Source organism: Equus asinus, chromosome 14 (genome assembly GCF_041296235.1).
Source record: "Equus asinus isolate D_3611 breed Donkey chromosome 14, EquAss-T2T_v2, whole genome shotgun sequence".
Classification (NCBI taxonomy): Eukaryota; Metazoa; Chordata; class Mammalia; order Perissodactyla; family Equidae; genus Equus; species Equus asinus.
The window spans coordinates 10,172,076-10,460,433 of NC_091803.1; the positions used below are offsets into that span (position 1 = coordinate 10,172,076).

At 45.0% G+C, this 288,358-nt stretch overlaps 1 protein-coding gene and 1 long non-coding RNA gene across 25 annotated transcripts; both read left to right on the forward strand.

Annotated features, from left to right (window-relative positions):
• The first annotated feature begins 25,190 nt into the window (after nt 1-25,190).
• Nucleotides 25,191-223,173, forward strand: LOC123276648 (uncharacterized). Of its 24 annotated transcripts, none has more exons than XR_011494086.1 (15): nt 25,272-25,410; nt 26,373-26,544; nt 26,692-26,896; nt 27,450-27,505; nt 37,490-37,587; nt 49,936-50,139; nt 54,848-55,120; nt 80,416-80,571; nt 81,973-82,098; nt 85,872-85,921; nt 187,841-188,247; nt 217,261-217,364; nt 218,235-218,326; nt 220,517-220,630; nt 222,321-223,168. It is a non-coding gene; the product is annotated as an uncharacterized lncRNA (long non-coding RNA). The 24 variants fall into 24 exon arrangements; XR_011494085.1 differs by having other exon boundaries at nt 54,851-55,120; XR_011494088.1 differs by lacking the exon at nt 49,936-50,139 and having other exon boundaries at nt 25,191-25,284; nt 54,851-55,120; nt 222,321-223,165.
• On the forward strand, nt 86,554-149,878 carry LOC123280243 (heparan sulfate glucosamine 3-O-sulfotransferase 4-like). The gene is given in 7 exon segments (XM_070485367.1): nt 86,554-86,640; nt 89,576-90,580; nt 90,583-90,647; nt 143,162-143,266; nt 143,916-144,070; nt 144,821-144,886; nt 149,774-149,878. Coding segments are annotated over 5 exon segments (1,278 nt in total). The 3' UTR covers nt 143,932-144,070; nt 144,821-144,886; nt 149,774-149,878.
• Nucleotides 223,174-288,358: the final 65,185 nt, after the last annotated feature.

Genomic DNA, 288,358 nt, shown 5'->3' on the forward strand with positions numbered 1-288,358 from the left:
GGAGCTAAATAGCAAGCAGGTGTTTACTTTCAACACAGTCACCCCATCTCCGTTCCCTTTGTGGCGCCACCTGTCTCCCGTAGTCATGTGACTTTGCAACCCCTGCTCCACACTATCTTTAATTTCCACATCTTGGTGCTAACGATTCTTCCAGCCGTCTAACAAAGGGTGGCAAACATCACATTCTTATCCTGCAAGTGGAAGCTGCCAGCTACTCAACTTTTCTTTCTCATCCGATCTCATCTCCATCTTGCCTCTCAAGCCTGACTTCTACTCGAGCATAGGAGCAAAATGGCGGGGTGAGCTGACTCGGGATTCTCTCCCCTCCAAAATACAACAAAAGATTGGAAGAAGTGAATTTCAGAGAATAAACATAATGCCAGCTTGTTAGAGACCTACAATACCAAGAAGGTGGAGATCATAAACCTTGCTTACACCTTCGGAGGCGCTGGAACGGTAGAGAGAACATCACTCCCTCCCCTAGAGTCTGCGATCGCTGCGGCCCGGGTCAGGAAGGAGCGGGGAAGGGGCCGCGTGACCAGGGGATCATCCAAGACTCCTGTCGCTGATTCAGTGGAGACCCGCTGACGGGGGGAATGCTTCCGTCCATGGGGATCCCATAAATCAAGGGCATTGGGAGACCAGAGAACAGAACTGATCTGAACCCAGACCGGCGCGTGTGAGTAAGAGCGCCCTCCCCGGCCCCCAACCCCCCACCCCCCACCCCCGGCAAAACCACTGGGCGCAGCCATCTTGTCCCAATTCTGAGAGCTCATAACACGCTGCTCTTGACCCCCATCTAGTGGCGACAGGCTGTAACTACAACTGAATTCTACCACCATGCGAAAAAACCGCTCCTCTACCATCCAGCAATTTATAAAAGCCCCAGACCAGAAGGAAAACAATAAAAACACAGAATTAAGTCCTGAGGACTTGGAATTAGGTAAACTAAGTGATAATGAATTCAGAGCAGCTATAATCAAAAAACTCAATGAGGTAGAGAGAAAGATAGAGAAACAAGCCGAGTTCTGGAGTTACTTTACAAAAGAGAATGAAATCATAAAGAAGAATCAAACAGAATTACTTGAGATGAAAAACACAATGGACCAGATAAAACAGAATACGGATTCCCTGAATGCCCGTGTAGGCAACATAGAGGAGAAAATTAGCATAATCGAGGACAGACAGGCTGAATGGCACCAGACAGAGAAAGAAAGAGAACTAAGAATTAAAAAATGAGGAAAATATCCGAGAGATCATGGATTCAATGAGGAGTAAGAACATAAGGATCATAGGAATTCCCGAGAATATGGAAAAGGAAAATGGAACAGAAAGTGTGCTTAACGAAATTATTGAAGAGAACTTCCCAAATCTGGGGATCAATGGAGAAATGTGTGTAGAGGAGGGTTTTAGATCTCCTAGATTTGTCAATGTAAAAAGACCTACTGCAAGGCACATAGTAGTAAAGTTGGCAAATAGGAAAGATAAGGAGAGAATACTCAGGGAAGTAAGGGGAAAAAAGAGAATAACCTATAAAGGAGCCCCTGTCAGACTGTCAGCAGATTTCTCTACAGAAACCCTACAAGCTAGGAGAGAATGGAGTGATATATTCAAAGCTTTAAAGGATAAAAATCTTCAGCCAAGAATACTCTATCCAGCAAGAATTTCCTTCAGATATGAGGGAGAAATTAAATCTTTTCCAGACAAACAAAAGTTAAGGGAATTTGTAACTAAAAGCCCTCCATTATAAGAAATCCTCAAGAAGGCTCTCATACCTGAAAAAAGAAAAAAGGGAGAAAGGGGACACAATCCACAGACTAGGGAGACCGATGGATAGAACCAGAACAGGATAGCAAATATTCAATTATAGCATTAGGGTAGAGATAAGGAAACTACCAAAGCAAGGACGATCTTAGCACTCTAACTACAAATTAGTAAGACGAGTTGGAATAAAAAATGAAAATAATTATTTAGGAGGGGAAGAGCAAAGGGTCTAAATCAGTATTGGTCAAGTAGGTAAGAGACCACCAGAGAATAGACTATATTGTACACGAGATTCTAAATACAAACTTCAAGGTAGACACTAAAATAAAGTACAGAACAGAGTCACAAATCATAAATAAGGAAAAATCTAAGAAACCCAGCATAAGAAATTGCAATATTAAATGGGTAGTCTAAAGCACACAGGAAAAGAAACACAGGAAAACAAGATAATGAGCGACAGATTAACAGCATTAAGTTCACATGCATCAATAATCACTCTCAATGTAAACGGATTGAACTCTCCAATAAAAAGACACAGAGTGGCAAAATGGATTAAAGAACAAGATCCAACAATTTGTTGCCTCCAGGAAACACACCTCAGCCCCAAGGACAAACCCAGACTCAGGGTGAAGGGGTGGAGGACGATACTTCAAGCAAATAGCAAGGAAAAAAAGGCAGGTGTTGCAATTCTCATATCAGACCAAGTGGATTTCAAAATAAGACAGGTAGAGAGAGACACAGAGGGACAATATATAATGATCAAAGGGACACTTCATCAAGAAGAAATAATGCTTATAAATATCTATGCACCCAAGACAGGAGCACCAAGATTCATATAGCAACTATTAACAGACCTAAAGGAAGATGTTAAAAACAACACAATAATAGTAGGGGACCTCAACACCCCACTCACATCAATGGACAGATCATCCAGACAGAAAATCAACAAGGAAATAGTGGAGCTAAATGAAAAACTAAAACAATTGGACTTAATAGACATATATAGATCACTCCACCCTGAAAGAGCTGAATACACATTCTTCTCAAGTGCACATGGAACATTCTCTAGGATAGACCATACGTTGGGAAACAAGGCAAGCCTCTACAAATTTAAAAAAATTGAAATAATAACAAGCATCTTCTCAGATCATAGTGCTATAAGGCTAGAAATTAATTACAAGAAAAAAGCTGAGAAAGGCACAAAGATTTGGAGACTAAACAACACACTACTGAACAAGCAATGGATCATTGAAGAAATTAAAGAAGAAATAAAAAAATACCTGGAAACAAGTGAAAATGATAGCATGCCATAGCAACTCATATGGGATACAGGAAAAGCTGTGTTAAGAGGAAAATTCATCGCAATACAGGCACATCTTAACAAACAAGAAAAATCCCAAATAAGCAACCTTAAAGCACACCTAACTGAACTAGAGAAAAAAGAGCAAATGAAGCCCAAAGTCAGCAGAAGGAGAGAAATAATAAAAATCAGAACAGAAATAAACACTATTGAAACGACAAAGGCAGTAGGAAGGATCAATGAGACAAAGAGCTGGTTTTTTGAGAAGATAAATAAAATTGACAAACCACTAGCCAGACTTACAAAGAAAAAAAGGGAGAAAGTTCAAATAAACAAAATCAGAAATGAGCGAGGAGAAATAACAACAGACTCTGCAGAAATACAACAGATTATAAGAGAATACTACAAAAAACTATATGCCAACAGAATGCATAACCTAGAGGAAATGGATAAATTCTTGGACTCCTACAATCTCCCAAAGCTCACTCAAGAAGAGGCAGACAATTTGAACAGACCAATCACAAGGAAAGAGATTGAAACAGCAATCAAAAACATCCCAAAGAATAAAACCCCAGGACCAGATGGCTTTCCTGGGGAATTCTACCAAACTTTCAGAGAGGATTTAATACCTATCCTTTTCAAGCTATTCCAAAAAATTAGGGAAGATGGAACACTTCCTAACACATTCTATGAGGCCAACATCACGCTGATACCAAAACCTGACAAGGACGCCACGAAAAAAGAGAACTACAGGCCAATATCACTGATGAACATAGATGCAAAAATTCTAAACAAAATTTTGGCAACCAGAATTCAGCAATTCATCAAAAGAATCATACATCAGGATCAGGTGGGATTCATACCAGGGACACAGGGATGGTTCAACATCCACAAATCAATCAACGTGATAAACCACACCAACAAACTGAGGAATAAAAACCACATGATCATCTCAATAGATGCAGAGAAGGCATTTGACAAGATCCAACAGCCATTTATGATAAAAACTCTGAACAAAATGGGCATAGAAGGAAACCACCTCAACATAATAAAGGCCATATATGACAAACCCATAGCCAACATCATACTCAATGGGCAAAAACTGAACCCCATCCCCCTGAAAACAGGAACAAGACAAGGATGCCCTCTATCACCACTCTTATTTAACATAGTACTGGAGGTCCTGGCCAGAGCAAACAGGCAAGAAAAAGGAATAAAAGGAATCCAAACAGGGAGCGAAGAAGTGAAACTCTCGCTGTTTGCAGACGACGTGATCTTATATATAGAAAACCCCAAAGAATCCATTGGAAAACTGTTAGAAGTAATCAACAACTACAGCAAAGTTGCAGGGTATAAAATCAATTTGCATAAATCAGTAGCATTTCTATACTCCAGTAATGAACCAACAGAAAAAGAACTCAAGAATACAATACCATTCACAATCGCAACAAAAAGAATAAAAATAGATTGGGGTAAATTTAACTACGGAAGTGAAGGACCTATATAATGAGAATTACAAGGCCTTTCCAGGACCAATTCTTTGATTTCAAAAGCCGCTATCTTAGAGCTTCATCAGAAAGCGTGTTTTTAGCCACACGTAACAAAGGGCTTTGATTCTTTCAGGTTACACAATAAGAATAGTTCGTTACTGCACATAAGGAGAAGTTTGGAAGGTAGGGTGGCGCCAAGGTTGGATAATTCAGCAGCTCAATGATGTCACTGGTGATCTGGTTATTCTTGGCTTTCTCCTCTCCTGTTGTGATAGGTCAGTTTTCTGTACAAGCTAGCTTTTCTTCATGGTCGTGAAGTAGATTCAGCAATATTAGGCATCACACCCAGAATCAACACCATCCAAAAGAACAAGAACGTGAAAAACAAGATATGACACCACATTTCTGGTGCCATTTTTTTTTTTTTTATCAGAGAGGAAACCTTTCTCGGAAGCCGCCCAGCTGATTTCTGCTCAAGTCTGTTCTCCAGAATTGGGTCACATAGCTCCCCTGCATGAATCACTGGCAAGAGAAATGGGATCATCATAATTGTTTTGGATTAATCAGATGTGTCCTCTAAGGCAGATGGGGAAATGGACACTGGTGCTCAAGCCATCAAAGAAGGAGCCACGAGAACCTGCTGCCACAGGGCAAAGGGGAGAGTAGATGTCGTTATGGGTCACTTAAATGATAAATGACAAACCTTTTTATGTGCATACGTCTGTGGGCTAAGCATTTAGAAAATATCCTGCGACACATGATAGACTCCTTACTCCTAAGTCATTGTCTTCCCTCCTCGTTCAAAGGGCCCCTGTTTATAAATTTCTACTGCCTGAGTCCCAACTATACACCTTTGGAATATGAAAAAATACTCTTTTTAATTTCAGAAGTAAAATCTGTTTTACCTTTTCAAAAGTGAAAGTCAAACTCTGAGCTGGAGAATATCTGCATGCAGCCATGCCGTCGGGGAACTATAGAGAGGTCCATTCTTAAGAGGTAGTGTGGCTTTCATTGGCCGGTAATTGAAACACTGCCTACTGAGTGCTTACTGTTCAGTCTAACAGCCCAGCTTAATATTTCCTCTTCCAAGAAGACTTCCTTAGTTCACCCAGTCTGAGGTCCTGTTTCCAGTTCTCCGTGAACATTGTCTTCTCTGTAGTCTAGTTATTTAGGTCCACATTTACCTCCTCCTTGCTGACTAGTCTGTGAGCTCCTCTGGATCTGGGCCTCAATCTCATTCTGTTTCTCCAAACTGTGGTGCAGAGCTGGACATAGGACGTATGCAGCAATATTTCTATATGTTGATAAATGAATGAATACGTGACTGAACCAGCAGAGGAGTTAGCTGAGAACAACTTAATAACATTACTGCCAATCACGCCGCTACTAATGGTCAACACCCATGAAGCACGTTACCAATGTGCTGGGCGCTTAAGAGTCGCAACCTTATGAACTGGGCATTCCTTTATTACACGATGAAGAAACTGAGGCTTAGGAGAGGTTTGATACTTGCTCAAGTTGACACATCTGGTACCACGAGGGGCTGGGCCTAAACTCAGTTATGCCCGACTCCAGGGTCTTAAGCACTTTGCACATCTCAGGATGTGGTTGGATTATGTTCCATCACACGGGAAAGAAACGACCTGGATAACAGAGTCTTCTTAATTTTGGTCTAAATGGACTAAATAGGGTAAAAGAGTGAGTGGGTGTGAACTTGGGGTTCTGTTTTTAAACCTCCTGAAAATTTGTGATAAATGAATAGAAAACTCTGTTGCCTTGAATGGATGTGTTTGGTTATCAAGGAGAGAAGCTTCTCGATCTGCTTGTTGAGTGCAGCGTGGAGGCCTGGTCCCTGGGATAGCCCAGGGATGAGGTGGCCTCGGCAGCAACAACAGTTTGTTAAGAAGTTCAGGCTACCCGGCGTCTCCACTTGGATTTCCTCTCTAGGCTTTGGGAAGATGTTCATGGCACTGGATGGTTGTTGACATGTGTTGATTCCATCTCTTGGCAAAGCCTAACTGGTCCAGGCCCTTTTTACAATCCAGGCACAAAACTGTCTGAAGTCGGGATTAGACACAGAAACCCTGAGCTGTGGGCAGGAGGCACAGTAGCAGACTGTGTAAGAACATGGGCTTTGGCGTCAGAGGATCTCAGCTTTGAGCCCCGGGACTCCACAAATGTTATGCATTAGTTGTCATTTCATTATTATTCTGATCTTGACATGGTTACTAATTCCGAGAACTTGATCAAGTCATTCTTGGCCTTACAGATTTAGTTTCCTCAGCTGGAACTTGGGCGTGACAATACTCAGTTCCCAGAATTGTCATGAAGAAAAAATGAGATAAGGGAGGTGACATTGTAGCTCAGGGAGACCAGGGGCAGGCCTGGCTTTGTGGGCATGTGGCCTGTGCAGTTGCACAGGGCCCTGTGCTTAGGAGAGCTCCACGCTTGGTTTAATGATCTACTGTAGCCATCTTGAAATTCTTAATAATTTCTGAACAGGGGTCCTCACGTTTTCATTTTGCACTGGGCCCCACAAAGTCTGTAGCTGCTCTGCCTGGAGATCCCCTGGACATGTTACAGCACCAGTCCCAGGAGGAGAAAGATGCTCCCCAGAAGGAGCTGGCCAGGGAGGGGATCTTCCTGGTTGGGAGAGCACCGTTTCCACATCTGGTGTCAAAAGGAGTGAGTGATCATCTGGCCCATTTTTTGGGGAACCAGGATGTGCTCTTCCTTACCCCTGGACCTTTGCACACCCTTTCCTCTTGCCAGTAACACTTTTCCCCTGCATGCCTGTCAAGACTGAACTCCTAGTCCTCCACATCTTTTGCTCTTTATGAGAAAAGACCTTTCAAACTTGCGAGCAAGTGGCATGATAGTATAGCCCTGGGGATGTTTGGGAATCTAGGCTTCCTTTAATGCAAGATCAATTTGTATCTCATCTTTGAGGAGTGAGTAGACATAGTGGGGAGGAATTGGACCCGGCACCAGCCAGCCTGGGTTCACATCCCAGCTCTGCCCCTTCCTAGCTCCATGACTTTGGGGGAGTTTCATAAACACTCAATCCTTCAGTCTCCTCATCTGTAAGAAGGAAATAATACTAAAATTACCTACATTCATAGGTCAGCTAGGAGGAGCAGATGAACCCATGCAGACACAGCAGCTGGAGCCATGCCTTTGCAGAGTGGGTACTCTTGTCCATAAGCTAGAATTATGATGCTTTTCCACGCTCTGTGACCTGATTAACTGAAAGACCTTTAGAATCAGTAAGAACCAGTTTGCAACTGTCCCTGGGAACTTGCTAGCTGTGCGAACCCAGGCACAAGCTGTTATATCTTGATCTTACCCCTTCAATCATAGGAATTCTGGAGTAAGACCTGCGATCAGCTGCAAGAGGTAGGATGTGAGGGAAGGAGCATAAGTTCGGGTCTTAGAAGCCAGCACGTACATTTCATCTCTTCTCTTTACCAGCTGTGTGAAATTCCAAGTTATGAAAACTCCCAGAACCTTATTTTTCTCTTTAAAAATGGGGGTAGCAGTATCATTTAGAGAGGTGCTCCTCCACAAAAGAACATAAGTTCCACAAGGAGAGGGGTTTGCTTGCTTTGGTTCTTTGCTGCATCCCTCGGACAGTGCCTAGCACTCAGGAAATGCAAAATAAATATTTGAAGGAAGGGATTGTTGAGAGAATTAAATAGCATGATTTATGTAAAGTACCTAGCATGGAGACAGGCCCCTACATAGCAGACGCTCAGGAAAGCAATGGCTGTGGATATTTTCAAGTCAGGTGGGTGGGAACACTGTGGGTCTAGCCAAGGGCTCCATTCGGAGCAGGACTGCCTGTCCCTGCTCCTGCCCAGGCGTGCTGCTGGGATTGAGAAGAGGGATCTGCCACAGCAAGGATGAGCAGAGTTGCTGAAGTGAAAACCAGGTGCGTGGATCTCTCCAGCAGAACGAGGGGAAGGAGATGGCTGTAGGTCACGTGGCAGTTTCCACTTACGCAGCAGCAGGAAGAATGCCCCCCGACTCCCTCAGGCAGAGATGAGGCTCTCATCTCACTCTTTTCTATCAGAGTAAGCTTAGAATCGTGGTAGAGCTTAGCTTACCTGAGGAAGGTGTTTGTATTCCAGCCAGGGAGGGGCTGGGGAAGGCTGGCACCCACTGCAACACGCTGCACAAAAGCAAGCTCTGATTATCACTCCATTTGTTTTGACTAGGCAAGTGTTAGATCCTAATCAAGCAGAGAGGAGCAAATTGGTTCCAAATTTAAAAAATGAAAGAGAAGAATGATCATTTAGAAAGCGTGTCAACAAGGGGCGCTGGCCTGATTCACCGGCAGCATGGCCCAGCAGAGAGTAAGGTGTGGTTTGAGTTCTGATTTCTACTCTAAGCCAGAGTATCCTCATAATACGTTAGGAGAAAGTGGCTCTAGCTCAGGTGTTCTCTTTACACTCACTGGAGAGTGTGTATGAGGTGAGACCCCCTCATCAAGACCTTGAAGAGAGGCTGTGAAGTTGAGTGGAAGGAACACAGGCTGTGGAATTGGGCTGGTCTCGATTTGATGCATGCTCCACTGCTTGCAGGCTGGACAATCTGAGCCTCTCTGAGCCTCAGTTCCCTAAGCAAAAGTAATAAGAACGCCAGTGTGCAGTGAGAATTAAGTGGACATTACATATAGTCTTGCTTAATAAATGTTCCCTGGGTCCATACCCCCGCAATCCAGAATCCAAGGTTCCACAATCAGATTTCAGCTCTGGCTGATTCTAGGAAAGCCAATGAGAGCTGCAATAAATGATTGAGAGAGTCTCACCCCTGATCGCCTCTTCTCTAGGACCTTCCTGGAGTCTCTGGTGTCTGACTGAATTCCACAGGTTCTTGGGCGGAGGGTAGGGTGAGGGAGGGACGGCGGGAGGCAGGCCCATGGATATCTTGATATCAGGGGCAAGACTCTGCTGGGTTCTAAGTGCAGATGCCCAACCACCGAGGCAGCACTTAAGGGTAATATATGCCAGGATGTCTGAATGACATCTTCAGCATCCTCAGCCAGGCCTCATCACTGCTCCGTATATTCATCATCTGCAGAGTTATTAACACACATTTATTGAAGCCCGCTTTGTAACAGGCCTGTCCTGGCCCAAGAACACAAGAGGTGTAAGTCATGGATCCTGCCCTTATTCTTGGGACCACATGGAATAAGTCAGATAATATCCCCAAGTTACCTTGCTCCCCATCCTGCATGGCTTCCAGCCTGCTCTCTGTGCTGGACCCTTGTCCACAGGACATAAACTAGTTCATCCATTCCTGTCCTAATGTGTAATCTCCCAAACTGGAGATGCTTCATGAAGTATGGAATAGCAGGTCTGGACGCATAGAGTACAGGGTTTCAGATTCCAGATGCCTGGTGTCTCCATTTCAAGAACCAATAAAAGACAAAGTAGAATTAGCCTCATCGTCTGCCCACATCTCTTTTGCCATCTCTGTGCAAGGCATTGCTATGATTCTGCCATGAAAAATATTTAACAAAGTCAAAATACCATCTGCAGAAATTAGCAGGGGGGGAATATTGGGTTTAAGTAGGAACAAGTCATGTGTGCGTGCATTTTGAGAGGTAGAAAAACCAAGAGCATAAATGTAAGATGGAAAGAGAGAGTTGTCGGAGGGAACACAGAGGGGGCAGTTATGAGGTTGGTCTCTGGTCGCTCTTCTCCTCTCACTGATATAATGCACGTCTTTGGCTTTCTACGTGGACTGGCAAGTTAATATCTCCAACTCAGATACATCCTCAGTGTTCCATATTTGTATATCCAATTGCCTCTTAACACTTTCTCTTAGGTGTTTCAAAATACTCCGAACTGAAGCCATGCTCTTCATGACTCCCTTCCTCAAGTCTGCTTCTCTTTCTGATTTCCCTCTATCGGTGAAGTCACCGTGATCCATTCACTTGCACAAAGCGCAAACTTAGGAATCATTTGTGACATCTCTTTCTCCCTCCATCCCCCATATCCAATTCATCACCAGCCTGTTGACTTTAATTCCTAAAAGTCACTCGAGTCGATCTACTTCTCTTCCACCTCCTGCCAATATGCTAGTCCAAACTGCCATTTCTTTCCTCAAAACTCCCTGCAGTCTTCCAGCTGGTCTTCTTGCATGCAGTTTCTTCCTCACCCTGCACCCAGAGGGATTCTACCCAGATGCATCTCTGATCACATCATCCTGCCATTGACTCTGTCCTCATAGGGACATACTAAAACTCTTCAGTGGTGGCTCCTTGCTCATATGATAAAGATATGCTCTAGAGCTGGAGGCAAAGTGAGCTCTCCCCAGCTGAGCACAGAAGTGGGAGTGGAGGAAGGGTCCTTTATCAAGGCCAGGTACAAAGCTGCTATAGCACAAGGGGAAGTGGATTCTGGTCATGGAGAGACAGCAGACATCCACCACAAGGACAGGCTCTCAAGGGAGAGTTTTCTCCAGGAAGAACTTTGCAAGGGATTAACAGGATTTCAAGACCCTGTACAGGTGGGCTGAGATAATGGTTTCAGCAAGAGACTAAGAGACCTTATAGGCTTAGGGAAAAGCTGACTGAGTGGAATCAGGGCACGTATATCAAGTTTAGGGCAGCGTTAGTAAGACCGCACTAGTGGTGAGGCCAAGGCACCTAATATACATCTGACTGCTGAAGACTTCCAGTTCATGGAGCTATACAGGAGCAGGCTGGGGCTGACAGGAGTCTGGCATGACTTGGTCATACTGAACCTCCGTTGGCTTCTCCCTGCTCAGAAACCATCTGTTCTATAATGTCTTCTAGAATTGAACTGGGATTTGATGTTGTACTGCCCGATCTCTAATTCCTGGGAGTCGGCCTTGAATCTTTGTTCTTGCCTGAAAATGAGCTCAATTGCTCATCGCCAGTCTCCTGGTGTCTCTCTCACCTACCTACCCTGAAGATTTCTTCTTTCTTTCTTGAAGTTGAACTTATATTTCTTAATAGGTGCCTCTGTTTAATCCACCGTTTGAAGTGCTGGAGGAGCAAGGAAGGCCAGACGAGTTTCTTCCCTTTCAGCCCATCTTCTGTGTCTCTCTAGAGACATTAAAAAAAAAAAGCCAGCTCTCTGTTTAAAAGCCTCCAATTTTCTGCAGACTAAAGTTCAGCCGCTCTAATGTGGCACATGGAATTCTTTGTAACACGGCCTGCATCTTGTAGGGTTTCTTGGTTACAGGCACAGTAACTATCTCTGAATGGTGCAAGCCTTAGAAAGCTCACGGAATGGAAGGCATAGCTGATCAAAGAAGCCTAAGAAAGGACTGGAACCAGGAGACCTCCAATAATCCAGAGAATAGGACTTAAGCGACAATCTCTTCAAGACGCTGTGGCTGGTACAAACCAGCTCCAAGACATTTCCCTCAGCCCCTCCGTTCATGATTTAAATTCCTAAGAACCACCTCCCACTACCATTGTGTGGCTTCTTAGAGGAAATACCAACCAAGGTGTCCCACGTCCCTTGGGTAAGGAGCAGTGACCTAAGCTCAGCCGGCTTGACTGAGGAGGGCAGCGCCATTCTTAAGCCCATGCAGAAAACATCCCTGCACTGAGTCATCCGCCCTAGAAGTCTCCACTCTAGTCCTTCTCCCATCATGTCTTCCCAGGGGATGAGGAGGCCACAGGCCAAGGGCACTTGCCTACCTCAACCTGCACCCTCCCTTCTGGACCATTCTCTTGGTCACGGAGACCCTGGACTTCCCTGCCCAAGTTGGCTCTTCCCTGGATCTGTCCTCCCGAGGGCACATGGCACATGAAAGCCAGAGGGGATGTAAAGACTGCTGTCCACCCATTTTCACTGTGCAGGTTATGATGTACTCACACATGTACAAAAAGCCACTACAGTGATGGGCATAGCTGGGAGTAGGAAGAGAAGTGGGGAACAGGCTGAGGGTAGGGATCCGGGAGCCATAAGCCAGGAGCCAGCTCTCCCCATGCTGCTATATTCTGGCAAGAAAATCTGAGAAGTCAGAGGATTCCAAATTTGAACTTGGCCTTCCGGGTCATTATGAAGATAGGAGGATAGTACATATTTTAAATGACACTTTAATAGATTGCTTTATCACTTTCAAATCCCTGGGCATGTGGTATATGGCCCTTCATTTGTACTCTTCCTCTGGGTCCTGCAAGGGTATAGGCAGGTCGGTCAAAGAGCATCAGGATGCTGCTACCCGAGGAAGAGGCCAGTGATGTCCACGTGCTGTTGAGATTCCGTGTTCCCACCCCTGTATGTAGTGACCCAGCGCCCCGTGACTCAGCTGCCCTGGCCCTGAGCAGACCCTGCAAATGCCGGAGGCTCCCAACTGTCTCCCTGCCTCCACGTTCGCCCCCTGGAGTCTTCTCAGTCGAGCATCCAAAGGTATCTTTGAAACATATAACGAATCAAGCCACTTCCCAGCCTCCGGTGACCGCTCCCCACCCCCACCTACCCCGCCCAGAGGAAAAGTCAAAATCTTTTCCACATTTCACAAAGCTTTGCACGACACCTCCCAGCCTCCCTCCACCGTCTCTCTGTCCTCTTGCTGACCCGCTCCAGCCATGCTGTCCTTCTGGTGGTCGCTGGGACACGTCAAGCTCAGCCCTGCATGGGGTCCTCTGCACCTGCTGTCCTTGTGGCTGGAACATTCTTCCCTTGGTTGTCCCCATGGCTAGCTCTTTCAGCTCCTTCAGCTCTCTGTTTATGCTACTTCCTAGCACAATCTTCTCTGGTGACCTCAACTAAAGTAGGGGACCCCGTTCCCACCGCAGCATCTCCCACCTCCTTTCCCTGCATTATTCTCCGCACAGCACTCCCCGTCACACTATGCGTCTTGATTGTTTCTTGCATGTTATCTATCTAGACAGACTAGAAGAGAAGCAGCGTGCGGGCAGGGACCTTTGTCTGTCTGTTCCCTGCTGTCTCTCCAGCACCTGAAACACTCCTGAGCTCAGAGGTGACACTCCACAAATGTTTGTTGAGTGAAAAATGGGATGAATGAATGAAAGCATACATGCCATGCCTCTGAGCCCCTGCATATGGTCCCGTCTCTTTCTGGGATGCCACCATCATCTTCTCCTTCAAGGCCTAGCTCAGCATTACCCTATCTCTGCGGCACCTCCTCCTCTCCATCCCACCCCAGCAGCATTGTTTTTGGTTCCCCCATCATACTTTACACATACTTCTCTAACAATACTCACTACATTCAATTATTGTCTGGTGGTTTTTTTTCTTTTAAAAGATGTACATAAGCAGTACATGAATACATTCACTTTATTAAATATTCAAACAATATAGTAAGTGAAAGATCTCCTCTAGGCTACTCTCAGAATCTACCTTTCCTTTCCAGAAGTAATCTTGTCTGGGAATTTACATACACATACATGGATAAAAAAGTAAAGTTTTGTTTTGAGTGTGCATGTGTGTGCTTTATTATCCCTATGTTCTGGCATTTTCTATGATTTGCATCTTTGACACAGAGTACTTTGGGTGACTGTCCATTTTGTACCTGTATGCATTTAAATCACTTTAAAAAATACTTTAGCATTGAATTAGATAGAATGGAGGCATGAAGATTTAGTTGGCCATTCCCCATTTTATGGGTATTTAGATGGTTCACATTGCTGCAGCCATGCCACAGTGAAAGTTCCTACACAGGTCTGTTAGAGCATATGTGTTTCTCCAGACTACATACCTAGAAGGGAAATAGAGGATTTGAAAAGTGTGCAGATTTTAACCTGCCAATTCACCCTTTAAAAAGCCTGTAAAAATTATGCTTCTGTGAAGGTGGGATATTTTTAATATTTGCCTATTTGCTGGGAGAAAATGTCTCATTCGAGTTTTGTTTTTCATTTCCCTGATTATTGCTGAAGTTTACATGTTTGTCTATATTTATTAGAATTTAGTTTCTCTTTTGTGACTCGTTTTTCCATCTTCTTGGCCCGTTTTTCTTTTCTCTTGCTGTCACTATCTTACGTGCCTGTTTGTTTTACTTGACTGTGAGCTCCTTCAGGTGGTCATCACATCTTATTTATCAAGGTTTCCCCTTCCAGAGCACACAGACAGTGCTTAATGAATGTATATCCAATTGCATTATTGAAGCCGTAGGCATTACCCTCTATCATGGTTATCATCATTATCATCCTCCTCATCACTGCCAGTACCATTTATTTAGTCTCACAGGATGCTAAGCCCTGTCTCGGGAGGTGTGCGTATATTGTCTCTCATCTTCCTAATACCTCGCCCAACAAAGTGACTATTGGTAGCTCTGTTTTACAGATAAAGCAGTTGAGACTCACGCAAGTTACACGGGCTGCCCAAGGACATTCAGCCGGATTATGAAGGGAGGGATTATGGAGCAGAGTCTTTTCAGCCTGGTTCCAAAGTATGTGCAGTCTCCCTTAGAGCAATTGGCCTCTTCCTGGCCACGCATTAGAATCACCTGAACAGGCTTTTAAATGATAGCTATATCCAGTCCTACCCCAGGCCAGTTGATTCAGAAACTCTGGGACTAGGTCTGGGGAAGTGGTGTTATAAAAATCCCTACATGATTTTGATGTGCAGAAATGGTTGAAAACCTTTGGTCTACATTGGGAGTGAACGAGCTTTTTTTGTAAAGTGCCAGATAGTAAATATTTTAGACTTTGCCTGCCATACAGTCTCTGTGGCAACTATCCACCTTTGCTGTTGTAGGGTCAAAACAGCCAAAGACAAAAATGAACGAACATGACTGTGTTCCAATTAAAACCCATTTACAAAAACAAATGGCAGCCAAATTCGGTCCATGGGCTGTAGTTTGTGGACCCCTAGTCTATATCATAATACTTCGAAGATCTTGGAATTTCGGATTGTCCCAGTCAAACCACGACATCTGGTCACATTAATTACCTTGCTAAGTCTCAAGGACAGTGGCATGAGAATCCTTGCCCCACCTCAAGAGATTCTGCTTCAGTAGGTTGGGGCCTGGGCGTCTGCATTTCAACAAGGGATGCAGCTGATTCTGATGTAAGCAGACTTCGTGGGTCCTTACTGCAAGAATCACTGGGCTACCGAAGCATAATGTTCTTGGCAAGTAGTGAAAGCTTGGCTGGAGAAGCAGAACTGGTTCTTATCCAAAATTCTTTAAGCTCACGGATAGACATTTTGTGCGTCCCTGCCTGCCTTATGTTCCAGCATCCTGCCTCCAAGGTTCTGGAACCTTTGGTGCCCCAGCATCAAATCTTCCCAGTCTGCACGTTGGCAGAGAAGGAAGCCGTCCTGCCTCTTCAACTCTGAAATTAGTAGAAGACCAAAGTCCTTGTATATTTCAAAATATTGAAGAAGAAAGTGACTGTTTAACCACCTACGTGATAAAACTGATATTGGCATTTATCAGTCTGTGTGTGTGTGTTTTAATAGTTCAGTAGTTAGAAAATGGAGCCTCCATTTTCCCCTCATCCGCTTTGAAGCTATGTGGTGGGTGAATGCCATCATTTCTGTTTCCGACCTCTTTAGGATCCATTATTTCTCTGTTGTCCACATCTAATAGTCTGGATCCTTTTAGTTGTTGATGGCGCAGCGATTACTGGGGCTGCTGCTTTAGGATGACATCCAAGTGCCTCTGAACAGTTGAATTTACTTACTGCTTCCCTCCTGAAAGCTTTTTAGCATGATCCAGCTGGGGTGGTTTCATCGGGAAAACCATTATTTGTGGCTCTCTTTTTTTGAGGGGTAGAAATAAATTTCCCAAAAGATGAAAGTGGATGCTGTTCATTGTGGATCTGCAATCTTACTTTTTCTTCTCTCTCCTTCTTACATTTCATTTGCACAGTTTTTCTCAGGAATGACTTCTTTCTGGGGAAATGGAATGTTCTAACTTGCACGATTGAGTCAAATCAATGTTTAGAGTGGTTTGGACTTTTAAGCCTTTTGCTGGATTTTGGCAGTATCATTTTATACTGTAAAACCCCTTTTTCCCAGGTAACCTATAGTATTCATATTGAACATTATTCACAGCTTTCTAACACCCCCTCATTTCACTTAGCTATCAGCTAAGCAAATAGTGCTCAAGAGTTAAACATATGCTATTCTTCCTCTACAGCACATGCACTTTTATGTGAAAGGGGAACCGCTCTGTGTTCCTAATCTCTATATACATATCTATCTGTGCATGTAGTAGCTTTCAACACTGTGATTAGACACAGAAACCACACCGTGCCAACACAGTGCACACATGCAGGTTTATAGAGCAGCTGTGACAAATATATAATATGGTAAAACACCTGTTCACTAGCTGGGACAAATTCTAGAGTATACAAGGAGAGTTTCAAATGAAAATTAGGTAGAAGAATCGGAACTATTTCATGCAGGAGGACTGCACAGATGAAAATATCTAGGACGCCTCTCTGGAAGAGTGTATTTGAGAGGCAGTGTGCAATACTGGAAGGCTGATAGCTCAAGGAGTCCAATCCTCTTGGATTTAAATCCCAGCCAAGGTGCTGTGTGATCTTGGGCAAGTTGCTTTACCTCTCTGAGACTCAAGTACCCTGTCACGTCACAGAGATAATAGCAGCACGTTTACCTCATGGGGCTCGTGTGAGGATTAAGTGAGGTAGCAAATGTCAGGCTGCAGACACACTTTCGTCATCTGAGGATCGGAACCACAGTGTGGTGATGAAAATGAAAGGAGATATGTCATCATTACAACAGAACTCTCTGGAATATGCCCCTCCCTGCCACACACACAGCAAATATGAGTCTCTTTTGTGAACTGTCAGTGTTAATTGCATCCACATTTACTCAGCTACCCTCATAAAAAAATTAGGAGCTACACTTAAATGGTTTCTCTCTCCTCCTACCTGTCCTCTTCTTCTCGTGCCTGATCCCCCACGGTCAGTTGGTACCAAATTGTGCCATTCAGCCTCCGAAATAACTTTCTAATTCGGTCTCCTCAGCTTCATCCTCCCTGTCACTGCCTCAGTTCAGACCCTTATTGTCTTTTGTCTGGATTAATGCAAGAACCTCTTAACCAATTTCAGTATCTTCGGCTTGGATCCTCCATGATCCATTAGTAGCCCCATTTTACAGATTAGAAAATTGAGACAGAGAGAGGTTCAATCAAGAGCCCCAAATCACACAGCTAGTAAGTGGTGTTATAGGGATTCCAACCTCAGCATCCTGGCTCTAGGATCTCTGCCGTTTCCTACCTTGGAGCTTGGTGCAGTGCATTATTTGGTTGTGGAAATCGGCAGTACCTCCTACGTCTGGTAATTGCCTCGAGTGAGTCCTGTTTCCCCCTCACCAGATGTTTCCTTAGAGCTGCTCTAACTGATACATCGATCCTGCAGGAGCTCCAAGGAGCAGCCAAGCCATTCTGCAGGAAGAGAGCGGGTGAAGGAGGAACAGGCAGAAATGCACAAATGAGTTCTGGTGGGAGACCATCAGTGCATCGTGGATGCTGTCCAGAGGCTGACGTGGGCCACGTATAAAAAGAGGAGGCTGAACTAGGGATGGAGAAAGTAGGGATTCAGGTCCATTTCAGCATTTCAGGAGTCTGGTCCAGTGGGTGGGGCCTGGCATGAAGAACTGCCAGCGGGGATGATGCTGGGATTCTGGCAGTAACAGAGGCTGCTGGTTTAGAGCAGGATCGCAGGCAGACGTGATGCTGTGGTACCACAGGGACAGATCATCCATGTTCCCGTGAAGCCACAGCCACTCTGAAGGCGGGGCCAGGGCTTTCCCACGCCCTGTGGTCATAGGCACTAGAGTGGCAGGAAAAGTAAACTGAGAAACTACAAGTTTCTCCTTGTAGAAACCTTACTCATTCTTTAAAGCTCACTTAAAAATTAATATTTATCTAAGGAATCCATACTTGTGCCTTTAAAATCAAATAGTACTGAAGGCTTTATAAGAACCGTGACAGGCCCTCCCCAACCTCACAACCCCAATCCTTTCTATCCCCCCAGTTCCATTCCCCATGGAAACCACTTGAGCCATTTCTATCATAGCTGTTCTTCTGTTTACCTCCATTTATATAACTAGTATGAATACTTGTATTTTAAAGTAATTTTAAAATATTAGATACTAACTTCTTGCCGTGGTAGATAAAATTTGAGTAGGTAAAATTGCAGGTGGATGAAATTTGGTCGACACCCCATTCCCCTCTTCACTCTTCTCAGTCTGTCCTCACTTAAATCTTTATTCGTGCAAAGTTCATCTTGGCATGGAAGGTGACCCCTTTCCTGGAACGTGTTCAGAGACTGCTCCTCCCCTGCTCCCACAGAGCTGTGTATCTCTCTTAGTGCACTGTTCCCCTTGCCCTTCCACGTTGGGGTTATCTATAGAACAGGTCACACAACTGTGGTCTTTACTGCTGTGTGCCCGATATTGGTAAACCCTGCTCTTCTTCCCTGTCCCTAGCCATCTCTATATCTCTCTGCTTTGCCAGTCTCTGGGTGGGGGGAAACCAAAGTGGGTACTTCATGTGTGCCCTGAAAGGCTGGGACGCTGGTCGTTTACTCTGCTCTCTCTTTCCCTGAAAGGAGAGCTCTTTCTAGCTGAGGAGTTCCCTCTTAGCACTGAGTAATGCCAGCTTAAAGGACGGGGTGATGCAGGCAAAATGAAGCTGTTCTTCTTTCTCTTTATGTGTGGTTATTCTCACATTTTTTGTTCTGCTACATTGCTAAAGTTTCTTAAGAGGGCTTGAGAGCTCTCCCAGAACTCTTTTTGATCATGGGTAGGTAGCAGTCTAATTGTTGATCTTTCTGGGAGGACAGAGGCTAACATCTCCTACTCCCCCATCTTGGTGACATCACTCACTAACACATCGTTGAGGATTTTTCATTTATATTCATGAGGGATAGTGGTCTTGTCTTTGCATGTGATGTCTTCACTTGCCATTGAAATCAAGGTGACTCTGGCCTAATAGAATGATGAGAGACCAGCTCTCTCCTTCGATATTTTCTGAAATAGATGGTGGGAGATTGGGATTATTTTCTCCATTAATAGTCAATGGAATTCACCAGTTGAGTCATCTGAATCTGGGCTTTTCTTCCCTGAAAGGGTTTTAATTAGTAATTTAATTTTCTTGTTTGTTACAGATCTATGGAGATTTTCTGTTTCTCTTTGAGTCAGTTTTGGAAATTTGGATCTAAGAATTTGCCAATATCTTATAAATTGTCTAATTTGTGGCATAAAGTTGTTCATAATATTCTCTTATAATCCTTTAATTTCTCTGTGGGTGGCCCTTTCTAATTTCTGATTTTGGTAAATTCTGTCTTCTCTCTTCCTTGGGGATGCCAGCTAAGGGGTTGTCAACTTTATCTGGTAAACAGCCAATTTCTGGTTTTATTGATCTTTGTGTTTTGTATTTCACAGACATGTGTTCTAATCTTTTGTATTTCCTTTCTTTTGCTTGTTTTCAGTTTGGTTTATTTTCCTTTCTTTCCTTTCTTAGGGTAGGAACTTAAATTATTGATTTGAGACTTTCCTCTCTTCCATTATAGGTGTTTAATAGTATAAATTTCTCTCTAAGTACTGCTTTAGGCACATCCCATAGACTTTGATATTCTATTTTTTAAATTTTCATTCACTTCAGAGTACTTTCAAATTTTGTTCCCAATTTATTCTTTGACTCATATGTTATTCAGATGGGTGTCATTTAAGTTCCAAATGTTCGTGGATATCCCAGATATATTCCATTCTTGATAGCTCACATTCCATTGTGGTTGGAGAACATATTTTATATTATTTCATTCTTGCTAAATCTGTTGAATTTATTTTATGGCTGAGTACACGGTCTATCCTGGAGCATGTTCCATGTGCTATTGAAAAGAATGTGTATTTTGTAGTCATTGAGTGCAGTGATCTGTACACGTCACTTAATTTAATTTGGTTGATAGTGCTGTTCAAGTCTTTTATAACCTTGCTGATTGTCTTTCCTCTTTTTAATCCATTATGGACAGGAGGCAGTTGACATTTCCAAGTATTGTTGTTGAATTGTCTCTTTCTCCTTTCATTTCTGTCAAATTTTACTTCACGTATCTTGAAGCTCTGTTGTTACGTTTGTAAGCATTGATAATTTTTATATCTTTCTGATGTATGGACATTTTGTCATTTGGATATATCCCTCTTTGCTTCTAATAATATTTCTTGTTTTAAAGTCTACGTTGTCCAGTATTAATACAACCCTCTAGCAATCTTTTGGTAACTATTTGTATGATATCTCTTTCCCATCCCTCTAGTTTCAACTTCTGTTTGTCTTTGAATCTAAGTGTGTCTTTTGTAGATCACATATAGTTGGATCTTGCTTTATTATTCATTTTCCCAGTCTCTGTCTTCTAATTGTTTTTTTTAGACCATTCACATTTAGTGCAGTTGTTGATAGGATCAGAGTTACATTTGCCATTTTGCTATTTGTTTTCTGTGTCTTCAGGCTTTTTTGTTCTCTGTCCTTCCTTTATTAACTTCTTTTGTGCTAAATAAATCTTTCAGCATATCATTTTAATTCCTCTATTGAATATTTTTTACTGTTTTTGAGCTATTTTCCCAGTGTCTGTGCTAGGGATTCCAATATGCATTTTAACTGACTATGGTCTATTTCAAACGAATATTAACTTAATTCCTATGAAATATAGAATGTTTCCTCCAATGTAACTCTATTACTTTCCCCTCTTGTGCTATTTTTTTATATATATCTATATATGTTACAAAACCAATACTACAATGTTACAATTATTTCTTTGTACAATCTCATGTCTTTTAAAGAATTTAACAGAAGAAATGAGAAAAATATATTTATAGATTCTTTTTTTTAAAACCCAGAAATTTATTACTTCTGGCTCTCTTAATTTCTTCCAGCTGATTCGAGGTACTGTCTGATGTCATTTTCTTCCAGCCCAAAGAATTTCCTTTAGTATTTCTCACAATTCAGTTCTGATATCAAGAAATTCTTCCAGTCTTTTTAAATTTAAGAATGTCCTTATTTTACCTTTATAATTAGTGGATAGTCTTGCTGGATAAAAAAATTCTTCGTTACCATTTTTTCTTTCAGTATTTTGAATATGCCATTTCTCTGCCTTCTAGGGTCTATTTTCTCTGATGAGCAGTTAGATATTATTTATGTTGATGCTCTCCTGTACATGTTCAGTTGTTTTTCTCTTTCTTCTTTTAAGATTTTCTCTTTGTTTGTGGCTTCCAACAGTTTGACTATGATGTGTCTAGGTAAAACTATATCTTTGTATTTATCCTACTTGGAGTTCAGTAAGCTTCTTGGATGTGTAAATTAACATTGTTTCATCAACTTTGGGAAGTTTTGGACATTATTTCTTCAAAAAATTACAATAACTATTACATCCACAATTTGAGGAGGTTGTATTAGATGAGATTTGGGACATTTACTGGGAAAGTCTAGGAACCTGGAAATTGGAATGATTACATGTATTTGGATTCAGATATAGCTGAACTCATTGGGCACAATGAGTCTCCCTTGATTTCATAAGCAGTCATTTCTCCCTGTGTGAGGCTGTTCCTTCATTGCTGGTATTCAACTATAGGATGAATCTCAAAATCATTATCCTGAGTGAAAAAAAAGCCACACGAAAATACACTGTATGATTCCTTTTGCATGAAACCCTAAAAAGATAAAACTAATCTAATATTGACAGGAATAGAGAGAAACAGTTCCCAGATGGAGGTGTCTGAACAGTTTGAAGAGTGATCCAATATACTGGGGCTCTCAATAGATTGCCTCAATTACTCACTCAGATAAGGTTTGAATACAAGAATATCTTCAAGAGGGGCATTATGTTCCTCAATATTTTATAAAATGATCACTACCCATATGAGGGTGAATGCCAGGTAAGTACACCTCCCCCAGTTACTGCTAGGATGGACTCAGTGTGAGGTCAAGATTAAGGTGAAGAAATTGTATTCCTTCACTTACATGGATTTACCGAGCATCTAGGAAGCCCAAAGTTATTATCAGAGGAGAAGGATATGGTCAAACATATACTACTACTTGGTCGGAACAGATATTCTAAACTCTGTGCACTTTGCCTGGCAGGTGCACACTTGCCTCTGCACAGCTTTGAGGCTTATTAGACAGTTCAAGTTTGTTGTACCTGCCACACTCTCTGCAATTTTAAGGCCTTTAAGGTATACTAAAAGTCACTGCTTTGAGGAGCTTAGAAAAAAAAGTGAAGAGTAACTGAATTCTGACAGTGTCTCTCTCACTTCTCTCTCTCTCTTCAAATCCTAAGGGGTGATCCTAGTATAAGTTACCCCTGAAGGAGATACACACTATCCTCAGGCCCTGTCCGAACTTCCTTACTGGCTCCAGGCCCATAATGGGAATAAAAAACCAGCTATGTTCAGAGTAAAATTGCAAGAAATCCAGAAATTAAAAAACCAAAAACACAAAAGGAACTCAAGATCTTGCCCAATAAAGCAGAAACTAGGTAGCACATAAGGGGGTGGATCCTTACCATATTAGATTAGGAAGGATGAATTATGTTTGGATAGGCTCAAATTAATCAATATGAGTATACTCCCTGTGGACTCAGGAGCAGCCCCTGTTGCATTTCAAAGCAATGAAATATGTATTTTCTCTAATGGGATACTGACAAATGTTTTTTTAAAACTCTTAGAGTGTTTCTCATGTGCAGCCATCTTTTGTGGTGACATGAAGGGATCAGTGGTGGTGGCTCTTTGATCATGAAGTTCATTGAAATGAAATAGATGGGTATTCTACTAAGATGCTTCTTGAGATATATATCTATATACATGTGAAATTCTGGATCTTGTGGGCAGAAAATGAACACAAATCACCACAACAGGGATTTAGATTCTCTTTCTAAATCCTTGATATATCCTACTTTATAGACAGGAGGCTTTGACTAAAGGGAAGGCTGGGTCCCTTTGACAAAATTCCTCATAACTTGGTCACAATAATATACAATTAAACATTCCCCAAAAGTCCCCAAGGGAGACCTGTGGCCACATACCCATCAACTTTCCTTCAAACTGGGTTTACAGTGTATGGTGGCATCATTGGAAATTATGGCTGCTACAATTACAGTCTCACTTGGGGTGGTTCTGAAACGTGTGGTGAAAAAAATCTTCCCAGTGGGTAGAGTTTGAGGTATATTTAGTTCACTTTGTGAAGAACTGACATGTACTTGAGTTTCGATTTATACTGATTTATGTCCAGTAGCTCAGTGAGTTGACAGGTAGTAGGGGGCTAAACAAGAATAAGACTGGAAAATTGGTGACAACAAGGTCTAGAAGAGACATATGTGGATGGAATTCTAAGAATAGGTATTGAATGGGGTTTATAAATGCTTAACAGAGGATAGGATATCAGAGGGAAGAGAACAAGTGAGGTGTTGGGTATTTATTCCTTTGGCTCTCCGTGCTGAGCCATGTAATGGGCATTCACAATGTTTCTCTTCCTAAGACCACAGCTCTCATAAGGGTGGCCTTTTGTGCTAAGTTCTGATAATGTTACCTACTCTCACTACAGCCCTGGGGGTGATAATAACTCTCTACCAACACTAGTTACAGGATGCTTCCCTAACCCTACCCACATTTTTAGAGCCCTATTTATTAGACTCTCCTCAAGTGTCCCATGGTTTCTTGACAACTCACACCTGTTTCTTGAGGGGACCCTGACTAATAGGCCCCACAACAACCCTGATCATAAACTCCATGGGGGTAGGGAATTTACTCTCTTTTATTTGATGTTGCTATCCCAGCACCTAGAATGACGTCGATTGTACAGTCAGTTTTCAATAAATGTTTGTTAAATGACATATGTTGTGACCACTTTCTCTCCTTTGTGATATTTATGTTAAAGTCTATTATGATTGATTTAATATAGTTTAACCAGCATTCTTGTGCTTTTATGTGTAATTTGCTAAAGAATGACAAAGAATTATAAACGTCAGCAAAAAGCAAGCAAACTTGTCGTTATGTGCATGGAAATCCAAGATATTTAACACAAGTATTTATGAAACAATAAGAGAATTCAGCAAGAAGCACTGTTAATGTATAAGACCCAACAGATTTCCTATAAACATCCACCCCTGGAGCACCTGTGCAGACCCTCAGTAGAATCTGCACACTGGGCCCCAGGCGCGCCAGGATGGAGCTCAGGGGTTGGTGGGTCCGGCGGCTGTAAAGGAACAGGGTGGAGGTCCCAGGTTGAAAAATTGTAAAATTATAATTTTACAGCTATGTAATTTAACTACTTCAGTCGTCATGTCTTTTTCTTTTTACAAAGTCAATTTTCCTACATAACTCCAAATTTTTTTCACACCATTTAAGTAACGATATTTTAATATTTTCCGTATCCAATCCGTATTCAAATTTCCCCACTTACCTCCAAGTGACTTATGAAAAAAAATGCTATTTTAATCGGGAGCCAATAGCGGACTACCCTTTGCATTTGACAGCAGAGTTCAGGCTTAACCCTTAACCTCTTTGGGCTCAGAGGACCCTGGGCAGAAAAGGTTTAAGAACATCGTGATCCCGCTTTCGCGGAAAGGCCAAGAGTGACTTGAAATGTAGACGCAGAGGCCTATGGGAAATGTAGTTTTAAATAGGTGAGGTTCACCGCCTGGACTCTGGGAAGGGCACGCCACGCTCCTTCTGCGCATGTGCAGCCGTAGCCTCCTCGTTTGTCTGCTCAGGACTCCGGAGAACCGTTGGGGAACTTTGGGGTGTGCTCGGAAAATGCAGGGTGCGCACCGAGGGCGAGGGACTAGCTGGGAAGGGTGTGCCTGTGCTTGGGGATGGGAGCAGGAAGTGTCTGGGACCTCGTCGCCCCCCGCGGCGGTGTATAAACCCGGGCGGGCCGTCAGAGCGGGTAAGGCCGATGGGGGAGACCCCGGCCCTCGGGCTGCCGGGGGGGCGCAGGTGTTCGGGGCGGTCCGGGATGCCCGAGGATCGTGTGACCAGCCTGCCTGCAGCCCGCCCGGAGAGAAGCCCGTGTCGGCGGCGGTGGGTGCGGGAGGGAGGAGTGCGTTTATCAGGCGGACGGTGACCGTGGGTCTGCGGTGGAGCCGAGCTCTGGAGCACTACAGGCCCGGTCAGTGCCAGCTCTGTCACCTGTAAGCAGGGGCGACAGAAGGAACCTGGGCGAGAGTCAGGGTTCTCATCTATAAATATTAATAATGATTGTTTCACGGCGACGTTTGGAAACATAGATCACTATTTTAGACAAGTGCCAGGTAGGAAGCCTTAAGTAAGTGACAACTGCTGTTATAGTTAGAGGACGCTTTGTTTTTTTACTGGATAGTTTAATGGACCCTGACAACCACTTCACCAGAAACCGAGGCTCGGGTCGGTGGCCCAATGTGCTCGAGTCAGGAGCTCCCAGCCAGGGAATTTGGATTCGAGGGCAGGTGTGCTTCGCTTCAGTCTCAGGCTTTGTCTGATGTCACACCTGCCCAAGACTGGCATTACAGCCTTCACAGCACTTAGGAACATGGCCTGTCCCTGCGTCCCCAGGGATGTAAAGGAAAGGATGTGGATGGAATCCCACCGTGTGTCACATGTATCCTGGGATTTCTAGTGTCTCTTCAGGTCCCTTGGGTCAGACAGAGGTGCCTGGCCCCCTCTGCATTGTCAGGCTTTCTGTCCTTGAAGTCTAATGTTATAATGAATTCCAAGAGTCAGGCTTTTTGCCCCTAAGATGAATTTATTTCTCAGATCCATGTCCCAGTTGCCTTGAAACAAACCAGCCCTTGTGAGGCAGGAAGCAGGGGGCCTCTGTGAGGGAGTCGTACCTGGAAGAGAGCGCCCCTCTGACCTTAGACCTCTCTCCAGAGCTTCAGAGCAGAGACCAGAGCCCAGAAAGGAGCAGATGCTAGATTTGCAAGATCAGAAGCAGGTCTTGGTCCTCCTGCCCAGAATGAACCAGACTTGATGATGATGCCACCTTCAGGAGCCACCACACTGTGTGACAGTGGGGCATTTGGGCCGTCCCTGGGAAGTACAGGTGAGCTGGGGTGGCCCAGGGGCAGGCTGCTCAGGAAAGGCTGCTTTGTTGGAGAGCCATGAGGGCAAGGTCTGGGGGTAAGGGACAACCAGGCAGAGGGAGGAAGTTCTGTCTCCAGTCCCCTTAAATGGCCCCCGCTATTTACAGATGCGCTGCTGTCACACATGTCCACCACCACATGTGACATTAGTGACGTTATCCTGATGTCACAGGATCCAAGAATGATGATCTGTGAAGAGTTTTCCAAGGTCACCTACTTCTAACTCTTTTGAAAGATTTAAAGACATTGGGCCTGAAAATTTCAGTGACTTGTCCAGGGAAACGCAGTTTGTGACAGTTCACTCTCTCACAGGTAAGTTACCAAAAGCATCTATCAAAAGGGCCTTTTGAGAAATACTTCCCAGCTGAAATGAACAATTAAAAATTCCTGCCTTAAATCCTCCCATCTCTTTTACTAGGCTTTCCGTGGATTGTGTATACCAGGGGTTAAATAATATTACTGAGAAAAATAGATAAATGATGCATACTGAGTATTTTTCTGCTAAGTTAACTTTAATGAAGGAATAGTGTCTTGTCGTTTGGCGTACTTTAATTCAACGGATCGGTTGTTTTTATTTCTTTCTGTTATTCAGAAGGACGCATGCGTTATTGTTAAATCAATCGAGTAAAGTTTATGTTCACTCAGTAAAAAAATGCAGATTTCAGCTCCGTGGTCATTTCAGAATCACACAAAGACAGGTGTTGCTGCCTGTCCATGATCCTTCTTGTGCCTTTTCAAAGCCCAGAGGGCCCTGTGCCTATGGGGAGGATGATCCCCAACTGGGGTGCTGAGATTTGAGGAGGTGAATCTAAGAGCTGTAAGGCAGCTAAATCTCAGGACCCCTGTCTTCTTTCTGTCCCCTCAGCTGAACCACAGTCCTCTGTACTCGCCCAGGAGCCACAGAAAGTGAACATCCCTCAGGTGAGCTCTTTATTCATTCCCCACTTTATATTGTAATGGATTTATAAGGTTTAGCAGGATCCATGCATTAAAGGAAAAGGAGAAGTAGAAATAGTAGAAATCAAGTCAGTCTTGAGGAAAAATACACCGTGTTTTACTATTAATTGTGATGTTGGCTGTTAGCTTTGAGTGGGTAACCTTGTCAGGGTAAGTAGTTTCCCACTAAGCTACCTGTTTCAATCTCTTTACTTGTGATTGGGCTATTCACATTTTCTGTTTCTTCTTGATTCACTTTTGGGAAGTTGTATGAGTCTTAGAATTTATCTGTTTCTTCTAGATTGTCCAGTTTGTTGCTATATAGTTTTTCATAGTATTCTCTTATAATCCTTTATATTTCTGTGGTATCTGTTGTAATTTCTCCTCTTTCATTTCTAATTTTATTTATTTGAGCCTTCTCTCTTGTTTTCTTAGAGAGTCAGGCTAAGGGTTTGTCAATTTTGCATATCTTCTCAAAGAACCAGCTCTTTGTTTCACTGATCTTTTCTACTGTTCTTTTTTCTTTTTTGGTTTCAATTTCATTTATTTCTGCTCTGATTTTTATTATTTCCCTCCTTCGGCTGACTTTGGGCTTTGTTGGTTCTTCATTTTCTAACTGTATTTTAAGATTGCTTATTTGAGATCTTTCTTGTTTTTTAAGCTGGGCCTATATTGCTATGAATTTCCCTCATAGGACCACTTTTTTCTGCATCCCATATGAGTTGGTGTGGTGTATTTTCATTTTCATTTGTCTCCAGATATTTTTTGATTTCTCTTTTAATTTCTTGAATGATCCATTGGTTGTTCAGTAGCATGTTGTTTAGTGTCCACATATTTGTCACTTTCCCAGCTTTTTTCCTGTAGCTGATTTCTAGTCTCATAGCATTTTGGTCAGAAAAGATGCTTGATGTGATTTCAATCTTCTTAAATTTATTGAGGCCTATCTTGTTTCGAAACATATGGTCTGTCCTTTGAATGCTCCATGTGCACTTGAGAAGAATGTGTATTCTGCTATTTTTGGACAGAATGTTCCATATATATCTATTAAGTCCATCTTGTCTAGTTTTTCATTTAATTCCACTATTTCCTTGTTAACTTTATGTCTGGATGATCTATCCATCGATGTAAGTAGACTATTGGGGCCCCCTGCTATTATTATGTTGTTGTTAATATCTCTTTTTAGGTCTGTTAATAGTTGCTTTATGTACTTTGGTACTCCTTTGTTGGGTACACATATATTTATAAGTGTTATGTCTTCTTGTTGGAGTGTCCCTTTTACCATTATATACTGCCCCTCTTTGTCTCTCGTTGCCTTTTTTATCTTGAGGTCTACTGTGTCTGATATAAGTATTGCAATAACTGCTTTCTTTTGTTTGCCATTAGCTCAGAGTATCATCTTCCATCCCTTCACTCTGAGCCTGTGTTTGTCTTTAGAGCTAAGAGTGTTTCCTGGAGTCAGCATATTGATGAGTCTTGTTTTTCAATCCATCCCACCACTCTGTCTTTTGATTGGAGAATTCAATCCATTTACATTTAGAGTGATTATTTATATATAAGGGCTTAATGCTGCCATTTTGTCACTTGTTTTCCAGCTCTGTATTTCCCTTGTTTCTCGTCTTGTGTATTTTGGACTGCCAGTTCAGTTTGGTAGTTCTCTATGATGGTTTTCTCAGTTTTCTCTCTTTTGTGTGTGAGGAAGACTGGCCCTGAGCTAACATCTGTAAGCAATCTTCCTCTCTTTTAGCTTGAGGAAGATTGCCACAGATGTTAGCTCAGCAACAATCTTCCTCTGTTTTTTGTATGTGGGATGCCAGCACAGCAGGGCTTGATGAGAGATGCATAGGTCTGTGCCTGGGACCTGAAGCTGCAAACCCTGGGTGGCTGAAGCAGAGCATGCGAACTTAACCATTATGCCACTGGGACAGCCCCTCAGTTTTCTTTTTTTGGTATCATTTGTGTCTCTGTTCTGATTATTTTTTTAGTGGTTACCATCAGGTTTGTATAAAAAATCTCGTAGATGAGATATACCATTTTCTGATAGCCTCTTATTTCCTTGGTCTAAGCCAGTTCCATCCCTTTCCTCTTCCTCTGATTTGTTGGTCATAACACATTCTGTTTTGTGTTGTGATTTTGTGGTTAAAATCACAAGAGTATAGTTATTTTTGATGTTTTCCTTCCCTTTATCTTTCATGTCATAATTAAGTTTTTGCTAACCTCTTCTGGTAGAGAGCTGCAATTTTCTGACTTTGCCTGCCTATTTATCTCCTTGCTCAAGGCTTTGTGAACTCTTTTTTTTCTTTTTCAGGTATGAAGGTCTTCTTGAGCATTTCCTGTTTGGGGTGTCTTGTGGCGATGAACTACCTCAGCTTTTGTTTATGTGGGAAAGTTTTTATTTCTCCACCATATCTGTAGGATATTTTTCCCTGGATAGAGTATTCTCAGCTGAAGGTTTTTGTCTTTCAGAATTTTGAATATCTCATTCTCCCTTCTCGTAGCCTGTAAAGATTCTGCTGAGAAATCTCCTGAAAGTTTGATATGGTCTTTGTAAGTTATTTTCTTCTGCCTTGCTGCCTTTAAAAATATTTCTTCTTTGTCACTGACTTTTGCCAGTTTTACTACTCTATGCCTTGGAGTAGGTCTTTTTACATGGATGTAATCAGAAGTTCTGTTAGCGTCTTTTACTTGTTATTCCAGCTCCTTTCCCAGGTTTGAACAGACTTTCTGCTCCTTTCTCCCTCCCTTCTCCCTCTATAATACCCATAGTTTTTATGTTGCATTTCCCAATTGAATCAGATATTTCTCAGAGAATTTCTTCATTTCTTTTTAGTCTTAATTCTCTCTCCTCCTCCATCTGAAGCCTTTCTATATTTCGGTCCTCCAGATTGCTAATTCCGTCTTCCATAACGTCAGCTCTGTAATTCAGTGTGTCCAGATTTTTCTATATCTCATTGTGTTTTTCATCTCCAACATTTCTGATTGGTTTCTCTTTATAGGGTCAATCTCTTTTGTGAAGTATTCCCTCTGTTTATTAATTTTATTCCTGATTTAATTGAACTATCTGAATTTTCTTGTAACTCGTTGAGTTTTTTAATGTTAGCTATTTTGAATTCTCTGTCATTTACATTGTAAATTTGTGTGCCTTCAGGATTGATTTCTAGGTGCTTTTCATTTTCCTTCTGGTCTGGACTATTAATATATTTCTTCATACTATTTGATGGGGTTGGTTTGTGCCTTCACATAGATAGTATCTGGTTGCAGATTCCACCTGCCGCCAATGGAGGAGGTTCAGGAGCTGTGTATTCTGAGCCTGCTGTGATCCCTGGTGTCTGTGCTTGTCCTTTGGAATCTATGCTGACAGGACCCATCTGCGATTGCCTGCTTGTAGCTGCTGCTTTGCTAACGTACGCATGGGCACTCTAGACGGGGTCCCTTGCTCTGGCTGACTGGCTGAGCTTGTGAGCCCAGCAGGGGGAGGGGCACTTCTTTTGCATGTGCCATCCCGTGGGTGTTCTCTGTTTGCCCTCGCTGTCTGTCCTCCTGGCGTGCTGCCTTCATGAAGACAACCCCACAATAGCTTAGCCTCCTCTGTGGAGCTTTCCTATGGGATGTGAGGGAACTTGGAGAGCGAAGGCTTTCCCACAGAGTCTCCCCCCAGGCCCCTCTTTTCTCAGAGCTGTGCATGGTCCTGTGCCCTGGGTCATTGCTGGGGAGGGAGAGGAGATCCCCTTACTTCCTCCTCCTTCCTCCTGGGGGGTCCAGCACGTCCACCTTCAGACATATGGCTGCATGGGTCTCTCAGATGTCTTTTGTGTTGTGTGCTTGTCCTCTGTTGGTTTATGAATGTCCTTTTCATTGTTTCTTAGGGAGGAGAGTCTAAGGGAAGAGCTCACTCCGCCGTGAAGCTGATGTCATGCCTGGTCATTCTATTTTTAAGTTTCTGAGGAATCTCTGTACTGTTTTCCACAGTGGCTGCACCAATTTACATTCCCACCAGCAGTGTATGAGGGCTCCCTTTTCTCCACATCCTCTCCAACACTTCTGTTTTCTTTGTAAAGATTGGCACCTGAGCTAACATCTGTTGTCTATCTTATTTTCCTTCTTGTTCTCCCCAAACCCTCCCAGTACATAGTTGTATATTCTAGTTGTATGTCCTTCTGGCTGTGCTGTGTGGGATGCCACCTCAGCATGGCTTGATGAGTGGTGCCGTGTCCAGGCCCAGGATCCAAACCGGCAAAACCCTGGGCTGCTGAAGTGAGTAGCGCACACGAACTTAACCACTCGGCCATGGCACTGGCCCCTCTCCAACACTTCTTATTTCTTGTCTTTTTAATAATAGCCATTCTGATGGGCATGAGGTGATATCTCATTGTGGTTTTGATTTGTATTTCTCTAATTATTAGTGATGTTGAACATCTTTTCATGTGCCTGTTGGCCATCTGTATATCTTTGGGAAAATGTCTGTTCAAATCCTCTGACCATTTCTTGACTAAGTTTGTTCTTTTGTTGTTGAGTTCTTCATATATTTTGGATAGCAACCCCTTATTGGATAAATGATTTGCAGATATCTTCTTCCAGTTGCTAGGTTGTCTTTTCATTTTATTGATGTTTCCTTTGCCATACAGACGCTTTTTAGTTTGATGTAGTCCCATTAGCTTATTTTTTCTTTTGTTTCCCTTTCCTGAGGAGACATATTCAAAAAGATACTGCTAAGAATGATAGCAAAGAGCTTACTGCCTACGTTTTCTTCTTTGGAGTTTTATGGTTTCAGGTCTTACATTCAAGTGTTTCATCCATTTTGAGTTAATTTTTGTGCATGGTGTAAGATAATGGTCTGCTTTCATTCTTCTGTGTGCGGCTGTCCGTTTTCCCAACAGTGTTTATTGAAGAGACTTTCCCTTCTCCATTGTATGTTCTTAGCTCCTTTGTTGAAAATTGGCTGTTCCTAAATGTATGGGTTTATTTCTTGGCTATCAATTCTGTTCCATTGATCTGTGTCTGCTTTTCTGCCAGTATCGTGCTGTTTTGATTAATACAGCTTTGTAGTATACTTTGAAATTAGGGAATGTGATGCCTCCAGCTTTGTTCTTTTTTCTCTGGAGTGCTGTGGCTCTTTGGGGACTTTTGTTTCCAATAAATTTTAGAATTCTTTCTATTTCTGTGAAAAATGTCATTGGAGTTTTGATAGGGATTACATTGAATCTGTAGATTGCTTTAGGTAATATGGACTTTTTCACTATGTTAATTCTTCTAATCCATGAGCACAGAATATCCTTCTATTTCTTTATGTCTTCTTTAATTTCTTTCAACAATGTCTTATAGTCTTCAGTGTATAGGTCTTTCACCTCATTGGTTAAATTTATTCCTACCCACTTAATTCTTTTTGTTGTGATTGTAAATAGGATTGTATTCTTGATTTTTTATTTCTGCTCGTTTGTTTTTAGTTTTTTGATGGATTCTTTAGCGTTTTCTATATGTAAAATCTCATCATCCACAAGTAGTGACAGTTTTACTTCTTCCTTTCCAGTTTGAATATGTTTTATTTATTTTTTTTATTTGATTGCTCTGGCTAGGACTAAGAAGTGAGCGTGGGCATCCTTGTCTTGTTCCTGCTCTTAGAGGGATAGCTATCAGTTTACACCATTGAGTATAATGTTAGCTGTTGGTTTGTCATATATGGCCTTTATTATGTTGAGGTACTTTCCTTCTATAATTATTTTATTGAGAGTTATTATCATAAATATGTGGTGAATCTTGTCAAATGCTTTCTCTGCATCTGTTGAGATGATCATGTGATTTTTATTCTTCATTTTGTTAATGTAGTTTATAACATTGATAAAGAATACTGTTGTAATCCTTTGTATTTCTGTTATATTGCTTGTGATTTCTTCTCTTTCTGATTTTATTTGAGGCTTCTCTCTTTTTGTCTTATTCTACCTAAAGGTTTGTCAATTTTGTTTATATTTTCAAAGAAGTAGCTCTTAGTTTCGCTGATCTTTTCTATTTTCTTTTTACTCTCCATGTCATTTATTTCAGCTCTGATTTCTAGTAGTTCCTTTGTTCTCCTGAGTTTGGGCACTTCATTTTTCTTCTTTTCTGATTCTTTTGGATGTATTGTTAGATTGTTTATTTGAGATTTTTCCTGTTTCTCAAGGTAGGCCTGTGTTGCTAGGAACTTCCCTCTTAGTACTGCTTTTGCTGTATCCAATAGATTTTGGTACACTGTATTTTCCTTTTCATTTGTCTCCAGATATTTTTCCATTTCTCCTTTAATTTTGTTGTTGTTCCAATAGTTAATGAATAGCACGTTGTTTAGGCTCCACCTATTTGTGACTTTGCCAGCTTTCTCCTTGTGGTTGATTTCTAGTTTCATACCATTGTGGTTGGAAAAGATGCTTGATATCTTTTCAGTCTTCTTAAGTTTATTGGGAGTTGTTTTGTTTCCCAACAAACAGTGTATCTTTGAGAATGTTTCATGTGTACTGGAGAGAAAATGTATATCCTGCTGCTTTTGGATTGAATATTATATATGTATCTGTTCAATTCATCTGGTCTAGTGTTTCATTTAAGATCAACGTCTCTTTGTTGATTTTTCTCTCTAGAAGACCTATCCGTTGATGTAAGTGGGTTATTAAAGTTCCCTACTCTTATGGTGTTGCTGTCAGTTTCTCCCTTTAGATCTGTTAATAGTTGTTTTATAGACTTTGGTGCTTCTACGTTAGGTGCATATATATTAATAAATGTTATGTCTTCTTGATGGATTATCCCCTTTATCATTATATAATGCCCATCTTTGTCTCTTGTCTTTTTTGGCTTGCAGTCTATTTCGTCTGATAGAATTATGGCTACACTCACTTTCTTTTGGTTGTCATTTGGTTGGAGTATCATCTTCCACCCCTTCACTCTGAGCCTATGTTTTTCTTTAGAGCTGAGATGGGTCTCCTGGAGGCAGCACATTTTTGGGTCTTTTTCTTAACCTGTCCAGCCTCTCTGTCTTTTCATTGGTGCATTCAATCCATTTACATTTAGGATGATTATGGATATATAGGGACTTACTATTGCCATTTTATCTTTTGTTTTATGGTTGCTCTATATTTCCTTTGTTTCTTTTTCCTTGTGTTTCTCACTACAATTTCAGCTTGACGGTTTTTGGTGGTGTGTTTTTCAATTTCCTCTTTTTTTATGTTTCGTGACTCTGCCTTAATTTTTGTTTTGTGGTTACCATGAGGTTTGTATAAAAGGTCTCACAGATGAGATAGTTCTTTTTCTGCTGATAGCATTTTTGCTTCATTTGACTAGGCAAGTTCTGTCCTTTTCTTCTTACCTTGCTATTTTTGTTGTCAAAATTATTTCTTTCTGTATTGTGAATTTGTTACCAAATTGGAATGGTTAATGTTATTTTTAATGCTTTCTTTCCCTTTAACCTTTGCATCATAATTGTTTACTACCATGTTCTGATACAGAGTTGCAGTTTTCTGATTTTATCTATTTATCAACTTGTTTAAAGCTTTGTATCCTTTGCCTTTTCATTTCAGACAGGAGAGCTCTTTTTGACATTTCTTATAAGGCAGGTCTAGTGGTGATGGACTCCCTCAGTTTTTGTTTCTTCCTCACACTTTATTTGTCAGCTGCAGCAGTGGACCCCCAGCTGTCGCAGCACCCAAGGACACAGAGCTGATTATTACAGTGTTGATTAATACAGTCCCTAAGTAGCTCTCAAATACTTCTACTTTTCTGCATCCTTTCTGAAACCACCCTAGTCGAAGTAAGCAACTAAGTAACTGGATGACTCTAATGACCTCATGTCTCTGATCCTCAATTTCTTGGTTTGTGAGATGAGGCAGTTAGAAGGATCACCAAGTTTCTTCCTTCTCTATATTCTGTGATTATCAGAATCTACAACTATGGAGAGACTCAGGGAAAAATCAATTCCAATGTTTTGGGAAACCATCTCACTTTCTCCATTTAAATTAACTCTTGGGGTGACTGAGATTGTGCCTCATATCCTCTCATAGCACTGCTCTTAAGGACAGTCTCAGAATCTTCAAGACAACTTAAAAGAAGGCCCTTTCTCTTAAATAGGAATCTGCCTTATGCCATGTTTTGAGCTGTAGAAAATATTTTAGAATGAGATTCTAGTGTTGGTAACAAATTTATCTACATTGTTAATTCATCTGAAAGCTCCTATTCTTGAAAATGTCCCATGTGGGGGTAAAGAAGTTCCATGTAAAGATTTAGTCCATTTTTGTTGACAATCTCTTGAGTGTATGTTAAAAACCTGGATAACAGGATACTGTTCATGGAGATTGGGGGGAGGGACAGTGATGAATGAGTTTGGTTGACTTTCAGCAGTAGTAAGGTCAAAATGAAAGCATTATAAAAGAAGAGTAGAGATTTAGGTCAGGGCTTTCTATGAAAAACAAGTAAAAACCATAAGCAGATGGAAAAAGTTTAAGTGACACAGTATGGCAGATTCCACTGATGAGTTTAATAGGCAGCCATTTTAGTGGCAGAGAGAGTAGACTGATTCAAGGGACAAGAACCAAAAAGCAAGGGGTCCCATCCTGCCCTGAGGATTCTTTTGTTCTGAAGTGTGTTAGCCCAGCTGAGTGAAGACCTGGGGAGGATGTTGTAGATCCTCTAAAAGGGGCATCCATCAGCTGCAGGAAGATGTGCCATCTCTCCCCAAAGCTCATTAGCAGATTGGAAGTGGGATGCTACATTACTCTGATTAGCGTTAATTTTATAATTCTAGGCATAGAACTTTCCTCCACATGAGTCAGCCTTCACACAAAAACACAGACTCACATGGTGTGGATAAAACACAAGTAACCTTACTGCTGCTTCCCATCTTCCAAGGACCCAGTGGGAAGGAAAACGTGGTTCCCTAGCAAAGAGGGGAGTTAAGGGCTGGAGTTTTCCAGCTCTCCAAGCTGGGTGCAGGTCCCACAAATCGGGGAGAAGTGCAATGCCATCTTTCTGGCAGACCAAGACTTTGGGAAAACTGGGTCCTTCTGATCTGGTTAGGGAAGACGCAGTACTTCCAACAGCCACTGCAGCAGGGCAACAGCAGCATTACAAGTGAGATGAGGAACGTTACCTCAGAGCCTCCCAGGGAGAGAGCATTTAGGCCCCTACCGTTTATTGGGATAACTGGTTCCTGGCCCTTTGGAAAATACCCAGTCATCCCAGGGCTAGACTTCTCAGGAAAAGTAACTTGCCAATCCCTTTAAAATTTGCAGCTAAAACCTATCTACACTTTTTTTTGTTACATATATTGTTGGGGCTTCATTTCAAACTGCTATATTACAAAACTGTGTTTCAGATAACTTTAAATCCATGGCAGTGACTTTCAAATTCTTTTGATGGCAACTCACAAAATAAATCTATAAATTATGTTTTATCATAAATCAGTATATACGCACACACACCAAAAGAATATAAAAATTTTATGAAACTCTTCTTACCTTTTTACGTGTAATACACTCTAATATTATCTATTCCATTTTGTTTCATTGTTTTTTAAGTGCTTGTCACACTCTCTAGAATTATTTCATAATCCACTAGTGGGTCAGGAGCGACAGTTTGAAAAGCACTATTTTAAAATTATTGCTTCCAGGTACCCTAGCCGGTAGTCTGGTATCCAGATTTTTAAAAGGCTTATTAAAATGCATCATCAAAAAGCAATATTTGCTAAAGGACCCTCAGTCTCTATAAAGAGCACTCTCTTGGGGATTCCAACCACAAGTTACCAGATAAATAACCAGCTTTCCTTTGCAGAACTGAGATGTGAGCTCAACACCAAGTAAAAATGACATAAAATCAGAACAAAGTTGGAAAAGGAGGACCACCTCCAAATGCAATATGTGGTCCTTCTGGGAAACATGATGCAGCCTAGAGTGAGGTGAGGGGGACAAAACAGAAAAAAAACATTAATGGAGAAAAAATCAAGCTTGTAACTTCTGTCTCCAGGCTTCACAAGGTGGACTTGTACTTCCAACCCTAAGAGACAGAGTGATGTTCAGCATGACTCCATAATCCTGTGGCCTTGAGCACCTCAGCAGACATCAGTTAAGTCATTTAAGGATAACTGCAAATTAAATTAGTTCATCCTAATTACGCAAAAATGATAAATTCAAATAAGCAAGGTAATTCAATTCTGAATTAAAAATTTTTTCAATCACTTGACATCTCAAATCAAAGCAAATGGGTAATGTTACCAATTATATCAATTCGACTCTATATTTCAATACATAAACATATGATGAACAATTAAAATTCTTATGTGATATGCATTTAACTTGTTAACATTTATGCTACAGTAGGGAACCACACTCGAGAAACGGGGTCATGTCCTTGAAAACCAAAGAAGGTTATCACAAAAGAGTCTTTGTAAGAATCCAGCAACAGGATGAGTCCCCAAAATCTATTAAGTAAACTATCCCACAGGAAAAGTGAGGCAGATCACACTAGTAAAGGCAACACTATGGAAGCTTATGAAATAGTTATCAAGGGAAACCTTTGATACATAATAAAAATATTTAGTTTTAGGAAGCAGTATGATAGGCTCTGATATGGTTGCACTTATGAGTACAGGACTTTCATAGGAAGGAAAGAAATGGAAATTCACTGAATGTCTGTGTTTTGTCATGCATCACTAAATACCTTCGATTACATTATAGCATTGGAAACTAGGAAGCAGAAATGTTAAATAACTTGTTGTAGGCCACACAGTAATAAATGACAGAACTAGGACTTAAACTCCATCTTCTAATTACGCATCCATTATTCTTGTCACATCAATACCACTTTATCCTGAACTAGTACTCAAAATATGATAGTGCTTAAAATATTTGCTTAAGCATTTCTTAGGATTTCTGATCAAGGTCAATTGAAATTCCAATTTCAAGGCTAATGAATAAGAAAGTGACCTTTAAAAGGAAAAAAATACGTAAAAAATATACATGCATTCTGGGTGGCATTATGAATCTTCAAACTTTCGATATTCTTTGTGTCTCGTGTAAGGATGAAAAAAGCTATCTATTGCTGTATAACAAACCACAACAAAGTCGAGTAGCTTGAAACAGTAACTTATTCTTGTCTCTTATTGTTCTGTGGATTGGCTGGGATTCGCTGGGCAGTTCTTGCTTGGGGTCTCCTAGGAAGTACAGTCAGATGTCAGCTTGGGCTGAAATCCTCTTTGCCTCTATTGTGCTGGATGTCAAGATGGTTCATTTCTGTGTTTGCTGAGGATGCTGGCTGTTATCTTATTTGGGGCTGCCAACTGGAGGGCCTGCATGTGGCCTCTTCATGTGACTTGGGCATCTCTCAAAGTGGTGGCTGGGTTCCAAAAGAAAGCATCTCAAGAGGATATATTCCAAAAGACCAGGCTTCTTACAGCCTAGCCTCAGAAGTCCCAGAAAGTCACCTCCACAGCATCCTATTGGTTGAGCCAGTCACTGAGGCCTAGGGGGAGGGATGTAGACTCCATCTTTTGATATGAGAAGCAGCAGGCAATAAGGGAGGGAGGGAGACTGCCCATCTCACCTTAGTCTTTAGCCTCCCATCTGGCATCTCTACTTTACCCAACTGAGTTAGAAGGGGAAATAGATGATACAACTACAATAACACAAATTATTGTGTGGTGTTTTCTCTATCTCTTTGGCACTCTCTCTTTCTCTGGAAACACAGCACTTCTTGAATGAATGGATAAATGAGTCTCTCCCTTTTCCTCTCTACTCCTTTTTTGCCTCCTCACCTTTCTTTTCTTCTTTTTAACTGCAGATGAAAGGTTAAAAAAAAATGTGTTAAGCAGCAACATGCTCTAATTAGTAAATCTTATAGTTAGTTTCTACTCAGATCTCCCATTTCATGTCTACCTGCCTGATTCAGTCATCGTCCTGTCAGGGAAGGTGATAAGAATGCAAGCAAAGGAGAGAAGAGAGGGAAAAATGGGAAAGCAAAAGTAGATTATCGAGGGAAGAAGGAAAATATAAATGGGAAGGGAAATAAATCAGGAGCACTGAACACCGTTAAGCCCAAATGGCTGAAAAGACAAAGGGAAAGAAGCAAATTTTTCCCTTATGATGCTGCATCCATCCTTCCTTCCTTTCCAATCCATGGCCGCCATCGCCAGCCTAGTCTAACCTTATTTCTTAATGCCTGAATTTTTGCTATATCATCTTACCTAATCTCCCTGCCTAGTTTTTACCCCTTAGAAATCATCAAAAATGGGGCCAGCCCGGTGGTGTAGTGGTTAAGTTTGTGTGCTCCTCTTTGGCGGCCTGGGGTGTGTAGGTTCCCATTCTGGCACAGACCTATACACTGCTTATCAGGCCATGCTGTGGCAGGCGAGCCCCGGATGAAATGGAGGAAGATGGGCACGGATGTTAGCTTAGGGCCAATCTTCCTCCAAGAAAAGAGAAAGAAATAAAATAAAATAGATCATCAAAAACACTCCTTTCCTCATGGTGCTCTCAATTACAAAAAAAGAAAAGAGAACACTAAATGACTTCTGAAGGATTAAGTCCAATATAAACATTTTAAGAATTTTCATAATCTGACCTAACTTTCCTTGCCTCTCTTGTTTCTCAAGTCTCCCATATGTGAAACTCTTTACTCAGCCAGAGCACTCTACTCAATGTATCCAAATACACAGAAAAATTAGACTAGATCTCACTATTACATCATGAAAAATACAAAACCTGAATCAAGGAAAATAACAGACAACAAAAATATTACATTACAGAAAGCAGTGTGGTGACATTATAAGCTTCTAATTATAGCGCTTATGGTCCAGCTCACTTCTCACGAATACAGCCTTCTCCTTTTGTCTTCTGTCCTTTGCTCTAAGGATCCTATCACCAGGAGCATTCCCCGCCGCTCTCTGCCTTCCTAAATCCTGTCTCATCAGGACCCACAACATTAACTGACTAATTTGGAAGACGTGTGATTAACAGAATCATTCTGGACCTGAAGTCCCTTGTTAACACTACAGCATCAGATTTGATTCTCGATGGACACCAAGTCACTCAAATTCCATCTCAGTTTTTACTCTGTAGATTTGTTCAGTATACGGTTGATTAAAAGACCATTCACCCCAGTTTGGTAGATAATTCAACCAGCCTCCAATCCAAAGTTTGTACAACTTTGATTTGTAGTAATTAAAAACAGTAATTACAGAAACAGTTAAAACATTCATTGCTAATATTGTAACTCTTTGGGAACCTGATATAAATGCAGTTTTAAAAAAACAGGATATTTGAAGATAGTAACGTACACCGTGATTAACAAGATTTTGTGGTGAGAGTAGTTTATTGTCAGGTATAATTAAAGCTGTAGATGCTATTCTGAAAGTACAGACTTTAGGGGGCAAGGGAAGAGAGTTTTTGAAGCAAAGTACAAATTAGGAATAATTACAGTGATGGTTATGGAATGTCAACATCCATTTCATCATGATGAGCTCAGTCTCCTTCAAAATTCACTTGAGTCCGGGAAAGCATTAGTGTAAGACAAAAGGCAGCTTTGGGAAAAATACCTTTGAAGTATTAAGGAGTAGAGTGATTGGCAGTCAGCAAACATAAAAATGGACGAAAGAGTAAATGTCTTGATCACCTACGGAAAGTGTACACTTCAAGTATCTTATTAAAAAACCAGTTTTCTTTTTTATGTCCAATGTTGAATGCACCTGCAATTGTTGTTTTTTAATCTATTTTGATCCCCAAACTTGATATAACTAAATGTTTTATGGGAGTCTATAAAGGTGATGAAATTATAAAGAAAAGTAAGTGAAAGATTATCAGACAGGAGAGTGGAGGCTTCTGGGGTGATATCAGCATTGTATGATTTGACATGAGTGGTGGGTCTGTGGGTGCTCACTTCATTCTCCTTGTTTATGGTTTATGCGTGTTGCTGTTTACAACGCAGTTATGTAGAGAATCCGCTGACACTAATACCTTCGACAGTTCATTAGCCCAAGGGTGTATGTTATGCTTTAACCAGGGCTTTGCTCACGTTCCCTTTTGCCCACATGAAGCCAGTTGTGCATTAAGAGATGACACAAACATCTCTTGAAACAAGAGATTTCTTCTTGTTTTCTAGAAGAAATAGCGAAGCTGGTCTAGCGCTTGGTGATATTTCCAAACAGTCCTTTTGTGAATGGCCGTGAGAAGATGTCCTTCTTCAGCCAAGGATGAAGCCTTGTACTTCGTATTATTTAAAGTACCTGATGCCATGCTACACAACTAGTGTGTGTGCATCCATCCATCTGACAGATATTTATTGACTCACCTACCAGCTGACTCCCTGGAAGCCAGAGCAGTTTGCCAACTAATATGGTTAATTGGGATTTGATAAGTGCTATAAAGACACCAGAGATTCAGCAGTTTCTCCCAGCTATCGAACTTATTTTGGCTAATGGATATCACTCCCACTGCCATTTCAATCTTACAAAGAAGAGGATTGAGCAGTCAGAAGGTGGAAACTTAATAAAAATTGAAAGTCAGAGATGGGAGGGAATGAAAGCAGCAGAGGAAGGAGGAGGCAGAGACTGGACGGCCAGCAAGGCCTCAGTGCCCTGCACAGTTTAAGCTGAGCCAGGTATTCTTCCTGTTTCCTTGCTTGATCTTTGCTTGATCCTCCCTCTTGCCGACGCCCTCACCTGGAGGAGTCAAGCCCAGCACAGATGCCACTGAGACAGGTCAAAGCCAGGGAAAGGTCCTGGGATCAAAACTTGGCTAAGTATGATCCAAACTTCCAAGCAGTCAGAAGTAGAAAGAGCCAGAAGATAAACCTAACCCATTTTTGAAGGGGTGCCAAAGGTGAAAAGCAGGAAAACCAAAATTACTCATCAAGTCTAAAGGGGGAGCACAGAGCCAGAAGCTGAGAGGAGAAGAGGAGTCAAGCAAGTCAGTGCCAGGTAAAAACAGAAATAGAGAGTTGAAAAAAAAAAACAAAACAAAGCAAAGCGAAATGAAGGGTCCAAGACAATAATTGGGAGCATTCCTTGGGGTTTGATAATGGATTTTATGGGTTAGCTTAAGTTAAAAGCAAAAGATGTGAGCGGGTACCTTCCTTCCTTCTGACATTATCTCCCACCTTGTCAACAGTCCATTGTTACCAAGGCATTAACAACACTTACCAAACAAAGTCTAGAAGCCCTTTGGGCAGTCTTGCTAAGAACCAGCTTAGTCTAGACTGATTTGGCCTTGAGGATGACCACATCTCCTCAGGACAGTTCTCCCTGGATTCCTCCATTGGCTATTTTGGGAAATGACGCACTTGGACAAATGGTCTACCTAAATGAATGGTTCAGATCTGAGCAGCATGAGACACTGGCAGATAGGAATGCCTCCCTTAGCAGCAGGAAATTCAGCACTTACCATGTCCCATGCGGCATGCTCTCCCAGAATACTTTTAATATGATATCCCAGTGTATTTAACATTTTAAAATTACTCCATTTGGTTAAAATCAATCAGATTTTTTTGAGGATCTTGGTCTTTCTCCAGCCCAGTTTAAACCATAATTTCCTGAAGACTAGGATTATCTCGCCATGTTCTTTTTCACGTCCCCGTCGTTTCTAGTCAAGCCTCAAAACGTGAAGTCTGCACTGTGGGTTCATAGCACCTCAGAGATCATCTCGATTCTCCCCATCCCACAGTGGGAAAGTGACCTCAGTCAACGTGGAGTAGAGTGTTTAGTATCAGCCTTAAAATAAGTGTTTTCTTTTTTATTGTCTTTTCTTCCTGTCTGCTTTTCAGAGTAGAAGCAACAGTAATTTAAACTTTTCTACTATGTGACCTACACTCCACAGGTACCTTATAATAGCTGAGCCAGGGCTTAACAAAGGAATTGGGTGTGTGTGGTATTTGTGTGAGCATGTGCTTGTGTGTGTGTGTGTGTGTGTCACAATCTGATTGCCGATGTGGGATGGGAGATGGGAAAGAATGTTTAGGCACTTGTGTATTTATATCAAAGAGATGGAAGGACCCACAAAAAAGAATTCATTTTTTGTGATGTTAATGTTATATTTTGGGGGGAGGTTTGGGGGGAGGAAGATTTGCTTCTAAGGGGTGGACTCATATCTCTGTGTGGGGAGGCTCAGTTATAACGACAACTGAAGTCTCTCCTGGCGTTGGGATATTTCATTCTCGTAGGGAGAAATGCAATGCTCATCCCTCCTCCCTCACACCCCCCACCACTTCCTTGGTGCCCTTCCAAGGTAGGGCCCTTGGTGCTGGCTGCTCATTCCTCCCCCAGGGGTGGCTTTCCAAGGCCAAGAGGGCCAGAGAGGGCTGCTGCCAGAGATGCTTCTGTTCTGGCTCCTTCTCACTCCCCTTCCTGTCTGCTGGGGCTTTTGGTGGCAGCACCTAGTCCTGACGGGGTGAGAGTACCACCCTGGAGCGGATGGTGTGTGCACCAGCAAGCATCCAGTCAATTCATGAGTTATCCTCTGCGTGAGCTGGGCTGTGATGTGCCGTTATCTTCCTGCTCCCATTTTACACTTCACACACCAGCTTTCTCTCCAGACAGTTGTTTGATCACTAACTACTTCGAATATCATGACCATAGGCTCATTTATTTTTTTCTGTTTTAAAGGATGGTGCTGGTGTGCACAGGGAGCAGCCACGTCAATTTACACATTTGCCAAGGTATCCGATTGTGAGCTGCCTATCAAGGTGCTGACTTTAATAAAAGCTTATTACCATGAGCATTATTTAGCATTTATGTGGCTCCTCACAATTGTTTACCCATTATTTCTCAGCGCTCCCCTGTCCAGGTGATCAGTGTTAGCAACCCGCATTGTAGAGGCAATAAATCCGGGGTCCTGGAGAGGTTTTAGTAATATCCCCAAAAGGACACAAAGTGAATAACCACAGAACAGTGACTTTCCTGGAACCCCTTGAAACTGGCCTGGACCCCTCTCCCTCTAGCATACTTGGCGAGTTCACTCATTCCATCATCTGGTTTGCAGACCTGCACAGGGTGGGCTCTTCTCACAGATTGCAGCTCCGATACCCTGAGGCCTTCCCTGGCAACCTTATCTACAACAGCATCCCTTCCCCAAGGCTCTATCACATTCCTGTGTTTATGGACTCCACAGAGCTTAGTGCCACCTGAAGTTCTCGTTATGTGAAGTTGTCTTTGTGTTTGTTGTCTGTCTGCACCATTCAGGAAGGTCATCACTATGAAAATAGCAGTCTTGCCTGGGTTGTTCATGCTGTGTCCATCCTCTTTGTTGAAAGCACCTGTCATTACAGTAGGCACTCAGTAATGCTTGTTGAGAGAATGACAAAGACAGACCCTGTAAATACTGTTACTCACACGTCATTTTCTTTGCCTTTTCATCTCTTTCTGGATTTTCTGGCCATAGTCACACATACAGTCAGTTCTTCTCAATTACGCTGGAGCTAATGATCCAGGCTGTGGATGGCCCAGGTCCTTGGCTTCCTTCCCTCTCTGGCTTCCTCTCCTCTGAAGATTCCTCCAGATCTTTCGGTCTTTTCTGGCCTTAGTTGAGAGGGGTCGAGAGGAGAGTAGGGCAATGAAAGTCCTATTAGACAATCTTGCAAGTTCTAATAGCTTTTGACAGGTACAAAGTTGAAATTATTGATCTGAAGATTTATTTTTTACCTTATTTGTGGATTTAAAAAAATGCATCTGTTTTATATATGCAGTACAGTGAAAAGTGCTTTGAAGAAGTTAAAAGCACTGGATAAATGTAAGAGAGAATTATGTATGCATGTAGTCCCATTAACCTTGGTAATTGAGACTTGGTTGTAGATTTAAAATATAATTAGTTTTGATAGAACAGTAGCTCACACTTTTCTAATGGGTAGAGCCAGACGAGGCTTAGAAAACGTACCTTTGGTAGATTTTATTTTTGAGCCATCAAATCAAGACAAAGCTTACAATCCCTTCAGAGGCTAAAAGGGTGGCAGTAGTGGTGATTTCTCATCAACAAGTAAGAATAGGCAAATGGTCTTAAATGATTGAGTTTTCTTGCTTCAAATTTCAGGACAATGAGAATACAGTTTCCTCCGAAAAAATCTTAGGCTGATCTTGGGAGAAAGACCCCCTGGATCATCTAAAAATAAAGTTTTCTATTTAAAGGTTGGTTTTAATGTTCATTATAGCCCTATGTGCTACCAGAAAATGGTTTGCCTTTTTGTTTTAAACATAAGGAATCAATATAACGCCTTATACCTGATAACCTGTGCTGTTGTATTTGGTCCTCCCTACAACTCTGTCCATAGATATTATTGTTGCCACTTTATAGATGAAAAAATGGAAGCAAAACCATTAAGTGCCTTCCCCAAGGTCATAAAAGAAGTCACCAAGAAGGTGGTGTGGCTCAAGTCTCCTGACTCCAGTTTACTATTCCCCACAATAATGTCGGAAAACCACATTGGAAGGGGAAGACTCATTCCAAGTACTGCTGTCACACCAGCAAGCTTCAAAGGTCAGGCAGATATTTTACTTTACGGTTAAATTGGCCACGTTTGCTCAGTGTGTACTATATCACAGGCCCTGTGCTTTGCCCTGGGAGGATTCAGAGAAAGTAAAAGACGGATTAGACTTTCCTGGCTCTTACAAGCTGGTGGGAATGGGAGACACATACATACAAACGTGGAAGGGCAAGGGGGACAGTGCACTAAGAGAGATACACAGCTCTGTGGGAGCAGGGGAGGAGCAGTCTCTGAACACGTTCCAGGAAAGGGGTCACCTTCCATGCCAAGATGAACTTTGCATGAATAAAGATTTAAGTGAGGACAGATTGAGAAGAGTGAAGAGGGGAATGGGGTATCGACCAAATTTCATCCACCTGCAATTTTACCTACTCAAATTTTATCTACCACGGCAAGAAGTTAGTGTCTAATATTTTAAAATTACTTTTAAATACAAGTATTTGCGTATTAGTTATATAAATAGAGGTAAACACCAGAACAACTATGATAGAAACGGCTCAAGTGGTTTCCATGGGGAATGGAACTGGGGGGATAGGAAGGATTGGGGTTGTGAGGTGGGGGAGGGCCTGCCATGGTTCTTTATAAAGCCTTCAGTACTATTTGGTTTTAAAGGCACAGGTATGGATTCCTTAGGTAAATATTAATTTTTAAGTGAGCCTTAAAGAATGAGTAAGGTTTCTCCAAGGAGAGGGAGGAGGGTGGGTATTTATAGCAGAAGACCCAACATTAACAGAGAGAGGCGGCAGGAGAGCAGAGGGAAGAGCAGGTAACCCATTAGGATGACTGTGGAACACACCTCCCTGCGTGGGGACACATGAGCTGGTGCTTGATTGCACAAGGCCTTGGATAGAAGGGCGCGCACAGACACACACAAACACACACACACACACACTCATGTGGTTGTCGGCAGGAAAGCAATAAAGGGTATTGGGCAAAGGGGTGATATGCTCAGAACTGAGCTTTACGTACAGCAGTGGTTCTCACCTTGGAGATTACCTTGCTTGTTAAAATTGCTGGGCCCCACATCAAAGTTTCTTCTTGAGTAGGTCCAGAGTGAGGCCCGAGAATCTGCATTTCTAATAAGTTCCCAGGCAACGCTAATGCTGCTGGTCTGGGAACCACAATTTGAGAAGCAATAATAGAGTAATCTGGCAACAAGGAGAAGTCGAGACTAGAGTAGTGGGAGAATGAAGGTCAAGGGACTGTTCCACTAGGACAGAGCAGAAGGAAGGGGGCCCTGATGGGGAGTGACGGTGAGACAGTCCAGAACAGCAATCAAGAGAACAGACTGACTGCTTCAAAGGATAGAGGACCATTGGGCCATGTTCTGGGTCACACCAAATCACAAATCACTGTGAAATCTCCAGTGCTTGGGCCAAGTATGCCAAGAAGCACCTGAAATTCATTTTTAAAGCAGCAATCCTGTCTAGAAATTAAGCTGTCAGTTTTACCTTACTTTCCCTTTCTTCCCCATCTCTAACCTCATTCTAGTGCAATTTAGGTTACAACAGCATCTTCCAGGGAGAGCATTCATATCTGCACGTGGTCAGAAAGTGTATCTGTCTGTATATATAAAGTCGTATTAAAGCTGGTTTCCTTATTATTCCATTTTAGAACATCCCTGTAGCTAAATGGTGTTCAAAGTAAACATGGAGAACAGAAAGCATCCATCTCTACCTAGTGGGGCAAAAAATGACTGAATTCCCATACCATATAAATACCCCATGAAAACACAGAGGAATCCTTGATCCACCCAACATTCACTGAGTATCTGCCTCGTGGCAAGCACTGCGGATGTGCTTGGATACAAAGATAAATAAAACGTGGGCTCCACTCCCAGCAGTTCAACATCTAGCAGTCTTTGTCCCATGCTCTTAAATCTTGCTAAGGATTGGGTTTTGTTTGTAATAGAAATTCTAAAGCAGGGACAGAAGAAGTTATCTTTTCTAAATTGCCCACCTCTGTTGTCTAATTATTCCACTGAGGAAAACACTTGGTCCTGGGTTACTTCGCTGAGCTCAGATATGTTTTGCTGACACACAGAGTCTGGGCAGCATCCAGCCCCCCGTTTACTCCCTGGTCTTTAAGTCTAGTAAGTATTTTATCATTTACACCTTTCGATGTCCAAAGAGAGTGCCGCTCGGGGTTTAACACATGTAATTTCCTTTACTACCTCCCCAAATAACGGGGTCATTTCAGGACCAGGACAGTTTGGCACTGGGACGTGTTTCCCAGAAGTACTAATAGCTCGAGAGAGGAGCAAGTGTCTTCACAGCTGCAGGTCTGGGTGCCGAACTTTCTACTGTCGGTGAGAATCATGTCCCAGTGAAAATGTAGAAGTGAACCAACCCTGAAAGGGATAAGGTGACAGGGAGTGGTGTTTACTTGAGTCAGAGAGTAACTGAAAATGACTTCTGCAGCTGGAATCAAACAAAGGGTTGAAGGTCAACTTCCTCTTTGATTTTGGCTAGTCAGCAGTTCAAGCAGCCTTTTCAAATGTTTCGTGTCTGCTGACTTGTCCAACTCTATAAAAGACCCCACATCTTGCACCGACCTGTACCTCTTGGGCACTGGAGTGAAACAAAAGGAAAAATGTTCCGTCTTATTAGAATTAATGAAGTCATGCCACTCACATCTGTCCACGTTACTCCACTTTGGTCACCACCATTGTGATCCATGCTGACATCATTTCTCTCGTAGATTACTGCAGTGGCCTTCTCACTGGTCTCTCACATCCTGTTTACCCCATCCAAAGCATTCTTCACATTAAATCACTGTAATTCATTAATTCACAGTATTAATTCACAGTAATCTTTTGGAAACTCAAATAATACAACTAAACTCTGAATACCCTACACATATAAAGAAATCCTAACTTAAAAATTTCCCCTGGCTCCCCATTGCTCCAAAGACTTAACTAGTTGATTTGGCCCAGAGAACTCTGCTTAATCGGTGCCTCCCACGCTTTTCCCTCTTCTTGCTGCATCACGTTCCTCCCTCCTCACTCTCTCTGCTCTCATCACCCAGATTCCTCTGCCTGGAACACTTCTCCCTCCCTGCTTTGCCAAGTTGTCTCCTACTCACCTTTTACCTCTTAAGCCTTATCAGCTCCTGAGGGGTGGGTGAGGAAGACCCTCTTCTCCTTGGTTAGGCCAAATCCCCATGTTTTGAACTCCCTTGGCACCGACAACCAGCTCATGAACCCTTCATAGAATGTAACATGGGACATTTACACAATCTTGTATGATTAATTTCTGCCTGATCTCCCCTCTAGACTGTAAGATCCATGAAGGCAGAGACTCTACCTTTTTGCTTACTATTGTATTCCAGAGCCTGGCATAGTGTCTGGCACATGTTAGGTACTAAATAAATTCATTCTGAAGGAAGGAAGAATGAATGAGTGGTAAATTGATACTTCTACAATAATAAAGAGGAGGCCTAGCATTTTAAATGAGTGATAATAATGGGTAGCACATATTAAACTTCTAGTGTTAGGTAAACACTGTTCAAAACTCTTTACTCATTCATTCCAGTTCCGAGGACCAACCCTATCAGTACACGTCAGTATCTGCACATAATAGATGAGATCTGAGACTCAGGCTACTTGTGCAAGGCCAGGCAGCCAGTGTAAGGTGAAGCCTTAACAGTTGTCAATGTTGTTACTCTATGTATTACTATTCTCACCTTGGTGGAGTTCCTAAGAGTGCCATCGTCAAAGGGGGTGGTGTTGGGCAGGCACAGCCCTGCCCCCAGGCCTCTGAGCGCCTGCTAAGGCTGGGCCTGGAGTGAGAGTTTGAGGGCCCAGGGGCTGTGAGGGCCTGCCCACCGTAATGGAAATGGCAGATGGAGGAAAGGATCCTTCAGGCTGGGCAGTGGGGAAGGTCACTCAGGCATCCAGAAACCTTCCTCAGAACCTGTCTTTGAATTAAATCTCAACTCATATCTTCCAGAAGCCTGAGGTGAGATGTCTGGCCGTGTTGCTAGTGCCGTCACCCTCAAGAAGCCAAACAGGCTCTCAGTCTCTCAGGCCCTGCCCCCGGACGTGGCCCCGCCCCAGAGCATGCTGGGCAGGACCTCCCCATAGATCCCTCCCATTGCCAATGTATTCCTCCAGAGGATTCTGAGCTCTGCTTGGTGTTTCCAGCTGTGATGAGGTAAATGTAGTCTTGGTCCTCTGGAAAAGTAGATAATTAAGGCAGATAGTCCACACATGTGAAAGTGTTGTGACTTGGAAAGGGCGGGCAGATCCCAGGTTGGGAGGATTAAGGAAAGCATTGAGGGAAACCTTTCAGGATGGTGGGAAGGAAGGAGGAAAGAAGAGATGGAGGATCTCGTTTTGGTTTTGGTTTTGTTTTGTGTTGAAGTGTTTATGAAGAAAAGTTCCCATCTGATGACTTCTCTGTTTCCCTCTGGGGGTCCAGCACATATGATCAATGAGCGAGGAGTGTGGACAAGGTGTAGGAAAGTGGAATTGTTTTGAGAACTTAGGCAAGCGAGTTGACTGAGAAAACAATCACAGAAGCTCCCCCGAGACAGGGCCTCTGTTTGTTGCCTCCACTGGGTGTCCCAAGTGCTTGGAAGAGCGTCTGGCACATGGTAACACAGGAGGAATGACTGGATTCGGAGGCAGTGGTGGAGCTGAGCAACAGATGTAGAACAGAAGTTTATGGGGCACAAACACACTTGTGTGATTTTATCCAAGAGGAAACAGGCCCTTATTTGAAGGCAGTTCTAAAACAGGCAGAGTTGGATTTTGCTAGACAGGACGAATGAAAGAAGGGGGTAGGCTGTTTAGAGCAGAGCAGTATATTTAGGTTTAGGATTAGGTGATGCCCCATGAAGTTTTCCTTGGAGAGGGAGGAAATGAAGACAAAGGTTGTCAGGTGAGCAGGGGAAAGTATAGAGTGGCTTGTAGTTCCTGAATAGGTTGAGGCATTAGCATGCTGAGGGCATAAGCTGAGAGGATAAAGGGAGGAATGTCAGACTATATTTTTTCAGAACACACAAGTGTTGCTGGTGATAAGTTCTAGGATATGGCCATAACTGAACTGGAATGAAGGTAAAGGACTCTAAGATGAGAAGGAGCAGTGAGAGATCAGATCATTGGATGGTCTATCTGCATGGATGTTGGGGCCTCTGATTGATTCCTTCCACTTTGAGTTCCTTTCCTGTCCACAGAATTGGCATTTCCTCTAACTCTAACCTTCAGTCCATGGCATGACTCTGGACAAGAAGGCAGAAATGGGGTGGTGAGAGAGAGAGCTGAAGTAGACATCCGTTTTGTTTTTGTTTTTATTTTGACACTCAGCATTCACTCACCTTCCAAAAATAGTCCTTCTTTTGCCCTCTGGGGATCTAACCCCGTTGTCAGTTTCAGTCCATGTCAAGTGGAGTTGTTTATCACTAACGCTCTTACTTTAAAGGAGGGCATTGAAGTCAGGCTTGGCCAAAAAGATTGGTCCATGCTTTTGGCAACAGTGATTGGTCAGGGATGGGCATGTGACCCAACAGGAAACAATAAGGCACAGTGGGACTTTTGAAGGGACTAGTGGGAGAAACAACCCATTTTTAGCTGCGCTTTTAGTTTGGAAGATGTAGCTATGAACTTGCCAGACAGACTTACAAGGTAGCCAGTCCAGAATCTAGAGCAGAGAAATGGATAGAAACTGAAACTTGATGACATCAGCTGAGCCCCAATATGAATCCTCCTGCGTGAGGGCAGTCTTACTCCCAGAGCTTTTTCAGGTGCCTGAGTCAACGGAGCCTGTTTTTAAAGTCAGTTGAATTGTACTTGCCATCATTTACATCCAAAGAATCCCTCACAGCGTAAGGGGGCTCTCCATCCCTGGCTCCCTCTTCTGTGCTAGCACTCTGAATATATATTACCTTCTCTGTCCTTCAGGTCGTGCCCTTCTATAAAAGAGGGTAAAGAAACCTACTTCAAAGCATTGTAAAGTTTAAATGGGATAATATACATAAAAAGCATAAATTTGTTTCACAACATTGAAGTACAATAAGCAGTACTTAATTTTTCTAAATTAAATCTGGCTCAAAGACCCCATTTTCAAGGGTAGGAAGATATACAATAGTAGTCATTAATGGGAACTTTTTGCCTATTTAGTTAAGTATTCACCATGAAATATGTAGGTAAGAGCCTGTGATCTTGAGTCCATCTTGGTTGCCCCTGGGATTTTCATTGCCCAAGCCCTTCAGGCCCATTGAAAGGCCAGTGGCTGCACAGCCTCTGTGCTAAGTGTGAGCAATGCCGTGTCTTGCGACAGCTCTCAAGATGATGGGGCTTGATGATTAGTCATCTCAGCATCATCACTTCATCCCTTAAAACATTGTGCTGTCTCCTAGAGGACTTCCACACAGAACCTGTCCACCTAAGGGACTCGTCTCTACATCCTGATTCTCAGGGTCTTGGAGCCACTGCTACCTTTAGGCAACTCTCCTTCTCTCACCCCAGCACTTGTGTCAACCCCTATCTCCTCTCTCCTTGGAGCAGCCAGCTAAAGTCTCCTCCCACATGAGGGTCTGGACAGGACTGTACAACAGGTATCTCACAACTTCTGTTTGGGTTCGGCAAACATGAAAGCCATTAATAACTCCTGAACCCAGAAGCCCAGAACTTCCTGTAAGACAAATGAGGAAAGGTAACTTTTATTCCTTCTGGAGTCCCCTCAGGTGGAGGGTAGAAACAGCATTATCCTGCTTCAAATGAAGCTTGCCTCAAGCTGGGCAAGAATCCCTGCAAAGGAAAATTACCTACTCTTGTCAGCCCAACCCCCTCCCACAGTGAAGCATTGCTAAACTTGCATAATACTCAGTTCCTTCTCTACCTCCTGGCCCCCATAGAAGGAAGGAACAGACCCCGAATCTCCTGGGAGAGATAGGGAGGCAGCCTCCACAAATCTCTGAGCTTCCACTTGGCCTCCCTAAGGAATACCAAACGTGTCCTTGTGACCCCAGGAATATAGCCTAAATTAGGCTCTGATCCAGGGCCAATGGAAGTTCCAGAGGAAAGGCCTCAAGAGGAGCCCCGGGGCCAGCCCCGTGGCCAAGTGGTTAAGTTCGCAAGCTCCGCATTGGCTGCCCAGGGTTTCACTGGTTCGGATCCTGGGTGTGGATGTGGCATTGCTCCTCAGGCCACATTGAGGCGGCGTCCCACATGCCACAACTAGAGGGACCCACAACTGAAATATACAACTATGTACTGAGGGGATTTGGGGAGAAAAAAGAGAAAAAAAGAAGGAGAAGATTGGCAACAGTTGTTAGCTCAGGTGCCAATCTTTAAAAAAAAAAAAAAAGAGAGAGAAGAGCCCCTTCTCATAGCCTGGGCCCCTTCATTGTGGCTGCAGATTACGGCACAGTTCTGAGTGTTAATCCATGTGAAGGCTGCCTCAAGAAAGCTGATTCCCTTAGGCAGCACCTGGTACCAGAGAAATTCACAGTGCCTGAAGCTGAGATCTGGGGTTCCCATACCCAAGCCACATCAAGGTACCAGTCAATTCATGCATTTTATTCGCCCTGACATTAGGTTTGGAGTGTGGGCTTGAGGGTATAAAAATTCAGGTAACCCATTCCCATCACATTCTATGTCACTGAAAATTCTTCGGGTGCCACAGAGTACCATGTAAATGAGACCCCCACCCCCACCCCCATGCCCCCCAAGCTGCACAGCACTGATCTCTGGGTATAAGCAGCAAGCCCATGAAATCTGTTTCTGGAGAAATTCCTCCTCATCTCTCCAGTCACTGTTCAGCTAATACGTTTTCCTTCTTTTGGTAAGAGTCCTGCTTTCCCATAGGAACTGGAATCTGGGAAAAAGGAAAACAGTACTAGAAGCAGAACAAGAGTGTGGGATCACTCCTGGGTGGTACTGTCACCTCATTTGGACAGTTGACTGCCTAGATGTGCTGAGTGTGCAAATTCTGTCTCGTTGCCTCATCCAGTGTTTCTCTGAATAGAAGCAAATATCTGGGCACCAGGTATGACTTGTTTTGTGACCCCAGCCAGTAAGTCAGCCCTTTTGAGCCACCACCTCTCCCTTGGTTAGAAGCTCTTTGGCAATGGGTTCATGGAAAACATCCCAGAATGGGAGCTACATGCTGAATTCCCTAGTACTGGCTTTGCCATCGATTGTGTGATTCATTCTCTGATGTTCAAGCTGTGAGAAGCAAATTTGAAATGATGGATGTGCTATATTAACTATATCAATAAGAGCAGAAGTTAAACCTTGCAAGCTGTAGGGTTTGCTTCCTCTATAAGCCTGGCTATCTCTATGGGAACTGAAGGTTGCTTCTTTAGGCCTATAGTCGGGGAGCTAGAGCAGAGTGGAGATACGGTGGCGGAGCGAGGATGAGCCTTCTTGCACCTAATTTTTCCTCCGCTCTAAGTCTGAATACTGGCAGTGGTGAGGCAGGTGGTTCTAAGGGCTCCTTTCACTTTACCGTTCATGATGACCCCACACCGCCTTTACCTCCATGCCACCTTTCCCTCCTTCTTTGGATGCTTCAATCTCTTTGATGTTTTTCTTACCAGACGTTACTCCGCTTAGCCATTAAACAGCTTTAACTTTGATGACGTGGATATGGATGAGCACAAGGATCCACTTGGTCCCTTTGGTCACTTTTGCTTCAGTGAACTCAGTGGGATGTCCAAGAAGAAACCCTTGTGTTAGGAAGAGTTCTAAGAAGGTTCCAAAGATCCCTTCTTTTGCTAGTCACACCCTTGTATAAACTGCTCCCCTTGAGTGTAAGCTGGACCTCGTGATTTGCTTCTGACTAATAGAATAAGGGAAAGGTGATGGGATATCATTTCCCTCATTAGTTTCCAAGATTGTGACTTCTGTCTTGCTAGCAGACTCTCTCCTGGCTTTGATGAAGCAAGCTGCCATGTTGGAGAGGCCTACATTACAAGGAACTGAAGGTTGCCTCCAGCAAACTCCAGCCAACAGCCATCCAGGTATTGAGGCTCTCAGTCCAACAGGCCTTGAGGAACTGCATCCAGCCAGCAACTATAGAAGTGAGCAAAGAAGTGTGTATTTCCCCAGTCAAGCCTTCAGCTGAGACCCCAGCCCCAGCTGCCACCTTAATTGCAGCCTTGTGAGAGACCTTGGAGCAGAGAACCCAGGTAGGCCTTGCCTAGATTCCTCACCAACAGAAACTATGAATTAATAAATACTTGTTTTTTTAAGCCACTAACTTTTGGGGTATTTGTTATATAGTAACTAACACACCCCTAAATTACTGTAACCTTGGTGTAAGATGTAGCATGGATGGGAAGGCAGGCACCAAATGAGAGGACAACCTCCTTGACAACATTCCTGGAGATACTGTCTTTAATCTCGAAGACTATCCCAAGTTCTCTTAGCTGCAGTGGTATCATTGTGCTCCCCCCAGCCCTGATTAGTCTCCAGGAGGTGAGGCCTAGGTAAGGTAGTGCTGGGTGGAGTGGATGGCCAGGATGTGGGGTGTTAATCTGTCTGGAAGGGACATTTCGAGCTCAAAGTGACCCTCAGGGACCATGAGGAGTGATGATGAGGTCATTCTTCCTTTCCTCATCTTTTCCTTGCTTTTTCACTCACTCCACCATTCCTTTTTCCCTACTTGTTGTCTCCTTTTGCCCCAAGTTCTGGGTGGCTGCCCGACGACCATTCCTACAAATGATAGCCAGGTGATCTCTTGGTCTTGCAATAATTCTACCAAGCTGGGCATCCTGAGGAAGTTTCCCTCGGGAGCGGCTCTTCCCATTCCTTGAGGTGTCCTCACATGCAGGGAGACCTCATTGTTGAGCTCAGAATGTGCCTTCCAGACAGATTACCACCCCACATATAACAGATTCTTCGGCGGGACCCACCCAGTTCCTGGACCCTGCCCTGGCCACTCTAGTGTCCACAATCGCAAAACCCATCCATACACACACCTGAACTGACTGCTCACCTGTGAGATACTCAGGAATCAGCAACTTTTTCTAAATGAAGGTAAGTTACCGTTTTCAGGAAAAGATTCATATCTCTGGTCCTTTTCAGAGCTGCAAGGTCTCTCCTCCCGTCTGCTCCAGGAAGGGTAGAGGAAGGGCAAGGGTGAACTGCCCCCCATTTTCGTTAGGGTCAGCTGAGGCGTGGGGACGCGGCCCACCACCCAGACCTCCTGAGGGAGAGAAAGGCTCTTAGGAGCAGGTGACATTCATTTCTCACCAAGAGATCCAAGAGCAACATTTCCCCCTGCCACTCACCTCAGGGCCTAAACACCCCCACACTTCCAATTCCAAAACTTTCTGAGGCAACAAGGGGAAATTCTGGCTGTATCCTTCTAGAGGAACGCATCCCACCCTGCAGCTGTGTATAGTTCAGGATAGTCAGGGAGCAGATGGAAAGACAAGTTGAGCCAAATTCTGAACTTGAAGGGTTTTTCTCATTTTGAAAAGGCCTGGAAGTTTTTAGAGTAAACTTTTTGTACTTTTTATGAAAAAGTAAAGTGTTTTAAGTACAGGACATCTGAGTAAGGTCAAATACAGGACCCAAGATAAAACTGAGAAAGCCACTGTCAGGCCCTCTACAAGGGACTAGTCATCTTGCAGAAACCAAAAGAGGAGATCAGTCAGAGCTGACTTCCCTCCTTCCTTTCCCTGAGCATAAGTGCTGGGAACCCCAAACCCACTCCCCCAAAGCACCACACAGAGAACACTACTCTCTCTTGGCAGAAACATTTATTGAGGATGATCAGTATCCTTGGTTGTGCTAACTATGGTTCTCATCAGAGGATGTGTTCTCGTGAAAACGGCAATGCTTTCTCCACAAGGACTGAATGATTTCTTTGGGGACATTTTTCCTCCCTGGAAGTGTTGGAGAAGCATTTCCTGTTTGAATAGAAGAGTCAGATCTCTGAACACAGTGCTTTCATTAGAGGTGAGGGTGGCCGGAGGGACGTGGGATACATCATGCATGCAGGTGGGTCTTGGATGGGGCACAGACTCCCTGTAGGGTGGGGAAGGGGGTTGACTCTGGCATAAATGCTGGTCCTTGAAGGCCACAACTTTCCAGGGCTGTCTGATCCTGTCTCTTTTCTGTCTAACCCTTGTACAAAAACTCTTGTCAGGAGGGACAGCATCTTGGCTGCAGGATGTGGTCCTTGCCCATTCCCCTGGCTGTGGGTCAGAGAGAGCCCCGTAGTTGGAGGGATGTCCCTCGTCAGGCTCTACCTGGGCCTGCAGTTCCCCCTTCTGCTGACTTAACTCTGCAGCCTCAGGTTCGTATCTCCATGCCAGTTTCTCCTCTAGGATCTTCCCGATGGCTGCCATGAGCTCATGAGCTTCAGGAGGCCCACAGCTCACGAGAGCTGCACTTTGAGCTGGGTCTCGGAGCGGTGCAAAGGTTGACGTGAACTTGGCTTTTTGCTGGGGACTTTCCTGCCCTGTGATTTTTTTCTTGGAATTAATCCACTGAAAAAACTGCCTCATTTTTTTCTGAAGTAACTTTCAGGAGGAAACTGTTCATTCTGTGACAGATACGGGGAAGTGCCCTCTAATTCTCTGTCCTCAATAGAGTGGCTCTTCTTTCTGGCTTTAGACGTCCCAACTCCTGAATCCTCGCTTCCACATTCTCCTGCTCTGGAGTCCAGAGGTCTCACTGTCTTTGCAGCTGGTGGGAAATTCCTATCCTGGCATTTCCATGAGACATGCTTAGAGGCCCAGGGTTCCCGCCAATCCCCATTGTCCTCCAAGTGGACTTGCAGTACCTGGGAAACTCCCATGTCCCCACTGGAGACGCTCTGGGACTGAGTCAGTGAGGAGTCGGAAGGCAAGCTATCTGAAGTAAGGGATATGTCAGCGGGAGAGCCTTTAGGCTGGCTATGTTCCTTGCTCTTCAATTGCAACTTCAACTCGGTAAGGAGCTGTTTTTTAATGTCTGATGGCTTGGAATCTTGGGGAACTGGTATTTTTGGTGAGGGACATTCACTGGTCAGGGTAGTTTCTACTTTGCTCACATTGATATTTACCGTTTGGGAGCTTCCCAAGTTGTTGGTTGTCAAGATGTCACAAGATTGTGATGTAAGAACGCACAGCTCCTCAGCCTTGAATATCTCCCTGAAGTTCATGGTGGACGTGGAAAAATGTTTTCAATTCTCCTCCACCATCTTTTGGCCCTGAATCATGTCATCTCTATCACTGGAACTCACATTCTCATCCCTTGGCACATGTCCAGCCCCAGCTTGCCTTGTGGGCACCTCTCGGCTGCATCTGTTATTGTCTAGTGCAGTCTTACTCTGACTCACTTTGTCTATAAAGCTGTGTGTGAGGATCTCTGAAGTCTGTCTGCCATGCTGGATTGCCTGGATGTCCTTGGCAAGCTCCTGGTCGATATCAGAGTGGGATGGTTTTAGGGCCCCCTGTCGTTCGTTGCCCACAGATGAGGTAGCAGGGAGTGGAAGATCCAGGATGGGGACTGAATTCGTTGTTTTCACCTTATTTCCCTGAAAACTTTTAGAGCTTCCCTCAAGGGGCTTGGAAACCTCAGCTTTTGGAATCCACCCCAGAAATATAGGTGGCTGAGGAGAGAAAGTCAAATTGGGGAAGAGGCCATGTTTTGGCTTCTCTCAACTTATAGGATTTTATGGATTCAAGAACTTTGAGGGGTAGGCCCCACCTCTGACTCACGTGAAACCTTATAATATGGGCTTCTAGCACCCGTCGGGTGTTGGGATCCAGAAAAGAAAGCTCTGGAGTGGTCATCTGGGGGTGGACCCCACCTACTGTTATGTTTTTCAAATTTCTGTTTTCCATATTGTTCTGGGAACTCCCAGAAGGAGGGGATGGGTTGTCCACAGCCAGCCATGAATGACACACCCCGAGGGGGATCCTCCCGGCAGTGATCTGCCAAAACTTCTGGCTTAGATGTAATCTAAGAATGGTTTTCATTTCATTCTGGTCTGTGTCCTTCCTTGAGACATTTAAGAGTTGATTCCCTGAGTAATTCCTTGAGTGACACACACAGCTACTTTTTGTCTCTGAGGCAGCCCTCAGACTCTTTAGTAGGTAGCATTCTGAGACCCTTGGAGGACTATCTTCTGGGCTCTTCTCTAGGATATGTCCAAGATTCCTCTTCATGTCCTGCCTTAGTTGAAACTTTGTTGAGATCGTCTCATGGAAGCTTCCTGGGAAACTCAATTCAGTCTCTGCTAGATCCTTGCTACTCTGGCCCTGAAGCTGACGGAGCTGTGAGTGAGTGTGTCTGCCTTTTTGCTGAGATGTTTCTGTACATTTACACAGAGACTCTAGATTCCTACTGGCATGGAGGCAGCAGTGTGAGAATAGCCTCCTTGGAATGTGGAGCTCCATTTTATCCTGGGGTTCACTGGTGATATGAAAATGGCCAGGAAGGGCAGAGACTGGTACATAGGCATGGGAGGACTGGCTGACCAAAGGAGGGGTGAGAGCTTGAGGACAAGTGGCTTCTTGAGATTTTTGGAATGCAGGGACTAAACCCCACAGACTTTCTTGTTGCTTCTGCAACATATGCCATTTCAGGTGTTGATTTTCAGTTGAGATATGAGAGTCTGACTCAATCTGGGATCTATGGAAAGACACTCCATGGTCCCTAATCTGGGATGGAGAAGAAGATGGTAGGATTGAGAGTGGGGATTGAAGGTGGGCATGGGGCTGGACCTGAGTGAAAGGTGGGGGCTGGGATTGGGGGTTGGTCTGAGAGAAGGGTTGCGGATGTACATCGGAGAGGGGAGGAGGGTGAGAATGGGGAAGTGGTGGAGATTCTGGATCCCACATCTTGACTGCAGAAGCATTACAGATTCCATTGAATAAGACAAAATGAGACCCTAGTGGGGCACTACTACTAGAAACCAGGAGAGTGGCCACCAGGGACTCACTGTGCAGAGAGGGAAGACCCCAAAAGAGCTGGGTATATTTCTGCTGCAAGTTTTCTCCCAAAGTCTTGACATACAGTAGCTGTTGACGAATGCTCAGCTGCTCTGGTTTGCCTGTGATGTCCCAGCCAGTTTTGGGGGCTGTGGTGTCTTGTACGTCAAGTGGCTGCAATGAATTCCCTGAAGACATCCGTTGGTTTTCTGAGCACATTTGTTTTGAAAATAGTCCTTCCTCCTTTTCTTTCTTCTCTAAAATCTGGAAATCCATTCTCTTTTTTATTTGTCTTGCCAAGAATGCCTGACCGTTAAGGCCAAGGAAAGAATGGCTGCTGGCCTCCATGTGATTGGTAGCAGAGTCTCCCCAGAGACAGGTCTCTAGTAGACAGAGGGAAACTTGCTCTCGTTGAAAATCAGAGTGTGATAATGTGGGGAGGAACATGTTCCTGGCAGGAGCCTGACAACAAGAGAATTCTGAAATTGACAGACTTGAATGGTCAGTGCCTCTGACTGTTGGGACATAAGTGGACAACCCACCAGGGCTATCTGGAGATGAGTTCTCTGGAAGAGACTTCAATAAGATGGAAACCGATTTAGACTGAGTCACAGTTAAAGGGTGGTCTGTCGGTGGTGAGACAGACAGGCTTGGTGGTCCGTGATGACAAGCTAGTGAATCAAGCTAGTGGATTCATTATCTGGGACAAATTTGGTAAGGCGTTAATATCTTGGGAAAGGGTGCGGTCAAGAGAGAAGATCGTATTCAGAGACAGAGTGGCCTCTGGTTGGAGAATAGGATCCATTGCCTGGGTGTCATGTGGTGGGAGAGGGGGAAGGGCAAGGGGTTGGGGTGGGGAATGGTCTGCTGGGAATTTGGACTCCAAGGGAGGAAAAGGCTCTGGTGGCATAGAGTGACCCGGTGGTGAGGGTGAAAGAAAGTCAGCTAAGGGTGTCATTGGGTTAGGTGAGAGAACAGAGGGGGGCGGTGGGGATGGGTCAGGTGGTGGGGATGGTGTTAGGTCTCCTGGAGGGACTTCTGAGAAGGCGGAGGACAGAGTAAATGATGACTCAGTCCCAGAAGCTATGGAAGCCAGAGAGGACACAGAGGCAGTATCATCTTCCAGGTCCTCCAGGAACAGCAGCCAATTGACCTCCACGGTTGTGCTATTACACACCTCCCAGGAGGGGTCTGGACATAGCAGTTGACGAAAGCAGATGGTATCGCGATGCTGGCCCCGGGGACTGAAGGAGACAGGACATACACAGCTGCAGCCAGGACCAGAACAAATATATGGGGCCCTGGCAGGTCTGACAGAGGTAGGGGCACCCATTGCATACTGTCCTTTCACATCCCCCCACTTCCTTGAGCTCACAATCTATGTTGTTTCCTTCTCCCCAAGACTTTCACAATCTGGATTTCAAAATCTGAGGATTTTCCCTCCCTTAGCAATCTCACGTTTCACTGAGGCCCTAGAAATTCTGAGACCCTACTAAGAAGCAGGATACAGGAAAGAAGGATTGTGTTTAGTCACCTTTGCAGCAGAGAAAGCACCTTCCTTGCCTCCTCTGCTTCGCGCTGGCAAGCTCTCCCACCTGGGAAACCAGAAAAGTGATGAAGACAGAAGCAAAGAGATCTTTTAGGAGGCAGAGTAGAATGTCCTTTATGGTACCCTTGGTAGATTGGACTTGGAGAGCTCCAAGAATTAGGATTCAAGATCGCACGGTTAATGATAATAATAAAGCTCACGTATGTATGTTGCTTTATCATTCACAAAGGGCTTTCATTCATATATGTATGTCATCCCATGTGAGGCTCAAAAACACCATGTGAGGAACATAGGTCACTGGTTACTCCAAGGAAGAATCTGATCATCCAGGAAGTCAAAGTACTTTCACAAGGTCAGGAGACAGAAGTTCTGACTCTTGACATCTCATATGGCCACTTATTGGGCAACGCCCATTGCCCAGGTCCATCACTGCTTCATGCCCAGAGCTGGGCAGAGCAGGAATCTGAGAAATGTTTCAGGTTCTGACTGCTTTCCCATGAGCCTCTCCTCTGAGGGCTCTGTTTTCTGAGAGGGACTGTATCTAGTGACTGACATCCTCAGAGACCATGGACCTGGGACCTCATGGAAAAGACAGGAAGGGTCACCCTTGGAGAGCTCAGGTGGGATAGGTAGAACCTTACCACTTGGTGTTCCACCTTTTCTTCTCCTCTTGGCTCTGTCCTGACACTGAGAACAATAAGAAAAGAATGAGGGGCTGGGACTCATTGGTCTCACTTCTCTGTTTGGGAAAGTCAGATATTTGTTATCCAAGAATAATATGACTCTCTATTTTAATTCCTATAATTTTGCGTTCCTTCCTTTTATTAATTTTTAAAGGTGATAAAATTCTTTCAGTTTTTCCTTCTTTGAAAACCTCGAAGGAGGATTTTCGGCTATGAGGTCCACACTTGATATTCTCAGTCAGAAGTCCTCTGCTCAAGGAGGGCATAGACTCTGAGGCCCACAGTCACATCTGTGCTTCCTCAGATAGGCCCCTGTATCCTGGGACAGAGCTCTTGCTCCAGCATCTGCTCAGAGACTCAGCTCTGTTCTCCTGATCTGCCCAACACGAAGGAAGGCTTGGCAAGTGGCGCCTGACATGGCAAGATGACTCATGATCAAGTGCTGGGAACGGTGTTCTCCTACACAGATCTGAAATGCTAAATAACTGAATCAAGGACTACAGAATCACTGTTTGGGATTTTATTTGGGAACCTACCAGCACACCCAGACAGTCTGTGAGCTTTAAATGGAATCCTTAGTCCTCCCTGAAGCCCTAGTTCTGCCTGTTCTCTTCCCCTAAGAGAGCAATGGTCTGTCCTCTCCTCAGACTTCCCATTTTAGGTGTCTCTCTGGCCCAGCCAAACTCATTTAAAAATGTGAGAAAGGGAACAGGAAAATAAAGAATTATTCTTTGAGGAGTGACTTTTGGTTCCAGCTCCAACACTTAAAGAGCTTGGGAGTCTTTACTACGGTCCTTAGGAGAAGCAAAAGCTGAGCAAACTGAAAATCAGTGGCTTTTCTTGAAGTCACCAGAGAATTGAGGTTGCAGGGCAAACTACTACCCAAAATCTTCAGAGAGGGTGAATGCAGAGAATCACAGTTAAGATCAGCTTACCTGGAGCAGAAGCCACTAGAGCCATAAACTGGTAGAAACACGTAAAAGACACTGACAAACTGCTGAGGATGCATGTGGGCTAGCATGAAAGTGAGAAACTCCTGGAGGACCGTTTAAGGGGAGGCCCCACCTACTCGTGAGTTTTACTTCCAGGAACCCTACTAAGTTCTCACAGTGAAGAACCATGAAGAAACTCTGATGTTTCTGGCACGGGAGGGTGGGGGAGAAAGGTTACCATTTTGAAAGGATTTTGAAATATCCCGAATGTGCTCCGTAATAGAAGCCTCCTCAGCAGGGGAAAAGACTACCAAGCCTTATCCCACGTGGGTGAAGGGCAGTTACCCAACTGCAGCCCCCTGTAGCCTTCCCGTCTCATCTAAAGAGTTGAAAGAAAAGAAAAAAAAAGCTTAGAAACACTTGTGAACGTCACAACCCAGGGACACAGGCCCACTAAAAGATTTAATTATATCCCCTCCCTTAACACCTTCCCACCGCATCCCCAGGGCTGCAGTATAGTGATGGGATCATAGCTGAAAGAGTTGCAAGGCATGGGCTCTGTTTAAGGAGGAGATTTAGGGGAACCTAAAGACACAAGAAACACAAAAACAAGGACACTAGAGGAAATGGAAGCCTCTGATACGCACAGCTACGGTAAATATTAAACACAGCCCAACACCTAGCCAGATGAGCATAAAACTTCACACTAAAGGTTTATTTATTTCAGTTCCTATTTCCTAATACAGCGTGTCTGGCTTTCAACCAAAAATTACAAGGCATCCTAAAAGGCAAGAAAAAACAGTCTAAACAGACAAAGCAAGCATCAGATCCACATTCACATTGACACAGGTTTTGGAATTATCACACATAGAATCCAAAATAACCATGATTAGTATGTTAAGGGCTCTGATGGAAAAAATAGATGGCACACAAGAACAGATGAGGAATGTCAACAGACAGAGGGAAATTCTAAGAAAGAATCAAAAGGGAATGTTAGAAACCAAAAACACTACAAGAAATGGAGAAGGCCTGTGATTGGCTCATCTGTAGATTGCATACGGCCAAGGAAGGAATATGTGAGTTTGAATATATGTCAATAGAAACTTTGCAAACTGAAATGCACAGAGAGAAAGAAAAAAAGTTTTAAAGCCCAGAATATCCAAGAACTGTGAGACAGTTTCAAAATATGTAGCATGTGTAATTGGCATACCAGAAGGAGAAAAGAGAAAGAACAGAGTAGAAAAATATTTGAAGTAATGATGGCCAAGGATTTTCCAAAATTAATGACAGGTTAACCATAGATTGTAGAAGCTCAGAAAAGACCCCAACAAGATAAATACTAAAAAAGTCTATACTTGGACATATCGTCTTCAAACTGTAGGAAACCAAAAGATAAATCTTGAAAGAATCCAGAGGAAAATAAACACCCTACATCTAGAGGAACAAGGATGAGAATTGTGGGATTCTCATCATAAACCACGCAAGCAAGAAGAGAGTGAAGTGAAATATTTAAAGTGTTGAAAGAAGAAAAAACACCACCCACCTAGAATTTTCTATCTAGTGAGATTATCATTCAAAAGTGAAGGAGAAATAAAACCTTTCTCAGACAAACAAAAACTGAGGGAATTCATCAGCAGCAGACCTGCTCTGCAATAAATATTTTTTAAAAGTTCCTCAGGGAGAAGGAAAATGATAACTTGGATCCTCATTAAAAAGAGGAAGAGAAGGAATAAATTAAGGTAAAATGAAACTTTTTTTTTCTTATTCTCAATTGAGCTAATAATAATAGTGACAATGTATTGGGTGATTATAGTATATGGATAAGTGAAAGGAATGAAAACACTGATACAGAGGACTTACATTAGTTATAAATGTATATTACAAACTCTACAGCAACCACTGAAATTTTTTTTAAAGAACAATTGATATAGTAAGAGATGAGAGAAAATGGAATCATATAAAATGCTTATGTAAAACCAGAAAACGCAGAAAAAGAGAAGAAAAAAGAATAGATATAATGAATAGTAAACAGTTATAGACATTGTAGATATGAGTCCTACCGTATTTTTAAAAAATCACTAAATATAAATCGTGTAAATTCACCAGTTAAAAAACAGAGACTGTCAGTGCATAAAAAAACAACACCCAATTAAATATTGTATACAAAATGCCCGCTTTAAAAATAAAGATACAGATAGATTACGAATAAAGACAGAGAAAAATGTACCATGCTAACACTAACCAAAAGAAAACAGGAGTAACTATATTAATTTCAGACAAAGCAGACTTCAGAACAAGGAAAACTATCAGGGATAAAGAGGGGTATTACATAACCATAAAGGGTCCATGCTCCAACAAGACACACAGTCCTCAACATGTATACATCTAACAACATAGTGTCAAAATATGAGGCAAAAACTGGTAGAACTGCAAAGAGAAATAGTTGAATCCATTGTTATGTTTGGAGATTTCACCCTCTCCCTCAGAAATGGACAGATTCAGCAGGCAGAAAATCAGTATAGATGCAGTTGACCTGAACAGCACCATCAGTCAACGTGATCTAATTGAGATTTTTTAGAGTACTTCATCCGATAATACACATTCTTCTCAAACTCTCATGGAACATTCACCAAGATAGACCACGTTCTTGGCCACAAAACACACTTTAACAAAAATAAATAGAGATTGTACAAAGTATGTTTTCAGACCATAATGGAATTAAACTAGGAATCAATTACAGAAGGATAGCTGGAAATCCTAAAATGTTTGGAGATTAAACAACACGCTACTAAACACATTGGTCAAGGAAGAAGTCTCAAAGTATTTTAAACAAAATGAAAATTAAAATAGAACTTAGTAAAATTTATAAGGTATAGCAAAAGCAGTACTTAGTGGGAAATTGATAGCATTGAATGCATCTATTTGAAAAGAAAGATTTGATATTTCTGAGGGACCTGATTTACTTACCTGATTGATGTCTCTCTCTGTCCGAAATATTGGGAAACATGGACTCCTCTTTAGGTAGCAGAGTGACAGAAGAAGGAGCCCCACCCCACACAGGAAGGCAGGGATGGGAATACCTAGGAACTGAAGCTGGAGCTCAGCCATGGTGCATTAACATTCCTCAGACAAAGAGGGTGATCTGCATCACCAGAAGTGCACTGCCACCTCAGGCAGCTGGGCATTAAGAGTGCACATTCTAGACTAGAGTTCCAGGCCCGCATCACAGAGCTTTAGCATAGACACCAAAGGTCCTTGAAGGTCGGGGAGGGGAAAACACAGAAGTGATGAACCCACAACCCTTCCCCCACCATCCAGGCCAGCAAATCAGTCCACCCCTCTGAGGCCCTTTAGATACTTCCAACTTACCTTCCAACTCCACATATTCACCATAGCATATATTTCACCTTGGTGAAATTTTCTATTTATTCTGTTACCCAGCTATTACCTAAGAGCCTTTTATTGCTTGGCGATCTCCTTTTGGACCCCCACGTCATCTTTGAAAGTCGGTCCTGTGCCCAGGGATTTACATCCCCAAGATCTACTCGGCCTTCAACTAAAACTTCCCCTCATACATAATGTGTTTTTACCTGTATGAAACCAGAAATACACTCAGCAGCAGCCCCACCTCCCATTATCTCCTCAAAAGAATCCACTATCACCAAAAAGCATGAGAGAACAGAGTAGCCTGTATCAACCAACAGAAAGCATGAGAAAGAGGGCCACAAGGGCGTGGCGCATCCGTGGACCCAGGGCAAACAACTTGAAAATGTTTGGTAGTTCTTCTTTTCCCCGAATCCCTCTTAGGCTAGTCAGCCTCTAAAGGTTCTCAAATCTGGCCTCCTCCACCCATACGGTGTCTCACCCTGCTGCTCCCTCTTTTTCTCTGCCAAATCCCCTCCTCCCAGCAAAATTTTAAACTTTTCCATTATTTTACAGAGCAATTGTGCTGGACCATGACCTGCAGAGTCAAACTCATCTTGATTTAGGGACTAGGCTTCTCTTTAGCATAACTTCTAGTGAGCACAGTTGTAATCATATTTGACAGTACCTTTAGATTTTGTTTGAATCACACCTATGGTTAATTCTTCCATGAAAGGTTTTATGATTTTTTCCCCATCTACTTTCTATCTTTTCCCCAAAATTCCCATTGACATCTCTGTACCTTTTTAAACAATAATGTCATTATTGTTGATGGTGTATATATATTTATTTCATCTCCCCCCACGCTAGCTAGTCATTTAATAGTTATAACTTTTACAGCTTCATTGTTTAGTGCTAAACTGCTGGAATGAAGCCCTGTGTCATGTCCTCCCTTTGCGTGCCCACATTCCCTCGCTGAGTCTGATGAACCTATCTTGGCCGCAGACACCCAATCCTTTCCCTCCCATGTGAGAGGGTTTACCAGTAATGACAGCTCCTTTCTTTCCCTGTCTTCTCCCTCATCCACAGCTTCACCATCGTCTCTACCCAAAAGGAAGGTACACTTCAAGCCCACCCCTCTCATGTACCCTCCCTCGACTGCAGAAGGTCTCTGTTCAGACAAATCCCTCTATGTATCTTTTCTTCTCTGGCATTGCTTTTTTATAGCAAGTCTGGTCCTGACTGCCCCTAAGGTCCCCAGGACTGATGATTGTAAAATCATCCTTTAAAGTCTGAGCAAGATAAGCTCCACCAACAATAGTTTCAGGTGGGGCCGGCCCCATGGTCGAGTGGTTAAGTTTGCACACTCTGCTTTGGTGGCCCAGCGTTTCGCCGGTTTGGATCCTGGGCGCGGACATGGCACATTCATGGACATTCGTGTGTGTGTGTGTGTGTGTGTGTGTGTGCGCGTGTGCTGATAGAGAAAGAGGAGGGAGGGAGCGGAGACAGAGACAAAGTGGAGAGATATCGAAAATGGGTCAAAATACTAATGGGTACACCTGGATAAAGGGTATATGGTTGTTTATCATCCATGCAACTTTTCCACAAGCTTATCTTTAAATAAATACATTTTAAAAATGGACCGTTGGCTGTTGTCCCAAATTTTGCCTAACCTTTGAGATTTCTGGCTTTCATTCCCACAGCTGCCATCACTAGCGTACCCAAACCCCAGAAGTGTGCAATGGTGACTTTAAAACAGTTGTCGCAGGTTCTGTCCCAGGCAAGAAACCCTGGATCCTCTTCGTACATTTAAAGTGTGCTAACATTCCAACAGGGTTTCACAAAATACTGGAAAAGAGCATCCCCCCCAAAATTTTTTTTAAAAAAATTATGCATAATATAAAACAAAAACCAAAGCAAAGAACAAAATATTCAACATGTGTACAGCATGAAACCCTTAATTTCTTCCTTATGTGGTGCCACTGGGTCGTCCGTCTTCTGGGGTTTTGTGGTGTGAGTTGGTTTGCCGGCACTTCCTCTGCTCTGCTAGTCAGTTACCACTCCTGCACCGGATTTCCGTCTTCAAAAAATGTGTTGACATCTTTTGTCATATCTTCTCCCCTTCTTGTCATCCGCAAGGGCCTTATTCTTTTTAAATCCTTTACTTGTTTTAGCAGCTTTATTGAAATAGAGTTCACATACTATACAACTTACCCATTTAAAGTGTATAATTCCATGATTTTTAGTATATTCACAGATGGGTAACCATCACCACAGTCAATTTTAAAGCATTTTCATGACTTCAAAAAGAAACTTCATAACCTTTAGCTGTCATGCCCCTGTCCTCTCATCCCCCCAGCCCTAAGCGACCACTAGTCTACTTCCTCTCGCTCTAGATTTCCCTGTTCTGGACAATTTCGTATGAATGGAATCATATGAGGTTCTTTGTGACTGGCCTCTTTCACTTGTGCGTAATGTTGTCAGGGTTTGTGCATATTGCAGCATGTATCAGTACTTTTTATTGCCAAAAAATATTACATTGTGTGGATATACCGTAGTTTATTTACCCATTCGTCAGTTGATGGACGTTTAGGTTGTTTCTGTCTTTTGACCGTTATGAATAATACTGCTATGGACATTTGTGTACAAGTTTTTGTGTGGACGTATGTTTTCATTTCTCTTGAGTGTATAGCTAGAAGTGGAATTTCTAGGTAATATGGTAATTCTGTGTTTAACTTTTGAGGAACTGCCAGACGGTTTTCCAAAACAGCTGCACCATTTTTCATACCCACCAGCAGCGTAGAAGGGTTTCAGTTTCTCGGCCTTCTAACACTTGCTATTATCTAACTTTTTGATTCTAGCCATCCTGTGTGTGAAGTGCTATCTCACAGTGGTTTTGATTTGCATTTCCCTGGTGACTAATGATGTGGAGCATCTTTTCATGTAATATTTTACTTTTGGGGAAGGAGAGGAGATAAAAAAGTGTTTGATCTCCTGTGTTTAACTCATCATACAGTAGCTTGTTTTAAATGTATTACAGGAAAAAAACTTTCTTCTAAATCTTTGAAAACACTTGCATGGTGATGTGAAGTCCTTATCACATGTACCGTTTTCTCCTTCTGTGCTCTCTACGTGCTGCAGTCACTGTGTGACTGAGGGACTGCAACACCGTGCACTGCATTTTCTTAGGAAGATTCCTTTCTGCGTGGGGTGGAGGGAGGAGTTAACTCAGTGACTTCTCAGGCTTGACTACAGGGCTGAGCAGAACTGATGGCCAGAGCATCTAAAGCTCAGTGCGTTTCCTCCCCATGGCTCTGTCCATCTGTTTTGGGTCAGTGAGCTCCACAGGTAGTAAATGTCAAAGAAACATGAGAGCTGTGACATGGGCACAAAGCATACACCTGAGAGACGGACGGCAGGATGTTCCCATGGGCTTTTGCCCCTTAACCGTAGTGTAGGAGACGGGCCGTATCACACGTGCCAGATGATAACAGTGAAAGTGGGGTCAGGGGTACATGGGAAGTTCCACTGCTCTTGTGCGTGTTTAAACATTTCTGTAATAGAAGCTTAAAATAATGAAAGAAGCTGGGTGCCTCCTAAAGAGAGGGAGGGGACGAGAGGATACCTGGCAAGGGGGCTCAGTCCGTCAAGATGAGGGTTCAGCTCTCTCAATAAGGACATTTCAGGAAGTGTAATCATTGAGGTTAGGAAGGAAACCTCTTTTCATATAACAGGAAAGAAGGAAAGGAGGAACGGGAAAAGGTTTTTGTGAAGCTTTATTGACGGAAAGTTCCTGTCTCCTGACTTCTAGTTCCTCTGTGATCAGTGGTCCAGCACATCTACTGAGCAAATGGAGACAGCCTAAATTTGAGGAAAGTGAAGGAGATTTGAAATAAATTTGAGTGTCCCTGGAGAGAGAATGGAGTAAGGAAACAGCGACCTAAGCTCCATTTGTTTTGTTCTCATGTTAGTAAGCATGGGATAATTCTTTGTGGAATGAGTGAGTGATTTCCAGCTAGTGTTGGGGCTGAATTTACTGTGGCATCGGTAGACTCCATTGTGAGATTTAATCCAATAGTGATCAATTAGATATAGGAAGGCATTTCTGGGAAAGGCAGAGAGATGGGATTTTGCCAGACAGGAAGGATTAAAAGGGATTGGATGGGGCCCATTAGTAGCGGAGCTTTTTAAATGTTGGTTACCTGACAGACCATCAAGTCTACCCCGGAGAGGGAGGAAATGTAAACAAGAGCTTGACGGACAGACAAGGAGTAAGTGGAAAAATGAATGGCCTGGAGTTGAAAAGTTAACAAGGGGCATGTGAATCAGAAGAATGAGAGACGAGGCCAAAGGGTGGAATGTCCGACTGTAATAATCTGGATGGCTGAAGTGTTCCTGGTGATAAGCTCTGGAGTGTGGCAGTAACTACACTGGAATGGAAGGAAAGGACCCTAAGATGAGATGATGTAGAAACTGAGAGGCTGGTCTTTGGCTGGTCTATCCACATCGATGGTAGAGCCCTCCGTGGCCTCCTCACCTCTTCAAGTCTCCTGCCCTGGGCCCCATCCCCTTCCCAGGACCTCCACAGAATCTGCATTCTTTCTTTGACCTCAAGTTTCAGACATTGTGGGGTCAATGGCATAACTCTGGACAAGAAGATACAAGTGTGGAGTGAGAGAGGCTGTAGTGGACACCGGTTTTGTTTTTGGTTTTTGTTTTAACACCTAGCGTTCACAAGTCTTTCTGGGAAAACTACCTCCAGTGCCCTCTGGGATACTCACCCCATTTGTGTAGAGTGTGCCTGCGTGCGTGTGCGGTTTTGTTACAATAGTTACCATTATACTTGTATCTTTTCTAATGTCCTCAAATTCCTTTCCCTTACTTGGAGTCTTATTTCGTTTGTCACCTATATCTTGACCCCCTCTTTTTACTTACAGAACAATCATTTTATTCTATTTTTCCCTTTTTCTCCTCCCTTCCATTTTTAAAATCATGTTGTTTTTAGAAAACAAAATTGGTATTTTATTTTTCCACCCTTGTAACCATCTTTATTTTACTTAGACATCTACAACTTAATGTATTTAACGCTCACCATCATAATGCTTTTTGAATTTTGCCCCAGTTGACACTCAGCCAATTTTTGAGTCCCAGTCTGTCTAAGTGGAGTTGCCTTTCCTCCCAACCCCTATTGTAAGGGTGGGTATGTGTGCAGTCCATGGTGAGACCCCCATATATCTGTAACCTGGTGCATAGTCTGGGACTCATCTCTGGTTCATGAGCTGCAGGTGTTCTGGGGGAGACCAATTCAAGGCCGTGAATATCAGAGGCAGCACTTCCATCCCGACAGGTGAACTGTACACACTAAGGGCAAGATCTTGTATATTCTTATTAAGCATAGATGGAAGGAAGGCAGCAAGATCACCTTCCCCAAAGAGGGGGATGCCATGCCTCATGACCTCCCTGCAGATATTGTTTAGTATTCAAAGAACAGCCCAGTGCCTTTTTGGAATAAGGCATCAGTGTGCTGCGCAGTGCCTGGATCAGCCTCAAGGTGGTGATGCCTGGATCAGATTGAGGAGGGGGCGGGGGGAACAGGAAACAGGACAGGGTCACCATATGGATGATGAGGCATAAAGCTTTGTTCTACCAGCAAGGTCCTTCTTTCCCCTCTTCATTTTTTCTTCCCTCCTCGCTTACTCCAAGTCATCTTTTCCTTACTCTCAGCTTTATTTTATCCTGGGAGGTAGGTGGCTACCTGGTCAACCTTGTTACTACTGGCAGCTGAGTGATGCTTTTGCTCTGCAACAAAATGTCATTGGGCAGTCTGAAGAAATACCTACAGAGGGGAACCACTTCCCCCAGGTGCCTTTCCAGTAGGGAAACCTCAATGTAAAGTTTAAAGTATTCTTCCCTAACACTTTAATATGACTCACATGACAGATTCTTAAGGAGTGTCTGTGCTGTTGCTAGCCCCTCCCCCACCAGCCCAGGATCCACTGCAGCAATACCCTCCCCCACCCCCCAAATCCCATTCAGGGTTCACCCACCTGTGGGGTCCTCTGGTCACTGACCTCTAAATCATGATGAAGCCACTGTTTTTTCTTCATTGTTGTTTTATGAACTGCATACCTATTCTTGACCCTCTTCGGATAGAGAAGACCTGTCTTCCCTACTCTCTGAAGGATGTAAAACATTCAGTGAGCGGAAGGTGTGGGCTGCTCTACACTTTTGTTAAGGCTAAGCGAAGAGGCAGGAGGCAGAACCCACCTCCTCAAACTTCATCAGGGAGGAAATGGGCTTTTGGGGGCACGTGATATCTCTTTGTCAACAAGAGCTCCAGAGCACTGGTGACCTTTCAGAAGCCAGAGGAAGCAATCAGTAAGAGCTGAACTCACTCCTCCTTTTCCCTAAGCACAAGCCCTGAGTTACCTGAAACCCATGCCCCCAACACAGGACGCAGAAAAGACATCACTATTATTAGAGAATCATTTATTGGGGAGAATTAATATTCTCCACAAGAAGGAATTATTTTGCGGTGGGAAATTTTCCGCTCTCGAAACGCTGGAAAAGCGTTTTCTGTCGACATAGAGACGGATCCCTAAACATAGTGCCTTTAGCAGTGGTGAGAACAGCTGGAGGCCCCTGGGCCGGCTTGACGCCTGCAGGTGGAGCTTGGATGGGGCACATGCTCCCTGCGGGGCACAGATAAGGGACGCTTCTGATCCAATAGCTGATCTTTAAGCGCCACGACTTTCTGAGGGTGTCTGTTCTGGTCTCTGATCCGTCTAGAACATGTAGGATAATTCTGGCCAGAAAAGACAACTTCTTGGTGGCAGGACTTGGCCTTTGGCACTTTACAGGAGGGAGCCCTGTAGTTGGAAGGATGCCCCTGGACGGGCTCTGCCTGGGCCTGCTCTTCTGCCTTCTGCTCAGTTTTCACAAACTTCCTCAGGGAAGGAAGGGGCTCTTGAGGGCGGGTGACCTCTGTTGCACACCGCTGCCCCAGTTTCTCCACTGGGAACTTCCCAGGGACCGTCCTGGTCTTCTGAGCCGTGGTGGTCCCAGTAACGGCAGCTCTCCCTTTAACCAGGCCTCTGCTCTGTGCAGATGATATGGGGCGGCCCTTTTCCTGGGGATGTTCTTGCTTTTTGCCTTTTGTCCCAGGACGAAGCCATTGAAAAATGTGGTTCATCTTTTTTCTGAACAGACTTTCAGGAGGAGGCTGTGCCTTCTGTGATGAGGTCTGGGAAGACTTGCTCCCAAGCGTCTCCTCTGATGCTGTGATCTGAGTAGGGAAACTCTTTCTTGTAGGCTGGGATGTCCCCAACCCTGCATCTCCTCCACCAAGCTCTTCTTTGTTGGGGCCCGGAGGGCTCAGTCTCATTGTAGCTGGTGGGAATTTCTTATCCTCGGACCTCTTTAGGTCTTTCTTAGGGACCCAAGGCTCCTTCCGCTGCTGCCTGCTGATCCCACTGTCCTCCAGATGGACATGCAGCACCTGGGAAGCTCCCATGTCCCCACTGGAGACACCGTGGGCATGAGTCAGTGAGGCCTTGTAAGTCAAGCTCTCTGAGGCAGGGGCCCTGTCAGTGTGTTGGCCTTGGACCTGGCTCTGATTCCTCTTCTCTAGTTTCGACTTTAATTCCCCAAACAGATGTTCCTTAAGATCCGATGACTTTGGGTCTTGGGGAACTTGTCTTTTTGGTGCAGGGCTTTCAATGGTCCCAGTAATTTCTATTTTACTGTGATTCTCACATATCATTTGGGAGCTTCCTGGCTTGCTGGTTGTCAACACATTACCAGTTTTTGACTGCACAGCGTTGAGCTCCTTGGCCCTGAATATGTCCCTGGTCGTGTTGTGCCCGGAAAAGGGTTCCGACTTCATCTTTTTGTCCTGTCGCCCTTCTCTTCTATCACTGGAACTCACTCTCTCATCTTTTGTCTCATGTTTGGCACCAGCTTGCCTTGCAGGCAGCTCTGGGGGGCATCTGTTGCCTAGCTGAGTAAATTTCTGACTCGGTTTGCCTGTGATACCACATGTGACAGGCAGATGAGTCTGCCTGGCACCCTTACTCCTCTGAACAACCTCTGCAATCTCTTGGTTGATACCAGAGGGTGATTGTCTCGGCACCCCTTGTCCTTCCCTGCCCATAGGTGAAGTAGCAGGGCAAAGACGATCCAGGACCAGGGCTGAATTTGTTGTTTCCGCTTTTTCTTGAAGAACAGATTTACAGCTTCCTCTATGGGGCTCGAAGCCCTCGGATTTGGAGTCGACTTCCAAAGTTGGGTTATTTGAGGGGGGACAGTAGAAATAGGGCAAGGACTGGGATGCAGCATCTTCCAATTTAAACGCCTGTATGGATTCAAGGACCCTGCAGGGAAGGCCCCACTCCATCCTCATACGGAAACTTTTAATATGGGTTTCCATCATCTGTTGTGCACTGGAATCAATGAAGCAAAGCTCCTGGAAGGTATTCAGGGAGGAGTCCCCACCCACTGAAGGTGGCAAACTCCTCTGTGTTATTTGGGTGCGGGATTTGTCAGAAAGCAGCAATGTCTGCTTGCTAGCATGCCATGAACTGCGCACCATCCCAGGGAGCCGAGCCTCACTGATTTCCTCAAACTTCTTGCTCAAATGTGCTTTCAGGACATTTTCAAGTTGTTTCTGATCTAGACTTTCCTCCAAGGCCCTTGAAGTTTTCCCTGACAGACTTGCCTTGTGACTATTTAGGTCTTTCTCAGAGTCATATGCCGGATCTTTATCTGAGGAGCTCTCTGGGTCACTCAACAGATGAGCTTTTGGGCCGTTCTCTGGGCTGTGCCCCTGATCCTTCCCCATCTCCTTCTCTACCTGAAGCAGTTCTGAACCCCTCTCATGGAAGCTTTTGGATTGGCTCAATCCAACATTTAGATCTTTGTTCACCGAGATCCATGAGAGTCCACGATTGCTCTCTGACTTAGCTATCTCTGAGAAATCTCTTGGAGGCATCATCAGTGACAGACACTCACAGATCCTGCGGGGCAGGCCCCACCGGTGTTGGATGAGCCTCTTTCGAAGGTGATGTTCCAGTTTCTTCCTCAGCTCATCACTGAGAGGAAACTCTACGGGAAGGGTGGAGATGGAGGCATGGGCCTGGGAGGCCTGATGGTAAGGAAAGTTGGGAGCTGAAGAACAAAATTCTTCCTGAGATCTTTGGACTACAGAGGGGGAACCCCACAAACTTTCCTGTTGCTTCTGCAACACTTTCCATTCCAGTTGTTGAATTTCAGATGAGGTGAGAGACTCTGATTCATCCTGGGGTCTATGGTAACACACTCCACAGATCCTTATCTGGGGTAGAGGACCAGATGGTAGGATTGGGAGTGGGGATTTAAGCTGGGCCTGGGACTTGACCTGAGTGAGAGGTAGGGGCTGGGATTGGGGCAGGGTTTGAGGCAAGGGTTGGGGCTGGATCTCAGGCAAGGATGGAGGTGGGCGATGGAGAGGTACTGGGGATTCTTGGCCCGTGGAGGCATTTGAGATGGTATTGAAAAGGAAGGTTGTGGTGCAGTCACTTGAGTCACGGATAGCAGAGGGCAAGGACTCGCTGTGCAGAGATGGGAGACCCCAGAAGAGCTGCATACATTTTTCCTGTAAATGGTCCTCCAAGATTTTAGGATATGGGGGCTGCTCATGCATGTGCAGCTCCTTTGGTTTGCCTGCACTGCTCCAGAAAGGAAGGGAGAATGCTGAGTCACACTCATCAGCATTTGACTCTGACATTTTCCCCGAAGGATTTAGTTGGTGGCCTGGCCTAAGCCTTTTTGGAAAAGAACCCTTCTCCTTCTCCTTTTCCTTCCACATCAGGAAATCACTCCTCTTTCGGACTTGTCTCTCCAGGAGTGCCAGGACATGAGGGCTGAGAAATGAGAGGTTACCAGGCTCTATAAGGTTAGCTGTAGGGTGTCTCTCCAGAGAGGACGCTGAAGAATGGAGGGCAAGAAACTCTCGATTAAAATCACATGGTGCCAAGGTGGAAGGTGCTAAGAACAAGTCTTTGGCACAAGCTTGCCACCAGGATAAGTCTGAAATTGACAGGCTTGAATGGTCAGTGCCTCTGATTGTTGGGACATAAGTGGACAACCCACCAGGGCTATCTGGAGATGAGTTCTCTGGAACAGACTTCAATAAAATGGAAACCGATTTAGATTGAGTCACAGTTAAAGGGTGGTCTATCGGTGGTGAGACAGACAGGCTTGGTGGTCCGTGATGACAAGCCAGTGAGTCATTGGGATTCATTATCTGGGACAAATTTGGTAAGGGGTTAATATCTTGGGAAAGGGTGCGGTCAAGAGAGAAGATCGTATTCAGAGACAGAGTGGCCTCTGGTTGGAGAATAGGATCCATTGCCTGGGTGTCATGTGGTGGGAGAGGGGGAAGGGCAATGGGTTGGGGTGGGGAATGGTCTGCTGGGAATTTGGACTCCAAGGGAGGAAAAGGCTCTGGTGGCATAGAGTGACCCGGTGGTGAGGGTGAAAGAAAGTCAGCTAAGGGTGTCATTGGGTTAGGTGAGAGAAAGGAGGGGGGCGGTGGGGAAGGGTCAGGTGGAGGGGATGGTGTTAGGTCTCCTGGAGGGATTTCTGAGAAGGCGGAGGACAGAGTGAATGATGACTCAGTCCCAGAAGCTGTGGAAGCCATAGAGGACACAGAGGCAGTATCATCTTCCAGGTCCTCCAGGAACAGCAGCCGATTGATCTCAGCAGTTGTGCTATTACACACCTCACAGGAGGGGTCTGGGCATAATAGTTGACGAATGCGGGTGGTATCGAGAGGCCGGCCTAGGGGCCTGCGGGAGACAGGAAGTAGAAAACTGTAGCCAGGACCAGAACAAGGAAAGGAGGACCTGCTGGCCTGTCAGGGGAGGGGCCACCTGAAGCCTGCTGCCCCTTCACAATGCCCCACATCTATGACTTCACCATACACTCAGCAGCCCTCACCCCAAGGCCTTCATTCACATACCCGTTCCTATGGCAAACCCCTCCCATGACTACTGCAGGCTGTACTGAATCCCTGGAATTGCAGAGAACATGTTAAAGAGGAATCAGGAAAGAAAAGACTAGTCACCTTTTCAGAATAGAAATTAGCCTCCTTTTCTCCTCTGTTTCCCTCTGGTAGTTTCTCCAACCTGGGAAACCAGAAGAGCGAATTACATGTAATAAAGGTAGAAGCATAGGTGTTACACAGGAGTCCCTTTATGGGAGACCCTTGGGATATTAACGGGATATTAACACTGAAAGCCCCAAGAATCAGTAGATGTGGTCAAACGGTCAATGATAATATTAATAAGGTTCACATGTGTTTGTTGCTTCATTTATAAAGTACTGTCACATACATTATCCCATGGGATGTTCAAAACCACCATGTGAGGAACATAGGTCAATGGTTACCTCAAAGAGGAGTCTGATCATCCAGGAAGTCAACGTAGTTTCACAAGGTCAGAAGACAGAAGTTCTGACTCTTGGCGTCTCCCACGGCAACCCACTGGGCAACACCCATTGTCCAGGCCCATCACTGCTTCATGCCCAGAGCTGGGCAGAGCAGGAATCTGAGAAATGTCTCGGGTTCTGACTACCTTCCCATGAACCTTTCCTCTGAGGCCTCTATTTTCTGAGAGGGACTCTATCTAGCGGCTGACATCCTCAGAGACCATGGACCTGGGACCTCATGGAGAGGACAGGATGGGTCACCCTTGGAGAGCTCAGGTGGGATAGGTGGAACCTTACCACTTGATGTTCCACCTTTTCTTCTCCTCTTGGCTCTGCCCTGACGCTGAGAACAAAAAGAAAAGAATGAGGAGCGAGGACTTAGTTGGCTTGCTCCTCTCTCTAGGAAACTCAGATATTCATCCAAGATTAATGTCACTCTCTATTTTTATTACTAGCACTTTGTGTTCTTTCCCTTTCTGAATTTCTAAAGGTGATAAGATACTTTCAATTTTTCCTTCTTTGAAAAACTCGAAGGAGGATTTTTGGCTAGAGTCCACACTTGATATTCTCAGTCAGAAGTCCTCTGCTCAAGGAGGGCATAGACTCTGAGGCCCACAGTCACATCTGTGCTTCCTCAGATGGGACCCTGTATCCTGGAACAGAGCTCACACTCCAGTGTCTGCTCAGAGGCTCAGCCCTGCTCTCCTGATCTGCCCAATACAAAGGACGGTTTGGTCGAATGACGCCCGTCATGGGAATGTGACTCATGATCCAGTGCTGGGAACAGTGTTCTCCTACACAGATCCCAAACTCTCTAAATAACCTAATGCAGGGCCGTGAAATCACTGATGGGATTTTATCCGGGAATCCTCCACCACACCCAGATGGTCTGTGAGTTTTAAATGGGAAACAGTCCCAGCTGAACCCCTAGTCCTGCCTGGCCTATTCCCCTAGAAGGATGATGTTCTATCCTCTATTCAGACTTGCCATCTTAGGAGTCTCTCTGGACCAACTCATTTAAAAATGTGGGACTAGAAATGGAAACAACAATAAAAAATGCCTGTTGGTGGCTTGCCCAGGGATCCTTACCTTTTGGTAGATTTTGGTTTTCCAGAAGGTTGGTAAAGATGGAATCCCCACCAGGAAGCACAGGAACAGAAGAAGCAACCACAACCCACACACGATGGTGAGGTTATAGTCACTATCTAAGAATGTTGAGCAGATGCTCAAAAACAACTCAATATGGCTATTCAGAAATGAGAGAACATTCCATTGACTGAACTCCATTTTCTGAATCGCAAGGCTGCCTGAGGCAACTGAGCTCTGAGAGTGTCCGCACTTGCCTATAATCCCAGGCCTGCATCACAGAGCACTGAAGAGTCACAAAGGGTTTCAGAGGGTGGGGGAGGGGACATGAAGAGGGTGTGCCCATGGCCCCTTCCCCCCACCAGCCCAGCTGATCTCTCCATGCATCCTGGGCCCTCCAGGTCCCTCTGCCCTACCCTGCCATCCTATTTTCCAACTCTGTCCGTTCATGAAATCATACAATTACATTAATGAAATTTTCTGCCTGTTCCACCTGTACTCCAGATATTACCTGGGCCCCCTTTACTGTTTGGAGAGCTTGACTTTGGTTTCACCAATTCCACTGCCTCGAAAGTCTGAAATGCTCCCTGGAATTTTGGCTTGTACCCAGACATTTACACTCAGAATCATATATGTCCTCAAATCCATCTTTCCTTTAGAAAGTTTTTGCCTTACATGAACCCTGATATGGAACTTAAAGTTCTTCTGTACTCATTTGGTTTTGTGAATGTTGAATAACAAATTTTAGTTTTTTGCTTCAGTCAGCCTTTACCATCTTCAGCCAGTGGGGCTGACTCAAATAATTGAAATGAGTAATTCATTATTCAACACTCACAAGACTAAAATCAGTGCAGGCGTACCTCACTTAATGAAAGGGAAATGTTTAGAGAAATGCATCATTAGGCACTTTCACTGTTGTGTGAACATCACACAGTGTACTTACACAAACCTAAGTGGGAGAGCCTACTACACACCTAGGCTATGTGGTGCTACCCGTATGGGACCACTGTCATATATGTGGTCCATCAGTGACCGAAACATCGTTAATATTGTTATGTGGTGCGTGACTGTGGTGGATGACAATGACAAAATGGAGTACCATTTTCAAGGCTTCTAAAATGGAGCTGGGAGGCCATTAAGGAAGTGGGGCTTATGCTTGTACACCACATCCACCACCAGATGTTAACTGAACTTTTGAGCTTTACCTGACAGCAGAGGTCACATCTTGAAGTGTTTCCTCATTCCAAGAAGGGACAGTCTGCCTAGGACCAACTAGGTTCTGGCAAGTCAGCTCACCCCATGCCAGAACCAGTCAGTAACTGTTCACTGTAGACCTTTGTAAGCCTGTGTCCTTTCCTTTTATCTACCCCTGCCTCCTTTGTCTTCCTAGGAGCACATTTGAGCTTCTACTCGAATCTACATCTCCTGAATTGCAATTCTTGAGACCCCCAAATAAACTTTTTGGTTCTTTTGCAGTTTATGCCTCTTATTTGCTGACTTTACATGGTGACAGAAGTGGGATCCCTAGCTACTGACCTTCAATTCTGGTGCCACTTCACAGACACAAGCAAGGTGCCTGCAAAGAATCTTTTGTGCTCTGTCGTCTCCTCCTGGTGGCTCTGGTTCCTGGTGGTAAGTCCTCCTGGGCCTGGACCTCCCATTTTTGGTAGAGGTCCAGACTCTTTCTGTAGGCGTCCTTTGATACTGGTTCTGGCCATCCTTCCGTTGTCAGCTTTGTTAGAAAGGACACAGGCTTACAAAGGTCTACAGTGAACAGTTACTGACTGGTTCTGGCATGGGGTGAGCTGACTTGCCAGAACATAGTTGGTCCTAGGCAGACTGTCCCTTCTTGGAATGAGAAGTTTCTTTGTTAGAAACTTCTGTTTCTTTCACTCCTTTTTGGGGCCTTTGATCCTTTGGTAAGTTCATACAAATGAGAAATCCATTTTCTCAGAGGACCACCAAAGAACAGCCCCACTCTGGGACTCCTGCTGGTTTTGTCTTTAAAGAATACAGACCTTCTACATGTAGATTTCTGTCCCACTGGGCTCAGATTACTCAGGGTGATTTAAGGCTTCACTGGCCTAAATGGGGCTCCTTTGAAATTCCTAAATTGGTTTATCTGTGCACTCAATTGGAAAAAGCCTATCAAACCAAACAAATAAAATGGGAAACTTTTTAAAATTGGTATCTTGAGGCCTCTAAATGAAACACTGAAAAGGACACTTCCTTGCAAGCCATAACAATGTCATAACTAAGAATTTCAAATGATTAAATGTAAATGCCATCAATAAAAGAATATTAACTCCTGCTGTATTCGTCAGGGTTCTCTGGAGAACCAAGGAGATTATATAATATATATATATATATATATATATATATATATATATTAATATTGCTATATAATAGAATATATAATCCATTGTATCTATATTTAAATTCACTTATTTAGTTCTATAAATTACATATATACACACAAAATTTATATATGAAAGAAACTTTGGCCTCACCCCTAACTGCCTAAAAGAATTTAAGACAGAAGGCCTGTTCCAGGAAGGAGCTGTCAACGTAGGGAACTCTAGATGTGGTAGAGAAGAAGGTACCTAGCCGGGCCCATTTTACACAAGTTCTCTCTCATTTGTTTAGAGATGGCCCAGCAAACATTTGGTTTTCTGTCTCCTTGTGAATTGGCTTCCTCCTCTTTGAAGTCCCAAACCATGACCCCCAACCCCGCGCCTTTGTAAAATATCTAAACCCTAACCATAGGCCTGGCAGACACGCTGTGGACTGAGCAGCAGCATGAAGACCAGGGTCAACCTGATGACATTGTGGGTGGGACTACTGGCTGTTTGTCCTCCACATCCTTGTCCTGGGTGCCCAGGAAGGCAGTCACCCAGCAACTTGCAGTGAGGTGTGGCGTGTGACTATGTTTCAGCCAATGCAATGGGAGTGGAAGTGGTGTGTGCCATTTCCAGGTTGGAACTTTTGAAAGCAGGTGTGTCTTCTCCGTGTTCCTTCTTTCTCCTTGTGCAGATTGGTTGCAGACAATGCTACAGGCATCAGGAATGGCGGAGCCAAGAGACGGGAAGTCATGGGTGACTGACACACCCTGTGGAAGAGAACCACCTGCCCAACACGAAACCCACCTTGGCCTGTAAGGTAATCAGACATAAATTTCTACTCTCTGGTTATTCTTTTTAGGGATGTGCTTGTTATTTTCTTAACTATTATGGAAATATTTCAAATATGCAGAAGAGTACATAGTATGACCTCTATCTCCGGCCCCAATATCCAGAAAGAACAGACGTTCAATTCTGCCCTATTTGCTTCCGATGTTGCATTCATTTGCTGGGGCTGCCATGACAAAATGCCACACGTAGGGTGGCTTAAACAATAGAAATTTATTTTCTCACGGTTCTGGAGGCCGAAGTTCAAGATCAAGGCGTTGGCCGGTTTAGTCTCCTCTGAGGCCTCTCTCCCCGGCCGCTTCTCCCTGTGTCCTCACACGGTCTTCCCTCTGTGTGTGTCTGAGTTCTAATCTTCTCTTCTTACGTGACTATCAGTCACATTGGATTGGAGCCTACCCATGTGACCTCACTTGACCTTAATTACCTCTTTAGAGGCCCTCTCTCCAAATACAGCCCTATTTTGAGGTCCTGGAGTTAGGACTTCAACATATGAATTTTCAGGGACATGATTCAGCCCACAACGATATCTGTGTTTTTAAGAAGCAAAATGTTGCCGTCACACCTAAAATTCACATTTCCATCCCGTTCTCCTCCCTCCCTCATCATAGGTATCAATATCCTAACATTAATTACATTCTTTATGATTCCAAGAATATCCATGTGCATGGCTCCATTAACAAAAGATTACATTTTTATGCAGAGTCAAGACATACATGTGTATGTCTCCGTTAACAAATTCTTACATTGTTATGCACTTATAAAATGTACGGGAACAGCATCACACTGCACATGTCCTTCTTTGATTGGCTTTGGGCTATAAATGGGGAAGGAAAAACAGCAGCCGAGGGTAAGAGAATAAATAAATGGCTTATGCATAAAAACCCAAAAGGACAGATTTCCAAGAGCGTCCCAGTTGGTGACCATGTGGAGGTTCTGGGAGAGAGGTGGTTCTGGGAGAGTGGTTACCTGGAGAGGGCGTGGAAGCTCAGTGCCCTTTCCCCATGTCTTGCCCTATGCGTCTGTTCCATCGAGCTATTCCCGAGTCATATCCTTTTCTAATAAACAGGTAATCTAGTAAGTAAGAGGTTTCTCTGAGTTCTGTGAGCCGCCCTAGCAAATTCGTCGAACCGGAGTAGAGAGTCTTGGGAACCTCCTACTGACAGCCAGTTGCTCAGAAGCATAGGCGACAACCCAGACTTGCTGTTGGCACCTGCAGTGGGGGCAGTCTTGTGGGGCTGAACCCTTAACCTGTGGGGTGTGATGCTGTCTCTGGGTACATAGTGTCAGAATCGAGTCGAATTGTAGGACACCCAGCTGGTGTCCCAAGAATTGCTTGTTGGTGTGGGGGACTCCCCCGACCCCCAACCCCACACACATTGGAATTGGTACCAGAACCTAGGAACAAACTGTGAAAGATAAGCGTCTTAGCTTGGGTTCCCATAACAAAATGCCATAGCGTGGGTGACTTAAACAACAGAAATTTATTTTCTCACCATTCTGGGGGCTGGAAGCCTGAGAGCAGGATGCCAGCATGGTCAGGTTCTGGCGAGGGCTCTCTCCTCAGCTTGCATAAGGTCCCCTTCTCACTGAGTCCTCAGATGGCAGGGTGTGTGTATGCGTGTGAAGAAACAGAAAGAGAGATCTCTTCAACTTCTGATGAGGCCACAGTCCTATCTGATTTAGGTTCCACCATTATGACTTCATTTTCACCATAATTACTTCCTAAAGACCTTGTGTCTGGACATGGTCACAATGGGGGTCAGGGCTTCCATTATATGAACTGTGGGGAGACAGAATTCAGTCCATAGCAATAAATAGAGAGCAAATAAATAGAAACAAAGGTTTGGCATTTCTCTTTATCATTTCCTTTCTTCCTGACTTTACTGTCTCGCTCTTTGTCTAGCTTCTTGAGCAAGCAGCTCGTTGGTTTCTAATTTTTCTTTTTAGATAAGTATATTGAAGCTATCTTTCTTCGAAGTATTGTTTAATTCCATCCACCAGATTTTGTCACGTAGTGCTTACAGCTATAATATTTCCTAAGTTCCATATGAGATGCCTTTCAACGCAAGGTTCTGTAAGTTCCCGGCCATTATTATTATTTTCTCATCTGTCGCTCCTTTTACAAGTATGTAATGTTCCTCCTTGTCACCATGTTGGTTTTGTCTGGAGCCTTACCTCCAGATTTCTATAGATATACTTGTTTATTGACAAGTAAAGGACAAAATGAGGAAATATCTTTGCTATATATAAGCGTGGTATCAGTCTACACTCCTGGGACAGTGTAGACTTCTAATCTGTCACTTATCCACCTTTGTGAAAAGGAATTCTAATATTGGCTCACTGAAGTCATTTTGGTCAACAGCAGAGGAAATTGATAATATGTATGTTTTCATCAGTCAGATAGTCCACGTTGTGCTGTATTCACAACAAACTCCTAAGTCTCAGCTAAAAATAACCAAGGTTTATTTCTCGAACATGCTCCATGTCATCAGGGGCTGGCTCTGTATTATCCTTGCTCAGTCTGGAGGATTGAGTAGATGGCAGCTAAAAGATGCTCGATCCAACTTCTTGCACAACTGCCAGGCAGGAAAAACACACTCCCACTGTTTGCCAAAGGTTCTGTCTGGAAGAGACAACCTCACTTTTGCTCAAGTTTCATTCGCCAAAGGCTCACAGAGTCACCTCTGACTTTAAGGGGCCAAGAAGATACATCCCTTCTGTGGGCCAGAGAAGAGCCGACAATGTCTGGTGAACAGCAGTAATAATAACTATACACTGTGCTCTATTGTGCCTTCCAAAGCTTATTTTTGCTTTTTGTTTGTTGATTTTTCAAAAATTCCCTTCAGTTATGTGAGTTACCATAAATCCTTCTAGTCAATTTCTTTAATAAGAAAACTGAAGTTAGCCAGAGTTAGCTTCTTTCGCTTAAAAAAAAAAAACTATCTAAGGCATTAGATTTGGCGTTATAAATGTCACTGAGCGGCTTAGGAAAGTGAACTTCAGTTTTTACACCTTGGGCTGGTTTTGAAGAAAGGGTACACACCGATTTTTCAAGGATAAGGTTTTAATAGGAAAAGAAGCAGGGCATGGCATGAGCCAATATTTAGGTCCGAATAATTATTGGTGGCTGCAGCATGTCAGGCAGGGAGCCAGCTGTTTTTGCATATGCTCTCTAAGTCAATTTAATTCTTTATAAAAACAATATGAGGTGAGTCTTACTATTCATCACTTACATATGCAGAAACTGAGGGTCAGGGAGGTGAAATTACCTGTCCGAAAGTCACTTAACTAGCAAATGATGGCTTTGTTTCAACTCCATCATCTGATCAGGCAGAGGTGAAAGAGAAGAATGCAATGTGTGCTTTTGGGTAGTGGGTACCGTTCGGTTTGGCAGGACTGTGGGATACATGCAAGGCGGAGGGGCCCTTGAGTGCTAAGGCAGAGAGTTGGAGTCTATCAGGTAGGCAGTGAGAGGAAGGTTTCTGCATCAGAGAGGGCACTGGTGGAGCCATGCCTCAGAAACATTGATCTGCTATTGTCCTCTACGATGAAGAGAAATGAGGCACGCTGGAGGCCTGGAGACCAGTTGGAGGAGCATTGTAAAAACTCTCATAGGCCTGAATGGGCATGGGTGTTGGCAGTGGAAAAAGAAAAAAGTATTCTATCGAGTCTCCAGATGCCCAGGGAATTGCTGAACGAAGTCTGAGTTCTCCCTATGTAGATAGCTCCTACTTTTCATTATAGGTTTCTCAAGAACTTGCTCCCAGAAAAAACCTGGATGGAGAACAAAACAGGTAAGTGCCCAAGTGAGAAATCTACAAAGCTCCTCTCCCCAAAAATCACCTCTTCCCCATCAGTTGTGGGACCTATCATTTCACCAACGGGGTTCCGTTCTTTCAAGAGTCTCTTATTTAAGTAGGACTATCTGTGGACGAGAGGGAGAAGGGACACTGGGAAGTGTCCTCATTAGCAGCATCCAGGCAAGTAACATAAATGTATGAGGGCACTCTGGGGGGGCACCGTGACGAACAGGGCACATGCTCCATGTCAGGGGGGCCTCTCGGTTCTGGCTGAGGGGCCCAAAGTTGCTGGATCTACTATTTCAGCAGAAACCTCATAGCCAAATTTTTTGGGAAAGTCCTCAATTTTACACCACTGCAACCAGTTTCAACTTTTTAATATCACTGCGCTGGCCACATTCAGCTCTTAATTTGTTAGCAGTTTGCCACCTCTAGGTTAAATGTTAGTACCATTTCATCAAAACCTTTCCAAATTTGAAAGCACATCTTTAGTAAAACTAGCTACAGAGCAAGTTCATTTGGATTGCCCAGAGCGGGGATAGAGAAGTCCGGGAGCTGGGCAGGGACTGTCGGGAGGCCCCTGGACCACGTGCTGGGCATCCTGGTGCCTTAGCTTTGAAAGGGAGATGGAAGACAGCAGTGACAATATTTGCTGCAACCGGGCCCTCCTGGGCGACCACCCAGAGCTGGGCTTGGAGCCGAAGGAGGGATGGGCAAGCTGTGCTGCTCCCAGCTCCAGTTGGCCCCTTCCCATTAACATTACAGGAGTGCAGTTGCGTGGTGTTTGAAAAAGCATCCCTAGTTCCACGAAACGATTTACAGGACACCAGACTCTGCATTTCAGAGGTCTCCGGTGTACCATAAAAAATATATTCTAAAGGAATAATCTTTATCTGAGCTGAAGCTGCAGTGAAGGAAGCTCACGTCCAGCTGAGAGCAGCCGTGAGCTTCTGTTCACTCAGGGAAAAGTCTGTGTTCATGTTATTGGAGCAACAGTTTTTTCTCTCTTTGGCACTAGGTATCTAGTTAATATTTAGACACTATATACATTTTCTTTCAACTGTTGTCCCTTGCCGGGGTCCCGCCCCGGCGGAGTCCAGGTTCCTGAGGGATGGACGGCGTCGGCACGATGAGGGAGGGGGCAAATAAAGGGGACGTGAGACTTGGGTTGGTGTTAGCAAGTCCGACTTTACTGTGCACAAGTGTCGTTTATATATTTTTCAGGATTAGTACAGAAATAGTTTTACAAATATTCTCAGAGAGATAAGGAAGTAAGAAACGAGCACAAGAATATTTATTAGCATTCCATTCTATAGAGCATAAGGTTAATGATCGTCTTCTCTGCAATTAACTAGTGTTTGTTGTCTCTAAGCTAAAGGAGATAGGTACCTAGGCATCTGTTGTAATTCATGGTAAAGTTAAATCAAAGAGAGAAGGTCCAGGCCTCCGGACAGGACAGCAGTCCATCTGGTTACATCCTGGTGGAGCCATCCCTGCCTCCCTCAATCATTTATGCCATTAGTGTAGATGGTTAATGGGAACAAAAGGCGACTCCAGGGTGTCTTATCCCCAGGGCTATCTGTATTCTCAGCGGGCAGTTAAACATCTTTACTTTTTCGCGCCCTTTAGGGGGTGGAAGCATTCCTTTGTCTTTTAGATTGTAGAGCTAACGGTCCCTTAAGTACACTGCCGGAGAAAGTATCATATTGTTAGTAAAATAAAGGGCTGAAAAGCTAAACTAAACTATATATCTTCAAGAATAAAAAAGAGAAATAAGTATACACATAACCTTGATAGAAAGCATGCATATAATTCAGAAAATATCGGGGGTGTTGGCCGGCCATCCTTCACCGAGGGGCATTCTTGCACCCCTCGGCCCTTCTACTCACCAATTATTTATTATTTATTGCTTTTAGGAGAAAACCTCTATAACATTTTAACAGAAAGCAGAAGGTCAAGAATAATATATAGATACTTCTTGATCAACCAATTAACCAACAAACTTAGAAGGACGATGCATATGTATATTTAGAGAAAGAACTGGAGGGAGAAGGAAACATTAACCAGATGGAGGCCATAAACCTAATTCGACATCTTATCTGGGCAGGATTCCTTTCTGATTGTCTCAAATGGGACTGTGTGCTCCTCCATTAATTAACTGAAAAATATCTTGAAAGTTACCTGCAGGTGGTCACATTCTCTTACTATATCTAATTTTCCCAGGAGGTAGTGCCTCCCAAGCAGCCACCCAAAGGAGTGAAAACTGGAGGTTAAGAAAGGAAAAGGAATGAAGGGCAATTAGAAGCAGCACAGGTTTCAGAACTATGTGAGGGGCTGGCCGGTTATTCTTCACCAAGGGGCGACCCTGCACCCCTCGGCGTTAATCGGCTGGACCCTGTCAAACAGCCGATCAAATGATGTAGCCACGGCTCCCAGCAGTCCCTGTTATGCGATCAAACAAAACTGGAGATGCCAACCACATCAGCCCTGTAGGTGAAAGCAGACCCTCCAGGCACCCAGCTGTGGCTAGCAGGGTAAACAGGACTCACTGGAGCCAGCCTCTGGGAAAGACTGGCGCCATGTGCCTGCAGGGCCAGCCCCTGCCCCCAGGAAGCAGAGTTCGCTGGAGTGCCTCAGTTGACCGCTCTGCCTCTTCCTGCCATTCCAGCCTCGCGTTTCCTCTACCTCCCTGAGCAAAAGGAAACAGGAAGCAAAGTCTAGTCTTGAATGTTCCAAAGCCTTATGATGTTTATCATTCCCCCCAGGAGAGGAAGGTGAGGGCCGGAAATCTCTCTGCAAAGAAGATACTTTTTTTTTTTAATTCAATGAAGTGACGCACAGACACAGCAACACAACTTCTCTCTGCTTATAAGTTGTTAAGAGTGATGATAGTCTCAGTCTATTTTAGTCCAGGGAAATCCGAACTCCTTTAGCCGCAATGGCCCCCAAGGGGCGCATGTGCATCTGTGGTTCAGGGTGTCCAGGAGGAGACAGCCTCTCCTTTTGGAGCAAAAAGCATAGTCAACCGGTGGCGGGACAGAGGCAAAAGCTCTAGGGCAAGGAAATCTGGGGGTTTGTGTCAAAGCTCCACCAATCAGGAGCTTCAAGCTAAGATGGGGAGGCTGGAAAGATGGAAGTTGGCATGGGAATCCTGGTATGGACAAGAAATTCCTCCTGGGTCAAAGGCAGGAGGATGTCCAGGAAGGGAGAAGAGCGGGTCATGGATGGACCGAGTTTGCTTGGAGTCCCATGAGAAAAGGGGAAGCGAGAGCTCACCACCTTGTGGCCCCCAGCTTCCTGGTGTGCGGCTCTGGCGGCAGGTGTGGGGCTCTAGTCTCTGAAAGTATTGGGAGAGGGAAGGAGAAACTGGCGTCCCAGGCTCCCAGGGGAGGGGAAGCACGCGGGGTTGGGCGGCAAACCCCTCCAGCGTGAATGCGTTGCGGGGCGGGGGGCGGGAGGGGGGGCACGATCTCCGCTTTGCCAGGTGCCCCAGCCCTAGCGCACGCCTCCGTTCCGCGTCCCAATCCGCAGGCGCGCGCGAGGCGCACTCACCCTTCTCTCGGCGACGCGCGGGGCGCGGCGCGCGGCGCGCGCACGGGCCCCTCCGCCTCCCCTCCGCGCCTCTCCTCTCTTCCGGCAGAAAGTTAGCAGTGGGGAAGGAACTCGGGGCTGCAACAGCGCGCGGCTGCAGAGGCTGAAGTAGGAGCCGCGGCGGAGCCGGGAAGCGGGGGCGCTGCAGACGGAACAGGTGCAGCCGACGGGTCAGTGCGCCCCCCTCGGGGGTGGTGTAGGGCCACCCGGACTCCGCGGGAAGAGTGGGGAGTGGGGCCATGCAGCCGGGCTCTCCCCTGGCGCAGCAGCGGGACAGCGGCCAGGGCCAGGGGTGCATTGGCGTCGCTTCACGCAGCCGGGGCGCCTGGGCGGCGGCGGCGGCTGAAACCATGTCCGGGCAGCGCCGGGGGCTGCTGCCGCGAGCCGGGAGCCGCGGTGGCCCCGTGGCCCGCACCTCCTCCGCCTCCGCCTCCAACTCTCACCGCGCCGCTGCCGCCCGGCGCCTCTGCTAAGTGGCCGCCGGCGAGCAAGTTGCTTTTTCTGTGCACCTTGTCCCTGTCCGTCACCTACCTGTGCTACAGCCTCCTGGGCGGCTCGCGCTCCCTGCAGTTCACCCTGGCGCTGCAGGAGCCGCCGCGCGCCGCCGCCGAGCCCCCGCCGAGCCCGCCGCCACCCTCTCTGCTGCCGCCCCCCGTGCACCTCGGCACCCCCTCGCAGCCGCCCGCGCCGACGCCGGTCAACGCGAGCCGCGGGGTGCCCCCGGAGCCCTCCGAGCAGCCCGCTGCCCCCGGGGCCGACGGCTGGGTGTTGGCAATCGGCGGCGGGGGCGCTCGGGACACCTGGCTCCGGACCCCGCTGGCCCCTGGCGAGATGATGACTGCGCCGAGCGCGCTGCTGGAGTGTGAAGCGCAGGAGACCAGCACCACCGACGAGGAGCTCGCAGGCCTGAGAGCGGCCAACGGGAGCATCGAGAGGCGCGGCGCCCTCAGCACCCCCGACTATGGGGAGAAGAAGCTGCCACACGCACTCGTCATCGGGGTCAAGAAAGGAGGCACCCGCGAGCTGCTGGAGGCGATCCGAGTCCACCCGGACGTGCGGGCCTGCGGACCGTGGGCATAGAGCCACACTTCTTCGACAGGAACTACGAAAAGGGGCTGGAGTGGTACAGGTAGGACTCTGGGCTTGGCGCAGGGGATAGATGGGTGGGGAAGACCCAGAGGGAAAGCTGCGGCTTCCCACGCCCTTGGATATCCAGGCACCTCCCCGAGAACCCTTCGCCCCACGAGGGCTCTGCGGACCCTGGCGGGCCTGCTCGGGGGAGCGCGGAGAGGACTGGAGGCTGGCCAGGGATTGCTGTATTTCAGGATTAGGGGAGCTGGTGTCACACTGCCCTGCCTGCCTCAGGCTCCTCACCCAGGGAGGTGCTTTCTGAAGCTGCCTAGCTCCACGCCTGGGAATCCCCAGCCCAGGTGCCCGCGGGGTGTTTCCCAGCCTGGGCTCTTGTGGGGCTCTGCGCTGCTGCGTTGGGGACGCTAAGGCATGAAGCAGGATAGCTAGATTGACTGAAGGGCTTTGAGATCTCCTGGAATCTCTCAAAATCGCCCTCAAACGTATTTGCGTGTCTGGAATCCGACTTTAGTATTTTCAGGTTAGAGCAAAATGAACAGGGAACAGTTAAAAAGATGATGCTGGCGAGTTTTGGCTTGCTAGAAAAGACTGAGGATGTTCCCCATCTCCAGCAACCCTGGGTTGCTTTGGCATCAGGAGCATCAAGGTCTGCACGACAGTCGGTGCCCTAAGAGTTTTTACATCCTGCACCCCTGCCCTTTCTTACCGTCGCCTCCTTGGCAACAGATTAGAGCTTCTGTCTTGTGAGATGTTCATCTCCCTTGTCTTCCACCGTCTCCCAGCGGTGAGGGAAAGGAGAGGAGAGTAGAAAGTTAAGTGCAGGTAAAATAACTTAGTGATCCGGCTTTCTTGCCCGCCATAACATTTAAAAAACACTGGAGCAGATGCCCAAAAGGCAAACCTCCTTTACTCCCCCCCCTTTTTAGCTCTTTCTGAAAAACATCTGGATGGCTGGTCCCATCTCTGTTGCGTCTCAGTAATTAATTGGAATTGTCAGACAAACACAGGCTTTGTCAGCTAAAGTGGTATTATCATCTTCACAAGGCCAATAGGTAAAATAAGGATTGTTTCCTGACGAGTTGCCTTGCTGTTGAAGAGATGTGCTTTCTAAGTTTAAATTGCAGCCTGCGACAGTTTTAGAAATAACCTGACTTCAGAAATATATAGTAAATGTGTATTATATAATAATACATATTGCTGTATGTGTGTATTATATAACATCTATTATATATGAATATATAATATGTATTGATTGATTTCTTCCGCTTTAGAAAATACGCCTTATGCTTTCAAAGCTTGAGAAAAAGTACACTTAGGCATAAACATTCCAGCAGGTTAAATGGAAACAGCAAACGTGTCTGTCAATGTCTCGTCTGTTTCAACAGACGAGTTGCAACATTTTAGGAGGCTTCAAACAGCCCCTTCCTATCAAAACAGAAACCAGTCAATGCCTGCTTGAACTGGAAAATCAGTATTTATAACATTGCAAGTCATGGCTTCGAGTTTGCGATTATAATTAAAAAGGTGTCAGGATGATTAATGCAACAACAGCAAACCAGAGAAGGAAGGGGATGTTTGGGAAGGTTTCGGTTGTTTAATTGTTGGTTGTAGGAATGTTCTGATTTCTGCTGTGGGGCAGCTTCAGCCCTATGAGGGTCACTGTGGTCTTTTCCAGTTCTAATTTTAAAGCTGTGTATCTTGTGAGAAGTGTCAGATGCCATTTGGGGGAAAGGAAGGCCTGAAGATCAGACCTTTCCAATGTGTGTTGTGTTGCTTTGTGGCAGCTGGAAATAGAGATGGGGGTGTTTGACTCAGGTGACTTAAAATAACGTTGATGACGTGTGCGTGGTGGAGTGCGTGTCAGGAAGTCCCATCGTAGGGTCTGGAGAATTTTCTGAATGAAAGGATAGAAGATGCCAGATTTTCTCATGTTGTTTTACACTGTGGCTGGGAAAGGAAGGTATGAACCGGCCTCGCTGTCATGACATGGCTACTGAAGATGTCATTCCAGCTCGGTGGTACTCTCAGCCATCACTTGTGGTATTTGGACCTTGTGGTATTGCGTGTCAGTATTTGGTAGCCACCTGTAGAACTGTTCCACTGGAGAGGTGTGGACAGAACTGGATCCTCTTGATCCTCACTTCAGAGGACCATGCGGTGTCTCTGTGTCCTCGATCTGCTACGCCAGTGACTTGCCTGTGGGAGACCCTTATGTTCAGTGGTGCCGATTGGAAGTGCGGGAGGAGAATCTGTCTAACATAGAGGTAATCATTAGCCACCCAAACCTGGCTGTTGAGAAGACTCCCAGAAACCCGTTGGACCTGCAGGAGCCGAGTGGGCTGGCACTGGCCTTGGACCGCTCTCCAGCCTTATGAGGGACAGCAGTGCTTTGAGGACATTTGTGGGAATTTTACTTGCTGCACCTCTTCAGGCTCCTCTCTCTCCCATGTAGGAAGAGGGGATGACAACCTCACTCTATTGTAGAAAAGGAAACAGTGGCATTGATTCAAACCAGTAACAGAAACCCTTCCTTTTGGTTCCCTGGTGCAACTGCATCTTTTCAGTGGTGGCATCGCTACTTAAATGGTTATACCACGTATTCTGCCTGAAATCTTACTCTACTGTTTAACTGGTTAGAGATCCACAGGTTAATTAAAGGCTTTGATTTCCCCCCATATATTTATTTTGTTTTTGTTTTTCTTTTCAGCGTGTTTCCCAATAGCCTACTAATTCTGCTAGTGTTTCTGTTCTGGTTGTGTTTTCAGCAAGAGGGAGAGCGAGAAGAAATTGGGGCTGCTCTCGGCACAGCTGGCTTGGGGTTTCCTCATATCCAACTAGGCAGCCCTAGCAGTTTTATTTCTGGTGTTCCTCAGGCTGTATCTAAATCTGGGTTTTGCTTTCTCCTGTGCTGTTGATCTAACGTGAGTCAAAGACACATCTGAGATGAGAACATGTGCATTGGATTTTCAGGGCAGGGTGGACTGATGGATTAGGATGTGTGTGTTAAAGCTATGGAGAAGCAAGCCTCACTTGGTGGATGGACAGAGGCCAGTGATTAATAAGTGGGAGTAGATTAAACCCTCCACTCCTTCCTCTGTCCACCCCCCAAATAAAAGGGTAAAGCCAGAACACACCTTTCAGTATGAGCTGATACACTCTGGCTGGGCAGAGACCTGAACTCTCCTAAGGGATGGGACCTTGTGGCAGGCCAACTGGCTGCCACAGCAGAACTCATCAAAGTGACAGAGACGACTCGAGCTGTGGCCTCCCTCGTGGTTTACAGACTGAACAGTAACCGTGACCACTTTGCTCTGGGAGCCACTCAGCTCCAGGGTGCTGAGAAGGGACCCTCCACGGTTTCCAGTTGTCTGCAGTGGTAGCAGTTAATAGGCAGGTCCCATTGGCTGGGGGAAAATAACTCAGGAAAACAGCTTCAGTCATGCTCATGCCACACAGAGGAAAGTGGTCAGCAGCGTTATTCGCATGTGGTATTTGGAGAGAATGAAAGAGGACAATGGAAAGGCGCTGGCATTGATTGAATGCCTGTGATTGTGGTGGTTGGTGCTTCACAGACATGTTATCACATCGGGGTGTCATGATGAGGCTGTGAGTTAAACAGCAACATTCCTGGTTTACACTCCAGGTGGCTCCCAGAGGGTGAACCACTGGCTGAAGGTTGCTCAGCTGGTCAGTGGTTGAGTTGACCACATCTGTCCAATTTCAGAGTGCTGGTTTCTTTCCCTGTGCCACGCTGCCGCACAGAAAGTACTAGAATGTGTTTTCCTTCTTTCATTCAACAAACACTTAATAACGTTTACCATGTGCCCAGTACTGTTTTAGGTACTGGGGATAAAGTGGAGAAGAAGACAGAGGGAGGACCTGTTCTTGTGGAAATGGCATCTTTTAGTAGGGCGTTAGGGGAGACAGCAAACAAACGAGTCGTTCTTTTAACCTTTTTAATGTGGCTGTGGAAAACAAAATGACACTTGTGACTCCCATTGCATTTCCACTGGGCAGGGCTCCTGTAGAGCAGTGCTTTTTAAACTTGAAATGCACATGGATCACCTGGGGTGTTGTTAACATGCAGATTCTGATTCAGCAGGTCTGGGGAGGGGCCTCAGACTCTGCGTTTCTAACTTCCCAGTTGATGCTGACGCTGCTGATCCCTGAACCTCACTTTGAGAAGCAGGAGTCTAGAGAGTAATTGGGGTGTGTGTGTGTGCATGCACAGATATTATTTTGAGTCAAATGGTTAGGGGAAACCTCTCTGGGGAGGGGATGTAAATGAAGTGAAAGAGTAAGATCCTTCCATGTGGAGATCTAGGTGGAGAGGTTTCCAATAGAGGGAACAGCAGGTACAAAGGCCCTGAGGTGGAAGCAGGCCTTATGACCTTACAGAGTGGTCTTTCATTATTTCAAAAGCAAGGTGTTTGTAGCTGGACAAAATTGGGTTTTGCAACTTACTAGTTAGATGATCTTGGTTGGATAACTGATTTAACATCACTCATTTTCAGTTTATCTGAGAATAATTCCTTCCTTGCAGGATTGTTGAGAGGAATAAATGAAATAATAAAAGTGAATGTATTTTCTAAGCAAAAAGTGAGTATCCTAGACCAAAAATCCAAATGGACTCAACTACTGGGTTTTTCCATTTCTCAAATCCTTTTGGTCTCATATGCCTTACCTTCTGTCACAGCTGTCTTAATACTGAGAGAAGAGTCTGTTATTGGGGGTGTTTTTAGGAAAAGTCTAATAATGATTGGCTTTGCAGTCTACATCTGCTTAACCTCTTAAACCAAGGGTCACCAACTCACATGCCTTCTGGGCCCACAGCGATTGTATAAATGAGTGAAACAGACCAGGTGGGGAGAAACTGGGACGCACATGCTGTCTAAAGGGGCAGCTACTCTTTTCCATGTGCAAATGTGGCATCAGGGTTATCAGATCTTCCACTTGGTAAGAGAAACTGGAAATCCAGTTTTTGATGTGAAATTATCTGGTGTTTAATGTTGGCAACAGATGGAAATTTCTTCTGAGCACAGTGTGGGCTAGCACTGCGGACAAACAAAACCCACCTGTGGGCTCGGTACAGCCAGCCGGCTACCAGTCTGTGACTCTGGCTTAAACTCATTTCGGAAAGTAACTGGCACACCCGTACCCTTTGTGGTTGTCAGAATTGTGGCTTCTGTGTGCTATTTTAGGTTAGAGTTTTCCTCCTTTGCAGATTTTGCAAGAGCGTGGGGCAAATACCTCCCAGATACATTGCAACAACAGCAAAAGGAGCTGGGTAGAAAGAGGAACATTGAGGGAGAAAAGGACAATTCCCCCCAAAATTTCCCATTTGTTCCCAATGAACATTTTCCAGAAGTTGAGAAAATTTTCAGCTTTTCACTCATTAATGAGGCAGTCCCCTATTTGATCCATATTGATAAACTATACTTATATAATAGGTTCTGGTCAGGTGGATTGAGTAAGACATGAGAGTTAGAAAAATTGGGTTCTGGCTTTGCCTTGCCCCATCCTAGTTCTGTTGGGCGTCGGGTTACTTATATTAAATTGTTTCTTTCTATCCTTTTCTTTTCTTTTCATCTTTTTTTTTTAAAATCCCTGTTTCTTTTCTGATGAGGTTGTATTGTCTCCGTAGGGCCCATTCGCCCACTAGAATGCTTTGGTTCTGGAGCAGACGTCTGTGTTAGACCCTTCAGAGGAAGCACGAGAGCACTGTAGGAGCAACATTATTTGGAGCCTGTTTTTGTATCTCTGAGTCAGAATCCACTGCATCCTCCTTGTGTGACCTTAGACAAGTTACTTACTATCAGCAAGCCTCCATTTTTTTGTCTGTAGAATGGGCTCAGTGTTACTTACTTGCAAGTGATTATGTGAGGGTGAAATGAAGCGGCGCTTAAAAAGTGTCCCCACGCAGAGTGTGTGACATGATAAATTTCTTCTTCTCCTTCTCTCCTCTCTCTCTCTCTCTCCTAATTTTCCTTTTCCTTTGCTTTTCTCCTTCATTTTCCTTCAATTCCTTCCTTTTATCCTGCCTATCAGTACGGAGGGCCCTACAGAGAAAGCTGTAATGCATTTTTCATTAACAAATTGTCTTTCATTTCAAGATTATGTCTGAATGAGGGATTTCAAACCCTGAAGTGACTCTTAAGTAGCTCTCCAGAGAATAATCCAAACCGATTCCAGAATTTGGTCTACTGTGACATGAGCCGAAGGAGGAGAAGAGCCTGATTTCCTGGGGTACCTGCAGCCAGACTTCTCCACTAAGGGGATGGGGGAATGGTAGGGGGCAGGCTCTCGGGGCTTTCCTGCTCACATTTTCTTGAGCCCACAGTAGGAATGGAGGCCGCCTGCAGTGGAGAGGGACTGAGGCATTTAGAATGCCGAGGGCATGCTTTGCCTTCCATTTTTCTGCAGAGCTGAAGGCACTGGAGAAGGCAGGACTGTTTGAGAAGATCCCGCCAAATTCCCTACGTTGCGATTTGGCCACTTTCCCTGGAGTTCTCTGGCCATCAGAACATGATTTAATTATTTTAACTTTTGTAAATCATACCAGGCATTTTTAGTTTTAAATTGAGTCAGAAGAGGGGCCTTGAGACTTTAGGTGAATGAGAGATTGCTAGGGTTGTGCGTTAGAAAGTTTTAAAGGTTTTGGGTTTGCATAATGGATGCTATTTCTGAAACTGATTGAACCACCGATCTTTCAAGTCATCTCTTGATTCCATTGGTTTCTGCGGCTTGACAAGCTCCTCTATAACTGTTTTGGGAATTTCAGTCTGAAATTATAATTCACTAAGGGAGCTTTTCAGCCCATCTTGCCATTAATTAAAAGCAAGCGGTTGGTTAGGGTTGCCTGCCTTTACTTTTTTTTTTTCAATCTTTATTTAAGAATGTGTAAAGCATATTTACAGGGAAACAAAGCAACACATCAATTAGGCAATACTTTTTTGGTTGTGAATGATAGAAATTGAGCTTAAATTATTATAAATGAAAAAAGATGCTTTATTGGCTTATGTAATTAGGAAGTCTGTGGGGTAAGTGGCTTCAGGAAAAGCTGAATCCAGGGGCTTGAGTGATTTGACAAGGTCTCTGTCTCTTTCCATTCTTTGCCGGGTTTGTCTCTACCTTGCCTCATTCTCAGATAGGTTATCTCACTACATTTTAGGCAAGATGGTAAGCAGGAACCAGATACAAACATTATATGTTTATTTAATTCTTTTGGAAGTAATATATATTTTTTAAATTGAGAGGTTTATACTTTCCCCCAAATTACAGAATTGTTAAACCTCATTATGGAAGTCTCTAGTGTATTGTTTTCCTTCTGCATTGTGTTGAATTGTAAATGCTATTAAAAATTCCAGAAATATAAAATTTTCTAAATTTTATAGTCTCTTTTCTTGGTCTCTTGAAAATTTGCAGCTAGCTCTATTCACGTAAAAATACCCTCAACCAAAAGCAGTAGTAAACCATAGAGAAGGAAATAACTTCTCCATTAAAAGACAGACGGCTCCACCACAAAGGCCCATATGAAATGACCACACATTCAAGCAAAGCTGAGTTCCCGAAGGCCAAGAAGATTCCATGATGGATTGCCTCTAAAGGAGAAGCGTAGACCCATATTTTCATGAGTACAGTTTTGCTGATCTAAAGATGTCTGGGCACACTGAACAAAGTACTTTACTTATAAATGTAAGTTCACATTTGTGATGTCTGATCACTGAGATACTTAATAATGAGGCTACATGAAACTTAGGGTAGATAAGTGATTTGGAAAAAACTTTTCTTAAGAGCTTCTGCAAGAAATTCCTGGAGATGCCTTTTGTCCAGGTTGGGTCATGTGCTCCTTCCTAAAGCTGTCGTTGTGTAGTACCCTCATCGGGCCTGGCTGATGTAGCCACCCCTTTGGCCTGGAGTGGTGGGGGGAGTAAGCAACCAGGGCTAGTCCCATTGAGACCATAGGGAATAGTTTCCCCATGAAGATGAGGTGTTCAAGGGTTCTGTTGCTAGAAGAAGTGGGGACCAGTCTAGCCACATGTTTATTAAACCTATAAAGATCTACTTTGGACAGGTGTATGAGCTCTCTGAGTATTTTAACCCAGAAAGAGGGACAAAGGGTTAATTTTGGGAGGTTCCATGCACTTGTTATTTTAGTTATTCATTCATTTATTTATTCATTAAACATGTATTGACTGTCAACTTTGTGCTGGGGCAGACATGAATCAGTCATGGCCGGTGATCTGAAAGAGCCTGCGGAGTGGAGAAACGGACAAGTGAATGGTTACCTCACAAAGTAATAAAAGTCCTGACACAGTGGGGTTTATTCCAGGAATGGAAGGATGGTTCAATCTTAGGAAATCTAATAATTTGACTTATAATTTGACTTATTCTTAATACGGGTAAATGAGAAAAATTCTGTGAATTATTTGATGGATGCTAAAACGCATGTGATTAAATTAGCACCTATTTCTAATTTTTAGAACACCTCCTAATAAAATGGGATCTTACCCAAAGCCAGCATCATCTTTTTTTTTTTTATTAATGTTATGATAGATTACAACCTAGTGAGATTTCAGTTGTACATTATTGTTAGTCATGTTGTGGGTACACCTCTTCCCCCTTTGTGCCCTCCCCCCACCCCCCGTTTTCCCTGGTAACCACCGATCAGATCTACTTGTCAATATGTTAACTTCCACCTATGAGTGGAGTCATATAGAGTTCGTCTAAGCCAGCATCATCTTTAATGGTGTAATACTAGAAACATTCCCATTAAATCCAGAGCAAGACTAGAATGCCCATTATCATCACTATTATTTACCATTGCTCAGTAATTAATAGATGATGCAGTTAGATACAAAAAAGAATAAGAAAGGGGGAGGTAGAATTATCGCCATTTGCCAGTAATTTCATTTCTTTTGGAAAATCTAAGATAAACAATCCCCCCATGAATCTATTAGAAACAATAATAGGGTTCATTAAGGACACTGATGAGGAAATACTATGCAAAATCTGTAGTTTTCCTATATGCCTACCCCAACCGTTTTGGGAATATAATGAGAGAAAATATTCTATTTATAGAACCAGCCAACCAAACAGAATAACTTGAAATATATTTAGCAAAAGTTGCAAGGGACTTGTAAGAACCAAATTTTAGTACTTTATGGAGGGGCATCAAAGAAAGGAGTAAATGGAAAGTGACCTCTTTCTCTTGGCTAGCATGTCTTTTTTCCATCCCTCCCCCCTCCCCCTCCCTCCCTCCCTCTCATCCTGTCCCTGGTTCTTCCCTTCTCCCTCCCCCCTCCCTCCCCCTCCCTCCCTCCTCCCTCCCTCTCATCTTGTCCCTGGCTCTTCCCTTCTCCCTCCCCCCTCCCTCCCTCCTCCCTCCCTCTCATCTTGTCCCTGGCTCTTCCCTCCTCCCTCCCCCCTCCCTCCTCCTTTGATTAGAGTTCTTTGCTGCTAAGTTGAGGGTGTGTTTGAGAGTGGTCTGAAAGTATTGGTTATATGAACGTGGCAAAAATGTTGTACTTCATGTATAGAATTCCCTTACTTTCCACATTACGGAGAGGATGGCAAGACAGCTGTTACTGTTTAGATTCATAAACAGTGGGGTGGGTGCTGATTGTTTTCTATCCCAAATTCAGGGGTGGTAGGACTGTGCCAAGATGTGGATTAATAGTTGAATTGGTGTAAATCAGTAAATTTAGATGCACTCCTGTTGTTGCAAAGCAAAAGTCCAGTGAGGGACAAGTGATGGTTATTTTCAACGGGACAGGGAGATGACGGTGTGGATGGGAAAGAATAATGGTGGCGGTGGTAGTGACAGCAGTGGTGATAGACACATATTGTATTCCTGTACGTGCGCCAGTCTCTGCTCCAAGCAGTGGAGTCATTCAGTCTTCAGAGGACCTGGTGAGATAGGCGCTGTGATTTTACAGGCGAGGGAGCGGAGGCACAGAGAGGTCAAGTAACTTGCTCGAAATGTGGAGTTGGGATTCAGACCCAGGTGTTTGGCCACAAACATGCAGCATTTCCTTTTATTTGTTCCAAATCTCTTTCCCACTGGAGGTGGTGTCTTCCAGCATCACAGGAGTGAATAATCTGCTGGCGTTCCCTTCTAGGAGCTTGTGATTTTCTGCATGCAGATGGACTGCTTGCCTACCAGATGGGCTAATTGAGGCGGTCTGGACCCAACAGCAAACTGTGGCAGTGGCTTCCATTCTGGGACCAGGCTCATTCCCACTGTTCCCTTCTCCTGAAATACTCGGCCCCAGATCCTTAAACTACCCTCAGCTCCTTATCAGTCCTTCAGGTGTCGGCTCAAATTTCAGCTCCTGGAAGATACCTCTCCCAGTTACCTAATTTAAAGACCCTTTTCCACGTCTGAGCTTGTGATGCTGTTTTATTTTCTTCAGACCATTTGCTACTTTCCAAAATCATGCTACTTACTTACTACTTCCTCACCAGAAGGCAGATTACATGAGAGTGGGGTCTTGTCCACCTCGTTCCTTGCCGGTGCCCAGAACAGTGCTTAGCACCCAGCAGGCACTCCGTCATGGTAGTTTATTAATCACTAATTCTGAATCAATGAATTAATGAATGGAAGGAGGGCCTGCTGTGTGCTAACTTTTCTTGCAAAACTCCAGGCTTCTGAAAAGAAATGACACTCACATTTCTTGGGAACTCTGGCTAAGAATTGTTGTCAGCTCTTTCACGTACTATTTTTGCAAGACTATTTTGGGTACAAGAAAGAGAAACCCACTCAAACAAACCATGTGGGCTCAACAGTCTCCCACAAGCTGCCTACCACACAGGACATCACCTCCTTTATTCCTCAGGACATCACCTCCTTTATTCCTCACTGCAGCCTCATGAAGTCGAGACTTTCTTATCCCAGTGTTACACAGAAAGTGAATGTGACCTGGAAGGGCGGGCAGGAGTCCCAGGGTCACACAGCAGGCTGGCACAAGCCAGGTGTCTTCACTGTAACGTGGCTTTTGGTTCCTGGCCTTTGTTGCTGATGCTGCCAAAGTTTTAGAAGAGTTCAATTGCTCCCGATAGACCATTATGCTCTAAGAGTGGATTATGTTTCTCTAAATGCGTTATCGAAATTACATAGTTGGCATTTAACAATCAAAACATTACGCTGAAGTCCGTGTTTGATATGTCACTCACTGTAGGTACAGGGGCACCCTTCCCGGTGCCTCCTGGCTGAGCCTTCTGCAGGGGGCTGGAGGGTTGGGTGTCGCTGGAGCTGAGGAAGTATTTGAGCCTAACTGCCTGAGCGCCTGTGTCACAGGGCAGTTGGACTGTTTAGAGCCATGTTGTGTTTTGAAAGAAAAAGCTGAACCTGAAGTCAGAATTAAGGCTTTGAGTCTGAGTTCTGTGTCTACCTTGCCTTGTGCACATAGATAAGTGTTCAGCCTTTGAGCTTTTGTTTTCTTATCTCTCAAACGGGAGTACCAGTCTCTAATAATTCCGTGGTACTTTTGCAAGGATAGAATGATGATGCTGTGCTGGGATCTGCTTTGTCTACGTCTGTTAGTTTTTATTAATCCATGCACGTTTTCATGAATTCCCCCAGGTAACTGGTTTTCTGGAATATTGCCCTCCAGGGAGTACCTGAAATACAGGACGAGCATTATTATCATAAAGTTAGATTAAGAAGTTTAATTTACAGAAACTATTACACACCATGGATATCAAACATCTTGAGGGCAGACTGCATAAAGATCCCGGAATTCTGGAGAACCTCTGTCTGCATCACTCTTTCACCCAGCTCAGGACCACTGATGCGTCATTCTTTTGTGCTGAAAACGTACAGAGCGGTGGGGTTTCTCATGTATGCCTCCAAAAAGAAATTCTTATTTTAAACAGTGCAAGATGTATTTTAGATCCTGTCTATCTTTCCATTGTCTGTGGCCGTGGGTCCTCTGATTCTCTCAGAAGGAGGACGGATGCAGGAACCGTGCATTGCACAATTTTCAGGACAGATTTCATTTCCAATGCTCACGTTCGCCGTAGGCTCACTTAGATTTCTTATTGGTACCTTTACTTTTGAGTTGGAGGGTACCATCTATGTAAGAACACGTACATACCACGGTTAGAGCAATCCTACCTTCCCTTCAGTTTGCAGAAATCTCAGCTGTCTAGCAAAAAGGCATATGCAAATTGTGTTTTATTTTCAATGGCTAAAGATTGGAAACCGCCTCAGTATATATCAGTATGAGACTGGTTAAATAAATTATGGCATGTCCACAGAAGGGCTGCAATGCACTGTTCAAAGAATGGGACAGCACTGTGCTGATAGACATGAAGCGATCTCCGGGGTCCACTGTGGATGACAAAACCAGGGCGCAGAGCAGAGAGTGGTGTAAATCCTTTACACCGTGAACTTCTCTTTTTAAAAAATCATATGAGTGTATTTCTTCAATTGAAAATAGGTAATGGAGGGGCCGGCTCCGTGGCCGACTGGTTAAATTCCTGTGCTCCGCTTCAGCAGCCCGGGTTTTCGCCAGTGTGGATCCCGGGCGCAGACACGGCACCGTTGATCAAGCCGTGCTGAGACGGTGTCGCACGTAGCAGGACTAGAGGGACCTACAGCTAGAATATACAACTATGTACTGGGGGTCTTTGGGGAGAGGAAGAAGAGAAAAAACAAGATTGGCAACAGATGTTAGCTCAGGTGCCAAGCTTTAGGGAAAAAAAGTAAAAAAATAAAAATAGGTAATGGAAAAGAGTGAAGATTTGTAAGCGTCTAAGATATTTTAGCAAAAACGTCCACCAGGAAAACTCGGTTGTCTAATGTTGATACTGTGTTGGTTTTGCTTGAGAATTGCGTGCTGAGCTCTCCCAGGGTGGAGGGAACCCTTGGGGATCAAATAGGCACTTGGAAAGAGTTCACCTCTGAGAATGTCCACTTCCGCCCTGTCTACACCTAGGGAGGACCTGCGTCATTCAGTCATACTTAACCCATTTAGAGGCAGCCTCTTTAAAGCTGAGTTATGCCAGTCGGTACATCTCATGACTAGAATTATGATCGGCTTCTAGGGTTGCTGATCATTCAAGTGTTTTATGGAAGACTAAAACTGGGGAGAAACACATGCACACTCTCACACACCCGTGCACACACTTTAAAATGATAAAGTCAGTATTTATGACTTCAACATTATGGACCTCGTGGAAGAGCCGGGGTGGGCTTAAAGAGAGGGGGTTTGGCTCAGCGTGGAGACCCTGGAAATGTGTATTAGACACTTCACAGCACTTGTCACCTGTATTTAATCCTACTCTTCTATTCTGATTGGATTTTCAGTAGGTTTATGTTCAGGTTTTAGCATCATTCTGACCCAGGCTCAAATCTCAGATCTGCTAAATCCTAACTCTGTGACCTTGGGCTAATTGCTTGGCTTCTCTGAACTTTATTTTGTGATCTTGCAAAGTAGACAGTGTAATACCTTTGCTATAAGGCTGTTGATTGGGTTAAGGGAGATGAATTATACAAAGTGCCTAGCCTCATGGCAGCCCCTGGTAGATACTGATTAATTGATAAGTGTGTCTCGTTATGATGATGTTCTGGGAAGAGAGGCCTTCTGTTAGGAAGGTGTTAGTGGGAATTAAAGAAGATCTCTGCAAGGCTGAGAGGGCCAGAGCAACAACACTTTCAGGAACAAGGAATCAGAGACCCAGTGGGGGAAGCAGCTGTACAAACCAAGATTCCAGAAGAATTTCTCACATCTGTTTCTCAGTAATGATAATTAAATTTAAAATCCTTGAAATGTCCTATGGAGTTTGGGAGGGCATCAAGGAAGAATCTGGAGAGATGGGGCCCCACTGAGGAGCCAGGCTGGGAGCAGCAAATCAAGGAATTCAGTGGCGACAATAGGAGTTCCTTTCTGGGATCTCCCTGAGAAATTATCGGGACACAGTACTTGGAAAATGAACCCATACATCTAATGGTGTGAAAATCCTGTGGTTTCTTTTATTGGGCACAACTTCTGTACGTATGCATATCAGCCCTCCCAAATCCCAGGCTTCCTATACACTTCATAGCACACCTGCCTCATTCTGATCCAGGAGATGCAGAAGGCATGGAACACATTCAGCTTCCCTCATGGGGCCAGGAGTCCCAGCCCATCCTCGTTTGATGAGGTGTAGTTCGGTTTAACAACGCCACCCGGGCATACAGGGAAGCGATAGAGAGGAAGTTCCTTTCTGGGATTTCAAACCCAAAGACAGATTTCCAAGTACAAATTAGGGATATCTCGTATTGTAAGAGACTTGAGGCTTCAGATTCTCACTCATCTCCTTTCCCTTCCTGTTGTCATGGGGACTTCTTTTCCCTGAGTGATTACATCTTGCACTTTGTGTATTGCTTCGGGACCATCGAGTCTCACGTGGGACGTTTTTCACCGCTCGTGGTGTAATACACAGAGGTAATTTCTTTCAAATGATCTTTGCTTGAAGTGGTTTTCAATGAATTCAGAAGAGTCAGAGAATGAATGGAGGACCGACTTTCGAGCCTCGGGTCCAGGCATGGAACATCTCCCCTCAGCCTTGCCAGAGTGTTAAATGTGGGCTGTTCAGTTGCACTGATGGCACAGAAATAGACAGCTATCCATTTTATTCTCTTGTTTGACCATGAAAGAAAACATTATGTAATGCTATAATCTGTTTAAGTCTCTTCCAGATCACTTTTGAATGTTTTATTTTATTTCTGAAATGGAATGTTGGGATGTTTTCATCAGAAGGGAATAGCTATTATTTCTCCAAGGTGGAGGTTAGTTGTTGCACTGGGGAAACGGTTAGACAAAGCAATCTCGAGGACAGCGTGGTGGAGTCTAAAATTATGCCCTGTGTGTTGCACAGGCAGCCTCTAATAGTTATCTATTTTCAGTATTTTTCAAGGCTCTTGCATACATGGTGTTTTCTTTCCTCTTGTTACTTTGAGCTCAAACAGTAAGAAATTTGACACTAGAACACATTCTTGGGTTCTTTGCTTCTTGTTTCATTTTATTCCTATTCTTTTCTTTCCCTCTCTTCCTCTTTCCTTCTTCCTGTCCCCCCTTCATCCCTCCCTCCCTCCCTCCCTTTCCCCTCCTCCATTCCTCTCAGGATGGGGCCCCCAAAACCAGCTTCAGGTTCAGTAATTCACTAGAAGGACTCACAGAACTCAGAAAGGCTGTTATAGTTATGGTTTATTACAGTGAAAGGATACACACTAAAATCAGCAAAGGAAGAGGACACGCTGGCCAGAGGCCAGGAGAAACCAGACCCGAGCTTCCAGTTGTGCCATCCCAGTGGAGTGGCACAGACAGTGCTAATTCTCCCAGCAGTGGTGTGTGACAAACGTGCTGAGTGTTGCCAATCAGGGAAGCTCTCTGAGGCTTGGAGTCCAGGAATTGTGTTGAAGGCCACTTGTGTAGGCCTGGAGTGCCCACATGACTGACCTTAGGCACTCGGACTCCAGGTCCTCCACCCTCCAGAGGTCAAGCTGATATGGGCTGGCCCAGGGTCCCAGGAAAACAGAAACAGCTTCTCATTGTCAAACACATTGTTTGCATAAACTATTTGGTGCGGTCCAGTGTCCCAGTATACAGAGACACTCTTATCAGGCAGCATATTCCAAGGGCTCAGAGGTTATCTTCCAGCACATGGTCAAGGGCCAGTCCTTTCTTTGGAATGTGCAGGGTTTGGGCACCCCACGCCTGCTGAGCAGACCCTTTAACGTGTGCTGCCATCCCAACACGACTCGAGGTCAGGCAAGTCCAAGCTGCTGGGAACGTAAAGATGCTTCCTTGTATTATATGCAAATCTGAGAACTTCCTTGGGACTAATAGAAGATTTACTCTTCTCTCTTGGCCGTCCCACAGTGAGTAAACAATGTTTTTAGGACCTACTTTGGAGGGAGAAACCTTTTCATAATGTTTCAAAGGAGCAGGGAGTGTAATCATTTTGCTGCACTTCCAATTGGCCTCTCCTGATCCAAGATTGGGATAGAGAAACGTCACAGAATCCTTAAGCGATGTGACTAGAGATGGCCTGCCTTCTCTCGGAATCCAGGGAACATTTCAGTCACAGCAACTGGATCAGGCTTTCTGTTTTTCAAACTTATGTCTTTCAAACAAATATTGTAGTTTCCCCCCTCCTTTGGTCTTCCTCTCACTCCTCTCCCTGCCCTCCCAAACCCTGGGGACCAGGTGAGCATCAGGAAAAATTGCCAAGTGGGCCACGCTTTTTGGAGGCGCTTTACTTCGGCTACCTTTTTACATTGTATGAGTCCTTTCGACACATGTCTGCTCAAATCAATTGATATTCTCATCCCGACCGACTCGTTTGATGAGCCACACTGATATGCCATCTCTTAGGCTGACCCTTGTAACTCTGCCACCAAACCATAGGAAATGCATGATTATTTTCATGCTAACAAGCCCCGGAGAGCAACAGGTGTTTCCTTTTCTAGCTTTTCACAGTGGCACCCATTGACCTTCAGCTGACATTCTGGGTGTCACAAAGGATGGTCAGAACCTGGGTGATCCCATGGAGCTCTTGACACCCTGAAGAAGCCTCAAGAAATCGCTTTGCCAATAGTCTTGTGCAGTCTCAACCGATCTAACAAAAACAACAACAAAACCTCAAAGGCACCCCCCTGCTTGAGTGGGATCAGTTAGATTTCTGGAGAGAGGCAGTGTAGCTGGGTTATCAGAAGCCGTGTGTTTTAATTGGTGGTCTTGCTCCTGCTCCTTTCTAGCTGTGAGACCTTGGGCCTGTCATCTACCCTCTCAGGCTTTCCGTTTTCTCATCAGTGACACGAGGGTAGCAATAGTACCTACTTCCTGGCATAGTGATGCTGATTAGGAGGATAGAGCACGTAAGGCTTTTAGCAAGGTGGTTAGCACACGGTAAACAGCCATACAATGGCAGCGTTATTGTTGGCAACATTCGTAGTAATAATAAAAGTAATACATTCTGATGCAGCCGTGGATCACCACACCTACCTTGTAAATTTATGGGTGAAAGGTGCCTTCCCAATAGATGGTCTCTGAGCTCCATCCCATGTAGGGAATTTCTAGAACCTTCTACCTCGGCTTCCTCTTCCTCTAGGATATGGGGAAATGGAGACAGTGGATGACGTTTTTTAGAGTTTATCAAGATGGAAGCACTGCATCTTATTATTAAAAAAAATGGTGATGTGAGATACACTTTTTTTATCTTTGGTTATTCTTCTTATTATTTTTGAGGAAGATTGGCCCTGAGCTAACATCCGTGTCCGCCTTCCTCTACTTTATACGTGGCATGCCTGCCGCCGCAGGGCCTGGCAAACGGTGTGTAGGTCTGTGCCTGGGATCCGAGCTGGTGAGCCCCAGGCTGCCGAAGCAGAATGTGCAAACTTAACCTCTGTGCCACTGGGCTGGCCCCTCTTTGGTTATTATTTAACTGAGTAATCTTGACTCTCTCCATCCTGAACCTGGGTTCAGATAACTGGACTTGTTGGATAGTCTCCTCATCAAGCATCTTGGTGCAGGGTGACAGGGGAGTCACCTGTGTAGTGAACAGGTGAGGGCAGCAGTCTGCGTGTGAGTTAGGCTGGGCTCTTTGAGCTCAGAAGCACTGGGCAGTGGTGTGTAATGGGTTCTTGCAGGTTGCCTAAGTTCTAATCCTAGCTTGGCTGCTTACTGGCTGTGTGACCTTGGACAAATTACTTAACCTTTCTGTGCCTCAGTTTCCTCTTTTTTGAAATCTAGATACTCATAGTACCTATCTCATAGGGTTACTCTGAAGATTGAATGTGTTAAACAAATGTACTGTGCTTAGAATGATAGCTGGCATGTATAATAGATGCTGCATGGATGATAGATGGTATTATTAATTGTGTGAAGATTAAGTTCACTCCTACAAAAAAATGTGCTCTCTCTCAAAATTTTTTAAACCGTGACTCTCTTGGTATGTCTTTATAGATGTTTATTTACTAAAAGAAAAGACATAGGGCCATGTAATCATAAATGGCAGCCGACATATGGTGCTGGTGCAGGACTGTGATGGGACTGTGGCTGCTGGGAGATTTGGGGCCTCACCCAAAGCTACAGCCCTGATTCCTTTCTAGCCCGTTGCTGCCCTTTGCACTGTGGGCTCAGTGTTGTCAGAGCTTATGTCTTGCAAGAAAAACCAGAGATAGGAATTTTTCTATGAAATCTCCCAGGTCTTTTTTTTTTTTTTTTGGTGCAGAAGATTAGCCCTGAGCTACCAGCTGTGCCAGTCCTCCTCTATTTTGTATGTGATTCGCTGCCTCAGCATGGCTGATGATTGGTGTAGGTCCGTGCCCAGGATCCAAACCTGTGAACCTGGGCCACTGAAGTGGAGTGTGTGGAACTTTAATCACTGTGCCCCGGAAGTGGTCCCCTCCCCGTTTTTTAGATTGTTACAAATGTATAAAATCAGAGGATAGGCCAAAGAAACCCATCTGTGCAGGATTCCAAGCCAGGTCTCAGAGGCCTTCCTCCTCGTTTGTTTGAATGAGGACCCAGGCCCTCAGAGGGGCACAGCATGACTGTGAGCGTGTTGGCTTGGGGGAGAGCGAGGACTGGAAACAAGGCCCCTAACTCCCAACCCCAGGGCTGCTTGCCATACAACCATTTACTCAACACATGCGGATTGTGTGCTTCTGTTCCCGGCACTGTATGAGGTACCAGGGTACAGCGGGGCCCAGGAAAGACACAACTCTGCCCTCTGAAGGAATTTACAGTATGGTGGAGCACTCAGCCAGAAGCAAGTGAACCATCCCAGGCCTTTCTGGTTTCCCTAGGAGGCCGCAGCGAGTGTCACGAGCAGACCTGCGTGATCAGGACAGGTGAGGTAGTGAGTTGAGGTGGCCTTTCCCGTGTGACACAGATGTATACCAACAGAAGTCTTTGAGAGAGAGAGAGAGAGAGAGTGCTAGAAGCTGAAGGGGTCACCTGATGGTGGGGATTTCAGGCTTTGTTATGGGCGGGTGAGGGGGCCAATGGCTACTTTGGCCCAGTGGAATTTTCTTGTGCGTCTTACATCATTGCCCCTGGGACACCCACGCCAGGCTATGGAGGGCTGACCCTACCAAGAGCCTGTCTACAATGCAGTGTGCTTTGCGGATTCTGAACGAGCCGTTGGTTTAGAAAACCCTCAGCAGAGTATTGCAATGAGTGCACTCCCGATGTCCGTGCACTGAAGAACTTGGCCACCAGCCCCTTGAGCTCTTGCAGCAGAAGTCTCATTCCAAGCCTAGATAAGAAGCCAGCATGCTCCACCTGCCCCAACATTTAGGCCATCAGCATTATAGGGCATAGTAGTCTATAGTGTTTAGATTAAGTCAGGACTCTGTCTGTTGCAAGTGACATCCCCTTTACCCAGAAAGGAATTTATTTCCTCAACTAAGTGAAAAACCAACATTGTCCAGAGGTTTCACGCCAAGCTGCACCCAGAGCCTCAAAACCATCAGTGTTCCGTCTCTCTCCAGTTCTTTGCTGTGCTCTCTGTTGGCTTCATTCACAGGCAGGTGTCCCTTACGTGTGGCTGCCAATAGTTCCAGGCTTACTTCGAAATGGCCTGCTCACAGCAGAGGAAAGGGAATGCTTCTTTCTCAGTAGACGTTCCAAGACTGATTCTCATCGGCCCCAGTTGGGCTGCATCCCACAGACCTGGGTCTCCTGCCGCCCCTGGAGCTAGCGTGAAGGTGGCCTGCCCCAAACAACACAGACTAAGAAGAGGGAGGGATGTCCCCAAAGGAAAACTGGGGTACTGATTACTACAACATGGAAGAATAAAAGTTAGGCAGAGAGGCTCTGATGGGTCAAAGTCTCTGCCTAAGATCTTGGACCAGTTTAATTTCCTTAGTCACTAAGTTCAACTTCGCAGTGCTTCTCACAAAGGCCCCTCCGTCTCTCCTAGTCTAGGCTTTCATCCCTTCGTGCCTCAGAGTTGTCTCCAAATAGGCCTCCTCATGGTGTCTGAGCAGAAGTCACAAGATATTTTCCAAGGCTGTCATGGTCACAGTTCTCCAGAGAAACAGAAACAATAGGAGACAGAGAGAGAAAGCTAATGACTGATTATAAAGAATTGGCTCATGTGATTATGGAGGCCAGGAAGTCCCACAGGCTGCCATCTGCAAGCTGAAGAACCAGGAAAGCTGATGGTGTAGTTCATTCTGAGCTTGAAGGCCCAAGAACCGGGAGTGCTGCGGTCCGAGGGCAGGAGAAGATGGATGTCCCAGCTCAAGCAGAGAGAGTAAATTTGCCCTTCCTCCATCTTTTTGTTCTATTCAAGCCTTCAACAGATTGGATGACGCCCACCCACACTGGTGAGGGCAGATCTTCTCTACTCACTCTACTGATTCAAATGCTCTTCTCTTCTGGAAACACCATCACAGACTCACCCAGCACTGTTGTACCAGCTATCTGGGCATCCCTTAGCCCAGTCGAGTTGACCCCTAAAATTAACCATCGCAAAGGCATAGTAAGGGAGCTAACTGGAGCGGTGGTCCAGAACAGTGTTAGAAGAGCATGTCGTTGAGGATGTGACCACTCTTGGTCATAATGTCCTTACAGAATGACCTTGGCTCTTTAAATGTTGCGTATGATTCATTTGAAGGGAGAAAAGAAACTGTGCTATATGAAGTCGCCTATTAACATGTATGAGGTAGAATTCATCATATGAATTTTGAGGATGTTGCTGTGAGATTACTTGCTGTACTGCACATATGAGATTCCTAGCACTCACTGGATACTCAGTAAGTGTTCTCAGATTGCCTCGAATCTAGACAGTGCACTCTTGTTTGTGTGATCCCTAGGAATAAAGCATTGCCAATTAAACCATAACAATCCTTTTGCATTTAGAATTTTCACATTTTGCATTTACTGAAAGAGCCTTCCTATGCTTGGACATTATCTTCTATCACTCTTGTGATTCATGTATTGGAAAAAGTAAATGCAATTAGTTGGTTCATGTATTCCTCAAATTTCCTTTTCGGCGTTCGACTCTCTAAGTCACCCCCAGGTTGCAGTGTCCTTCCCTGGCATGCTCTTCATAGTACTGTTCATAGTTCCATCAAGGCCATTGCTCTTGCAGCATTTTTTGCAGAGTGCTCATTATGGTCCCCGGGATTTTCTTCCAGGCTGTTACTGGTCTTGGTGCACAGGCCCAGGCAGTAACAATATGTCATGACGACTATGAGACACATTTTTATTTCAGACAGGTTGAAATGTGAATAAAAATATTCATTTGAGATTGATGAAATATGGTATCTTGCTCACTTTTCTCTGCTCTCCCATCTTTACTAATAGCAGCACCAGGGCAGCACACCTTATATTGCTCACTGAATTGTATGCCCTTTCCTGATATGTGCAGAAAGTGTGTGGGTAACTGTGCTTCTGTCCTCTGCGCATTGTGTCTCCTCCAGAAAGTCTTCCCGGCGGGCAGCATGCAAAGTCAGTGTACAACAGCTAAGCCTTTATGACTGTCAACTCAGCTCTCCCTCTTTCCCCATCACTCATTGTGTGCCAGACACACTGGCTGTCTCTCTCTGTTAATTGAAAAGCCCACGCTCCGTTCTAACTCAGGGTCATTGTCTTTGTTCTCTCCTTCATCAGTGGTTCTCAACAGGGACAGTTATGGCCCTTCCTCTTGGGAAGTGAGTGGGAGCATTTTCAGCTGCCCCAGTGACTACAGAGGGGAGCTTCCATAGAGATAGGTGGGTGGGGTCAAGAGATACCGAATGTCCTGAAACGCTCAGCACAGACCCACATAAGAAAAAAACCCCACTCCATACGCCAATAGACCCCCTTCAAGAAAAGCTGCACCTCCGTGGCTCTTGCCCTTAGCTTTGCCTGGCTGTCTCCCTCTTCTCACTCACTCACAGCATGAATGGTCTCCTCTGGAAGTGTTCAGAGCACAGCCTGCATCCACAGGCTGCAGCCCTGGTCACTTTCTATCATGCCACTTCGTTTATTACTGTTGTACACTTGCCACTGCCTGAAGTCACCTTGTTTATCTGCTTACTTCATTATCGTTTGTTTGTGTCCTTCCACTAGTGCATATACTACCAGAGAGCAAGGATCTTGCCTGTTTTGTCTACTGCTGTATCCTCAGCATCCAGGAAAGAACCTTGCACTTGATAAATATTTATTGAATAAATGAATGAACAAATGAAGACTTAGAATTGTCTGCTAGTTATCTGAAGCCTCCAATTAGACAGCAGCTATTTGCATCTGCCCACTTTCCCTGTCTCCTCTTTAGTGAGTGACATGCTTAAAAAAAATACGGAGCAAGCAACTCAAAAGACTCACCAATAGTTGGCTGTCAGAGTGACTGCGATTCCTGTTCTTGTTTTCCAAGGAACTGTTGACATTGCTCATCATTGTCAAAGTGAATTGGCTGGGTGATGTCTTAAGCTGATTGTTTCCTGAAAAGAAGCAAGACTCCCTGGACATGTCTGTCTCTTTGGGATGGCAATACATGGGGGAGATTATGATGTTGGTTATTGAGAGATGTCCTTTCCACTTAAGCTTTCTCTGAGAATGCCAGTGCAGGTTCACAGACCTTTAGATTACAGGGGAACAATGTATTCCAGCTTTGGCATCTTTCTGTAGTTGAAGTGATTAAAGTAATGGTATCTCTTCAAAGCTTCCTCCGAAAAGATAGAGATAAGACTCAGGAGAGGCTGTTTAGCCAGTGCTCAGGGCTCCCTCTAAGCATAGGACATGTTTCTGTCTGTTCCCTTAATATAAATATTTGCCTGCTCTGAACAGGTCCAGTCTCTTAGATGGAATGAGCCTCAAAGATGGAATGAGCCTTAGGTTCCAGGTGACTCCTTTGACGGATGGTGAATGAACTTGGTCAAGGTGGGACAAGTAGTTAGAAGCAGAGCCACGATTAGCAACCAGGTATTCTGGTTGTGGCTCCTTTCATGTAGAAGAGTCTTGTTGATTTTGTGGTGGCTGATTCAAACCATGCAAAATGAAAGGATGGTTAAAACAATGATCACTCCTTTGTGGTAAGCACTTTCCATGCCGTTTTCTCCCTCCATCGTAGCAACCTATGAGGACACTACTATGTTACCCCTTATGTAGATGAGGAAACTGAGGCTCAGAGAGGGGGAATGACTTGCCCAAGGTCACACAGTGGCAGAACCAGGGACTCACATATTCCCTGCCCTTCCAAACCTACATTCTTAATTGCTATAGTGGGTGGGGTTTCCCCCTCCCAACATTATTTACTTTTTAATCTCTCTGTTTACCAAGATCCATGGAAAGAAAGAATGTATGAGTAAATATAGTTGAAAGATATGGTGAGAGTTTCTTATTACTAGATTTTTAGTTTCTGTCTCGAATCTGTCACTATTGCATTTTTGATTATACTATACGGTTTGTGTGTGTGCACACTTTACTTTTGCAAAAGGTGTTTGAATTGAAGAGATTTCTATTTTTGAATCATTTGTCTTCTTTCCTTCCCATGCAGGACTTTAGCAAATGTTGCAAAATTCATTGTACACAGACATTTTTCCGTTCCATTTTGCATTTGAACATCAGAGATCTATCATAAATTGGTTTTTTTCCCATTACTTTAAATGATGTACTCCTCAGTCTTTTTTGTTTTGTTTTGTTTTATTTCTATGTTAAGGAAAGCATTTACCTTGCCGAGATTTGATTTTAAGTACCAGCACTGCATTTCCTTAAAGGATGCATTCAAGAAAGAAGAGGAAAAAAAAAGCAATGGGTCCAGATTGGTAGGACTCTATGTAGCCAAATAAAGTCCTCAGTCATAAAGAGCTCTTCTCAGTGAACTTGAGTGAACTTCAGACTCAATCAAGTTTTAAAAATAAAAGAGGCTATTATATCATCTTTGTGTGAAATCATAGTAAAATATGCTCTGCAGCTTCTAACGTCCTCTTGCCTGTATTATTTCATTTCGTTGATTCAGCTTCGTTCAGTGAGGTTCGTTTCTACTGTGAATGTGTCTGGCCCTGTACTAGGTATTGCCATGTGGGGGAAGCACGTTTCTTGCTCTCAAGGAATTTGTGTTGTTCTAGAGAGGCGTGGATACATAAAGAAGTGCGTGTTCTGATAGAGGTGTCTCTGAAGCATAGTGGTGATATATTGGCCATCACTCTCAGTGGCAAGTGACAGAAACCAACTAAAAGGAGAATTTATTTGCCTACATAACTGGAAAATCAGGAGGTTTGTGTAAATATTCAAATAGCTGCGTCTGAGTGTTCAGATGCTCCCCCTGCCCCCCAGTCAGTCCCTTGGCTCTTCTTTCCTTCATGTTGCTTCATTTGCGGACAAGTTCTCTCATAGTGGCAAAGATGTTTCCAGCAGCTCTATGCATTCATCTTACTGGCTTAGGGACCCTGGGTGGTGAAGAGGAAGCATCTTTCCTAATAATTCTACAAAAAGTTTCAGCGTTGATTTGGATTGGACCCAGTTGGGTCTTATGTTCACCCTAAGCCAACCATGGTGATCAGGAGAATAGGCTATGCTTATTGGCCAGGTCTGAAACGTGGGTAACCTTGGGTTCTGGGGAATAGGGTCAACCACACCAGGAAAACATGACAGAGCAGGGTGGCTCCCAGAGGAAAGTAGGGTGCTGTTAGAAGAATAAGGGGGAATGGAACCTGGGCAAGTAAAAGGAACAGAGGTCTGTCATGCTTCTAAGTCATTCAGCCTTTTGAAAGGCTCATGTACTATCTTCTGTAGCATTATGCTGTTTCCATGTTTATCAGCCACTGGGTTCTCTTTCTGCTCTCTGTGTACAGTGTGTGGTTCATGGTTTGAGCCTTAGCATCTGCCTTCCTTTGTCTCTGCTTCTACCTTCTCAAATGGGAATGCTTCATGGCTTCAGTTGTCACATATGCGAAGGGTGGTTTCGAATTCTTCATCTCTAGCCTTGACCTTCCTGACAAAGATGTGCCTCTGAAATCTAACGCTTCTCTTGAACCACCTTCCAGTTGTGCTACATTCACATCAAAGTTTACATGTCACAAACCCAGGATATCAGCTGTTCCACAAAACTGGAATCCCAGTGAGCTTCCCCAAAGCCCCAGGTCATTGAAGGTACCAGAGAGGTCCACAGTTCCCAGTTGCCAGCTCAACATTCTAGACAGTTAACTCTTAAGATCTGCTCCAATAACGGGGCAATCATGGGAAGCTTGCATGTTTCAGCGTGAAAGAGACAGTGTAGCTTTCTGGTGGTGAATGCATGGGCTCCGAGCACCAGAACTCTTGTCTTTGAATCTTGGCTTTGCACTCATCCTCTCATCTGTGTGACCTCAGGCAAGTTATTTAACCTTTCTGTCTCAATTAGCTCATCCATAAAAATAGGGGTAATATTAGTAACTACTTAAGAGTGTTGTGTGAATCAAATGAATTATACATCTAAAGCACTCAGAATAGTGTTATCACATAATCCCTTTAAAAATGTTAGATATTTATTTTGGGAGCAAGATGAGGTGTAAATCAATTAATCAATCAGTGTATCAGGGAAGTTGATATCCTGTAAGACAGCTCATTCTTTGGTTTGATGGGTCTTCTTGTACTACTGACTCCCTCTGACTCTCACATCCTGCTCCACTTTCTTCTTCTGTAGCTATGCAGAATGTCTTATTGTTCTAGAACGTGATGGCTTTGCGAATATTTCCCTTCACCTGTATCATCCCATCTCAGTGTTCCCTTCTTCAGGTTAGGTAGTCTAAATTCTTTGGTTGACGTTTTCTAGGCACTTGCCCACTCTCTCTGTTCCATCCTGGATCCCTTCAATTTTGCCAGCATTCTTCTTCAAATGAAGTGTGCAGAAATGAATTCAATATTCTATCTATTGTCTGCAAAGCCTATTAGAAGGCTCATCTTCTCTGTTGTTTATACTCTACCTCCATTAATGTAATCTGACTTTGAATTGCCTTTCTTAAGTCAGCTACATCACACAGTTGACCGATATTGAGTTCTGTGGTCAGTTAAGACCCCTAGGAGACATACTTTTTCATTTGTTGAGATTTTGACCAAATGTCTTTTATGGTTGCATTTTTCAGTGGGTCTAGACATTTGCCTGAAGTTTGGTTCTGCCACCCAGCACACTGGATAAGCAACCAGCTTGATGTGAAGTGCACGATTGATAAGCTGCAGATATGAGTTAGGATTAAGTTCAGCTGCTGTATATATAACAGAAACGTTCCAAAGAACAGTGACTTAAAATAGGACAGAAGTTTATTTTTCTTTTCAATAAAAGAAATCCAGAGTTAGGCTTGGTCTAACGTAGTCCGTAATTTCTCCATGCCATTAGGGACTCAGGCTCCTTTTAGCAGGTGTTTTTCCCTCTTTAATATGTTGCCTCAGGGTTCAAGATGGCTTCTGGTATTCCAGCCATTGCATCCATATTCTAATTGAAGGAATAGAGAAGAGCCAAAGAAAGGCACATTCCTTCCTTTTAAAGGAGTTTTCCTTGAAATCTTGAAAAATGCTTCTCATTGACCAGGATTTAATCACATGGCCATGTCTAGTTGCAAAAGAGGCTGGGAAATACAGTCTTTTGGCTGAGGAACTATGCACCCAGATAAAAATAAGGGTTCTGTTACTAAAGACGAAGGTGAGTTGGGCATTGTCAGTCTTGGCCACACATGTGTTGGTGATAACATTTTGAACAGGATCAGGCATTGGCTCATGCATTGCACAGCTAGAGGTCTTCCTGAGTATGGCTCTGAGTAGATGATCAGTCCATCAGCATTTCTGAAATGTTTGTCCTCAGACCATCTGTATCCGATTTGCTAGAGATGCTTCTTGAGGATGCAGAATCCTGGGCCATGTCCTATATTTTTATACACATTAAATATTTGATTACTCCCTTTAAAATGGATTTTATCGAAGCATAATTTACATTCAATAAAATGCACAAAATTTAAGTGTGATGTTGATGAGTTTAGATGAATGTATAGTCAAGTGCACCATCCAGATGTCCAGCACATGTCCATCATCCAAGAAGGTTCTTTTGTGCCCCTTACAGCCCCCTCCGTCACTGTGGCCCCAAGAAATACACTTTATGTCAGTTTATTTTTGCCTTGTGTAGAATTTTATATAAAAAGAGTCATATAATATGTAGTCTTTTGTATGCCATTAAAACTTGAGATTCACTGATCTGCATTTTTTTTGAGGACTATTAGCCCTGAGCTAACATCCACCACCAACGCTCCTCTTTTTGCTGAGAAACGTTGCTCCTGAGCTAACATCTGTGCCCATCTTCCTATCTTTTATGTGGGACCCCTGCCACACCATGGCTTGATAAGCAGTGCATATGTCCACGCCTGGGATCTGAACCAGCAAACCCTGGGTCACCGGAAGCAGAGCACATGAACTTAACTGCTATGCCACCAGGGCAGCCCTTAATCTACATGTTTTTGATAAAAATAAGCTCTGACTTCTCTTAACCATTGTTTCATTTGGTTTTAATTTCTTCATCTGGTTTCTGTAATATCATGGGACAATTTGTCAGATGTTGTATTTGGCAAATATTGAAACATAAATTATCCACTGCATACAGCCTTTCCCCTGCATTTTCCTCTGATTAAGTCATTTCTTCGTTCCTCTTATCATGCATGAGTTGCTTATTACATAGGCTACATTGTTCAATGGACCTACCTTTTGACTCTAAGCTTACTCCATGTCTATTCCATTAGTCTGTGTGCTTCGTAAGGCCACTGCCTATTCTTTGCTCCTTATCGAATCCCCAGTGCCTCTGACAATATCTGGTTTGGTCAGAGAAAAAGTATTTTCAAGTGACTTGAACACAGAATGTTGTTACAATTGTTATAATATGATGTAAAAGTGCTATAGGGCAGCAAAGGAATGCGGCTGAGGAAATTCAGAGAAGGACTTGTGGAGGTTGTCTTCTGGACCTTGAAGGAAATTTGCTAGGCAAAGAATGGGATTAGAGCATCTTGAATAAAGCAATCATTGTGCACAAAAACGTGGAGATATGAGTGCATAGAAGTTAGGTGAGGAGGAAGGAAGAGTTGCCACTGATCAGAGCATGTGTCGTGTAGCAAGCAAGGAGGGGATCAAGCTGTCAGTCAAAAGTTCATGTTAACCATCACCATTAATCAGAACACAGTGATAGAAATTGATGGCTGGTGTGGAAAAATACTCTCTGCATTATGCCTTGATACTAGCATTACTCCTCTTTCCATAGATTTCTGGCCAGTAGAGGCTGCGGACATGACGGTCACGTAGCCGAGAGTGCTATTTCCGAAGGCAGAGACATGGTTCATTTTCAGCACCATGGGTTGTGGACAGCACCTGTTGCATCCCTGAGCTGTTGCTGCCTTCTACAGCCCAAGACTTTTGGTTTGTCTCCATGCGGGACAGGCCTCTCAACCTGTGGTGGCAGAGTACCAATTCTTCAGAACCAAAAAATAACAAATACTCTTACTGGCACAAGGGTAGGCATAGCCTTTGCGTTTCCTCATCTAATGCTCACAGCTCTTCTCGGGCAGATGTCATTTTGGCTTTTCTTTTAGAGGAGGGAAATGAGGTATAGAGAGATGAGATGAGTGGCAGATTCAGGACTCAAGCCTGCGTCTTCCTGACACCGATATCTGCACTCTTAGCCGCTACCCTTGTCTTCCAGCGGGCACTAACAGACTCTTGTGGAAGCCTTCAGCCTCCTTCAGATGCTCAAGCACAGATACGTCCTCTGCGTAGAACCAGCATTGCAGATAATTTATAGTTGGAATCTGGCTAGGGCCAGCTCAGTAATACTGGGAATGATGGGAAGAGAGAGGCTTTTCCTAGCTGGCTCCCTCGTGAGTTTGAAAGGGCACTCTCAGATAACATGTCAGCTGGCAAGCAGGTGTGTGCATCTGAAACGTTCTAGAAGTTGCACCTGTGAAAGGGAAGTTAGTAGCATCCAGGAATTGTCTCTCTCTCTCACACCAATAAAAGTCTTGAAGTGCCAGTAGAAAAAAACCCTCAGCTACTTTCTCACTAATTTCATTTATAATTATACTTCCCTAATGGTTGTCTGGGAGTTGGTCGGTGGGAGCTCCATCTCCAAGTCTGTGGGAGAGATGTGTTGAGCTCTCCCCAGAGTCGCTGGCTCCTGGCTGTGCTTGGATGAGCATGCTCACATATGGCATAAGCATTTCTTTCTTAATGGTTGCATGCCACTCCTCCTCACTTTAAAATGAGCCCACACTGTGCCCCATTAGCTGAAATTGACATGATGGTTATTTTCAATGCCATTTCTTTAAAGAACTCAGTCTCACTGTGCATTGCTAGCTTTCCCCCCTTGCTAAGCAGAATGAAGAACCCCTGGGAAAGTGTGGTGGCAGCTGTTTGGAAGCTGCGGAGCCCAGCTCCTGCCTTCCCACCTTCACATCTACACCTCACAGAGCATCACACGTTATACAGACATTAAATCTTCCTCCCTCAATGCAGAATCTTCTGGAAATCTCAGAATCAAAAAGCTCCATGATAAAAATGCATGAAGCAATGTCCTTATTGGTAAACTTACATATCCAGCTGAGATACTGCACATGATAATGCAATTTTCTATGCAAAAAGGGTTTATCTCCATCCAAATATTCTTCCAAATCATTATTCATTCTGGAGAAGTGATTGCTGTCCTAGGTTAACTGATTGAACTTTTGGAACCAAAGCTTATCTTACTGGCTATTGCCTGACTTCTCGTAAATTGCCATTAGATTGGTAGGAATGAATATATGTACACTCCATTAGGAAATATTAAAGTTTTTTTTATACTGGTTTAGAATAAAAACAGGATTAAAAGGGGGCATTTCTGAGATTCAGTACAGCATGAAATTGAAATCTTTTTGGCATATGAAATATACAATATGAATATTCTTCCCATTTTCTGATAGCTGAGGGGGTTAGGAAGACCGGAAAAACCACTCCCAAGTTCACCTGTAGATGCTGAAACTGGAGAAGTGGGAAAAACCCATTTTGGTAGTCCCAAAGTCTACGTCTATTAATCATCAGATTCTGAAGCAACAACAACAATAATAACAATGAAACATTCTTAAGCTTAAGTGTGTGTCAGGCACTGTCTCATATGCTTGTCTGTTTATAGGCAGATTTTTAGAGTTGTTAAAAAGCTGGAGCAAGACTGCCTTGGTTTCAAATTCATCTTCTGCCTCTCACATGAATTTTGGCAAGCTCCTGCTCTCTCTTTGCCTCAGTTTCCCACTTTTAAAAGGGATAATAACAACTGTATTACCTCATGAGCCTGTTAACAGAATTAAATTATGTCAGAGATGCAAAATGGATCCTGAAACATAAGAAGCTCTAGATAGATGTTGGTTGTTGTTACTATATTATTATTATCGTCATTATATTTTGGTGGCTTTTCAAAGACCTCTGTGAGGTAGATATTATTAATCTTAGTCCCATTTTCCAGATGCTGAAATTAAGGTTAGTAATGTAGAAATTGATCATTTCCTGAAGAAGCAGGAAAAACACATACTTTTCTGGTTTGCCTTTGTGGTGTAACAAACTCAAAAAATTTTGTACCATAGAGCAAGCACTGTTTTCTTCGGCTCGTGTATTCTGTCGAGAAGGAATAGGACGGGCACAGCAACGTTGGCTTGTCTCTGCTCTACAGCTTCTGGGGCCTCAGGTGGGAGAACCCAAATGGCTGGGTGCTGGAATCCTCTGGCTGCTTCTTATTCATGTTTCTCGGGCCTGGCCGGTATGATGTGAAGGCTGGGTTCAGCTGGGATGGTTGATTAGAATGCCTCATGTGGCCCCTCCGTATGGCTTGGGCTTCCTCACAGCATGGTGACCCGGGGTAGTCACACTGCGGCTCAGGGCTCCAAGGGTGAGTGTTCTAGTGACAAGGGTAGAAGGCACATGGTCTTTAATGGCCTAGCCTTGGGAGTCACATAGCATCACTTCCTAAACTAGGGGTCAAACATGGTGAGCCTGCCTAGGTTCAAGGGAAGGGAACACAGACGTCCATTTTCCATGGAAGAAGCGTCAGAGACTTGGAGCTGTGTTTCCTGGCCACCACGCTACTGTTGAGACTTGATGCTACCTTTGCGTCTCGGGATGGACCGCCATTACTCACTCCATGCGATACGTTGTAGCTCTTGAAAAGCTCAGAGTGTGAACTGCTTGAGGAACTTTCTGAGTATTGATGAGCTCAGCCCTTGGTGGTACTGCCATCTTGAAAGCTATTTGCATTCACACTTACACAATTCCTCTCCTGTGTATATTCAGGTTCCCACTCACTCGCCCTGCCCCCATGTGGGATGTGTGTGTGCGCGTGCACGCAAGTACAGTATCAGCCTCTCCTGTTTTCGTTATTCCATCATGTTACTTCACCCTCCTTTTCCCTTCTACTTCTTTCCAGTGGATTCAATTACTTCTCTTTGCTGCCTTAGCAATAAAACAGTTCCCTCCACAGCATTAGAATGAGTCTCTCTCATTATTTCATTTAGATTGTTGTGGTGTTTGAAAACTTGAGGACAGGGCAGGCAGGAGGAAAGGAATGTTAATTTGCAGGGAGTCCCTGTTGTGTGCTGGGAGTGCTGCCAAGAGGAGCCAAGAAGCTGCCACTTGATGTACTCATGGATACGTAAAGAATTGATGAGGGATGCTGAAAACCGCACAACCCCAGTGTCTGCTCATGCTGGGACTCATGACCTTACAGGAGGGGGCGCTGTGTAGGTCCTGGCCAAGCCCAGTTTGAAATGGCCTATTGGCACAACTCCTCTTGTCCATTTCAGAAGAGATATTTCCCCTGAAAATGTGTGTGCAGATGCGACTACATGTCTGTGTGCTCACGTGTATATGTGTGTGGCCTCATTCAGTTTTCCTCCATACTCTCCAATTACGGAAATGCTCTTTCATTGTGGTCATCACTGGGAAAATGCAGTAGGTGGCAGAGACTGAGCTGAGGATCCTTATAATTTGACTCACAGAATGTCAGAGAATGTTACACAAACCAAGGAATTAAGCTCTGTGAGTGCCAGAGTGACATTGATTATGTAGGAATGACATACGAATAATTACAAAGCACTCAGGGTTTTTGTTAGTAATCTGTGTTTAGAGTCCCCTTTCAGGAGTTTGAAATGTCATCAGGTAACTGAATAATGCTAACAGACCTGCATTACATTCCTGCTTCACACTGTGCTAAACAGGAATCATGTTTGTTACTAGACTGAAGAGCATCTCGGTGAAAAAAAGAAAAAAGGACTGGTGGGGAGTAAGCAGGACTAGATTTCAATCTAATTGTCTTTCCTGTTTTCCTCTGCTGTTTGGCTCACACACAGTGGTAGTATTGGTGGGCAATGAGGATTAGACCGTTTGCTGGAAGGCAGAGTGAGAAAGGGCTGGTTCTGCTGCCGTTGGCAGTGATCTCAGCCGAAGATGGATGGAAGGAAGTCTCAAAGTCATTATGCATTAGATGGTTAAAAAAAAATGGCTTTCCCACTGTGTTTCTGTGAGTAGAAGTTTTAAATCTACTCCACGGCTTCCATTTACTTTTCTTTTTTCATTCTAAGATTAAATCTGGGCCTGTTTGAAAGCTTCCAAACCAGAGAATGATTCAGACCAGATTTGGGAAGACAGGTAGAGATTGGATAGGATGAGCCTTGCCAGTTCCATTTACTCTCTGAATAAATATGTCGCAAAAAGAGGAATTTCATGGAAGACTTTTGGGGTCGCAGTCACTAATTCTGCCAACTAATTATCAAATCAAGGTGTCGGGCTCTTCCCCAGCATTGCCCAGCTCACTCTAGATAGTCAAGTTCACAACTGCCAATGCTGGCTGACTGGGCCAATGGAAAGCTATCGTTAATAACCTGGAGACATAAAATGGAGGTGCTTTCGGGGGTGCAGACATGCGTTCTCGGATAAGAGAGACTATCCTGCACATGAAAAATGAGATCTTAGAGTTGTGCAAGAATGAGGGGAAAGTTTAGTCGTTAATCACATAGGTCATAATGAGGAGAGGAAATCACCGTGCTGAAAGGGTTTGTCTGAATGGATTATAGGCAAATTCAAAAGAAGGAGGAAAAAAAGCAACAAAGGGCACTGCTGGTTTGGGAATTGGGCTCTTTAAAAGTCCTCAATCATTCTCACAATCAATTTTGCATTTCCTCAATAGCCATGTGAAACAGGGCTGTCTCTTCATCGTCTTAGATTAACCACTAAACTGCAAACCATACATTAAATGAAGTACCGAGTATTTGTCCTCCAGAAATACACTTGAATGTTGTTTATTTCCCCAGTAGGTCTGCTGTGATGCATTTAGGTGCCATATCGCTAAATACTTACTGTGCTTTAATATCTGCACCAGCTCGTCTCCAACTGCCTGACTTAGGAAGCAGCTGTGCGGGGGCCCCACAGTTACAGATAGAGTTTTTCTCATAAACTGTTTGTTTGCTTCTGAAAACAATTCGACTGACAGTATTATAAAGTGAGTGTTGTATTGCAGCTGGCAATCCCCTTTATGAGTTTTCTTAGCAAAATACCATGTTGACATATGCTAGGCCCACACAGAAGATTCAGTTATATGGCGGCCTGATCTCCAAGGGAAATGTGCTCAGCAGAAGTTCCCCGGGGAAAATGACGCTGCCGAGGGTAAGGCGGTCTGTAAACCAGTGCTCTCCTGGCATGGGTTGCCTCTGATCAGACTGGCACTGGGTGTGGACCAGTGGTTCCTCCCCGCTCTGTTGCTGGGGGAAAACCTTGACTCCTTCTTCAGAGCTGAGTGAAAGTGCAGTGTGTGATGCTTCCCTCATGACGCTTCACTCATGACATCTGTCCAGCTCCGCAGGCTTTCACAGGGCTGCTGGTCTGCAAAGCCTGGATAGGTAAAGTGCTTTGGGAAGGAGGCAGGTGTGCTTATATCTTTGTTTCACAGACCAGGTCTCCTAACATAAGTGGCCAATGGGCGGAATGGCCTCCCAGCTCCCCAGTGAGGGTGCATTTCCTTTGGGTGCTTAGTTTCTGGCAGACTTTGTGTTTTGTGCTTTTCATGCACGATGATCTTATTTAATCCTCACAAGCACTTTATGAGTTTACACTCTTCTTATTATTTCTGTTTGACAGATGAGGACACTGTGGCTTAGCAAGTTAAGTGTTTTATCAAAGATCACTTAGCGATGATGCATGACAAGTCCTAGTCTCAAGCCCAGGACTGTCTGGCTCTAAACCCCAGGCTTCTAGAGGAAATCTTAATAAGGACAAGAGATTTCTTATGCCTAGTATTTTTTTTTGATGCCTCAAAGGCCAATAAAAGCACCAAACAAGTGAATTCCACTCATTCATTTAATTCATATTTCCTCCTGCAGTAATCAATGTATTAAATTTTTCCATATTTATTCAGCATCTGCAATGTGTCAGACACAGTGGTAGGCATGGGTGTATAGGAATGCCTTCATGAAGCTTTCAGGTGGAGGTGAGTGGGATGCATAAAATCGACAGGAAAACAGAAATCTAGACAAAGCAATTTCAGACAGTGAGAATTACTAACAAGCACAGTAATGCAATAATTACTGACTTGATTGTCACTCTTATGATTGAGATGGTTGAGAAAGGCTTTTCTAAGGATATTTCACCTGAGTTGAAGCCTGAATCACGAGAAGGAGCTAGTCTTAGAAAGAGCTGGGGAGAGAACAAGTTCAAAATCCCTGGTAAAGGAATGAGCTTGTTGTGTGTAGGAACTTAAGTAAAGCCAGGGTGTCTGGACCAATCCTTGGCAACTATACCTAAGGCCCTGGTGAGGAACCTCCAGTCACACAGTCCACCCATCCCTGCTTCTGTCCATCCATATATCCAGTGTCCATAATCCATCCATCATACATCCATTTATGCATGGCAAAACCATCCATCCAACCATCCACCTAGCATTCATATATTCATACATTCCGTTATCCATATAGAAACTGTCCATCCATCCATCCATCCATCCATCCAACAAATATTCATGCAAGGCTGCTCCTTAAGTCCCATTGCTTGACATTGGAGCCCCAGAGATGAATAAGACATGATTCTTGCCTTTAAGAATTTCAAATACTATTAAGAGAGACAGAAATTAATACAAATAATGTAAAACGTGGGTTCAAATGTAATGTTGAGAGTACTAAAGTTGCTGAGAGAGGCAGTGATGAGCTCTGTCGGGAGTCAGGGAAGGCTTCACTGAGGAGGTGACATTCGAGGCATGTTTTGGGAAGGAGCTTTTCCAGGTAGAAAAGGAGGAAGAGGAAACGGCATGGCCAAAGGCCCAGAGGAGGGTAACCCGAAGCATGCATGCAGGGCATCTAAGGGGGAATGGAGTGAGACCGGGCAGTGCTGGGAGGGGAGGATGACCTCTGTATTCTAGGCCAGAGGTCAGGAAATGGAAGCCACAGGTTACATTGGGCTTGCAAGTCTGTGTTGTTCAGCCTGGACTGAACAAAGGTTTTAAAAAGTAAATCCATTTCTCAGTTTTTAATTTGGAGAGCTCGCACACAAAATTCCAGATTTCCAGCTTGTCTTGGAAAAATTTGGCAACACTGGACCCACCTTCCTGCAGGGTGACAGTGGGCTGGCCGTCCAGTCAAGGCTGCCCTCTTCTGTTGGGGCGTCTGTTCCCCGGGGGCCTAGGCCTGCCCTCCCCGTTTCTCCCCCTGACACTGCAGCTGAGTATCAGTTTTCCTTTGTCATCCCACTTGCGTTGTTGTTTGTCTTAGAGTAAAGAGGAAAGTAAAATACTTCTTTTCCTTCCGTCTCTATTAAAAGAAGGCAAACAAAAGGTAGACTGAGAGGTCTGTCTGTTTCAAGAAAGTGAGAGAGAAAACATATTTCTTTGTAGAAGTGAAGACTATTCCTTCATCTTTAATATGCAAACAAAGTATGTCAGTGTGGGAAGGATGCAACCCTAGGTGGCATTATAGAAACACACACACGCACATGCACACGCACGCGCCTGCCTCTTTCCTTCATGTGGCCTGTTTGGCCCTGAAACACTTTGGAACCTATAAGACTTACTGCCGGCCTCAGGGAGTCTGGAAGGATTTTAAGCAGAGGCGTGACATAGGTGGTGTTTGATCAGTGATTGAGTAAGACCACTCTGGTGACAGTGGGAACGCGGATGATGATGATGGTTTTGCAGTGGGAGGTGAGGGGACTGGGCAAACCCACAAATAGAAAAGCTGTGACCGTTATGCAGTTGAGGAAGGGTGTCAGTCTGCATGAAAATAGGACAGTGGCAGGAGGAGTCGAGAGCAAGGGCAAGAGTGGAGGTTTAGACAGGACGTGAAAGTCATAACTCGTACGACAGCCATTTGTACCCCTTCCTCGGCTCTCATCTCGCCCCAAAGACGAAGACAGGTCTTCAGATTCAATATTGACCATAAACCTTCCCGTGGAAGAAGAGCGTCTGCAGCCCCTGGAAACCTACAGCGTATCCTCATGGTGAAACGGCTCTGTTGGTAAAAATGCTCCCGGTGTGAAACAGATGTCACTGGTGCTGGTGCAGAAAGATGAGGAAAGATAACGAATTACAATGGAGTTGAAAACACTGTTAAAAAAAAAAAACAAAAAAACCTAACAGCATAGCATGGCAAAGGAGCAAAACTGTTTTGAAGCTGCAAATCTTTCCTGCACCTGATGGTAAAAGCCTGTGAAACTTTCTACTTCATTGAAAGCATCCAAGCAAAATGTGTTACAGTAGCTCCCTTCAGCTCTCATCCTGTGAGTATGTCTTATATATTTAGTAAGATCAAGAACACGCTGAAGGCAGGGATCTAGCCATGTTTCCTGTATTATTTTAATTACCTGTTACTTGTGTTTTTAGTTTAATAAAATCAGTTTCCCATAGATTCAAGACTGTCATATAAGATTGAGCAGGTTGTGCACTGCACAAGTCTAGCAGGACACTATTCACATAGATCTCAATATGGATGGTGCTCTCTAGATTTATGCACTGTTCAACCTGTGCAGCTGTACTTACTGGCCCTATTAGACTGAATTAACTCCAGTTATCACACTATTTTGATTACTGTAGCTTTGCAGTACATCTGAAATCGGGGAATGTGAGTCCTCTAGCTTATTCTAGTATGACTTTTTAAAACTTGGGTTCAGATCTCAGCTCTAACACTTATAGGCTATGTGACCTCAGGCCAGTTATTCAACTCCCTCGAGCCTTATGTTCCTTACCTTTTTTTTTAGGATTGGCGCCTGGGCTAACAACCGTTGCCAGTGATTTTTGTTTCTTTTGTTTTTTTTTGTTTTTCTCTGCTTTATCTCCCCAAACCCCCCCTGTACACAGTTGTATATGTTAGTTGCAGGTCCTTCTAGTTGTGGGGTGTGGGATGCCACCTCAACGTAGCCTGACGAGTGGTGCCATGTCCGCGCCCAAGATCCGAACCTTAGGCCGCCGCAGCGCAGCACATGAACTTAACGACTCAGCCACAGAGCCGGCCCCTGTTCCTTAGCTTTAAGCCAGGTCCAGTTACATCCTAGGCTCTGGAGCCAGACCACCAAGGCTTGAGCATCTCTTTCTGCCACCTCCTGGCTGAGCGACTTTCAGAAAATTCACTTAAACTGTCTCTGCCTTCCTTTATAATCCATAAACTGGGGATAATAATAGCACACATCCCATGGAATTGCTGTGAGGATTAAATGAGTTAACATGTGCAAAGTGCTTAGAACAGAACACTGCACACAGTAGGTCTTCGATAAATGCCAACTCCTACTATGATGTGCACTTGGTGCAGTGTCTGGTGTACAATAACTGCTCCGTAAAGATTATTATTTTAAATCTGCACGGACCAGGAACAGTCCCAGGGCCTGAGCACACAGTAGGTCGTCTGTTAGTTGAATGACTGCTACATGAGCCTTGCTGGTTTGGTTTTGAACAGACTAGAATGAGGGAACAGCAGATCAAGCAATTGAAGAGGAGAGTGGAAGGTTTTTCTTTGTTAGGTGGGTACTATATAAAAATAAGTTTATTTTTGTACTTTTAAATTTTGTTTTAATTCGTGTTTATTCTGTCACCTTTTTACACTTTATAGTTTATTACCATTTTTATGCCTCCCTTTTTAATAGACTATTTTTTTAGAGCCAGATTAGTTTCACAGCAAAATTGAGCAGAAGGCACAGAGATTACCTGTATACCCTCTGCCCCGACGCATGCACAGCCTCCCCCATTTTCAACCTCCCCCGCCAGAGCGGTGCCTTTGTTACAATCGATGAATCTACATCGACACGTCATTATCACCCAGAGTCCCTGGTTTATGTTAGGGTTCAGTCTTGGACCATCCGTTCTGTGGTTTTGGACAATTTATAATGACTTCTATCCACCGTTATGGTCCCACGCAGAGTGATTTCACTGCTCTGAAAACCCTCTGTTCTCTCCCCCTTCATCCTCGCCCGACTCCCCATCCCTGGAAACCGCGGATCTGTTTACTGTTTGCATAGTTTTGTCTCTTCAAGAATGTGACGTAGTTGGAATTGCATAGCATGTAGCCTTTTCAGAATGCCTCCTCTCACTCAGATAATGTGTGTTTAAAGTTCCCCCACGTCTTCTCATGGCTTGGTAGCTCATTTCTTTTCGGCCCTGAATGACGTTCCATCATCTGAAATAAACACAGTTCATTTACCCTTCACCTACTGAATGACATCTTGGTTGCTTCCAAGTTGTGGCAATTGTGAATAAAGCTGCCGTAAACATCTGTCTGCAGGCTCTCATGTGGACGTGAGTTTCAACTCCTTTGGGTAGATGCCAAGAAGCATGGTTGCTGGATCAGATAAGAGTATATTTAGTTTTGTAAGAAACTGCCAAACTGCCTTCCAGAGTAGCTGTAGCATTTTGCATTCCCACCAGCAATGAATGAGAGCTCCTGTTGCTCCACACCATGGCCAACATTTGGTGTTGTCAGTGTTCCAGATTTTGGCCGTTCTAGAAGTTGCATAGTGCTATCTTACTGCTGTTTTACTTTGCATTTTTCTGATGACACATTATGTGGAACATCTTTATAATTTATTTTTATACTCTCTATAAAAGTAAAAAATATGTCCACCCATTACATCCTGGTCACATGTTGTGGAATTCCTGTGTCCCTTCCTTTTCTTCTCCTCAGGTGCCAAATGTAAGGGACTCTCAGACTCCACAGCCTTTCTTCCTGGACACTACAGTAGAGCCTGTCTGGTGCAGGCGTCTGCTCAGCTGGGAGCTGCTAGAGAAGCAAAACCTCTGGAGGTCAAGGACTGAGCCTGTCTTGTTGACTGTTGAGTTCCCAGCCCCTCTGGTGTCTGGAATGTTGAAGGATCCCAATAAATGTTTAACATATATGCCCCCGGGTTGGGTCATTGAATGGAAGATAACTTTTGTCCTGTAGGGCAATGTTATCTTCCAAGGGGCATGGAGTTCCTGCATACTTTCTCTCCCCTGCCTCTGACCTGAGCCCCTAGAGTAATTGAAGGCTTTCCAGTATGTTACAAAAAGATTCTTCTGGTACCCAAGGTGGGATAGTGGAGACGCCTTCCTCCTTGGGTACCCTCTTTACCCATTTCCTCCAGTTCTCCCCAACCTAAATGTGAGGGAGGAAGAGGGAGTTCTGAATAGAGCAGGTACTTCCTGCTTCTTTCTTACTTATTTGAACAATGTCTTTGCTCTAGTCACTGTATCATTCCAATCCGATACCAGTAGTGATTATATCATTGATCCTCTTTTCAGTTATTTCTAATTGGTTACAGACATTAATCACGGTCTCTGCATAACAGATTGTATCTGCTGTCAATACCTGTGCTCAGATAGCCGTTGCCTTGTAGATTTAACCCATTGTCAGGATTCTTTGAGGGCACCCAAACTCGTTGTCTCTTATGTTGCCATTGGGCCAAGACTGCTTCTCTTTGAGTCCTTCTTTCCATGTGGCTGTCACTGCCAGAGTCCTCAGGAGGGTCGAGACCGTCCAGGGGCCTGGGCTTTCTCACTTCTCCGAACTTCAGAATGGATAATCCGTTTGCTGATCCCCCGTCCCCTCCAAGGGCATAACGACCACCTCGGCTCTGAGCACTCAGCCACCTGGGCAGCTCCTTCTTTGCCCTGTGAAGGCAGGTGGAAGAATGGCGATTGGGCGCTCACAGTTGCCTGCAGGCTCCAGATGGTCGTAGCCAGAGAGGAAGAGGGGACTTTGGTGTAAAGAAAGGTACTGAAAAGGGTCACCATGGCTCAGAGACAGCCTCCTTGGGAACAGGAAGTGAGAGGCTAACCACAGTCACTCAGGTGCCCAGTACATGATCAGAGCACCATTGATTAAGGCGCCTCACTAAAGACCCCAACAGCTGGTGTTCGGCAAGAGCTCCCTCTGCCCCGGCCAGTGTGTTCGTGCTTTTAGGGACTGTCTGATGGAATCTTCCCTGCATCCCTTTCCTTTCTCTCTTTGCAGCTTCTGTTGTGTTGTAGGCACAGTGCTGGTCACTGAGGATGCTGAGATGAACAAAAGAGAGCACAGCCCTGCCCTGTGGAGCTCACAGTCCCGTGGTGCAAACCGGTAGCAGTGAAATAACCACATGCGGTGACAGGTGTTGGGAAGAGAGGCTGTGGGGCCGCCTGTGCGGGTAGAGGGGCCGCATGCTTGCAACAGGCCCTTTCTGGAGGCTGGACAGGCTGGGCAGGTGGAGGTCCGAGGGACAGCAGGCTTCGGTGGCTGGAGAGTGGAGGGAAGGACCTCCTAGCGAAGGGCCAGCCATGGAGCAAGAGCAGGAGTGGAGAGTATGCACGTCCGAAGCCCTGGGAGATAGGAAGTAGGTGTTTCCATTGTTTGTAAATAGGAAAACTGAGGCTAATCCAGATTCAGAAATCTGCCTGAGGCGACGCAGTAGATGGCAGACTGTATGAGTTTGCTCCAGCTGCCGTAACAAAGTACCACAGACTAGGGGCGGAAACAGCGGGAACTCCTTGTCTCACGGCTCTGGAGGCTGGAAGCCTGACATCAAGGTGCCGGCAGGGCTGCTTTCTCCATTGGCTTGCGACCGGCCATCTTCTTGCTGTGTCCTCACCGTGGCCTTTCCTCTGTGCTTGTGCGTCTCTGGGGTGTGTCTCTCTGTGTCCTAATCTCCTCCTATAAGGACACCAGTCGTATTGGATTAGAACCCACCCTAAGGACCCCATAAGCTGAATTACTTCTTTAGAAGCTCTGTGTCCTAAGACAGTCACATTCTGATTACAGGGCGCTAGGGCTCCAGCATATGAATTTAGGGGACACATTCAGCCCCCGGCACTGACCTTCCCAAAAAGAGGGCTTGGTAGAGTCTGAGGAGGCGGGTGGGGGCAGCCCGGGGGTGCTGAGTCGGAGACGAGGGGGAAGAATTGCAGCGCCGCCCTGAGGCGGGGCTCCGAGCAGGAGTGCACAAAACGCAGAGGCTGAGCCAGGCCGGGGAGGGTGACCGCGCCTTGCCAGTGGAGTGAATGCATGTGCACTGATCTCCCCGTCAGACACCAGAGTCGGAAAGAGCCAGGTCAGAGCCGGGGCCAGCCTGGGGCGAGGCACAGATCCTGGGGAAACCAGAGTCTGGTCAGAACCCGCTTGGGTGGATTTCCTGCAGCCACATCTTGCTCTTAATTACAAGCAGGTAATCATTGTGCGTCATTCTGTAGCTACCATCAACTCAGATGCCCCGCACCCGCCACTCAATACAACTGTCTGTGATGATGGAGATGTTCTCTGTGCCCTCCAAGATGATGGCCGCTAGTCACAGGTGACTGTTGAGCGCTTGCAGTGTGTCTAGTGCATGTGGCTGAGAGCTTTTACTTTTATTTAATTTTAGAAAGTTTACTTTTAAATTTAAAAAGTCACACGTGGCCACCACATTGGATAGCCTCGTCCTTGACAGTGCAGCTGCAATCATACTGATTGCTAGATCAGCCAGGAGGGGTTTGGGATCTCCAGGAGCAGGGTGCGGGGGTGGGGAGCCCCTCTGAGAGGTGCACTTGTCAGCTAGAGCAGTTTGTCCACGTCTGCTGGACGCGGAGACCCAGCTAGGGGCGGGAGGGAGCCAGCTCTTGTGAGCTGCCCTCCCATTTCTCATTCTAAAGAGAAGGCAGGGCTCACTCGTTCAGCAAATGTTTCTGAAGCGCCTCCTCTGTGCCTCTGACCTCACGTCACTGCGGGGCTCCACTGGGGCAGTAGTCAGTCCCCAAGTATACTGTTTAGTGCGTGGTTGCCATGTGCCAGCCACACACTCTTTCTGTTATTAATTTAATCCTCAGAGCCATCCTCTGCGGTAGATACTATCTTTCCCACTTCACAACAGAGGAAAGTGGGATTCAGAGATTTTGAGTGACCGCTTCAGCAATTGGAAGAGGCCGGGTTTGAAGCCAGGTCCCTCTGACTCCAGAGTCCACACTGGTAGTGTCTGTTCTCTTTTGGAAGATCTCATTGGAGAGGGGTGCAGGTGAGGGGAGTGGGCCAGGGAGCACATCTTGTTGACTTTTGGAGATGCTGTCACTTGCAAGGCCAGCTTGTGTGAGGAGGACGCTGAGGGCGAGGCATCCACAGGCATCTGCTGAGAGACTTAACTCAAGCAAAAGCCAGGGAGGAAGCTGACTGTGAAAAATGGTGAACCAAAGGGGCAGGTCGTCTGGACACAGGGAAGGGCTAGTCTGTTGGGTCGTGAAATGCATATTGGGACAGGGACAGGCAGCTGGGTGCCCAGGAGGGAGCGTGGGAGTGGAAGGGCTTATCTCCTCCACCTGCTGTGCCCACTTCCTGCACGCTGCCCCTCTGGCCTCTGCATCACATGCATCTGAGAGCAGCAGCACGCTCGGGGTAGCAGCTGCCTGATAAGAAGGCTGCTCCGACCTTGACCTCCGGCAAGGTCATCTGAGACCTGGAAGTTAGGAGAGGAAACAGCAGGTTTAGAGGAAAAACTGGCCTTTGGGGAAGTTGCAACAACTTGTGATTTCTACGGCTGTTTTGCTTTCTGCTCAGCTGCTTCTCCAGGATGGAAGACAGCCCAGGCAATAGGAAATGCCACCTGATGGCCAGCTCTCCAGTCTCCTCCCAGCATGCTTCAAGCGGATTGTGAGGATAATCTTGGGAAGTTTAAACCCAACCAAGGCCCTCGGGGTCCAGAGCAGACATTTTCCTGCCACCTCTGGTCAGACCTTTGAGTGCTGAGTTATTCATGCATTTACCAAATATTTCTTGAGCGCCGGGCACTGTGGTGGGTCCTGGGGTACGGGCATGGACAGGACAGCACTGTCCGAGGCAATTACCAGAAGGACGCAGAGAAGTTAGCCAGATGAGGGCATGTGGCTGGGGGAGAGACATGGAGTATGCAGGCAGAGAGAAGGAATGTGGGCTCTGAAGGGTGCATTCAGGAGACAGAAAGACATTCATTGTGCCTGGATCTTAAAAGCAAGGAGGAGGAGTAAGAAGTGAGGCTGCAGGGGGATGAGGAAGATCAGACGATGAAGGGTTTCCTAAGCCGCAGTACGTAAACAGATGGTCTCTTAGGTTGACGGCAGTACTGAGCCGCTGAAGATTCTAAGCAGGGGTGCGACTTGCTCAGATTGGAATGTTTATAAAAATTACTCTAGCTGTGTGGGGCTGGAGAATGGATTAGTTGGGGGCAAGAAAAGATTCAGGAAGAACAGTTTGAAAACTAGCACAGGTGATGGCCTGGATTGAATTAGAGACGCAGAAGCCGGGATGGAAAGAAGGGGAGGGGTCAAGAAATGAGGATGATTCTAAGCACTCGGTGAAGGAGAGCGCAGCTTCCAGGCTGACTTCTGGCTCAGGCGACTGGGTAGAAGGAGGTCCCAGTTAGTGATGCAGGAGACACAGAAGGATGAGCAGGTCTGTGGGGGAAGATGGTGAATTCTGTTGAGGACATGTTGGGACATGAAAGGGAGGTGCCCACTGGCAGCTGGACTCGGCGGCCTGGAGCTCAGCAGTCGACCTGGGCTGGAGGTGATTTGCAGAGCTGCAAGGCAGCGAGGGTGCGAAAGGGCTTATCAGTGCCTGCTGCAGAACGGGAGTGCCTCCACGGACGAGGAGGCGGAGGCGCAGAGAGGCTGAGGACCATTCAGGGCTTCGTACCCAAGCTGAGATTTGAACCACACCCTTTGTGTGTTTGTGTGTGTGTGCATGTGTGCACACGTGCATGTGTGTGTTTTCCCCAGTAGGCAGTCCTGTCATTACTCATGCCTGTGCCAGCCAGTGTTTGAAAATATCACAGTTGCCTTTGCCAACTTGGTGCATAGCATTGGCTTAATTCTGTGGGACATCTAGCATTGAATGCCCCTAGAATAGGGACGGCACATTGATACTGGAGCTGGGGATTCAAATTGGCATTAGCTTGGTGGACAGGCAAATGGAGGGAGCATAATGTAGCCATGCGTGGTGAATGCTAGATTCAGAGGGTTCCTCTTTTGCACCCTGCCATATGGGCAGTTTCCGTGGCCATGAGCGTAGATCTTGGTGAAATCGCTTCTCTGCTGAAGAACGAGAGATCAGAAGATAGTTCTGCTCAGTGCTGCGTGTGCATGAACTCGCCGCGGTATTATTTGAGGTCAGAGTAACCTTGTGAGAGGCCACCTTCTGATCCTGCCAGCTGTCTCCTTTACCTGGAAAAAAGCTTAGCCGTAAAAGAAGAGAAATAGCTTAAGGGGAAGGATGGAAGAGAGGGGAAGAAATAAATAGCCGAGATGGGCAGCACAGCCATACTTGTGAACACTCTGGGCTGTTGGAGCATGGCAGAGTGGAGTCTGCGTGAAATGTCTTGTGAAATAGCAGAGAGCAAGGCCATAGCCCCTGGGCTTCGGAGGCCGTAAGCTTATTAAAAGTTTTGTTTTGCTCCGTGGAAGCAGACCCTGTTTGTGTGTGCGTGTGAAAAGGAAACAAATCCTGGCATGAGATTCCGTTCCACTGAATTCATTCGGAAAGATGTTCCTGTTCGGTGGGCCAAGACGTTATGAAAAACCATAGACGCTGCTGAGAAGCTGTCCTAAGGGGTCCGGCTTGTCAAGACCCAGTTCTGAGCAGCTGATTGCTGCTTGCCATTGTTCGACCTGGACTGGGGCTGAAAATGCTGATTCCCTGAATGTCCCTAAAATAGAGGCCAGCTCAGACCGGGCTTAGAGCTGGGGTGAGAGCACATGAGCCAGATTCTAAATCAGATCGAAGCAAGAGGGGTTGTCAGTGCTTTGACCAGAGAGATTCCCTGGGTGTTAATTCCACCCTCTGTGAGTAGGACTCGGGACTGGAACGCATCCTCAGCTCAAGGTTGTGGCCATCTTCTTGTCCCTTTTAGCCCTGCGTGGGCCGTTGTCTTCTCTGCGTCTCTCAGTGAATTTACTTGGACTAGTGCAGAGAGAGCATCCTGTTGGCTTAACCAAGTACCATCGCCCCCTAGTGGGCAGAGCCCTCTGTACGAAGCCTCATGGTAATCGTTGGCCAACCTATGGAGGTATCTTCTTTGAGTCAGATGCTGTGTTCCAGTCCAGTCAGTGGCCAACTCAGACAAAGCCATGTTACTTTGCCAAGTGGGCAGTGCTGGGAGGGGGAGTTTGAAATGGCTGGACCGTGGCCGACTTGCACACTCCCAGTATCTATTGTCGGGGCAAGGGCTTGGCTCAAAGCTAAGTTACCAGACTGGTTAACGGCTGGTGTGTTAATCGGCCGCTGTGTTAGAGAGTGGGCCCAGGAAGAGCAGGTGTGTTGAGTAGCAAGTCCAAAATCCCAGAATGATGCAAAGACCTTCCCGGGCTCGTCTAGTCTATTCTGTCAGGGATGTGGGAATCTCTCTGGATTTGGGTCAGAGGGCGAGGTTGAAAACCAGACACCACCACTTAAGAGCTGCTTGGTCTTCGGAAGCTTGATTAACCAATCGGAGCCTCACCTCTCGTGCTGTGAGCTGGACCAACAACAATGCCCCCTCCCAGGGTTGTGAGGATGAGGTGAGGAAGGTACCTCCCCTAGCATCTGGTACCCGGAAGGCACGTAATGCCTTCGTCTCCTTCAGTGAAATACCAGGGACCTTTCAGCATAGGGTCACTTGCGGAAGGAGTGTGTCCACCCAGGGGCAAGAGAGTGGGATATAAGTTACATAAAGATTTTAGTTATTGCAGCCAGAAGAGTTTGGCAGACGGTGGCCAAACTTTCTAGGTCAGTGTCCGGAGAGGAGAGATATAGAGAGTGTTAGTGGTGATAATTTTGTCTGTCTGTCTTTCCTGCTCACTCACTCACTCATCTGTCACTTCTCTCTCTCTCTCATCTACTTTTTGTTCCATCTATCAGTCATCTATGTACACACACCTCATTTTTTAATTAAGAATTATTTCTTGAATGCCTAGTATCTGCCAGGCACGGGGGGTACAGTGATGAAGAAAACAAACCCATGACTTCATAGAGCCTGCATTTGAGGCGTGGGGTGCAAAAGATGATACATGAAAACTAACTCATGGCAGACGGTGACAGTCTAATGTGCTTCCGTGTGCACTGCTTCATCTTATCCTCGCAGTACCTCTGTGATGGAAGAGGGTCTCATCATCCCATTTTAAATACAAAAAAAGTCAGACTCGGGGAGCGGGGGGTGCCTCGATTTCACCAGGTGGACACAGCCTGCCTGGGGCAGAGCTGCCTGACTCGGCATCCTGCATTCTTTTGACTTCCCCATAATGTAACTTCCTTGGAAAAGGAAGAAATATGAACTGACAGGAAAAAAGAGAAGGTTTTCAAAATAAGAGTTTGTAAATCAACCTTAAGAAGTTCCATGAGTTGCAAGGGGTAAAAAATAGCTCACTCGGTTACCTTTATTTTCCCTTCTGGTTTTAAATTCCCATAGCACACTTTCTGTGAGCGGTGCAGGGGACTTTAGCTTCTCGCATTGCCAGGCAAATATTTATCCTTATGGATAAAGCAATGCCATAGTCGTCTTCACGGCCTTATTCTAAAACGTCTTCCCTCCCTCTGGAATTTTACACTAGGCCAGCATTCTTGTTTTTGTTTGTTTTTTGGTGAGGAAGATTGGCCCTGAGCTAACATCTGTTGCCAATCTTCCTCTACTTTAGGTGGGACGCCACCACAGTGTGGCTAGATGAGCGGTGCTATGTCTGCGCCTGGGATCTGAACCTGTGAACCCTGGGCTGCAGAAGTGGAGCACGCACACTTAACCACTTGGCCACCGGGCCAGCCCCCTAGGCTAGCATTCTTGACCGTTCCTCTCCTCTCTTTGAGGATTTGTCAGGGGCTGCAAGGCAGATGCCCAGTGGGGCCGGGCAGGTGTGACAGTGCGTGAAGGGGGCCTGGTGGGAATACTGGTGACCTTGAGAGTGAGCGTGTGTCCTCTGGGGGCGGCCGTGACTCAACGCCATCCAGTCCCCACGGGTGTTGAGGGTGCACCGTGTTGCCAGTGCTCGTCCTTTGGGAGAAACACAAGTCAAGATTTCATGCACAATATCTTCAATTTAAATTTTAGTTCAGTTTCAACAAAACAAAATAAAACCCATAGTGTGGGCCAAACCAAGCATGCCCGCGGGCCAGAGTATTTTGGGTCATAGGCTGGGTTACAACCTGCTGTCATGGGACACTTCTCAGTGGAGAGAAGGGATGTCTTTACATCAGAGATCAGATTTGATTTGTTTGGCCCGGAGAGTTTTGAGACCCATTTTGAGTTAATGGCTAATATTTTAAAAGTGGGATATTTCACCCAAAGATCTAGGTTTCTGGCTTCTTTAGAAAACAAAAATCAAAAGATGGAACAACACTGAGTCCAGTGTTACCCAGTCACAGACTCCTGGTGCTGAGTGTGGCACTTCCTTTAGACAGGGGCTGCCTAGTTTGCCGCAGTCCCCATCTATTGTTGACTTCTGGCCCACTGCACTTACTAATGTGATCTCCCTGATGCCTGTAGGCATTGGAGTTTGTGCTCACAGGTTCAAATCTGTGTTTGATCAGAACGTGAAAGGGGCATTCCAACTCACCTGACATCAGTGTGGGTTGACGGTGAAAATCAGCGTGCTAGTTCTCCCCAAGCAGAAGATCGCTCCCAGGAGCAAAATCAGTCCTGCTGGATCTTCATAGACCCTTTTACTTTTTATCTGTGCCTGGGGGAAGATCTGTGTGTGTGTGTGCCTGTGCGCACACCTGCATCCATCCTGTGTGTGCACTTGTGCGTGCAGGGCATGGAGGTTTGATCTTTCTCCCGTTTCCCTCCATCTTCCCGTTTACCAAGCAGTTATCTCTGCTGTCTTCAGCTCTGGCTCTCAGGCTTGGGGAGCAACCTCTTGCTCATTGGTGCCGGGAGGACCAGGCATCCTCACTCTCGTGGTGGGCCCCTCTGAGTGGCTGGCGATCTTGCTGTTTTATGTGTTGTTCGCCTCTCACAACCCGTTTCTATCTGCGATGCTCTGAAATCCGTGGCAGTCTCCTTGAGATACGCGTGTTCAGCAGCTGAGACCACTCAAAGCTTTATCCCTCTATTCTGCCACCATTGCTCCTTCATGGAAAGGATTTGAAAAGGAAACCTTGACTTTTAGATTGATTTTTAAATAAGCACCTATTTAGCTGTTGGTGCTTGAAAAGCAGCCCGGATTATAGTCTTCCAACAAGCAAACAGTATTCTAATTGATGCCTCTCCTAGCTGATGAAAGGGGCCTCCCCCCAGCCTGGGGACAGACCTGATATTCACAGGTTGTTGACAACAGCGGGGAGTGGGGAGAGGTCAGCGAACGCGGGCACAGGCGAGTGCTTTCTCCTCTCCTCGGTCCTTCCCCCGTGGACTCTTGTCCTGCCGCTTCCTCTCCCTTCTAGTTGATTGCCGTGGTTTTGGTGGTCATGCCAAGGTTTTTTTGCTGCATTTCTAGAACAAAATGCAGACTAGGAAGTACTGTTGCATTGCTAACCCAGTGGTTTCCAGGAAAGATGATGGACAGAGTGTTTAAAATTGGATTGGAACTTAGAAGTTTCCAGATTCGTAGATGCCTCCCTCCGGGTGAATAGTTTTCTCTGCTTTTACTAGAGATGTCTAGAATCTAAAGTGCCTTTGCCAAGAGATGAATAAAAGCCTTTCCTCCTCCATCGGGCCTTCCTAGAGTGTGAGAAAGAAAACATATTCTCCTTTCACTCCAGTCATGATGGCCTTGAGGAGAAGTGAATAGCCAGCATTTATTGACCACTCCTTAGACACCAGGCTTTGGGCTGAGTGTGTCACATGATCATCTTGTCCTCACAACCAGCTTAGGAGGCTGCTCTTGTTGTCATCTCCAGTTTACAGATCAGGAGACAAAGGCACAGAGAGGTTAGGTAACCTCTCTCAGGCCACACAGCGGGGGAGGGGTGGTACCTGGGTTTGAGCTCAGCCCATTCTTTTAAGTGGAACACACTCTGCGCTGCAGCCTATGTTGATACATTTCATCCGGCTGCGTGTTTCCTGATACTTTTCTCTCTGCCATTTACAGAGTCTGTGGAGGCCGAATGTTGCAATTCGTGAAGAGCGGTTAGTGTGCAGGACATTACTCATCATAAAAGTGAATAGTCAGTGTTTATGACATGGCAGGGACTGTGCTAAGTGCTTTAAATGCATTTTCACTTGGGGCTCTCATACTGACTCTGAAACGTGGGTATGGAAGTCACTGACCACGATCCTACCTCCAGGATTTGAACCAGGATTGATGCAGTTAGAAGTGAACCCACCCTTTAATTTACCATGTTGCAATTTCATCCTCTGCTGTTCTCTCTTCAGTGTCTGGTTTGCTCCAGCCACAGGATGGCTCAGTGCTGTTGGTTTAACATGCTAAATGATTTCCTACCTCAGGACCTTTGCACAACCTCAGCTCTCTGCTTGGCACACCTTTTCTCCTCTTCTCCCCTCAGCAAACCATGCTTTAGCACCCCGTTCAGGTGTCACCCTGGGAAACTTTCGGCATCTTCCATGGAAAGAGCTAGTGGCTTCTCTCTGCCTCCTCCCCTGGAACCCTGCTGTCTTTAGACTCTCTTACTGCCCTCCTTACACTGTGTTGTCATAATTTGTATACCCCATGGAGTTGTAAATCCTTTGAAGTGGAGATTATGAAGGATGCATCTCACCCGACTGTGTGGTTTGTCACTCTCCCAGAACCTACTCCAGTGGCGGGTAGTCATAGGTGCCCAGGCACCAATGATGAGTCCCTGTCTCGCTGGTGCCTAGCCTGGAGCACAGGAACAGACATACTGAGTGCATATGACAGTGCTTGTATTAGTCAGGGCTCTCCGGAGAAACAGAGCCAAGAGGATATATAGAGACATATTTAAGGGGACATTTGTCATGGGAATTGGCTCACGTGGCCATGGAGGCTGAGAAGTCCCGTGCTCTGCCACCTGCGAGCTGGAGACCCAGAAACCAGGTAGTGGAATTCAGTCTGAGTCTGAAGGCCCAAGAACCAGGAGTTCGGATGTCCGAGGGCAGGGGACGATGGACGTGCCAGCTCTGAGAGACAGAGGGAATTCACCCTCCCTCCCCTTTTTCCTGTTTGGGCCCTTGACCGAGTGGAGTTGCCCAGCCGCTGTGCTGACAGCGGATCTTCTTTACTCCGTCGGCTGCTTTAGTCCCTTCCAGAAACACCTCGCGGACACACCCAAAATAGTGTTCTACAGGTATCTGGGCATCCCTTCCCCAGCCCTGTCCAGTGGACAAGATTACCCATCACCGTTCTCAGTATGGTTTTATTGATGGTTTTGTATCATTCTGACCCCCCTCCCCACCTCTTTGTTACCTTCTGGCTTCAAACAGCGTTTAGTAGACGATGGAATCATTTTTCTCGCCCAGAGGTTGGCTGACCTCTTCCTGTAAAGGGACAGAGAGCAAGTATTTTAGGTTTTTCAAGCTGTGTGGGCTCTGTCAACTACTCACTTCTGCCATTGTGGTGTGAAATCAAACTTTGTTTGCAAACATGGCAGCTGGCAGATGTGGCACACCGGCTGTCGCTTGCTGACCTGTGTTCTAGGAGATTCTTGTCGTGACAAATACTGGAAGATGATAATTGGGCTGCTCTTATCACAGTCAAGATTAGCTTAGTTGCCCAAGCCATAGTCTTAAACTGGGCCTTGAAGAAAGGATTGTGTGTTCAGTGTCATGCATAGCATCACTCCGAGTGCCTCACTGTTGGCCCATTTAGGTATCATTAAAGGGGTCTCGTAGGTTGTCGTGGAAAGGACCTATGCTTTGGAGTCAACTATTCTGGTTTGAATTCTGCATTTAAGCTGTGTGATCCTGGGTAAGTTACTGAACCCCTCTGATCCTCACTTTTCCCATCTGTGATACTTAGATCACCATCCTTACCTTGCAGCATTTTAATGGGCTGCAAATATTTAGCCTGTTTCAGGCACATAATAGGGATTGAGCAAATATTAGTTACTTTGTCTTCTTGCAGGCTTTTACCGCAAATCCCAACCTTTCAGCTGCAACATGGAAATGTAAACTGTAAAAGCCACTAGAGCCCAGGGAGGCCCAGTGTATTTGAAATTCTAGAAAGAGTCTTTGAAAAGTGAGAGACATTTAAGTCTGAGGAATTTGTCCTTTCTAACTGTCTCACCATTCTCTTTGAGACGGAGTGAGAAGAATTTGACATTTCATTTTCACACCTGAATGTTACAAGTCTAATGCAAGCTTGGGAATCAGAGGTGGCTGTGACGTCAGGGGACGGGGAACGGAGGTTGCAGACCAAAGGCAGAGATGGCCTGTTCAGCTCTGCAAGGAGGTTGATTGGATGCCTACAAGGTTATCAAAGGGACTCTTACGAACATTCTGGGACCAGGAGGAGTAAATCTTGGGATGCTCTATTGGGAAAAAGAAGTTGGATGAGACCCCTGTATCTATCTGTACGTGCCACACATCATAAGTATCTATGTCCCACAGCTCCTTGCGTATGGTGTAGGGCACCTAAATGTCGCAGAGAACTGTCTGGCTCCGCGTCTGCCCACACTTCGCATTCTGTTCCCAGACGGGATCTCCGCAAGCGTTCAGAAATGCCTCTCCTTGGTCCAGGCTGACTTCTGTGCTCCTTACAGCCAGTGTCTTCGTGTTTTTACCATTGAGCCTTGGCGATGTTTCTGTCCTATTGCCTGCACGTGGGGCCTACCATGACTGGACCCCTCCCCAGGCAGACCAAAACGCTCCTTCCTGTCCAGTCCCAAGGCATTCTGTTCATAAGCCCTCAGACCACTTATAACACGGAATGGACCTTCGTCGTGCCTCTCTCTCTAATAGATTAAAAGCTCCTTGAGGACAGAGGTCACATCTTATTGATCCTTTTAGCTCCAGTACCTGGCATGGTGGCAGGTACTTATTAGAGGCTTGATAAATATTGCTGACTTTGAAAACAGGAAACTATTTTTAAATTTGGAGATATTTTCAAGCTGACAAACTGAAAATGTCTTGAAACGCTGGCTGTCCAGAAAAAATGGTTTTGTGTTGACTTTGAAGTTGAGTGGCCCGTCCTTTTAAACCAGCCCCGCTAGGCCCTCGGCGAGTCTCAGCGCATCTTGGTGACAGAACGACATCGCCCAGAGGCCTGCGGTGATTGGCTGCATCATGGGGCGCACTGTCGTTCCAGATGTCGGTCCTGCGGGGTTTTCCTGCGGGAGCAGCAGGGAGCGGAGCCACCGCTCAAGAAACACTCCAGGATCTGCAGCATTGACCCTGAGAACCGTCCACGCAGGTGGGTCAGGCGGAGGTTCAGTCCACGGTGACTGGAGGGCAGGGCGAATGGGTCAAACCAGGCATTTTGTGGGAAGTGGTTAATGTTTAGGAAGTGTGAGCACTTGAATAAGAGTAAGCAGCCACGGCGAGAGCCCTTCGGGTGGCTTCTCAACCTGGGATTTAGCAAACGTCTGCTGGCTGCCCACCATGTGCTGGGCGCTCAGTGAGTTCAAGACCTTCTGAGAGAGGCACTAGCAATGTTTCCATTTCGCAGCTGGGAAAATCAAGTGCGGATAATAATAGTTCCTACCTCACTGTGATGATCAAATGATGTCCTATGTATAACATGCCCAAAACGGTGTCTGACATATAGCAGGCACTGCACAAGTGTTTGTCATTATTACGTAGGACCACCTCTTCCATACAAGGCGCCTACTTGGTCTGTTGCATCGTTTTGCATGAATCTTGGTGGGCATAGCGCAGCATACTCTTCACCCACTGTCCCTTTCTCGGACAGCACTGAATTTCCAGGGATATGGGGACCTTTGACGCATCTTGCCCCAGCTCGTAGCTTAAAATCTGGTGATGTTATTATTTTTCTTCTGCACGATTGTGCATCGCAGGGATTTCTCTTGTAGCACTGACTAAACAGGATGCTATTTCTGCAGGGGCCTTGGTGACTGAGCTGCTGTGGAACCCACCACGTTTATGTGTAGTTTGCGAACTGGCAGGTTGATCCATCAAGAGTTCCAGGAGCAGAAGCGCACCTCATTCTGTTTTTCTGGGAGGTCCCCCGCCACACTGTCTGTGTGATGTGCCGGAGGTTGGTTTCCTAAGGGCCTGCAGCGGGAGGGACATCAGTACTGAGGGTTCTAGAGAATGAATCTGGACAATAAGTGTTGCTGGCCTGTGTCTGCAGGGTGAGCAACTGTTGCCTGCCTCTTGCCCTCCCATAAAGGAAGGTGGCACATGTCTGCAGAATGTTCCATGGCTGAAGGGTCGCGGATTCTGTCATTAGAAAACACCAGGGCTTGTTATATGTTTAGTGGGAAAAGCCTTCCCTGCGTTGGTCCGTTCATCTTGCCTGCTGCTTACAGACCTCCTCTGGCTGTGCATTAGGTACAGAATCAACTCCAGAGTCCTTACCATGACACACAGGCCTTACGGTTTCAGGTGCCCCAAGTCCAGCTGGGTGCAAAAAGCCACGCCCTCTCCCCCCACTTGTACCCTGTAATCACTTTCCACTGAATTTCTTGACTGGTCTCCAGATAGTTTGTACTTACTCATAGCTTTTGCCTTTGCATGTGCTCTTTCTTTTGTATGGTATGCCCTGTCTCCTCTTCTCCAATGGCAAACTCCTACTTATCCTTCAAAACCCAGCTCTGATAACGCTTCCTTTGGAGAAGGCTTCTGCAAGGCACCTAAGCCAAATTACTTGCCCTCACTCCTGTCCTCCTCTAGCACTCTCTTCTCTGGTATGATAATGAATCCATTGACTTTTGTTATCTCTCCACCAGAGCATACTCCTTCATGGCAGAGACCGTTTATCTCTGACCTCCTTCATTTCTGATAGGAGTGAACCATGAGTTCGAAGTCCTGGCTTGCAGGAGTCTGGTTTCTGCAGGGCCGTGCCTGCTTGGTGAGTTCTCCTGATTCAATGCATTTATTTTTAGCAACAAAATTTAACGAAAATCCCCAAATATGCATGCTGTCACTACAAGGTGCGTTATTCCGTGGGTGTTGCTTAGCCAATGCTCCCTCCCCGTTTTAATCCACTTCCCCCTGATCGGTGCCGTCTTGCACCCCTTTCTCTAGTGCTGCTTCTCTGAAAGGCCTTCCATGTCTCCGCTGCCCCCTGATGTGTGGGTGGGGAGTCTCTCTGGACTCAAGCACATTAGCCTGTCGGCGTTGGCGAGTGAAGTCAGTCATCTTGCAACTGACCCAACCTCAGAATTAACATTTCCAGTCCCCACTTTGTCTGTTTTGTTTGTTTCTCTAAAACCTGCTGGTCTCCTTCACACCTCCATAGCTTTGCCAGGATTCAGTAATCACTCATTTTTTTCAGCAAATGGTTATTGTTTACCTTCCATGTGTCAGGCGCAGCTCTAGGCATTGGGGATGCAGCAGAAAGCACAAGAATGTAGAGCTTCTACCTTGAATATATGACTAAATTAAATATTGTGACGGAAGATGAGAGCACTGTGGAGAAGAATGGAGGTGAAAGAATAAGTCTTGTGGATACTTGGGGGAAGAGCATTCCTGGAAGGGCTAACAGCAGGTGCAAAGGCCCTGAGGTGGAGGAGTACCTACCGGGTTTGAGGAACATGGAAGATCGCTGTAGAAACTCTGACTTTTATCCTGGGTGAGGTGGGAAGACATTGGAGAGCTTTGAGTGGAGAAATGCCACTGACTTCATGTCTTCACAGCATTACTGTGGCTCTTGTGTTGAGAATCGACTGTGTGGGCCAAGGGAGGAAACAGAGAGCAGTCAGAGAGCCCCGCAGTCATCCACGTGAGAGCTGCGGCGCATCGGACAGTGGTGTTCCCAGTCCGCGAGGACACCCTTCTCTGTGCCATCAGGAGCAGTCTTTCTCCTGTAAAATCGAGGGCCGGGGCATCCTCCTGCTGTAACTCTCCCGGACTTTCTTCTCCTGCCCTCAGCACGTTTGACGTAAACTCCTGCGGTAGTGATCATCATGTGCTGTCATCCTCACTGAGCTTTTCTTCCTGCGCTGGTTTCACTTCACTTGGGAATCCTTGGGAACTTACTCATTTGTGAATTCCCAGGGACTGGCACAGAGCCTGGGACATAGTAGGCAAGTTTGGAGGGCGGGACGCACATTGCAAAGCTACCTGGTGGACACCCCAACACCCATGCTCACCGTTTCTTGGCGTTCTAGAAGAGAGCTAGTCCAAGTCTTGCCTCTGCCTTGCCGGCTCATGTGGCTGAACAGTTGTGCATTCTGAAAAGAAGAGCCCTTAGGGGGATGAAAAGATTGTAAGAAGAAACGGATTTAGATTCGCTAACACTGAGCTAAGAACTGTGTGCATGTTTCCGGATTTCATCTTCACTCGATCTCATGAAGCATCATCTCCATTTTACAGATGGGATAACTGAGGCTCCAAGGCTTTAGATCACCCGGCCAGTAAGTGGCAGACAACAGTCCAACCCAGGTCTGTGGGCTTTGAAGGCCAGCGCTCTCCCCAAAGATAGACTGTTCCACCGAACCATCGGGAACCAATTCATCCTGCCTGATCGCCTTCGTATTATAAAACCTAGTGGGGAAGGCTGCAGCTGTTAGCTCTGGGTCTTACTCCAACTGTCCACCAAGGGATGCAAGAGTTTCTTGAGTAACTCAATTCCTTAGAAAATAATTTGCCTTCTTTTCACTTTCTGCATTCTCTTCTCTAAAAATTTCACATAAATAACATAATATACCATTATAATATTTTATAATACATAATATAAAGTATATTAAATATATATAGATATGTAAAATATAAATAGATATTATGTTATATATATATAAAGTCACCCAGGAGATACATGGACAAAACCTGAATGTCCCTTGATGGGGGGAGTTAAGAAAGGTGCAGCCCTGAAAAGAAACTGAGTGGCCCTATGACATGCCAGGACGGCGTGATTCCTAGGTGCATTTTAAGGGGAAATAATTAAAACAAAGCGTTCTGTGTATCGTGTGTTTTCGTTTGCATAGAAAGAGGCCTGTGCAGACGCACACCGGCTGAGCTGTGGGCGGTCCTGGCGGGCGGGGAAGACGTTGGCACAGTGTCTGATTCTTCGGTGGGGCCAGGTGGACGGCAGGTCACAGGTGGGAGGCAGACTGATTTTTCAATAGATTCTTCTATGCTATTTGATTTTTTAAAGAATCTAAGATGCACACATATATGTACACATATGTATAAAATATGTATTTCGATTGGTATATAAGTATAATATATATATATAAATGTTGACATGTATTTTTTAAAATCTAGCTAATTTTAAGCAGGGCTTCCCCGGTGCGTGTGGTATCTCTCATACACCATCGCACAACTCTTTGGCTTCACAGACGGTCTCTGGGGACAGAGGCCCTTTGGTTGGGGACAGCCACTCTGGAGGCTGTCAGCTCCGCGTGGGCTGCCTGGCTCGCTGAGGCGGAAACTCCCTGGGGCCTGGCCTCATGCCCTCCCTTTGAGCCCTTCCCCTCCCACCCTCAGTCTGCTCCCTGCGCATCCTTCCAGGCTCAAGTCCTGCAGGATGGAGCAAGCCTGCTTCTCTTACGGCTCCAACAGGAGCTGACGTGAATCTTACTGGCTGCTGGCCTGCTTAACTTTATGTGTCAGCTTGGCTAGGCTCTGGTGCCCGGTTGTTTGGTCAAACACCAGTCTCGATGTTGCTGTGAAGGTATTTGTTTTAAATGTGATTAATATTTAAATTAGTAGATTTTGAGGAAAGCAGATTATCCTCCACAGTGTGGTGGTCCTCATCCAATCAGTTGAATCCGTCTGTCTCTATAGATCTATCTATCTGTAAATCTTTATCATACAGACATATGCCTACGTCTATATCTAGATATATCTATACTGTCTGTGTCTATGTCTATATCTGTATCCATTTTCTCTCTCTCCCCCACCTTTTGGTTCTGTTTCTCTGGAGAAACCTGAGAAATATACAGCTGTGATTGGCCTAACTTGAGCCATGGTCCTGCCCCTGATGCATTACTTTCTCCATAAGAATGCAACACACTGGGCTAAAGTTAGGGGTTGCTCCCTGGGCTGTGGGGGAGTGAGATCCGCCCTAATGACCATGGTACTGAGGATGGGAGAGAGGTAGTCTGGAAACCAGAATCAGGCTGTTACAGGAAGTAGAATAAGTGGAGGCTGGAGTGAAACACAACAAAACAGAGAACAGAAGTCCATCACTGTGGCTGTTATTATCTCCTCTTGCAAATGAATTAACAGGCTCAGAATGGTTAAGAGGCGTGGTTGAAGTCACACAGGAAGTTGGTAATTGAGCAGGATTCAAGCCTAAGTGTGTATGATCTTGAAGTCTTTATTCGTTCTTTGTCCCCGATCATTTCATTCCTTCCTTCATTTATTCATTTCATCATCCAGCCAGCCAACAGTAAACTAATGTTTACCGGCTGCTCACTATTGACAGACATGGACTGTGCTGGACCCTGAGGAATCCAGATCATCTGACCTTAAAAGTGTCCCTCACATGAGAAAAAAATGTTTCCTGTGCTGCAGACCGCTTTTCAGATATTCCAAACAAAATCCACTTTTCTCGAGCTGCTCAGAGCAGGCACATTCAAATCCGGATTGGTCTTCAGAGAAAAGTACAAACTCCTTTTCCGCTGAGCCAACTCATTTTCAATTCACTCCATGAAGTCAGGCAGAGTACCAGGAGGGTAAAAACAATCGTAACGACACCACAGCCCACTGCTGTTTACAAGAAGGGGCATTCCTGGTGGGGCAGAGGAAGATGGACGGCACCCGTGTGCCAGAGCTGGCATGGCGTCCTGGCAAGTGGCAGATTTATGGCTCTGGCATCACCAAAGGAGGAGTCCCTTTCCACTGATGTCCTTCCGAGCTCCCCTGGTTGGTTATTGCTCCGTTTCTTCTTAGCGTGAGTGATGAGAGGGTCCTAGGAGGCAAGTGGGTGCATGCAGTCGAGCAGTTGTTCCATGGATTTATGGTTTATTCTCTGCTCGAGTCACTTTCCTGGCTGCTGCCACTGTGAATGAGTTCCTCTGTGAGAGCAGCTCCTGGCCTCGCTGTGCCCACTGCTGCCTCCGGGCCTTTGCCGGACATGCCCTGCCTGTTACTGTAGGTCAGTCCAAGCCCTTCCCCTTCCATGTGGCCAAGCTGTAATACTAGTAATCGTGGTCCCGTTTGACATTCGTGTGGCACTTTACAGTTTATAAAGTAAGGTACGGTTTATAAAGCAGTGGGTCACACTGGTTCAGAGCACGGTCTTTGGAGCCAAACTGCCCGGGTTCAGATCTCAGTTTAGCCTTCACAGGCCAGATAATCGTGGGCCACCTACTCTCTCTCCCTCGGTTTCTGCATCAGTAAAGTGTGGGCAATCAGAGGGGCTCTTGTGGAGAGTAATTTGAGCTTATCCATGTAAATCAGAGGGTAAGCCCTAAACAAATGATTATTATTTTTATTTTATTATGTAAGTCATCCTAAAAGAAGGAGGAGAAGCAAAGAATTGGCATAGTGGTTTGTAATCTCAGCTCTGCCACTAATCTGCGTGAGCTTGGGCAAGTTATCAGTTTTCTGTCATCTGTAAAATGGGGAGGATGACAGTGCTCACTGCACAGGGTGGTTGTGAAGGTTAAATGAGATGTTGCCTGGTAAGTGTTGAGCACAGTCTCTGTGATGCAGTGAATGCCCAATGACAATCGTTTTTAACGGTAACTAGGCACCTTAGAAACATTTAACCACTACGTCAAGTGAGCTTGATTTGTGTGATATAATCCTAAAGGAACTTTATTTTTGTCTTCTATTGTTTCTTCAGATTTACTCAGTGGGGCTGATTCTGTTGCTGCCTCTGGATGAAAATTCTGGAAGGCCCTACTGACTTTTTGGTACCTATTCAGTAACAGAAGGTCCTACAGCCCCTGTAAGTTGCAAAACTCAGTTGCACATCAATAATTAACATATTCAGTCCAGTGCAATTGCTAAAACTTTAAACGTGGTTTCTGGGCTTGCCACATGCAGGGCAGCTTGCTGTCATGACAGGGAGGTGACCAGCTTCTATCTCCTCCCTCATCTGCTGACCACAGTTTCTGCCTTCTCCAGCGTTGGAGAGGGGACAAGGGAGAGGAGAGGGGACATGAAAGTGTTTCCTTGACTGGACTGTCGTGAGCTGGTATCAGCACACTTCCTGGAATTGGCAGATGTTTCAAGCAGGCTCTTTTGCTCGTGGTTGCTTTTGGGGTTTCTTTGGAGATTCCCATACACATCGACATCCCTAATTGCTGGAGCTCTCTCACCAGCGATTCTCTTGATGACAGAAATTGCATCGCTGTTTCTGCACTGTCACTTACAACTTCTTCTCAGCCCTTAGGAAAACGCGATTTCACTTCATCTCTTTCTGTTGAGATTCCATTTGTCCTTCCAAGTTGTCCTCTTGGATAGAACCTTCTCTCTTACACATGGCTCACGTCTGGTTCACGGAAACATGAGCTTCCCACAAACTCATTTAATCTTCACCTGCCCTTGTGTGATGAGTGCTGTCATTATCGGCATTGACGGGGGCAGAATCTGAGACGTTGAGTGTACACGTAGCATATCCAACATCACACAGCTAGCAAGTGATGAAGTCATGCCCTTAATCCAGGTCATCTGACCCCATAGCCGAGATTTTGACCACCCACGTTGTACTTTCAACTTAAAATTGAGCATAATTGTTTTCCTTCACTGTCTGAGAAAAGATGTGTAAAAATTATGTACAATTCTCCTTCTTGTCTTTTGATTTTTGGGGGAGTTATGGGAATGAAAATGTTCTAGTCATGCTTATCTAGTGTTTTCTCCTTTCCTGCTTCTCCCTCCAGAAAAGTCTAACCGTACAGAAAAACAAAAACAAACTCAGCCACCAAATAGAAAGACCTCTGTCTTTTGCTGGTGTCCATTTGCTCAGCATCACAGAACTCAGCGCATGTGCACTTCCCACGAGCTGTCTCTCTGCCTCCCACCTTTTCTGTGTGTTTCATACCAATTCTCTCTAGCTCACGCTTACATTTTCTCCACTGTTGGATCTTAACAATATAGTTTGGAATTCAATTTATAAGAAGAATATATTACACTTTACCAAGTTACACTGCATACCCTCTGAATCTGTTTACTGACATCTCTGGGGTCTCAGGATTACTTCAGAGCAAACTTGATTAAACACTGTTGGATTAGTTAAAGAGGGGTGCACATGCAGCTGCCTGGATAGCACACTGTTCTTTAAGAAAAATATTGGATAGGGGCTGGCCCGGTCGCTCAGTGGTTAAGTTCGCACGTTCTGCTTCTTGGTGGCCCAGGGTTCGCCGGTTCAGATCGCGGGAGCGGACATGGCACCGCTTGGCAAGCCATGCTGTGGTAGGCGTCCCACATATAAAGTAGAGGAAGATGGGCATGGATGTGAGCTCAGGGCCAGTCTTCCTCAGCAAAAAGAGGAGAATTGGCAGCAGTTAGCTCGGGGCTAATCTTCCTCAAAAACAAAAAAAGAAATATTGGATAATCCAATGCAGGCAAATCAGACATCAGCTTGTTTTGTTAATGTTCTGACCTCATTTAAAATTAATGAGATTTTATTAAATTAGAAGATCCAGATAAGTTAAAATAAAATTGATTCATATATTTTTGCAGAGGTGAGCGTACGAAATCAAACTTCCAGTCTTATTGGCTTACTAGTTTAAAAATACTTTTCATAAATTTTAGTTCTCTTGGGGTAATAGCTTGTCTGTTTCAATGGTATTGGGTGTCCTGTCAAATGCTTTTGTTGTAATCAGCATTTTCTTTCCCCACTTCACACAAAGAAAACCTAATCTACCCCTCATTTTGCTGCTTTCTTTGAAAAAAAGAGAAGGATTGGGAGCTATTTAGCCAATCTGCCTTGCTGCAATTTCTCATATCAGAGGAATCTCGTTCTTCTTTTTTTCCTTCATATTTTGTAGATTGCAAATATGTTTGAAGACGTCATTGTCAGTGAAAGGATTCTTTTCAGTTTTCCACTGTGTTTCTTTTCATCAATCTAATTCTCTCTTTAACTCAATGCTGCTTTCATTTATAGCTTGTGACTCCTCTTCCGAACCTTCTTCTACTTTCCAGAATGGTTGCATTTTTAAAGCTACGCCTGATTGCCCATATTTCCAGTTTTTGCAGTTAGAACCATGGGGATTTGGCTTCCCTGCCCTCTGTTTTAACATCAGCTCCATTCATGGCTGTTGTCCCTGAAAATCACATATCTGCTGTCTACCAGAAAATCAAGCCAATTCTTGTTTTTTCTGCCTGTGGCGTAATGACAATTTCCTGCTTTCTAGACACTTGAGTCATTTTGACGCTCCAGCTACTCGTGGGGAGAAATTGGTTATATTGAAGGATAGGGCAAGGTGACAGTGAAAAATATAATAAAGAATTCGTGGTAATTCAGATGCTGAGTTTACTTATTTTTTTACACTCAGAAGAAAGATATTTATGAGCATTGTTTTTGTTGTGGTAAAATATGTATAAGAAAATTTACCATTTTAACCATTTTTAAAGGTCCAATTCAGGGGCATTAAGTACATTCATAGTGTTGGGCAACTGTCACCATTGTCTGTTTCCAGAACTTATATATATCTCAGAGATTTTGAAGTACTTGGGTGACCAAATCTGTTAAACATTTTTAAAGCACTTTTTACGTCATTGTGTCATTTTATTTGTTCTTTAAGGTACATCTTTTCGTTTATCTAATTTATATTTATTGAGTGTTCCTGCTAATCTGGGCACACTTCTGGGCACAGAGAACTATAGTGTTAACCAGAAAGACAGGAAGCTCGTAGCTCAGTGAATTGGCTGGAGTGATTTCCAGGTCTTCTTCAGCTAGTCAGCATTTCTTCACCCGTATATGGATATGTTGTCCTTTTCAGAGCAGTCAGACCAATGTCCCTTTGCTTCAGTCTTCACTTCAGGCTGCTTCTCAAACCCCATCCCAATATTATATTTGGACTTTCCCAATCCTACAAAGGACTTTCTATTCCTTCTCCTTTATAGATATGTACTTTGCGGTATTCTTTCATGGATGTTTAAATGGTATTATAGTGTATGTATTTTGGAGCAATTTGCTTTCTTTTTTCCCAGTTTTATTAAGATATAATTGCCACGCAGCACTGTGTAAGTTCAAGGTGTACAGCATACTGATTTGACTTACATATATTGTGAAATGATTACCACAAGAAAAAACTGTTTTTCTCCCTGTGATGAGAACTCTTGGAATCTGCTCTCTTAGCTACTTTCAGACCCAGCATCCAGCAGTGTTCGCTGTACTCATCATGCTGTACCTTACACCTGTAGTACTTTTTTATCTTATCCCCAGAAATTTGTACCTTTTGATCATCTGCAATTTGCTTTTTTACACAGCAGCATTGCTTGGAAATCAATGCATATTGTTGTATTTATGAGTCTCTAGCAAATGCTCGTTGAATCCTTAGCATGCGGCAGGAGCTGTGAGCTAGATGTCTTCACCTCTCTTCCGCGTGTAACCTTAACAACAGCCCGGGAACAGAGTGTGTTGGCACCATCCTCATTTTATATACAGGAAAACCGAGAATCAGGGTCTTCAGGTGTTTTGTTCAGGGTTGCACAGCTGGTTAAGTAGAGTCAGGATTTGAACTCAGCTTCCTGACCTCGGAGCATGCACAATTACCATTCGACCAAGCTGCCTCTGCCTGGTCAAGTCAGAAATTTCAGTCATTCACAAAGATTTTATTTGTAGTTAGTCCAAATAAATAGCCCATTAATCATGCGGTCACACGTAAATACAACATTGCAAGTGTTGTGAGTGTTTCAAGAGAAGTGCGTTGCTCTGTGAGAGGGGTTGACCTTCACTGTCTCAGCTTCCCTGAGGAAATGGTAATGAGCTGAAATTTGAAGGATGAATAGAAGTAACCAGATGAAGAGGAAAGGAAGAGAATTCTGGGCGGAGGGAACAGCATGCACAGCAGTTGTGATCAGAGGGAGCACAGAGCTTTCAAAAACCTAACGTCCAGTGTGACTGAAGCACAGACAGGAAGAGAGGAAGTGGATGAGACAAGTGGGGAGAGGTGGGGTCCTGGGCAGGCAGGGTTCAGGGCCTGTTTGCCATCTTGTGGATTCTAGTCTTTATTCTTTATTCAAATAATTTCGAGCAAGAAGGGTGGCGTTTGCGTTTCTAAAATATCACTCAGCCATACTGAGCACAAATTGGACACAGACCAGAATGAAGGTGGAGGCTGTTCAGTATTTGGCAAGCTGGTAGCTTGGACAAGGCTGGTGGTGATGGAGATGTAGAGAGGTGACTTGATACAATTGTATCAGCAGGATACAGCTGGACCAGTACAATTCTACTGTCAGAGGTAGAATCAGCAGGTCTTGGAGTTGGGTTGAATTTGGCCAGGGAGGGAGGGAGGATGTGAATCAGTAACATCTGGATTTCTGGCTTGAGCAGCTGAAATGGAAGGTGGCGATAGTCACTGAGCTGCGGAAGACTGGAAAATGGCCAAATTTGGGGCGAAAGATCAGGAAGTTAGTATTACTGTGCAGAATGGAAGGTCGGGTAGCTGATTTCAGAAGGGCCCTCCGACTTTACGGGCAGTGAAGCGGCTAAGAACACAGCCCCTGGCATCAGACAGCGACTGGGGTCCCTGCTCTGAAATTTTTGGCAGCTTCCGCTCGCTCCTCTGACCTCAGTCTCCTCTCAGGTCCCAGGGATGTTATCAGCCCCTGCCCTGATGTGCTGAGAGGATTTAGAGAAAACTGTGCATGAGGCACTTAGCCCAATCCTCCGTGATTAGTAAGTACTCAATCTAGTTACCCAGATCATAATCGTTATCACCCGTTATTATTCTAAAATGATTTGTAACTAAAATATTGGAGGAGTTCGGAGTGACGGAGTAGATAACTCTTTATCTTATCAGTTTATACCAATTAAACTTTCTTCTTGACTTAACAGTGGACTCCCCAAACAATGAGATGTTGTTCCTCGTAGAGGACATTTTATTACAGGTAAATCAGGCAAATGGTCGCCTTTGAATAGATGTTGTACAAGAGCCACAATACATCATTGTAAAGGTCACCGGTGTCAGTTTTTAAATTAATTTTTCCCACTCTTAATAGTTCAGATCAAATTCTTGATTATATTGAGTTATCAAAAAAAATTCCCCTGTAATTTCAGAGGCTGGTGTCAGCCTCAAGAGTGACAGCCATGTGACTGTGCTGTGAGGGATGCTGTCAGCAGCATGAATGGGAAAATTACTTTTATGAACACCAGATTCTCATGGGAGGGCTCTGCCTCTGACATGTGTCAAGAAGGAGCTGCCAAATTATTCTCTTCCCAATACTTGCTAAATTGAAACCAATTCAAACATTGCCGGTTGAGGTTGAAACTTCTAGGCTATTAAAAATGTCACATAAAATGTGAGTGTACTTATTGGAAAAGGGTAAGTCTCCTTCTAGAGATTGCATAGGTAAAGCTTTCTGATTTTCGGAACGTATAATGTAGTTTCACTAAATAAATATATGCCGAAGCTTCAATGCCTTATCTCTATTTGAAAGAAATATCTTTTATAAGAAGAAAAATACTGGGTATTTGGAGAACAGATGTTAGCAACAGTCTAAGCATTGCCCGTGGCTTAGATGGAAAACTAGAGGAATGTGTGTTCAAAATCAGAGGTGGGGACGTGGTCCTGCCTAGACCTTGTTCATCTTGCAGACGTGGTTGGCCTGCATGGGGATTAAAAAGACAGTCCCAGCTAGCCACACTCAGTGGAGCTGAGTAGCAGCTGCCCACCTTGGACTGGCTTGTGCTCACTCTATTCTGTACTTTTCTGTCTTAGCTGTCTGATCCCTGTAGGAATTTGAGTCTGTAACCTCTTCCCTAAGTCTATTCTTTTAAACCAGGGATATGCTGCCCCCAGAAGTCCATAGCACTGGGTGAGTGATGTGGGTAACTCAGAATAATACGGCACATCTTCTTGGAATGTTGGTTTTACATGACAATTTGGAGGAAATGTTTTCATGTTAAGACAAAATATGTTGGGATAGGTTAGCAAATTCACATGACATTCTGTTTTTGAAAAAGTAATAGATGAGATTTGAACATAACCTAGAGTTTGCAGTAGCCCAGTAGTCACTAGCTGGCCATGATCCCAGATGCGAAGGAGACTCTGAAAGTTTGGGGAAAGACAGTTTCTTCCAGGTTGGAAGCATACAACAAGCCCTCCTGACCAAAAGGAGGGTCTTCTGCTGTACAAACGCAAAGTAACTAATGATTACAAGGGCCTCTATGCAGTAAAAGCAGACCAGAATAGTGATTTAATGGAATGAGTGTTTGAAACCTGGAAAAGAGAAAATGAAGCATCTTTCATTGAAGAGGAAAATTAGGAGGATCTAGTTATTTTAAACAAGCTGCTTAGTCTTTAATGTATGCTTTTTCCCCACCCCCACATAATGTATTCCTGAAAATCTGCCTGGAAAGTAGACAGACATATAGAGAATAAATGCTCTTGTGTGTACTAAAGAAAGTTATATATGAGATTTCAAAGGAACATCAAGCTAGATAGTGGAAAGGCTTGACTCCTGAGTGTATTCTTCCTTCTCCTTGGTCCATGAAGGATGCTTAGTGGGAAAAGTTTGGAATGGGTTGCCTAAGTCATGGACTTAAAGCTGGAAGTGGTCTTGGAAATTTTAACAGCCAGGACTCTTGGCTGCAAGTGACAGAAACCCAAGTCACTGCCTCAAGCAAAACAAGGAATCATTGGCTTGCAAAATTGGAAAGTTCAAGATTGGATATGACTATATTCAAGTTCTCAAAAATATGTCATCACAAGTCAATCTCTGTGAAGGATCTCTTTATCCCCCCTCTTTCTCTCTTTCTATCCATGTATCATTTATGTATTGTCTGTCTGTAGCTCCATCTATAATCTGTTTTCTCTTTTTTTATCTATCATCATCATTTCTACTTTTCTCTGTTTCTTCTTTATTCTCAGGCAGAGACCTACAGTGCGATAACGATGCCAAGGATTGTATTCATGAGTTAGTTATCAATCTCAATGGCAAAGTTTGCTGTTCTTGTCACATCATTCTACCAAAAAGCTGTGCTAAAATCGTTGGTTCTGTTTGGGTTCCATGCTCATTCTTAATCAGTCGATGATGTGGCCAGGAAATGGAATAATCTGATTGGCTGGGCCTGGGTCACGTGGGCTTGGGGGTCAGTTCCACCTGAAATTCCTAGTCATGAGCGTTTCTTACCGGAAGAAATTGAAGTGACAGCTACAAAAGATCTTATTTAGTTCTGATTTCTCACCTTACTCATAAAAGAACTCAGGTCCAAACAGATTTTTTTTTTTTTTATTGTTTCATGAAAAGATAATAATGAGTAGAACTAGATTTTTTAAAGTGATTTTTTAATGGAAATATAACACATACAGGAATGTGCACAAATCCTAACTGTACAGCATGATGAGTTGTCATAAAGTGAATATACTCATGTAACCACCACCTAGATCAAGAAATAGAATACTACCCAGAAGGCCCTCTCTTGTGTCCCTCACCATCACTACCATCCAACCACTGGGTCTATCTGGACTTCTATCACCACAGATTAATTTTGCCCATTTGAACTTTACATATATGGTGTCATAAAGTGTATAGTTTTTGTGTCTGGTTTCATCAGCCCCACATTGTTTGTGAGATCCATCCATGTTGTGGTTCATTCTTTTTCATCACTATGGGGTATTCCATTGTATGAGTCTGCTGAAAATAATGTATCTATTTTACTATTGATGAATGTTTAGAATGATTCTGCGTTTTGTTTATTATAAACAGTACTACCATGAGCATCCTTGAACCTTCCTTTGGTGGGGGCATATATTTTGTGTTGAGTATATTCCAAATAGTAGAATTCCTTTGTCATAATGTCAAGTTAACTTACAATTTGGGTGATAATTATAAACAGTTTTCTAAAACTTGCCACTGACAATTTTAATTCCCACAGCAGTGTTTGAGAGTTCGAGATACTCCACATCTTCATCAGCACTTGGTATTGTCAGTTGTTTTAATTTTTAGCTTTTTTGGTGGTTGTGATGTAACTTATTGTGGTTTTAGTTAGCATTTTTCTGATGACTAACAGGACTGAGCACTGTTTCATGTGCTAATTGAACACTTGCCTATACTCTTTTGTGAGGTGCATCTTCAAGGTTTTGGCCCATTGGTTTTAATGGTTTGCTTTTTTTTCTTATTGATTTATGGGCGTTCTTTATATTTGCTGGATAAAAGTCCTTTGTTGTATATATGTTGTAAAAGTATCTTCAACCCGTCTGAGACAGGCCTTTTTGCTCTCTTCATGTTGTCTTTGTAAAGAGGAATTCTTGGTTTTCATAGAGCCTAGTTTATCAGTATCTTTCATTATAGTAAGTGCTTTTTTCACCCTGCTTAAAAATTAAGACTTCATCTCAGGGTCTTGAAGATAGTCTAAGTCTTGTTCTTAAAAGATTAGTATTAAATTTTTCAAACTTAGATCTACAATCTATATGAGATTGATGTTTTTGGTAAGACGTGCAGTAGAGGTAAAGATTCGTTCTTTTTCTTCTCCTTTTTTCTGATGGGGTGTCCAAATGACACAGAACCATTTGTTAAAAAGTCCACTCCCCTCTGCCCCCACTGCAATGTAGTGTCACTTTAGTCACAAATAAGTGACTGTATCTTTGTGGGTCTATTTCTGTGCTCTCTATTCTGTTTTGCTGGCCTATATGTCTATCTTTGGGCCAATTTCACACGATTTTGGCTCTTGTAGCTTTATAATAACTCTTGATATCTGAAAGTCTAAACCCTTCAGGCTTGTTTTTTCTTCATGATTGTCTTGTCTTGTCTGGGCCCTCTGTGTTTCCGTATATATTTTAGAATCGTCATCTCAATTTCTGCAAAAATAATTTATTGGAGTTTGGTTGCAATTACATCAAAACTATAGCCTAAGTTGTGGGACAGTTGGCATTTTTATTTAATTGCTCTTTTAACCTATGAATGTGGTATATCCTTCCATTTATTAAGGTGTCAGTTTATCTCAATAATGTTTTCTAGTTTTCTGGTCTTGAACATCTTTTCTTAGATTTAGTCCTTAGTATCTGATAATGTTGCAAATGGTGTGTTTTAAAATTTTTTATTTTCTAATCATCTGTTACTAGTATATAGAAATACAATAGATTTTTTTTTAGATATTGTCCAAATGCACTTTCATCCTTAGTCATTTGACTGTATATTCTTTTGGGTTTTATGTATGTATAAGCCAGTGCGCTGTGAATAATGGCAGTTTTATTTCTTCCTTTCTAATCCTCTTATTTCATTTTGGTGTCTTATGGAAGTTTAGCTCCGATATATTCTTGGATAACGGTAGAAATAGCATCTTTGTCTTGTTCCTTATTTCAGAGGGGAGACATTCAACATTTCACATTTAATTATGATAATTGCTCCAGGGTTTTTAGGTTGCTCTTTGTCAGATAAAGGAAATATCATTTTATCAAAATTTGCTTATAAATGATCATGAATGGGTATTGTGTCTTATCAAATGACTTTTATACATCTGTTGGTACGATGTTTTCCTCTTTTTTTCTGTTAATATGGGGAGTTATGTTAGTTTTTCAAAAAAAATATTGAGATATATTATTATATTAATTGACAAGATATCTTTGGTAATTTTTATTTGGCATATTCACGTCCATGTTTATTAGAGAGAGTGTGCTGTAATTTTCCTTTCTTGTATAGTCATGTCAGATTTGGGTTGTTGTTTAAGGTAATGTTGGCCTCACCGAACAGGTTGGGAAATATTGCTGCTGTTGTTTTCTCTGTTTATTCTCAGGAAGGTTTTGGGTAAGACTAGTGTTAATTGTAACTTGAATGTTGGAAGAGTTCACTGGTAATGCTCTCAGGGCCTGGAGATTTCTGTGTTTGGAAATTTTTATTTGCATTTAAGTTTCCTAACTGTTATAGAGTTATTCATGTTTACCACTTCTACCAATTTTCTAAATTATGTTTTTCTAGGAATTTTTCCATTAATGTGAATTTTCAAATGTGTTGGCCTAAATTTGTTCCTAATTTCTTACGCTGTTTTTCAAATGTTGGTAGGATTTGTAATGATGTTGCTCCTTTCACTCTTGATATTGTGATTTATGCTGTTTCTCTTTTTTCTTGACCATCTTGCTGGGTGTTTATCAATTTTGTATGTCTTTTCAAAGAACCAACTTCTACTTCTTTGAATTTCTCTATTTTCATATTAAATTTGTCCTTACGTTTATTATTTCTTTCCTTCTCCTTTTTTGGTTTATTTGGCTCTTTTCTTAAGTTCGTGCATTAGATTAGTAGATAATTGTTTTCAGCTTTTCTTATTTTCTAATAGATGCATTTAAGGTTATAAATTTCCCTCTAATTACAACTTTAGCTATATTCTACCAATTGTATTTCTTTTGTTTGTTTGTTTTGCTTGAGGAAGATTGTCCCTCAGCTAACATCTGTGCCAATCTTTCTCTATTTTGTATGTGGGACATGCAGCGTGGCTAATGAGCGGCATGTAGGTCTGCACGCAGGATCCAAACTCGTAAACCCTGGGCCGCCGGAGTGGAGTGTGTGAACTTAACCACCATGCCACTGGGCTGGCCCCTACCGATTGTATTTTTATTAATATTCAGAAGAAAATATTTTCTAACTTCCATGTTAATATGTTCTTCCACTCATGGTTATTAACAATTATATTGCTTAGCTTCTGAACATTTTTGATTTCCTAGTTTTTCTTTCATTATTGATTTGTTGCAGAATTGTAAGGTAGTTGAATGATGTACTCTGAATGATATTTGCTGGAACTTACTTTATGATCCAGAATATGATAGATTTTAATAAACATCCAGATACCCTTGAAACCTTTGTGTGTTATGTCATGGCTAAGTGTAGCATTCTATATATTTCAACTAGGTAAATACTGCTAATCATGTTAAGCTTAAAAAAAATTCTTTCTGGTATTTTGCTCTGCTTTTTGTACCAGTTGCTGAGAGTTACTGGGAGAGTTTGTTAAAGTTTTCTATTATGTGTGTGCAATTGCTTATTTTTTTTTTTAGTTATATCCTTTTTTGCTTTATATATTTGATGTTATGCTATTAGTTGCAGACAAATTTAGAATGTTTATATTTTTCGGGAAGATTGACCATTTTAGTAGCATAAAAGGTTCTTTATCTTTAGCTACGTGCCTTGCCTGAAAGTCTGCCTTGCCTTGTATCAGTATAGCTGCATCAGCTTTCCCTGATTTAGAGTATGCAGCATGTAACTTTTTCCAGCCCTTTCCTGTCAACCTTTATTTGTTCTATTAAAGGCATGTCACTTATAAGATCAGTATATCATTTTTTATTTTAATTCAGTCTGTTACTTTAAGTTGATGCGATTAGACTATTTAATTTAATTGCTAATATGTTGCAATTTTATATAACTATTTATTTTTTATCTTCCTACTGTTTTGTATTCCTCCCTCCCTCCCCGTTTGCTTTCTTTTTGGTTCGTTCAACATATTTTAAATTATTCTATTTCCCCCCTCTATTGGTACATGACCGTTTAGGAGTTCCGTAGGGCTTAAAGCATAAGTCTTTGAACTGTTACAGCCTAATAGTGACCTGTTCACAACTAATGCTAGGAATAAAGAACATTGTAACTTCTACCCTTTCTAGCCTTTTGTGTTATCGTTTTCATGCATTTTAATTCTACAAATATTTTATACACCATAAAATATTATACTTTTTTGTACAATGTTGCATTAAATTCATTCTCATATTTAAACGTTATTTATTCCTTTCTGCTTCTCCTGTTTCTGTTGGGATCGTTTTCCTCCTTCCTGAGTAATTCCTTGGCACAGGTCTGCTGGCAATTAATTCTCTTAAGTTTTGTCTCTTTGGTGGAAATGTTTTTATTTCGCCTTCACAAGTGAAGAATGTTTTCTCTGACTGGAGAATTTTAGGTTGGTGGTTATTTTCTGTCTCTGCTTTAAAGACGCCATTGCATTGTGCCCTGGCTTCTACTTGTTTTATTGAAAAATCAGCTGCTAGTCTAATTTTTGCTCCTTTGAATATATGTATCTTTTCCCCCTTTGGATGCTTTGAAAATTTTCTGTTTCTTTCATTTTCAATAGTTTCTATATGAGTTAGTTAGGTGTAATTTTCTTCGTATGTATCCATCCTGGGAGTTGTATCACACACCTTGATGTCATTCACTAGATTTAGAAAATTCTGAGCTGTTATCTATTCAGATATTGATCCGATCCCATTCTCCCTATTTTTCTCTTGTAGGACTCAGAATTCCAATATGATAAACCTTTTCCCAGGGTTTCATACATCTTGTTCATGCTGTTCTCTGAACTTTTGGGATTTTTTAACTTTTTGTGTTTCAGTCTGGGTATTTCCATCTGTCCATCCGTCTTCCTGCTCTCTTCATCTTTGTCCAGTCTTCTGGACTGGATAACCTATCTACTGAGTTCTTAATTTCAGTTATTGTGGTGTTCAGTTCTAGACTTTCAATTTTATTCTTTTTTATACATTTCAGTTATTTGGTCAAATTCTTGAACATCTCATCTCTTTTATTGAGCATTTTAATCAAAGTTTAAAATTTGAGTCTCATAACCCTAGTAACTGAGTCACTTGTGGGTCTCTTATTTACTGTTTCTTTCTTTTCCCGTTGATAACTACTTTTTGATTTTCCTGGCAATTTTGATTGGATGTTGGACATTATGGATGTCAACTTGTGGAGGCTCTGGCCGGTGCTCTTGCTTTCCGGTGAGAATTCACCCTTTTCTATGGCAGGCAGCAGGGGACCGATCATCTCACACCATCATGGATAGAGCTGACTTGAGGTTGTATTGCATTCTTTGTAAGGCTCAGTCTCCCTTTTGTTCGCCTTCATTCCTAGCCTCTCACCGTCTAGGTGTGCCAACTTAGAGCCCATGGCATTTCCTGGAAGGCTTCCCCTTGGCAGGTCTTCAGATCTAACTAAGTGTTGTCCCTCCAGCACCGTGAGACTGTCAGAACTCTTCGTGTTTTTGAATCCATTTTGTTTGGCTTCTTAGCCTCTGGCCTGTGAGACTTCATAGATAAATGCCTCAAGAGGAAAACTGATGCTGAGTAAGTCTCACTTCTCTGTTCTTTCCTTCTGTCTCTGATCTTTCCTCCTAAAGTTCTGGCTAAGCTGGCAGCCCTGAACCCCCATTTCTATTACCCTCAGCCCCATGCAATGGCCTATATCTCTGCTGGTTTGTGTCCCTTGTATGGACTGCCCCTGTCTCTCCTTTCAGCTTCTTGACCTGTGCCAATAATTGACAAATGTCCTGTGGAAAATATCAGCATGCAGAAAATTGGGCTCAGCTCAGTGAGCTTTCCTTTCTAGGGTCTGGATTTTAAATTCTGGCTGCCACGGAAACTCTCTGATGCTTTCAAACAGATGAATTTTGCTGTGCTGTTGGCTTTTATCATTGCTCTTGGTGGGAGTGTTGGTCTGCTACAAGCTACTCCACTTTAGAAGAATCTAGAGGCTCAGAGTTTGATATTCTACTCAGATTTCCTGCCTGGGGCCTAATAGTGCTTGTCAATATCTGTTCGTTGTTGCCATTGAGCAACCAATTATGGCCTTGCCAAGATGAATGATTATCAAGGACACTTTTTTAGCATTTGGAGTTTATGGTTATTGTTCCCATCTATTAACACCTTCTGTAATCATTGCACCCTATAAGATGGGAATCACGATCCTCGTTCTGTAAATGAGGTAACAGATCTTTCAGGAGTGATGAAGCGGATCGCTCAAGATCACACAGGAAAAACTGCCATTGTTTGGACTCAAACAGAAACCATTAGACAATAAGTTTTTCTACTTCATCCATGTTACTTTTCCTGAAAGAAGTTTCTAGATATGGAAGAATTTCCAAGTATTTTAATTTATTTATCCTTTTATTTATTTATTTATTTATTTATTTATCCTTAATCACAAGTAATATGACAGGTAGGTACTTGGACTCTTATGGTCAGAGACCTGCATTCACATTCAAAATCTTCCATTGAATGCTGATAAGACCCTTTTTAAGTTACCTTTTTAATCTTCTATTTTCTCACCTTAAAAGTACGGATAATAAATTGTACCTTGTTCTCAGGTATGTTAAGAATGGCAAAAGAATGAATGCGCATGAAGAGCTTAGAACACCACATGCCGTCCAGCAGGAGTTCATGTTAGCCCTCATATTTAATTATAACATTCTTGTTGTGCTGTTGCTATTGTTGTGTCTGACGCCTCTTGACCATTGCCAGCACTCCCTGTATTTCCATTTCCTTCCAAGGCTTCCCGTGTAATATTCAAGTGATGAGTTTGCAGAGATCCAAAAGCACTGCTCATAAACCATTCAGACAGCAGATGCTTACATTTTATTGCCAGGGACATCTCTGCTTTGTCTTCAGTCGGTAGAACCGTGAGTAACAGTCGGAATCCTGGGTTCTTGGAAAACAATGTTACTCGAACTGTAAGTTTCTTTACCCAAGCAAGCCTTGAGAAATCAAGAGCCTTTGAGGATATTGACTGGAGCAAGGGATTTCCTGTTGTGTCATCTTTTGGCTGCTGTCTGAAGGCGCACTTCATTCTCTGCTGGTGAAGCTGTCCATTGCTTCTCATATCCTGTCATCATAGAAGTGGCAGAGGCTGTGTGACATCCCGGAAGAAAGGAGTGTTTTGACATAAGTATGCGGTGAGCTTGGGGTAGAAGGAGGGGGCAAAGAAGTCAGCCTCCTACTCCACTCCAGAGAGGGGCAATTCCGAGAAGGAAGATGCACCCAGGCTGGCTTTTCTCTCTCTGGGAATGCAGAGAGCGGTCACAGAGCTGCTAGGAGGCCGTGATTCATAGTGTTGAGTGGGCCTCCGAGTGTGAAAGCCAGGATACAGGCGTGTATCAGTGAGTATACTAAGATGTGCTGCGGGAACACTTAACCCCAAAGTCTCTGGCTTACAACCACAAAGGTCTATTTCTCACATTTCATGTCCGTTTTGGGTCAGCTGTAATTATGCTACACAACTGATTTTCTCTGGGATCCAGGCTAATAGAGCTGCATTAACGTATCTGGTACGTGAATGGTTTTATGGTAGAGAGAAAAGAACATAGCCGAATACCATAAACATACAGTGACTCTTAAAGCTTTTGATTAGAAATGTTTCCTTGAAACTTTCATGTTTCTTTCATTGGCCAAAAGAAGTCACAAGGACAATCTTGATGTCCTTGTGGGTGGAGAAAAATAATCCTTCTCTAGGGAGAGGCAGTGAACATTTGGAACAATACTGTAATCTACCACAAGGATGAGTTCATCCATAAAGAGAGGGGTTGGATGCCCAAGGATGGGTTGTTGAAGCAATCTGAATATCCAGCGCCAGCGGCTGGGAAGTGCTGAGCTATAGAAGGCTTTACAGCACCCTAGCCTTTCAGACATTTGTCTCCTGTCCTCTCTTGGAGCCTGCAATCCCGTTATGAGATATTCTGACCCGGAGACCTTTCCTCATCAGGAATGCCCACCTGCCTGCTCTGGCAGCACTTCCCTGGACGTTGAGCATAGCACAGATATTACATGTGTGATCCCTCTAAGGAGCAAATAAAGGCTTTCTTGAAGAACCCAGGTATGCAGTCTCTTTGGTGGTGTGTCTGAAGCAAGAAGATCCTGTGCAATTTGAGTACCCCAAGTGTTGGGGTCTCTTCAGTGAGGAAAAGCCACATTTGCATGTTTGTGGAGCGGACTGGAGCTGTAAGCTACAATTTCCCTGAGCCCTCCTTTTCCTTTGGTCGCTGCCGTCTTGAAGTGGAATGATGGGTGTTGTGAGTGGTTTCCATGCCACCTGTGCTCAAATTCTCGTTGTTACCTTCAAGTGCCATTTCTTTTCAAAGCTCCATGCCTTTCAAACATTCTCTACTGGCTGGATTTTGTAGGGCTTGCCCTCACAGTGAGCTCTTACTCATTCTTTTTTGTTAATAGACGAAAAATATGTCCCCAATGAAATATTTATCATTTATATAGCACAAGTCATAGATCTTTAGAGACAAAAGATAAGCCAATGGAAAACAAAATTTGTTACCTTTAATTTCATGACCCAGAGATAGCTATTGTTTGTGTTTTAGTGTCTAACTTTGCAGACCTTTCTCTATGAACCATCACCAGCAATTTGAATGATATCATGTGCATGGTGATTAGCAGTGTGGAGGCTGGAGACAGCCTGGGATCCATCATAAGCTGGCCCCACTGCTCATGACTTGATGGTCTTGGGCGAGTTATTGAAATTCTCCAAATGTGTTTCCTCATCTGTAAAATGGTAATTTTACTTTTCACATGATTGTTAGGATCCTGTGAACTATTTCTTAAAATGTTCCTAGAATACTGCCTAACACACATACTAAGTGCTTGATGTTGGTAGCTATATTTTTCTTGATAATCTATTAATATATTTCTATATCAGTAAATCTACATTCATACCATGCTTTTTAATGAAATAATTATATTACAATAGCAGTGTATATAACATAATTCTTTGAATCAGTTTTCTATTGTAGAATATTTAAGATGCTTTTTTCTTTTTTAACTATTATTGGAAAAAAACTATGTCCTCAAATATTTATCTGGGAGAAATCCCTAGAATTTGGATTACTGAGACAAATAAATGGCCAGTTTTAGACCTTTTGCTATAAATTTCCAGTGCTCTCTCTATAATATTTGCCGGAAGTCTCTGAGTCTGCTACACTTGACTCCATTCAATTCTATTATTTTTCTTAATGCTGTTTATTTGATAAGTGGAAAAAGTTGTCAAATTTTAATACAAATGTCTTTTAATTCTAGTCAAATTGAATGTTTAAAACATACCTTTGTTAGGGCTTTTTTTGCCTTTTTATGGAGGTGGCATCACCCCCTTAAATCTTTTGTCCATTTTTCTATTGGCCCGTCACTTTCTCTCCCTCTCTTTTTCCCTCCTTCCTTCCACTCCTCTCCCTCTTTCTCTTTCCCTCTTTCTCTCTCTGATGGAAATAACTTTCCTTTTCTAATTTCAAGTGCAGTACATGTCAGCTGGAATATAGATATATATCAAAGAGAAAATGAAATTTCCCATGAAACTATACCCTGAGACAACTTTATTTGCAGTGTCGTGTCTATCTTCCAAGATTTATCAGTGGTTCTCAGACTTCAGTGTGCATTAGAATGTCTTAGAGGGCTTGTTCAAACACAGATTTCTGAGTCCCATCCCTAAAGTTTATGATTCAGTAGGTTTGGTCTGAGGCCTGGGAATTTGCCTTTCAGACAACTTCCCCGGTAATGCTGATGCTGCCGGTCTGGGGACCACAGATTGAGAACCATGCTTATATATGCACACGGACAAGATATACATACTGCTCGGTGACTTGCTGTCTTTTGCAAAATTTATCACAGACATTATTCACGTGGTTCTGACCCACACTGGTATGCAGCAGAGTGTGTATTATTCCACTGTGTGGATGTACCTTATTTATTTGATATCAAAGGCATTTAAATTGTTGCAGCTTTGTTGTTATTACGATAACAGTACATCCTGTTTGTCTGAGTAGTGTATTTCTGCAGGCTTTTCTGTAAGACAATTTCCTAGAAGCCGAATTGTTGGTAAATGGGCATGCACATATAAAATTTGACACATTTCATTGCTCTCCAGAAAGATCCTACTAAAATTTACTTCTGCTTACCGGTGTAAGAGTCTCGGTTTCCTTACACTCTGGTCAAAGACAGAGTGTGATCTGACTTTGCCAGTCGGAGGAGAGACAGATTATATTTCACTCCTTGTAATACACTTTCTTTTGTTATTTGTGATGTTACGCATTTTAAATATTGACCATTAACATTTCTCGTTAGGACATCATCTTTGCCCATTTTTCATTCTTATTGTTTCATAGAGGCTAGTTATTTAATGATAAATATTCAGCCTTTATAATACAGGTTGCAAATATTTTCCAATTTATCAAATACTTTTATTTACCTTTTCTGATGTGGAGGAAAAATTAATTCACCTTATATTTTATGTAAGATGTATTATATATTTTCTTTCATGTTACTTTCCTTCTTGATTTTATGTTTAGAAAGCCTTTTCCAATCTGATATCATTTGTTTATTCATTTATTCAACAATTATTTTTGCTTACTACTATGTACTAGAAGCTTTCCAAGGCACTGGGTATAAACAGCTAAAAATCCTGTCCTCATGATTCTTGCATTTTGGTATGAAGAGACAGACAGTAAGCAAAATAATAAAGAATTGATATAGGGGCCGGCCCTGTGGCTGAGTGGTTAAATTCATGCACTCCCCTTTGGTGACCAGGGGTTTGCAGTTCAGATGCTGGGCATGGACCTACACACGTCTCATCAAGCCATGCTGTGGCAGCATCCCACGTAGAAGAACTAGAATGACTTGCAACTACGATATACAACTATGTACTGGGACTTTGGGGAGAAAAAAAAGAAGAAGATTGGCAACAGATGTTAGCTCAGGGACAATCTTCCTCACCAAAAAAAAAAAAAGAATTGATATAATATTTTAGAAGCTGATGATGCTATGGAGAAAAAAGCAGGGGAGGATGATATGAATATTTGCTTATATTTTCTTCAGTTTGTTTTTATAATTTCATTTTTCAATTTTTAATTTTACATTCATTTACAAATTATCTTGGGGTAAGGCCTGAGGTGTGGTTTAAACCTGTCTTTTATCTAAATTTATTTATTGAATATATTGTTCTTTCTCTATCTGAAATATCAACTTTAGGGTCCACTCAGTACTTACAGATTTGGGTCTATTTTCTTTCCTTTTTATTCTGTTTCATTGACCCACCTCTGTTATGGTCTCAGGAAGAAGGTTTTTTTTGTTCCTTTATGTATATTGTATTCTCTAATATTGCAACTTCTCCCTTCTTTTCACTCTTTTTCAGTCCTCTTTGGGCTATTCTGATCTGCTTATACTTGCTGATGAATTTTACAATCATATTGTCAAGTTTCAAATAAAATCACTTTGGGATTGTAGTTAATAATGTTAAATTTGTAGATTAATTTTAACGTCTTAAAATTGATACAGTATTGTCCCTCTAAGAACTTGGCTTGTATAACAGTGCATTCTGTTATCTTTATATTCTCCATCAAAGGATTAATATTTTTCATTTGGGTGGTGTGCGTTTCTCTGTAAAGCTATTTCAAGATGTTTTATATTTTTGTTGTTATTGTGAAAATTGCATACTATGCTTTTTAACTGGATATTAGTGCCATGTAAGGAAGCTAGTGGATTTTAAATTATATGTGAAATAATTTAATATGTAATATTAATTACATATGTATTCCACACACACACACACACACACACACACACAGAGATATGGCCTGGACTGCCTACTGAACAATTTTAATAAATTTGCAGTGGAATCTCTTGGACTTCTAAGTAGTATTGTGTGATCCACGAATAATGGATAGATGCCTCTGTCTTTCCAATTTTTATACAGTATTGCTGCATCTTCTATTTTCTCATTGCCAACCATTTCCAGAATGCTGCTAAGTAAAAGCTGAGACAATTTCCATTTCTTGTTCTTGGCTTTAATGAGAATCCCTCCATTGTCTCATCGGTAAATATGATGGAGCCCACATTTCTCGAACACTTAACATTTTCCAGGGCGTGCCTTGTGCTAGGCGCTGGAGGTCGGGAGCGTTTTATGTGTAGATGTTCTCAGCACTCACTTCTTGTCCTTTTATGACATGCCCTCCCTACAAGCAAGGTTTTTTAAAAATTTGTTAATTCACTCCTTATTTTACTAAGTGTTCTTACAGACTTTTTTTTTCCATGAAAGGTAAGTGAGGACTTCATTTCCTTGGTCCTTTTCTGCCAGAGAATTTCTTTTTTGCTGCTTTCACAAAGGGTTTCCAACCTGCCTGAAGAGACAGTGCCTGGTTACAGCTGTTTTTCATCAGAACTGCATACTTTGTTTCATTGTCTCTGGCATCTAATGCTGCGATGGAGGAGATTGCCAACAATTTAATTTCTGTTTCTTTGCGTTTGACCTGGAACCCCGCCCCTCGGGTGGAACTAAAGTATCAAGATGTATCTAAATGTTGCTGTATTTTTTCACTTTTTTTCTGTGGTAATAAATGAGCCCTTCCATTTTGTCTCTTTTAGTATGTTTTCAGTTTCTCTTTCTCTCTCTCCCCCCCTCTCTTCCTCTCTTTCTCCTCTCTCTTTCTCCCTCCCTCCTCCTCTCTCTCACCCTCCCTTCCCTCTCTCTTTCGCTGTCTTCTTCTCTCTCTCTGTCCCCCTCCATCTCCCTCTTTCACCCTCTTTCTGTCCTCCAGAGAGGCTCACTAGCCTCTGGGTGTGAATATGTTTGAAGTGAGGACCAAATGTTGTAATCCTGGGGCTGGCTCGGTGGCATAGTGATTAAGTTTGTGTGCTCTGCTTCAGAGGCCTGGGGTTCACCGGTTTGGATCCTGGGTGCAGACCTACACACCACTCATCAAGCCATGCTGTGGCGGTGCCACATAGGGGAACTAGAAGGACTTACGAGTAGGATGTACCGCTGGGGCTTTGGGGAGGAAGAAAAAGAGGAAGATTGGCAACAGATGTTAGTTCAGGGCCAATCTTCCTCACCAAAAAGCATACCTTAAAAAATATTGGAAAAAAAGTGATAATCCTAGTTGTGGTCATTTAGTTTATATTTCATTCGTTGTATGTTTTCAGGGTTTCCAGTTTGTATTGTCCATCACCATCATCAACATAGCTAGAGGAGCCATTATAAAAGTAGTTTCTAATTAGCTTTATCTTTTTTTCCTTTTTTTTTACATTCAGAAAGAGCTTCTTCAATTTGTTTTGCTCAACAAAGTGTTGAAATTTCCTATATTGTCAGTTCAGCTCTTTACCACCTTTTGTGTTTTAATTCTGTAAATCATTCTTTCTTTCCTTGAATTAATTCCTTAACTTGGTCAGCTTCCTCTTTTTTTCCCTCAGTAAATTGCCTTATTATTTCCTCTTACTTTACAGGGTCTGTGTTTCTGTGATTTCCTTGAGAGTGAAAAGCAGATGGTATCTAAAATTTCCCCGAGCAGTTTTTCTTGAAATACGATCCTCCGCTCTTGTCTGTTGGGTTCTGTTTAAATCCTCCTTCACAGTTACACATCTTTTTCACAAGCCTCTTGTGATGGTGGAGGTGGTGTTTGTTCTTTTTAAATTTGTCGTTGAATGTGGACAGCCATATTCCAGCTTATTGTTTGCCCCAAAATTGCACAGCATTTTTCGAGGATGTTGCTGTGTTTACCCATGTGCTGTTGGGATCCTTATCTGCGATCTAGTAAGATTGTTGTACGATGAAGTGAGATAATGTGTTTCAGGAGCTGAATCCATTGGCTAATGCTTGGTATTAGCTTTTAATAGTTGTTACTATTATTGTTATTACAATATTTTCTCAAGTTGGAGAGGAGGATGACCAAGGTTGGTCTCAAAAGGTCAAGGAGACCACAGCCTTGGGTGGAATGTGAAGGGGCTTTGGAGACCAAGGCAGTCCTGTCAGCAACTTCTCCACGCTTGCTAAAACTCCATGCCCGTGTCTGTTTGGTTGCTTGGTGGCAAAGTGGTGTGACTGAATCAGGCTCCCTTCTTGATGCTACTGGCTACTCATCAGGGCTGCGCTCTCCCTCAGCTTCCTATCTTTTGCGTCTCTAAGAGAGTCCTTATGGGATGCTGTTTGATTTCCCTCAGGTTACATCTTGCTGTCAATACTCTCCAGAAAGGAAGTTGTCTGGTAATTCATTTCAGTGTCCTTACATCTGCAGCGTACGTCACCTATGTTTGTCAAAGTATTGACAAGTAGATGGCACCCTTCTGTAGATTCAGTGCTAGGGTGAAGTGCCCGTTTCATTTGTTCTCTGCTTGGTTCCTCTGTGTGTGAGTGTGTGTGCGTGTGTGTGTGTGTGTGTGTCCCCACATCAGAGATAGAACATTAGTCCAATTCTCACACCTCCATTTTCCCACAAGTCTTCTACTCATATAGTGCCAGCTCAGTTGTCAGTGTTCAATCCACTGAATCTCCGTGTCAATGGCACACACATGTACTGTGAGAGTTATCACAATCAGCTTTAATTATTCCTTTAAATTATTATTCCCGGGGCTGGCCCCGTGGCCGAGTGGTTAAGTTCGTGCGCTCCACTGCGGTGGTCCAGGGTTTTGCTGGGTCAGATCCTGGCCGTGGACATGGCACCGCTCATCAAGCCATGCTGAGGCGGCATCCCACGTGCCACAACTAGAGGGACCTGCAACTAAGATATACAGCTATGTACTGGGGGGGATTTGGGGAGATAAAGCAGAAAAAAAATTGCTCTCTTCAGTAGACCATGAGCTTTCATAGAGACTGCCCTTACTCATTTTTTTAAAGTTGAACTTTTTATTTTGAAATAATGTAAGTTCACAGACAATAGTAAGAAATAATACAGAGAGGGTCCACCTGTCCCTTATGCCGTTTGCCCGATGGTAGCGTGGTAATATCTCACAGAACTACAGTACAGATCCCAGCTAGGATATTGACATTGATGAAATCCACTGACCTTTTTCAGTTTTCCCCACTTTTACTTGTACTCATTTGTGTGCATGAATGTGTCTGTAGGTTGTGCGTGTTGTGTGCACATGCGTATTTACTTCTGTGCAATTTTATCACATGCATAGGTGTGTGAGTCCTTTACCACAGGCAGGATACAGAAGCATTTCCATCACCACAAGGATTCCTCATGTGACCTTTTATAGCCACACCCGTATTCCTCCCAACATTAACCCCCACAATCCCTAGACCCTGGGAACTACTAATCTGCTCTCCATTTTTATAATTCTGTCATTTCGAGAATGTTATATAAATGGAATCATGCTGTATGCTACCTTTTGAGGTTGGCTTTTTGCACTCAACGTAATTCCCTGGACATTCATCCAAGTTGTTACGTGTGTCAGTAGTTTATTCCTTTTTGTTGCTGAGCAGTATTCCATGGTATGACTGTAGCCCAACTTAACTGTTCATCTGTTGAAAGACTTCTGAGCTGTTTCTAGTTTTGCTTATTAGGAAAAAAGCTGCTACGAACATTAGTGTGCAGGTTTTTGTGTGAACATAAGTTTCCATTTCGCCAGGCTAAATGCCCAAGAGTGCAGTTGCTAGATCATATGACAGTTTCACGTTTAGTTTTATAAGAAACTGTCAAACTCTTTTCCAGAGTGGTGGTACCATTTTACATTCCCACCAGTGATGTGTGAGTGATTCAGGTTCTCTGCATCCTTGCCAGCGTTGGAGTTGTCACTGTTTTTAATTTTAGCCTTTCAGCCAGGTATATGGTGATACCTCATTGTGGCTTTAATTGGCATTTCCCTAATGGCTAATGATGTCGATGATCTTTTCATGTGTTCATTTGCTATTTGTATATCTTCTTCAGTGAAATATCTGTTCATGTCTTGTTTATATTGTCCAGTTCGATTGTTTGATTTTTAACATTGGGTTTTGAGAGTTCCTTATTTACTCCAGATATTAGTCCTTTGTGGGCTATGTGATCTGCACATATTTTATTCCAGTTTGTAGCTTGTGTTTTTATCTTCTTACTAGGACCTTTTGCAGAGCAAAAGTTTTTAATTTTAATGAGGTAAAGTTTATCAAAATTTCCTTGTATGAATCTTGCTATTGGTGTCAAGTCTAAGGAATTCTTTGTCTAGCCAGGATCTCAAAGATTTTCTCTTGTTTTTATTCTAAAAATGTTATAATTTTACATTTAAGCTCATAACTTGTTTTGTTATCTTTCCTATAAGGTTTGAGGTTTTGGTCTATGTTCATTTTTCTTCCTGTGCAAATTGTCCAATTGCATCATTTGTTGAAAAGGCTGCCTTTCCTGCATTGAGTTGCTTTTGCACTTTTGTCTGAAATCACTTGGGCGTATTTGTGTGGATCTATTTTTGAGTTCTCCATTCTGTTCCATTGATCTGTGTGTCTTTTCCTCCATCAGAGCCACACTGTCTTGATTACTGTAGCTATACAGTAAGCCTTAAAGTGAGCGATTCCTCTCACTTTGTTTTTCTTTTTCAAGATTATTTTAAATATTCTAGGGCCTGTACCTTGCTGTATAAATTTTGGAATACATTTGTCTATTTCTACAAAAACCTTGTGTGGCTTTTGATAGGAATTCGTTAAATCTATAGATCAACTTCGGGAAATTTGACATCTTTACTATGTTGAGTCTTTCAATTCCTGAACATGATATGTCTCTCCATTTATTTAGATCTTCTTTGATTACTTTTATTTGCATTTCGTAATTTTCAGCATACAAATATTGTACTTGTCTTGTTAAATTTACAACTTTTATTTGCAGAGGTTGTAAATGATACTGTGTTTTTAATTTTCATTTATACATATTCATTGTTAGTATGAACGTGCTGTTGGTTTTTGTGTGTTGATCTTGTATCCTGTCACCTAGATGAGCACACTTATTCCTTCTAGAAGGTTTGGAGGAATAGATTCCTTGGGATTTTTGTCAACAACCATGTTATTTGCAAATGGGGTAGTTTCACTTCTTCCTTTCCAGGCTGTGTAGTTTTATTATGGTTTTCTTTGCCTTAATGCAGTGGCTAAAACTTCCAGTATTATGTTGAATAAGAATGTTGAGAGTGGACCTCCTTGCCTTGTTTCTGATATTAGTGAGAAAATGTATAGTCTTTCACCATCAAGTATGATGATCTTTATCAAGTTGATTTAGTTCCCCTCTATTCCCAACTTGCTGAGAGTTTTTATCATGAATGGTGTTGGATTTTGTCAAATGGTTTTGCTGCATCAGTTTTTTCTTCTTTAGCCTGTCGATACGGTGGATTACATTGATTGATTTTTGAGTTGGCCTTGCACACCTGAAATAAATCCCAGTTGGTCATGGTGTGTAATTCTTTTCATACATTGTTGAATTTGCTAATATTTTCTTAAGGATTTTGCATCACAGTTCATGACAGATATTGATCTGTATTTTCCTTCTTTATATTGTCTTTGTGCTTTTTTTTAAACAGGATCATACAGGCCTCATAAAATTATTTGAGAAGGGGTTCCTCCTCTTTTATTTTGGAGAAGAGATTGTATGTAGTTGGTGTTTATTCTTCTTTAAAACGTTTGGTAAAATTCTGTAGCAAAACCATCTGTGTCCAGAGATTTTCTCTTTTGGGAGTGTTACAATCAGGAATTCAACTTCTTTAATAGTTATAGGGCTGTTGAAACTTTCTGTTTCATCTTCCTTGAGTTTTGATAGTGTGTGATTTTTGAGAAATTGTCCATTTCTTCTAAGTTGTTGAATTTATGAGCATAAAGTTGTTCATGGTAATTTCTTGTTATACTTCTTCGTTTTTTCTTTTCTTTTTTTTTTTGTTTTTTTGAGAAAGATCAGCCCTGAGCTAACATCTGCCTGCAGTCCTCCTCTTTTTGCTGAGGAAGACTGGCCCTGAGCTAACATCCATGCCCAGCTTCCTCTATTTTATATGTGGGATGCCTGCCACAGCATGGCTTGACAAGTGGTGCATAGGTCTGCACCTGGGATCCGAACTGGTTAACCCCGGCCACCGAAGTGGAACTTGTGAACCTAACGCTGTGCCACCAGACTGGCCCCTCTTGTTATCTTTTTAATAGCTCCAAGATCTGTAGTGATATCTCCTATTTCATTTCCGATATTGATGACTTGTGTCCTCTCTTTTTTATTTTTGTCGGTTTTTCTTGAGTTTTAGCTATTTTACTGATTTTTTTCAAAGAACCAGTTTTTTCTTTCATTGATTTCTCTATTGTTTTCCTATTTTCAATTTCATTGATTTCTGCCTTTATTATTGCTTACCTATGCTTTCTTTGGGTTTATTTTGTTCTTTTTCTAGTTTCTTGAGGTAGGAATTTAGCTTATTAGTTTGAGATCTTTCTTCTTTTCTAAAGTTATCATTTAATGCTATAAATTTCCCTGTTTGTACTGCTTTAGCTGCATTACACGTATCTTGATATGTTTTATTTTCATTTTCATTTAGTTCTGTATATTTTTCTTTTTTTTGAGACTTCCTCTTGGACCCATAAATTATTCAGAACTGTGTTATTCAATTTCCAAATGTTTAGAGGTTTTTCCTGTTGTCTGTTAATGCTTTTTAGTTTGGTGTCATTGTGATCAGAGAAAATAGTTTGTTTGATTTCAGTTCTTTTAAGTTTATTGAGATTTATTTTATGTCCCAGGGTATTAGCTATCTTGGTGAATATTCTGTGGTGCTTGAAAAAATGTATATTCTGCTGTTTTTGGGTGGAATTTTATGTATATGTCATCTGAATCCTATTGGCTGATTGTATTTAGACCTTCTGTATCTTTTCTAATTTCCTGTAGTGGTTCTATCATTTTCTGAGAATGAAGTGTAAATGTTCCCAATTCTATCTGCAGATTTGTCTATTTCTCCTTTTATCACTATCAGTTTTTGCTTAATGTTTTTCAGGCTCTGTTGTTTGATAAGAAACACATTTAGAATCATTCTCTTACTCATTTTTATATTTCTAATACAGGGCCCAGCATATAATATGTGCTTTCAATAAATATTCCCTGAATTACTTAGCAAGTTAAAATTAAATAAGTACGTAGGTGAAAGATAGAAAATATTTCATTTTCTCAAGCTGCAATTCCCCCCCCCCGGTTGTATCAATTATGCATCATATAGTGTTCAATTAAATCTTATTATTTCCTCATTTATGTTTATTAGTGTTGATTCAAAAATTAAGTTTGAGAAGGAGCAAACTTAGCAGAAAAAGCACAGACTTTCAAGTGAGATGGATTTGATTTTAGATATGAGCTGTGTGGCCAAACAGAAAATTTATCCTTTTTACTTTTCAGCTTTTTTGTCGGAAAGTGAAAATCATGACAGTCTATCCATTAGGAAACTGTTGGTGACAGAACTTCTGGCTTAAATAACAATAAAAAATTGGTTTATTTAACAGAAAATTTTGGCAGTAACTCATCCTAGGTGTGGCTTTATCCAGTCCCGAGCTTCATTTTGTCATCAGGGAATCTAGCTGTATTTCTTGATGATTCTCTAAATTTGGTCTTCCCTCAGTGCCAGTTTTATCCTCCTAGTGGCTTCCCTCATAGTGGCCAAAATGACTTTCACTGTTCCAGACCTCACAGCTTCTCACCTTCCCACCACAGCTTGCTTGGAAAGGGTGAACATCTCTTTGGGCCGTGCCTGCAGGGGCTTGTTCCCCAGAAGTGCCACAGACGTTTTCTTGCTTCTCATTGGCTTTTGCTGGATCACATGTGCATCCCTGAACCAATCACCATAACTAGTAAGACAGAGCTAAGAGTGATGTCAGTCCCAGTCATACCACTTGCCTGAAAATAAGGGTCTTTGTGGGAAATGGAATGCAGGGGAGTCAGACAACACATATCTGTTGTAGTTGCCAATATTTCAAGATTGTTATGAGGATTAGAAATAATATGCAGAGGGTACCCTTTGTAGAGCCTGGAATGGTTGGTTACATGTCCAGTAACTCTTGATATCGTAATGATGATGATGATTTGTAGAGTTTAAGTAAATGTCTCCAGAAGGTTCTTAGAATATTGTAGGGATGCCTGCAAGATAATTTGAGTTTTGAAAGTGGTTTTCTTGTGTATGTGAGGAAGATTGACCCTGAACTAACATTTGTTGCCAATCTTCCTCTTTTTTGTTTGAGGAAGACTGTCATTGAACCAACATCTGCGCCAATCTTCCTCCACTTTATGTGGGATGCTGCCACAGTGTGGCTTGACAAGCAGTGCTGGGTCCGTGCCAGGATCCGAACCTGTGAACCCCAGGCTGCTGAAGTGTGGTGCACAAACCTAACCACTATGCTACCCCGCTGGCCTCTGAAAGTGTTTTTATCAAAAATGACACTTAACTTCTGAGGTCCAGGGAGATCTAATGACAATGGACTCTTAGCTGATCTTTCTATCTGTGGTCTAGCGTCCTTCAGACCATTCTCCATGTCGCCTCCAGGCTGAAATTCCTAACCTATAAATCTGATCAAATCACTACCCCAGTCGCAAGCTTCGGATGTCTCTCATTGTCTACAGCAGTGCCTTTCAGACTTTATTTGCATATGAGTCACACAGAGTATTGTTAAAACTCAGATTTTGATTTGGTCATTTCTAACAAGTTCCCGAATATTGCTGCTCTGGGGGTGCACTTGGAGAAGATAGGCCTATAGAATAAAGAACAAACACTCTTATGTGGCCAAGACCTCAATAATCTGACCTCACCTACATCCGTAGTCTCTTCTCCCATCATGCCCCAGCCTGCCCCACGCATTGCAGCCTTGCCTAAATGCTACAGGCATTTGCATCCCATTGACCTTTCACAAGGCCGTCTTTCTGTTTGAAAACTGTGTCCCCTCTGCCATCTTCCTTTCCAAGTCTTACTATTGCCGAATAATCTTCTAGTCTTTTGTTGGAAAGTTTATTTGACATGCCTTCCCGTGATCAGTTAAGAGCTCTTCCTATACAGTCTCATAGCACTGGATTCTTTTTGTCTCTGCCTTCCTATACAAATACTATTTTCTTGGTGATAGAAAGGGCTGCTTTTTTTAATGTTGGTAAAAACAGCAGAAACAGTTTATTATGTGCTGAATCCTGGGTTAAAGACTTCCCATGTATTATCACATTCAGTCTCATGTAGTCCTCACGTCTACCCTGGGAGGTAATTATTTCTTAACGTGTTAATCAGGACTCCCACTTGCAAAGGACAGAGTCTGGACACTGAATTCAGTTGACCCTTTAAAACAGAAGACTTTGTTGGTTCATATCACTGAACACTCCTGGGAGTAGGTATAGTCACACATATGGTTCAACCACAGACTGGATGAACAATATTCATGGTATATATATCTGGCAAAGGACTTATGTCCAGAATGTATAAAGAATGCCTACAAGTATATGCCTACAAAGTATAGATACACAAGAGCATTAAAACGGGCAAAAGGCTTGAACAGACAGTGTGTGAAAGAAGATGTACAAATAGCCAATAAATGGGGAAAAAAATGTTCAATATCATTAGTCATCCAGGAATACAAATGAAAACCACAATGAGATACTCTTCCGCAACCACTAGAATGGCAAAAACAAGCAAAACAAAACAAAAAACAAAATTGACAAATCAAGTATTAGGATATGGAGCAGCTGCTGGTACGTTACATTGCTTGCTGTGGGGAATATCAAATGGTACAACCGTTTTGGAGAACTGCTTGTTAATTTCTTATAAAGTTAAACATCCGTTTACCTACTGACCCAGAAATTCCACTCCTAGTTATTTACCCAAGAGACATGTAGCTGTGTGTCCACGAAAAGACTTAAATAGCAATGCTCACAGCAGCTGTATCACAATAGCCAAAACCTGGAAACAACTGAAATGTCCATCATTGGGTGAATGGATAGATAAATTGTGGTATATATTGACAGAGAGGGATATTATTCAACAACAGTAAGACAAGCAACTGATATATACAACAATATGGCTGTAGTTCAAAAACATTTTGTTGAGCAAATGAAGCCAGACACAAAAGGATATTTTTGTATGATAATATTTATTCATGATGATAAAAGTAAAAAAATGGTTGTTTCTAAGGGGCAGAGAATTGATCCGAAAGGGGCGTAAAGGGACTATCTGGGGTGATAGAGGTGTTGTGTATCTTGTGTTCAGTGGGGGTTGCTTGGAAGTTTGCACTTGTCAAAACTCATTAAACCAAACACTTAAGAACTGTGTATTTTATTGTAAGAAAATTATACCTCCATAAAAATAATTATATAGTACAGGGGAAACTTGAAATAGAAGATGCTCACTGCTGTTACTGTGTCCATTTTATAGTAGAGATAAGTTTGAACTCAGAGACATCAAATGGCTTGCACAAGTTCACATAGCTGGTATGTGGTCTGCAAAGACTCCCAATAGCTGTACACTAACCACTCTATCATTCCATCTTCCTGGCATCTGCTACAAGATCTGGTGTGTAGTAGGAGTTCAGTGAATGGTTATAGAGTGAATGAAAGCGTTTGTGATGAGTGCTGGTAGAGTTGTGCCTTACCCAGGTAGTGGAGCCACAAATTCAGGAAGGAATGAGAAATGTAGAGGTGTGTCCTTCTGCTAGGGTTGGTGCAAGGGCTGGCCCTGATACCCCCATCCCAGGAATAGTTTATGTTTCTGGGAATGAACTGTACCTACAGCAGCTAGATTTGCAGGACTTGTGGGAATGAGCATGTTGGTAGATGGACCACGATGACCACACAGTGCCATGTCTGGGTCTATATGTAGCTTTTGCAGAAAGCGAGTCTGAACCGCGTCGCCTATTTCCCTGCTATGGAATGGGAAATGAGAAACAAGAACATCTTTCTCCCCGACGAAGGAGTTCCCAGTGATTTTTCTGCACAAGGGGTTGTGTCACTTCTCTGCTTAAACTCACTGGTGTTCCCCATTGTCGAAGCGTGAATCCCACCCAACTAAGGATGTCTAGAGTCTGTGAAGCCCTCTCTATACAATTTTGGGGACCCTTTTCAAGAAAAATGGAAATAAAAATATATTTCAAGTAAATAAACATGACCACGTGAACATGCTGTAGGGCTCCTCCCAAGGTCTTGGATTGGCCCCAAGCAAGTGAGGGGCTAACTAAAGCTTCACCTTCGTTAGCTTCGGGGTAAAATTGCCTCTGTGCCCAAAGATTTTCACGTAATCTGATTCCTTCCTATCTCACTCAACTTGTCCCCTTACTGCTCATTTTTCCAACCCTCCACGCAGTTCCTGCCTCATGGAACTTCCCGGAATTGACTAGGCTAGTGGTTTCAACATCCATTCGGCCCAGTGTTCCCTGTCTATTACAGATATTTTGGAGGACCTCCTGAGGTGAAATTCATAGACAATATAACCGTTCCACATGCCTCATTAAAAAATCAATATTATCTAATTGTAATCTAAAGGAGAAATAAAAATGAAATAATTTATTATAAAATAATATACATACCAATATGTAAATGCTTGGTTATGATGACACCAAAAGGCTAACCATGTACCCCTGATTTACGAACTCCCACTTTCCTCCCCTACCCTCACCCCATAGGGCTTGGTGCCTTCAGCATTGGGAAGCATTGTACAGGATCATTTCTGACTCTGGTTTTAGCAGACCCTATACCTTCTCTCCGGGCTGCCTTCCCCCACTGGTCCTATCTTCTAAAATCCTCCAGAACCAAGGCTCAGACAGTGGCCCTCATCTCAGCCCTCCCAGAAGCTTCCATTGACAGCTCACTTCTCCAGAGGCGATCGATACCTTTGTCATCTGTACCTCCAGCATCCGTCCAGACTTGTGGTTTGCCCTAGCTGAACCACATCATTCCTACAAATTTATCTAAACCATTTCAGTTAATGACCAAGACATTCAACTCCATATTGAGTGTTTCACATCCTTTTGTCTCAGTACAAATTAAAATAAGTTTTGAAGGAAGAAAATTGACCAAAACTTGACTCTTTAGAGATTCAAAGTAAAAAAATAAGAAAGTAAACAGAGGAAGAAGTCCCTAAGGACATGGAGCATTTCTGAAATGTACTCGAGATTTGTTCAGTGTTTATTCGACATGTAAAATTAACATGAAGTTGTCTTGAGACAAATTTTTTTTTTTAATAATTTTAGATGTCTGGCAATAAAGAACACCTGGATGAGTGGACAGACGCTCCAAAGGGAATTTAATTTTGAGGGGCGAACTGGGTCCAGGTGGAGTGATTGTTTGAGAGAAGTGGACAGGGAGGTGCCTCTTGGGATCTGGCATCCGGACAGAAGGCTCCTGGGTCTGCGATCAGCATGGGATGCCTTTCTAAGGGCTTGATATGGTGATGGAGGCTTCTTCATTGTTGGCCTCAGATGGGTGGCCATCTGGCTTCCTAGATGCTCCTAGGTTGATGGGGGACTGACCAGAGTAGGGGAGCTGAATCAGAGAATGATGACCCCCAGGGGAGGAGCCGTTAGAGCAGAAGGGAAGTCAAGGGCGTTTGGAAGGAGACAGATTTGAGATTGAATCTAAGCTCTGTCTCTGCTAAATAGGGAGATTTGGGATAAAAAATTTTACCTCCTAGTTCCCCAGTTTTCTCATCTGCAAAATGGGGCTAAAATAGCACATACTGAAAAATTCATTTTAAGTGAAAATTATACTTGATTGTACATGTTAAAAATTTAAGTCACTACCTGGAACACTGTCAGTAATCAATACATGATAGCAATGATTGCAGTCATTACAATTGGAATTATAAAAACAGCAATATAATAAGAATAGAAATTACAATAACAAAAAGGTAACAAGATCAGATCCCCATTGAGGACTTAGGGTATAACCCAAGAAAAGGCAGAAGCCCATTTAGATGGTGGCCAGGTGGTAAGGATGGGGCAAAAGCAGCCCTTTGGCTTCCCTGGGTGTCCAGGATCAGATTTCAAAGACACCAGTTATCTAATGCAGGAATAGTTCTTAATATTATTGTTCATGGTAACTTTTATTGTTTATCGTAGTTTGTAGTAAAGAAGTCAATCCTGCCCAAGACATCTGGTCTTTGTCTTTGGCTTACTGGGAGGTGATCCAGTGTTCTGCTTGATAGGACATGGTTTTTGTTTTGCTTGGGACCTGGGGTCACACTGGGTGGTGAAACAATACGATTTAGGGTGGGGGATGGCCACATGTTGGGGTAAGGGTGAGCCATGCCAGAAAGGCCAACAGTGTGATTTGGGGTGGGGGCTTTGGGACACGGGTGGAAGGGTGGAGACTGAGACTGACATCAGCCACAAGGGCAATCCCTCATGTTGATATAGTGAAGTCCCCTGAGAACTCTGATCATGGAGGCTCAAGGAGCGTCCTTGGGTGGCACTGTTCTGTGCATATTGTCACACATGGATGCCAGGAAGGTATCGTGTCCTTAACTCCATGGGGAGAAGACAACGGAACCTCCCCTTTTAGCACTTTTCCTGGACTCTACTCCATACATCTCTTCCTTTGGCTCATCTTTTCTGTATCCTTTCTCTGTGTAAGCTATAATTATGAGCATAACAATTTTCAGTGAGTTTTGTGAGGTTTTTTAGTGAATTATCAAACTTTAGGGTATTTTTGGGAACCCATCAAACTTGCAGTTGGTGTCAGAAGTGAGACAGTCTTGGGGACTGTGCCCTCTAACTTCAAGTTGTCCTAAACCCTCACAGATAGGAAGCTCACAGAAGGTATAAAGAACATTTAAATTCATCCGTAATCACACCGTTCAAAGAGAATCACAGTTTTATTTTGGTGAACCTCTTTATACATGTGAATATTTGCAAATCTTGTACGTACCGACGTGTAATATAATTTAAAAATGTGTATACCCTAAGCATTTTCCCACGTTATTAAATATTCCTCAAAACAGAACATTTAAGGACAACGTAATATCCCATGGATCTCCTGTAATTTAATCATTACCCAGTTGTGTTTTTAAGTTATTTACAGTTTTCATTATTATAGTTAATTCTTGGATGAACATCCTTGAGTTAAACCTCCACATATGTGCATGATTATTTCTTTAGGATACATTCCTAAAAATGCAGTCGTTGAGCTTCCTATATTCTGCCAAACTCTCCTAGAAGGTGGGGCTGGCCCAGGGGGTGGGACTTTGGTGTCTACATCCGGACTGGAGCAGCACACACTCCCTGGAACAGTAGAACCTTGGAGGGCAAACAGAACTCAGACCTGAGCAAACTCAGTGACCCACAGGACTTGTTCATATCAAGTACAAGTCACATCGACTATGCACTTGACTTTGTCAAAAATTTTAGAAAGCCTTCAGATTCCTAGGGTGGGCTCTCACAGCTCTTTGTAGGGGCAGTCTTGATAGAAAGTTCTCCCTTCTGAGCGTAGTCAGCCAGGTAGCCTTTTGCTTTGCATAACATTTTGCTTTGGTATCTTCAGATGGTTTTGCTTTCAGAATCGCAAAGACTGAGCTCCCTTGGGGAAACTGAGGCAGTTACCTTCCATCCCTGTCTCTCGTTGATCTAAATGTAAACAGAGTCATCATATACTCAGTGAAGCTAGTGACCATTAGCTTGTGTTCCATTTGCCACAGAGCTCAGAGGGCAGCCCAGGACTAATGCACAGTTCCTGAAATGAATACACCTTGAGAAGTATCCTCCATCCTTCCTTTGTCAAGTAAGCTGTTGGAACTCCTGTGAAAGATTTCTGGATGTGGAGTTTGGAAAGTGAAAGGAATGAGCCTGGGCAACACTGGCGCGTAGTGCCCCTGTCTAACTCTATGTCGCAGAAGTTTATGTTCCTGAAATGTCATTTCAGTTCTAGGTGAGAAGGTGAATGGAGAGGGGAAAGCAGAGGGCTATGCCAGCTTCATGTCAGGCAGTTTTCAGCTGCCTTTTCTCTAGAGCATTAGTTTATTGATGGTAGGTTGTCTTTCCAGCAAATCTCTTTTGATTGCAAGTGTGTAATGAAGGCGTATTTTAGTGTCCTTCTAGCTCTAGGGAGAACTCAAGCTGGTTCCTCTCATTCCCACTGAAGTGTCAATGCCAAGGCTGATTCATCTAGATTTTTAGAGCCATCATTCCATCTTGAGGGCTTATGACTACTCTGAGCCATCATAAAGGGGATGTGTCTATGTGGGGTAATTCAGATGGTGCTAAGCAAAGTCTTAGGGCACAGACAGGTTTCTCTTTGTCAAGGATGCTGGCTGCTGTCCTTCCCAGATGCCCAGGAGAAGAGCAATTAACATGATGGTGCACAGTGCTCACCTGAATGGTGGAAAGCAGGCCTCAGCTTCAGCCTCCATCCACAAAGCTCCTCCAGGTCCAGGGACCCCAGCCTCTTTCGTTCATCGGCAACGCCAGGCTGTCATTCCCACTCTACTGGGGTGACCCTCGGCAGGGTGCTGGAGAACTCTCGAATCCTGTTCACTTTCCTGGTCCTCCCTTGGGAAGTGAGAAGAGGCTCCTGTATACCCTCCTGTCTGTGATTTTATCCTTAACTCTTGTATTCCGTGGGACCTGGTCTCACTGGGTGCCCTGACAGGAGTCTAACCCTCATGTTTCTCTTTTGCTGCTTTTCCTGAGCCTGTGAGATTTTTTTGTGGCGGGAGAAAACCTCATGCTCACAGATCAATGAGCGTATTCTTCTATGCCTATTGTTCAGTGCAGGATTTTGGTCTTTTGAAACTCCAAGGAAATAGGCTCTTGAAACTCAAAAACCTTTTTTGCTCAAGACTGTAGTCCTTGCCTTGAGTTTCAAAGGCCTGTTTTGAACCTCAAAGACCAAGCACTGATTCTCTCTCTCTTTGGATACCTGCTAGAAAAAACCCTACACCGGAGTCAGTGGGTGTAGAGTGCTCTAGCTATTGAAGCGTTAGCAGGAAATACCTGGAACCAGAAAAAGAAATTACATCAGCTTCTCTTTCACAATAACCCATCCCAAGTTCCTTCACACAAGAAGAGACTCAGAATTCAAATTCAGGTCAGTCCTCGTTCAGCCTATATGAACCTAAGTGTCTTCTGGAGTTTGTCCAAGGAGAGCAGTAAAATTAGAGTGATGAGTAACCATTGTTGATTATTTACCCCAAGAAGTAAGCTGAGCATTTTAGATAGAACATCGTATTTTCACAGCAATCCTGTGAAATAGGTGTTATTGTTCTTGTTACCATTTTCCAGATGGGAAAACTGAGACTCCTAGGGATTAGGGACATGGTTAATTAGTGATGGAATTAGGAGAGAAACCCAATCCAGAGCCACATCTCTAAGCTGTATGAAAAGAGGTGGAGGTGATGCGAACTTGGTGAGTCGAGGAGTCGAAAGAAAGATTTCTTGGACTCTCAAGAGCTAGCAGTAGTGCTCGTTTATTCACAGAATAGCATGGAGTAGTGGGGGACGAGACCCGTGGGCAGTGAGGAGCTGCTGGCATGGGGACAGGACCCATGGGCAGTGAAGAGCTGCAGGCGTGGGGACAGGACCCATGGGCAGCGAAGAGCTGCAGGCGTGGGGACAGGACCCATGGGCAGTGAAAAGCTGCAGGCGTGGGGACAGGACCCATGGGCAGTGAAGAGCTGCAACGTGTTGAGGGTTAGAGCTAAATTTGTAAGGCATAGGTATTTGAGTTATTTCTTTACAAGACAAAGGACAGATCATGAAAAACATTGTTAAAATGATGTCAGTGCAGGTGGGGTCTGGTTATTGGGTGGTCCTATATCTTTGGGTAAGAATCAGATTGGATTAAGTCAGGACGTCCTATGCTTCCTGGAGGATGATATAAATCAGTATGTAGGGCAGGATGCCTTGGGCTTCTCTCCCTGGGGCAGCCTTGATCCACATCGGAGGGAATGTAAGAAGGGTCAATATGAAGAGGGTAAATGAAGAAGAGATAAATCGAAGGAGTCTCATCACTGGCCTATTGTACATTCATCTTCCTTTACCAGGAACACCCTTCCCTCAGATCCTGTGAGGTTGAATCCTTTCGTTATTCAAGTTTCGGATCACAATATTATAGACATCATCATCGACCACCCCAGCCAACCACCCACCATGTGCACACTCAGGACCTCAGCCACGTTTTGATGAATCCTGTTTTATTTTTTAAATAGCATCTCTTCCTCTGGAATGGTCTTGTCATTTATTGATGTTCCTCTGCATTTACTATCTGTCTTCCCTTTCTAGAATCTCTGGAGCATAGGCTTTGAGGTGAGGCACTTGGTGGTTTCGGCCTCTTGTTTATCCTCAGTGTTTAGCACAGTGCCTGGCTCCTACAAGCTTGCTCCATAAATCTGTTTGAGTGAGTTTGGTTGAGTGAGAAGGAGCAATCAGAAAGGTTAGAAAGAGAAAAGCCCCATCTTGCATATCTCTAAGCCACATTTCAGAATAGAAATGGCAAGCTTAACCGCTCATTGCTTTTCACCCTTGACGTCAAAAGCTGCTTAGGAAGGTCTGGCTGGTTTGCTTTGGGGCTGCCTCTTTAAGCGAGGATCAGACAGCACCTTTAATGTTGAGCTTCATTTGTTTATCAAAGACAGACGAGCCTTTGTCCTCCGTCACAGCTGGCATGGGGCAAGATGGGAGCATCCTCTGCCTTGTACTTCAGAGGAGCCAAGTGTAGCTAAAACGGTGGTTTTTCAACTCCAAAATAATCCGGGAATGTGCAAGTTCAGCTTAGACACCCTAAGAGGAGGAGAGCAGGGAAAGTTCAGATTATAACCCGCTTCTAAAGCCCTTTATGCAGATGGGAAGACCAGCTGGAGTGAGTTTCTGAAGTTCTGCTTCTTCAGAGAATTTAGGGGTTCACCAGCTTTTGGGCTGTGCCCACCAAACATGTCATGGGTACCAGGAAAGAAGGCATCTGAAAGGTAGCCACTGCAGCCCCTTCTAGCTTTTTCCCCTGAACTTGACTCATTTGAGTATCACTTTTACAAAATTTTGTCATATCCGAGGACCACCTGTGGTTAATATATGTAATTATATATAATATTATAATGTATATACACGTATCACACCTGTCACACAGGGATGTGTGTATGTGTTACTATGCTTACTGTCCTTTGTTTATTTTGACTCTGCATTTAAATGAAAACTTTACATCATTAATATAAATGGAAAAGAAGGAAAAGTATCAGTGACCTTAGGTGGAAGGGAATTAGAAACATAACGCAATGAGAAGAAGACAATATTATTAATTCTCTGCCTTTTAAAAATGAGAGATTAGCAAATGTTAGGTGTTAAAGACATCTGAATAACCAAAATTAGACTTTCTCTTTTTTATCAGAAAGAATGAAGGAAAGTTGAAAAGAGTATCTTTCCTCCTGTGTCTGTTGATCTCATCCACTGCTGTTGACCTGAAGACATCTGGCAGAACGCCTAAAACGGTGGCTGTGTTTTGTCGGCAGCTTCGAGAACCACTTCACTCTCCAAATCTGGAATCCCATCTGTAACTTCTGGCCAAGTGATCGCCAGGCCTGTCTCCATCATTTGCTCTGAAGGAAGCTCAGTCTTCTGACACAATCCACGCCAAGTTCTCTCTCTTTCGAGTGAGAAAGTCCTGGAACCAGGAGTTTGAGTGGGGTGAGAAGGAAGCGAGTCCTTCGCAGCCTCTGAGAAGACAAGATATTTCAGGCATATGGAACAGCATTTAAAAAGGCAGAAGGAGACAGCACGGCCTATTTTAGGGGAACTGTAAGTAGTTAATTCAGTGTGGCTGGATCCACATAAAATGCCAAAGGGAAGGCAGAGAGGGGTGAAAGAAGAGGTGGGAAAGAGGGAGGCAGGGTGCGGGTGCAGACCCTGGGGAGCCAGCAGGCCATGCTCCTGACTGTGGACTGCAGTTTTGACGCCACCCGGGTGCTTGCTGCCGTCCTTTGCACTGGTATTTATAGGTAAATTGTATTTGGGTGGCAACAGCATTCCCTTCTGGAAGAAATCTATTTTTGCTGCATGAATATATTGATAAGATTTGGGGGTGGGTGGGAGGGATGTGAGAGCTTCTAGGATTTTGTTTACCTTTCTGGGATATGCAGGCTGAGGATCAGAGATGTATTTCTAAGGATTTGTAAAAGGCTGGGCAGCCTAAGAGATAAAGGCTGTTAGGGGAGGAATTTCCATGAGGGGAATAACGGAGTGTCTGATGGGAAACTTGAAGAAATTTCTGCTCTCAAGGCAGAAGCAGACACGGAGACACTGATTGAGCATATGTAGTTTATTTAGGAGGTACAGGGACACACCAGGGAGTGAGGGGGCCATACAGGGAAGGAAGGCAGCTGATTAGTGGGCCAGTAGTAAGCCAGCTATCCCAGTGGCTGCCTCAAACTTAATCCTGTGGGGGAAACTCTGGGAAATGGGGTAAAAAACTGCCTCAGAATCATCGTGCCAAAGGGCAGGTCAGTGGTGAGAGGCCGTCCCCAGGGAGATGTTAATTCCCAGGTGCTGCTGACGTGTCCTGGGTACAGGCAGAGCCGGATTCTGAAATGGGGGCAGCGTTTCCAGGAAGACGAGGCTCTGAGTGTTGAAGTCAGAACAGAGCACGTGGAAGCGGTCGGGGCGGCTGTGTGGAGCGTCACCGGCACCTGCTTGTCTGGTTTGGCAGGTTGTACCTGCTTTCCCAGGACTCACGTGAAATCTCCCATGATCTGCCCATATGTTGTTCATGCATTGGAAAGATGAATCTGATGGGAAGATGTGACTCATTGCTGAGTGTTGCCTTAAGTGAGGCTCCACAGAGACCTGCCACTTTCCAAGCAGGCCGGCCTCATCTGCTGATACAGCTACATTGGAGTCATCAGATCCTTCTTAGTTGCAGTGACAAGAATGCAACTCTGACTTAAAAACCAAGTAAAATGAAACTTATTGGATCTTAGAACTGAACAGTCCAGGGGATGGTCTTCAGGTACAGCTTGATTCTAAGAGCTCAAATGATCTAATCAGACTTTGGATTCTCTCTCTTTCCATCTATGTCTATCTTTCTCTGGACTGATTCCATTTTCTCCTTATTATGATAAGATGGTTTTCAGGAGCTTTAGGCTTGCGTCCTGTTTTTCCATCCACCCTAGTAGAAAGATGACTTCTTCTTCTCTTTTTTTTTTTTGGTGAGGAAGATTCACCCTGAGCTAACATCTCTGTGAATCTTCCTCCATTTTGGATGTGGGATGCCTCCACAACATGGCTTGATGAGTGATGTATAGGTCCAAGCCTGGGATCCGAAACTTTGAACCCCAGGCCACCAAAACAGAGCATGCAAACTTAACCACTACACCACCAGGCTGGCCCCTAGAAAGATGACTTCTTTTAACAAACAATTACAATGAATTTCAAGACTGAGGCTCATTGGCTATGATTGGCCTTCCTTGGGTCACATAGACACCCCTGAAACTCTTGCTGGGGCCAGAGTGGCTGGCCAGCACTGATTGGGTAGGGTGAGTTCACATACCTACCTACCCTTAGAGCCAGAGGGGTGCTTAATTCAACCCAAATCTCACAGACTGAGAAGTAGAAGAGGAGCTGTTTCCTGGGATAACATGAGTACCATTGATAGAAAACGAAGAGTGCGTGGATGCTAGGCAAGCAAGAGCAAGAGATATCCACTACAACCAAGAAAAACCAACAAGATGCTCACAGACCTGGGAGCTCAGGCCTACTTTAAGGACCTAGTACAAAACCAGCATCTCAGGTTACCATGACCCCAAATACCCAATCTTGATAACCAGCCCCCTTCCTGAGCCAGACCTACAGCTTCCTTTCAAAGCTGCTGACTCCAGCTGATGGATGAGGGTCCCAGGGTTTCCAAGGCACTGGATTTCCATTGACTGCTGTAACCTTGAGCTACAGACTTTATTGGCAGTATTTAACACAAATCTGTTTTCCATCCTTGTCAGATCCCGCTTCAATATGCGCCACAGGAGGAGAAGTCAAATGCTAAATTGATTTCTTTAATGGGGAGTGCTTTGCAGCTGATAGCAACCCTTCTGGAGAAGCATTAGTCAGGTTACAATGGAACCTCTTCTCGCTGGCTTTTATGGACTCTCCTCTTTGCCAGGAGTATAGGACTCTGATACCATCGTTTGCCTGTTTTTTCTTTTAACTGGAGACTAAGAAGGTCAGGGCTCCCACCTCCCGCTTCTAGGTCAGAAGCTGGGTCTTTCTAGGGAAGATTTAACTGTAGGAGTTAGTATCTTGAGATTGCCAAGAATGATTAGTGTCGAGGTGTTTCTTAGCAACTTGAGCACAATAAGGGCCTGGAATCGTGTGAATGAACACTTACTTGGGAATCTGGGAGCTGGCCTTCTTGCCTGTTTGGGGGATTTTATGGACTGTTTATACTGTAGTTTGAGATAATTTGGTGATTTTTCTAAAATATAGTGAGCTCTTGCTTACTTCTGTTCGGTAAGGATTCGTTCCATTTCTGTGTATAACAACAATAATAATGGTGATTGGGGGCATACCCTTGTTCTGTGCTGGGCTCTCTCCATTGTCTCACTCAGTCTTCACAACAGTTCCATGAAGTGGGTCCTGTTGTGCCTGCTATGCTGATGAGAGCCTGGAGGCAACAAAGTTACACAGCTTGCCCCAGGTCGTACAACTCATGTAATTAGGAATTCTCAGGGCCTGTATTTATACCTTTGTTTGAACTCCAAAGATTGTTCTTTTAGCCACCCCTGTATATTTCCATCCATGAGAAGGCATTGTACACTCATCAAAGACGGATTTGGTACCATCTCCTAGGATAAGGACCCAGATTTAGAGCATCACATTCTGGAGTGTGACACAAAGAGAAATAAAAACTGGAGGGATGTGGCCAATACAGATCTTCTTAGCCACACCCACCATACCAACTCATGAGGAAGGACCATCTTTATTTCCTAGTTGTGTTGATCATAGAAGGTGTATTTTCAAGGTAGAGGCTGTTATCCTGTTAAGATATCAGGTAGATTTTCTGCAGGAGAAAAACCCAATGGTTTTTGTGTCTTGGAATCCATCATGTATCTTGTCTTCAACCTTCCGAGATCTGACCTCTCAGGGGACACCGAGGCAGCTTAACACAATTGTGTGACCAAAAATGACTTACTGTCTCTGAGCCTCAGGTTTTCCATCTGTATAGTGGAATCGATGATGTTATTAATTACACAGGATAACTTGTGAGGGTTGAATTCAGTATTATACATTAGGGCTTCAAGAGATGTCAGTTGCTACTATTTTGTTTTATGTTGCTGGGCTTCAATTTTTACATCTCTCCAATGAAGAACCTGGATCAGCTCCATTTCTGAACCATGACTGTCACCTGAAAACGGATGGGGCTGGCTAGGGCAGAATGAGGCAGGAAACTGAGATCTGTGGACAAAGTTGAGAGGTCAGAAACAGTTTCAGAAGTGAGAGCAAGTTCAGTGTAGCTGGTGACACTTGGTGTCACGAGGATCTGGCTACAGACAAGAAGTGGTAATTGAAGGTGGCTGTTGGCGTTCAGCACGTCCAACAAGGGATGACGGGCGACATATCAGGCCAGCAGAATATGATGGACCTGTCACTGGGTGTTAGGGACTGAACCAGATACCATTCAGAGACAGAGCTCTATAGACTGGACATAGACAAGGTTGTAGACAGGGGATGATGTTCCAGTTACTATTTCTGTGTAACAAACCACTGCCTAACCTAGTGGCGTCAACTGACCATTTTATTAGGCTCCTGCATTCTCTGGGTAAGGAATTTGGGAGGGCTTGTCTCTACTCCCTGATGTCTGGGGCCTTGTTTGGAAAGATGCAAAGCCTGGGAGTGACTCAGTGACTTGAAGCAGGAAACATCTGGAGGCATCTGCACTCACTTAGCTAGTGGTGATGCTGGTTACAGCTGGGACCTCGGCTGGGGTGTCAGGCAGAACACTTCCTATATGTGATCTCTCCATCTGGGCTAGTTTGGGCTTCCAAACTAGCATGGCACTAGGTCTTGAGACTGAGTGTCCCATCAGAGCAAGGCAGAGGTACATAGCATTTTTACTATTAAGCCTCAAAGTCACATAGTGTCACATACTCTAGGTTCAAGAGGAGGGAACACATACTTCGCTCCTCAATGAGAGGGAGGGCGGAGTGACATTGTAAGAAAAGCCTGTGGGAGGGAGATTTTGCTGCATCCATCTTTGTGAAATCCAATCTACCACAGGTGTTTATAGTCTAAGTTGTTATTGTGTGAATGTTAATAGCACAGACTCTGGAGCCAGACTGCCTGGCCTCATGTCCTGACTGCACCACTTACTAGCCGTGTGATGTTGGGCAGGTCATTTAAACCCTTCGTGCCTGAGCTTCCTCATCTATGAAATGGGACTACTAACAGTACCTATCTTTTTGGATCGTTGTAAAGATTAAATGAACTAAGAACATGGAAAGTACTCAGAACAGAGCCTGGCACATGATAAACTAAAGGCAGGTGTTTCCTATCATTATCATCACTAAGAAGGTTTCTGAGGCAGAGACTCAGGCTTCTGGAACTAGCCAGGAACAATTCAGAGACCCAAACGAAGGAGCAAGATGTAGGTCAACCTATTGGAAAACAAGGCCTGATGCTGATGTAGAATGTGAGACAAGAACTGATTAATTGCTTCTCTTTTGGATCAGAACTGATCCCAGAGGTGGGGCCTCTGTTTTAAAGGCAGACAGGAGCTGGGGGCCAGTGGCCCGTGCAGGGGTGAGGTGGGCTCCAGGCACAGGAAAAACACCGGGCCTGATTCTGTCACATCTATTAACCGTCTGACCCCACCACACTTCCTTTCGCCTTTCTCCACATAAGCCCCTCCATGTCTCATCGTGCCTCATCTTACTTGCTGAGTGACAGGCCTGGAGCTAAGCTGTGTTACATCCTCAGTGAGTGACAGAGGAAGGAGGCCTAAGCCATCATGAGAAAGGATTGTCCAGATCTGTTTGGGGAACATTCTAGTTGAAGCAGAGGAGGAGAGCAATCACATGGGTGGGCTCCACCACGGGCTTTATGAAGCCCCTTGGTATAAGTCAGAGTTTTTTGTGGCAGAAGACAGAAGCCCAGTTCCAACCAGCTTAAGCTAAAAAGGGAATTTATTTGCTGCTTAACCGAAAAGTCCAGGAGGAGACAGTCTCACTGGGGTCTATATGCTCAAATGATGTTGTTAGGAATCCTGTCTTTCAGAACCACTTTCCTTTCTTATTTACTTTTAAATTTTTGGCCCTATTCTCAGTTAGGATAAATCCATTCATTCATTAATTCATTCATCAAATAGCTATTATGGGTTTATTATGCACTAGGCATGTTTTAGTGAATAAGACAGCAAGTCCTTGATCTCCTGGAAATTATTTCCCGAGGAGGAAGATAGAATAAACCAGCAGACAGATGAAAATGTATGTATCGTATCGTACATTTACATACATACAGCTACTAGTGTAATGGAGACAATAAAACTGGGTACAGGAATACAGAGCAACAGTAGAGGGAATAGTCACAACAAATCTCTCTGAGCTGGTGACATGGGAAAAGGGACGCCTGTAGTGAAAGGGAGCCTGCTGTGGAGGGAAGAGTATTCCAGCAGAGGGAACAGTCCTGCAAAGACTTTGAGGCAAAGATCGTCTTGCTGTCTTTGAATAACTAGAAGGAGACCAATATGGCTGGGCCTTAGGGACCAAAGAGGAAAGTCATGTGAGAACAAGTGGGAGAGGCAGATGGTACAGGGATTCTGGCCATGGTAAGGAGTTTAGATCTTATTTTAAGTGTAGTGAGAAGCCATGGGTGACTTTTAAGTGAGGTATCAATATGATCTTATTTGCCTATTTAAAAGATCACTCTTTCAGTTTTGTGGGGAATGTGGTGGCAAAGGAGGAATCAATTCTTGGTTCAAGGCTGACATCCTTCCGGATTAACAACCCCTCCAGACAAAGTCCCAGGGAGAGATCTCATTGGTCAGCCTTGAGTCACATGCAAATTCATGGGCCAGCCACTGTGGCCATAGTGATGGGATATTTTGAATGGCCCAGTTGAGGTCCCATATCCACTTCTAGATGTCGGAATGGGGCTAGCCCCACCCCATCCACTGAGAAGGAAAGAGTGATTCCTTAATTGAGAACTGTGGGTACACTTAACAAATGAGGTGATGGATGTTGGACAGGCAAAAGGGATAGAAGTCCTCTGTGCCCCTCAGTGACATTCCCAAAGTGAGGACATCCATCTCTGCTTGAGCACATTCAGTGATATCCAGGGGCTTCCTTCCTCCTTGCCTCTCCTCTCCGTCACTCACCAGAGCAGCCACTAGAGAATGGCTAGAATGGAAAGGCATTTCTTCCTGGTTTTAAACTAGGGCCATTTCCACTATGTGGTCCTTCTTCTACTTTCTGAAGCCTGTCAGGTGAGCCTAAATACTGTTCCATACAGCCCTTTGGAAGAGAGTAGCAACATCTCCCTCAAGTATTTATTTGTCTACCCTGAATAACCTCGGTGGATTCCTTTCTCTCCCCAGGTCACAGCCCCTTTGTCATTCTAGTTGCTTTCCTTAGAGTCCTTAGGACTTCATCAGATTTTCAAATGCTCTATTCTGTTAATGGGGCGGGGAGGAGTGACTCCTGGTTTAACAGGAGCAATTTCTTATTTTACGCCTAACCTAGGGTGAACTAAAAAAGTATGGTGTGCAAATGAAGTTGTTCCCAGCTTAGACAAAGAAGTCACTAGTCCATCGATCATTGATGTTGGGGGCAGATAAGGGGAGCAAAAAGCAGCTTGGAAAGCAGAATGGGAACTTCCCAGGAGGGGGGATGTTCCTGGGGACCTTTGGGTTTTCTGTAGTTTGTAGCCCTCTTTTTTATTTACAGGAGGAAAGTTCGTAGGAGTATTCCTCCCATACCATCCGTATTTACCTTCAGTATGGAATTCATCATGTTTTCTAGTCATGCATTTATTCAGCAAGCATATATTGAGCACCTACTGCATACCAGGTACTGGGCAATAGGGATGTAGAGAGGAGCAAACAAATCTTCTGGACTCAGTCTGTTGTGTGGACAGATCAGAAAATCACTAATGGTAATGAAGTGGGATCAGGGCTATATCAAGAATATATGCTAGTGAGGATCCTTCTAGGAAGTGCCTGACACTGGGGCTGAGGGTGGAGGATGGATGGGTGAGGCGGGGTGTGTGTGTGTGTTCTGGGCAGTGGGAACAGTATACAAAGAAGGGAACCAGGGCTTCAGAGAATAGGGTGATGTGAGTTAAAAAAAAAGATGGGGTGGGGGGGAGGATAAATGGGATACAGCCGGATATTAAGCTTGATCACTAGACAAGGTAGGTCTTGGCATGGCATATGCGGGCGTTGGGAGTGATTGAGAGTGTCAGTCATGGGCAGTGACAAGATCAGAGTTGTGTTTTACAAAGGTCACTTTGATAAATTTGTAGGGGGTGGACAGAGACCGAGGTGGTCAGAGGCGATGACAGGAGCTTGATGAGTGGGCAGTGGACCAGGGCAGCATGAAAACCAGAGCAGAGATAGCGGCTGTCTTAGTCAGTTCAGGCTGCTATGACAGAATGCCATAGACTGGGGGCTTAAACAACAGAAATTTATTTCTCATCGTTCTGGAGGCTGAGAAGTCCAAGATCCACGTCCCAGCGAATTTGTTGTCTGATGAGAACTCTCTGCCTGGTTTGCAGATGGTTCTTTCTTGCTGTGTCTGCACATGGCAGAGAGAGAGAGATCATCTCTCTCGTGTCCCTTGTAAGGGCACTAATCCCATTCATGAGGGCCCTACCCTCAGGACCTCATCACCAACGAGAGGCCCCCCCCACCTCCAAATACCATCACATTGAAGGTTAGGCTTCACTATATGAATCTGGGGAGGACGCAAGGATTATTCAGTCCATAGCAGTGGCCAAGGGGACAGAGGGACAAGGAGGGAAGGAGATGGAGTCGGGGTAATATCGGCAGCCCTGGTGAATGCCTTGTTCGAGGAACCGAGAGGTGGCAGGCCAGGCTCTGCACCCACATCCCTCTGGACCCCACCTCTGACCGACAGAATCTCAGTCTCTTCTCAGAGATTCTCCTGGGAGTGAAACCAGTGTGAATAGAGAATCCTTATGGGAATTCCAGGCAGATTGCCATCATTCTGCTTCCGTCTCCTCACCTTTAAAATGGGGAGAGTAGCGGTAACCTAGCTTTGGGATGTGAGGATTAAATGAGATAGTTGGTGCAAAGCAGTGAGCACAGGATCTGGCACAAAGTGAGTCCTTCAATAAATTATTCTTATTATAGTAGTTTTGATTTTCCTCCGGTCGGAATAGAATTTAGTTGAAGTTAGTGACTGTGTCACGGCTGTGTCTCAGGCTGGTGTCTGCCGCCCTGAGCTAAGCCATAAAAACGCCTAGAATACCTTTTCAAAAGCCTGTCAGCCTCTTGAGGCTCCTACACTTCTTTATTTTATTTTATTTTATTTTATTTTATTTTACTGCAGTAACAGTGGATTCTAACATCATATAGCTTTCAGATGTACGTTGTAATATATTTCGAGTTCTGTGTAGATTACATCGTGTTCACCACCCGAAAACTAATTATAGTCCGTCACCTCACATGTGAGCCTCATCACCCCTTTGGCTCTTTCCCCTCCCCCATCCCCCTATGGTAACCAGCAATCCAATCTCCGTTGCTCTGTGTGTGTTTGTGATTGTTTTTATCTTCTGCTCATGAGTGAGATCACACGGTGTTTGACTTTCTCCCTCTGATTTATTTCACTTCACATAATACCCTCAGGGTCCATCCAAGTTGTCACAAATGGCCAGATCTCATCATTTCTTATGGCCGAGTAGTATTCCATTGTGTATACATACCACATCTTCTTTATCCATTCCTCCCTTGATGGGCACCTAGGTTGCTTCCAAGTTTTGGCTGTTGTGAATAATGCTGCAGTGAACCTAGGGGTGCACGTGTCTTTCTGCATTTGTGTCTTCGAGTTCTTTGGATGAATAGCCAGCAGTAGGACAGCTGGATCATAACGGTAGATCTATTCTTAGTTTTCTGAGGATACTCCCTACTGCTTTCCATAGTGGCTGCACCAGTCTGCACTCCCACCAGCAGTGCAGGAGAGTTCCCTTCTCTCCACATCCTCTCTCCGACACTTGTCTCTTGTCTTGTTGGTTAGAGCCATTCTGACCAGAGGAAGGTGACATCTCATTGTAGTTTTTCTTTGCATTTCTCTGATCGCTAATGATGTTGAGCACCTCTCCATATGCCTGTTGGCCATCCCTATATCTTCTTTGGAGAAGTCACTGCTCAGATCTTTTGCCCGTTTTTTTAATTGGGTTGTTGATTTTTGTTGTTGTTGAGGTGTATGAGTTCTTTCTGTAGTTTGGGTATTAACCCCTTATCCGATATACGGTTTGCAAGTATCTTCTCCCAGTTGTTAGGTTGCGTTTTGGTTTTGTGGATGGTTTCCTTTGCCGTGCAGAAGATTTTTTTTACTTTGATGTAGTCCCATTTGTTTATTTTGTATTTTGTTTCCATTGCCCAGTCAGACGTGGTACTTGAACATAGGCTGCTAAGACTGATGTCAGAGGGCTTACTAAGCCTATGTTTTCTTCTAGGCGTTGCATGGTTTCGGGTCTGACATTGAAGTAAAACCCGAGGGAGGAGGCTGCAGTTCCCGGAGAGCGAGCTTGGCGGGGACCCTGCGTCCCTGTCAGCGCACTTTGCGGCTCCGCGAAGGTCCGAAGCGTGTGGGCGGGGCCCCAGGAGTTCTCCCAGGAGGGTGTCCCTGTCCCTGTCTGCAGTCCACCGCTGGAGGGGGCGGGGCAGCGGCTGGGGAGCGTCTGGGCGGCTGCTGGGCCACCGTCGTAGGAGGCGTGGGAGGCGTCGGCGAGCCGCGCCTGCCTGCGCAGAGCCAAGCCCGGCGGAGTCTGGCCGCGCTCTGCTGCTGTCTCCCGGGCCGGGCTCGTCCGTTCCCCCGGCGTCCGTGGACGCCGCTCCGTGTCCCCGCTGGGCACAGCAGCCCGGGCCCTCCACAGCCACGGCCGCTAGCCTGAGGAGGCCCTCCTTCAGCTCCCGCTCTTCCTGCTCGCCGGACACGGACGACCAGGGCGCCTGAGAAGATGATGCCATCTGCGAGAGGTACCTGGGGGCGTGGGCCTGGGGCCTGGTGGGAGGCGAGCGTGTTTCTGAGGAACAGGCTTGTGCGCCGAGAGTTGCCCGTCAGGTCGCGGGACAGCTGTGCGGCGCGCGGAGCGAGGGGGGGGGATCTCTTCGTGCGCGTCACACGTTCATGGAACGGGCGGTGTGTTCCGGGCACGGGGCCAGCCTGGGGATGCGGTGCCCGGGAGTCGGGCGCTGAAGCGGCCCCTGTGGTCTTGGCTCCTTGGAACCAAGTCTTGCTGGAAGGACAGACGTGAAGAAGATAGTGACGTTGGTCTCGATGGGTTCTGAGGAGTGCAGCTCTCCGTCTTGTACGGGATTGTTAAGGCACCTTCTAGTTTTAGTTTATTTGTTGTCTTTTAAAAGAAATTGATCGGATCTCACGGTATTTCTGTGCTGTGTCCGTTTCTGCCTTAATATGTGGCTTTCTATTTCTAGATTTTTTTTTTAACATCTTCCAATGCGTGTTTGAAATAATTAAATGTGGAGTGTTGTGCTGTATTTTTTCTCCTCCTTGTTTTTGGAGGAGCAGAGGAGAAATTTTGAACGACTGAAATGTTATGATTCAGTTTTTCTTCTTCTTACAGTAACTTTGTATGGAATTTTTTTTTCCTGTTCCTGGATGTTGTATGGACAGGGTTCCTAGTGTGAGAGAGCCCACTTCTGTCAGGATGGTGAAGCGCAGTTTCTTTAAACATAACGCAATTGGGAATTAAGGGGTATATTTTGTTTCTCTTTCCTTTATGCAAAATCCTTCCTATTCCTTTTTTCTTTCCTTCCATCCTCTTTCCTTATGGCCCCGTCTCGGAGGAGCACCGCCTCTTTTGCCAATTTCTGCTTCTCCCTTGGAAGCAGTGCTTCTCCAAGGCTGACACCTCCAGAGCCTTTCCCCTTGCAGCTGCGTGCTCGTGGCCAGTGCCCAGGACTACCGAGTCCTTCGCCTGTGTTGCGTATTTCAGCAGGTAGTGTTGGACTTCCTCTTTTGAGGGTGGTTTGATGTGTTTTATCTGATTCCTCCATGACCTTGTCCTTTCCATGGAGTCTTAAACCTTGCAATCCTCCACTCTGCCAAAGGCTTTCAGCAGTGGTCGGATCTGGGCTGGAAGTTGGCATTTCTTTCTGAACGTGCAGGTCATTTGAAGGTTATGGTCGTCTTGGTCATCTTGTGACGCTACAGGCTTGCTTCTGTGTGGCTTCGTTGGTTCTCCTTGTTGACTGTATGATTTGGAGGAGGTCGATTGTATGACTGTGGAGAGTTTTGGATCCAGGGAGCTGTCTTGATCTTCCAGACCCTGAAGGCTCTCCCAGAGTTCTTCCCAGTATCGATTTTCACAGGCCTTTCCCACACGTGATGTTCTTCCTGTTGTTTTCTTGATCCGATGGTATTTCGATGCCAGTTTCATTTTTAATTAATGGATTGTGTCCTTGCTGCCTATTGGTCATCTGTATTTATTTCTCAGTCAATTATTTATTCCTACCCCTTAGCAATTTCTTAGTTGGGTTTTGGGAGCTCCTTCTTCAGTGTGGATATTAACCATTTGTCTATTTTACGTGTTGCTCCTGTTTTCTCTGAGTCTGACTCATCTTTTAACTGTGTTTCTAGTATTGTTGCTAGATGGAATAGTGTATCTTGGGAGTCTTTGCACATTAGTGTAAATCTTTTTGTTTTTGTCTTCGCTCGTGGGTGAGAGATTGGGTATCGAATGCTTATCTCACACAGTTTTGTCCCTCGTCTTTGTCCACACACATTGCTCCATTGTATCCTAGAATTGCAGATGTGCAATCTAATTCCAATGTGGCCTTTTTTCTCTTTCTTCCTAAATCCCTAGAGAATTTTATTTATTCTTGAAGTTCCAAAACTTTCTCAATATGTGTTATGGTCATATTTTTTTCTCATCAATTTGGCCTCATATTTGATGTGTTCCTTTTGATGATCGGGGCCCTCCTTGAGTTGCAGAAAGTTTTCTCTGAGATGTGTTGAAAGATTATTTTTCTCATCTGCTCTGCTCTCTCCCTCAGACATGCCAATCATTCTTCTATTGAAAATCTTTTTCCATCTCTGGAATCTTCTTCTTATTTTCTCTCTTTTCCTTTATCTCCTTCTTTCTGAGAGAGTTTCTCAAGAATGGTTTCAACATCATTGATTCAATTCCCAGTGATGTAAAAACTGATCTTGATTGTTTCTAAGCTGCATGTAATCTCAAGGGAAATTTTATTCTTTCCCAAATACTTTCTCTTTATCTTTTTGTCTGTTTCTCCCTTGCCACCCTCTCCCTTTACAGCTCAGTCCCTCAACTTATACAAGTTTCCATTTCTTGCTTCATAGAGCAAACAGTTTCCTGAATTTTCCTGAGAACACAAACACAGCAGAAGCTTCCTAAAATATAGTTGTTTCCTCAAATAGAAGTCTTTCAAGGACTCTTCTCCTGACTTTTCAGCTGAACGTTTCTATGTTCATGCTGTACAGTCTTGAAGAAAAATAAGACAAAGACATATGGCTGAGATATATGTTCTGATTTCCACGTCGGCGTATTCATGAAGGAGCGAGAAATGGACAGCCTTTTCCTATTAGTTAGACGTAATTTCTACTTCGTTCCTATCAGGTTGCTATGTGATCTTTCCCTTGTTCCTGCTCTGAAGTTGGAGAAGTCGGTGATGTGCACAGCCTTGAGCCACATTTCTAGTTTATTTTTTTTATTTTTATTTCTTTCTGCTGATGAAGATTCGTCCAGAGCTAACATCTGCTGCCAATCTTCCTCTTTTTTTTCTAATTGAGGTCAGAAGAGTTTATAACATTGTGAAATGTCAGTGGTCCATTATAATTTGTTCGTCACCATATCAATGTGCCCCTTTCCCCCTATGCCCAGCTCCCTCCCCTCTTCCCCTCTGGTAACCAGTAAACCGTTCTCTTTGTTCATGTGTTTACCTTCCACGTATGAGTGAAATCACATGGTGTTTGCCTTTCTCTGTCTGGCTTATTTCACTTAACATAACACCCTCAAGTTCCATCCACGTTGTTGTGAATGGGACAAGTTTGTCTTTTTTTATGGCTGAGTAGTATTGCATTGTGTGTGTGTGTGTGTAAATATATATATGTGTGTGTGTATGTACGTATATGACATCTTCATCCAGTTGTCAGTTGATGGGCACTTGGTTTGCTTCCGTGTCTTGGCTGTTGTGAATAATGCTGCAGGGAACATAGGGGTACATAAGTCTCTCTGAATCATTGATTTCCAGTTCTTTGCTTAAGTACCTAGTCATGAGCTAGTAGTGAAGAGACTGTCTTTTCTCCATTGTATGTTCTTGGCACCTTTGTCAAAGATTAGCTGACCATAGATGTGTGGTTTTATTTCTGGGCTTTCAGTTCTGTTCCATTGATCTGTGTGCCAGTTTTTGTACCAGTACCATGCCATTTTGGTCACTATGGCTTTGTAGTACATTTTGAAGTCAGGGATTGTGATACCTCCAGCTTTGTTCTTTCTTCTCAGGATTGCCTTAGCAATTCGAGATCTTTGCCCCATATGAATTTTAGTATTCCTTGCTCTGTCTCCGTCAAGAATGTCAGTGGGATGCTGATAGGGATTGCATTGAGTCTGTAGATTGCTTTGTGTAGTATGGACGTTTTACCTATGTTTATTCTTCCAATCCATGAGCAAGGAGTCTCTTAACATCTCTTTAAGTCACTATCAATTTCTCTCACTCATGTCTTATAGTTTTCTTTGTATAAGTCCTTCACTTCCTTGGTTAAATTTATTCCTAGGTACTTAATTTTTTTAGGTACGCTGGCAAATGGAATTATATTTTTGACTTCCCTTTCTGTAAGTTTGTTGTTGGAGTATAGAAAAGCAACTGAATTTTGTAAGTTGACTCTGTACCCTGCAAATTTACTGTAGTTGTTAATTATTTGTATTAGTTTTCCAGTGGATTTTGGGGGGTTTTCTATATACAAGCTCATGTCGTGTGCAAACAGCGAGAGTTTCACTTCTTCACCCCCTATTTGGATTCCATTTATTCTTTTCTCTTGCCTAATTGCTCTGGCCAAAAACCTCCAGTACTATGTTGAAGAAGAGTGATGATAGTGGGCATCCTTGTCTCGTTCCTGTTCTCAGGGGGATGGCGCTCAGTTTTTGCCCATTGAGTATGATATTGGCTGTGGATTTGTCATATGTGGCCTTTATTATGTTGAGGTAATTTCCTTGTATCCCTATTTTTCTTCATAGTTTTTATCATAAATGGCCGTTGGATCTTGTCAAGTGCTTTCTCTGCATCTATTGAGATGATCATGTGGTTTTTATTCTTCAGTTTGTTGATGTGGTGTATCACATTGATTGATTTGCGGATGTTGAACCATCCCTGTGTCCCTGGTATGAATCCCACTTGATCATGATGTATGATCCTTTTGACGTATTGCTGAATTCAGGTTGCCAAAATTTTGTTGAGAATGTTTGCGTCCATGTTCATCAGCGATATTAGCCTGTAGTTCTCCTTTTTTGTGCTGTCCCTCTCAGGCTTTGGTGTCAGTGATGCTGGCCTCGTAGAATGTGTTAGGAAGTGTTCCATCCTCCCTTGTGTTATTTTTAATATCTTCTTTTAGGTTTGTTAACAGTTGCTGTACGAACTTTGCTGCTCCTGTGTTGGGTGCATAGATATTTATAAGTGTTATTATTCTTCTTGATGGAGTGTCCCTTTGATCATTGTATACTGCCCCTCTTTGTATCTCTTTACCTGCCTTGTCTTGAAGTCTACTTTGTCTGATGTAAGTATTGCGACATCTGCTTTCTTTTGTTTGCTGTTAGCTTGGAGTCTCGTCTTCCACCTCTTCACTCTGAGCCTGTTCTTGTCATTGGAGCTGAGATGAGTTTCGTGGTGGCAACAAATTATTGGATCTTGTTCTTTAATCCATCTTGCCACTCTGTGTCTTTTTATTGGAGAGTTCAGTCCATTGCCATTGAAGGTGATTATTGATGTATGACGGCTTAATGCTGTCATTATATCACTCATTTTCCAGTTTTCCTTCATTTCCTTTGTTTCTCGTCCTGTGTGTTTTGGTCTACCCATTGAATTATGCCGTTTTTTATGCTGTGTGTCTTTGTTTTTTCCTTATTTCTTTTTTGTGTCTCTGTTCTGCTTTTTAGTTTAGTGGCTGCCCTGAAGTTTGTATTCAGAATCTCGTGCATAACATAGTCCCTTTTCAGATGACCTCTTACTTCCTTGGTCTAAACTGATTCAGTCCCTTTCCACCTCGCCTCCTAAGTTATTATTCTCATATCTTATTCCAACTTGTGTCATGAGTTTGTGGTTAAAGTGACAAGATTGTCTTTGTTTTTGGTGTATTCCTTCCCTTTAGCCTAATGCTGTAGTTGAATATTTGCTATCCTGTTCTGATCCTGTCTATCTGTTGGTCTCCTTACTCTGTGTTTTGTGACCCCCTCTCTCCCCTTTGTCATTTTTTCAGGTATGAGGGCCTTCTTGAGGATTTCTTGGTGTGGGAGGATGGGTCTCATGGCTACGAAGTCCCTTAGCATTGTTTGTCTGGGAAAGTTTTAATTTCTCCCTCATATCTGAAGGATGTTTTTGCTGGGTAGAGTATACTTGGCTGAAGATTTTTATCTTTTAAAATTTTGGATCTGTCATTCCATTCTCTTCTAGCTTTTAAGGTTTCTGCAGAGAAGTCTGCTTATCTGATAGGGGTTCCTTTGTAGGGTATTTTCTTCTGCCTTGCTGCCCTGAGTATTCTTTCTTTGTCATTCATTTTTGCCAGTTTTACTACTATATGCCTTGCAGTAGGTCTTTTTACTTGGACACATCTAGGAGATCTGAAGGCTTCCTCCAGACACGTTTCCCTCTCATTGTCTAGATTTGGGAAGTTGTCTGCTGTTATTTCTGTGAGCACGCATTCTGCTCTATTCTCCTTATCTTCACCTTCTTCAATACCTATGATTCTTATGTTGTATTTTCTCATTGAGTTGGATATTTCTCGGAGACTTTCTTCATTTCTTTTTAGTCTCAGTTCTCTCTCCTCGTCTGTCTGGAGCATTTCAACATGTCGCTCCTCTGTGGTGTCCACACGAGCATTCAGGGAATCTGTATTTTTTTTTATAGCTTCCATTGTGTCTTTCATCTCTAATATTTCTGATTGATTCTTCTTTATAGTTTCAATCTGTTTTGTGGACTAGCTCCTGAACTCGTTGAATTGTTTCTCTATATTCTCTTTTACCTCATTGAGTTTTTTGACAATAGCTCTTTTGAATTCATTGTTGCTTAGTTTGCTTATTTCTGCATCCTCAGGACTGAATTCTGGGTGCTTATTTTCTCTCTGGTCTGGAGATTTGATGAGTTGCCTGATGCTGGAAGGGTGAGTCTTTTTCCCATTGTGATAGTATTCTGTTGCAGTTACAGCCTGTTGCCAATGGATGGGGGTCGAGAGCCGTGTGTTCTGAGCCCTCCACCTTCAGCGGAGCTGGCCCCGTGCAGTGCGGGTCAGGGGAGGGGCACTTTCTCCTGCACGCAGTCCCGGGTTCCCGATCAGCTCTCGCTATCTGGTCTCCTGTGGTCTTGGCTCGATGAGGTCACCCCTGAGTGAAAGCTTTTGCCCTGTTAAAGGGCTTCCCTTTAGGCCGCAAGGGCCCTAGGGAGTCCCGGGTGATTCCACAGACGCGCAACCCCTCCCCCACTCCTTCTGTCACGGAGCCTCCCTGGCAGTCACCACAGTCTTTAGGGGAGGGAGCAGAGTTCTCTCTTACCCTGTGCCAGCTCCTCTGAGGCAGGGCTCCAGCCTCTCCCCCCTCTGTCGTGTGGCTGCCATGACTCTCGGAGGATTTTTGTGCTTTTAGGGTATTTTCTTTTGGAATAGGGTTGCTCCTTTTTGTTGTATCTTGGAGGGGAGAGAGTCCTGGGCAAGCTCACTCCACCATGATGCTGATGTAACTCCATTGCTTGTTTAATCTTGAAGTTGGTTTTGTCTAAGGACAGCAACACCTGCTTCTTTTGTTTGCCATTAGAGTCTCATCTTCCGTCAGTTCACTCTGAGCCTTTGTTTGTCTTTAGAGCTGAGATCTGTTTCCTGGAGGCAGCATAATGTTGGGTCTTATTTTTTAATCCATCCCACCACTCTCTCTCTCTTTTTTTTTTTTTTGAGGAAGATTAGCCCTGAGCTAACATCTGCTGCCAGTCCTCCTCTTTTTGCTGAGGAAGACTGGCCCTGAGCCAACATCCATGCCCATCTTCCTCTACTTTATATGTGGGACGCCTACCGCAGCATGGCTTGCCAAGCTGTGCCATGTCCACACCTGGGATCCTAACTGGCACACCCCGGACCGCCAAAGCAGAACATGTGCACTTAACTGCTGAGCCACTGGCCCGGGCCTACACTCTCTCTCTTTTGATTGGAGAATTCAATCCATTTACATTTAGAGTGATGATTGATCTATGAGGGCTTACTGCTGCCATTTTATCACTTGTTTTCTGGTCGTTCTGTATTTCGCTTGTTTCTTGTCCTTTGTATTTCAGACTGCCAGTTTAGTTTGGTAGTTCTCTATAATGATTTTCTCCGTATGTATCCTTTGTGTCTCTGTTCTGATTGTTTGTTTAGTGGTCACCATGAGGTTCATCTAAAAAATCTCATAGATGAGATAGTCCATTTCCTGATGGCCTCTTCTTTCCTTAGTCTAAAGCAGGTTCCATTCCTTTCTTCATCCCCTTCTAAGTTACTTTTGTCATAACTTCCGTTTTCTGATGTGAGTTTGTGGTTAAAATGATGAGATTATGGTTATTTTTGATGTGTTCCTTTCCTTTATCTTCAATATTATAATTGGTTGCTATCCTGTCCTGATAGAGAACTGTAGTTTTCTGATTTTGTCTGCCTATTTATCTCTTTGCTCAAGGCTTTTTAAACCCTTTCTTTTTCTTTCTGATATGAGGGAGTCTTGTGGCAATGAACTCCCTCTACTTTTGTTTATCTGGGAAAGTTTTTATTTCTCCATCATATCTGAAGGATAATTTCGATGGATAGAGTCTCCTTGGCTGAAAGTTTCTGTTTTTCAGAATTTTGAGGATATTGTTCTGTTCTCTCCTAGCCTGTAAGGTTTCTGCTGGGAAATTTGGTGAAAGCCTGCTAGGGGTTCCTTTGTAGGTTATTTTCTCCTGCCTTGCTACCCTTAATATTTTTTCTTTGTCATTTACTTTTGCCAGTTTCACTAATATATGCCTTGGAGAAGGTGTTTTTACATTGATACAATTAGGAGTTCGGTTAGCTGCTTTTTTTTTTTTTTAAAGATTTTATTTTTCTCCTTTTTCTCCCCACAGCCCCCAGTACATAGTTGTATATTCTTAGTTGTGGGTCCTTCTACTTGTGGCATGTGGGACGCCGCCTCATCGTGGTTTTGATGAGCAGTGCCATGTCCGCGCCCAGGATTCGAACCAACGAAACACTGGGCCACCTGCAGCGGAGCGCGTGAAATTAACCACTCGGTTAATTTCGGAAGAAATTCGGTTAATTTGGAAGAAATCCAGTTTCTTCCCCAGGTTTGAGAAGTTCTCAGCTATTATTTCTTTGAACAAGCTTTCTGTTCCTTTCTCTCCCTTCTTCCTCTGGCATACCTATAATCCTTCTGTTGCATTTCCTAATTGAGTCGGATGATTCTGGGAGAATTTTTTCATTTCTTTTTTATCATAGTTCCGCCTCCGTCTTCTGAAGCATTTCTATATTTCTGTCCTCCACGCTGCTGCTTCTGTGTTCCATAAATCAGCCCTGTTATTCAAGGACTCCAGATTTTTCTTTATCTCATTCATTGTGTCTTTCATCTCCAACATTTCTGATGGGTTTTTATTTATAGTTTCAGTCTCTTTTGTGAAGAATTCTGTCTGTTCATTAAATTTTGTTCCTGATTTCATTGAACTGCTTTCCCAAGTTTTCTTGTAACTCATTGAGTTTTTTAATGATAGCTATTTTGAATTGTCTTTCGTTTAGATTGTAAATTTTTGTGCCTTCAGGAGAAGATTGATTTCTGGGTGCTTGTCATTTTCCTTCTGGTCTGGAGTATTAAAGTGTCTTTTTGTACTATTTCAGGGGGTGGATTTGTGCTTCCCCTTAGTGGAAGTATCTGATCGCAGATTCTACTTGCTACCAGTGGGAGGGGCAGGAGCTGTGTATTCTGAGCCCACCACAATCCCTGGCATCTCTGCCTGTCCTTTGGAATCTGTGCTGACTGGGCACGTCTGCCGTTGCCCGCTCACTGCTGCTGCTTTAGAAATGTGTGTGCATGCGCTCTGGTAGGAGTCCCTTCCTCTGGCTGAGCTGGTGTGTCAGGTGGAGGGAGAGGTGCTTTGTTTTGCATGCAGAATCCTGGGGGCATTCTGCTCTGCACTTGCTGTCTCCCCCCCTGGGGTGCTTGCTTGATAAAGATGCCCCTGCAATTCCTTGGCCTCCTCTGTGTGGGGCTTTCCCACAGCTGTAGGCAGCTCCAAGAGTAAAGGCGTTCCTGCGGAGAGCTGCCCCTTCCAACTCTCCTCACAGAGCCACATGCAGTCCTGTGCCCTAGATCACCATCAAGGAGGAAGAGGAGATCCCCTTAGCTCCTTCCACTTCCTCCTGGGGGTACAGCACCTCCACCTTCAAATGTATGGCTGCCTGGGTGTCTCAGAGGTCTGTTGTGTTGTGTGAATGTTTTCTGTTGGTTTATGAATGTCCTTTGCATTGTGTCTTTGGGAGAGAGTCTAAGGGAAGAGCTCACTCCACCATGATGGCGGATGTCACTGGTTTTTTGTGGGTGTGTTTGTGAGCTGCCATTAGCATGGCAGATGGGTGGTGTAGGTCCGTACCTGGGAACCGAACCTGGGCCACCGAAGCAAAGTGTGCCAAACTTTAAGCACTAGGCCACTGGGGCTGGCTGCCAGATATCTAGTTTAAAATAGCCAAGTGTCATGAAACTTTCTACTTTAAAAAGTCACTCATTCTTTAAAATAATAACCTGATGTCTAAGAAGAGATATTGAGATACCACTACCTTATTGTCTTTGTACAGTGTTTAAAACTCATTCCTGGATGGGCTGTTTCTGCATTCGTGGCTAAAAGCTACAACTTCACCATGGCGGCCCCACAGCTCCTTTCCTTCCACATGCACGTTTCAGCTCACAACTGATGCTGGATGAGGGTGTTAAAGACTCTGAATCCTCTACTAAATAGTTTCCATACTGAGGGAGATTTGAATTCCTTCGCTCTGATGAAAGAAAGTCTATGCTTGTGAGATTTCTTGAAATATTTTACCATGAATGGTTCCACCAGTCTACCTGTAAGCTTTAAAGGTTTAACTCATGGAAGTTCTTCCGGTTTTCTAGCAGGTAATGGTGAAATATTCCTGGTTCCTAGTGCTATTGAAATTCTCTGTGTACTCTTGAGTTTTTACATCGAGGTGAGTCTGCAGAATGGCTCATCAGAAAGTACCCACTTTCTATTCATGATTCTGAGCTAAGTAGATTGTGAATATGTCGCTCTGCTGCATAAAATTCTCCAAGGGTTCCCAACTATGTATAGTGTCAGGTAGAAAAGCCTCTCAGAATAGCATGTGAGCTCTTTACAATCTGGCACTATCCTATCATTTCAGATTCATGTGTATTCACTTCCTGCCATAGATCTCAGACTCTCGCCACACTAAACTACTGATCTCTTTCTCCAAACCTGTCAGGAAATTTCAGACCTTTCTACTTCTGCTCATATACTCTTCCTTCTGCCTGTAATGCCTTGCCTCTCAGTGGGAATTGATATTTGTCCTTCACAGTGGAACAGAAATAACACCTCCTTTTTCTAGTATTTCCGATGCCCAAAGCAAAATTCATGACACCATTTTCTTTGGCCCCGTTGCTGTGGCCTAAATGTTGTGTCTCCCCAAAATTCCTTTGTTAAATCCTAAGGCCCAATGGGATGGTATTAGGAGTTGGGGCCTTTGGGAGGTGATTAGGTCATGAGGGCAGAGCCCTGAGGAATGGGATTAGTGCCCATATAAAAGGGGCTTCTGGGCCGACATGGTGGCACAGTGGTTAAGGGCACATGTTCCACTTCGGTGGCCTGGGGTGCACCCGTTTGGATCCCGCGTGCAGACATGGCACCGATGGCAAGCCATGCTGTGGTAGGCATCACACATATAAAGTAGAGGAAGATGGGCATGGATGTTAGCTGAAGGCCAGCCTTCCTCAGCAAAAAGAGGAGGATTGGCAGCAGATGTTAGCTCATGGCTAATCTTCCTTAAAAAAAAGGAGGGGGCCTTCAGAAACCCCTGTAGCCTTTGTCTCACGGAAATTATCTTCTACTGAATTTTTCCTCCCTTTTATTACCTCTGTTCTCTGCCTCCAGAACCCCGATAAAAGAAAGGGCAGACATGTATGCTGCTTTACATTTCTCTCCTACGTGCCATCATTCTGCCTTTGGCTCTGGTCTGCAAGATTCCACTGACTTTATCACCAGATCACTGACATGTTGTTAACCATCCCCATTCTCTTAGTCTGTCCACTGAATTGTTTTAGTGTCAAACATATTTTTAATTCCCAGGCACTCATTTTCGTCCTCTGATTACTCCTTTTTTGCAGCAGCAGTCTGTTCTTACTTTTGCATGTGCCATCTTTCCTATCTCACTAGAGTCATTTCTTACTCTTTTAACATTGTTTTGTTTCCTGAATGATCTTTATTTCCTAAAAACAGAATTATTTTACTTGTTCATCTTAATGTGAGTCACGTATGTGATTTTTTTTCTTCACATTTGTTGACCCTTGGCTGTTAGTTCTTGTTTGTGAATAAAGATCTAGGCTGTTGAGCGGTGGGAGTTCCGTTTGGATTTGTGTAGCTCTCTCTGCCAAGAAACTGCTCCCTGGATGAGCCTGTACTGGTGGGTCTGGTGCCATAACTGGAAAATGACAGTTCAGAGTTGTGGGGGTCAGCCGGCTGTGGAGAGCAAGTCAAAAAAGGGAGGACTTGACTTGAGCAGTGAATTATTTTGATGTGTTCCTTCTTGGGAAAAGCTGTGTTGCCTCTCCTTTTTCATTAAGGTGCCTGCTGGATGTTCCAGAGTTTCCTCAGACTCTGCTTTGCTTCCCATTCATGGTTCTGCACTCAAATTAGGAGGCATCTGCATGTAAGCAGGTCACTTTCTTTAGCGTGCCCAGCTAGGATTTTTATGTGGGGGCCAAAAGCCTCTGCTGTCTGCTGTATATATTTGGGAGGAGGGCAGGGAAGAGAGATGTGGTCCAACTAGCCCAGCCTTCCCAGATGCAGTCTTTTAAATCAAAAATATTCATCATATGTATATATATGTGTGTGTGTGTGTGTGTATATATATATATATATATATACACATATATTGAGCAGTATGATAAGAGTGGCAAAATGGCTGAAAATTCTGTCTATCCTGTGTCCATGCCCCTCTGCATGTGACTTTGGAGCCCCTCCTAGCAAGAGGTGGCATTTGTTTCTCCATCTTCTTGAATCTGGCTTGGCCCTGTGGCTTAGTTTGATCATTGGGATTCTAGAACAGTGACCTGAAGGAGAGACTTGAAAACCGCTTGCACACTGGACTTGCTGTCTCTTGCTGCCCTTATAAAGAAGATAGGTAAGGGGCCAGCTTGGCGGCATAGCTGTTAAGTTCGTGCACTCCACATCAGTGGCCTGGGTTTGCCAGTTTGGATCCTGGGGGTGGACCTATGCACTGCTTATCAAGCCATGCTATGGCAGGCATCCCATATATAAAGTAGAGGAAGATGGGCATGTATGTTAGCTCAGGGCCAGTCTTGCTCAGCAAAAAAAGGAGGATTGGTGGCTGATGTTAGCATAGGGCTAATCTTGCTCAAAAGAAACCCAAAATAAGTGAAAGACAGGAAAGTTAAAAATACATTTTTTTCCATATGAATTCTGAGCTATCAGAACTAACAGTCCTGGGGGCCAGCCCGGTGGCTCAGCAGTTAAGTGTGTACGTTCTGCTTTGGTGGCCCAGGGTTCGCCAATTCGGATCCCGGTTGCGGACATGGCACTGCTTGGCAAGCCATGCTGTGGTAGTCGTCCCACATATAAAGTAGAGGAAGCTGGGCACGGATGTTAGCTCAGGGCCAGTCTTCCTCAGCAAAAAGAGGAGGATTGGCAGCAGTTAGGGCTAATCTTCCTCAAAAAAAAAAAGTAACACTCCTATGAAGAAGCCCAAGAGGATGACAAGAGGCATGTGGCCCATTTGCTTCTGTTGCTCTGACCAACAGCCTGCCAGACTCATAGCATATGACAAAGACTTCCCTAGATTATCCAACCAGCAGCCAGTCTACAGCTGAGCATGGATGCCTGGGATACAGAGCCTGGGAGAGATGTGCTGAGTTCACGCAGATAAGAAGAACTGCCTGGCTGATCCAAATCAGGAACTAAATGAGCAGTTGTTGTTTGAGACCCTGAGTTTGGGGTAGTTTATCACCCAGCAAGAGCTCACTGATACAAACACCTCATTGTATTGATGTTCCAGCTACTGCAGATACTCTGATAAACAAAGAAGATAAGGCCTCTGTCCTCAGGTGATGAGAAACAAAGAAATAAATGAGTCAGACAACTTCAGAGATTCACACATGCTCTGAAGGAAAGCAAGCAGGGTGATGTGACTGGCTGGGGTTGGGATCTCATTTAGATACTGTGATCAGAGAAGAATGCTTTGAGCAGCTAAAGTTTGAGCCAAGACCTGAGTGACAAGGAAGAGCCAACCATGTGAAAGTCTGGAGGTAGATTGTTCCAGACAGGAAACAGCAAGTGCACAGGCAGTGAGCTGGGGAGATACTTCACGTGTTAAAAGGACATAAAGAAGGTCAATGAAGCTGGAGTTGGTGAGCAAAGGAGAGAGAGAGGGAAAGATGTAAAGTCAGGAAACAGACCTTGGGGGAGGACTTGGCCTGTGATTCATTTACCAGTTACCTTCATGCTTGTACCCTGTCTCATCTCTGTCCTTGATGTTTGTGGACTAGGAGCTTGCAGCTCTCAAAGGACCCCTGTGGGAAGGGTCCCTCTTTTCTCCAGCATTTTGGTCTACATCTTTCTGTGATCTGTTTTCATCAGTCAGATCTATCTGCTTTCTGTCTTCTCGGATTTCTTCAAGATGTCCTCCAGCTGACTGCCATTCTAGTTTACTAGCATTACCACGGATTCATTCTTTTTAAAATACAAGATGGTTTTTGGGGGCGTTTTTAAGGACCTTCGTATATATTAGTCCCCAAATCACCATCTTTAGTTGAAATTCTCATATCTCATGTTTAAATTTGGAGCTCTAAGCCCATAAATCTCCCACCCCCCTTTGTTATCCTATCTTTTTCTCTGTTTCTTCTCTTTTCAGCTTGTCTTTACAGTGGCTGGTGAGAGGCCAGCCCTCAATGGGCTCTTTATTCACTATCCAAGAAATATGTCCTGAGAAGCTTTTATCTGCAAACAGAATGGAAGCCCTTCTCCCCTACCAGTTGCCCCTTTGCAGCCTTGCCTTGCTCGGTTCCTGCTGAGTTGAATATGCTCATCCAAACACCCCCTGCTGGGACACTGAGGGGACACAGGGTCAGTTCTTCCCAGTGCCTTCCACTTCACTAGACACTTCAGGTGTTTCATTTCCTAGGGAGGTTTTGATGTCTCAGAATTCATATACCAGAAAACTGTATTTGAACACCCTGGTCTTCCATCTATCTGTCTGTCTATGTTCTATCTTCATTGAGTTTTGGGTGCCACAAATCATTAGATGGCACATAGGATGTCACACCTGGGAGGGATGGTCCATGTTACCCTTTTGAGAACAGGAGATGCTACACCCTTGCAGACCAAGAGCTTGGCCTTCCTGGACGTTTGTAAAGTTTCCAGGCAAGGAATCTTCACTTATCTCCCTAAAACAGATAAACATACTTTTGTACAGAGATGAGTGCACGTGAAAGGTGAGACTAGCAATCTTCAGGGCCCAGAGCTTACTCATGATGTTTTCTTCCACAAATCTGTTGGGTCCTTTGCAGAAGCCCAAAGTACAAAACTCTTTGCCTGCCCTGCATTTGCCTTACAGGAATACCACTACACACTTCCCTCCAGCCCAGAATCAGAGGCCAGAGCACGTTGAATGAAGAGGAAAGGAGGTCCATATTCTCTTTTCTACCCCAGGGCCATTGCGAGTGCTGTTCCCTTCACCATTCTCCGTGCTTTTCCTCCAAGTCTCTTACTTATCCTGGCTCTTACTTATCCTTCTGGACTCAGCTTATATGCTGCTTGCTCGGAGAGGCCGTCTCTGCTTTTCTGATCTTCTCTTCCTTCCCCAAGTGTAGTGGATGCTGCTGGTGCCCTGCCCGGGTCCCCTTCACTGGTGGCACACTCTTTCCTCAGTTGCTGTGAGTATTCATTGCTCAAATGGAGCTGCCTTGCCTGGGAGGTTACTCCTGGCCGCAGGGGACAGTCAGTGGCCAATGATTGACTGGGGCACAAAAAGTCCGAAGCCTGGCCTCAAGGTGGACCAGAGCCTTCTGGGATACGAGGGAGAAGTTAGTCTCCAGCTGAGACAGCCCCTTTGCTTAGTTTTCTTCTCCTGTCTGCTGCTTCCCTCACACTGCACCCCCTCCAGAGAGCCCTCCTCCAATGAATCCTTTTCACCAGAGTCACTGTCTCAGGCCCTGCTTCTGGGAAGCCTGACCTAAGACACTGAGAAAGCTTTCTTTAAGAGGTTTGTCTGTGTATTTACACAGCGAGGACAAGTTTTCTCTCTGACCCCTGCGCCTCTAACAGTGATGGAGTGTCATGTGAATGGACTCGGATGTGAGTAGTCCCCCTGGAACTGGCCACACAGCAGCCCCCCGTCTGAGGCTCCTGAAGAGCTTCTCTAGGAGGTGGAAGGGGAAGAAGAAAAAGAGACATTGCACACAAGCAGTTCACCGGGAGGCTGTGCTGTCATTTCTGAAGCAGAGCTCTTTGACCTGCTAAAAAGGGGTATTTTTTAGAGGCTTTAGTAAAAATCATTTAATCTAAAATTCAATATCAATGCCGCTCGTTAATTTTTAAGAACCCCATATCTGTTCTTTCCCTGAAGTGAAACAAATTTGGTTAAGGATGGGTGTTTCTGAGTTTATTTCCTACACAGTTGAAAGCTCAATGCCATGGTTAAGTCTCTTGTCCCAAAGGTAACCCCTTGGGAGCCACAGCAATAGCACAAACTAATGAAACAGGAGGAATTCATGTTTGAAGAGCCAGAGCCTCTGGAGACATTGACTCAATGGCCTGAGCCCCACAAGATGGTTTCGAATTGAGTTCCTATGCAAATGTTTTTAAACACCAGTCCTGTGTCACTTACACATTCAATACTTAAAATTTAGATTATCTGGAGGTGACTCTTGAGATTTAACAATTGTGACATTTTCTTGAGGCATGAACTCAACTCACACATCCTACAAAGTTGGCAGATGGTGAGTGAACGAGGTGACCATTGAGCATCTACTTGGCATGTGTGCAGTAACTCACATGAAGGGATTTAAATCTTTCCAACTGTGAATGTTGCTAACAGAAGGGCAGAGGTGGGGGAAAGAAATGGCAGGTGTTTGAGGGTCTGCAAGACCAAAGCTCTCACAGCTGTCGCGTGATTACCATAGGCCCTCCATGTCAGCCACCACAATGGCTGCTTTAGAATCTGATTTTCCAGATGCACAATTAAGGATACAGAGGCACTGATGTGCTGTCTTAGGAAGAAGATGGAGCTTGGGTGTCTGTTAAATTGGAATTTGAAGGTGATCAGGGTTGTGATCCCCTCTCTGATTTTCCCAGCTTCTCGCACCCGCAGTTGAAGAAGCCGTGTCCTGATAGTCTCAGGCAGACTAGTTCCGCCGATTCCTTATTCCCAGTGCAGGTTTGCTTTTCTCTCTGCATCTTTCTTTTCCGTTTATGACACCACCATCTTAGTTGCTGAAGTTTCCAACCTTGACTGTAGGCCCCTGTACGTTTGTCCTTCTTATGTCTTCTCCTGTCATTAACCTCAGGGCCACCTCCACCCCTTATCTTCTGGCTGTGATTCCTTGGGCTCCTCACGGGATGTGACCATCACTTCCATCCACTTGAATCCTTCATGGGCCTGGCCTCGCCTTGGACCTTTGGGTGACTCTGAGTCTCTCCTCCTCCAAGAGCATCATTATGAGGACCCATTGGGAAAATCCTCTACTTTGGCTCTGCTCCCAAGGTCTCCTCCTACAGCAGCGTGTGCTGCCTTTTCCCTATCACGGGAAGCGTGTGAGATTAACTGTTTTGACTCCTTTCTCTTGTTTTAAAGAAAGCAACACCAAGATGTGTGTTTCCTCCCAGAAAGGCTAGAGATAGGCAATAAGGAAGGGGAAAATGTGTCTGCAAATCTGTAGCTTAAAGCTTCGTGTGTTTAAAAATCATTCTTGTTTGTCTTTTATATTCCTATAAAATGCATAGAGAGTTTTATCCATCAGTATTCCAGACAAGATCAAAGAAGCCTATGTTCTGATAGCACCATTAAAGAGGAGGGGCCCCTCTCTCCCTGCTGCCCCTGAACAAAGGCTCCTGTGAAAGCTAGGACAGTCGCTCTGACACCTGCCCCATCACCAGATGAACCTCAGGAGCTCTGGGCCCAGGGGTGTCCTGACTGGAGCCAGAACACAGGAACAAGGGAGGTTATAAGACCTGAATAGTACTTGGCATTGGATTTGATAGACACTGCAGGGACTGAAAAACTCTTTAGCCAGTTTTCTTCTTTTACTCTCTCATAGTTTGTATTTCATTTCCATCAAGTGGCATGAAAGCATGTTATTGGCCAGCAAGAGGATGAAACCCTGACGTGGACCTACCCTAAACCTAGTGTGAATTCTGAAATCCACACGACTGATCACAGTGACTTCTCCTTCCTCCTCTTCAGCTCTGTTTTCCCCTGGAGCCTGCTGTTTGTCTAGCTCAGGATCTCCGTGCTCACACCTCTCTGGCCTTTCTTGTTTCAGCCCAAGGTTAGCCACTTTGCTGGTTCTCGTGAGCATCCCTGATGCCCTTGCCTCTGTGAACTTCCATGACCCCTGCCTTCCCATCCTCAGCCATGCCACTCATGACCCCCTTCAATATCTAGAATGTCAGGCCGCACCGAATAAAATCACAAGAGTTATTTGCTCTTTATCTAGTTGGCCCTTTGATGGTTCTGATGTCCTCAATCCTTCACTGGTTGACCACAACATATTCTTAAAGTACTCCAAACCTGTTCCACTCTGATCAAGGTCCGTATGCCATCCCCACTGCCAAACTCGGCAAAATCATGTTTTGTGGGGACCAAGTCCATCAGTGTGAGTTTTCTCAAAATCTCTCTCATCTACATCAAATTCATTTTTGTATTTGCCCCTCTCTTGTTTTTCTTCTTTCCTCCAATAAAGAAATTTCCCTTGGTATTATCTAATCAAGTTGAAAATGTACATGGTCCCTGACTCAGTATTTTTTTTCTGTCTCTTCATCTCCTTGCTTATTTTCCTGTTGACTTATTCTATGTATTTTTTTTAGAAGGTCTGTTTAGTTCTTAGGAGGATGAAGCTGTAGAGAGAGCCATGCTAATTATGTGTGTCCCTTTCTTCCAGAATCTCGGCCTCCTCCAAAATAGACACAGATGTCGGACACTGTCATCCTGGAACTCAGAGCTCAGCGGGGAAGATGGAGTATGAATAAAGTGTTACAACGCAACGTAAGTACTATAACGGATGTCCACTCCAGGTACGGGTGCGGCACAGAGCAGCGGATGAACTCAGTGGGGGTGGAGGCAGGAAAGCGTTACAGTCAAGAAACAGCTGAGCTGGATCTTAAAGAATTATTAGTTCAGTAGACAAGGTGGGGAGGTAGCCATTAAATATTTGTTAGATTAGTAAACGAAGGTCATATCCCACAGAGAAAACAATGGGTGCCAAAAGAGTGACGAAGTGACACAGCTCTGTCTCTTGAGGAAAAGTGCAGGCTCAGTCTAGCTAAAGCAGGTGGGAGGAAGAGAGAGCTGGCAAATGGGCCTGAGAGCTCAAAAACTAAAATAAAGAATATACCTAAGAAAATTAGATGAAGGAAATAATACTGATAAAAGCAGAAAATATTGGTTCAAGAAATCATAAAAACAGTAGCATTAACACTTAATTCCAAGAGTTGTTTCTTGAAAAGAAAGAAAGAGCAAGAAAGGAGAGACAGCAAGAGACCAGAAAGGCAAGAAGAAGGGATGGAGGGAGGATAGAAAGAGGTCTTGTAAGTTTAATCAGGGGAAAAGGAAAACACGTACAAAGTAAATGTATTGAAAGTGTATTTATAGAGGGCTCGATACTTCCCAGGTCCTGGGCAAGGTGTTGGGGACAAACAGCTGTATAGACAGACACGTTGTCTGCCTTTGAGGAGCTGAATTTTAACGAAGAAAGTGCTTCTTTAAACACATAACTACACAGACAAAATATAACCCACTAATTGAGAAATGTGAAGGCAAAGTAAAGAATACAGCGAGAGGCTGGAGCAAGGTCAGAAATTAACTTGGGGCTGGGTGCTGGGTCGTGAAAGGCTATCTGAAGATGTGGCATTTCAGCCAGCATCTGGGAGAGGAGGATGAGTTAACCAGACAAAGAGTGACTGCAGAAGCAATCCAGGGAGAAAACCAGCCCGTGTGAAGGTCTTGAGGTAAGAAAGTCCAAGTCGCTGGAAAAGGTGAGTGGGGCTGCAGTGAACAGAGGAAGCAGAGAGATTCCAAGACTTACAGGGAGGGTGCCAACAGTGTCACTTTGGCCAGGACTAGGGGGAGGGTCCTGGCGTGTAAGACTTTCAGATTTAACACTGGGACAGTCCCGGGCAAACCTGGATGAACTGGTCACCCTATTTACAGGCCTCATTCATGATTTTGGACCTTAGCAGCAGAGCAGTGTGGCAGCCATAATCGAGGCAGCCATAGTGAGGATGGAGAGAAATGGACGGATTCAAGAAATATTTAGATGTAAACTGACAGAACTTGAGGACAAAATGATAGCCAGGGAAGGGGTTAGGGCAGGGGGAATAATCTAGAATGAACTGCAGATTTTTCTGGCTTTGGAAACCAGAGGGATGTGCATTAAAAAGGAATTAATACAGAAAGAGACGACGCTAAAGTTGGTCTTTGACGTTAACTGTCAAGTGAGAGCTCGAGGTTTGATCACATTTGAGCACACAGGAATAAATTTTGGTACCCTCCATCTCTCCCACCCCTCGGATTGAAATAGAAAGTGGACCTGGTAGAAACCCAAATGTGCTCCAGACAGAATTTGGAATTCAGTTTGAACCTGTAAAGAAGTGGAGTGTTCCTCACCCTGATAAGGGGACAAGACAACATAATAAGTAAAAGGAAAACCGGAAGGCTTTGTTACAGACCGCATTCAGCCTGCATTCAGATGGCATGTCAAGAACTGTATTACTCTTGTCCCCTCGCCCAACTCTTAGACTCCCATAATTAACCCAGAGGAAGTTGTAAGTGAAATAATTATGAAGTCCTTTCAAAACTAGACACTTGACACATGTGTTATAGAAACCTTATAAAAAGGAAACTGGATTCTTGTAAATTTTAAGATTATATGAATTCAGACACAAAGACACTCCTATGAATTTTCACAAAAATACTCAAATCACAGAGTTTGTTCTGCCTGCCATTGAGATGTGGGGGATTTTGCTGTGTGCACTAAATTCTCTTCTTCTTCTTTTATTTATTTACTTATTTATTTCCTTCTTCTCCCCAAAGCCCCCCAGTACGTAGTTGTATGTTTTAGTTGTGAGTCCTTGTTGTGGCATGTGGGACGCCACCTCAGCATGGCTTGATGAGCAGGGCTATGTTCGCACCCAGGATCTGAACCGGTGAAGCCCTGGGCTGCCAAAGCAGAGCACATGAACTTAACCACTTGGCCACAGGGCAACCCCTAAATTCTCTTCTTTAACTGCCTGTGTCACGAGAGCACAAGACTAGAATGAAGACAAGCACGGGAGACCAAGGATGAGAGTTTATTGAACATGAAGGTCTCATCCACATTCAAAAGCACAATCCCAGTGAGACCTCAGTCATGTATCTAGACGGGTGAGAACTTGCTTCCAGTGTCCCTGAATCCCAAATGGAAGGATGCTTTTCCTGTATGTGGGAGCCGAACGCCAGGGCTGGGAAGGGCTGCCAAAATCATTCAGCCCAGTCTTAGATCCGCAGTCTGTTTTTCAACACTCCTTCACTCATTTATTAATTTAACAAATATTATTGGCACCTGCTGTATACACGGCACTCTTCTAGGGACTTGGGATCTGGTGGTGAACAAAACAGACACCAGTTCCTCCTGTCGTTGACGTTATGTTCTAAAGAAAGGATTCGAGTAGTAAACAATAAGAATAAGCAGTAAACGTAGTGAGTAAGTAAGTTACATAGATAGTACCATAGGTTGGAAGGTGAAAACAGTGCAACAGAGAAATAGGAGGGCAGGGAAAGAGATCAGAGCGATGGTGAGGGGGCAGGGTGCAGCTTAAATAAGGTGGTTGAGTAGCTCCTTGTGAAGATGATGTTTGAAAGCAGTTTTGAAAGAGGTGAGGCAGTTAGCCACGGGGATCTCTGGGAGGAAAGCCTGGTTGGTGGTTTTATTTCCCTCCAAGACAGTCCCGAGTGCTCTAAAGTGGGCTGTCTAGCAAAGTGCTCCACTGGGTTCAGAAGCTGGGCTTTGCTCAGGTCCCACTCATGAGTCGTGTGTCCTAATCAGTTTGTTCTAGAGTACTCTAAATAGCCCACCACCCTCACAAGCCCCCTGCCCCCAGAGCCCCTGCGTCGGCTCTCCCTGCTGTAGGATAATGGATGTCGTGGAATTGTCTGTTTAGGTGTCCAGCTTCTGCAGGAGGAAGTACAGAAGCTCCGAGATTAGACCACACAGGGTCAAAACCTGCTCCTGCCGCTGACTGGCTGTCTGTCCTTCATCAGGTCATTTAACCTCTGTGAGTCTCAGTTTCCTTATCTGTAAAGACAAGATGATCATGTCTGTTCAATGGGGGTGTCATTAGTATTCCCAGAGAAATTGTGTGTATAGCGCTTGGCATGGTGCTTGGCACACAGTAAGCACGTAACTAAAACTAAGACTCTGGTGGTGCCCACTCCAGTGCCATCTCCTTGAGGGCAAGGCCCCTCTTGTCTTCCATTCTAGTTGACCAGTGCCTGGCATAGAGCCTGGCCCGTGTAAGGATGGTCGTGAGCAATGGAGTGCAGTTTGTCCAGGAACACCCAGGAGAACACACCCGAAGCCTCACTGGAGGACTCAGCCTCCTCGTCTGGTTGGTAAATAGCCACCCATCCATCCATTCACCAGGATGACGAGTTTATACACACACACCAGAATCAGGTTTTTCCTTTTCTTTTCTTTCTTTTTTTTTTTTTTTTGTGAGGACGACTAGCTCTGAGCTAACGTCTGTTGCCAGTCTTTCTCTCTTTTGCTTGAGGAAAACTGTCGCTGGGCTAACATCTGTGGCAGTCTTCCTCCATTTGTTGTATGTGGGACACTGCCACAGTATGGCTTGGTGAGCAATGTGGAGGTCCACTCCTGGGATCTGAACCTGTGAACCCCAGGCTGCTGAAGGAGAGTGCACAAACAACCACTACGCCACTAGGCTGGCCCCCAGAGTCAGATTTTATTCCTCTTTTTTCCCTGAATTGACTGTCTTGGGAAGAGAAGGGTAGCCAGGTAAGGGGACATGTGTGGGGAAGTTTTCTTCCCTACAAGAAAGACTCTAATAAATGAGACTGTTTCTTATCCAAGTTATAGTATTTCTTGGCACTTTTTTCTTTCAAAATGTGTTTTTTGTCTAAAATTGAAGCGTAATAATAATAATAAAATTGTCTCGAGTGTCAGGCTCCAAGTTAAAGGTAGGCTGTGATTCTGTATATAGAAGAGCTTCATAAAGAGAATCAGAACTCTAATCCCAAATGCCTTGCAGTGTGGGTAAAAAGGTACCAAATTAAAAGGACTGTTGCCAAGTTTCCTTTCTTACTGCGTTTTGAGATTCAGAACTATAACGGCATGGCACTCAGACTCTGTCAGTACGCATTGGACTCTGGTGGCTAATGTGCAAAGTCCATAATTACCCGGCCCTTCTGGATGTCCCAGCAGGAACCAAGTGGTGAGGACCTGCAGGCATCTCTGAGCCTCCTGAGGTTGAGGGCCGGTGGGTGGAAACCCCATTCTGGGCCAAGGGAAGTGGCAAGATAGTCATTCTTGCTGTGAGCTGGTTTGAATACAGATGTGAAGTGAAGAGGTGATAGTGCTGTGACGCTGTCTGCTGTCCAGGCTTGTGGCCCCAGTCGAGCCTGTAGCCTGTCATTGTGAATACATCCGATGGGCGGCTGTGGCAGTGACTCCTCCTTCCACAGCGGTCTCCTGGCCTGTCGAGGGTGTGTCCACAGCTGAACAGAAATCCCACCAGTTTTCCAGTTTGCCCTGGAACAAAGGTTGACCCAGAGCCTCTGAGCTAATTCTGGCCACTGCTTGTTCTGTCAGTAAAGTTTGACTAGAGCACACCCGCGTCCGCCCGTTTATGGCCTGTCTGTGAGGGCTTTTGAGCTAGGATGGCGGAATTGAGTGGTTGTAGCAGGGGGCTGCATAGTCTAAAATGTTTATCATCTGACCCTTTACAGAAATGTTGCCAACGCCATTCTACGTGAATGAAGGTGTCTGGAGTGCTTGCACCCAGAGAAGGTTGTGAGATCGTTGTCATCACCCAGACGTGGTAGCAGACACCTGCACTCACACTCAGATGAATCTGGGGCTGACCTGGGACCTCGACGCAGACATCTGATTGCAGCCAAAAGACATCGTCCCTCACCTTAAATTAAGGACGTTAACGTGAAATTGACTGGTCTTGTACTTTTGTTTGTACTTGATTTTTAAGTTTGTTTTGGTTTTAGAGTTGTGTAAGAGCTAAAAGAATAAGGAAGTTTTACCAGGATGTCTGTTTGTAAATATTTAATTTATGTTTGAATAAAAGTAATTCAAGTGACACTAGAGCTCCTGGAGCAGTTTCGGAGGGGGATTTGTACATGACTCAGGTTGGAGAAACATGGCTGAAGCTTCTCCCTCTGCCCTTCATGCTGGCTTCCCTGCCTTCTCTTCTCTCTCTGCTCTAAGCTATATCCTTTAACCCGAGACTGGCAGACATCTTCTGTGCAGGGTAGGTAGTAAATACTTTTAATGATCTCTGCTGTTTAGCACAAAAGTGGCCATAGACAAGGTGTAAACAAATGAGCATGGCCGTGTTCCACTAAAACTTTATGGATGACACTGAAATTTAAATTGCATTTAATTTTCCTGTGCCATAATACGTTCTTTTGATTGGTTTTCAACCGTGTGAAAATGCAAAAATCATCCTTAGCTCATGAGCCGGAAAATAAAACGACAAAGGACTGGACTTGGCACATAGGCCACAGTTTGCTGACCCCCGTCCTGTGATATCAATGAATGTGTCTTTCCAGACAGTAGATTTCCTTGTGTTCTTGCTTAAAAATCTGCACTTGGACCCATGTTTCTTATTGGGTTAAGTCCATTCACCAGGCATAGCACTTCCTCCTTTAGGATATTTTTCCAATCCCATTTTCTTCTCTAGCCCTTGATGAAATCTGTGCTCTGAACACATTGAACTCATTATTGTTCCTCTGTTTTCCTGCCTTCTTTTTTTCATGTCATCTTGCCTTTTGCATGCAGTCTTAGCCCAGTACACCCTTCCCCTCATTCTCACCTGGCAGCGCCCTAAATGTTCCTCCTGAGCCGTCTCTCCTGCACAGTGTCCCATCTGCACAAGCACCGCAGGCTGCTCCCTCCTGCACTCCCACCTGGTACTCAGTGTCCTACTAGAGAGAGCACTTATGAGGGTGAATTCTAATTGTTTATCTGAGGGGTTTCTTGCCCTGATCACAGGAGCCTTTTGAGACAGAGATTCTGGCAATTTATCAACATCTAGCAAGGTATCCTAACACCAAGTAGATGGTCACGAAACATTGGCTTAGCGAACGGTCCAGCAGTTATTAGTAATAGAAATAACAGCTACTATTTATGAGTCCTTTTTATCCTTCAGACACTGTACTGAGCACTTTGCATGTATGATCTAGTTAGTGTATCAGGTTCAATGAATTTTCCCTCCCTCTCATTGTTTTTCTTAGGTCACAACTCCTTAATGTCATAAGGTACTTAATGTATATCCCACAGTGGAATTTCAGGCATGGAAGATAGGCTGATGGGGGATATTTAGGTCCCTTAAATCCCATTGGCTCTGCTGCATGGTTAAGCCAGTTCCACCTTCTTGCCCTATAGCAGCCCCATGCCCTGAACAAAGAAAAGCCTACGAAGTTCTTATTAAAGAAAAGATAAAAATAAACTGTTGGCACTTCAGCAGACTTCTGCTTCAGCTTTGTCACTGGATGAGATTAGGGGTACGCCTGCTTTAGTGGAGTCTCTAGGACATCAGTGATGCTCGGGTTCGAGTCAGAGAGGGCCCCAGGGCCCTGACTGTGCCTTCTCCTCCTGGCTGAGGCAAGAAGAGGCCCTTTGTTGGGCAGTGGCTGCTTTCCAAATGGAGAGTCCTTAATGACTCTTCGACTGCTTTACACCCTGAGGATAATGAGTAATGTTGCTGCTTGGTGGTTCAGCCCCAATGTTTCAAAGAAGATACACAGAACATGCAACAAATCCAGAATCTGAACCCGTCCCAGGGAGGAAAAGGCGTCTCCTTCAAGGTTCAATAGAAGAAGTCCATCCTTCTGGGAAATGTATTTAGAGGGGAAAATTTAAATAAATAAATAAGAGGCCCTTGTGAGTTTTTGTGCAATTACAATTCATTTTTGTCTTCTTCTTCCACGGTTGAGGCTACACGGTAGGAAGGTCCTTACAAGGAAACATAAAGTGCAAGGCAGTGGAGGTAACAGAATTTTTCTGAAAACTTGGGATAGTGCCACCTTTTCTAGCTACTTGTCCCAAAGCTCCTTTCCAGAAATGTTCACTGGTTCATTCCTAGCCTGTGGCATGAACTGTGGCAGATGCTGGGGCAGTGACAGAGCCGACTCAAGGGTAGAGTCTGCCTTTGCCCCGTCTAGGCAGGAAGACTCTTCCCTAAACTGAGTGAAGAGGGGAGACTCAGCTGTTTGGGGCTGCTGCTGAGCAAGGATGAGAGAGATGAGTACAGAGAAATGCTCAGTGAGTTTGACAATGCTGGAGCAAGAGTGAGGTTGCTTGAGGAGTGAATGGAAAGAGAGGGAGTGGAAAAGATGGGTGTAGACAAACTGTTTGGATAAAGTTTGCTATGAAAGTCAGAGTCACAGTGGCAGTAGCGTGCAGGGGAGGGTAAGATCCGAAAGAGCCTTTTGTAAGCATTTTTTTAGTGGAAGAGGCTTATCTACCTAATTTCAAAAGAATTCTTGATGGCAATTGTTGATCTTTCTTCTGTCCTTATAATGTCACCTTTTCCAAAATGTCATGTAAATGGAATCACACGGTAAATCCCTTTCCGAGACTGTCTTCTTTCCCTTGGCAAAATGCATTTCAGATTCCTCCACATTGTTGTGTGTCTCAACGATTCATTCCTTTTTATTGCTGAGCAGTATCCCCCCGTATGGACGTACCAGTTCCTTTATGCATTCACCAAAGGGCACTTGTATCATTTCCAGTTTTTGACGATTGTGAAGAGAGAGCTGCAATCAACATTCACACGCAGATTTTTGTGTGTACATGCTCCCCTTTGTCTTGGGTAAAGACCCAGGAGTGGGGTTGCTGAATTATATGATAATTGTATGTTTATTTTTACAACAACTCCCGAGTTATTTTCTAAAGTGGCTTTACCATTTTGCTGAGTGTAATTTGCTCAAAAATTAGTGACTAAAGTTAAAATTTATGAAACTCCAAAGGCAAGGACCTGGTAAACAGGGAGAGAGCAAAGATACAGAATCGAGTGGGGAAAGGTGAATCTTCAAATTCCCAGAAAGAAGCAAATGGGATGCAGTAAAGAGGAGCAGGTGATGGCCTCACACAGAGGAACACCACCTTTCTGAGAGAGGAGACAGGATGGGTGGGGGTGGGTGCAGTTATTGGCTTGTTAGCAGAAAGCTGAGAAGAAGTTTCTATCTTTGAGGCAGAAGCTAGCAAAAGAAAAAAGGGGAGGTGGAAGTTTGAGAAGAGTGGCGATTTAAAGCAGTCTGCAGAGTGTGTGGAAACGAGCTGCCTGGAGAAATGTGGTAAGATGTCGGGCAGCGTTGGGCTGGTGATCGGTGATACAAGTCTGCTCTCTGGAAGCTAATGAGTTTATGATACCAGCCAGAGAGTAAACTGAAGTGCTGGACGGTTAATCCAGGCCGGACAGACAAGCAAGTGAAGGCAGGCCGGGATGATGGACGGAAAGAAAGTCAAAGAGTTGGTTCATTATTAAGTTCTTGTCCCAGCTTCAAACTCACCTGGAGCTGGGACTGGTAATCTGAAAATGACATTTCTGCATGGCCAGCCGTTTTCTTATTAGACTGTCCCAATAGAGAGAGGGAGAGAGAGAGACAGAGAACACTAGAGGATGATTGCAAGGCTGAAGGTGGGAGAAGGGACTTGCTCATTCCCGTGTGCCCGTTGTTGCTGCGACCATCCCCCTTGCAATGCTTCACCGTGTTGTCAGTGACGCTTCCTTCTGGAAGCTGCAGTTGAGTCCAGTTTGCAGCTCTTCCAGCCTCTCAGAACCAGCTTCATGGCACCCTCTCCAAGGCAGCCGCAGCAGCCAGCAGTGCCCCTCCTCTGAGATCTGGGCCCTGGGCCCATGGGCCCTCCTCCAAGCTTCCATGATTCAACACGCCCAACTTCTTCCCTTTGTTTTCCCCTTTCTAGTGGTACTAGCTGCTTCCTGCAGTTGCTCCCTCCCTTAAGGTTAGAATTTTGCCTGTTCCTTTCTTAATACCAGGTAACACTTTTTAGTATTGAATTGTTTCTGTTCAAATAAGTTGTGTGATTTCTTTCTCTTGAATGGGCCCTGAGGGCTGAACTGGTGGTACCTAAGAAGTGAAAGAGCATAGTAATAAAAATATTTGAGGCAGTGAATTGGAAGCTTAGGAGGTTTGTGTGCTTGAATTAGTAACGTAGAGTGGAAGAGTGTGAGCGAGATGACCAGCTGGAGGCTGCTTTGGTCAGCGGATGGCTGAGCTGGAGTGGAGGGTCAGGTTACTGGACATGAGGGAGTCCCAGGCCTGAGATGCATGGCATGGCCAGTGAAACCAGCCCAGATGACGACGGGGCTGGGACGGAGAGGAGAAATGTGTGCCAAGAACTAAATAAATAACCAGACAAAGTCTAGAATGTCATCCGATGAAAGGGATATGCAAAGAATAGGCGGTCAGAGTTGAATGACCTGAACTTCAGAAGAATAGTTTGTTCTTTGTTTTTTAATGAGATGAGGTTATAAAATTTTCCTGACAGGTGTGCAAAAACTTGAATAAATAAAAAATAGATATCCAAATCCTGGATGGAAAGTCTTCATCCTCTCCAATCTTAATCCCAATAGGACTTTCTGGACCTTGATGACAAGTTCCTAATTGTCATCTGTGCGAATTTTATGCCAGAAACAGGAGAATTTTGAGGGGAAAATGGGGGGAAAGAGCTTTGAATAGATACTGCTGTGTATTCTACAACAGCAAACCGGTGACATAGGAATACACAGATCAATGGAACAGACTGGAGAGTCTAGAATTAGATCAAAGATAATGATATAGAAGTTTAGAATCGGATAAAAGTGGCATTTCACGTTTGTGGGGAGAATAATTTGCAGATAATTGCTTACTCATTTGGTAAAACAATGTTAGACTTATGTAGTTGAATACATAAAGGAGGCAAACATTCTTATTAAGTTACAAAAGGAATGGGGCCGGCCCCGTGGCCGAGAGGTTAAGTTCGCACACTCTGCTTCGGTGGCCCAGGGTTTCGCCAGTTTGAGTCCTGGGCGCGGACATGGCACCGCTCATCAGGCCATGCTGAGCCGGCATCCCACATGCCACAACTAGAAGGACCCACAACTAAAAATACACGACTGTGTACCGGGGGGCTTTGGGGAGAATAAATGAAAAATAAAATCTTTAAAAAGTAACAGACTATTATGCTGTTATTTAAAATGACGCTTCAAAGAAGTTTCCCCGCGTTGTTCTATGGCTGTTCCAGGCACAGGCTGTTATCTCTGTGGACTCCACATCTTGGATGTAACAGGCAAGTACATCCCCTCCTTCCCCAGCCTGTAACATTGTAACATTGAAAATGATAGCCTAGATTCTAGAAGGTACATGAAATGGAAATAACTGATGGGAAGGTTCAAGTCATTCTGAACATTTTCAAACGCAGCTTCTCCCCAGTTGAAGGGTGTCCTGAAGACCCCATGGCCACAAGACGGGCCTGTGGGCATCTGTTTTGATTCGCCTATTTGATCTCCATTTAAAAACCATCTCTTCCAAGTCATGTAGCTTGGAGTGGGATGGGGGGTCAGGAATTCCCTCAACATCTATCTGGTTCCAAGAGTGGGCACATGACAGGGGCCTGACCTGGCCAATCGGGGCTTTCAACCATCAGAGCTGGGGCAGATCATAAAGAGTAGATGTGTTTGTTGTGATTGACATCGTCAAGCTCCTGGATCCAGCTGCACCTGAAATCTACCCCACTACTGTCTAGATGTGCAAGCTACAAGCCCTTAGAAATTATTTTATTGAATTAAGCCAGTCTTAATTGAATTGGATTCTTTCCCTTGAAACTCCAAAGAGTTCTGACTCACAGGGTAGAGAGGCACAGTCACAATGGCAAATATCAGTCTCCTTTGCCCTCTCGCTCTACGTCAAGCATCTACCTGAACTATTTGTACTTGAAATTTCTCCTGATACGTAGCTAAACTAACAGCTTTCAGCCTGCCTTAAAATTTCATACCTTTTGGAATACATTTTTATAAGTATTTTAATTAGAAGGTGGGAGAGAGCAAATTTATACAAATCCTTGAAAAGTCGTTTAGCAATATATAGTAAGAACCTTAAAAAAATAACCCTTTATACTTTGTCTCAAGAATTTCCCTTTTTAGCATCCAAGCTAAAGACATACTTAGTAATAGGGGTTTATGCTAAGGGTACCTGGGAAATTAGGAAAGACAAGAACCGCAATTGCCAAGCTGCCAGTTCTCACAGAGACTAGAATGTTGTTTAAGCTCAGCTCATCCAGGATTCCATGCTCCTGCAGACACTAGGCTATGCTGCCCCCCTCTGAAACACATTGCTCCCCACCTCGTCATAACGGTGACTGACTTACTCTCTACATTTTATTGATCCTATTGTTACTAAATGCTCTCTGCTCAGCTTCTTGGTACCCTGTAGCTTCTGCTTATGGCATCAGCCACCTCAGAGTCTGGTGCTGCCCTCTTCCTGTGTGTCCTCTACCTCACCACCAACTGCTGACTGTCTCTGGCTGATGTACGGTTCCTGCTGACAGTAGTTCTACGGACCCCTGGCTCCTGATGAACAAAAGCTCCTGCTGAAACCTGTCTCCTTTTGACCTGTGGCCTCTGCTGACTCATGGCTCGTGCTGACTCATGGTTTCTAGAGATCCACGGTTCTTTCTGAACCTTTGCTCCTGCTCATCCATGGGTCCTGCTGACTTACATCTTCTGCTGACACATGTCCTTTGCTGAAACATAGCTCCTGCTAAGCCATGCCTTCTGGTCACCATGGCTTCTGGAGGGAAGAGGAAAAGGAGCCAGCCCTTCAGAAGATGCAGGGCTCCAGGAAGCGAGACCTCAGTTCGGGGTAGGCTTGGAACGTCAACAAAGATCTGCGGCACTGATTGTGGACGCTGTCTAGGAGGGCAGTATCCCCAAACACACACTTGCTGCGCCCTTCCCCCTACTGAACCGGCTCCATTGCCCATTGTCAACCCCACGGTATCCGAGAGGGACCGTGAAAATCTTCCCGTCCTCGGCTACTGGAAATAGACTCACTTTTTGCAGAAAATCCCTCACTCTACTTCTTCAAGCATGTTTTCTCTGTGGAGCTCCCAAAAAGCCAGTTTTTGCAGAGTGTGTGATGATTTTTGAGCGCTCTAGAAAAGTTTGTCTTCTGTTTTAAAAGAAATAAGTTCCTGTAGGGGAAATAATACCTGAATGTGAAATATTAAAAAAGAAAGATGGCAGGAAACACAGATTTATAGATTCTCAGGGATAGAAAATGCCCTTGAACCTTGAACTCCCCATCTTTTGTGTGAGTGTCTTGCACAGCATGCTGCCTGAGAACAATCCAGCCTCTCCTTGACTGCCTCCAGTGAGCACGAGCTTATTCATCCTGGAGCGAGACCATTCCGTTGTTGCCTAGTTGTCATTATGGCAGAGACTCCTCACACGTGTCCCAGTATCTTTCTCCCTGTAATTAATTCAGCTGTAGGCCCCGACAAAGGGGACAAAAGGTGAATTCTCATATCACAATTCTTCAAATATTTAAGTACAAACTATTGGATCACTCACTTATTCATTCTTTCGTTTCCAGGAACAAATAATTATCTAGCCCCAAATGTCATTAGTGCTAAGATTGGAAATGCCACCCTAGCCCAATCTAACATAAAGTGAAATATTCTTGTTCCCAAAGAAGGGATGTACCGGACATGAAGGATTATTTTTCCTCAAAATAATCTTGAGGATTGAGGGGAGAAAACGGCAGGCCTGAAAGCATTTTTTTCTCTCCCTTCACCCAAGAGTATGAAAATGAAGTTCTCGCCAGCCTTCAACTTCATAGTCTTCTAAAAGAGGCTTTCATGACATTGTTCTTCTCCTCCTTGTCCTTATTTGAAAGAATGGTGAGGTGCTCAGTGCCTTGTGGCTGTTCTTAGAACAAAAGCAGCTCCTTGCTCAGTGCTCATAATGAGCCTCAAAGGTCCTCTCTGTGTCTCGGAGCTGCCTCCTGTCCTGGCTGATTCCTACCCTGGAGTCACACGTGTGGAAGCACAGCCCGGCAAGTCTGCAGTCTGTACCAGAGAGACGGGGGTTGCGGCTAAGCCTCTGCTTGTGATTCCCAGCCACCTGGCAAATTCTGCTCACAGAAGAAGCCTTTGTTGTTGCTACTCCTCTTACTGCTGAATGTGTTCAATGCTAATGATCTGAGTATGGTTTGCAGTGAATAAGGTGACAAGTTAATAGAGATGAGTTTATTTTTATTTCAAAAGCGAATAAAAACCTGGGAGTAATACTTGCCAGAAAAACAAGTCCTTAATATATAAAGAACTCTGACAAATCAGTAAGAAACCCCAAAGCCTCATTACTTAATAAAAATCAAACTAGAACTGTAATAGTTTAGCCCACAAAATTATCTAATTTAAAAAAATTGTTGATTTGGGGTTAGGTACATCTGACCTACTGATGGGACGCTAAATGAGTACAAATTTCTAAAAAATCCAATCTGCAATAATGTATAAAGAACTTTTAAAATATAACACGCTTTGAAACAATAATTCTCCTTTTATGAATTTATCTTGGGGAAATAATCAGAGATTCATACTCTTATGTACAAGAATGTTATCAAAGCATTTATGATAAGAAAAATAGAAAGTATCTAAATTGTGAAAAAATTCTTATATCCAATGATGAAAAAATATGTGCTCATTAAAATGGTGATTTTCTTAAAATTTTATAACATAAGAAAATCCCCCAATCTTATGAGATAAGTAACAATTATATGAACTATTTCATTTAGTATGTCATCGTGTGGGAGAATGAGCATGGATCAAGATAGAGAAAAAGCATCAGATTAGTAGCAAAGGTTATTTTTGGGGTGGTGGATCATGAGTGATTTTTTGTCATTAACTTTATGATCACTCCAATTCCTGCACAAAAGGCATGTACAACTTGATAATTCAAAAACTGTGAAAGATTTTAAAAATCTGGAGGCAACAGGTCTGGAGGGAAGATCACTGAACTTAGGCTCAGACAGCCCCGAGTCTGACTCCAAGCTCAGCTGCTCTCTTAGGATGGACCTTGACAATCCTGCCTTATCCTCTGGGGACCACAGGCTCGAAATAGGGAAACAGGAACTACCTCCTGCAGCCATCCTGATAGTTAAATGAAATGATAGACCATGAGAGTTGTGTCGAGGCTGCCCGATAATTGTGAAATAATTGAAGAACTGAACTTGGGACATGAGGAGCCAGAATGATGAAACTCCTCTGGGCATGAAAGTGTTCACCCAGCCATGATAGTGTAGGAAATCCTGAGTTGGAATACTGAGTTGGAAACCACTTTTTGCTCTGGGATCTCATGTGAATTACCTCATCTCTCTGAGACTCAGTTCCTTTATCTGTAAAATGGGGAACAGTAAAAGTACCTACTTCACAGTATCATGGGGTCAATAGATAATGCAGGAGTTAGCGAATACAGCTCGTGTGCCAAATCTGTTTTTATAAATAAAGTTTTATTGGAACACAGGCACGTATATCTGTTTACTTATCATCTGTGGCTGCTTTTGTGTCTCGAGGGCAGACTTGAGTCGTTACAACTGAGACCATGTAGCCCACAAAACCTAAAATATTTACTCTCTGGCCCTTTATGGCAGAAGTTCGCTGAGCCCTGAGAATGTATAGAAACAACCTAGAAGAGTGTCTGTCACTCAAAAGATGATCCTGCTATTATTATTAATATCATTTTTGCCTGACACCTCTGCTTAGAAGTAATTCTGAAAAATTACATAGTCCAACCCTGTTTTCATCAGTATTAAACCTAATGAATCCCAGAAGGCAGAGTCATTCTTGCTGACTCACTCTTTAAAAACTGCCAGAGCAACAGTTCCTGAAGAATCCTTCTGCAATCCAGCCCAACACGGATCTATCGTCACCTTTAGGAAAACATTTTCTCTCCCAGCCTCGCTTTCACTGCTGTTTCTGTGCATGTTCTGCTCCAGACCAAGAAAAAGAAGATCTTGGTGTGAACTTTCTGTGCAGCCACGTCTCTTACCATAAGAATAGTGTGTGGTCACATCACAGTTTCCCTTCCAAAGGCCATATGTCCCCAGTTCTCTGTTATTTCTTGGGCAGGCTCTGGTCATAGGCATCTTGGGACACCAGGAATTCAGCCAGTGTAGACAGGGAGAGAGGCAGGGGTCAAGGAAACTGACCTCACTCTAGAGCTGGCCCAGTCCCAAATGTACAGTGTCTCAACGGGGGCGGCAGTTTCAGGCTCCGCTGAGGAAATAGCGTGATCTGAGGAGCCCAATCCAATGGAGAGGGTGAGATCAGGGGAGCCCAGGCAGCAGGCAGTACCCAAAGTCAGCACAGGAAGATGGCAATGGCATTGGCTGTGGATCTGTCCATTCAGATCTCAAATGCCTGCTAGGGAAACTGAGGCAGAAGACGCTTTATGTGGATTGGGCTGATGTGGTGAAAGTAGCAGCAGTCTGTCTTATGAGCCTGTGAACGCCCAGGCTCAGGGTGGGTTATCCAGACACCAAGTCTCAGCCCAGCTCGTTGGCTCAGGATGGGCGCACAGGTGAGCCTGCAGCTGGAAGGTGTCGGGCTGCCGGAGGAAGCAAGCTGTGGAGGCTCCATCCCACACACACTAGCCTTTTCCCTTGGTCTCTCTCACCTGCAAAACATCAGTCACCCATGGATCTTGGTTGAACTTTCTCCACATAATTATGGAGCTCATGATGGGATTTTGATCCTGGTGAAATCCACGCAGAATTCCACTCTCTCCTGAAATGCCTGGTAATTCATCAAGCGTTTGGGTCTAGAGTGGGACCTGAAAGTTTGTATTTCTAACAAGTTCCCCACTGATGTTAGTGCTGCTGGTCCAGGGATCTTGCTTGGGGCAACTCTGGGTATAGGAACAACTCGTGTGTAAAACAGAGGTATGGACCTTAAAGCGTGACCTCCATCTCCATTTCATCCAGATCAGAACCCTGAATAGGTGCTATCGATCCATTTTACAGATGAATAGAGGCAAGTACAGAGAGATAAAGTAGGTGGGCTCAAGAAAAAGTGCTTGGGAGCAGTCATCCGGCTGGGGAGGGACCGGGGAGGGGAGGGCATGAACCAGGAGCTGCAGATGTCAGGGCCAGCAGAGGCCCTGCAGACACCCTTAGTGAACGAAGTCATTCTGCAGCAGCTTGGAGCACGTCCATTCTGTCTCCAGTTGTCACCACGTGAGAACGGACGCCCAGTATTGCTAGATCTTCCAGTTTTTCAAGAGAAGTCAGAAATCCCAATTTTAAAGTGTAAATTAATTCCAAATTTTAAAAAATACTGTGCAAGCCAGGTGGTATACATCTGCCAGCTAACTTTGGCCCAGGGGCTGCACGTCTGCACCCTACGTGTTAATGCTTTTCGATCCTTGCTGTTCAACTAGATTTCCTAGCGCCCTTTTTAAAACACGGATGTTGATGTAACAGGTCTGAGACAGCTCAAGATTTTTTTCTAATGAGTTCCTGGGTGATGCCCGGGCTCCTGCTCCACGGACTGCGCACTGAGTAGCAAAGCTCTGGAACAGAGCTGCTCAGTGTGTGGTCCGTGGACAGGCAGCAGCAGCATCACCTGGGGCTCATTAACAACACCTCCTCTCAGGCCCAGCCCTAGAAACACTGACTCCACATTCTGGGGCTGGGGCTTCAGAAGCTGTGTTGTAATGCATCCCGTGGACAATTCTTATGCACAAGCGACTGGGAGAGGCGCTGCCTGGGTCAGCGGGGCTCCACCTTGGTGGGCACTGGAATCACTTGAGGAGCCTTCCAGACACTGAGGCCTGGAGACGCTTTTCATTGGCCTAAATGGGGCTGAGCTCCGGAATTTTTCAGTCTTCTCGGCCGGTTCTAATATGCAGTGAAGGTTGAAGCCCGTTGCCCTAGAAGGTCACATCAGGTTCTTCTGTGTATTTTGTCCAAACTGGAGAAATTGGAATGTGCTTTTTGAAAACAAAGAGGTGCTTGCAGCTAATGCCTGGGAGTGGGGGTTGCATATGCCTGAAGCCACCGTGCCTGCACAGTAGCCCACGTGCCCAGGAGGAAGTGCCGAGAGGCGATGGGGGCAGGAGCCCTAACTCTTTCCTGGGTCCCAGGAAGCCACGACCATTGGTTTCCCTGGCACTTCACAATTCTTCACACAGCCAAGACCCTGTCGGGAAATGAAGCCAACACCACACTTGGCCACTTGGAGGATGATAACCGGCCAATGCCTGCAGCGGCCAATGGCCAAAGTAACCCATCCACAAAAAGCCCATCTGGCCAGGTGAAGAGGCCTGGCTTTAGTGCTCTGCCTGGATGCACACTTATAAAGCAGGCCAGTCTGTTTTCTGGTTTTATAAGTTAATTGATGACCAGTTAAATGTCCAAAATAGCAATAGGAATCACAGCAGATGATGACCATCTGACTTCCCCTCCTGTGAGCGATGTTTGAACTCTCTGGTCTTGACTGTGGTCTCTAAAGACCAGTCGAGCAAGAAAACGGGACTAGTCCAGGGCTTCAGAACACAGAGAAAAGAACTGATATCAGAGTCCCAGAGGATGGTGGACTTGTTTCCAGTGGCAGAGTGCAGAGCGAAGGAACAGAGCAATAGAATCGTCAGGTCCTCCAAGCATACAAGGAGAAGGAAGGGGAACTAAAGCAGATAATCAGTAACATGGAGAAAGCCAAACAAAGCTGGTGCGTCCTGGAGGCAGAATTTGCAGAGCATCCCAGAGGACCATAGGATGCAGATGTTTATGGGATGCTTGCGGCTGAGGAGGTGGACTGGAAAGGAGATACCAAGGGCAATAAGCCTGTCTGGACAACATCTCCCATTTGGTCATTCCTGTGACATACAACATTTTAAGATAATAATTAGAGTTATGACTGATAACATTATATCAGGACATATCAGATTTGTAGGAATTTCACATAATTTCTAGAATATTTATATACCTATGAAAATACAACATAAAGAAGTCTAAATGTTATTTCTTATTTGAAAATGCCTCCCATGTAATTTAACTTATTGAATAAGGCTAATTAGTATCATATCCCTCTTTTTATAAGGAGAGAGAACAAGTCCTTAAGATGTTGCAGGGATCCTCTGAAAAATCCCAAAGTTAACTAGAGGTCGAAAAAGACTTCATTTAGAATTTGATTTTCAGAAGTTCATCAAAAAATCTCAAATCAGTTTTAAAACCCTTCGTCAAATAGGATCATAGGTCACTGTGAGCTAATACTCAGTTATGCCTTCGACCATGGTGACAAAGACTTTCAGACAAATAGAGAAAGTTAAATGGCCGTAAGAAAACCCTTAGCTCTCGCAATCAAACACCTGATAAAAGCAACATGGGAAATGATTTTGAAAACATAAAATCCCTTTTTTGCCTTTTAGGCAGACTATCAAATGTAAAGAGAAGCCTTTCATAATCTCTTCATCAAGAGCAGACTAGAAGCCCAAGAAAACCTCATCCTTATAACAGTGAGAAAGCCAAGTTTCCAATTTTGCACCAGCTTACTTTTGGTCTTAGAAACGCTGACTTAATTAAATTCCTTCAATCTTTGCCAGCTTGGCTAGGCGGAAAACTTCTTTTCTCGGGGTTCCTTTTCCACAAACCTTCAGAGACTTTCTTACTCATATTCAGAGTTTGTTCTTTCCTCTTTCCCATAACCACTTTGACTTTAGGACCAATTTACTTTCTTAAAGCATCTCCATTCCTTATACCTTCTTTTACTGAAAACATACATTTCCTTATAGCATACATTTTTCAGTGCGGCACAAGACATGTTTACTAATAGACCCAAACATCTTTTAGGTTTTTTGTTTTTAATCAGAAGCCGAAAGTAGATAAACCTATGTTTAGTAATTAATGTTTTACAATTTTATCCTATCTGGAAATGGTCAAGATACTCAACAAATTTCTAGCATTTAACTTAATTTAGTAAAACTCAAAGGTTTCAAGTTACCAGGAGGTTTTGAAGTTATTTTTAAGTACTTATACCATAACACATGACTACTATTAAAAAGTTCAGCTAAAAACTTTTAACTTACATACGTCATTTACTTTACTTGTTCCTAATAATTTTGTTTACATTACCTACAAAAACGCGGAGCTCGGGGCAGGCTGACCGGGACTTTCTGGTCGCTGCGGCGGCGGGTCCCCAGGCCCGCGGGGCCAGCCGCGCCGCCCCCGCGCCCCGCGCCCCGCGCCGGGGCAGGAGCGCACGGCAGGCCCAGGGCGCGGCGCGCAGCCGGGCCTCGGCCGCCGGCCCCGAGTCGGGCCCCGGGGACGACGTTCCGCCGGGCTCAGCGGGGCTGGGGGCCGCGCGCTCCACGAGCACCTCTGGGTCCTTTCCCCGCTCCACCGCCCGCTCGACGCATGGGGAAGACTCCCTTCCACGACCAGAGCCCGCCCCGCGCTGACAGAAGCGGGCGCACAGCGTGCACGCGGTGTGCCACACCCCGCCTGTGGCGCCCGAGAGCCCCCAGACTCCTCCCGGGGACCGCTTCTCCAGGCAGGGCCACAGGAAGAGGGGGGCGAGGCGGCGGGGCAAGGACCCCGGCGACTGTGTGGGGGATGGCAATGGTCAGGGTGCTCAGGAGGGTCGTGCTTCCGCGCAGGGGGCCGACGTGTGTCCGAAGACACTCGTCGGAACTCTGCAGGTGGAGGCGGGTCCCCACCTCCCTTGGCCCTCTGAGTGTTCTCCAAGCCGGCTGGGAAAAGCCCCGGCCGCAGGACAGGAGGGAGCGTGGGAGGCGCTCGGCGGCATTCAGAGCCCTGGGGTCCTTCCTGCCCACACGCGCTGCCACGCGCACAGGTGGCGGTGGTGTGGGGATGGCGGCCTTCAGCGCGGCGGTCTTGGCGGGCGGCCCCAGGGGGCAGGAGGGCCGCCTGGCCCCCGGGGGCGGCACTGAAGCAGAGGGAGAGGGGGGCCCACCGCCGTGGTGGGAAGCCCTGGGGTGGAGCGGAGGCCCACGGGGCTGGCGGTGGGGGGTGGGTGGGGGGCGGAGCGGGGCACGCGGGTCAGGAGGTGGCCATGGGTGAGGGCCGGGCGGCAGGCCTCGCGGTTGCGGGCAGCCCCGCCCCTCCCCTCCGGGAGCCCGAGCCCAACGGTTGGAGCCCGCGCCCCGCCCAGGCCCCGCCCCGGTCCCGCCCAGGCCCCGCCCCCAGGCCGCCGGCCCGCCGTTGCCTAGCAGCGCCTGGCTGTGATTTGACTCTTAGCCTCGCGCAGCCGCCGGGGCCCTGACACTTGGCGGGACTGTCCGACTGGGCTGGACGCTCTTCGCGGAGCGCACCAGGTCAGTGCTGTGACCCGCAGCGATGGCCTCCTGGTTTGGCCGCCTCGGCCTCGGCCTCGGCTCCGGCTTAGGCCATTCCCTGGGGCGAGTGGGCGGCAGTGTGGCTTCCCTCCCCGCACACCTCTCTGACTCCACCAGAGGTGTGCTGAGGAAGGGGACGCCAAAGCTGCCAGACTTCCCCGACTCGGGGAGAAAGGAGACGGAAGCCATTCAGGCGACCGGACCACCCGAGCAGGAGAGACCGGCAACTCCAGCTCGGAGAGACACCGCAACGCTGCAGGAAACCCTCGAGGAAGGAGACACGAGGCTCGCCTCCCTGCAAGAAGAAGGCAGTCACCTGAGGGAAGAACTGGAGCCACAGAGACAACAACGGGCTCGAGCCGCTCCAGTGGTTGACCCGAACACCCTCGACGCCGTGACACAACTAGAATCTGAGGTGTCTCCACTGGAAGGGATCGAAGGTCACCTGGAGGAGGAAACCCAGCATCCTCCAAGGACCACTGAAGAGCAAAAGCAGAGGAAGGCACTGAAACTTGGGACCGAAAAGACGACCCCTCTGACCGAGCGGCTTGATGAGCCGGACGAAGATGAGACCGGGCCACGAACTCAGACGATCCAGCCGCAAGACTGGGAGAGCCAGGGCCTCCCCGCTCGCCTAGCTTCGGCTGCCTCCGTCCAGGATGCGGGGGGCCTCCAGCAGCAACTGCAAGCCTATGCTTTGGAAAGGGAACGAGTGTTGGCCGTTTTCGACGAGAAGGTGAGGGAAAACAGCCAGCTGAAAAGGGCGTATCACGCAATGATGGACCTGCTGGTGGCCAAAGAAGCAGAGCTCGGGAAGCTGCGAGGCGAAAATCAGACACGGCGCCCTCGAGCTGACGGCGGCGGGGAGGACATGTTTCGAGAAGCGATCCGGCACTTATCACGCCTCGTCCGAGCCAAAGACATTGAAATCGGTGCCTTGAGCCAGAAATGCCAGACTTTACTGACCATCTGGCAAACGTCCGACGCTGGCCATGAGGTTCGGGGCGTGGACGCGAACCAGTTGGAGGAGCTTCTCCGGGAACGGGACACGTTGAAGCAGCGGGTCAACGTGCTGGAGGAGTGGCAGCGGCTGGTGCTGACCGAGGTGCACAATCTGCAGCGGGAGTCATCCCAACTTCAGAAGGAACTCCCACCACTCGAGGCACGGGCCTTAGTGGACAGCGAGGAGAAGTCTCGGCGACAGATGCACCCTGCCGCCCCGTTGCCCCGTTCTCAAGGGGATGCGACCCAACTCCGGCTCTTGGGGAAGAGACTGGCACAGATGCAGCTCGGCCTAGAGCAGCTCTGCAATGCCGAGGAGGTTCTCTTGGGTCCACCCGACCTCACGTCACCACAGCCGCCCGCCGCATCGTCGCGGACTTGCGAGGCAGCCGGCTCTCAGGAGGCAATTAAGTCCGAGGCGCTGGGCGAGCCTTCGAAAGGGCCGCCAGCAGAGATGGAAGCCTTAAGGCGAGCCACGGAGGAAAAAGACGCAGCCATCAGAAGCCTCCAGGAGGAGACTCAGAGACTGTCCGAGGCGATGGCCGCCACCTCGGAACTGGAGAGAGAACGGCAGGCACAGACGGATTCCGAAATTCAGCGGCTCAAGGAGAAACAAGAGGCTTTGCAGAACACGCTGGAGGACAAAGAGCTCTTAATCGAGGCGCAGAGGGAGGAATTCCTTTCTCTGAGGGAAGACCTCACGACCCAAGCGAGCGAAAACGAACTTTTGAGGCAGGCGGTGACAAACCTGAAGGAGAGGATAGGCCATCTGGAAGCGGATGCGTGCCAAGTCAAACAGGAAAATGCAAAACTGCTGGAAAGGTCCAGGGAGAAGGACGCCGAAAACCAAGCCTTACAAGAGACGAACATGCGCCTCTCTGTGACGCTGAGGGAGAAGGAATTCGAATGCGTCTCCGTGAAGAAGGCGGCTCTGGCTTTTGAGTGCCTCCTGAGAGAAAAAGAACAGGGCCGGGCTGGGGAATTAGGCCAGCTTCTCAATGCAGTGACCTCCATGCAGGAAAAGAGCATTCTCTTTCAGCACGAGAGAGATGAGGCGGCGCTGGCGCTGAGACAGGAACGAGTGGAAAACTGCGCCCTGCGGGAGGAGGTTCGCCTTTTGCGGGACCAGGAAGCGCGCTTAGGCCAGGAGCTGGGGAGGTCTCGGACGCAGGCTTCAGAATGCGAAGACGCGCATCTCCGGGCAGCGCGGCTGGCAGGAGACAGAGCGGCTCAACTCAGGAGGAAAGTCACGGCGCTAGAGGAGAGGCTCCTGTCATCTTCCCGCGCCATGCAGAAGGCGAGCCAGCGGGCCGCTGCCCGGCTCGGGTCCCTGCAGGAGCAACTGACTGCGGTCACCCAGCAGAAAGAGGAGACTGCCCTCCAGCTGTCCGCCTCCCGGGAAGCAGAGAAGCAGCACGCCGGAGCCCTGGCCAACCTGAAGGTGGTCCTGGCCGAATGGATGCAAAAGGCAGACGGTCTGGAAGGGAAGCTGAGGTCGCTGCAGGGACGGCTGGAGAGAGCGCAAGCCGCCTCGCGCCTGCAGGAGGAGCAGATCGGAGAACTGCAGCGACAAGACGAGGCCCGACAGGAAGTGCTGGAGGACGTCCAAAAGAAGTGGACCGACTTAGTGAGCACCCTGGAAGGAAAAGCAGACAAGGCCCTCCTGAGAAAGCTCTTCACGGACGCCTTGCAAAGCGCCAGACACGAACGCCGGGAAGCCTTCCGACGGATGGGAAGCACCCTGGGTGTGGAAAGGGAGGCAATGGAGCAGTTGCTGCAGGAAGAGCAGGGCGGCCTTACCGGATGGGTGACCGGGCGGCTCGGATCCCGCAGTGCCCCCGACACGCCTCGGAGACCCAGCCAGCAATCCGAGCTCAAGAGTTCCTTCTCGGAGCTTTGGGTGAATTTTCTAGAAGCTGAGTCTCGGGGAGCTTCTCCCCCACGACAGCTCCCCGCTCAGCCCAGGAAGCGTCCCGAAGCACCCGCCAGGAAGAGACTGGCTAAGAACGTGCCAGCTCTTCTGAGACCCGCCCTCGCAGCCACCCCCAGAAGATCGGACGGGAATCCCTGCTCCCCAGCCGTGTCTCTCATCGACCCACCCGGCCCCGGAACCGGAGGGTCTGGGCACCTTCTCTTAGACGCCGTGACCGACGTCGTGCCCAGGGGCACACCTTGGCTGCTGCCACCCGCCAAGAGTGCTGCCGGGCTGCTCCAAGGCCTGTCCAAGCCCTAGAGGCTCCCCAAGCCGCAGAGGAGACGACGGCGCTTTCAGGAAAGCCGGTCCCCCGCTGTGGGTTCCTTAGCACGAAGTGGCCTTGTGCTAAAGGTCACAGGTTTCTCTGCGGCTTTACTGGAGCTTTCAAAGAAATAGCTATGGCTCACGCTTTCAAAAGGGTGTCGCTGCAGGTGGTCACCCAGCTTAAAGCGGACGGATGTCACTTCTCTGGAGAGCAGTGGGATCGCAGGCTGTGGGCCAAGGACGCTTCCGATTCTGTTTGCCACGCTGTCACCGTCTCCGAGGAGCTGGAGGGCGTGGGGTGGGGGGTGGGGGTTGGGTCTGGGAGGTGGAGGGGTTGCGGGCGGGTGGGGGGTGGGGGGGTGGGAAGGGCGGGGGTGGGGGGAGGGGGGCGTTTATTGAGCTTTCCCTCGGGGAGCGGGAACCTAACTTGCCTTAGTGCTGCAGAATCAGAAAGCGCGCGAGGGCGCCCACTCCCGGGACAGTGGGAAGAAAGGGGAAGGGCATCAACGTGCAAGGGGCAGGCATCCAAACTTCAGGAGGAAAGCTTGGTTTCCCCCGGCTCGGCTTGGTCCTCCTCCTCTTTCCGCTGCCTGGGAAACCGCCCTTGGGTGCTCTCTGGCCTCTGGGACAGACAGGAAAGAAAACTCCTAAGCAGGGGAGGATCTTATTCCCTGACTCGCTTTTGGTTGCAAAGCCAGTCACCTGACCTCAGAGATCTTTGCAAGGGTTTACGAACTGCATCTTGTTGTTTTCCAAAGCAGGGGTCTGTGGTCTGTGGTCCGGATGGACACCGACTGACTGAACCGGCGCCTCGCGATGGGCATGGAAGCCGCTTCCGCCCCCAAGCCCATCAGAGGGCCGTGGTCAACGCCCTCCCCCCGCCCCGTTTCCTCAACAGCCCCTCCAAATCTCCATCGCCTGCCTCAAGCGGGATCGTCCTCATACCGTTCGGGACCCGAAGAGATCAGAGGCCAGCTAGTCAAGAACTCTCCGTTTCCCGCACCCCCCCACCCCCGTTTGAACGTCCCTCTATTTCTCTCCACCCACCCCTCCCCTTTCCCTTTGGTTTTCCAGGAAGAGGGATTCAGCTTGGCAGTTCCAGGGGCCCGGCTCCACGTGGGGTGCCCTGGGAACCATCTGCTCAGCCTCCCCCAAAGATCTCGTTCCCTCAGTTTGCCAGCTGCTTTCTCTTCGGCCCGTCTCTTTCCTTAAGCCGCTGAGCACACCCAAGTCTCTCCCGGCATCCACACCTCTCCTTTCTGCTCCTCCACCACCGCCTTCTCTCTCTACCTTTCACGGCTAAGCTGCTGCCAAAAGACCTCGACTCCTCTCCTCGTCAGCCATCCAGTCATCGCCTCGTCTCTCACCGGCTCCTCGAAAGACTCCCCAAATCTCGTCGCCGTCCCGTCCTGGCAAGAGGCCAGGGCACGCCCTTCGGTTCCTTCGTCTTCCTAAACTCCCTGTGGTGTCTGAGGAATGCTGCCCACGTCTTCAGTCTCTGCAAGTTCTCTCCACCCTCTTTCTCTGGGGGATGGCCCCCTCCCCAGGTGCCCTTCCTAACCTCAGACCCCTCTGTCTCACTTTCCTCTGCGGCTTCTCCTCCCGACCACTTCTCAAAGGGTTCTGTTCCCGAAGGCACGGTCTTCAGGGAACAGGAACCCCTCGGGTCTCAGAGCAAACTCATGCGCTCTCCTACGATTCGACTCGCCCCCCGGATGCCCAGGGCTTCGGAGTGCGTACGACTGACGTCACCCTGCCCCTGACTCCACGCTGCTTTCTCTAACTGTCTGCTGGACGCACCTCTCAGGATGTCCGAAGGCTTCTCAAAACCGACGCGTCCAAAAGGGAGCCCGGTATCCTCCAACAAAAGCCTCCCCCTCCTCTTACCTTCCTTTCATCCCCTCAGAAAACCTCTGCCCATCTCATCCCCCGACAGCAGAGCGAGAGGCCTCAGGGCCACGCTTGAGCTCTCTGTCTCACCCACTTCGCAGCCTACCGACTCCCAAAGGGAGCCGAGCGCCTTCCCGTGTTTGCCGTCCCCGCTGCTCTGCCGCATGCCTTCCTGTCTCTTGCACGCAACCAGCCCAGTAGACTCCTTACTGATCTTGCCGGCTGGCCTCCTGGCACACCACCCCCCCCAACCTCCCCGCTTGAACCCATCCTCCACACTGTTGGGAGGGTGACCCAAGAGGAAAACCCTGCCGTTACCGACACCACGGTGCCCGGCCCCCACAGGGCTGGACGTGGGCAAGAAAGTAACCAAAGTTTCTGAGGTTGTTTTGCAGAACAACAGGAAGACGGCAGATCAGAGAGCAGCTTGATGGCAGCCCCCCCCCCGGCCCCCGCCCGAGCGGACATCGTGCAGAGGCTTGGACCAGCTGAAATGACGGATCGCCCACTTTCCGCGTCACGGACAGAGATCCTCGGCGTGCAACACGTCGAACCCCACTGACTTCGCACTTGTGACCCACGAAGAAATACCAGTGACAGTCGCACCTGAGCAGAGGACTCTTCAAGCTTCACCCCCAGCGCTCTCCTGGTCCCACCCCTACCCCGAACCCCAGATAAACGCCCCAACGTTTTGTTTTCCCTTTGAGGAGGCGGGTTTGAGTTTTACTCCCACCTCCTTGTCTGGCCGCCTCTTGATCATAAACCTCTTTCCTTGCTGCAACCCTGACGTCTCACTGATTGGCTTGGCTGCGAAATCGGGTACCCGGACCTGAGTTTGTGTGTGGTCCCATCGCTTCCCTGCTTGAAAGGGATCCAGGGTTCTCCACTGCCTGCAGGCCAAACTGGAGCAGAATCTCCAAGGCCTCGCCCCTGCAGCCTTCCTCCCTGCTCCTCACCCACACGCGGGCCACCCTCCCGCCACGCGCGACTCTCTGCAGACCCCAAACAGGTTCTGACTCAAAGGACTTCAAGCCCAGGAGACTCATGGTGGCAGGGTAACTCCTTCAATCCAGTGCACACCGAAAGTCTTTAATTTTCCTCTGCCTGACCTAGATGGCGAGGGATGGATTCCTATGCACCTTAGGTTGATGGGGATTTCTGAACACTAAACATGTGAGTTCAATGGCAATTTCTTATTTATTTACACAGGCAGCCTATGGGAGGACTCTCTACACCATGTGTAGCCACATAGGAAAGTGCGCTTGGGGAGAGAGTAAATACGCAAGGGGGTGGGGGACAGTCTGTGTAGTACCAGGAGAGGTGCGCTGTCCCCTGGTTCCCACAGGAACGTGGGACTGGCTCATTTGAATAATTTCACAGGTGAGCAGGGAACTTGAGACCACTACTTGGGGAGCACCCATGCCTGCTCCCTGTGATGAAGGTGTTGTTTGGCGAGGGGATCTTATCTCTGGGAGCTGTGGAGGAGGGAAACTTGCAGGTAGGCCATTTGAGGCCCTCTTCATTTACCAGGTTTCAAAGCAACACTTCATATTGAATCTTCGTCTCAGGCCTCATAGTACAGTTGTCTCTCTTATGCCTTGACATCGTCTTACACCCTGGGGATATCTGAGACATTTAGGGAGGAAGAGAAATGCTTCCCTGGGAAACAAGGTTGGCACTAGACCAGGAGGGAGAGGGGGTCATCGACAACCTTGAGTGTATGAACTTTCATTGATATTCACTCGCTTGATCCCAAGAGAATTCCCAAGCAGCCAAAGGTTCTGTGGGAGAGGTGACATCCTGCAGCTCCATCATATTTGGCAATGGAGGGAGGACAGGGGAGGGCACCCCATCTGGCAGGTCGCACATGCCACGGGGCCCAGGTTTGGATCCATCCTGTTGCAAGGAAGCCTTGGTAACCTTCTCACACTTGGTTTTGTTTTGTTTTGTTTTGTTTTTGAGGAACATTAGCCCTGAGCTAACTGCCGCCAATCTTCCTCTTTTTGCTGAGGAAGGTTGGCCCTGAGCTTACATCTGTGCCCATCTTCCTCCACTTTATATGTGGGACCCCTACCACAGCATGGCGTGCCAAGCAGGGCCATGTCCGCACCGTGGATCCGAACTGGCGAACCCCGGGCCGCTGAAGCAGAACTTGTGCACTTAACTGCTCTGCCACCGGGCCGGCCCCATCTCCCCGCACTTGTTGGATGCTACTTCCAGGACTAAAGTGATAATAGGCAGCTGGGAATGGGGGCTCAGCATCTGGGAGAGATTCTGTTTCCAGAAGAGGCCAGTGTGTGGCCAGTAATTGCTGCTCTAATAGGGCAGAATGCCGGGCCAAGGAGGCGGGCTTCTTGCATCAGGAACCCACAGACAACTTACGCATGTGCTGGGTTTTCCAGAGACTCCAGGAAGCATGAGAGGAGGTTGCCAAAGCCTCTTCCCCACAAGAGTCTCTGAGGGCTCTAGTGGGAGGGCCTGTTGATTTTAATTTGGACAGCTCCTAGAGTCCTTTGTTGGAGGGGGTCCCCACTGAAGCTGGGCTCATTTATAAGTCACAGCATAAATGGCCTTAAGTAAAATTTGTAGACAAGGACTATATTGCCTCCAGAAGCAAAAAGGGATCACATGATATTGGATTGTACGTCCTTCACAAGTGTGTCAAACAAATGTCCTCGAAGGAGGAGGTCACAAAAGTCATGTCATGCCTGTACTCCTGGAGAAAGGGGGATCCGGTGAAGGTCTTGCCTGCAAAGACTGCCTGTGAGAGCAGAACGGCTTAGTCCCTCTGGGTAACAAGGCAAAAACATGTCCCCTCAGAGGTGATGGCAAACTGTGGCTCGGAGGATGTTGAAACAGGCTCTGAACAGAGCATATTAACCAAATCTATAATAGCAAAATGTTCAGCCACGTGTAAATGTAGTTGGGCCCAGGAGGTTTAAGTGTACCAGGGTTTATTTCCATCAGGTACAGTCAGACTCAAAGATACAGAAATAACTGTCACAAAGGAAGAAGCTTTCTCTCCTCACAGATTCCGAGCAACAGAAGGCAGGGTACACCATGGAGGGCCACACAGGGCAGCACCAGGGTCGGTCAGGTGACAGAAGGAGCGAGGGGAAAACGTGGGCGAGAGCCTTTCGAGTGGATTCCACGGGAAGGAAGGAGTGAGGCAGGGTGAGCAGGTGTTGGCTTGGCTGGTTTGAATCATTTCAGTGGGCTCAGGGCACAGCAGTGTCCCTGGTTGTCTGGTCCCCGTCCCTGGGGTGACGAGAGCAAGGGAAGAGTGGCCCAGAGTGGAAGAGCCTCGGAGAGGAGGGGGTTGAGGGTGTTGACTCTAGATGATTACGTATGAAAGGATTGTTCAGAGGAGTCATTTACTATCTGTAGGAACTAGTTAACCCTGGCAGGGCAGTTCCTCCAAGGTTGCCGAGGCCTCAGATGTCAAAGCCTTAAATACAGAAACTAGAAAACATGCTCATTTCACTAGGTATAACCATAATTTCAGCTCTTGTGTAAAGTCCATGAAGGTTTCCAAACTAGGGCATGATAGCAGATGTTAAAGTTAGTTCAGAAACTATGTTGTGGAGGCACAAAGGCCAGTTAGAACCCTTTATCTTTTTGCCATATAAATTACTCTAGTAAATTTTCAATTTCTAATTGGGCCAAATTGTGAACCTTTCTGGAATTAGTTCTTTTGTGTGATTGCTTCCTCCGCACGTATCCAGGTTTCTCTCCTTTATTTATCTTTTGATTGGTCTGATGGTCACAGGATGCACTTGGGGCTGGGGGAGTGTCTTTCTGCTCTGCTCTTGTTTATCAGTTTTCCCTCCAGAGAGGCTCAGGTCGGGAGCATCAGGGTTAGGGCCTCTCTCCAGCAATGGTTGTATTTAAGTCAGGTTTGAATTAACACCTTCACTGTGCCACAGGGGTGCTGTGCATTGTTTTCCTCATAACCCTGAGGATCAGAGTTTTGTGCCACCCCGGCTTAGGTGACAGGGTGCATTGGAGGAGCCCAGGGCCCCCAGCATGCAGACGTTGAGGGGTGGAAGCCATCTTCTGCTGCAGCCCTACCTTCTCCCCGCTGGGCACTGCTTCCCTCCCCCCACCTTCTCTCTGTACTTATTCCCTCGGGATATTTTTGCCTGGAGAGTCACAGTGTTTGTGTTTCTCCATCGGATGACATGTGGGCAGACCTTCAGGGTGGTTATGTGGAAAGGAACCAGGTGTCGGGCCTCAAAGACAAGTGTTCTTTCCCTCCAGGAATGCCAGTCAATCTCCCCAGTGTTGAAGTCCACATCCAGGAGGTCATTTTGTCTATGGCCGAGGTGGGGGCCTCGAGCCCCTTGATGACCAGATTAGTCCTTTGGCATGCTGGTCAGGAACAACGCTAAGCACAGCCCAAGGGTGCTGGTTCAGAGTTTCGCATTGGGAGAGAAGTAGAACACCACACGCTCCCCCATAGACACTTGTTCTTTTTGATCTGTGCCTGGGCCATGGGCTCCCATGCTCGTGGACCTCGAAACCCTTATGGATCTGGAGAGCCCCTGACAGCAGCATGATGAGCAGCAGCACAGGAGATGGGTGAGCTCACTGCCTTTGCCTGAACAGCCCTGACTCTGGAGGGAACCAGGGAGTCATTCTGAAATCTTCCTGGGGTCATGGCCTTCTCCTTTCCTCAAGCCAAACAAGGGGTCATCCCCAGGACTGTGCTGGGGGGACACTTTCCCAAACAGTGTCTCTGTGACCGCCCCAAGCAGCCACTGATGGTCATCAGACTAGACACAGTGACTAAGGAGCATCAGCCTGAGATTCAGGAAATGGAACTCAAGCATCCACCAGTTAGGAGGTTGTGTTGTCGCTGCCCTCGGGTAGGAGGCTGGGAGACCACCTGCCAGACACAGGCCACACCTGATGGCACCTCACTCTGGGATAGAGTCAACTAAGAATAGGTCTTGCTTTCTGGGGAAGAATGAGACACTGGGGTGGGGAAGAGATGGCAGCATCCACTTGAGAGAACAGAACATGAGCTAAAGCCCAAGCTGGCCGGCAATGGGCCCTCACTCCCAAGATAGTAACTGCTGCCAACGACCCCGATAGTTAGCAAAGGAGTAGTTAGTGAGCACTGCCCAGGTGTCCTCAGGTGAGGTTGGGCCATCCTCCTTGTGATGCCAACTGTTTTAGTCACTTCACTCCATTGGTGAGAGGGCGATTTCCACCCTAGACTCATGGGGCTGGCTAAACACAGTACACTCGACAGTGGACAGGTGGAATGGACAGCAGTTTATTAGTTTATCATATATTCTCACAGCCCCAGGAGGAGGACAGCACACACCATGCAGGGCCACACGGGGACTGCACTTGGGAACAGATGGAACAAGCAGAGGTTTGGGTAGGAACAGGACTGTGTGGTAACAAGAGGGTGAAGTGAGCCCTGGTTCCCACAGGAGGGTGTGGTGGGCTTGTTGGAATGATTCTCTGATAGGGAACTGAAGCCTGAGGTCAGGAACAAGCAGGCACTGTGTGTGCTCCCTGTGATGAGAAGGGGTGTTTGGCCAGGGGCCCTTATCTGCGGGAGAAGAGGGGGCAGAGGAGTGGGGAATGGCAGTTAGGCCATTTGAAGTCCCCTTGATTTATCAGATGTCAAGACAGGTCATAATATTGAATCTTAATTTCATGCTTTATGTCACAAGAAGTTATTAAAAATAATTCTTGGCTCTGGCCCGGTGGTAGTTGGTTAAGTTGGTGCACTCCGCTTCGGTGGCTCAGAATTCACCAGTTTGGATCCCAGACACAGACCTATGCATCGCTTATCAAGCCATGCTGTGGCAGGTGCTCCACATACAAAGTAGAAGAAGATGGTCACAGATGTTAGCTCAGGTCCAATCTTCCTCAAAAAAGAAAATTAAATTAATAAGTAATTCTTCCTAGAAGTGATAACACAGTTCAGCAATATGCTAGGATAGAAAATAAACATGTAAAAGTCAGTTGTATTTCTATGTACTAGCAATGAACATGTGCATAGGATACCAAAATTAAAAGTACACTAGGGATCACTAATAAAAATAAAAGACTTAGGTGTGAATCCAACAAAACATGTCCAGGACTTGCATGGCGAACTCTACACAACACTGACAATAGCAGTGAAACAGCTAAATAAGTGGAGAAAAATACCATGTTCCTGAATTGGAAGACGAAATATAGTAAAGATGTCAATACTCCGTAACTGTTATACAGATTTAATGCAATCAAAATCCAGTAAATTGGTTTTGTAGCTAGAGACAAAGTAATTCCAAAATCTGTATGGAAAGAGAAAGGAATTAAAATAGCTTAAACAACTCTGACAAGGAAGAAGTGGGAGTAATCGAGCTACTCAGTTTCATAACTTATTACACAGGTACCGTAAGCAAGACTGTGTAATATTTGCAGAGGGATTGACACATAGATCAATGGAACTGAACAAAGAACCCAGATATAGTCCCAACAAATATGCCCCACTGATTTTTGACAAAGGAGCAACAGCAGTTCAATGGAAGAAAGTTGGTCTTCCAAGAGACTAGAGCTACTTAAGGCTTGGGAGCAAATCACAGGTCAAACTTAGGCAAATGGAAACACAGGGAAGGAAGAAAATGGTTGACTGAGGTACTACCAGGTGGTGATGGAAAGGGAGGGATCGTTGGCGCCTAGCTCAGGAGTAAAGTTGCAACTACCCAATGAGAGCTTATTTCATCTTTCTGAATTTAGCTGCTTCTGATTGACCATTTCCACAGACGCTGGTGATTTTCCCGTCAGCTACCACACTCCAAACTCAGGTCACCACTAATTGTGTATACGGTGCCCCAGACTCTGTTAGCCTGCCCATTAGCATCATTCTCAGGCTATATGAGATGGCAAGATGGCTCTCAGTAGCTTGAAAGGTACATCCTCCCAGGTTCAAGTCTGGCCAAAAAGAGAGCTCTTCCAGACTTAGTAACTCCTGGTGTGGTTCAACTCCTTGGATTCGTTCAGATTGGACCCATCTGGTCACCGCCCTCCCCCGCCCCAACACACACATACACACACTCCTAAAGTATCACTGGGGTGTTCTGGGTATCATTGCCAGGCCGCGGTAAGGTTCTGCCCCCCGTGCCAAGCATGGAGCCTCATGTGATACAAGTGGACTAAAAGGAGAGTTTAGTTCTTCAGAATAAACTCTAGCTGTTGTTCGAGCAGAAAGCAATCCTGGACAGCCAAGGCAGCAAATGTCCACTTGAGCCTCTTAGGGAGAAAGGCCATGGTTCATGCCCAGCTTTCTCTCCCAATATTAGTGTTCACAGGGATCGAAACTCCAGTTTCTCTTTTCTTGACTTTGTCAGAGGATGCAGATTAGCCGGCAGCCACCTTCTCTGGCTGGGACATTGTTCATGGCTCCCCCAGTACAGTCGCAAACGTGGAAGCATCATGCAGCTTGAGATGGTTAAGCTCACCATTTCCAGACTCTACTGCTATGTCCTAAAGTTTCAGCCCCTTGATCAGGAGCTTAAATGGAATGAGCTGGCCCTGCCTGAGGGAAGCCTTTGGGGTGGCCTCACAATGAAAAACTGACCAGAGTCCTCTGAATCACCAGTTTTTCTGAATCAGAGGCTCAGCAAAGAACACAAGAATTCTTTGCTCATCGATCAACAGAGGTGTATTGGTGCGTCTGCCTCCACCTTCTTCCAGTCCCCCTCAGCCTCCTCATCTAGACCGATGGGATCCACACCTTCTACCGTGTGTTGTTGACACTTCATACCCACTCACACGTGTGGACTGTGTATGGTGCCCTGCCCGACGACTATGCTTGTTCAGTGGCTTGCAATACCCTCTAGGCTGAGGATGAGTCAAAGAAAGTGGTGTATTTCATCTCCGAACCTCTCCCCTTGGCTAAACTGCCCCACCTCAGCCTCGCCCAAGGTCATTTCTACTTTGCGTATCAGTGACACCCATTGGTTCCTCAACTGAATGAACAGGAAGCAAGCTATTAATATCTGATCTCACCCCGAGGGAGACAGGAGTCCTGGCTTTCTGTTGTTGTGGTTGGTTGGTTGGGAGGTGTTCACGTCCGCCGCCGGCCGGGGGGCGGGGCAGCGGCCGGGGAGCCTCTGGGCGGCGGCGCTCGCATGCACGCGGGCGCACGCGGGGAGCGCGCGGCTGCTGGGCCGCCGTCCTGGGAGGCATCAGCGAGCCGCGCCTGCCAAGAGCCGAGCCCGGCGGAGTCCGGCCGCGCTCTGCTGCTCTCTCCTGGGCCGGGCTCGTCCGTTCCCCCGGCGTCCGTGGACGCCGCTCCGTGTCCCCGCTGGGCACAGCAGCCCGGGCCCTCCACAGCCACGGCCGCTAGCCTGAGGTGGCCCTCCTGCAGCTCCCGCTCTTCCTGCTCGCGGGACACGGACGACCAGGGCGCCTGAGAAGATGATGCCATCTGGGAGAGGTACCTGGGGGCGTGGGCCTGGGGGCTGGTGGGAGGCGAGCGTGTCCCTGAGGAAGAGGCTTGTGCGCCGAGAGGTGCCCGTCAGGTCGCGGGACAGCTGTGCGGCGCGGGAAGCGGGGGGCGGGGGGGGGTGTCTCTTCGTGCGCGTCACACGTTCATGGCACGGGTGGTGTGTGCCGGGCACGGGGCCAGCCTGGGGATGCGGTGCCCGGGAGTCGGGCGCTGAAGCGGCCCCCGTGGTCTTGGCTTCTTGGAAGGACAGACGCGAAGTCGATAAGGACACTGGTCTCGATGCGTTCTGAGGAGTGCAGGTCTCCCTCTTTTAGAGGATACGTTCCATTGGGGTTTTCATGAAGCCTGTTGTGCCCCTGAAGCTCAGGCCGGTTCAGGGGAAGTGGCCTGTCGAGGGCCACGTGACGTTTGTGTGCAGAGCCAGTGCTTTCCAAAGCCCTGGACTGTGCGGAAGTCTAGCTGTTAGGGGTGCAGTGGGGGCTGTCCGGGGAGCGTTGTGAGCACAGGTATGTGTCCCACACTTGAAAGTCTGGCAAAGAAAGCGTGAGGCTCGAGGGTGCTCCGTTCGTTGCCTCCTTCCACAGAAAGTCTGGAGAGTTGACTTTGGGCCAAGTCCTTCCTTTCCTCTGGTCGGTGCGTGTTCAGCGGTCTGGACACTTGGTGAGCAAGACTGGCAAGGTGTTTGACGTACTGGGCCTCACAGCCTAGTTGGAAAGGACAGATAGGCAGCAACTCATTACCTAGGAGATACGTAAAAAGTATTTCGTGTTGGGTGCTGAGAAATACGGCATTTACTGATAGACTTTGTGGCTTAGGCAGTGATGTTGAAGCTGAGAGCAGATGCCTACAGGAAAAGGAGGACTTGTGCGGGAGAGTGTTGGGACAGGGCAAGGGAGGAGTATGGCCTGTCAGAGGAGCTGAAAGAGTGCCCTGGAGCCTGGGGCCGCGTAGGGACTGTAGGGTGGGGAAAACACAAGTTTTCGGTTAAGGCTGGCGCTTTCTATAGGTTTTTGGAGACTAAGCGTGGTGATTGGGAACGTGGACTCTGGAGCCAGACTCTGTCAAATGGGTCCTAGCTCTGCCACCTACGGGCTGTGTGAACTTGGGCAAGTTACCGTACCCTTCTGTGTGTCAGTTTCCTGATCTGTCAAACGGGGATGATTATCATACACACTCCATAAGTGAGTGTAAAGGTGAGAGGATATTTCGTATCCGTAAAGTACTTAGAGCAATGTCTGGCCTTTAGTAGGCGTTAGTAGTGGCTGATTAAATAAATGGATAAGTGCGTACATAAGTATTAAAGGCTCGGAGGCTGTCCCTGGTGAAGCGTGTGAACTGGAATGGATTACAGCCAACTTTGTTTCCTTTCCAGCTTGCAGTTGCTACTGAGCGCATCTGTGGCACTGTGGAATTAGAACTAATCTCCCTCAACTTGGCTGCTCTTGGTAGAAGAATGTAAGGATGTCAGAATTGTCCCAGGGAAAGAGAAGCCTTTTCAGTAGCATTTTAGGGTCAGGCTTATTTAATCTGTCTTGTTCGTAGTGGTTTGTGTAGTATTTGTTGGTAACATGTTTTTGGCAAAGCTGCTCGGTTAAAAAAAAGTCGATTAGCTGTAAAATAGTTGAGACACAGAGAAAAGTAGAGAGTCGTGTAAGCAGAGCACGCCTTTCCTTGACTCTCTGTCGAGAGCTTGTGTGATTCCAGCTGCTCTCTGCCTCAGACACGGTGCCCTCTGTGTGTCCCGTCATCCAAACAGGGCAGGGTCTGGAACCGTGGAGAATCTAAGGCAGTCCAGTCCAGTCATGCTTTGCTTAACAGTGGGGATGAGTTCTGAGGAGTGTGTCATGGTCAGGCAATCTCGTGATCGTGCAAAGCACCACGGAGTTCCTGAACCTAGACGGCAGAGCCTCCTACACACCTAGGCTCTACGGGACTAATCTTATGGGGCCCCCGTTGTTGACTGAAACGTCCCGGGGTAGGGCATGGCTGTACTTCCCAACTCCCGGGGCACGTAAGTGTAGCCTGTGGGGCTTTTGAAAAGAACGGAGACGCTCAAGGCCTGCTCTGGACCCACTGACTCAGAATCTCCTGGGATAGTTCCCGGCTTTAAAGACCAGACATAGTCCTCATCTGGAGACATCTCATCAGCGGTTTTTCACACTGGGTTTTCCCTCATCTGAAGAAACACGCCAAGAGACTGTGAGGATCCGTAATAAGCGTTTTAATACATTTTGCAGGACTCAGTGTTTTTCACGTTCTGTGATACTGGGATCTGCATCTTCACTGTAATGTGTTAAACCTTTAAATCTTGTCCAAAAGTCACGTCATTAAATAGAGAACCCTTATGGGAATTCCAGGCGGATTGCCATCATTCTGCTTCCGTCTCCTCACCTTTAAAATGGGGAGAGTAGCGGTAACCTAGCTTTTGGATGTGAGGATTAAATGAGATAGTTGGTGCAAAGCGGTTAGCACAGGATCTGGCACAAAGTGAGGCCTTCAATAAATTATTCTTATTATAGTAGTTTTGATTTTCCTCCGGTCGGAATAGAATTTAGTTGAAGTTAGTGACTGTGTCACGGCTGTGTCTCAGGCTGGTGTCTGCCGCCCTGAGCCAAGCCATAAAAACCCCTAGAATACCTTTTCAAAAGCCTGTCAGCCTCTTGAGGCTCCTACACTTCTTTATTTTATTTTATTTTATTTTATTTTATTTTACGGCAGTAACAGTGGATTCTAACATCATATAGCTTTCAGATGTACGTTGTAATATATTTCGAATTCTGTGTAGATTACATCGTGTTCACCACCCAAAAACTAATTATCGTCCGTCACCTCACATGGGAGCCTCATCACCCCTTTTGCTGTCTCCCCTCCCCCCTCCCCCTATGGTAACCACCAATCCAGTCTCCGTTGCTCTGTGTGTGTTTGTGATTGTTTTTATCTTCTGCTCATGAGTGAGATCACACGGTGTTTGACTTTCTCCCTCTGATTTATGTCACTTCACGTAATACCCTCAGGGTCCATCCAGGTTGTCACAAATGGCCGGGTCTCATCATTTCTTAGGGCCGAGTAGTATTCCGTTGTGTATACATACCACATCTTCTTTATCCATTCCTCCCTTGATGGGCACCTAGGTTGCTTCCAAGTTTTGGCTGTTGTGAATAATGCCGCAGTGAACCTAGGGGTGCACGGGTCTTTCTGCATTTGTGTCTTCGAGTTCTTTGGATGAATAGCCAGCAGTGGGATAGCTGGATCCTAACGGTAGGTCTATTCTTAGTTTTCTGAGGATACTCCCTACTGCTTTCCATAGTGGCTGCACCAGTCTGCGCTCCCACCAGCAGTGCAGGAGAGTTCCCCTTCTCTCCACATCCTCTCTCCCAGGCTTGTCTCTTGTCTTGTTGATTAGAGCCATTCTGACCAGAGTAAGGTGACATCTCATTGTAGTTTTCATTTGCACTTCTCTGATGGCTAATGATGTTGAGCACCTCTCCATATGCCTGTTGGCCATCCCTGTATCTTCTTTGGAGAAGTCACTGCTCAGATCTTTTGCCCGTTTATTTAATTGGGTTGTTGATTTTTTTTTGTTGTTGCTGGGGTGTATGAGTTCTTTCTGTATTTTCGGTATTAATTAACCCCTTATCCGATATACGGTTTGCAAGTATCTTCTCCCAGGTGTTAGGTTGCGTTTTGGTTTTGTGGATGGTTTCCTTTGCCGTGCAGAAGATTTTTTTACTTTGATGTAGTCCCATTTGTTCATTTTGTATTTTGTTTCCATTGCCCAGTCAGACGTGGTACTTGAACATAGGCTGCTAAGAGTGATGTCAAAGGGCTGACTGCCTATGTTTTCTTCTAGACGTTGCATGGTTTCGGGTCTGACGTTCAAGTAAAACCCGAGGGAGGAGGCTGCAGTTCCCCGAGAGCGAGCTTGGCGGGGACCCTGCAGTCCCTGTCAGAGCACCTTGCGTCTCCACGAAGGTCCAAAGCATGTGGGCAGGGCCCCGGGAGTTCTCCCAGGAGGGTGTCCCTGTCCCTGTCCGCAGTGCAGTGCACCGCCCGAGGGGGGGGGCGGGGCAGCGGCCGGGGAGCCTCTGGGAGGCGCCGCGCGCGCGCGCGCGCGCGCGAGGAGAGGAGCCCGCGCGGCTGCTGGGCCACCGTCGCGGGAGGCGTGGGAGGCGTCGGCGAGCCGCGCCTGCCTGCGCAGAGCCGAGCCCGGCGGAGTCCGGCCGCGCTCTGCGGCTCTCTCCCGGGCCGGGCTCGTCCGTTCCGCCGGCGTCCGTGGACGCCGCTCCGTGTCCCCGCTGGGCACAGCAGCCCGGGCCCTCCACAGCCACGGCCGCTAGCCTGAGGTGGCCCTCCTGCAGCTCCCGCTCTTCCTGCTCGCCGGACACGGACGACCAGGGCGCCTGCGAAGATGATGCCATCTGCGAGAGGTACCTGGGGGCATGGGCCTGGGGGCTGGTGGGAGGCGAGCGTGTTTCTGAGGAAGAGGCTTGTGCGCCGAGAGGTGCCCGTCAGGTCACGGGAGAGCTGTGCGGCGCGCGGAGCGAGGGGGCTCTCTTCGTGCGCGTCACGCGTTCATGGCACGGGCGGTGTGTGCCGGGCACCTGCCCAGCGGCCAGCCTGGGGATGCGGTGCCCGGGAGTCGGGCGCTGAAGCGGCCCCCGTGGTCTTGGCTTCTTGGAAGGACAGACGCGAAGTCGATAAGGACCCTGGTCTCGATGCGTTCTGAGGAGTGCAGGTCTCCCTCTGTTCTGAGGAGTGCAGGTCTCCCTCTTTTCGAGGCTACGTTCCGTTGGGGTTTTCCTGAAGCCTCTTGTGCCCCTGAAGCTCAGGCCGGTTCAGGGGAAGTGGCCTGTCGAGGGCCACGTGACGTTTGTGTGCAGAGCCAGTGCTTTCCAAAGCCCTGGACTGTGCAGAAGTCTAGCTGTTAGGGGTGCAGTGGGGGCTGTCCGGGGAGCGTTGTGAGCACAGGTATGTGTCCCACACTTGAAAGTCTGGCAAAGAAAGCGTGAGGCTCGAGGGTGCTCCGTTCGTTGCCTCCTTCCACAGAAAGTCTGGAGAGTTGACTTTGGGCCAAGTCCTTCCTTTCCTCTGGTCGGTGCGTGTTCAGCGGTCTGGACACTTGGTGAGCAAGACTGGCAAGGTGTTTGACGTACTGGGCCTCACAGCCTAGTTGGAAAGGACAGATAGGCAGCAACTCATTACCTAGGAGATACGTAAAAAGTATTTCGTGTTGGGTGCTGAGAAATACGGCATTTACTGATAGACTTTGTGGCTTAGGCAGTGATGTTGAAGCTGAGAGCAGATGCCTACAGGAAAAGGAGGACTTGTGCGGGAGAGTGTTGGGACAGGGCAAGGGAGGAGTATGGCCTGTCAGAGGAGCTGAAAGAGTGCCCTGGAGCCTGGGGCCGCGTAGGGACTGTAGGGTGGGGAAAACACAAGTTTTCGGTTAAGGCTGGCGCTTTCTATAGGTTTTTGGAGACTAAGCTTGGTGATTCGGAGCGTGGACTCTGGAGCCAGACTCTGTCAAATGGGTCCTAGCTCTGCCACCTACGGGCTGTGTGAACTTGGGCAAGTTACCGTACCATTCTGTGTGTCAGTTTCCTGATCTGTCAAACGGGGATGATTATCATACACACTCCACAGGTGAGTGTAAAGGTGAGAGGATATTTCATATCCGTAAAGTACTTAGAGCAGTGTCTGGCCTGTAGTAGGCGTTAGTAGTGGTTGATTAAATAAATGGATAAATGCATACATAAGTATTAAAGGCTCGGAGGCTGTCCCTGGTGAAGCGTGTGAACTGGAATGGATTACACCCAACTTTGTTTCCTTTCCAGCTTGCAGTTGCTACTGACCGCATCTGTAGCACTGTGGAATTAGAAATAATCTCCCTCGACTTGGCTGCTCTTGGTAAAACAATCTAATGCTGTCAAAATTATCCCAGGGAAATAAAGGCCTTTTCAGTAGCATAGATCACTTGACTTTTACACCCAAAGTCCTGGACATTATTGTTGTCTCCAGTTTATATGAGGACACTGAGACTTAGATGGATGAAAGGTCTTTGCCAAGGTCACCCAGTTAGTAAAGTGTAGAATCAGTATTAGAACCTGACTTTATATCCCCATCTCTCTGCATAGTGCCGTAGGTGCTAAACAGGTTATTTCAGTTAACTTGATCATGCACAAAGTACCCTGAACTCTCTTATAATTTCTTTGTCCCTTAGAAAAGGAATCTGCTGCTGTCCTTAAGGAGTCGATAAGATCTCTGGGGTAATAGAATTCATTCTTTGTAATAGAAAATTATGAAAGGGTGAATCTGCAGGGCTAAAATGTTGAAGAATGTGTGTTCATTAAGAGTCTTTTAGTTGCAAGTGCTAGAAACTCAACTCAAAATGGCTTCAGGATAAAAGAATACATGTATTGGAACACTTAACTGATTCAGATATGGCTGGATCAAGGAGTTCAAATAATGCCATTGGGCATATGTCTCCTTTTGTTTTATTCTTGATTCTTAACCAGTCTCTCCTCAGTAAGGGAAAAGATGGGCACAGGCATCTCCAGGGTCTACAGCCTACCAGCTTGTCCACCCCAGAATAAAAATTGTGTCTATTTCCCAACATCGGTTTAACAAACCTCCTGAGTTACGGTAGTTGGCCCAGGTTGGGTGGTATCTCATTCTTGGAGCCTGGGGTTGGAGTTGAGCTTCAGATAAATCACCTGGACTGATAATTTGGATGTGCTGGCTCCCTCAAAAGAAAATAGGAGGTTACTTCCAGAAGGAGTGATTAATGACATAGGCAGGCAATAAAAGAGAAAACATACTTTCACTACAGATGGAATATTTGGAGTTTCAGATTAACCCGTTTGTCCCGGTGTGATCCCTGTTGGCTTCCTGGAGGAAGTAGATCTTCCCTTTGGCCTTGATAAACATGGAGGGTATTGTGGTGAGGAGAGAAACAGGAAAGGTATTTCAGGCAGGGAGCCCCTTCTTCGCAAAGACTTAGATGTGGGAAGATGTGTGCAGGGGCACTGAGGAGAGGGTTTGCCCTCACAGAAAGGTTAGGGCTAGTGTCTCTTGATTAGGTCCCTGCTGTGTGCCCACAAGTGATCGAGCTCCTCGAAGGGCTATGGATAGTCGAGAGTCATCGCACAGTCTCTGGAGGCGGATGCTTGAGTTTTATCGTCATTTTCAAGCTGTGTGATGTTGGGCAAAATCTTCACGTTCCAGGGCTCAGTCTCCTGTTCTGAAAAATGGGAATAATAGTACCACCTCGCTGTAAGAATTAAAGCCAGTGGGGGCCGGCCCGGTGGCACGGCGGTTAAGTGCGCACCTTCTGCTTCTCGGTGGCCCGGGCTTCGCCAGTTCGGATGCCCGGTGCAGACATGGCACAGCTTGGCAAGCCATGCTGTGGTAGGCGTCCCATGTATAAAGTAGAGGAAGCTGGGCAAAGATATTAGCTCAGGGCCAGGCTTCCTCAGCAAAAAAGAGGAGGATTGGAAGCAGTTAGCTCAGGGCTAATCTTCCTCGAAAAAAAAAAAAAAGAAAAAAGAAGAATTAAAGCCAGTGATGCCCAGAGAGTGCTTAGCATTGTGTCTGTCACCTTAATATTCGATAAACGTATTATTTTTATTTCCCTCAGTGACATGAGGTTAGTTTGACTCCCCCCTTTCAGATGAAGGTAAGTAACACGTGTAATGTGCTCTGAATCCAGAGACATGGCCCTCCTCTTATCAGAAAGCTCTTTGTTGGGGGGAAAGACAATTAGATAGCTAAGGCAGGGCTGAATCGTGTGGAGTCTTACCTCGTCCTAACAGAGCTGTGCTCCCACCATCCCAAATCCATGTCCATGTGGGGTTTTGAGTCAGAAACACCTGCCTTTAGGTCCCACTTCTACCCTGTACTGGTTTTGTGACTCATGAGCTACTCTCATGGTGCACATTTTAGGATACGTGACATCTTTCAATATCACACAGTTAAGAAGATTCAAAGCCCAGATTTGAATGTTGGTCTTCTGATTCCAGACAGGGGAAATCACAATCTAGGAAGTTCAACTCTAGGAATCTCTAGAAATTCAAGGGCTAAAATGACACGGTAGCATCCTCCTCCATCCATAAAAGCCCTTAGGAATTCAGGTAGCTCTTGGGGAAACCAAGGCCCCTCCTTGTCTCTCCACACCCCTTGGCCTCGTTCAGTCTCTGGGCCAACAGCTGAGCGCCCACCACATGTGGACACTAGGAGGTAGGAGGCCGCCTGTTGTTCAACACATGACCCAGGACCCTCTGGCCTTCCTGGGGTCAAACGCAGCTTTTCCTGCCCATGGCATCCATCTTAGGGTCGCTCTTGATTGCAGGATGGGGTGTCAGAAGTCCACTCAGTCATTCACACACATTAACCCACTCATCTGGATTATACAGCTCTGCCATTTTGAAAGCTCTCTCATATATGTATTTTCATACCATTCTCCTGGGAACAGCAATACCTACCATCTATTGGATATTTACTGTGTGAGTCTGGCTCTCTGCTCAAGTCTTGATGTATGTAGACCCACCAGGTTGTTTAAATGTCACCTTCTCAGTATGACCTTCTTGACCACTCTATTTAAAATTGCCTGCATCCTCCACTGCCCATTAGCATCCCCAGTCTCCTTCTTTCAGTTAATTTTTCTCAGTAACAGTTACCTCTCCCTAACCTAGCATCCAACGTAATTATTCATTTCCTAGTGTCTGTCTTCTCCCCCCTGGGATGTAAGTTCCACACAAGCAGTTGTTTCTGTTTTGATTACTTCCATGTGCCCAGAACCAAGCCTGGAAACTGGCATTATGGATGAATGAATAAATGAGCTTAATATTCACAATATCTCTGGGAGGTCAGTTGTATTATTATCCCTTTACAGACGATGAGGCTGAAGGTTAGGGGGAGTGCTTTGTTTTCGTTTTCGTTTTTAGTCAATTTGCCCCCAATGTCACAAAACAGGAGAGACCAGAAGCGAGACCCATGGCCAGGGTCTCTGGTTCCCAGTCCCCTGCTGTCTGAGCGGCCACGCGGAGGGAAACAAGTCAGTTCAGTGGCAGTCCTGTTTCAGTCAGCACTGCTGTTTGTGCTTGCAGTGTCCATAAAAATGTTATTTTAGTCCTGACACTGATGCTTATGAATAAAATTTAGTCCTCATTCAAAAGCACATTAGCTGAAGCCATTTGGCGTCCTGTTACAGCGTTAATTTTTATGGAGAAGAATACACTGGCGAGGAGTACCTCTTCCACCTTCAAACAGAACAAGCACCTCGAAGGCCAGGCCTGGTGACGCTCCCTCTGATCATAAGGCATTCCGGCATATTGCTGCCGCTTTACTTATGGGACCAGGGATGTAATTTTCAGCTGGTGGTTTGTTTTGCCGCCGCGTTACATCTCGGGCTTGGCAATTACATTTCATTAACAGGGAAACATAAGCCATAAATCATTGATCAGAAATAGGTTGTTAATCGGTCTAGTTAAAGCGGCTGCCGGCTGGTAGGGCGCGGACTACAAATTGATGGATGCCTGGGCTCAGAACTTGCCCAGGTAGCCCATTAAAGCAACACTGCTAATAATTTTCACTACTATTTATTGAGCTAAATTCCTATGTGCCTGTAAGTGCTTTATCCTCACAGCAACCCTAAAAGGACTATTCCCATATTACAGATGAGGAAATTGAATTCCAAAATGGTTAAATGATCGGCGGCAGTTCACACACCTTGCACGTGGCAGGGTTTGGACTCTGAAGCTGGTGCTCTTAGTACATTGCTCCTTCCTGAACTTCACCATTGGAGTGGGAAAGGGCCACCAAATGTCTGACTTGCACACTGCTCCCCGTGGCAGCACCTTTCTGGGGAACAGACCTAAGGCAACCGCGAGGAGGTTTGGGGAGAAACGTAGAATTTGCAAGACTGAATTTTAATCTGTGCCTCCAAACAGCTGAAGTTGACCAGCACGGCCAGGCTGCAGGCTAATTCATCTGACTTCGTCTCCACGCCTGTCGTCCGCGAGCAGAGTGGTGGCAGCTGGGCCCGTTCACATCCTATCAACCTTGTCTGTTGGAATGACACCTGGCTGTGCTGAAGCCTTGGTTCCTGTAATCAGGAATGTAAACAACTCCAGCTTCCTCCCATCAGCGCTGGCTCTGTGCCTGCCTCCAGGTCTCCCAGCCCCAGGCTGTGCCTCCTGAAACAGGTGCCCTCCCCAAGCTGAGGCCCCATGGAACTGTGGGTGCCTTTTATTTTGGGTCTACCAGTGACCTATTGGTCCCCTTACCCTTTCTAAGGCATGACCCCAGTTAAACTCATAGTGACCTCACCTGGGTTATTTATTCCCATTTTATGGATAAGAACATGACTTTGGGAGAGATTGAATGCATGAGCTAAGGTGACACAGCTACTTTATCTCTGGGACAGGTTTCTTTATTTAATCATCAAAAGTCCAGAGTATACATTAGTGTTCACTCTTGGTGTCGTACATTCTGTGTACAACATAAATTTGTTTGGACACATTTCTCAAGACATATACCCACCATCCTAGTATCATACAGAATAGTTTCACTGCTCTAAAAAATCTCTGTGCTCTGCCTGTTTCTCTGCCGGCCCCCCAACCCTGTGAAACACGCATCTTATTACTGTTTCCGTAGTGTTCCCTTTTCCAGAATGTCATATAGTTGGAATTATACAGTATGTAGCCTTTTCAGATTGGCTCCTTTCACTTAGTAATGTGCATTTAAGCTTCCTCCGTGTCTTTTCATGACTTAATAGCTCATTTCTTTTCAGCACAGAATAATATTCCATTGTCTGGATGTCCCACAGCTTATTTATCCATTCACCTGTGGAACGACATCTTGATTGCTTGCAGGTTTCGGCAGTTATGAATAAAGCCGCTGTAAACATCCACGTGCAGGTTTTTGTGTGGACATAAGTTTTCAGCTCCTTTGCATAAATACCAAGGAGCACAATTGCTGGGTCCTTGGTAAGAGTATGCTTAGTTTTGTGAGCAGCCGCCAAACTGTCTTCCACAGTGGCTGGACCATTTTGCATTCCCACCAGCAATGAACAAGAGTTCCTGCTGCTCCTCATCCTCGCTCGCATTTGGTGGTGTCAGTGGTCTGGATTTTGGCCAGTCTAAAAAACTTTTGAACCCAGATGTTTTGGCTCTAAATCCAGTGAACCTTCTAGTGGGATAATAATGCGTATCTAATAGGACCAGTGTGAAGATGAAATGACATCACACATGTATTAGGAAAAGGAGAATATCTAACCTTTGGCATGTGCCTGGCGCTGTGCTAAGTGACAGGTGGACTTCATCCTCACAATAACCTCGGGACTCAGGTGCTGTTACTATCTCCATTTTGCAGATAAAGACAGCAGCTCAGCGAGATTAAGTGCTGTGCCCAAGGATGTGTAGGGAGTGGCAGAGGCAGATTGAAACCCAAAGCTGCCTGATTCTGGGGTCAGTGCCTTTAACCACTGGGCTCTGCCTTGCCTCGTATATAAGATAGATGTTCAATAACAGTGTTGTTCTCCCTCAGGCACACAGCAGGATCAGTTTCCATTCATTGCAGCAAAGGATCCACTGTGATGCCAGGGTCTCCATCAGGTGGCCTGTGGTGGTCCTCCTTGTAGCTTTTGTTATAAGACCCTGCGGTCAGCTCGCCAGCACACCCCGGCAGAGCCCCGAGTCCATGCGTGCAGAGAATACGGAAGCCCAGAGCATCACCCTCCTCACAGCTTCAGCATGCGCTCTGAATCCTCGTATCATCAATAACATTGATACCAACTAATTTAAACCCACTGAACCAGTGAACTTGGGCTGCAGATGTGTTTATGAGCAGGATACTAAGTAGCTATTTTAACTAAGTGGAACATTTCTTGCTTCAATTAATGAAAAGGTAGCAACTCTAAGGAAATATTAGGGGCATTAAGTTTTATATTGGTGCCATTTATTATATATGATTTTTAACACTTTTAATCACTTTATTCCATGTTGACAGCTACTGAGAGAAAAAGAGCTTTCCACGGTGAGTGTGACCCAGGAATTACTGTCAAGCTGAGACAGATGATTATTAGCCCCTGAGTTGCCTTGGTCTTTTGAGGAAATAGTGAGGATTTTATTAGTTTTATTAATGGCACTCGGGGAGATCAAGTTATTGATTAGCAAAGAATGAGTCCTTAACACGCACATTTCTTGGAAAGGGTAAATGAAGTAGAAGGGAATTAACATTTATTCAGCACCTACTGTGTGCCAGGTGTGTGCTGGGCTATCTACATACTGAATTAAATCTCCAAGCAGTCCTGTGAGGCTGGCTACAGTGATGTCCATTACACAGAGGAGGAAATGGAAAGACTGAGATACTTGCTCATTCAGTAAAACTTTTGCACCCTGCTAGTTCACGACGGGGCTTAGATCGTGAATACTGTAATACACTCCCTGCCCTCAGGAAGCTTCTATTCTGGTGGGGGAACTAGATATTTATGATTATTTTTGATGATTATAATAGTGAAACAAGTGCTGGGACAAGGAGAGAATGGAGGTTCTCTGGGAACCTGGAAAAGGCAAACTTCATTTAGACCTTAGGATGAGAAGTTAAGGAGGGCTTCCTGGAGGAAGTGATGTCTAAGCTGAGATCTGGATGATGACCAGGGCTCAGCCAGGCAAACAGGGGAGGTGGAAGAGGGGTGGAAGCATGTGCCAGGTAGAGGGAATAGTATGTACCAAGGCACAGTGGTAGGGCAGAACCACTAACTTCCCAAGGCTCGTGTCTCTAGTATGTGACAAAGCTAATGTCTGAATCCAGCTTTATCTGACACTTTCTATTGAAACCCAACACAAAAGGGAACCCGTGCTCTTCTTAGCCACATAATTAAAATCTCTAGTCCTCAAAGCAAGCATCCAAGTAGTCTGAGATATGCCAGCAGCTCCTAGTTCATGCCTTGGTGGTCTGACAGTGACGTCCGTGGTCCCAGAGAGTCAGCATCTTAGGGCTTTGAAGCTAGGCGTGAGAATTGTTCTTGGCTTCCTTCATGGTTTCTCACACAGCGATGTAAGGCTTCAAGGGGATGTCTCTGTAAATGTTAGGTTGTGAGGAAGGAATCCCCGGGCTCGCCAGCTCAAGCGCTTGTAAGGTGCAGGGAGTATTTTGCCTTCGCGTTGGCGTGACTGAGGGTAAAGCAGTGCCAGCAGAATGGTGGTTCTTTCTCCACTGCCTGGCTCTGTCTTGCACCCTATGTGGCCCATTCCCAGGCAGGTGCTCCCCCTTGTGGGGTGGATGGCTCTCGCCGTTGTGATTCTTCATATTGTCAGTTGAAGTCCCGACCATATACGCAGGATGGGGTGGGATGCGAGCGACAACCTAAGCTCAAATGGAAGCCCTGCCATCTGAGACCCCTGGCTCTGATTGGCCGGCTTCAGCCGACTGCTCTCCCTGGAACACTCGCTGTTGTGAAGGGAATGTGATAAGCTGGTTGGCTGAGGCCGGGCTTGGGCGCTCCACGCCAGCTGTGCAGGGGCTGCGCGTGTCCAAGACACAGTTCTGGGGTGGGGGGGGGAAATGGGGCTGTAACTGAAAGGATGGGGGGTGGATCCCGGGCTCTTGTGAGACTACCTCATGCCCTAAGGATATCAGTCCTCTCTTGAAATCCCAGTGACACCCACGACAAACACCAGCCTTGGGGAAACACTGAGGGGGAGCCCCAGCTGTTTCAGGGGTCGCGTGGAAGGAAGCCAGTCTGCTCTAGAAACCCCAACACCGGCGTTCCCGTCGAAGCTGCACTTCCACGCGCTGTGACACCTCACGCACATCTTTTAGTCACTCCGGGCCTCAGCTTCCCTCTTTGTGAAATAGGAATGTTGATCCTGGGTTTGCAGTGCTATTGGTAGGATAGATGGGATACGGGACATAAAACCCCGGTACCTGTCACACACCGTCCACGCGGTAACCGCCAGCAGATCCAGTGAGCTGCCTGGCTTTGAATCCTTCCGCTCCTCTTAGTATGTTATTCAACTCCGTTAGCTGTATGATATCTTCCTTTTTCCTATTATTACCTTATCATATTTTTCTTTTTGTTCTAGGTAGTCTTGTTTGGTATTTTTAATCTTTTAGATTTCTTTTTTCAATCTTATTATAACTTATTCTCTCTGTTTACCCATTTTATCTTATGTTATCTACATAGCTTATCATTTCGTACGATATTGTAAAGAGAACATGATATACAGTGTTTATTTTCTAGTCACCATTTTTATCTTTCTAAGACTGCCTTTGAGCGAATTTCTTCTATTAGTAAATGCAATTAAGTTGATCCTACTTATTTATTTTTTAACCAATATTCGTTTCTTTAAATATGTTATTTGTTTTTAATGCTGGGTCTAAATACTCGGTGATTATCTGTTGTAATAATGGCACTGGAACTCTAAGCTGTACCCAGATACCCCAGCAACATTTAACAATATTACATTAGAGCCCTTTGCAATTAAAAAAATAAATAAAGGTACTTTAATAGCCAAGATCTTATTTTCGTCTCGCAAAAGCTCTGCCAGGAGGAAGAGAAAAAATTAAAGTTCAGAAAAGTGCACCCTCTTGACTCAAATCGCATAGCTGAATGGTGGAAGCAGAATTCTCTTTCTTTTCTTTTGACTCAGAGCCCATTGTTCTTTCCATGTTAACATGTTCTTTTGCTTCAGGACCATGCACCTGTTGAATAAAGCCAAATCCTTGGGAACTGGACTTCACTGTTTTTTTCAGGACAATTGAAATCTCATTTCCATCAAATTTCCCAGAATGTTCTTCACTAATCAAAGACAGTGTAGAGTTCACAGCAGGCTGAGGACGTGTCAGGTATCACAGCAGATTCTTGAGAGAATTATACTATTTTCCTCCAGCTAAGAGTGTTTTACCAGGAAACAGGGCCTTGTAGAAAGATCATGACCTTTGGAGTCAAGAAGAAAGACGTTTATATCTTGGCTTTATCATTTCTTAGCTCTGTGGTGACTCGGTTAATCAAGACATTTTCCATACCAGGGACAGCAGCCCAATGTAAAGTGATTTAAGTAAATAGAGGAATTTATCAGTCTATGTATATGCAGAGTTCAAAGGTAGCATTTGCTAGGTCTCGTGTCCAGGGAGGGAAACTCAGTGATTGGCTCTGACCAGAAATCTGAGTAGCTGGCAAATCCAGGTGAATGGTGGAAGGGTGGGCCTAGGTGTTGGGGGCTATCCAGAAATAAGAGCTGTTGGACATATGCCTTTAGACAGAACACAAGAATTGGATCATTCCATGTTTCCAGAGAAAGGACTTTCGCTGCCCAAACGCATCGCTAGAGTTCCTTACTTGAAAACGAGTGACAGAAGTGTTTATTAAGGTATTTTGCACAAATAGTCTTTCTCTGCTTGTCAGGTTCCCATCAGTAAAGATTTCCGGGTAGACGAGATAGTTGACTGGTTAAGTCTCTCTCCGACAGAAGGGACAGAAATCCACCTCCAGCTGACTTAAACGAGTGTGTTGACTCACGGAACTCCCCACCAGGGATTATGCAGTATAATGTTTAAACTTTTAGGCTCTGGAACCTGACACCCTGAGTTAGAATCTTTGCTCCGCTACTTACTTATCCAAACAGTTTTCTCATCAGGAAAACAGAGACAATTATAGTGCCTACGTCATAAGGCTGCATGAGGGTTAATTGATTTAATATCAGTAAATCTCTTAGAACAGGGTCTGACACAGAGTAACTGCTAGTAAGCGTTGGCTAATTTTATCCCGCAGTAACTGGTGTTCCAACAATGCCCTGCATGAATCTGCCTCTGCCAGTTTTTGGACTGGCTCTCCTGTTGACATTGATCTCAGGCAAGCTGTCCCCTGTGCAAAGACAACCACCAGAAGCTGCAGGCTCGATGCTACCGGGTTAGCAATCCCGGCAGAAGGAATGTGTCTTTTGCTTAATATTTCCAGCAAAAGTTCTGAGGGGCCGGCTCCGTGGCTGAGTGGTTTAAGTTCGCGCGATCTGCTGCGGCGGCCCAGGGTTCGGATCCTGGGCGCGGACATGGCACCGCTCGTCAGGCTACGTTGAGGCAGCATCCCACATCCCACAACTGGAAGGACCTGCAACTAAGATATACAACTGTGTACAGGGGCGGTTTGGGGAGATAAAGCAGGAAAAAAAAAAAAAAGATTGGCATCAGTTGTTAGCCCAGGTGCCAATCATTAAAAGAAAAAAAAAAGGTTCCGAGGGTGACTTTCACTGGAACTAGGTAAAATGGCCATCACTGACTGGTCACTACGGGCAGTGGAATGAACTAGACTAATGTTCCCTCTGGAGCCAAACACTGTGTTTGCTTCTCTTTCATATTGAAGGTATTTTCATCGTGACACTTGAGAGGGTAGGTTGGAAGCGGGTGAAGGGATGTCCTGGCAGTGCAGGACGAGAAAAGTAGACTTTTAACCAATCCTGCTGTATGTAGCTTTATGCCACGCACTCACCTCTTGCAAGTGCCTGGTACCCCCAAGTCCCAGGCCTTCCACGTTCCTTTGGAACAAATTTGCTTGCTCCTTTTTTGTGTCTGCCAGTGTGGGTGCTTAATTCCAGCTTTTTCCATCCTGCCAAGTCAGTTTTGTCACCCACTCTTGTCCCCTCTCAAGTTCACTTTATCCGTGTATATTTACGCTACTTAACGTGTATTTACAGTCATGTTAGTGGACTTTCTGGAGAGAGAGGAGAAGAATGCACATGTTCATTCCACCTTGTAATCTTGATGCCCTACAGAAAGTTTTCTTAAGGCGGTGATTCCTGCCGTGCTGACAAATACTGTTCTCGAGTATAACGGTTTCCCTCAATAAGATGTGTTGGATAAATAGGAGAGACTATGGATTCTGCCTGCTTCCCTGAGCAGTGAGGACGCTTCTTTCTCTACCGTTGATGGGAGGCACAGCAGAACTGTGCTTGAAGAGTAGCTGGTGAAGAAACTGGTTAGTAAGTACCCTTAAAGATGCTGTGGTAAGGACAGCATTTGGTAGAGAGATGTACAATGGTTAAGATCGTGTGTCCAGTCTTATTAATCATAAATAAAGGTAAAAGAGCCCTTAAATGAGATCTGTGGGGAAACTCAACACAAGAAGCAGATGCTTAACTTCTGTGGGCACTTCTGGAAGCATCCATTTCATGAGACCTCTCATGGCCAATGTCTCTGCGTTACATATGCAACAGTGTTTCTAGGTGCCAACACCTTGGGCCAGCATGTGGGATATGAAGGTGAATAAAACAGAGCATCCACTGGGGCTTTGTTTCCCATTAGAAGGACTAAAATATTTTGGTAAAATGTGATGGCTGCCAAAATAGTAAAAGGCCCACTGTGGGATGTGACATATAGCATGTTATACAGAATAAATTAAAATACCTGGTCAAAGTGATTTCCTGATTACGTTTTTTCAGACTCTTCAGTCAGTGGTTTCCACCTGAACTGGGAAGATATTTCTGTTTTTTTGTCCATAAGCATCAGCTCAGTGCCTGTGGTTAATGTTCAGAGTTAACCCATTTTTCTTATAATGCCTGTGGTTTTTGTATTTGTTGTTGTTACTTAATATCCGAGCTCATCTTCCCATTTAATGTCTTTTCTTTCAAGCATAAAATTTCCCCTCCTATGCTGAAATAGCATTTTAAAGAAAAAGGGTTCCCATATGAGTGTGTATTTTTAGGGCTAAAAGCAAAGATCCTGTTAAGGTGAATACAAAAACTCCACTATCTAAGTTAGCCTTGGGGCTGGTTAAGACCCAGAAGGTGGCAGGTAGAAGGAAGTGCTCAGGCTGGTTTTGGAAATCAATGGGAAAGTGTAAAAGTGGAATTTCTTAATAATACCCCATCCGAAAACTAAGGTGACTTTGTTTTTACTCAATAATATAATGAGTTTTATTTTGAGTGATGCTGGATTTAATGGCTAAATCAATATGTGTATTTAGCCTTGGGCTTTATTTCCACAGTAAGTGACAGGAGATAAGCAGCCTTAGAGTGTGTTAATTGGTTTGTGTTTAGCATTTAGGCTAATCAGCAGTAGCAGAGGTGCCCTGGGCCACTTTGGGCCTGGTAATGGGCTTTATCTAAACCAGGCTTTGTTTATGTTATTGACTGGAGTTGAATTGCTCCTGTTTCTTATACACTTGAACGTTAAGCTGGATTTGCAAGTGTAACTCAAGAATTAGCCCAGGTCTGGAACAAGGCAAAGCAAATGAAAAGCAAGTATCATGCCATCCCTGGCATAGGACAGCTGTGAGGGGTAATAAGAGCTGGAGAAGACTTAGCTGGGTGAAGAAAACTTTAAACCAGGCATCAGAGCTCGAGGGACCACATGTGAAACCAGGATTTCTCAAATTCAGCACTATTGCCGCTTGGGGCTGGATAGTTCTTTGGTGGGGGTTATCCTGTGCATGGGGGGGACGTTTAGAAGCATCCCTGGCCTCCTTCCAGCAGAGGAGAGTAGCACTCCTGCCCCAAGTTTTGACAAACAAGTGTCTCCAGACATTGCCGACTATCTCCTGGGAGCCAGCATCACACCGGATTGAGAACCACTGGGTTAAATGAGGCTCAAATATAGCTTTGGTCCCTGCAGAGGTAGGCATGTATGTATGTGTGTATGTCGTTGTATTAGATGCTAGCATTTTAACAGTTTGGAGATTTCACGTAATTATCTGCGTTTTGGGGTTCTCCTGAAATATGGGAGATCTGTCCTCAGTGCCACATGGTAATTACCAACAGGAGGTGGTTAGTAGCTGTCCCTTTTCAAAAAGACACATGCTGTCCAGGCCCCCTCTTCTGTGTCTCTCCCAGGCTGCTTCTCTCATTTGCCTGCACTGGCTCCTGGAGGCATTTGCTTTTCTAACTCCTGCTTTAACTTTTGCACTGTCAGAAGCGTATCCCTTCACGCCAGGAGGATTTGGGATCAGATGGAACTGAACTTGGGTCTTGGCTTGACCATTACCGCTTTTGAGTCTTCTCTGTGTCTCAGTTTCCTTATCTGTTGTATGGTTTAGCCTCAGGAGCATCTGCAAAATGGGAATGTTAACATATACAATTTAGAGAAGTTAGAGACTTAAAAGGCACCATATCTGAAAGCCCTAGAGCTTAATAAATGTTGCTCCCCTGTCTCATTTTTTCAAATGCCCCTGGGCTTCTGTTCCGAAGGTGCCAGACTCATAAGATTAGGCCATTTCCTCTCTTTCTCATTTGCATCTTTTCAGGCCATGGAGACCGGAGCCTCTATCCATCAGCTGACAATGGCCGTCAGGGCCGCCGCACTTTGTTTTCATGAACTATGAGGGGAAATGGGGGTTTATGAGGCAATATCAAGGGAAGCTGCTTCAACACTACTTTTCTCTCTTTCCCCTCAAGGACAAACTTCTGGGGACCAAGGCAGTTAGATACAGTGCCCCCGTTACACACACACACACACAAATCAAGCAGGAAGTCAGGCATTCAGGACATGCAGCACGGATTCAGACTCAGCTGGCGTCTGTGAATTAGCTCCTAGGACCTTGAGGTCCTGAGCAATTTCTCCTGTACTGTCTCACTTGGCAGCTTCCGTCCTGCTGGTGGTCAGAGAAAGTGGGAGGTTCTGAGTTAGTTTCGCTGGTGCTTCACTGGCCTTTACACAGCTCCTTAAACTGTGGGGTCTTGTCCTGGAGTCTGTGCACATGCTGTTTCCTCTGTCTCATGTGTGCCTCTCCTCTCCCCCAAACCCTTTATCTAGTTACTTGTTCCCTTCCTTCAGCTCTCTGCTCAATTGTGAATTCCTCAGGGAAATGTCTTCTGATCACCTGATTCTGTTAGTTTGTTTCATGACCTCATGCTCCTCCTCTCAAAGCGTCTGTCATTGTTACCCTGTAGTCTCTTTAATAAGTATTTGTCTTCCCCGATAGACTTGCACTTGTCTCAGGTCAAAGGCCATATCTGATTTTGCACACCTTTATATCCTTAGCTCCCAGCATAGTGCCTAGAACATAGGTGCTCAACAAATATTTTCAAGTGAATGAGAGAATAGGTTTTCCTGGAGTAGCAATCTCCAGATTCCAGTGGCTTAACACAGCAAAGGGGTCTTTCCCCTTCAGGCACGCTTCTTGTCCACAGCAGTAGGCTCCAGCCTCTGCCGCATGTCATCCTTTCTCAGATCTGTAGGCAGAGGCAGCCTCTGCCATCTGGACTGTTGCATGGTCAGTGTGGCCAAATGTGCACCAGCTCTTAAATAGCCTTCCACCCAGAAGTGACATATTTCACTTCTACTCACATTGTATGGGCTAAAGCAGGTCACATGTTGTTGCCTAACCTCAGTGGGGTGGGAAGTGCAATGCTCCTGTGTAAAAACCAGTTTAACCGTCTTGGCTATAAGACCTGTGTGAACTACAGCCACTGACCTTAGGGAATCAACTCTTCCAAGTCAGCCTTTCATTTTAGCTTAATTTATCCTGGCAGCGTGTGCCACATCTCCCTTGTTCTTAGGAAGCCCACATTAGCATCCATTCTTCCATTCCTTCAACTAACATTTTCAGAAACTGCATTCTGGGCCAGGCCCAAGGTGAGCAATGAGGCCAAAGATGAGTAAGGTATGGTCCCTGCCTTCAAGAGGTCTATAGACTAGTATGGGTGGGAGTTTTTAATGTGTTTATAGTCTAAGTGGCTTTACAGTGTGGAAAGTGTAATTTTTAAATATAGTTTTGTTTGTTAAGGTAGGGCTTTTAAATTGAGGTTTAAGGAAACCTGGCAATCTCTGGATATATTCTTGGATGTCTGTCACTGTCAAGTCTGAGAAGTATTCGTCTAGGGGGATATTTACATGGAATCAAATAAATGCAACAAAGTCTGATGACTTCACAAAGACACGTTATGTATAGTGCTGAGGGAATCCTCAAGAGGGAATGACTAATTCTGCCTGTGGGAAGTGAAAGAAGCCTTCACAGAGGAGAGATTGTCTGAACTGGGTATTGAAGAAGAAGGCAGAATGACTAGATAACTTGTTAGAAGAGAGAGTATGTTTTGGAGCTGATAGCTGATTCCTAGTCTGGGATTTGCCATTGATCAGCTACATGATATTAAACAGTTCTCTTAATCTCTCTAAGCCCGGGTTTCTCTTCTGTAAGAATGGACATGACAACACTCCCTGTTGCGAGAACGGTTAGCACACATACCACATTCGCAGCTATCATTACCAGCTTGAGAAGGAAAAAAGAGTCCAAGTATGGAGGTACGTGTGCAGTGGCAGAAAGCTAAGACACAGCTTGGCATGGTTAGGAAAGTGGAAGTAGTTCAATGTGACTAGAGATATGGATTGCTAACTCAAATTCCTCCAGGGGCCAGGCAGGTAAGATCAGCAAGTGAAACCGGAGAATAAAGATGGGTGGAGACTATGGCAAACTGGAGAGCCCACCTATTGCCTGAAAACATTGAAATTTAACTGTTTAAAACACACGAGCAGGTACAATAAATCATGACTTCAGGCTGGGTTTGGCTGGTGGACTGCCAATAACAGCCTGATAACAGGCATGTGTGTGGTCATGAGTGTGTGTGCTTGTGTGCGTGTGCATGCAGAAACCGGGCTTGGAATGGAGACAATGTGAGGGATTATGATAGAAAGGGAGGCAAAATTACAAGGGCTATATGAGGTTGAGATCTGAGTTACAGAAGTGAGGATATGAAATCTATAGATTCCAGGCTTCCCTTCCCATGTGTTATTCAAACCAAAATTAATGAAAGCCAGGCCAGGGTCAAAGAGCCTTTGGAGTTTCTGGAAGAGATTGAGAGGGCTGTAAAGTTGGAGAAGAGAGTAGATTCTACACCTGAATAATCAGTTAATGCCTTTTTAATGATTGTGAAGGAGATATGTACAAGTTCCAAGTCAATCTCAAGGATTAATTAACCAAGGCAACAGGGCCTGTGTCTGAGCAGATAAGCCAGCAGAGAGTGGCTTGCAGACAAGCCCATTTTACCGTCAAACAGGAAGACACAGATTCACGTCTTACCTCCTCTCACGTGGCATCTGCGGAAAGGACTCAGCATTTTCCTGTCAAAGTGTATGAGTTTGAGGAGCAGGGAGAGGAGAAATGATATGCAAGAACACTAAAAAGAAAGGAAGGTTTGTTCCTCATCCAATGAGCCAAATCTAATAAAGAAAGCTCCAGGGAGAAGAAAATCAAGATTCAGGCAGCTGAGAAAACCTGGTTAGCGGAATCTTTTCTAAGCGCTATTGAAGATTTCCTGAAATTTGTAATTCCACTTCCACAGTTTTTTGTTTCTCAGAAGCCACTAATATTTTTTCCATTGTTTATGAAAATGTCCAGGTACCCTAGCAATAAATTTTGTACACCACAGCCTCGGCTGACATGTCCCTGTTGGGAAGACAAGCTGAAGAGCATGAGACAGTTAAATGGCATTTCGAGGCTTGAAATAGTACATTATAATTTTGCCCTTGTCTCTACCCCTGCGCTCCAGGAGGTATAGAGGCTGGGGCACATTCTTTATATTCCCTGTGCCTGTTCAAGGGCCGGGAACCTGGCAGGTGTTTGATCAATGCTTGTTGAATAAATAAATTTATTAAATAAGAAATTCACAGTAAAAGCCCAAGTGTGTTTGGAGAGGTCGCAACAAAGAGACCAGATCTTAGATTGGAGCTGTTGTTAAAACGTGCAGTTCAGCAGAGTGGTCGGGGGCAAGGTCATCGAGAGCCAACTGCCCAGTTCCTATTCCTAGTTTTACCACTTAAAAGCTGTGTGAATTTGGGCAATTCACTTAAGACACTTGCCTCAGTTTCCTCATCTATCAAAATGGTGAAGAGAACGTTATCTCCCTCAGGAGGTTGTTGTGAGCATCACATACATTAGTTGATATTAAATCTATGGGAAGCACACAATAGAATTCAATCAGTATTATTCCTGGAGTGTTTTCTGGTAACATTCAACACACATTTATGCAGATTCACCTAAAAGATCCTTGAATTTTCATTTAAGTGCCAGGTATTGAGTTCATTAATTTTGTAGGCTTAATTTTCTTTAATCCTTGATGACTGTGTTTTTCTGTACTTCGAATATGTCAAACTTGTTCCTACCTCAGGACCTTTGCACAAATGATTCTCCTCAGGTGTTCTCAAAGGGCTCTGTTGAAAAGAACACCCACTCCTACTGTCACTTTCTCTTCCCTTACCTGCTTCATTTCCTTGGTGGCGCTTTTCATCATCTGAAGTTGTTCATTTGTGGTCCATCTCTCCTACTGGAATGTGAACTCCCTGAGGGCAGGGACCTCGTGTTGTTCGCTGCTGTACCCTGGGGGCCAATTCAGTGCCTGGCACATGGTGGGCACTCCCTGAATACTTAGTGAATGGACGAATGAAAGTTCTGTCATCACCATTTTACATATGAGGACAGCATGTCTCAAAAAGGTGAAGTCACTTGCCCACTATATATAAGCAAAGGGACAGAATTAGGATTTATAGTCATCATTCCGAGGTCCGGGCTATTTCCACCACACCTATGTGACTTAATGTGTTGGAAACTACTACTGGCTGTTACAGTGAGCTAAAGCTCTTGAACACAGCCCTTCCCCCAAAGGAGCTATGCTGAGCCACCAGAGAAAAGATTTTTAAGACAAAATTAATAAAATTGATGGTTAAAAATAGATGACCCTATTACACCTGTACTTGGAGTTAGCCAAACGGGAGGTTAAGGATATAGTCTTCTAGATGCCCAGTCTGCCCAAGATTTCTGACTCCAGCCACAAGTTCAGGGATCCTCAGGGCCACTCTCACTTCAGACCAGCTGGTTACAAATTTTGGGGTTCCCACAACTACCCTCGGGTGCAATATTTCACTGGAATGACTCTCAGAGCTCAGGAAAGTGCTATACTTATGATTGTGCTTTATTATAGCAAAAAGATACACATCAGAACCAGCCAAAGAAAGAGGCGTATAGGGCAGAATCAGGCAGGCAGTTCCAAATGCAGAGCTTCTGTCTTCCTCAGAGATGCCTCATCCTCCGGACGTCAGGTGTGGCCTTTCGCATGTGGTATTGCCAAGGCAGGATGTTCCTCCAAGCTTTGTTGTCCAGAGTTTTCATTGAGGCTCCATGACTTCGGCATGACTGATTGAATGATTGCCCATGTGGTTGAGCTCCATCTCCAGCCCTCCTCCCCTCCACCCACGTCAGGCTGCTGCTGCGAAGCTCAAAGCCTCTGAGCACAGGGTTGGTCTTTGTGGTCCGGGCACGGCCAGACCCCTCTCAGGCAGTTGGGTAACAGTTTATAAACTATCTCTGGGCCCCCTTTGAGGAACTTCATTAGCATAAACTATTCGGGTGCAGCCCCTCATGAATAACAGAGACATTCCAGTCACTCAGGAAATTCTCCCAAGAGCGAGGACAAAGGTCAGACCTCTCTCTAGAGGCCAAATTCCTTACTCCTCAAGCTGTCTCTCCAATTTTTTGGATTTAAGTTAAACCAACATTTCTCAGCTAAGAGTTCTTGGAATCCCACCCAGGGACATTGTCAGGTAGGAGAGACATTTTTGGTTGTCACAACTGTGGTGGGAGGTGGTGCGACTGTTACCAAAATATGAACAGACCGATTTTGCCCTCTCACACGCTGTCTTGCTCCTGCAAACACAGCAACTCTGATGAGGCTACCCTTATAGGTAAGGATATAGGAATCTGCCTATAAATGTGGTGGTCAGACCACGCCCCAAATATCTGATTCTGTTCACCTAGACATGCTGTAGGTCAGAGTAGCTCACAGGTGTGAGTACGGCTGGTATATACTACATCATTCTAGAAGCTACGTGGACAGGGCGTTAAATAACACCGAGTCACATAATTAGGACGTTACTCACATTTTACTTCTCTTTCTGTCTGATTTTGCCAAGGAGAGTGTCTGAGTTTGGGGCTAGTGTATCTTTAACACCACTCTATTGTTAGCTTACCTCCTTGTTTTTTATAAAGAAAGAGGGGTTTTCGACTTGGACCCTTTATCGACAATGTCTACGTAAAATTTTAAAGTGTACTTCGTTTCTGTTTCTGATATATTTGTGCTTATCATCCATTTTTGGCAAATGATACCAGTTATGCTAAGTTTCCTTATACATATAATTTCTCTCAAGAAGTACAAGTTCTAATTTAAATGAGAGCTTTTTATGTAAAAGTCATTCAATTGAAAGACGATATTAAGTAAGTGTGGTAGAAACTTGTGGTGCTCACTCATATCTGGTCCTCCCTTTGGGCATCCAAGGGAACTCTGTCCCGTTTTCCTGCAGGTAGACAGGGCCGGGACATTAGTCCTGGCTCTGAGGCAGGCTGAGGCAGGGAGTAGCCTGCGTGATCTCCCCACTGTCACTCAGCCACCATCCACCCAGAAGCCATGTGCTGAGACTACCGTAAGCACTTTCTGGTGGAGCCTCCCTGAGGTGGGGGCAGAGCACAGCTCCTGCCAGCCAACACTGGGCACGTGGCATGAGCAAGAAGTAGGCATTGTCTGCATTAGACAATTGACACCTCAGGATTCGTTTGTTATTACAACATAGCCTAGCTCTCTTTGCAACACAGAAATTAGTACCAGGAGTGGGGTGATTTTATAACAACTGAAAATATGCAGCATTAGCTTAGCAGTTGGAAGATGAGGCGCCTGGAAACTGCTGTCAGAGGCCACTAGCATGGTTCTCCCTAGTGGGCAGCAGCAAACATTTGGTCACACTGTCCCTTGTGATAACTTGGGAGGCAGACCATGCACCTGATTGACTGATGGCTCTAAGAAAGAATTGGAAAATAAGATACTAGGAGTGTGTGTTGGCTGCATGTGGCAATATATTGTGTGAAAGCAATGAGCTAGGAAAAAATTGGTCAGTTTGTAGTCAGAAATAAAAAATAAATGAATAAAGAGATTCCAGCAATTGTTTGCATAATCATAGTCATAGAACAGGAGATATGTAGTTCTGGCAAAAACGGAAACCCTTTATGGCAGCGCTGTCCGGAGCTGACTCTTTCTGTTGAGGAGTTACTGTTTAAATGAAGTCCCCTGTGTCAGGAGGGCACGTGTCCAGGATCAGTCATCAGCAGAATCATGGAGTTCATGTGAAATCAGAACTAGGGTTCTTCAAGTTGGAAAGAGTCTTCAAGGAACTCCCTTGATGAATAAGGCTAAGATATAGGTTTAGGATATTTAATGCTGAAGGGCTGAGGGGTCAAGCGCCTTGAGAAGAAAACACAATTTGGAAGGAAAGGCAGGCTCCATGGATGGTACCTGAGGGAGATTGGGACAGCCAGGATTATGCTGAGAAGCACTGTCAGGAGGGAGCAGAGAGGGACTTCTGACATGAATTTTCAGAAGTCAGGGAGCAGCACCAGGATTCTAGAATGTGTTTTCTAAGGTAGGATTATGGGTGAGTTAGACAGCTGAGTCAAAAAGATACACCAAAATGGCTCCTTGCACACATCTCCACTAGAGAGTTGATCACATGGCATTCCTCTTCCAGGCTCACCTATTATTCGACCTCTCTAGTTTGGGTGCTGCTTGAGAGCAGAGCTAAGGTCGTTGTCTCTATGCCCAGTGCCCAGCACGGGACCTAACCTAGGAGAGTGGGACTACGTTAAGATTTCATAGATGAATGACTAAATGAGTGAAAGTGGATAAAGGGAAATATAAATTGAGCAAGCAGCAGAGTTGGGGACCAGGGTTTATGTCTTGGTCAATAGGACGAGGAGTTGCAGAGAGAAGACTGGTCAGAACTGACAGTAAGGAACCAGAAGACTGGATGTTAGGACCCTCACTCATTCTTTCATTTATTCAGTCATTCAACAAACATTTTCTGTGCACTAGCTATGCTCCCGGCATGTTGCTGTGCTCTGGGGGGATCATGGTGAGCAAAAGAGACATAATAATTGCCCTCAAAGAGCTTACAGCCTAGAAGACTCTATTTTACAGATGAGGAAACTGAGTCCTAGAGAGGGAAGGGTAATACAGCCAGCTATTGGCAAGGTCAGGAAAGGACACAATATCCTGACCTCTGCTTTTAAGTATTAGAAACTACACCAAAGACTGCAGCTAGTGCCCCAGGAGCCATATCTGGTCCTCAAAAACATTGTATTTGGGTCACATAGTGTTTGGAAAATTGGGAAATTCAGACAAACATCAAGTTTTCAAGTTTCTCTTGAAAATCAGAAGATCTGGCAACGCTGGGCCCATGCTTCCTCGTGGCAAAAAACTGACAGGAGCTAAATAGCAAGCAGGTGTTTACTTTCAACACAGTCACCCCATCTCCATTCCCTTTGTGGTGCCACCTGTCTCCCGTAGTCATGTGACTTTGCAACCCCTGCTCCACACTATCTTTAATTTCCACATCTTGGTGCTAACGATTCTTCCAGCCGTCTAACAAAGGGTGGCAAACATCACATTCTTATCCTGCAAGTGGAAGCTGCCAGCTACTCAACTTTTCTTTCTCATCCGATCTCCCCTCCATCTTGCCTCTCAAGCCTGACTTCTACTCGAGCATAGGAGGAAAATGGCGGGGTGAGCTGACTCGGGATTCTCTCCCCTCCAAAATACAACAAAAGATTGGAAGAACTGAATTTCAGAGAATAAACATAATGCCAGCTTGTTAGAGACCTACAATACCAAGAAGGTGGAGATCATAAACCTTGCTTACACCTTCAGAGGCGCTGGAACGGTAGAGAGAACATCACTCCCTCCCCTAGAGTCTGCGATCGCTGTGGCCCGGGTCAGGAAGGAGCGGGGAAGGGGCCGTGTGATCAGGGGATCATCCAGGACTCCTGCCACTGATTCAGTGGAGACCCGCTGACGGGGGGAATGCTTCCGTCCATGGGGATCCCATAAATCAAGGGCATTGGGAGACCAGAGAACAGAACTGATCTGAACCCAGACCGGCGCGTGTGAGTAAGAGCGCCCTCCCGGCCCCCAACCCCCCACCCCCACCCCCGGCAAAACCACTGGGCGCAGCCATCTTGTCCCAAGTCGGAGAGCTCATAACACGCTGCTCTTGACCCCCATCTAGTGGCGACAGGCTGTAACTGCAACTGAATTCTACCACCATGCGAAAAAACCGCTCCTCTACCATCCAGCAATTTATAAAAGCCCCAGACCAGAAGGAAAACAATAAAAACACAGAATTAAGTCCTGAGGACTTGGAATTAGGTAAACTAAGTGATAATGAATTCAGAGCAGCTATAATCAAAAAACTCAATGAGGTAGAGAGAAAGATAGAGAAACAAGCCGAGTTCTGGAGTTACTTTACAAAAGAGAATGAAATCATAAAGAAGAATCAAACAGAATTACTTGAGATGAAAAACACAATGGACCAGATAAAACAGAATACGGATTCCCTGAATGCCCGTGTAGGCAACATAGAGGAGAAAATTAGCATAATCGAGGACAGACAGGCTGAATGGCACCAGACAGAGAAAGAAAGAGAACTAAGAATTAAAAAATGAGGAAAATATCCGAGAGATCATGGATTCAATGAAGAGTAAGAACATAAGGATCATAGGAATTCCCGAGAATATGGAAAAGGAAAATGGAACAAAAAGTGTGCTTAACGAAATTATTGAAGAGAACTTCCCAAATCTGGGGATCAATGGAGAAATGTGTGTAGAGGAGGGTTTTAGATCTCCTAGATTTGTCAATGTAAAAAGACCTACTGCAAGGCACATAGTAGTAAAGTTGGCAAATAGGAAAGATAAGGAGAGAATACTCAGGGAAGTAAGGGGAAAAAAGAGAATAACCTATAAACGAGCCCCTGTCAGACTGTCAGCAGATTTCTCTACAGAAACCCTACAAACTAGGAGAGAATGGAGTGATATATTCAAAGCTTTAAAGGATAAAAATCTTCAGCCAAGAATACTCTATCCAGCAAGAATTTCCTTCAGATATGAGGGAGAAATTAAATCTTTTCCAGACAAACAAAAGTTAAGGGAATTTGTAACTAAAAGCCCTCCATTATAAGAAATCCTCAAGAAGGCTCTCATACCTGAAAAAAGAAAAAAGGGAGAAAGGGGACACAATCCACAGACTAGGGAGACCGATGGATAGAACCAGAACAGGATAGCAAATATTCAATTATAGCATTAGGGTAGAGATAAGGAAACTACCAAAGCAAGGACGATCTTAGCACTCTAACTACAAATTAGTAAGACGAGTTGGAATAAAAAATGAAAATAATTATTTAGGAGGGGAAGAGCAAAGGGTCTAAATCAGTATTGGTCAAGTAGGTAAGAGACCACCAGAGAATAGACTATATTGTACACGAGATTCTAAATACAAACTTCAAGGTAGACACTAAAATAAAGTACAGAACAGAGTCACAAATCATAAATAAGGAAAAATCTAAGAAACCCAGCATAAGAAATTGCAATATTAAATGGGTAGTCTAAAGCACACAGGAAAAGAAACACAGGAAAACAAGATAATGAGCGACAGATTAACAGCATTAAGTTCACATGCATCAATAATCACTCTCAATGTAAACGGATTGAACTCTCCAATAAAAAGACACAGAGTGGCAAAATGGATTAAAGAACAAGATCCAACAATTTGTTGCCTCCAGGAAACACACCTCGGCCCCAAGGACAAACCCAGACTCAGGGTGAAGGGGTGGAGGACGATACTTCAAGCAAATAGCAAGGAAAAAAAGGCAGGTGTTGCAATTCTCATATCAGACCAAGTGGATTTCAAAATAAGACAGGTAGAGAGAGACACAGAGGGACAATATATAATGATCAAAGGGACACTTCATCAAGAAGAAATAATGCTTATAAATATCTATGCACCCAAGACAGGAGCACCAAGATTCATATAGCAACTATTAACAGACCTAAAGGAAGATGTTAAAAACAACACAATAATAGTAGGGGACCTCAACACCCCACTCACATCAATGGACAGATCATCCAGACAGAAAATCAACAAGGAAATAGTGGAGCTAAATGAAAAACTAAAACAATTGGACTTAATAGACATATATAGATCACTCCACCCTGAAAGAGCTGAATACACATTCTTCTCAAGTGCACATGGAACATTCTCTAGGATAGACCATACGTTGGGAAACAAGGCAAGCCTCTACAAATTTAAAAAAATTGAAATAATAACAAGCATCTTCTCAGATCATAGTGCTATAAGGCTAGAAATTAATTACAAGAAAAAAGCTGAGAAAGGCACAAAGATTTGGAGACTAAACAACACACTACTGAACAAGCAATGGATCATTGAAGAAATTAAAGAAGAAATAAAAAAATACCTGGAAACAAGTGAAAATGATAGCATGCCATAGCAACTCATATGGGATACAGGAAAAGCTGTGTTAAGAGGAAAATTCATCGCAATACAGGCACATCTTAACAAACAAGAAAAATCCCAAATAAGCAACCTTAAAGCACACCTAACTGAACTAGAGAAAAAAGAACAAATGAAGCCCAAAGTCAGCAGAAGGAGAGAAATAATAAAAATCAGAACAGAAATAAACACTATTGAAACGACAAAGGCAGTAGGAAGGATCAATGAGACAAAGAGCTGGTTTTTTGAGAAGATAAATAAAATTGACAAACCACTAGCCAGACTTACAAAGAAAAAAAGGGAGAAAGCTCAAATAAACAAAATCAGAAATGAGCGAGGAGAAACAACAACAGACTCTGCAGAAATACAACAGATTATAAGAGAATACTACAAAAAACTATATGCCAACAGAATGGATAACCTAGAGGAAATGGATAAATTCTTGGACTCCTACAATCTCCCAAAGCTCACTCAAGAAGAGGCAGACAATTTGAACAGACCAATCACAAGGAAAGAGATTGAAACAGCAATCAAAAACATCCCAAAGAATAAAACCCCAGGACCAGATGGCTTTTCTGGGGAATTCTACCAAACTTTCAGAGAGGATTTAATACCTATCCTTTTCAAGCTATTCCAAAAAATTAGGGAAGATGGAACACTTCCTAACACATTCTATGAGGCCAACATCACGCTGATACCAAAACCTGACAAGGACGCCACGAAAAAAGAGAACTACAGGCCAATATCACTGATGAACATAGATGCAAAAATTCTAAACAAAATTTTGGCAACCAGAATTCAGCAATTCATCAAAAGAATCATACATCAGGATCAGGTGGGATTCATACCAGGGACACAGGGATGGTTCAACATCCACAAATCAATCAACGTGATAAACCACACCAACAAACTGAGGAATAAAAACCACATGATCATCTCAATAGATGCAGAGAAGGCATTTGACAAGATCCAACAGCCATTTATGATAAAAACTCTGAACAAAATGGGCATAGAAGGAAACCACCTCAACATAATAAAGGCCATATATGACAAACCCATAGCCAACATCATACTCAATGGGCAAAAACTGAACCCCATCCCCCTGAAAACAGGAACAAGACAAGGATGCCCTCTATCACCACTCTTATTTAACATAGTACTGGAGGTCCTGGCCAGAGCAAACAGGCAAGAAAAAGGAATAAAAGGAATCCAAACAGGGAGCGAAGAAGTGAAACTCTCGCTGTTTGCAGACGACATGATCTTATATATAGAAAACCCCAAAGAATCCATTGGAAAACTGTTAGAAGTAATCAACAACTACAGCAAAGTTGCAGGGTATAAAATCAATTTGCATAAATCAGTAGCATTTCTATACTCCAGTAATGAACCAACAGAAAAAGAACTCAAGAATACAATACCATTCACAATCGCAACAAAAAGAATAAAAATAGATTGGGGTAAATTTAACTACGGAAGTGAAGGACCTATATAATGAAAATTACAAGGCCTTTCCAGGACCAATTCTTTGATTTCAAAAGCCGCTATCTTAGAGCTTCATCAGAAAGCGTGTTTTTAGCCACACGTAACAAAGGGCTTTGATTCTTTCAGGTTACACAATAAGAATAGTTCGTTACTGCACATAAGGAGAAGTTTGGAAGGTAGGGTGGCGCCAAGGTTGGATAATTCAGCAGCTCAATGATGTCACTGGTGATCTGGTTATTCTTGGCTTTCTCCTCTCCTGTTGTGATAGGTCAGTTTTCTGTACAAGCTAGCTTTTCTTCATGGTCGTGAAGTAGATTCAGCAATATTAGGCATCACACCCAGAATCAACACCATCCAAAAGAACAAGAACGTGAAAAACAAGATATGACACCACATTTCTGGTGCCATTTTTTTTTTTTTTTATCAGAGAGGAAACCTTTCTCGGAAGCCGCCCAGCTGATTTCTGCTCAAGTCTGTTCTCCAGAATTGGGTCACATAGCTCCCCTGCATGAATCACTGGCAAGAGAAATGGGATCATCATAATTGTTTTGGATTAATCAGATGTGTCCTCTAAGGCAGATGGGGAAATGGACACTGGTGCTCAAGCCATCAAAGAAGGAGCCACGAGAACCTGCTGCCACAGGGCAAAGGGGAGAATAGATGTCGTTATGGGTCACTTAAATGATAAATGACAAACCTTTTTATGTGCATACGTCTGTGGGCTAAGCATTTAGAAAATATCCTGCGACACATGATAGAATCCTTACTCCTAAGTCATTGTCTTCCCTCCTCGTTCAAAGGGCCCCTGTTTATAAATTTCTACTGCCTGAGTCCCAACTATACACCTTTGGAATATGAAAAAATACTCTTTTTAATTTCAGAAGTAAAATCTGTTTTACCTTTTCAAAAGTGAAAGTCAAACTCTGAGCTGGAGAATATCTGCATGCAGCCATGCCGTCGGGGAACTATAGAGAGGTCCATTCTTAAGAGGTAGTGTGGCTTTCGTTGGCCGGTAATTGAAACACTGCCTACTGAGTGCTTACTGTTCAGTCTAACAGCCCAGCTTAATATTTCCTCTTCCAAGAAGACTTCCTTAGTTCACCCAGTCTGAGGTCCTGTTTCCAGTTCTCCGTGAACATTGTCTTCTCTGTAGTCTAGTTATTTAGGTCCACATTTACCTCCTCCTTGCTGACTAGTCTGTGAGCTCCTCTGGATCTGGGCCTCAGTCTCATTCTGTTTCTCCAAACTGTGGTGCAGAGCTGGACATAGGAAGTATGCAGCAATATTTCTATATGTTGATAAATGAATGAATACGTGACTGAACCAGCAGAGGAGTTAGCTGAGAACAACTTAATAACACTACTGCCAATCACGCTGCTACTAATGGTCAACACCCATGAAGCACGTTACCAATGTGCTGGGCGCTTAAGAGTCGCAACCTTATGAACTGGGCATTCCTTTATTACACGATGAAGAAACTGAGGCTTAGGAGAGGTTTGATACTTGCTCAAGTTGACACATCTGGTACCACGAGGGGCTGGGCCTAAACTCAATTATGCCCGACTCCAGGGTCTTAAGCACTTTGCACATCTCAGGATGTGGTTGGATTATGTTCCATCACACGGGAAAGAAACGACCTGGATAACAGAGTCTTCTTAATTTTGGTCTAAATGGACTAAATAGGGTAAAAGAGTGAGTGGGTGTGAACTTGGGGTTCTGTTTTTAAACCTCCTGAAAATTTGTGATAAATGAATAGAAAACTCTGTTGCCTTGAATGGATGTGTTTGGTTATCAAGGAGAGAAGCTTCTCGATCTGCTTGTTGAGTGCAGCGTGGAGGCCTGGTCCCTGGGATAGCCCAGGGATGAGGTGGCCTCGGCAGCAACAACAGTTTGTTAAGAAGTTCAGGCTACCCGGCGTCTCCACTTGGATTTCCTCTCTAGGCTTTGGGAAGATGTTCATGGCACTGGATGGTTGTTGACATGTGTTGATTCCATCTCTTGGCAAAGCCTAACTGGTCCAGGCCCTTTTTACAATCCAGGCACAAAACTGTCTGAAGTCGGGATTAGACACAGAAGCCCTGAGCTGTGGGCAGGAGGCATAGTAGCAGACTGTGTAAGAACATGGGCTTTGGCGTCAGAGGATCTCAGCTTTGAGCCCCGGGACTCCACAAATGTTATGCATTAGTTGTCATTTCATTATTATTCTGATCTTGACATGGTTACTAATTCCGAGAACTTGATCAAGTCATTCTTGGCCTTACAGATTTAGTTTCCTCAGCTGGAACATGGGCGTGACAATACTCAGTTCCCAGAATTGTCATGAAGAAAAAATGAGATAAGGGAGGTGACGTTGTAGCTCAGGGAGACCAGGGGCAGGCCTGGCTTTGTGGGCATGTGGCCTGTGCAGTTGCACAGGGCCCTGTGCTTAGGAGAGCTCCACGCTTGGTTTAATGATCTACTGTAGCCATCTTGAAATTCTTAATAATTTCTGAACAGGGGTCCTCACGTTTTCATTTTGCACTGGGCCCCACAAAGTCTGTAGCTGCTCTGCCTGGAGATCCCCTGGACATGTTACAGCACCAGTCCCAGGAGGAGAAAGATGCTCCCCAGAAGGAGCTGGCCAGGGAGGGGCTCTTCCTGGTTGGGAGAGCACCGTTTCCACATCTGGTGTCAAAAGGAGTGAGTGATCATCTGGCCCATTTTTTGGGGAACCAGGATGTGCTCTTCCTTACCCCTGGACCTTTGCACACCCTTTCCTCTTGCCAGTAACACTTTTCCCCTGCATGCCTGTCAAGACTGAACTCCTAGTCCTCCACATCTTTTGCTCTTTATGAGAAAAGACCTTTCAAACTTGCGAGCAAGTGGCATGATAGTATAGCCCTGGGGACGTTTGGGAATCTAGGCTTCCTTTAATGCAAGATCAATTTGTATCTCATCTTTGAGGAGTGAGTAGACATAGTGGGGAGGAATTGGACCCGGCACCAGCCAGCCTGGGTTCACATCCCAGCTCTGCCCCTTCCTAGCTCCATGACTTTGGGGGAGTTTCATAAACACTCAATCCTTCAGTCTCCTCATCTGTAAGAAGGAAATAATACTAAAATTACCTACATTCATAGGTCAGCTAGGAGGAGCAGATGAACCCATGCAGACACAGCAGCTGGAGCCATGCCTTTGCAGAGTGGGTACTCTTGTCCATAAGCTAGAATTATGATGCTTTTCCACGCTCTGTGACCTGATTAACTGAAAGACCTTTAGAATCAGTAAGAACCAGTTTGCAACTGTCCCTGGGAACTTGCTAGCTGTGCGAACCCAGGCACAAGCTGTTATATCTTGATCTTACCCCTTCAATCATAGGAATTCTGGGAGTAAGACCTGCGATCAGCTGCAAGAGGTAGGATGTGAGGGAAGGAGCATAGGTTCGGGTCTTAGAAGCCAGCGCGTACATTTCATCTCTTCTCTTTACCAGCTGTGTGAAATTCCAAGTTATGAAAACTCCCAGAACCTTATTTTTCTCTTTAAAAATGGGGGTAGCAGTATCATTTAGAGAGGTGCTCCTCCACAAAAGAACATAAGTTCCACAAGGAGAGGGGTTTGCTTGCTTTGGTTCTTTGCTGCATCCCTCGGACAGTGCCTAGCACTCAGGAAATGCAAAATAAATATTTGAAGGAAGGGATTGTTGAGAGAATTAAATAGCATGATTTATGTAAAGTACCTAGCATGGAGACAGGCCCCTACATAGCAGACGCTCAGGAAAGCAATGGCTGTGGATATTTTCAAGTCAGGTGGGTGGGAACACTGTGGGTCTAGCCAAGGGCTCCATTCGGAGCAGGACTGCCTGTCCCTGCTCCTGCCCAGGCGTGCTGCTGGGATTGAGAAGAGGGATCTGCCACAGCAAGGATGAGCAGAGTTGCTGAAGTGAAAACCAGGTGCGTGGATCTCTCCAGCAGAACGAGGGGAAGGAGATGGCTGTAGGTCACGTGGCAGTTTCCACTTACGCAGCAGCAGGAAGAATGCCCCCCGACTCCCTCAGGCAGAGATGAGGCTCTCATCTCACTCTTTTCTATCAGAGTAAGCTTAGAATCGTGGTAGAGCTTAGCTTACCTGAGGAAGGTGTTTGTATTCCAGCCAGGGAGGGGCTGGGGAAGGCTGGCACCCACTGCAACATGCTGCACAAAAGCAAGCTCTGATTATCACTCCATTTGTTTTGACTAGGCAAGTGTTAGATCCTAATCAAGCAGAGAGGAGCAAATTGGTTCCAAATTTAAAAAATGAAAGAGAAGAATGATCATTTAGAAAGCGTGTCAACAAGGGGCGCTGGCCTGATTCACCGGCAGCATGGCCCAGCAGAGAGTAAGGTGTGGTTTGAGTTCTGATTTCTACTCTAAGCCAGAGTATCCTCATAATACGTTAGGAGAAAGTGGCTCTAGCTCAGGTGTTCTCTTTACACTCACTGGAGAGTGTGTATGAGGTGAGACCCCCTCATCAAGACCTTGAAGAGAGGCTGTGAAGTTGAGTGGAAGGAACACAGGCTGTGGAATTGGGCTGGTCTCGATTTGATGCATGCTCCACTGCTTGCAGGCTGGACAATCTGAGCCTCTCTGAGCCTCAGTTCCCTAAGCAAAAGTAATAAGAACGCCAGTGTGCAGTGAGAATTAAGTGGACATTACATATAGTCTTGCTTAATAAATGTTCCCTGGGTCCATACCCCCGCAATCCAGAATCCAAGGTTCCACAATCAGATTTCAGCTCTGGCTGATTCTAGGAAAGCCAATGAGAGCTGCAATAAATGATTGAGAGAGTCTCACCCCTGATCGCCTCTTCTCTAGGACCTTCCTGGAGTCTCTGGTGTCTGACTGAATTCCACAGGTTCTTGGGCGGAGGGTAGGGTGAGGGAGGGACGGCGGGAGGCAGGCCCATGGATATCTTGATATCAGGGGCAAGACTCTGCTGGGTTCTAAGTGCAGATGCCCAACCACCGAGGCAGCACTTAAGGGTAATATGTGCCAGGATGTCTGAATGACATCTTC